This window comes from Brachycentrus maculatus, unplaced genomic scaffold, assembly GCF_059751285.1.
Source record: "Brachycentrus maculatus isolate JH-2025_06_01 unplaced genomic scaffold, ASM5975128v1 h1tg000170l, whole genome shotgun sequence".
Classification (NCBI taxonomy): Eukaryota; Metazoa; Arthropoda; class Insecta; order Trichoptera; family Brachycentridae; genus Brachycentrus; species Brachycentrus maculatus.
The window spans coordinates 538,795-814,241 of NW_028280923.1; the positions used below are offsets into that span (position 1 = coordinate 538,795).

The following is a 275,447-nucleotide window of genomic DNA, read 5'->3' on the forward strand; positions in this document are numbered from 1 at the left end:
TGGGCGGACGTGTTAGTGGGTGCCTAATCTCTCCTTACCTCATGTTATTACTGGATCGGTTTAAGGTACTCCTTCCTTACCTCGCGAGCCGGTATTACATACCTCCGCCTAGCGCAAGCGAAACTTGTCAGCGTCATATAGGCTCTTCATGATCGCTGTCAGGTACCGGTTGACCCTTACAGGGCTATCAAAGCGAAAATAATGAATTAATTTTTAAATCAAACACAGTTTTTTTTAGTCTTCTAAGTTGTTTATTGTAACTGCTGACAGTTGGTAGAATTCCATATAGAATTGTTGGGTAATATATCCAAGATAAAACAAGGTTTGATGGATTAAATTCTACATTTATTTATGTTTATGTTAATACGTGACGCGTTTCGTATTCTTAGGACATTATCAAACACTCAGTGGGTTTGATAATGTTATAAGAAGACAAAACGCGTCACGTATTAAAATATGCATAAATAAATGTAGAATTTAACTAATATAAATAAACCTTGTTTAATTTTGGATATATTACCCAACACTACTAAATTGTATTTTATTTTATTTTAAACCCATGAAAATAATATTATGACAATTGTTTCGCCTAGTTATGGCATTTTCTTGCGAATGTACATTCATTTATGTATAAATTTTAAATCAAACACGGTTTTTTTTAGTCTACTAACTAAGTTGTATTTTATTTAAAAAAAACACAAAAAATAAATATTGTGACAATTTTTTCGCCTTGTTAGGGCATTATTAAACGAATATCAATTTTTATGTGTTTTTGTTGATAAAATACAACTTAGTAGACTCAAAAAATCTGTGTTTAATTTCAAATTAATACAAAAATTAAAATAGAGTTCTACAAATTAAACGCCAAATCAATTAATAAATTAATGTTCATACGTTTGAAAAGGGCATAACTAGGCGTAAGAATTGTCACAATATTAATTTTTATGTGTTTTTTTTTAAATAAAATACAACTAAGTAGAGTCGAGAAATCTGTGTTTGATTAAAAATTAATTATTTAATTAAATTGTAGTTCTACAAATTAAATGCCAAATCAATAAATAATAAATTATTATTTTTGAGAATAATGCATTTTGAGAAGTTTATTACAAAAAGTAGCATTTCAAGAAGTTTAATATAATAATGTAGCTTTAATTTATATATTAAACGTTAAAATCAAACACTGATTTTTTGATTCGACTAAATTGTATTTTATTGTTAAAAACACAGAAGAATTTTTATTTTATTGACATAAATAGGATACATTTATTTAAAGAACAATTATAAACAAAATTAAAAATATTTTTTTGCACAGACCCACAAAGCCACTTTTTGTGTCTTGACGGTGGAGTTCTTGTTACATACATTTTTTTATTGTTTTTATCCATTTTAACCTAATATACACACAAAAAGAGAGAAAAAATTTAGAATATAAACTTCTTTACAATTTTCATAGAATTAATTCTTCATCATTTACCCATTCCTTTATTTTGCCTTTGTTCCATATTTTATTTTTACCTGTAACCTCCATCGGCTACAAATTAAAAATGTTCGGAAATATGAGAGTGTTCGACTCCCATATTTATTGTTAATTCTTGGGACTGTGATAATTATGGTATTCTCAAACAAATGTCATTCGTTTGAGGTGTATCAACATAGCTTTTTTTTTTAATTACATGGATAATACTTAACTCTTGATTCGAACATTCATCATACATCGTTTTGCTGCCCATTCATCTCAGAGATTGCATTGATATTCTGTCTACATTAATTATTTATATCTTAATCAATTGAACAGCTAACGCAATATTAAAAATTGGAAGTGTTTTACAAAAATAGTGCTGTATAAATTTATTCATTTTTATTTTTAAAAAAAGAGAAATTTTGGTTTTTATTTTTACACAAATATTTCAATTTCATACTATTTTTGTGAGCCTAAGCGGCTCATTATTAGAAATAGGCATCAAATTGTGGTAGAGTGGGTTCAAACCAAGAAACTCTGATTTAAGAGTCCGTGACAGTAACCACGAAAATTATAAAGTGTTTGAATATTTTTCCTAAAACGTATGATCAAACAAAGTACAATTAATTTTTGTATTTCAAAAGCTTTTTTAACTTTGTGGTAATGTAATATAACACTATCCTTATCATTCATCGTTTACTTTTTTAGGTGGTATTACACAAAGTGAACGATGAATGAGAAGGAAAGTATTGATCTTATTCACACTTACTCAGAAATGCGTTCCCTCAGACGAATGTATGGAAATATTGCTGTATGAAAATTAAAACAATTAAAAACGAAGATATTAGAAATAAATTTAAGGCTTAACTAGGGATAATTAAAAATATTAAGAAGAGTTGTTGAATGTGGTATGGACATGTGGAACGAATGGATAACGAGAGAATAACTAAGAAAGTATATTTGGCGAATGTGATCAATCAGAACATAAAATCTAGTGGTGTCAAAAGCCTGCGTATAATGTATAGATGTATAGATGTGAAGGAACAGATGAGTGTGGCGTTCTCATCTCTGCCTACTCCTGCGGAGAAACGGAGTGATGATAGTAGTAGTAATAATTAATCAGACAAAATTATCAGAAGTTATCTAATCACTTTATATCGAAAGACGGAAAAACCCGAGTTTTTAGTGATAAAACCACCTTGCTCGAAGATCTTTCCTCCTCGGAAGAGGAACATATTACGTTCTTACAATTCTAAGAAAAAGATGAACACGAAAATTGAATCAGAAGGCATTGGATACACGAAGTCGTAAAATATTATCGTGTTCCACCTCCGCCATTCAATTAAATTGATTATAATGTACAATTATGACGTTTTTAGGTACCATACTTATATCCTTCATTAATTTCTTTAATTTATCCATATAAATAAAAATTTAACTCATAAAATTTTGAGTTGTTTCTGGGTTTCTCTGGATTTATAAATTGTATTTGTAATTATGTATTATTAAAACCCTTACCCGCACCCCAATGGTGCATAGGGTACTGTGTCTTATAAACGCAGTGTTATCGTGATCGTTTTACACATGAAGGAAAGGTGATCAGCCCTCCGCTTCTGGTACCAGTCCATGGTAATATTGAATAAATATTACACTGAAAAAAATACTTATATTTATTTTACCCCCCTTGGGAATCGAACCCGGGACCTCCAGAACGGTAGCCGAGCGTGCTGACCATTACACTACGGAGGCGGACAAAAATTTGTAAAAGTCTTATAAATTGTATTTTATTATTAAAAAAACACATAAAAATACATTTTGTGACAATTGTTTCGCCTTATGTCATTTTCAAACGAATTTCGTTTGAAAATGCCATAAAAAGGCGAAAAGATTGTCACAAAATTTATTTTTATGTGTTTTTTAACAAAAAAAATACAATTTATAAGACTAAAAAAACAGTGTTTTATTTTAAATTTTATTATGTAATTCATGTTCCCTTATTCCTATTAAGCTTAAATCACGTTCTCTTTATCCTTAAAATGACACTTCTCTAAAATTTAAACTTACGTACACAAACGGTATTTGAAAACGTGTCACAATAGATTTTAAGAAAAAGTGGTAAAGAATTTTTGAAGGTGATATGGACATGTGGAACGAATGATAACGAGAGAATGACCAACAAAGTATATTCGGCGAATGTGGGCGGAATAACAGAACGAGGACGACCGAGACTTGGCACGATCATATCAATCAGAACCTTACATCTGGTGGTGTCAAAAGCCTGCGTAGTCAGAGGGCATGTATGACTACATGTATAGATGTGAAGGAATAGACGAGTGTGGCGTTCTATCCTCTCTGCCTACCTCTGCAGAGGAACGGAGTGATGGTAGTAGTAGTAGTAGTAATACTTTATCATTACAAAATTATCAGAAGTTATCGCACTTCATATCGAAGACGGAAAAACCCGAGTTACCAAGTAAAAATAAAATTTTAAATAAACTTATTCTCAGCATTTTGAGTGTGTCGAAATACTTGTTTACTTGTTTTAAGTATTTGGACACACTCAAAATGTTGAAAATAAATTATCTGGTCAAATTAGAAGCTTAAATAATAAAAATGAAAATGGTATTTTCTGGCGTTTCTCATGTGTGTGATTATAATCTAGGATTCGGACCTCACATACTAAAATAAGAGTTTCTGCTTAGTAAAAAGCTTCTTTACATCTCACCAATAGATGTATCTAGTGAAGTTCTAGTGATTCAATAACAATGTTTCTGCATTGGTTCATACATATAGAACTTCCAAGAATTTGAGTAGTGTGGTAGTCAATAATGGGTAGAATTGGTGAATGTAACAAGTGTGTAAAGTGATTACTTAAACCAGTCTATGACGGTCGTCAGCCCCGTAAATGCCCAGACTTCCATTCTTCTTCATCTTTGATGAGGTGAGAAAAAATCATATGAAAACTTATTCTCGTTTGATGTTTAATTTTAAACTAAAAAAGAAAATTATCGATAATTTGCATCTCGATTCATGACACCCTGCTTGGAGGAGGGAGGCTGCGGTCCAGTCAGGTTCCCACGGTACGCGCGTGCCGGGCGTATGGCCTGGAGCAATCCACATCAGTAGATCTCACAATAATGAGATGAAATAAAAAAACGAACATCGATACCCAATATTTGATACTGACGTCTTTTCCAGCGAGTACTTAACCGATCATTTTTTTACGGTTTTTTACACACTTGTCCATAGAAAGTATTATACTTAATTGATATCCATAAACAATGTGTATATTACACATGGATGATTGCAAGTAAGAATTGAGAGGTTTAAATTTCTTTTACAAGGTTTTTTTAGATGGGAATTCTTCTTCTTCTTCTTCTTCTTCTTCTTCTTCTGTTAGGACTAGGTAAAAAAAAACAAAAATAAAAATAAAACTCAGATATAAGAAAAATCTGCGATGTTGAAGATGTTGTGCGATGGGGAAGAGAAAGAAGACGTTTCTGGAGAGATCATGTGAGAAGAGCGAGTTCGGATCGAGTGGTGAGTGTGGCAGCGGACGGACAGCAGCATAGGCGGGATCAGACCCCCAGGAAGACCACCTAAACGATGGAAGGATAGCTGGTCTTTCACCCGAGAATGACAGATGGGAATTGCATCAATTTATTTTTTATCTAGCTTATTATGTTCCAAAATCAATCACCCTGCCGGTACATGTTATAATTTTGCAAATTTTTGTAATTTTTTGTTAAAAATTACGTACGTCAATCATATTTGACAATTGTAAACTAGACGGCTGCAGTACACAAACATATTGATAAAACGGGCACATATCGCTCACTCCTTTCAAGAACGTCATAAATCAAAAATCATCAATTTTCAGTTGTGAAAATGTACTATATCTCAGCAAAAGCTGCACATCTTTAACTTAATATTAACCCGCTCCAGGGCTGAAAGTGTTGTTTTTGCATTTTGAAGAAAAAGTGTTGTTTAATTTTTTTTTTAAATATACTAAATATTTTTCAAATGGCGAAAAAACTTTCAGGTTTTACCTAAAAAGATCTGTTGCACAGTAAAAAGTTCAATAAGTGGCTTGATATTTATTTTTTAGTACATTGTGTTATATTTTTAAACTTTAAAAACATTCTCCTGAAAAATCAAGTTTTTTGATTTATGACCTTCTTGAAAGGAGTGAGCTATATGTGTATCTTCACTGGTGCCAGTCACATGACGGACGATCTTTTTATTTAACAGAAAAAAATGTGAAGATCCAATAAGATCAAATAAAAATTTCCATTACCTTTTTTTTTAAATAAAAAAGTTATTGAAATACAAAATTTAATGATTAATTTGGCATTTCTCTAAATATTTTTGTATACTGCAGCTGTCTAGTTCACAAACGTCAAATATGATGGATGTACGATGACAATTGCAAAAAATATAACATCTTCTGATAGGGTGATTAGTTTTGCGCCACCCGCTTTATTTTCATCTTGAATTGGCATCTCTTAAGGTGTTAAATTGTATGTAACTTATACAGTACAAGATTAGCACTACATGCATAAGGATAAATGGTTCATTTTAATATTGGTTTGACATCTCTATAGATGTTAAACAGGGATGTGTAATGTCACCATGGCTATTCAATCTGTACATGGATACATGTATGAAAGAACTGAGAACTGTAAATATTGTATTTGAGTTTTTATTATAGATTTGACTGTCAGTCGCCTTTTGTTTGCTAACGATGCTGCACTTCCTCTTAGAAAAAGTAAGAGCAGTTTTACAGAAACCACCGCGGGCATGCACACAATAACTCCTACAAGTTTCATCGCAATCGGTTGAAGAGTATAGGAGTCCTATATAGTAAAAATATATATGCATACGTTTATTTATGTATTGTATATATGTAAATAAAATATTTTTTATTTAATTTTGTGATTGTCGGTAGGCAGATCTCGTAATGCTGTCACTAAATGTCGCGCACGGCATTGCCGATAGAGCAAGAAGTCAGATGAAAAAATAAAAAAAATAATTAGGAGTTCGGATAAGTAAATAGTATGGAAGATTAATTAAAATAATATAATAATTTAAAAGTTGTTGAACACTTTAACTTTAACTGTCGTTTCTTCGAAAACAGGTGAGTTTTAGTAGAATAATTGTTTAATACCAAAACCATGATACGAGATTTAACTTAAAACTTATATAATAAAAATCTTTGATACAGAGCGACACATTTAAGTTTATTATTTCATAAACTTTAAAAAATGAAACAACGTTGTTTTAACCACTTTTTATTAATTCACTTTTTCCTACCGGTTCAAAATAAAATGCTCAGTAAAAGCAACATTGAGGAATTTTTAAAATCATAATTTCACATGGTGTACCGAGTGTGTGGAAGTTTTTAGTATTGTAAAGGAAGGGTTATTAATTATAACCTAACTATGTGTATTTCAGTGTTTTAGAATTAGTACATAAGCCCTGAGGATGACAAATTTCTTATCGAAACCGATTGGAAAAAGTGTACCAATAAAAAGTGGTTAAAACAAAGTTGTTTTATTTTATAAAGTTTATAAAATGTGCCACAGAGTATCTGCGAAAAACATTCAAGAAATTATTATTTATAATTCGTATTTGAAGCACTAACTTTGTGATTTTTCATTTTATAATTAAAATGTAACTTTGTTTTAAAATTACTATAAATATTTTATTATAACTTAATTATAATGTCCACCGTTTTAGAAGCTACCCGCTTCTTTATCAAGACTTTCTTTATCAAGCAGTCTTGATAAAGAAGCTAGTAGCTTCGGAACCGGTAGACATTATAATTTAGTTATAATAAAATATGCACAGTGATTTTAAAACAAATTTACATTTTAATTATAAATTATTATTTCATACTTGAAAGCAAAATATAATTTCGTTGAATATATATAATACATATATATATATTAGCCAGATGACAAATTTGATCAGGTAGTGAATGATGATTAATGACACTGTTGAGCTTCCTCCTGATGGATCCAATTCGATATGCTACTACGGATATGTTTGGAAGGCACATGGAAGGTCAATATGCCAATCCTATGACTGATGACCTGGCGACACACACACAATACAACCGTGTAGGCACAACACGTCATTGCCTTTTCGGTAGAATTTTTAATAGTTTCCGAGTACTTCAAACGATTAAGAGGCGTTTGTAATTTATTGCATGTTATTTTAGATCGATGTTATTTTTTTAATTATTGTTTTCATTGGGAAAGTATTTATGGTACAATAGATCTGTGTGTGCGTGTGTATGTGTGTAAATATATATTTTTATTTATTTATTTATTTCAAAACGTATTACATGCATAAATCATATATACATATAATATTCCCGATGAGTAATTTCTGTTTCTCATTTTGGGACATGGGATTAAGGTTAACAAGACAAATAATAAAGTAACAAAAAAGATTTTTTTTTAAATAATGAAAACTAATACTAATACATGGCAAAATATAAAATCAATAAACAGGTATAAATAATTGGCACACGAAGCATATTTAAAAGAAATAAATGAAAAAACATAAGGTAAGAAGCATATTTAAAATAAACAAATGAGAAAATATAAAAAAACATAAGGTAAAAACAAAATAAGAAAATATGACTAATCACTACATGTGTTTGTATATATATATACGTCCGCCTGCGTGGTGAAATGGTTAGCGTGTTTAGCTACCGTGCTGGTGGTCCCGGATTCGTAGTATTTCAAATACTTGAGTTAATACCGCAAAGGCAGCGCCATCTATTTGATGTAATAGCAACATACGCAATACTAAATATTGCTCATGGCGGACAGCGGATAGCGTGCTTCGAGACAACAAGACAATGAAGCGCTCTTGAGGTAGTATTTTACGAAAATGGCGCTATATAAATTATTCAAAATTATTATTATTATTTATTAACTGAGGTCATTTTTTTACATGTTTTTGGCTAAATTGTTTCACAGATAATTACTAACAAAAACAAATAATAAAATAAATTTAATAATTTTAATTATTGAATTTATAAATAGGAGCAGTGGTAAACTTGACATGATCAATATATCAAATACTTGAGCGTGGTCAGGCCAGAAGTAGGAGTAATCGGCGGATATGTAAGAGATGCATGTGTGGAAGAGGTGAAGATTGTGTGCAACGTTTGCAAAGATAGAGTGGTGTGGCATTATATTCTCTCTGCCTACCCCTGCAGGAAAGCGGCGTAATGATTACTTAGTTAATTTGTTTGGCATTATTTTTTGACATCTCATCAAAAATGAAGAAGAATATGCAAGTCTGGGCATTTACGGGCTGACGACCGTCATAGGCTGGTTTAAGTGATCACTTTACCAGATTGACAGCCCAGACTTCCATATTCTTCTTCATCTTTGATGAGATGTCAAAAAATAATATGAAAATAACTCCTGTAATTGGAGATAATCCAGATTTTGTGAACAAGTATTTGGACACAGTCAAAATGTTGTAATTAGTTTGGCGTTAAAACATTAAATAATAGATAAAAGGGTTTAGTGTCGCAAATGCGAGATGTGGGCACATTTTGCCTGTGCAAAAAAAAAAATATATGTTTGAACAGCGAATTAGATGTTTCTGACGACTCTGATTAAATAATGCAATTTGCTCCAGAGGTGTTGCTTTTTGCTCCCACAACGGGGCAAATTGCAACAATTCTCCATCTTTACATAAATATTAAAATTTATATGTTTTCCCATGATAATACTATCCTTTTTGTTTGTACTTTATTTCTAAATGTTTACTTGTCATTTGTGTATTAAAAAAAGTTATTTTATTTTTCGAAATAAAAATGACACAAATCTAAATGTTGAAAGTGTTGCATATAACCCCGTCTTCCCCTACGTAATAAAGTAACATCTATCTATAAAACATAGTTTTTCCACATTTATTTTATTTGACCGGTGACCGAGTTTCGGCGTTACTGACATCATCAGACTGATGATATCGTTAATGATATCACTAGTCTAATACTCAAATAAATAAAAATTGATAAAAACTGTATGGTAGTTGTTTTATTATATAAATTGCAGTCCCACCAAGAAATGTCAGGACGAAACTTAAATCTCTCAAATAATATTAATCATGCATTATTTTTAAGTTATAGAACATCGTTTACATATGAAAAGGTAACTTATAATGAAGTGATCACAAATGTACAAAAATAAAATAAAGGTTGTCTGGTATGTAGATTATTTAGATTGCGCGCGCACTCATTCAATTCTCAAACCACGGAAACCGTGTATATTCTAAATTCGTTACATGCAATCATTTATCAAAGTAATAGGATAGTTCTCATGTATTGAAAACAACGTTTTAAATCTGTAGTGAACTAGAGAAGCAGTCTGGTACTTCGTAAAAAGTGTGTAAAATATATCAGACCACAAAATTCGGGTATATGTCATACGAATTAACGTTTTTACGCGGTTGTCTTATTTTGCTGTTAATCGGGCTTGTTTCTCTGATATCAAATATGGCAAAAGCATTGAAAATACTTCAATGTTGTGGCAAGTCTTAAGTAAATATTATCGTTTACATTTTTGTTATTTTTTATGTTCTTGGCGGATTTGTTGTTTTTACCAGGTGCCTTCATATTACTCGGCTGTTGTGAGATGTTTTGATGGTAAGTTGGTCAGCAATAGATGTTGCTCTACCCACAGAGCCTTTGAGTTCTTTGGAGCGTGCGTTATGGACTTCTTAGCCTCGGGCCAGGATTGGATTATCGTTCACGATGCTTTTCTTTAAGTCAGCGTGTTGCGTCTCAGTACCTCCTCCGTAAGTCGTTTTATTTATGGATCATCTCGACAGGGATTTTCTATAATGCCCCGTGCCTCTAGTATATAAGTATATACGTATATGCATAAAACATAAGTAATTGCTAATGTGGAAGAATATTCACTGCACATTTCATTAGTGATAGTTCCACCATTCCGGTCATAATTATTAGCTATGCATGATCAGCGAATTAAGATAACCACTCTTTACGATGATAATTGAGCCATAATAGTTTTCTTTGGTTATGTATTAATATATTGAGATTCGTAAGAAACCTTACACTATTGGATATACATAGGACTGTATCAGACATGGACTATCAACATTTTTCTATATCCGCTTCTCACGATACAAGGAGCACATCATTTGAACGATGCAGTGTCATTTTGATCGCTAATAGATTTTTGTAAACATGATCTCTTATTTTTCTTCTTCCTGTTTCATGTCAGGCCCCCCCTGGCCGACTATCACTTAAAAGTGTTTGTCCTTGTCTTGGTCAACTGTTATGATCCTTGTCGAATCTCTTATAAAGCAGATTTCCTAGCTGAAGGCAAATTTCCTAGCTACATCTCGTCGACCTTCTATTTTACCTTTTATAATAAGGTGCAATAGTTCGTACTTCTCTCCTTTAAGCACATACACCAGATAAGACACCTTCCGGACTTCGATATCAGTCAGCAACTGTCTTTCAACTCGGTCCATGAAATACGTAGGATTCTACGATGTAACCACATTTCAAATGCCACTTATCGGTTCAAAGTGTTGATCTTGAGGGTCCACGATTCAATTCCGTTTAAATGCACTGAGCAAACATTGCGCCTAAACATTCTTTGAAAAAAATACCATATAAGTATACTATATCTGTATATATATATATACATATATATAAATATATATAAATATATATTATATATATATATATATATATATATATATATATATATATATATATATATATATATATATATATATATATATATATATATATATATATATATATATATATATATATATATATATATATATATATACCTAACCCTTATCCGCACCCAATGGTGCATAGGGCACTGCATCGTAGTGACGCAGTGTTATCTTGATCGTTAATTGCATGAAGGCAAGGTGATCAGCCCTACGCTTCTTGTACCAGTCCAGGGTGATATTAAATAAATATGAGAGTGAAAATCGGCCATATTTATTTTGACCCCCCTGGGAATCGAACCCGGGACCTCCAGCACGGTAGCCAAACGCGCTGACCTGCGCTACGAAGGTGGACAAAATTTATATATTTATATATATTTATATATATATATATATATATATATATATATATATATATATATATATATATATATATATATATATACATATATATATATATATATATATATATATATATATATATATATATATATATATATATATATATATATATATATATATATATATATATATATATATATATATATATATATATTTATATATATATATATATATATATATATATATATATATATATATATATATATATATATATATATATATATATATATATATATATATATATATATATATATATATATAAATATATAAATCCTTTTAAATTTATATTTGATTCTGTATACCAATATTTTGCCATTAAAATAGATTTATGCCTAGTTAACACTTGAATTTAAATCATGTTCGTTTCATCCTTACTACCTACTGCTGGATATTCAATAATCAATCAAGATTATTTTTAAAGCATATTACTTCACACAAAAAACTTGTCTAACACCTTGAATCCACATGCAAAAAGTCAACGAAAATATTTAGTGAAACGAGAAAATTGAGTAGTTATTTTGGGACCAAAGAAAAAAACGACGAGGCATAGACGTACTAAAAATGCAGTGTAATAGTAATAAAAATATTTCACTTAGTTATAAAGCTGAAAATCTGAGTTGAAAAATCGAATGGTGAGCATATTGTCCTGTCAGGATCTTTAAAAACTATGCTTCTCAGCATTGTATGTATGTCCCTACTAGAATCAACATCACACACACACACACACACACACACATTCATTCATTTGCTAGATCTACACTAAATATTTTGTACTAATCTTTATGTTTCTGTGGTTAACTATAATTGGCTTGTTTAATGTATATCTTTTAATTGTTTTGTTTTACATATGTTGCTGTTGTTATACAAATAAAAAAAATAAAAATACTAATAAAAGAACCATCTAGCCGAACACATTTGTAAACTATCGATAATACTTATTTCTACATTTCTCCATTCAAACATCTTAGACTGTCTTAGAGTTATGCCGTACATTTATCTGAGGGATTGCATTTCAACTGCATCTTGTCTAATTTCATACTTCTTTTGCCAACTCGATGCTTCGCTGTTCGGCTTTTTTTGCTTTAATAGATTTCAGAACACCATTCACTTTGCTTTAAACATATTTTTTAATCCTTCCATCCCTAGAAAACATTATTCCCAAACATACGAAATCATCTACCTATTCCACATAGAAATATATAAATATGAAAGTAATTCAAAATTGTGGGAAATGAAAATACTGTTTTTTTATGTCTCTGTCTGAAGGTGTTGTGCATTACATAACATCTTTGACAAGAATTTATTTATTAAGAATGTGTAGAGCTGTCATGAAGATATTCGTATACAACTATTTACTCAATGACACGCGTACAAATTCCATGTATTATAAGAAAAAAATTCTAACTTACCAGGTGTCCATAGTTGAAGACAGTATAATTCATTAATGTAAACACCTTAACATAGATGAAGAAAAATATGGTAGTCTGGTTATTTACAGGGCTTGCGATCAGTCATAGGCTGGTTTAGGCCTAGCATTCGTTATGTCACAACTTAATTTTCTTTAAATCCAAGTAACATTTCACGTAGTTAATTTTTTCTTAAAACACGGTTTTTGCATTGAATAAATAAGTTTTTCTCCGAAATAATTATAAACTTTTGAAAAAAAAGAGCTAACAAAAGGTATTGAGTTCTATATTAATACATTTTAAAAACATAAAATATGCGATCTACATTCTTAAAAATAATCAGGCATGAAGAGACATGTGACTTGTCCGATGGTCTCCGGTGGAATGAATTCTGTGTTAGTGACTATCTCCTTAAGTGATCACTTTACACACATGTAACATCAACCATTTTACCCATGATTGACAACCACACTGCTCAATTTTTTTGAACTCCTTCATACATCATTAATCTCATAACGTTGTACACGTGAGTTCACAAGAGCCAGCTATAATATATGTACATAGGTGTATATACAAGACCCTATATGTAGGAGTTCCATAAATTTGAGAAGTATGGTTGTCGATCATAAGTAGAATTGGTTGATGTTATAGATGTGTAAAGTGATCACTTAACTAAGCCTATGACTATCATAAGCCCTGTATTTACAGGCATTAGCCCAGACTTCCATATTCTTCTTCAGACATCCACGATGTCAAAAAAATGTTAAAAATAAATAACTTCATTGAATATACAAAACTTTGTTCGCATTCAAGTGTAAAATTGTGAAAATAAATTAGTGTTTTATCCTAAAATATATTGCCTATACCCAAATTAACTGCTGCCTGACATATATAAAATAGTACCCATTCGGGGGTCCAAAGTAAATGATCTGAAAAAATACTTTACGGAAAGATATATGTACAACATTTTGAGTGTGTCCAAATACTTGTTCACAAAATGTGGATTATCTCCAATTACAGGAGTTATTTTCATATTATTTTTTAATGTTACACGTGTGTAAAGTGATCACTTAAACCAGCCTATGACGGTCGTCAGCCCCGTAAATGCCCAGACTTCCATATTCTTCTTCATCTTTGATGAGATGTCAAAAATAAGATATATGTACATGTAGTGGTTAGTCATTTTTTCTTATTTTGTTTTTACCTTATGTTTTTTATATTTTCTTAATTGTGTTATTATTTGTTTATTTTAAATATGCTTCTTGCCTTATGTTTTTCTCATTTATTACTTTTAAATATGATTCTTATGCCTATTTATTATACCTGTTTATTGTTTTTATATTTTGCCATGTATTAGTTTTGGTTATTCAAAAAAATCTTTTTTGTAACTGTATTATTTGTATTCCCGTCTTGTTACCCTTAATCCCATGTCCCGAAATGAGAAACAGAAATTACTCATAGGGAATATTATATATATATATATATATATATATATATATATATATATATATATATATATATATATATATATATATATATATATATATATATATATGACTTATGTTTGTAATATGTTTTGAAAAAATAAATAAATAAATCCATGGAATCTTTCTATTACTCCGTCTTATTTTCATACCTGATTGCCTTTCTTAGGGTCGTGATTGAAGGCAGGAAGTGCGAGTAATGTCCAGATAATTGTTCAGCATTCTGTTACAATAGCCAAAGTGCAATCATTGCTTCACCTGCAAATGTATAATAATTGCATAGGATGCATTTCTCGAGGTGCGGTGCTAACAGACCGTAACATCAAAGCCATACAATGACAGTTTCATGGGCGATTTCTTTCCGAGAGTCACGGTGTTTATTTTAATGAGTAAAAAAGCAAATTTTACAATTATGGATGTCATCCTTAAAAATATACATTTCCCATATTGCATACAAATATATTTAAATGCAAATCTGTTGTGTTTACCGTTTTCTATCGAAATCTTAATCAAAATTGCGACAAAACGTGTCCAATCCTTTGTTCAACCAATATGAAATCATTAAATCGCACTAAAACGTAACAATTTTACGAGCTAGAATTATTGATTACTTAAATTTATTTATATTGTGAATGTTACGTTTTGGTGAGGACCTCCACAATTTACAGAAGAAAAAAAACTGTTTTTGAACGAAAAAACTAAACTATCCATTACGCCGCTTACACACAAGGCTAGGCAGAGAAAACAGAACGACACACCGCTCTGTCTTTGCAAACGATATTCGCCTCTTTCATATTTGTGCTCTCTTCATACATGTCTGCCCATTATTCTGACTCCTTACTTTCAAGTACCATATTTGAAATATATTTTATAATACCAAGTTTTCCTCGGTCTTATTCTCCTTATATTACCAACCACAACAGCCTTATAAATTTGTTTTGCTATTTTTTCATCAAAACATCTCAACACAACTTTCTTAATTTAATCGAAAAAAAAATCTGTCTTGCATTCTTCCCTTAATCACTATTCAAGCATTTTTCTTGCTACCATTCTGTAGGTTCCGGGTTCGATTCCCTGAGGGGGATGAAAATAAATATTAGTGATTTTACACTTTCGTATATATTTAATATAATATTACCCTGTTGGACTGGTACCTGAAGCGGAGGTCTGATCACCTAGCCTTCATGTAAGTAATAATCGAGATAACTCTGCATCGATACGATGCAGTGCGCTATACGCCATTATGCGGATAAGGGTGAGAAGAAGTAAGTTTGATCCTCTATTAACGACTCGGCAAGAACTTAGCAGTTGTTGCAACATTGCCCATAGACCACACAATGCCTGGACCGATGTCGCCCCATTGCTCATCCCGTTTAGTCGTCCCGACAGACGGACACAGCTGAGTAATATGGGACAAGGCGCGCGTGGGCGGGACACGAGCTCCGAACACGGTCGCGAAGGGCGTTTGTCATCCGTGCTGACAACGCGACACGGATAACCCAAGTGTCCATGCATTCCTGGTACCCTTGTCGCGCTTCAGTTCATAGTCCGTGTCACCATCAGCTCTGCGGATCCAATGATCACCTTGTCAGTAGTCTTGTCAGCCATCTAGACATCTCAACATAGATGAAGAAGAATACGGCAGTATCTATTGTTGATTTTGTTTCATCAATCCATTTTTTATCTCCATATTCGCTAACAAATAATTCATTCCACCGGATACCATCAGAGAGGTCACATATCTATTTGTTCACGCCCATTTTTATTAAAGAATTTATTGGATTTTTTAATTTTTTAGAATATATATCGCTCACTCCTTTCAAGAACGTCATAAATAAAAAATCATCAATTTTCAGTTGTGCATGTTTTCGGAATGCCCAGAAAATGCACTATATCCCAGCAAATGCGGCATATTTTTAACTAAATATTTACCCCCTGCATGGCAGAAAGTGTTGCTTTTGCATTTTAAAGAAAGGGTATTGTTTAATATATTTTTTTAAATATACTAAATATTTTTCAAATTGAGAAAAACCTTCAAGTTTTACCTAAAAAGATCTGTTGCACAGTAACAAGTTCAATAAATGGCTTGATATTTATTTTTAATACACTGTATTATATTTTTAAACATTAAAAACGTTCTCCTGAAAATCAAGTTTTTCGATTTATGACGTTCTTGAAAGGAGTGAGGGATATAAAAAAAATATATTTTCATGTTTTTTAACTCTTTACCTTTCTATAACTTTTTTTTCTTTTCAAAACTATATAATCATTTCGCAGAAAAAAAAATTTTAATGCATAAACGATATTTAAAAAAATAAAAAAAACAATTTTGTAAAATGTTACCTGGATTTAGAGAAAATAAGGTTGCCACTCAACGAATAATTGACCTTAACAGAGACACTTTTATTTTGAAATGTATGCAGGATCCTTCCCGAATTAATTCACATACTGGAAGACGCCTGCAAGTATGATACAAATCTTTTATGCTTATAATTATTATTTATTAATGTCCGCCTCCGTAGTGTAATGTTTATATACGTTTTTTTTCTGCTGCACCTTTACATCTGACACATTTTATTAATGAATATGATTTCTTACAAGATTCTAATCGCTTCGCTCAATTACATCGTTTAAAATTCGCATATAAATTAATACGAAATAAAATTAAATACAAGACAGAACCGATTCGATCCATTCCGATTCTGTGGCAATTACTGAAACCAGAGATAATCTGGAACCAGATTACTTTCACGGCTAATTATAAAAGATCCATGGATGCTGTAAAATCAACATTTTCATTGCCGCATTCGAATTTGAAATGGATATGAAGCGATTTGAAAATGTGTAATGGCGGTTGGCGGGGGGCGCGTGCGCACTCGCCGCTCAGTCACCCGGCGTCACGCCTGCGCGTTGGACGTGCGTTACTCTCCCGCCCGCTCTGCGCCACGAACTACGAAACCTAATAATCTGTGCCTAATCTTCGCCAGTGCGTCAATATCCAGAATAAACCGTTTATTATTTATAGACAATGTGTATTTAATATTACAATCGAAAAAGAACTATAATATCGTGTCGGTAATTACAGTTTGACATTTCGAGAAGTTTAGTGGAAAAAAATACAGATGACTCTTTTGTTTTATGCGTTATAAAAGGTACGCGTTTAAAAACATTTTTCTGACATTGATTTAAGTTTGATTATGTTGGAGATGACATGTGGAGTGCTACAGAGAGTAATTTATAACTAAACTAAACCCGGATCGGCTATAAACATCCATCCATCTGACTGAATAGCCGCCCCGATCGTTAACTGCGCGCCCTTTCCGAAGCGTTAAATCAATATAGCGTCGCTTTATTTGGATTTTATTACGATTTATGCCTCTCTTATCGCCGACCACCATAAAGTGCGCGGGGAAATTTACGGCCATCCATGGGAGCCCGGCGCGCCGAGAGATGAACCGCCAGGGCATGCTGGAGGACGCGCCCAAGAAGGCCACCAACCAGCTCGAGAGCGCCATCATCAAGCTCAAGAACAACCTGCAGAGCCAAGACACGAGCTCCGCCATGACTCTGGAAGTGAACGAAGCCCCGATGAAGAGCGAGGCCGGCGGTATAGACGCGGCAGCCCGCTTGCAAGAGAGCTTGCTCCAAGGCGTAGTACTATCTCTACAAAGCGCCATGGTCAGCTCGCTACAGAGAGCCGCCCTTCTCCCGCCTTCTTCGGCTGCTGCGGCCGCTCTCAACCTACAAGCTTTAGAGTCGTACCTGACTCTACAGCGCCTCGCAGCACCAGTGCCAAACATTATAACACCGTCACAGCCTAGAAAACTAGACATCCTCAAACTAGCGGCGTCCGGAGCAAAAATATCAGAATCGGACACTTTAGAAACGCAAGCGAGATCGTTCTCTCCGCATATAACTGATCACGTATCTACTCCCGAATCGGTCGCTTTAACAGCCGAAGATGTCGACTTATCGGAAGAAGTAGAAGAAGACTTGGCTCTTTTAGATAACGATGACGATTTTTCATTAGACAATCATTTAGATAGCGTTAAATCGTTGCCCAGCTTTGGGCTTTCGACGTCGCCTATAGACACGAGTTACCCGAGTTTGCTTATGAACGCCATGTACCACCAACAGCTGTCCGGCAATTCTTCGTCCGCTGCATCACCGCCTCAGTCCACTTCGACGAGCATCAGTAAAACGACGCCAGTTCCTAGTCCTCCGGCAGTACACGCTAGTAACGGAGTCCGACAGAAGACCGTTCCTGGAACCCCTAGACCGAAGAAGCAGTTCATCTGTAAATTCTGCAACCGGCAATTCACGAAGTCCTACAACCTGTTGATCCACGAACGAACGCATACAGACGAGCGACCCTACTCCTGCGACATCTGTGGCAAAGCATTCAGAAGACAAGACCACCTGAGAGATCACAGGTACGCTAAAACAAACCAAATATCTTAATTTCCTAAATATATTCATCTATTTTATCAGTTCATATTTGAACAACGTCATTTACTATTTGATATTTACTATCGACCCAATTGCCCACTCAATCAAAACACCTAATTAAATAATAATTGGCATTAAACGCTATCGAATGAATACGAAAACAGATTTTAATCGCGATCAAACCAAGAACTTAATATCATAATTAAATTGATACTTTATTATCTTTTTAATCATCCGAGCTGTTCATTGGATCCATTTAATTAAAATTGTATAAAAAACGGTAAAAATATTCAAATTTCGGCAGTAGATTTAGTGTTGTGAGATATTTTTATTGCTTATTTTACTGGTTGTGTATATTTTCGAGTCGAATACAAAAGCGGGCAATGAAATTATAAGGTACCTCCCGGAGTGAATAGAATTATCGACTGAGCGATGTTAAAGTGCCATATTAACATACATTATGGTAAACATTGATAACGCAAACATAAAAAAGCGTTCTTGATTTTCACATTCTGAGAAATAGGTACTAGGCGAGAGAAAATATAATATAATGTACGTAAATTGGAATGCCTGAAATATTAGCGCGATCAAAAGAAATGTCTTAGATATTAAAATCATGCACATTCTGTTTGCAACTTTAATACTGATTATATTAGCATATTTCCAGATAACTTTTGACATACTTAAAATATTGATTTGCATCACATCCGACCCACAATTTGATGTTTTTTAAAAGTCAAATACGACATACATAAAGTGATTTGTTGATATGTAATGTAACATATATCTGGTAGGTTTGACTGTAGAGCTAAAAATTGAAAATGGTTTTGACAAATCTTATTCAATAGCAACTTGTTGCTTCAGTGGAATGAATCTTTAAAGCTTCTAAAACAAAAAATACCTACGTATTCTTCCCATGTCGTATTTACCTTCAACCTTGTAGTGCGATACGTATTTTTCGTATTTTCTCCCATATCAAATGGCCAAAGAACTCTAGCTTTCTTTTCCTTTATGTGTCTAATAACTAACTTTGTACTGTTTTCGTATGGGTTTTAACGTATCTTCGATTCAAACTATAATTTGAACACGATCTTTGAATGATGTGATTTTCGCGTTTTTCCGTGCTATTTTAAATTAGGTGCCGAATTACTCCGCCGACCATAGAGCAAGAGATATATTTTTTAATATGAAACTTTAATACATTTTCATACTATGTATTTTAAAAAAATACCATGATTTCGCTTCTTATGCATAATATTTACGATTAATACACTGAAAAATTAGCAAACTAACTGTCACATTCAAATTATGAATTGAATTGGCGGCCATTTTGATTTTAAACAGCGTGCAATACTAGGAAATAAGTGGGGAGACATTTTGAAACCCTTATGGGTAACAGTGTCCAATATGTAGTTCTTTTAGCAATGCAATTTTGAAAGCGAAACAAAAGGCTTATACCATATAGTCAACTATTTGTTTGCCAATACAATATGAAAATTATACTTTTTTTTTAACGTATATCAAAAACATTGTAATAAAATGATACCAATACAATTAGGTACCTACGCGAGAATACCAAATCCCTTACATTACTAGAGACATAATATAGGATTCCTAAACGATCTCTTTGTAGGAAAAAATTAACTAACCTAAAAAAAGTAACTTACTAACCATCACGCCGCTTCCCGCCGGGGTAGGCAGAGAGAATAGATTCTGAATTTATTGATGATGATTCTGATTAAATAGATTCTGAATTCTGAATGGCTCATTAGGCCATGCCTAAAGAGCCGTACATACATATATACAGTAAATGTATATATGAAATAAATATGTATATTTGAATGTATCTATGTATTATGAAATAAATAAATAAAAATTAAAAAGTAGGCATAGGCTATAAAACTTATAAAGTTGAAGCCTGAGTAGGGACATGATAAACGGTGTTGCATAAGCCGTAGCTAGATTTCAGAGTCACTTGGACGTTAGGTAATTCAAAAAAAAATGAGCGATATCTTGTGCGTCAAAAAATAAAAAAACATTTTTTTTATACGGACAAAGTGTCATATTATACAGGCCAATAAACCATAAGTGTGACCATTACGCGTCTCGTAAAAAAATATCTTATGGGCAAAACCATTATTTAAAATTAATTTGTTTTCCAGCCGTGTTTAGGAATTGATAATCTTGCTTAGATGCGATAGAAAGATCGACAACACCTCTTATTATGCGGAAACTGAATACGACCCATTGCGCATAGGTTTAACCCTTTGGGTACCAAAATCCGATGTATAGGCTTTCGGTACTGTAGCGAGAAATACCGGATCCGTCGGATCTGACGTCATGATTTATAAAAGTATCCGATACATTTTGGACAGTATGTTAGGGATTCCTTGTGCAAAAAATTTGGATTCAATTTATGTTTTTTTTTTCTTCGATAACTTATAGGTACATCTTTATTTAGAATTGAATTAATTTATATCCTACAATTAGTTTTAATACCACAAAAAATGAAGTTACAAAAATACTTAAAGAGAAACGAGAAAAACAAAATACTGCTTACAGTTCTCGCAAAAAGTAAGCAGTATAAAGCTGTATTATTATTAAAAATATATACGTTTTTACGTTTAAGGGTAAATAAACAGTATGAAATAAATTGTAATACAAGTATAATACATATATGGCATGACAAAAATACAATAGGCTGGCCTCAAAATACATGGTCCAAATGACATTGTCCCTATCGCGGGTAATAAATAAGTCAAAAAAGCCCAAACTAGAGATGTTTGGAAGTCACTATAAGGGGCCTACGTCCAGTAGTGGACAGACGGCTGATAAATGATAAAAAGAAGAAGTCCTCCTTACCAAAGAGACAACACGGGATTTCACTGTCCGGCAGAACTACTGCGAAGTTTGACAGTTTAGCGTGATTGAGTTCACGTGCACCGTGATCGCGCACCGATCCGGAGAAATACGGCCAAGTGCATAAGCCAATCATCCGTTTTTATTCATACTACGGATCATTTTCATGATGTGTTATTATTGGTTTAACAAATTAATATGAAAAATCACAAAACTATGGGTAACATTCTTATTAAAATCTGTAGAGAAGTGAGGGAGATATGAAGGTTTTAAACTTAAGATATTTTAATAAAACGAAAAACGGACACCGCTAAACGTCATCGGGTGTGTTATGGGGTGTATCCCTATATAGAACTGTAATAGTAGTAGTGTGGATTATTTTATGTGACGTCATTCGTTACCAACATACGAATACAACGTTTTTACGAAGGCGGATTTTGCAAAAGAAAATTATATATGAAAAAATTGATTATATCGACTTTTATAAACACAAAACTAGTCTTAACATAAACCTTTATTGGTTGAATATGTTAAATTAGATGTTCTTCCCGAGTGATAATACCCTATTCCGTGTAGTGCACAAGCGCTCAAAGGGTTAGTAAATTTTCGTAATAGCGCCATCTCGCTCTGCGGGGTGCTAGCACCATACGCTGCCTCTCTATCACATTCACAACGTGTTTATAGCGCGATATGATATTGTCGCTCGAGGTTGCCGTAAATTGCCGGCGAAATTATCGACACTTTCGGCCGAAAAAACATTTTTATTCGACTGCAAAGTGGAAACGGAGATATAAAGATATATGTATCGTAAGGCGATATCTCTGTATCGTGTTACCCGGCGATATGGTGACATCTTGACAAGGTGCCACGTATCGAAGTGTCGATAAAAACATTAGTTCTGCATTAAAATTGACACATGATGGGTTCTGTGGATAATTTCGGGCAGTGATGCGTTTGGATTTGAATCTTGGCAGTAAATTTCCGCCGAAAAAGATACGACGATAACATCCTATATTAAACTATTCGTATATATCTTGTAATAGGAATTGGTGAGTGTCTGGTAATAATGTTTGCGTTGCCTACGCAAGATTTGTAATTGTAAGAACGCTTGTGCACTACACGGAATTTTACCGTCCGGCAATCCGTTTTTTTTATTTAATAAAAGAGACTACGACAGTTCAGTGTGATCGAATTTACGCGCACCGTGATCACGCACCGATCGAGAGCACCGATCCGAAGAAAGAGAGACAAAAGCACAAGCCAATCATCCGTTTTATCATGCTCACTGAAGTGCCGGACGGTAATATTCCGTGTAGTGCACAAACGCCCTAACTGTTTAAAAACTAAAAATGTCACGCACGTATTTATACCGATCGCCTTGCCTTCGTGCAATTAACGATCAAGATAACACTGCGTCGCTAAAATATAGTGCCCTATGCACCATTACTTGAAAAGGGTTTTTTTGATCTATAATTTTAAAGACTTAGTTGTTGCATCATCGATAAAATTAAGAAAGGCGTGTTGAGATGATTTGGGCATGTGAATCGAATGAGTGAAGAAAGGATAGTTGAACAAATTTATGACGCAAATGTGGTTGGTAATAGAAGCAGAGGAAGACGGTGTAAATCTTGGCATGATCAAGTGTTTTAAATACTTGAATGTGGTCAGGTTGGGAGTTGGAATAATCGGCGGGTATGTATGAGGAGCTGCGTGAATGTGGAAGATGCGAAGATTGTTTGAAAAGTCAGATTGGTGTGGCGCTCTATTCTCTCTGCCTACCCCTTCTGGAAGCGGCGTGATGGTTAGTTAGTTTATTTGATTCACGTGCCCAGACCATCTCAACATACCTTTATTAATTTTATCGATAATGGTTATCTCGGTAAATATAATATATAATATATTATGCTATACCAAATCTTCAAATTGGACATGCCTTGTAATTATGCTAATAAGGATGTCATCGTTCGTCATTTTTTTTATTCTAAGTATACATATATTGAATCAAAATTAAAAGCGGTCCGTCGATCAACGAAGATTATGTATGTACTTTATATAAATTAATACTTACCTAACACGCCAAAGAATATATCAGTCTATCTGCTGTGCGTTGCAAATCTTAATAAATTTGTAGCTCAGTCTGGTAAAATGAAGACTGGCATAGTTGGGTAGACGCTCGACTGCGAAACTGGCGTCGCGGGTTCGATTCCCGCCAATTGCAAGATGAATTCAAGAAAGATTTATTTTCAATTGGTCTGGGTGTTTGTGATGTATTTTTCACATTTACCTACCCTATCCTACTATCCTATCTGCAGACAAGCATCTAAAATTGACGCTTTGCGGGTTATTCCTTTAAAAAAAAAACACACATTTCTAATGGAAACTTTAATAATATTATATTTTTTATTTGGAAACTTAAGAGAACAGTTACATAAACTTATGAACATTAACGCGATCTATAGTTATTTTTAAAATGCATTTTGAACTCTTTCGATCCTTCGTTAATCGTCAATATTAAAAATCTGAAACAACAATGCAATTGAAAACATTGAAAAAGTGACAGCACCTGTTAATAAGCATGCGCCATAAATAATATCGTTTTGCTGCACATTCGTCTTAATGATCTCATTTTGCTACTTTCATCCTTCTTTGGCCAACCCCATGCTTAACTTCCGCACATTAAATACTATCCTGTGGGGAAATTGAAAAAAAGTACCTACGTAGAGATTTCGCACGCTCGCCCCTCAAGTACTGTATGGCCCTTAAGTAGGTACACTAAATATCGCTCACTCCTTTCAAGAACGTCATAAATCAAAAATCGTCAATTTTAAATTGTGCATGTTTTCGGAATGCCCAGAAAATGTACTATATCCCAGCAAAAGAGGCATATTTTTAACTTAATATTTACCCGCTACAGGGGAGAAAGTGTTGTTTTTACATTTTGAAGAAAAGGTAGTGTGTTATTATTTTTTAAATATACTAAATATTTTTCGAATGGAGAAAAAACCTTCAGGTTTTACCTAAAAAGATCTGTTACACAGTAAAAAGTTCAATAAGTGGCTTGATATTTATTTTTAAATCATTGTATTATATTTTTAAACTTTAAAAACGTTCTCTTGAAAAATCAATTTTTTTTATGTATGACGTTCTTGAAAGGAGTGAGCGATATGTGATATGTGTTGCTTACATCATTTTGCCGCACATTCGTCTAATAGAGCGCATTCACTTCCATATATTGAATGCTATATTGGCTATTAAGTAGGTGTACTTATTATCGGTAGTGTAATGGCAAAGGGGTATATTTTTGTTAAAGTTTGTTCCACAAAATGTCTAAAATAGTGTATTCCATCATCTGGCAAAAGGATATAGCTGTAGTTGCAATACTTATTTAGTTTTATTAAGATATGTACAAGTAAAAATACATAAAACAAATGAGTTTTTTTTTTCACAAGTTTGTTTTTGCTCTACTGTAAAATTTGGTATTAGACAGATATACCCCTTTGCCTTTATGTTACACTACCGATATGTGATATTATGTGTTGCTTACACCATTTTTCCGCACATTCGTCTAATAGAACGCATTCACTTCCATATATTGAATGCTATACTGTGGGAAATTGAAAAAAAAAGTACCTAAGTAGGGATTTCGCACGCTCGCCCCTCAAGTACTGGATGGCCCTCAAGTAGGTATACTAAATGTGTGATATTTATGTGTTGCTGGTTGAGAAGAGGATAAATTCAGTCCCACGCCGCTCGGAGGTGATAATGTCTGGTTGGTAGGGAATGTACCTGTGAAAGGATTTGCTTCGGGATCGCGCACAAGCAGGAGGCGCAGTCCTGCGAAGATAACAAATTTAAGGAACAACCATGTGGTCCAGTGTTAAATCGTCAAATAAAAAAAATAGTTTTTTATACACTTGTCCATATAAAGTTCTTAATTGATATCAGACATGATATGGACCAGTGGTCTCCAAACTCAATAGATAAGGATGTGAGCTTTTTTCAGAAATTGAACTTGCCTGGTGATACATACAATCTACCTATCTGAATGATACATACGATCTACATCTACCTATACAAATTCCCTCTTTATAGTTTTTTTTTTACCATCAGCCCTTATCGTACCACACATAATATTCTTAAATTACTTTAAATTAATTAGAACACGAGATTAACAATAAAACATAAAACGCGTACTTTAAATTTTTATTTATAAACGAAAAAACCTCGAACTACTGGTAACACCGCATGCCCAGATCTGATACAGAAGCATCTAGGCTTCCTGACAGATCTGCTCTTGCAAAGCATTTTTTTTTAACTAAGTTGCGAAATTTATTGAAAATGTGAAACAATGTAAAATTGTATCCCGATTTTAATGTGAATTTACATTTAAAAGCTTTCAATATACCTGTCACTGCCAATCTAAATAAATACAAGTTTTTAAATCCATCACCAAATTTTCTAGAAATACCCCGGTGTAGGCAGTGAAACGGATTAGTATTTAGTTCAGTTAGTCAGTTAGATCCGATTGTACCCCGACGTTGGCCGGTACACAGACACCCACAACCCCGACCAGCACAGCAGACAGACACGGAATAGTGCAAAGACAAGCTTATTGATATAGACAATATGTCTTCTTCTGTGGTCTCAATCTTGCAGATTGGTTTGCAGCAACAAATGACACCTTCGCTATTCCGGTCTATCATGCGCCACCCTCTTCAGCTCCTCATTCGTTGAATATCTTATATCCTTGTACAAGTCGCAAAGATATTCGCGGCGTGGCTATCCTCTACCGTTAGTTCCCTCTCTTATCAGGTGCAGGAAACCCTCCTATTGCAACACGTGACCGATCCATTTGGCGCGTGTCTCCGAGATAGTCGCGAACAGGTGCCTTTTTCCTTCGATTCTTCGTAATTACCTTGTCATTCGATGTGGTGTCTCCAGGATATCTCCAGTATTCTTCTATAGGAACAATATGTATAAATGGATAATTGCGTGAAAGATCTCAGAGGTTTTAAATATTATCGATAAGATTTTTTTCTTTAGTTAGGAGTTGCATGTATTAAATATTTATTTATTTATTTATTTTTCAAAACATATTACATACATAAGTCATATATATAATATTCCCGATGAGTAATTTCTATTTCTCATTTTGGGACATGGGATATAGGTTTACAAGACTGGAACACAAATACTAAAGTAACAAAAAAGATTTTTTTTAAATAGCCAAATCTAATACATGGCAAAATATAAAAACAATAAACAGGTATAATAAATAGGCATAAGCATATTTAAAAGAAATAAATGAGAAAAACATAAGCTTAGAAGCATATTTAAAATAAACAAATGAGAAAATATAAAAAATTTAAAAAATATAACAAATTTACCTTGCTAATTGTGTACGAGGTTTATAGATCAGGTAGATTTTTGTTACTTCTACCTAAAATCACTGTTTAATTTATTTTGCTGGCTGGCTTTAATTTATGGGCTGGACCATGGCCAAGATGTTGGGCAGGACGTATCCCTGGGTAACGGTAATGCCGGAGAGCATCTTAGTAATTTTTTATAAATTATTTTTGTATTAATTGAAAATAAATATGATGAAAAGGCGTGACGATACCCCAAATAAGTGACGTTATATTGTATCCGTGTACACCCGCCCAAATGAATTCTTCCGTAGGCGTGTGGCCTCCAGCGCGTCCACTCCGTCGGACATCTCATTTACCCACCGTACACCTGTCCGGATCAAATCGGGCATTAATCATCGGCTATTTACGGGCCATCGAGGATTGCCTTAACCCTTTTGGGGATAAACGGAAATATCCAAATATTCACCCGAGTCTCCGGGACTCCATGCGTTCCATACCTTTTAAATCACTAGATTTAAGTCCTAATAACAAATTTTGCACTGGATACATTTCATCATTCCAATGATAAATTTTGCACTAGATACATATCATCATGATCGTCTTTATTCGATTTTTAGACACTTACTTTTTGGGGATAAAATAAAATGTTTAAATATTCACCAGTTTCCGGGACTCGTATGCTCCGTACCTCCGAAATCAATACATTTAAATTCCAATGACAAATTTTGCACTGGATACCTTTCATCATTCCAAAGACAAATTTTGCCATAGATACATTTCATCATTCCAATGATAAATTTTGCACTAGATACATTTCATCATGATTGTGTATATACGATTTTTAGAAACTGTTACTTTTTTGGGGATAAACAAATCCTTTTAATATCGAAACGTTCCCTTTTCAGGATGACGGAAATATCCGAAAATTCACCAGAGTCTCCGGGACTCATATACTCCGAGACGTAATTATACTTTTAAATCACTAGATTTAATACGCAATGGTAAATTATGGACTAGATATTTATACGGTAATACTGAGACGGAAAATTTCATATCCGATTTTTTGACTAGTTCCCTTTCGAGAATAAACTTAAATATTTAAATTTTCACCGGATTCTCAGGAACTAGTATTTAAATACGCGCGTGTTTCATATGCTCTTTTCTTTCTTTTTCATTAAAACAGACTGAAACACGGCAACTCGTTGCCGAATACAGCTAATTATTTGAATATTAAATATCGTCTTTAGCACAAAATCATTATATCTTGAATGTAATTAAAAATGACTCTTAATTAAATTTAAGGTACAAAGATTTTGTGTTAAAGACGATAATTCATATAAAATTAAATATTTTTGTTGATTATATAATCATCGTTAAGTATCATGCAAAATTAAAATATATTAATAATTTTTAAATTATTATTATTATCGCGGAATCAGTACAATGTCGGATGAGTCTGCGAGACTCGTGTGATTCGTAAAAGGGTTGAAAGGAGTCTAACAGGATGTTATATAAAAGGCTTGAAGTGCTGAATTCGAGTCAACGAGTGCCACAATAAATACTTGAGTGTCGATTTCATGCCCTTAAATATGTTGAGAAGATATAATTATTTAAAAATTGGTACTTAATGATCATCTCAATTTTATTTAATTCTGGTCATTATTATACGATGCTGTAAGTCAATTACTGACCAAGCCAATGTTTTTAAATATACTTTTTCATTTCAATTAGTTTTTTTTTTGTGTATAACATAATAACATTTTGAGTTTGTCCAAATATTTGTTCACAAAGAACGAGTTTCTGCTCATTAAAAATCTTCTTTTATACTTACCAATAGATGTCTCTAGTGAAATTCTAGTGATTCTAGCACTATGTTTCGAAATCGAACCATATATATGTATATAGATGTTCCAATAATTTGAGTAGTGTGGTTGTCAATCATGGGTAGAATTGGCGAATATTACACGTGTGTAAAGTGATAACTGAAACCAGCCTATGCCGGTCGTAACTCCGTCAATGCCCAGACTTCCATATTCTTCTTATTTTTTTTGCTCTATAAACTCTGCCTTGTTCAATGACTTCAAACTGATTCATTAATTATTGCAAATGAGCTTTAAAAATTTAATTACATAGTTTAGCTGTCGATCATGGACAGAATGGTGAATGTTACACGTGTATAAATTTATCACTTAAACCAGCTCATGACAGATAGTAAGCCCTGTAAATACCCGGACCATATTCCTCTTCATCTATATTCAAATGTTATAGTGTATTATATTTTTAATCGATCCTAAATTCACTAAGCACTATTAAGGGGTTCACGAAATAAGAGGCACGCGAGTTTGAGATCCTTCTTGAAGTGGTGCTCAAGAGAAACCGATTGAGAACCGCTGGATTAGAAGAAACTCATATTACCTGCTTATGTATTTAGTCATCTCGTAAAGCTGCAAGTTCCAACAAGCAACTTTTAAAGCTCACATTTGGCTATTTAAAGATCGTTACAGCGTACGCTATTAATTAATTTATTTAATTACTATTGATTATAACATTAACAATGGTACTATAACTCTTAAAGGCTGCGCGATCGACATTCAATGTAATTGCATCATCCTTGAGCCGTTAATACAGGGTGACCATAAAGTTTAACAATACCGGTATACATTTTTAACCGAATTAATAAAATATATAAAATAAATGTGTCAACTTCTTTCAAAATCCGCCAGATCCATGTAAGTCGATTTTACAAAAAATGCAAATTCTCCGGTTAACATTTATGTTTCAAAGCTTTGTCTATCATTAGATAAAATATTGTGAAGTAAAGAATTTTCCCATTTTTTAAAAAATTTTTCAGTATTAAAAAAAAACACGAGACACAAACCGATAATGACGTCATCTTAATTTTTGACCTATCCCCGCTCTCGATATGGGTCAGAGGGCAAGTTTCATGAATACAGCGGAATTTGAAATACAACGCTGTTTTTAGTAAGTATTTTTAGTAGGGTTTGCAAGTATATAAATATTTTAAACAATAAAACCCACAATTGGCATTCCGATAGTGCATTTATTTTAAAACCTTACAAAATTGGATCTGGCGGATTTTTAAATTAGGTGACACAAATATCTAAATATCTTAAAGGTGTGTTGACGCAAATGTTTTTACCTGGAATATTCATTCATGAATTACATAAAATTATAGTAACCATAAACATAAAGAGTAAATCCACAAACGAGTAGGGATAGAAAAGGCCTATAAAACTTTAAAAGTTGAAGCCTAAGTAGGGCCATGGTAATCAATGTTTCATACGTAGCTAGATTCACTTGAACGTGAGGTTATTTAAAAAAAGGTGTGTTGAGACGGTTTTGGGACGTGAATCGAATAAGTGAAGAAAGTACAGTAAAACGAATTTTTGAGGCGAATGTGATTGGAAATAGTAGCTGAGGAATACTAAAACAAACTTGGCATGATCAAGTATTTAAAATGTTCAGATGTCAGGTCAGGAGACGGAATAATCGGTGGGGAATGAGGAGATGCATGGATGTGGAAGAGGCGAAAATTTTGCAAAGACGGAATAGTGTGGAGTTTATATTATTTTTAGGAAGGCTGTAATCATGGGGACGATTTAAAGTACCAGTTTACCACAAACGGATTAAATATTAAGGATAAAAAACACAAATTATTATTTTTGATACATGATCATCCAAATTTTCCTTCATCTTCTTTTGCTTCTATTTCCTATACTACATTTGCCTCACAAATTTGTTTTACTGTTTTTTATCACTCACTCGATTCACATGCCCTAACCATCTCAACACACCTTTCTTAATTTTATCGATAGTGCTTATCTCACCCTTGCATTCTTTAATTATATCACCATTCAAACATCTGTCATACGTCATCGTTTTGCCGCACATTTGACTGCATTTATTCTTATTGCATCCTTCATTTGCCAATTATGCTGGATTGGTACCATGATATGATAATATATGTCAGAAGAAAGTGTTTTAAGGATGATTCCTTATATCAGCCTTGCATTATTTCCTTATATCACCATTCGACTGCATTCAGTCTATTTTCATCCTTAATTTCCAACTCCATGCAGGATTGTTACCATGATATGATAATACTTATACGACAGAAAAAACTGTTTTCAGTATGGTTCCTTTTCTCAGCCTTGCATTCTTTCCTTATATCACTATTCGAACATCTAGCATACATCGTTTTGCCGCACATTCAGGATTTGAACCATGATACGATAATGTACGGCAGAAAAAAGTGTTTTTAGGAAGATTCCTTATCTCAGCCTTGCTTTCTTTCCTTGTATCAACATTATAACTTCTTTTTTACATCGTTTTGCCGCAAATTCGACTGCATTTATTCTTCATTTGCCAACTCCACACAGGATTGATACAATGATATGATAAAGTATGGCAGAGATGGGTTTTAAGGAGGATTCCGGTGCGTCAATTGCTCCTTATCTCAGCCTTGCATTCTATCATTATATCAGCATTAAAACTATGTATAAAAATACATTGTTTTGCTGCACATTCGACTGCATTCAGTGTGCTTTCAACCTTCATTTGCCAACACCATGCAGAATTGGTACCATGATATGATAATATCTGTCAGAAGAAAGTATTTTACAACATTTTGAGTGTGTCCAAATACTTGTTCACAAAATCTGGATTATCTCCAATTACAGGAGTTATTTTCATATTATTTTTTGACATCTCATCAAAGATGAAGAAGAATACGGAAGTCTGGGCATTTACGGGGCTGATGACCGTCATAAAAATAATATGAAAATAACTCCTGTAATTGGAGATAATCCAGATTTTGTGAACAAGTATTTGGACACACTCAAAATGTTGTAAAAATACATCGTTTTGCTGCACATTCGACTGCATTCAGTGCGCTTTCAACCTTCATTTGCCAACACCATGCAGAATTGGTACCATGATATTATAATATCTGTCAGAAGAAAGTATTTTAAGGAGGATTCCGGCGCGTCCATTGCTCATTGAATAAATCCACTTTGAAAATTGAGTACCATGAATCAATTTTTATGACTCATTTTGTAATTACCCTGTAAATCCTGGTCAGTCGAAGATTTACCAGTTCTCGCTAATAACGACCCTGCGTCGGAGGGGGAGGGAGACGGCCTCATGCGAGTTGGAGCTAGTCGGACAGAGACGGGCGTATATGGAGTCGTGATTTTCGAAGCGCGATTCGCTGTGGGTTTTTGAGCCCGGAGCGCGTACTATACCGATGCGCGAACATCGACTAGGATTTGAGTGTTCGTCTAAAGAGTCTTGTATTATTCTAGTATGAACAATAATATGATGGAATGTACGGAAATAACAACTGTACCAAAAATCTTCTTCTTCTTCTAATCCTTTATTTCACTGATTTTTAATGATTTTTTCACTGTAATATTTATTCAATATTACCCTGGTCTGGTACCTGAAGCGGAAGGCTGATCACCTTTCCTTCATGTGTAAACGATCAAGATAAAACTGCGTTTATATGACGCAGTGCCATATGCACCATTGGGGTGCGGATAAGGGTTTTCTCTCTCTCTCTCTTACATCATTTTGAGTGTGTCCAAATACTTGTTCACAAATCTGGATCATCTCCAATTATATGTTTTTTTTTATTTATTTTTTTTTACCATCTGAATATGTGATTATAATTCAGACCTCACATACTAATAAAAGAGTTTCTGCGCAATAAAAAAGTTTATTTTCATCTCACCAATAGATGTCTCTAGTTAAGTTCTAGTTATTCCAGAACAAAGTGTCTAAATTGGTTCATTTATACATATAGAACTTCCAAGAATTTGAGTAGTGTGGTTATCAATAATGGGTAGAGTTGGTGGATGTTACACGTTTGTAAAGTGATCACTCAAACCAGCGTATGACGGTCGTCAGCCCCGTAAATGCCCAGACATCCATATATTCTTCTTCATCTTTGATGAGACGTCAAAAAATAATATGAAAAATTACTGCTATATTTCGAGATAATCCAGATTTGTGAACAAGTATTTGGACACACTCAAAACGTTGTAAATGAATGAACGTTTTATTTTTAAATAAGCATCTATTAGTCATTGAAAATCAATATGGCAGTGTTTAATTACTATGTACAAAACAAAATATTTCCTCAGCAATCACAACCTTTAATTAAACCAACCAGCGATTAAATTTATTAACGGCTATAATTATTATCTTTCTCGACTTAACCCTATCGCCCCCGAGGTATTTGTTCGGGATTAATTGTTGAGAATATTTTACATTCGACTAATTGGAGGTTCCGTTGCCTAATGTGTTAAATTAACACTTGTTGTTTGCTCAAGAGTTTAAAAATGTGTAATTATTTTTACTGTACATTTTAAGGGGTTAGTTACTTTATGAACAGGAAAAATAAAATATGAAGGTTTTGTGGCGAAATAATGTGTTAATTTTAGTTTTTAATGTATAAGTATATAAATTATTATTGAATAAATTGAAATGATAACTACTACTACTATTACAACCATTATGCCGTTTCACAGCAGGGGTAGGCAGAGAGGATAGAATATCACACTCTTCTGTCCTGACATACACTCCTAGCTTCCTTCATATCCATACATCTAGTCATATATGCCTTCCGATTACTAAGACATTAAAACGTTGTATGATAGATGTTCGAATGGTGGTATAAGGAAAGATCGCAAGGCTGTGATGAGCATTATCGATGAAATTTCAAAATGCGTGTTGAAATGGTTTGATTGTGGAAAGAAAGAACAGTAGAACGAACTAACATTACTAACCGTGACGCCGTTTCCCCGCAGGGGTTAGCAGATATAATAGAACGCCATACCACTCTGTCTTGTCAAACATCACGTCTTCGCCTCTTCCACGTTCATACATCTCCTCACACATGCCCGCCGATTATTTCGACTCCTGACCACATTCGAGTCATTGAAATACTTTATTATACCAAGTACGTATCCCCCCTGGGAATCGATTCCAGGACCCCCAGTGGGGAAAAACGCTCTATCCACAACACTACTGAAGCGGACAACATGAAGAAAAAAATACTTTTTTATATTCCGCTCACTCCTTTCAACAACGACATATATCAAAAATCGAAAATTTTCAGTTGTGCATGTTTTCGAAATGCCCAAAAAATGTACAATACTATATCCAAGCAAAAGCGGCATATTTTTAACTTAATATTTACCTGCTACAAGGCAGAAAGTGTTGTTTTTGCATTTTGCAGAGAAGGCATTGTTTAATTATTTTTTGAAACATACTACATATTTTTCAAATGGAGAAAAAACATTCAGGTTTTACCTAAAAAGATCTGTTGCACAGTAAAAAGTTCAATAAGTGGCTTGATATTTATTTTTAATACATTTTATTATATTCTTAAACTTTAAAAACGATCTCCTGAAAAATCAAGTTTTTTTATTAATGACGTTGTTGAAAGGACTGAGCGATTCAAAAATGTGGAAATTTGAAAATGAAAATGAAAATTAACCAAAAATGTGGAAAATAATACTTGTTTCAGATTTCCACTCAAATCCACAACTTGATATCATAATGTTACTTGGTGATAAAAATTATATGTAAGATACGAGTATTATAAATAGGTCATATAAAAATAATACCTGATATGTTTTTTCATGAAGAATGACACTTGTTATCTTCAAGTAATAATTTAAAGTGCTCTTTAATATAACATGAAGGTTGTGGTCTAGCCTTAAGGTGTCAAGTTTCGTTCCAGGGGTACACAACGTTTTGTATGGAAAACCCTATTATTTTTATTTTTTCTAAATTATATTCATATCACCCTGAAGTCTGTAAATAATATAATATGTTTTACAATTATTATTTTTTATATCACTTTCAAACCCTCTTCCGATATACATGTTAGGACTTTAGATTTTAAGCCATTTATATCTCACCTTCCATGAAGAAGAATATGGAAGTCTGGGTATTTACAGGCCTGTCATAGGTTCGTTTCAGGGATCACTTTATGTGTTAAATTCACCAATTCTACCCATGATTAACAACCACACTAATCAAATATTGGAAGTTGTAAATATCGTTTAACTGACACGTTCTTACACATCGCTCACTCCTTTCAACAACGTCATATATCAAAAAACATGATTTTTCAGGAGATCGTTTTTAAAGTTGAAAAATATAATGAAATGTATTAATAATATATCAAGCCACTTTTTGAACTTTTTACTGTGCAACATATCTTTTTTTTTTAAATAATTGAACATTACCTTTTCTTCAAAATGCAAAAACAACACTTTCTGCCCGTGTAGCGGGTAAATATTAAGTTTAAAATATGCCGCTTTTGCTGGGATATAGTACATTGTCTGGGCATTCCGAAAACATCTGAAAACAACTGAAAATTGTCGACTTTTTAAAAAAAAAAGCGATTCATAAATGGATAATGAAAGTGGGTAGATCTGCAATAGATCGCATCATTCAGCCATGACGTTTTTTATTGCATGTCGTAAACAATTTTCTGTCATTTATTATTTTTTTAAATAAATATTGTAAAATTTGTCCTCGGTAAACTCAGTAAAAGCATATTTGTGAATTTTGTAATTATGTGTATGATGGAATAAAAAAGGTTTACGCTTCCCTCTCAATTTTAACCTCCCACGAAAATTAGGGCAGTCGCGTGTAAAGACATATGATCTAACATCATAAAAAAATTATAAAATAAAGACACATTGATAAAGTGTTACAATCATTTACAACACAAAAATATTTGAGAACAATCTCTTTTTTCCCTTTTCATTCTACACTAGGATTACCTTTTTACTAGAAATGTGTTTGATCTTTATCATAGTGAAGCTCCACAAACAAGTTGTTCGTTGGAGGTATTCTGAGATCCTGTTCAAAGTTTCAACTTTTACCGAAACAACCATATAAAAAATAATCATAAAAAAATCCCGTACACCTGATAGAATTGAAACATCATACATAGATGGTTATTGTGAACTCACGCATACTTTGTTACGAATTTGATCGATATATCTAGAAGTTTAAGAATTGCAGAAATATTGTTGTAAATCATGGGTAGAATTGGTGAATGTCACACGTGTGTAAAGTGATCACTTAACCAAGCCTACGACAGTGATAAACCCTATAAAAACCGAGACTTCCATATTCTTCTTCATCTATGTTGAATTGTCAAAAATAAATGTAAAAATTAACTCTTTTTAAAAAAATGATTAGGCGTTTAAAGGCGATTAAATGTTGGTAATAGAAGCGGAGGAAGACTGAGAAAAACTTTGCATGATTTCAAATACTTTAACGTGGTCAGGACAGGAGTCGTAATAATTGGCGTGTATGAATGAGAAGATGTATGAATACGGAAGAGGCGAAGATTCTGTGCAAAGACAGATTGTGTGGCGTTCTATTCTCTCTGTCTACCCCTGCGGAGACCAGCGTGATGGTTAGTTAGTTTAGTAAGTTGGTCTTCAAAACAATGAAATGACTCGACTGCAATCAGTGTTAAACGCAGAGCAAGACTGATTTTTGGAATTTACCCCACTACTTCACAAACTGCACTGGTTACGCTTTCCCGAAAGGGTTGAGTATAAACTTTGCCCACTAATGTAGAAATCAATACATAATATAGCTCCAGAGTATATAAAAGACCTGTGTATTCCAGACCTCTCACTTTTTTTTACATTTTAAGTTTGTCCAAATACTGGTTCACAAAATCTGGATTTTCTCTAATTACAGGAGTTATTTTCATATTATTTTTTTGACATCTCATCAAAGATGAAGAAGACTATGGAAGTCTGGGCATTTACGGGGCTGACGACCGTCATAGGCTGGTTTGAGTGATCACTTTACACACGTGTAACATTCACCAACTCCACCCATTAATGACAACCACACTACTTAAATTCTTGGAAGTTCTATATGTATGAACCAATTTAGAAACATTATTCTTGAATCACTAGAACTTCACTAGAGACATCTATTTGTGAGATGAAAATAAGCTTTTCATTGAGCAGAAACTCTTTTATTAATATGTGAGGCCCGAATCCTATATTCGGAGAAATAACTCCTGTAATTGGAGATAATCTAGATTTTGTGTTTAATAATATACTCACTTTTTAATAAAAATAATTCGCTAAGCTTGTTTTAAGAATTGGCCTCCATTACGATTCGTGTTCTAGCCTGGAGCATTTAGAATGTCCGTTGATTTCCACGAATATTACAAAATAAAAACTCTCTTTAATTTATTTGGTCCTCTGTTCATGTATCAACACCTTTTTTATGAAGTTCAAAATAAATTATCTCGTTTAAGTATAGGGTCCGCCATCTAAAGTTTTTTTTTTCAACTAGTGCTTATTTCGTGAATGGTAACACTTAGCTCATGTCTGATTTGACAGATAATTAGTTTTATCCTTCCGCTGAGCGAATATGGTTGTGTATACGCTTGAACAACGCTGGGAAATATTGCGACATTCGACTTACAGAAGATGCCGATTTTGCCAAAAAAATCATCTTTTCGGATGAAGCTCATTTTGATCTTGGCGGGTATGTAAACAAGCAAAATTGTCGTATTTGGGGCACAGAAAACCCGCACGCATACATTGAAAAGCCGGTACACCCAAAACGAGTCACTGTTTGGTGCGGATTTTGGTCCAGAGGCATAATTGGGCCATTTTTCTTTGAAAATGAGCAAGGAGTGGCCGTTAGTCAATGGCGATCGTTATCGGGCCATGTTGAACGGATTTTTGTTCACAAAAATTGAAGAGGAGGATATTGGCAACATTTGGTTTCAACAGGACGGCGCTACGTGCCACACAGCCGAAGCTACACTCGATGTTTTGCGCCCCATTTTCAAAAAAAAAATGTTATTTGGCGGACCCTTTATGTTACTTTATACAAATAACGTGTTTTAAATCCGAATATAGAATATCCGGAATTATTATGTATAATTATGTATGAGGAGATGTGTGTATTCACACACATCTCCTCTGCTGCAGAATGATATCGCTCACTCAAAGGAGTGAAAGCAAGAACGTCATAAATAAAAAAACTTGATTTTTCAGTAGAACGTTTTTAAAGTTTAAAAATATAGCACAATGTATTAAAAATAAATATCAAGCCACTTATTGAACTTTTTACTGCGCAACAGATCTTTTTAGGTAAAACCTGAAGGTTTTTTTCTCCATTTGAAAAACATTTAGTATTTTTTTTAAAATAATCAAACAATACCTTTTCTTCAAAATGCAAAAACAACACTGTCTGGCCTGAAGCGGGTTAATATTAAGCTAAAAATATGCCTCTTTTGTTGGGATATAGTACATTTTCTGGGCATTCCGAAAACATGCACAACTGAAAATTGACGATTTCGGAAGACGTTCTTGAAAGAAGTGAGCGATATGATAGATGTTCGAATGGTATAAGGAAAGGTTGCAAGGCTGATTTAAGAAGCATTATCGATAGTATTATGAAAGCTATGTTGAGATGGTTTGGGCATGTGAATCGAATGAGTGAAGAAAAAACAGTTAAAAAAAATTATGAAGCGAATGGGGTTGGTAATAGAAGCAGAGGAATACCGAAGAAAACTTGGCACGATCGAGTATTTCTAAAACTTAAAAGTGGTCAGCTCAGGGGTTGGAGTAATCGACAGGTATGTATGAGGAGATGCATGAATGTGGAAGAGCCAAAGATTTTATGCAAAGACTGATTTGTGTGTCGTTATATTCTCTCTGCATACCCCTGCGAATAATATTATATTTGATACCATTTGTAACGAAATAATTAACACGGTTTAGATTATTATAATATATTTTTTTTTAACTTAAATTTTAACCAATATTTCATTAAAATTAAATCTACAAATAAAATGTAAATACTTATATATTGTAAATCAAAAGTATTGTTAACTTTGTGGTTTTCTTATCATTCGTCGTTCACTTTGTGTAATACCACGTAAAACTTCACTTTCAAGCGGTATTACACAAAGTGAACAATGAATGATACGAGAGTGTTCAAAATGTGAATGTTAGTTTGTTCAAATTCTTAAATCTTGTAATGTTATTCGTCGATTGCTTTGCAATCTCGACACAATGTCGCATTCGAATTTTTTCATATAAACATTCGGCAGTTGTTTTTACGTGACAGATAAAAATGTTGTTTTTAAACAGCTTTTTTACCTCAATGGTACTAAACTCGTATTTTAGTATGGTAACTTATGAACGCACAAAATCTATGAACCAAAAAAATACACATTTGCTGCGTACATATTTAGACGTAAAAAAGAAAATGAAGCTTGTTAATTATATTACTGAACGGGATTTAAACCCGACTCGTGGTTCAATGAGTCCTAAATTCATATGAATAATTTGAACGCTTTCATTGTATCGATCTTTGATGATATGTTTATAGACGCCCGTGTCAATCCATCATATCCAGTTGACCTCTTCTTGTATTATGTAACCCTGGCATTTCTACATCCGCCAGCACTACATCTTCTTTATAGCGCACATGCCTCATACTCACCTCTTAAAAGGCGAAGTATATTATGACTTAATATGTTACAACTCATTGTGTGACGAAGTAACAAAATATTTATAAAAAAAAAAAAAATAATATATATATATATATATATATATATATATATATATATATATATATATATATATATATATATATATATATATATATATATATATATATATATATATATATATATATATATATATATATATATATATATATATATATATATATATATATATATATATATATATATATATATATATATATATATATATATATATATATATATATATATATATATATATATATATATATATATATATATATATATATATATATATACATATTTCATTTTATATTAGAGTTCAATATCGTAAGTGATAACAATGTCAGCGTGTAATAAATAAATACAAAAATGATATAGTTAACTTCGATGTATGAATGTATAATTTGCGATTGTAAACGCAGCTTTAGTCTCCTCGGCGACTCATGTTTATACTCGCTTGTCTCAGAGCGAGTATAAACATGAGCCGCGCGTGAATGCTACACGCAAAGGAAACAGTGTATACCTACTAATATCATCAAAAGAATTAAACCCGGATTTAACATTTTCCCGCCAATTGCATACAATTATTTCAGTCCCGATATATTTTTGAATATGTATGTATTTATCACCCGCATTTACGTTTTTTCCTCCAGTTTATGTCGAAAATATCCTGTAATTTAATTTTTTTACTCGATCTTTAACGCTTCTTTTTTATTTTAACATTATTCGCGATCATCGTTTAGGTGCAGTTTTTACGTTTTCTGTTTGTTCTATTAGTTATATCATTACAATTTTTCCAAAAAAAAACATTAAAATGTTTTTTTAAACTTCCAATTTTATGAATGAGGGAATTTAATCTGAAGAGAAAAACTAACAATAGTTTTTTTGTTGGGTAATATATCCAAAATAAAACACGGTTTTTGTCGGATTGAATTCTACATTTATTTATGTATATTTTAATACGTGACGCGTTTCGTCTTCTTAGGACATTATCAAACACTTAGGACATTATCAAACACTTAGGACATTATCAAAGAAGACGAAACGCGTCACGTATTAAAATATACTAAATAAATATAGAATTCAATCCAACAAAAACCGTGTTTTATTTTGGATATATTACCCAACAATTCAATATGGAATTCTACCAACTGTCTGCAGTTACAATAAATAAGAGTTTTTTGTTTGTTACAGATACATCCACTCAAAGGAGAAGCCCTTCAAGTGCACGGAATGCGGCAAGGGCTTCTGCCAGTCCAGGACCCTGGCAGTGCACAAGATCCTGCACATGGAAGAGTCCCCACACAAGTGCCCCGTGTGCAGCCGCAGCTTCAACCAGCGCTCCAACCTCAAGACCCACCTCCTCACGCACACGGACATCAAGCCCTACAACTGCTCCTCCTGCGGCAAGGTCTTCCGGAGAAACTGCGATCTGAGGAGACACAGCCTCACCCATAACCTGGGAGGATCACTTCCTATTTCCGGAACTGGCATCGTGAGCGTGAATTCAGTTACTTCCTTACACGATATCATCAACTCGAACTATCCCATAGACACCCTTGTGAACAGCAACGATCTGGACAAATGAACCCGTGTGAACAGTTTTATTCCTCGATGTTTTGTTGAAATTCTGTGATTTATAGTTAGGCTACTCTGTATCAAAACGTCCTTTTAAATGATCCCTCGTTTGATCCATGTATCAAATTGGGTATGTATGATATGAATATTGACATTTTTTATTTTTTTAATTAATTCTCCTTGATCTCTTTTCAATCGTGTGAGAATTTTCGCATATTTTGTCTTTATATTGTATTTTTGCGGCCTTTACACGTATGTGCCTTACCGGACTCGATTACCTCATCGTTTAAATAAAGCACCTTTGAGTTAGTATTGTAAGAAAAAGGCTCTACATAATTTTTCTGAATTTGTAAAACTTATACAAAAGTGGTATAATTTCAAGATAGCTAGCTCCCTTGAGGTAGTATTTTAAGAAAATATCAGTATACATTTTTTTGAAATTATACATTTTATGAAAAAAAAATTCCACTGCTTTATCTCGATACATATGGAGTGTACGTTATATTACCTTATCATTTAAACAATGTGCCCTTGAAGTATTATTTTAAGAAAATATAACTGTATAATTTTTTTATTATACAATCAATACAAAAGTGCACGTCATATTACCTTATCATTTACACAAAGCGCTCTTGACGAATTATTTGTGGAAAATTTCGGTGTATAATTTTGAAAAAAATATACAATTTTTACAAAATGTATTATACATTGAATTATCCCGAGACATGTAAAGTACACGTCATATTACCTTATCATTTTAAGAAAGCGCTCTTCAAGTAATATTTTATGAAAATTTCGTTGGATAAATTTTTCAAAATTATACAATCTTTACAAAAGTTGCACTGTTTTATCCCGAGACGTATGGAGTGCATGTCTTATTAACTTATCCATAAACAAAGTGCCTTTAAGGTAGTACTTTAAGAAAAATTCGCTGTATTGATTGTCCAAAATGAGACATTCGGAGTGCACATCACTTTCGACAATGAGAACTTCCTGCATCGCAACAAAACTGTACCTTCTTCCTCAAACGACACCACCCCCACGGTAAAGCGCGTATGTCTAAATGCTGCTTTTTATATCCAACATATAATAAGACCTAATACATTTTTCTAATCTAATCTCGTCTTCCATTCGAATATATAAATCAATTATACCAATATTTTAATGTCTTTCTTACCTCATATTAACATTTGTCAATCTTGAATAATCTGTGAGTTGACTTGATATGTATTTATCAGTATGTAACCAATTCAAATAAACAAATCTTTAGAGATTTCGTTGTTCAAATAATTTCCTTTTAAAGACAATAATCGATGATATTATTTAATGATTTAGTATCAACTTTGTGGACACTTACATAAGATCAATTTTGAGTTTTTTTATTTTATTTTTTTAATGTAAACATGACTTCTTTCGAGAACAAGGCGTGTTCTCATCAACGGGTAAAAATACAAACTAACAGTCTGGTAGTTTTGACATCTCAACATAGATGAAGAAGAATATGGATGTCTGGGTATTTACAGAGCTTACGGGCTATTCTTCTTCCTCTATGTTGATATATATATATGTATATATATATATATATATATATATATATATATATATATATATATATATATATATATATATATATATATATATATATATATATATATATATATATATATATATAAAATAAACAGTGCCTTTCGACATACCTGACACACGACTTGTACATAATATGTAAATAATTACTTTAAAGCAAATGTGTAATGACGTCTTGTAAGGTCAAGTTTAAAATTATTACGCTAGCAGCGATAATAAGTATTTTCGCATTTTCAAACATACGTGATCTCCGACTTTTAGATGTACATATGTAAATATTATTACGAATCATTGTGAAGTATCAAAGTCCTTTTTGATTTTTTTTCATACTTATCTTAATACAATATATAAAAACGATGCGTATGTTCGATACCCCTACTCTCCGAAACTACATACCCAATTTCGACTCGATGTTTGTCCTGACTGTAAGCGGGTTTCTGGAAACTTTCGTGTTATTTGGTCTGTTGATTCGAGAGAAATACCACCTATTGATTTCAAAGTTTGCAGAAACCCGCTTAAATTTAAAACAAACATATACCCAAAATCTGGAGTCAATAAGGCATGTAATTCCAAAGATAAGCGGTATCGAATATATCGTAGTCGTACAGGAGAAAGTGACCAACGAACAAAACGTAAAATGTTCAGGAGGGCCATTTAAGTCACTTTTGCTTGGCAAGAAAATAAACATCAATGCAGTTAGTTATTTTTAACAAGTCAATATATTATACTTCCAAGTTTAAAATCATTTTGGGATTTTTTATGGCAATATTAAGCTAGTAAGATATCAAATAGTCAATTATCACGTTTTTGTAAAACAATGCACTTGGTCACTTTCTCCTGTATGACTACGATATGCACAAACCTTTGGTATAAAGAAGAAATACTTACATACTTATATATGTAAAAACAAAAGCAACTTATTGCTCAAAATCGATTCATTCAATATTTTACCATAGTAAAACGAGGACTGTGTATTGTATTTTTATATGTTATACAAATTTATTGTCAAATGTCCTTATCAATTAAATTCATAAATCAAATATTAATGAAAGTGATGTCAAATAATAAATAAAAGTACTGTAAATTATTTGTGAAAAGGTATTTTAAAATTTTGTAAAATTAATTTCTCTGCGATCTTATTCTATTCAAATTTTGTATTATATACTATTAATTTTTAAAATACACACTATTAAGGATGTTAGTAAGAATGTTTATAAAGTGTTAAATTATAAACATAAGATTTATTTTTTTATATTTTTATATAAATTTTAATGTTCACAGTAATTAGATATGTTATTTTTAGAATTTTAACTGAAAATATTCCGTCCTTAAAAAATAAAGAACTTAAAGAAATAAATACAACGGAGTTATTATTTACTATTAATATTGTAACACTCATGTTTTTTTTATCAATGGGAACATATTATACATACACGATAAGGGGGAGGCTTTAGTCATTGTCATATTGTTAATTATTCTTCTAACCCTTATCCGTGCAATGGTGCATAGGGCACTGCTTCCTGCTGACCCAGTGTTATCTTGATCGTTAACACACGAAGGCAAGGTGATCACTCATGACCTTCAGGGGCCAGTCCAGGGTTATATTAAATACATATTATAGTGTAAAATCACTTTTTTTTTAAATCTTCACCCTTGGGAATCGAACCCGGGACTCACGCTAACCAAGGAGGCGGATTTAATTATGTTTTTTTATGAATTTCTATTGCTTCAAAATGTTGCAGTTTATGACATTTCGTAGTAATAATTTTTAGATAAAAATTCAACAAATTTATGAGGCGAATGAAGTGGAAAAAAGAGTAGATAAAGACCGAGAAATACTTGGCACGATTAGGTATGTCAAATAAAGATTAAGAATGTCTGTAAAGACAGATTGTTGTAACGTTATATTCTCTCTGCCTACCTCTGCGGGGTAGCGGCATATGAATAGTAAGTTCGTTAGTTTAAAATAAAAATAAATATTTAAAATTTTAAAAAATAAACATTTCCTTCCCACTCTTTACCCTTCAACGTCACAACTCTATACTAAAATCTAGACTTAGAAATGCATCGAAACACGTGCCACAATAGATTTTATGAAATAGTGGTATATACCAAGTAAAACTTGAATTAAAAATTTATTGATGATATTTAAATAACAGTAACTTTTCCTTTCATCGGCTTGAATAAATTGTTTTATAGGATGTAATAATTTATCCAATACGCAAATTAAATGCATCCGGTCCCCTGATATATGGAAACTTGTAATCTCTCGAAATTAGTCACAAACTTACAGACTATAATGTTATGTTGAGTCGTACTATTTCGATCGAAAACGCCAAAGGCGAATTAGGGTGTGGTAATACGTTGGACATATGTATGCACGGTGTCATGTAATTCGTGGATAACAGTATTTTACGCGAGAATTGATCTGATGTACGGTATTTTATTATCATAGGTTTGCCAGCGATGGGTTTCGCATGATCCATTAAACCAGTGCTTCGCAAACTGCTGCTCGCGATCCGCTTGTTATTTTTTTTCAATAGTAAAATCCTAAATGCTACTTTTTATAATTAGATTCTTAAAATGTTACTTTTTATATTAAATTCTATAAAATGGTCCATTTTTACTAAATATCTAAAATTTTTATATTTAACTTCTTAAAATGACACTTTTTAAAATAAACTTCTAAAACTTTTTTTTTTAAATTTATCTTCTTAAAATGCTATTTTTTATACTAAACTTCATTAAATACTATTTTTTTATATTAAACTTAAAAAAATGTCATTTTTTAAATTTATTTCTTAAAATGCTACTTTAGTATTAAATTTCTTAAAATGCTACTGTTTATATTAAATTTCTTTAAATACTACATTTTGATGTTGAATTTCTTCATTAGCAAATATTTTGATATCAAACTTCTTAAAATGCCATATTATATAAAGTTACTCTATAAACTCCTTTTTTATGTTTTTATGTAAAATTTTATGTGTTTTTATGCGAAATGTGAGACTACTTAACTGAGCACAGGCAAACAAACTGAGCACAGGCAAACAAAATTTGGAGCAATTGTGTTATATTCACAAAACTAGACTTTTCTCCGCGGCACATCAACTAATCTCCACGGTACACCAATGTACCACACTTCGCTGAACAATGACTTAAAATTAAATAAGGTACTTTTAAATCGTAAAAGAAGTACTATTATAGTTTTTTTTCTTCCAATTTGGTAAGTATGTAGGAAGATGCCATGTTTTTTAGTCCACCGCATGTCTGCGGATACATACTTAATATTATAATAATATGTAAGCGTCGAGGCAGATTTACGACCAAAAGGAAGAAGTGATGATGTAAGTATTATTTAAGAAAAAAGAAGAGAAAAAAAGAGTTTAATGAGCAAAGACGTTGTAGGCGTTGCCATCTGACCCCGCATTCCAGACAGCCGTTCAATAGAGGCAAATTAATTATTATTTTAAGGCTTTAAAACATTTGTATTACGACCGATAAATTATAAAAATTCACATTTTAATGCTTGATTGTGTTCCATCGATAACTATTTAAAAAATAAAATAAAAATTGTATGTTAATTGAATAAAAATATTTAATTAAAAAAACACTTTTTATTATTTTCATTGTAGGTACCAAAAATTCACAATATTTTGAGTGTGTCCAAATACTTCTCCACTTAGGAGCTATTTTTTGTCATCTTAATAATGATGAAGAAGAGTATGGAAGTCTGGATTTTTTTACAGGGTTTACGAACTGTCATCGGTTGATCGACTGATCACTTTACACGCGTGTAACATTCTACCCAAGATTGACAAGCAAACTACTCAATTTTTTAAGTCATACATAATATATATTACATATGTATACATATTATATATATCGTAGTCATACAGTAGAAAGTGACCAAGTGCATTTTTTACAAAACCGTGATCATTGACTATTTGATATCTTACTAGCTTAATATTGCCCTGAAAATATAATAGAGGATTTTATACTTGTTAAAAATGACTAACTGCATTGATGTTTATTTTCTTGCCAAGCAAAAGTGACTTACATGGCCCACCTACGATATTTATGTACATATAGTCATTTTCAGTATGTAAAATAATCCGGGTTTGGATATTGGGTTCAAATAAAAGAGTCTCTGCTAAATAAAAGCTTCCCAAAACCAATCAAAGATGGCTGTTGTGAACTCAGTCATGGAACGTCATAAGATCGATTCATATTTTACATTTTAAGGTTGGATTTTCATATGCACATACATATTTTTAAAAATTGTATTGTTATACAAATACATATAATTTTTTTAAAACACATACCCACACAAATTTTACTTTCTTGTGCACCAAAACATATGTTTATTTAAATTATAAAAAAACTTTAGCAAGTAAATGTTATAGGTCAACCCAGGCTTTGCCTAAAGAGCCAAAATACAGTTAATTAATATATTCATTTCATAAATAAATTTAAAAAATTATGTGTGTCACTCCCTCCAATTGAATCAACCACTGCAATATTATCACATATGTCTCACTCCTTTCGACAACATCATATATCAAAAAACTTGATTTTTCAGGAGATCGTTTTTAAAGTTTAAAAATAAAATGAAATGTATTAAAAATAAATATCAAGTCACTTATTGAACTTTTTACTGTGCAACAGATCTTTTTAGGTAAAACCAGAATGTTTTTTCTGCATTTGAAAAATAATTAGTGTATTTAAAAAAAATGATCAAACAATACATTTTCTTTAAAATGCAAAAATAATACTTTCCGCCCTGTAGCGGGTAAATATTAAGTTTAAAATATGCCGCTTTTGCTGGGATATAATACATTTTCTGGGCATTCCGAAAACATGCAATACTGAAAATTCACGATTTTTGATATATGACGTTGTTGAAAGTAGTGAGAGATATATTCTTTACTTTTGAGGGTTTAAAAATGAATGCATGAATTAACGCATGGAAGGCTGCGGTTACTTTAGCAAAATGAACGTTATTCACCCCATTTGGCTACTACCCGAATTGAAAGGGAAGTAATCCTGTTCAGAAGACCGATTCCTGTGCGCATGGCTGGAGTTAATAATCGTACTACACTCGGCGTTTGTTCGCGCACTCGAGAGAAGCATTTGACAGATGTCCACTTTAAGGATTGCTCTTTTGGTCCATATAAAGACGTACGATATTGATAGTCTGTGTATTATACATATATATTGACTAAGTAACTATGGAATCCGGGAGGTCTCGGCTTTGGTTCCTGTCTAATGATCAGCGTAAATTATTTTTTCTTAAGATGAAAAAATCGATAGCCCGCAACTTGATTTTCCATAAACTCAGGTATAATATGACGTAATAAAATTTTTGCTTTCAATGTTTTTTTTATATTTAAAAAAATTTATTTTTCTTCAAATTAATTATATGGCTTTTAAAAGAAGAGTGGAGTTTAAAAATATTATTTAAAAAAAATTTCAATGTATTTTCTAAAAATAGAATGTGCGGGGACGACACCTGAGGCTTCTCACGCAGCCGGTCGCGTACTGAATTGTATATTTAGTATACCCTAAAAAAATATTCTGAAATTATTATCAAGAAATGTAAGGCTGAACACGCGGTAATAGAGAAGAATAAGAAACGTTCTTAACGGTGGTATGGCTATGTGGAGCGAATGAATAACGAGAGAAATACTAAGGAAGTATATTTGACGAATTTGAGAGAGCAGAACGAGGACGGCCAAAAACACTTGACACGACCAGATCAATTAGAATCTAAAATATGGTTGTGTCAAAACTCTGCACCGGAGGGCATGTATGACTAGATGTATAGATGTAAAGGAAGCTAGGATATGATAGGCTATCCTCTCTGCCTGCCCTTTCAGCGAAACGGCGTGATAGTAGTCGTTGTAATAAAAATAAAGATAAATTAATAAAATAATTAAGAATATAATAACATATTACACAAAACGTTTTGAGTGTGTCCAAATAATTGTTCACTTGGTCGTAAGCCCCGTAAATGCCTAGACTTCCTTATTTTTCTTCATCTATGTTGAGATATCAAAAAATAATGTGAAACATATTACAAAAAAATATATAAAAATTTTCATTACCTACCTTTAAATTCGAATGAAGTAATTTTTGGCCAAAAAGTTTTTGCAAGCTCCACGCAAGCAACACAATACGTTTTTTGCAGGTATAGTATTGAACATCGTGCATTGTGTATTGTGTATTTGGCGAACACAGTATTAACTTGTTGTTCAGACCACACGCAGGAGACAGCATGGCGTCTGTACTCTATGGGGAATTAACACCATAAACATTTTCTTTATTTATTTCGTCGTACTTATGTGGATTCAATTTCACTCTCTCCATGGGTGATAACTGATAATACCACACCTTCGTTTCTAATACCTTGATGGCTATTTTGCCTTTTCGCTTCATCTAACTTTTGGTATGCCCTTAAACACTGTTGACGCCAAGCCGGATTTAAACTGGTCCACTTCTTTGGAAAATTGGCGAATATTTTTCAATAAGCTCTATATGAAAGGATATTAAGGTTGCTTAGGAAAGTCTTATAATTGTTATGGGGTGTACCTAATATCATGGGTAGGAAGAAGGCGCTGAAGTAGGATAATAACGACAGTTGATGAGATGATTTAAAAAAAAGTCTTTCTTAAAAAAACTTTTATATAAGCCATGGAATGCTCAGATTTTTATCTTCTGTCGTATAAAAACCGAAAACGTTTTGTATCAGTTTAAACACTCCGCCTCCGTAGTGTAATGGTCAGCACGCTCTTCTACCGTTCTGGATGTCCCGGGTTCGATTCCCAAGGGGGGTAAAATAAATATTAGTGATTTTTTCATTGTCATATTTATTCAATATTACCCTGGATGGTACCTGAAGCGGAGGGCTGATCACCTTTCCTTCATGTGTAAACGATCAAGAAAACACTGCGTTTATATGACGCAGTGTCCTATACATCATTGGGGTGCGGATAAGGGTTTTATTATTTATTATTTATTATTTAAACACTTTTAATATAAAATGGAAATCGCTTCTTTCTGAAGACTACCAAACCTGTCGGTGATAAAATTAAGTTTTAATGATATATATCGTAGTCGTACAGGAGAAAGTGACCAACTAACAAAACGTAAATTGTTCAGGAGGGCCATTTAAGTCACTTTTGCTTGGCAAGAAAATAAATATCAATGCAGTTTGTCATTTTTAACAAGTCGATATATTATAATTTAAGGTTTAAAATCCTTTGGATTTTTTTCAGGGCAATATTAAGCTAGTAAGATATCAAATAGTCAATGATCACGTTTTTGTAAAAAATGCACTTGGTCACTTTCTCCTGTATGACTACGATATATGGGTGATTTTAATATTTTAAAAGAAAAATTAAGTAACTGATGCCACTTGCTGCAAAGGTACGCAAAGAAAATAGAACGCCACGCCAATCTGTCTATGTGTATTTTTGTTATTCTATCTTGGAACGGGTAAACCTATTTAAAAATAGGAATTCATAAATGGGATGAAATTTTATGTGTGTGAAATTTATAGTGTATTTATAACCCTCTCCTGTCATTCATCGTTCAGCGTAATCAATGAAGGATAAGTAAAGTGTTATAAAACCATACCATAAAGTTTAAACTACTTTTAATATACAAAATAAATATGTAGGTGTATTTTAATGTATGTAATTTCAAGTTATTTACTATTATTATGTATGAACATGCATTATATAAAAAAGAAATATGTACTGAGAAACTGAAATAAGAATAACTCTATTACAATTAAATAAAAAAACTGTCATTTTTATTTATTGCTAATGAAAAGCATTTTCAGTCGTGTCTTTTTTGTTGTTTTTTTTCCAATGCATTTCTAATAAGGGTTGTTCTTTTTCCAGTGCATTTATAATAATAAACTTAATAATTTATATATTTGTTTGTTTCGTAAAAAAACTACCTCAAGAGCGTTTATATCATGATACTATTTGTGAATTAGCTCATTAATTAGACTGTGTAAATATATCATTCACTCCTTTCAAGAACGTCATAGATAAAAAATCGTCAATTTTCAGTTGTGCATGTTTTCAGAATGCCCAGAATATGTACTATATCCCAGCAAAAGCGGCATATTTTTAACTTAATATTTACCCGCTACAGTGCAGAAAGTGTTGCTCTTGCATTTTGAAGAAAATGTATTGTTTAATTATTTTTTTAAACATATTAAATATTTTTCAAATGGAGATAAAACCTTCAGGTTTTACCTAAAAAGATCTGTTGCACAGTAAAAAGTTCAATAAGTGGCTTGATATTTATTTTTAATACATTGTATTATATTTTTTAAAAACATTCTCCTGAAAAATCTAGTTTTTTTGATTTATGACGTTCTTGAAATATGTGTATATACAAATATACACATATTTCATCGAATCAAAACACTTTCGTGTTTTGTTGAAATTGAGAAATTGATTATTTCGACAGAATTTGAGCTTTCAATCTTTTGACTAGGAGATAAACGTGCTAATACACTATGCCTCGATAGTGATTTACATAAAATTAGAAATATTTTTCAGGTATTGGACAGTTGAACGCACAAGAAACCATTTCTATTTACACTCGACACTTTTTGTTGACCAACAAACTGATTTGAAAGATCCTTAATTTGACATTGAAAAGGATACTGAACAGGATGGTCGTCGCACAAAGTACGTGCTAATCCCGACGTCCTGGCTACTTTATACCACCTAGTGAGGTCCCTGATGCTCGTCCAGCGAATTCTTGAACAAGTCGAGTGTTATGAAAGGAGGTGTATGCAAAGAGACATATTGAGATAATCTGCACACCATGTGTGCGGATATAATTAATTTTCTGTGAAAATATATTTTTTTAAATTATGTAAAATATTATTACTGAAGGCAACTGTTTTTTTACTGTTTTTTGTTGTTGTTTTATTTTAATTTTCTTTTTAGGCATGTGAATGAGTATGAGTGAAAAATGAATAGTAAAACAAATTTTTATTTTCAGTTTTACCAGGTTAGTTTAGAGAAATAGTTACCACTATTAAAAATGGATAGATATTGTATACCACAATACGACTGCCGAATCAATTAATGAAAATAAAACAAATTTAATAGGTGAATGTGGTTGGTAATAGAAGCAGAGGAAGAGCTACTGAAGAGCATGGTAAAGTATTTCAAATACTTGAAAGTGGTCAGGTCTGGAATAGGAACAATCGACGGGTTTGTATGAGATTTATGAATGTAGACGAGGCGCAAAATGTTTGCAAAGACAGAGTGGTTTGGCATTCTTTTCTCAAAGTACCTACATACATTAAAATATATATATTTAAATGTATAAAATATCACGATCGTACAAGTAATAATTTAATATTAAAAATCAATATTCTAACCCTTATCCACACCTAATGGTGCATAGGGCACTACATCGTATTGACGCATCGTTATCTTGATAGATGAAGGCAAGGTGATCACTCCTGCGCTTCAGGGACCAGTCCAGGGTAATATTAAATCAATTTTAAAATTAATATTACTGAATTTAAAAAAAAATCTAAACAACAAACTAACCAAGACGCCGCTTCCTCGCAGGGGTAGGCAGAGAGAATCGAACGCCACATCACTTTTTCTTAGCAAACATTCTTCGCCTCTTCCACATTCATGGATCTCCCCATACATATCCGCCGATTATTGGGAATCCATATCTGACCACTTTCAAGTATGTATGTAAAACAAATTATTGTACCTACTACAAGTAGGTACTTTTACCGGATGTGTATGTACCTACTTAATTTATACAAGTCCCCATTAAGTGAGATGGCTTGGCCGGGTGTCGAACCCGCGACCCGTCGCCCTAATAGCGCTCTCGACCCCGCCGGGCGACGGCTGACTGATGGCGAGGTATCAGGAGTTCAGGAGGCAGAAAGGATCGAGGATCCCCACAAAGCTGGCTACTGATGGAGACTAATGGCCGCCGCATTGTGATGGCGGCTGATAAATGGCCCGCCGTGTGATCCCGCGGATCAGGGTATCATAATGCATGATGAGGTATACTCTTCATGTTTTATGATACCTTGATCTCCACAATTTATAACAGAGTTATTAGTTAGTGGACACACTGAAAATGTTGTAAATAAATTCTTTACATCTCACCAATAGATGTCTCTAGTGAAGTTCTAGTGATTCAAGAACAAGGTTTCTAAATTGGTTCATATATTTATAGAACTTTCAAGAATTTGAGTAGCGTGGATGTCAATAATGGGTACAATTGGTGAATGTTACACGTGTGTAAAGTGATCACTTAAATCAGCCTATGACGGTCGTCAGCCCCGTAAATGCCCAGACTTCCATATTCTTCCCTTCATCTTTGATGAGATGTCAAAAAATAATATTAGTTATTAATGCATTGACCATACAAGACTTTGTGGTAAGTACATCACAATATCGTAAGGTTTTTTTTTTTTATTACCTAACGTCCAAGTGACTCTGAAATCTAGCTACGGCTTATGCAACACCGTTTATCATGTCCCTACTCAGGCTTCAACTTTATAAGTTTCAAAGCCTATGCCTACTTGTGAGTGGATTTGCATTTGTGGAATGCAAAAACAACACTTTCTGCCCTGTAGCGGGTAATTATTAAGTTAAAAATATGCCTGAAAAAGTACATTTTCTGGGCATTCCAAAAACATGCACAACTGAAAATTGACGATTTTTGATAACTGACGTTGTTGAAAGGAGTGAGCGAAATGTCACGATGATGAACGTTACTCAAGTGTACCTACAGTGATCGCTTCAACAAACCAAATGCCAGGTCGTAAGCCCTGGGATGCTCAGACTTCTATCTGCTTTCATATAAAAACTAAATATGCTTAATTGCAAGCTGAGACAACCGTAATATATTTTCAAAAGCAAGATCTCTGTTTGTTAAAATTTATTTAAAGGCTTTAGAAATATTTATTACAAATTCCTAAACAACAGCAAACAAATATACATATGAAAATTATTTTTAAAAAGTTTTTTTCTTCTTATAAGCTTCATAATGTGAAATAGACAATCTTCCAAATTAATATTTTTATTCATACTTTTAATTCAAGTTAATGTATGTAATAATTATTTTTATCTATGGTAACATGCTTAAATATATCATAAACCGGTTTGGTTTTTTTTTTAGTAAAAAAAAGAATCCTTCTATTCATACTGATATAATCTCTTGAACACTGTTTAAATATGTATCTTTTTACGCGTTGGTCAATTTAACTAGCCGTTTTCACATGTTAATGATCCAGCCAGGACTCGATGTTCAAAAATAGACCCAGACAAGCGCATTTGATCGGCAATAGATCTTCTATTATTTTAGTTGACATTTTAGTATCGTGAGGAGTAACTCGAGTCGGCTGTCCCGCCCACTCGCCTCCCGCCCTCCGCCCACTTGGTAGGCAGCCCTCCGATTGGTCGAGCCGAGCCAGGCCCCGCCCAGTCTGCCGACAAGGAATTGACGATGTGATGTGACTTCCAAAAAATATAATTATAATTTTGTCCGCCTCCGTAGTGTAATGGTCAGCACGCTCGGCTACCGTTCTGGAGGTCCCGGGTTCGATTCCCAAGGGGGGTAAAATAAATATAAGTGATTTTTTCACTGTAATATTTATTCAATATTACCATGGACTGGTACCTGAAGCGGAGGGCCGATCACCTTTCCTTCATGTGTAAACGATCAAGATAACACTGCGTTTATATGACACAGTGCCCTATGCACCATTGGGGTGCGGATAAGGGTTTTATTATTATTATTATAATTTTGTACTAGGGGAAATCGCGGGTCAATTTTTTGCTGTTGTGGCTGATATAAGTCATAAATTATTATGACTGTATTGTTATTTTATTAATTGAAGCCTATTTAAAATATGGCGATTAGCGTTTTAATTATAATTGATATATTGATGATAAAATCATAATAAAATTTTTAATTCATGAAAATGTAATTGGTTGAATGGAAGATTTACGAGTATGTACATATATATTTTTTTAATCATATTTATTTTTAAAATATGTCGACAAAATACACGAGATTAAAAAAAAATCGGTTTATCGAAATTTTGATAAATATTTCTCCTACTTACTACTACTTGACTACCATCACGTCGTTTCAGAGTTTCGGTAGGCAGAGAGGATGGAACGCCACACTCTTCAGTCCTGACATACACTCCTAGCTTCCTTCATAAAAAGTCATACATGGCCTCCGATTAAGTAGACTTTTGACACCAACAGATTTTAGGTTCTAATTGATCTGGTCGTGCTAAGTCTTTTTCCTCGTTCTGTTCTTCCGTTCACATTCGCCAAATATAATTTCTTAGCCATTCTTTCATTATCCATTCGTTCCGCATGTATATACCTCATTAAATAACGTTTTTAACTTTCTAATATCTTCATTTTTTATTAAAGGCTGGTGCTGTGGCGTAGTAAGGGAGATCCCCGTTTACGAAACTGGAGTCGGGTTCGATTCCCGCCAATGAAGATCAAGAAAAATTTATTTTAATTGGTCTGGATGTTTACGCTGTATTTTTCACATTACCTACCTCACCTATCCTTATTATTCTACCGCAGACAAGCCTCAAGTAGAGGCTTTGCGGATTTTTTAAAACTTATCAATTAAAAAAATTAAAAAACTGATAAGGATAAAAAAATAAAATAAAGCTTCTTCGTTATGTGTAATTCTTAAATTTTTCACGTTTTTGTATCCATATTGATTTTTTAATTACGTCGATAAAATAAATGACATTTTGAAAAATCTGTTTATTGACGTTTTGGTAAATATTTCAGATAGAAATACCGTTCTTCATTTGTGTTTTATGTTTGACTATTTTTCATCAAAAACTTTCATTGTATTTTTGTGACTTGCGTTTCAGTACAAAGCTCACCGGTAATCACTTGAAAGAATTGACTGAAACTGAGTGCCTTATATACATGTTTATTAAAAAAAAATCCATTTAAATAATAATAATAATAATAATAAATTACATACACATTGCTCACTCCTTTCAACAACGTCATAAATCAAAAAACTTGATTTTTCAGGAGATCGTTTTTAATGTTTGAAAATATAATAAAATGTAATAAAAATAAATATCAAGCCACTTATTGAACTTTTTACTGTGCAACAGATCTTTTCGGGTAAAAGTTGACTGTTTTTTCTCCATTTGAAAAATATTTAGTACATTAAAAAAATACTTAAACAATACCTTTTTTTCAAAATGCAAAAACAACACTTTCTGCCCTGTAGCGGGTAAATAGTAAGTTCAATATGCCGCTTTTGCTGGGAAATACAGTAGTAACATGCACAACTGAAAATTGTCGATTTTTGATATATGACGTTGTTGAATGGAGTGAGCGATACATCACTCACAACGAAAAACAATAAACAATGAAAGTAAGTCCCTCTCCAAGCACAAGAGAGTGGGAAAGTCTCTTTAATGGGGATAGCAGCGTAACTAATTTTAAGATTCTCATAAGTAGAAATGCAAAGCAAATTAATTAAATTATTTTGAAAATCGTGTAATTTTATTAAAAATATTTAATAAAAATAAATTAAGAGAAGCCTTTTTTTATTTAAAAAAAATCTATTATTTGCAATTTATTTTATAAATTCATGAATTGGGCGCGAAGGGGTTAATGGTGGCCAATCAACGCAAATTAAAATCTGTTTATAGGTTTGGTGTTTTTTGGACCATTGGTAATTTGGTTGTGTCAAGTTTCGAAACCTAAATCAGTCCCAAAGATGCACAAATTTGGATTAAAGTATGTCGATTTTTTTCTCGAATCGATTAAAGTCTACATCACTAAATGGCGATAGAAACATTATTAATGATTCTTAAACATTGTGCCTTAAACTTTTTCAATCGTTCAACTAATTCAAATTATTCAACTAATTCAATCGATCTTCAAATGAAGTCACTGACTGCCTGAAAACGGTGTTTTCAATATTTTTCTTAATTAACTTACTACCCATCACGTCGATTATCTAAAGAGAATAGAACGCCACACCAATCTGTCTCTTCAAACGACTTTCACCTCTTCCATATTCTTGCATCCCTCATACATACCTGCCGTTTATTACGACTTCTGTTCTGACCACTCCTAAGTATTTGAATTAGTTTATCATGCTATGTTTCCTTGGTCTTCCCGTGCTTCTATTACTATCCACATTGGCTTCATAATTTTTTTAAGCTTTCTTGACTTATTCGATTTACATATCATCTCAATACATAACGTTTTACCGCAAATTCGTCTGAGAGAACGCATTTCAACTGCATTACTTCATGCTTCACTTCTATAAGTATATTAGGGTCGCAATTAGGACTCCATTGTGTACTGCCAGTTTAGCTTTTGCTTATAGGTTTTTATTTGCTTCAACCGAACTTAATCCACTCAGTCCATTCAATCAGCAATGTTCCCAGCTCCTTTCCTTTCTATATCTTTATCTAACTTTCCATCCCTTGAAAACATACTTCTCAAATATACGAAATCATCTGCCAGTTACAAAATTTCCCCATTTACTACTATTTTATATCCAGATCTACATTAATGTCTTATTTTTCTTCCTTGCAATACATTTTAATTTCTTACCTTTATTTTTTAAGAAGCTTATTCATATTTTTCAAGTGTGATCCTTAAATCTCATGTCACAACTCTAGGATGAGTATTTTATTTATTATTTCGGCATTTACTTTATGGTAAGACATGGTGATATTATTAAATAAAACACTTGTTTTTATTTATTATGTTTTAGTTCACATTTAGACCTGAAGATGGAAGCATAGCTTCCGAAACAATTCGTCATAAAATAAACTCAAGTAATAAAAAAACATGTGTTTTCTTTTATAATATCTAGGATAAGGATATAACCATCGTCAATCCTTAATGGCAATTCTCAAAATTTATTATACACCAAGGAATTTTTATTAATGCTTGATTTTATCGATAGTTTGAGAATCCTGTATTTTAACTCTATCAGAACCAATCAGGATGCGTGCATTATATAGTTAAGCGTGGGAAATTCTATAGCAGATAAACAACGTTTTCTAAGAATAAAAGTGGTTCAATGTCTACGAAACACAATACTATGTCCGCAGCTTGTCAATCTGTGAGTAAATCAGGCGCAAGTTAGCAGAAACTTTCTGCATGTGTGATTAATACACTTTTTTTAATTATTCCACATTCCAGGATACTTTATTATAATTATTTTATATTATATTAGAATGGTGCACGAAATCGGTTGTAGCAATTAAAATCCTGACAGCGAAAGCCAAAGTGGGTAGAATGGTGAACGTTACACAAGTATACAAAGTGATTGCTTAAGCCAGATAAGGCCAGATCGTAAGCCTTGAGATGCTCAGACTTCCATCTTTTTTCGGGTAGACAAAAATCTCGGTGAGTGATTTTATACCAACATTAATATTTTTTTTCAAAGAAAGTGAAAATGACTTACCACAAAGTAAGGTGCCAGCGACTACATATGAATATGCATTAGAAAACATGGTTCTTACAAAAAAAATGCAGAAAACCTAAAATGCAAACAGTGACCCATGGAAAGATTTATATTTGGTATAAGCTTAAGAGACAAAATATCAAATGAGAAAATTAGGAGCAGAGCCAGATTCGGACAGCGGATATCATGGATCGCGTGGCAAGACTCAAATGGCAATGGGCAGGACATGTTGCAAGACAAGACCCGATAAGATGAACCCCTAAAAATTTTACGTGGAGACCTTGGGAGGACAAACAATGCGTCGGAAGACGTAAAAAAGATGGTCCGATGACATAGCCACTGTGGGGGGTATAAGCTGGCTGCAAGCTTCCAAAGAAGAGTAAATCATTTACGTATGTAAAGTGATTACTTAAACCAGCCTATGACGGTCGTCAGCCCCGTAAATGCCCAGACTTTCATATTCTTCTTCACCTTTGATGAGATGTCAAAAAATAATATGATAAAGAAGAGGCCTATATCCAGCAGTGGAGGACAAAAGGAAAAAGACGAAGTAAATGCTACTCTTCTTCTTCTTTTGCTTGGTGTTGACCTTTTGGCCTGTTATTCAAGAAGCCTCGTGGCCTGTTTTTAGCCTCTTCTTTAAGCCCTTGTAAGGTGCCAAGTAAATGCTTTAAATATTACAAATATTAAAAATTATATTCTTTCACAGGTTGAGGATCCGTGGGATATCAAAAAACCAATGAGCGCTGATCACAGTCCGACCGTTTAAGGGAATCCACTCACTGTGAGATTGACAGTTTGATTGCGCCAATATACCCAAGGCGAGCCGCGTGCCATGGGCATGGGAACATTGTTATAATTTCGCGAGCGGACGTACTACACTCAGATGGAGGATAAAGAACTATTGTTGGATCTAGTTGGCCGTTGGTCCGTTTTGGAAGAGCGATCGAGGGAAATCGTTATCCGGGTTGAAATTTATAGTTTGGTAACGTTAGAACCGGAGTGTTTTATTTCCATGCTCACATTTTAAATGTGTCCAATTCTATGTTAGTCTCCACTTCAGAATTATTTCTAAAAATATTAATCTCTCAACACAGTTGATGAAGAAAATGGAGCTCTAGGTATTTACTGGGCTTACGATCTTTCTATAGGCTGGCTTATGTAATCACTTATAATTTGGTAATGTTAGAACCGGAGTGTTTAATTTTCAGACTCATATTTTAAATTTGTCCAATTCTGGGTTAGTCTCCACTTCGGAATTATATGCAAAAATATTAATATCTCAACACAGATGAAGAAGATAACTGAATTCTGTTTTTTACAGGGCTTAGGATCTCTCAAAGGCTGGTTTAACTAATCATATCAAAGTTGTACAGGAGAAAGTAACCAACTAACAAAACTTAAAATGTTCAGGAGGGCCATTTAAGTCACTTTTGCTTGGCAAGAAAATAAACATCGATGCAGTTAGTCATTTTTAACAAGTCAATATATTATACTTCCAAGTTTAAAATCCTTTGGGATTTTTTTCAGGGCACTATTAAGCTAGTAAGATATCAAACAGTCAATGATCACGTTTTTTCTAAAAAATACACTTGGTCATTATCTCCTGTATGACTACGATAATATATAGATTTGTAATTATTTTCAAATGTCGTTTTTCAATACTACGTACACGGCGTCCAATTTTGGGTTTGTTTCTCCTTATGAGCTATTTATATTAATATCTCAACACAGATAAAGAATAATATAGAAGCCTGGGTATTTACAGGGCTTACGATCTGCCATAAGCTAGCTTGAGTAATAACTTACAGTTTGGTGATGTTAGAACAGATCTCTTGTGATTTCCAAACTAATATTTTAAGTTTGTAAATTTTTGGCTTTGTCTCCACATAGAAATGTTAGTTTGATATCAAAATAAAGAAGAATATGGCAGTTTTGAAATTAAGGGTTTACGGCTGGTCATAGGCTGGTTTGAGAAATCACTTTAAGTTTTACGCGTGTAAAATTTACCATTCTACTCATGATCGACAACCATGATAATAAAATTTCAAATGTTTAATTATGCTTCAATTGACACTTTCTTGGACATGGTACTTCTTTACGTGTATAAACACTTTAGCCAATGTATGACAGGTCGTAATCCCTGTTAATACCCAGACTTCCATATTGTTATTGACTTCATTCACCCAGATTTGTGAATAAAGATTTGGACAAACTAAAAATATCCTTATAAATATTACGACATTTGGAACTGTCAAGGAATTTCTCTAATTTCAATTGGAATAGGTGTTTTTTTTGGAGTGTATCACTTAATTGTGGCCGCTCTGCCAAAAAAAAACACATAAAAAGTGTAATTTGGAATACAGTCGCTTTTATTGTGGAGGTGCACATGACGTCAGAGTGGCGTGGGGCTCTGCCCCCTGGCGCTCCGCGGCGGTCTCCCTTCTAATCAGCGGATGAAAGGTGTTCATTGTGCACGCGCAGAAGGCTTTATATAAATATTATGTATGGGGAATGGGGAAGCCTGATAAGCCAGCAAACGTCCTCTCGAGATTTTAAATTTAACATAGCGATTGCAAAAAAGTCGGTCACTATGAATACTTGAAACATTAAAAGTTTTTTTTTCCATTTGAAGCTTAAAAACTCACTTATCTTAAAATTTTCTCACTGATATTCTTATCATCCGTATCAAAGATAATACTTTTTTTATAAATTGTTGAAAGTAATACATTATTTTTATGATTTTTGTATGAAACACTTATTATTTTGCTTCTTTTATTCATCTTCCCTACTTCAAATATTGATAGTTTTGACCGTACATACTGGTCATCAGTCTGATAATGTCGGTGACAACTAAATCCGGTCACTTATCAAATAAAATAAATGTGGAAAATGCTTTATTTTTGTTTTCATTATAATTTTTAATATCAGTACAAAACTTAAGTTAAACATATATATTTTACCTTTCTTTCCTCCCTCCTTCGTTCCACATGTCCAAATGATTTTATCGCACTTTTTTTTAAAAATTTCATTGATAACTATTACCCTGGTATGCATATGTGAGGAAAATGGAACCATACAGACTCCCCCCATATTGCTCTGCACGGCCAATCCCAAGATAGCCGACACCCAGGCAGACCAACAAAGATGGATAAGTAGCTGGGAATCGACATAGCAGGAGGCTCATTTCTCTTAAAAACAGGCCACAAGGCCTACATCAAGAAGTAGAAGATAATGATAACTAACAAAATTTTGAGTGCGTCCAAATACTTGTTCACAAATCTTGATTATCTTTGATAATAATAGTTATTTCATATTATTTTTTGATATCTTAACATGAAGAACACAAACTCCCATATTCTTCTTCGTCTATGTTGAATTGTCAAAAAAGAACAAAATGATAATGATTATCTCAGACTTGCATTCATCCCTTTGAACATCTATCATGTAATATTTTTGGCCGCACATTTTTTTATTTTTTATTTATATACATCTAGATCTTTTCACGAACGTTTCACCTCTAGTACTATTATATCTGTGCCAGGGTGAAAAACATTTTAGAAAAGAAATCCATCTTAAAAATACGCCTTAAAATTTATCGTGAAGCTAGCCTTCCTCACGAAATATTTTAAAACGTAGTTAATGCAATAAAATTCCATAATGCGGCAGGAAAAAAAGCGGCCAAAGTTGAAAGGAGAATTCCTGCTGGGAACCTTTAACCTTTGTAGTGCCATCTATCGGCAACTCGGCACCCCCGCCTGATGCCCGATGCATGGTGCCTTACTCATCCCTCATCAAGTCAGGGGTCCAAATAAATCCACATTTTTTTTTATTTCACAACTAAATCGGAATCCTTGTCTATATCCATTATTCAAATGAAATTTTTCATGCAAGTATTTAATTTCATACGAGTCACAGACTCCAATAAGACCAAAAATTTAAATATTTTGTACATGAAAAGCGTTGTTAACTTTGTGGTATGGTAATACTCGTATAATCTTCCTATTAATCTTTTTAACTTTCGCTATATTTTATTCTTGCTGTTTACTTTTGATTCATTTAACATTTGCGAAATTTTGTAAATGGAATATTATAATTACCTGTTTTATTTGTAATTCATTATTGAAAATTTATTTTTATTAATGTTCTGTTAAATTTATAAATTAATAAAATAAAATAAAATAACGGTCTCATTATTCATTGTACACTTTGCGTAATACCACTTTAATAAACACTAATTCGTGGCTACCGGTTTTGGAACAATCAGTCCATCATCAGGTCATTAAAATGAAATTATTACCTTCTATAGATTTTTTTTTCAAAGAGACAAATAAATCACAACAAGAATATTTTTACCAGTGGGCTTGAAGTAAAAGTCTTTCGATGTCATAGATTGATTCGGTAGTCACTTTGTGGTAAAATCTATCCATTTTCAATTTCAGTTTTACTCAGTAAATAACACTATTTCTTTAAATCTATTGTAACACGTGTTTCAATGCATTCCGCATCATTCTCAAACACCACATACCGAATGCGAAATCCATCGAAACACGCGTCACTATAAATTTTAAGAAATAGTCGTATTTACTAACAAAACATTTTTTAACATCTCAACATAGATGAAATCTGGGAATTCACGGGGCTTACGACCCTCATAGGCTGGTTTGAGTGATCACTTTACACACGATTAACATTCACCAATTCTACCCATGATTGACAACCACACTACTAAAATTCTTGGAACTCCTTCGTATATTGTTCAAATTCGAAACGTAGTGCTTGAATTCACCACAATTTTACTAGAGACATCTATGGTGAGATGATAGAAGCTTTTTATTGAGTACAAACTCTTTCATTTATGTAAGGTCTTAATCCTGGCTTATATATATATATATATATATATATATATATATATATATATATATATATATATGTATATATATATGTATATATATATATATATATAAATATATATATATATATATATATATATATATATATATATATATATATATATATATATATTATATATATATATATATATATATATATATATATATATATTTATATATATATATATATATATATATATATATATATATATATATATATATATATATATATATATGTATATATATATATATTTATATATATATATATATATATATATATATATATATATATATATATGTATATATATATATATATATTTATATATATATATATATATATATATATATATATATATATATATATATATATATATATATATATATATATATATATATATATATATATATATATATATATATATATATATATATATATATATATATATATATATATATATATATATATATATATATATATATGTATATATATATTTAAATAACTGTTGATTTTAGATAATCCAGATTTGTTACAGAAAGTAATTGGACATACTCAATATGTTGTAAAAAAACTTAAATTAAAAGTTGGCGTTGATTTGTTCTTATTATATAGAGCCAGGGTGGAATGTTCTACCGGCTGTTCAAAAAGTCTCTGACCATAAAATTTATTTGAAGGAGATAAAAATAAAAAATGATATTAATACACCGGTGACCAGCGGACAGAATTTACAGCCATTCTCAAACGACATTATAAATAAATTGTTTTAGTAGCCACCCGTAATAAGGTCCCCTTGCGTTCCTTCTGAACCAGCGTGTGGCCATTAATGGGCTCGGTTCCCCAGATTGCGTCGGGCGACCACAGGACCAGGACACAATGTTGAATTGTTTAATTGCGCCGCATTTAGTGCCGCGCGGAAAGGGTTAAGGCGGTTAACCGCGACGCAGATTGGCTAATTTTGTAATTACAATGTTCAAAGTTTCTTTTTTACGTTTTTATTTTATTTAAATTCACTTGGTAAATACCACTATTTAAATAAAATTAAAATAACTCATATAATTGGAGATAATCCAGATTTTGTGAACAAGTATTTGGACACACTCAAAATGTTGTAAAACCACTATTTAATATATGTATTCATTTTTAAATCAAACACAGAGTCTACTAAGTTGTATTTTATAAAAAAAAACACAAAAAATTATATTGTGACAACTGTTTCGCCTAGTTATGGCATTTTCAAACGAATGTGAAGATTAAATGGACTGACTGTCCTTATATCGTAGTCATACAGGTGAAAGTGACCAAGTGCATTTTTTTACAAAAACCTGGTTATTGACTATTTGATATCTTACTAGCTTACTGTTGTCCTGAAAATCATCTCAAAGGATTTTAAACTTGTAAGTACAATATATTGACATGTTAAAAATGACTAACTGCATTGATGTTTATTTTCTTGCCAAGCAAATGTGACTTAAGAGGCCCCCTGAACATTTTACGTTTTGTTAGTTGGTCACTTTCTCCTGTACGACTACGATATAGCTATACAATTCTAGGTACTAAGGTAGTAGTTTTAACGTGTGCAGTAATAATTTACGGGAGACAACAATAGTTAATGGGGAATGTAGGTACGTACCCTTCGTTTGTAGAATCCGAATAAGTATCTAAAAATCATAATTTTTGAGTTGATACAGTTTTGTTCTAGGTAGGTGTGCGATATGTGAATTTTTTTAAACTGGAATGTGTCAAATACCTGTTTTTTGTTACTCGTTATTGTAAATATATTTATGTAACTGTTGTGTAAAATTTCCAAAAAAAAAAATAATAACAAATTACCAACATTTTAAATTGTGTCCAAATACTTGTTCACAAAATCTGGATTTTCTCAAATTACAGCAGTTATTTTCATATTATTAATAATATGAAAATAACTCCTGTGATTGGAGATAATCCAGATTTTGTGAACAAGTATTTGGACACACTCTAAATGTTGTAAATAAATTATCTGGTCAAATTATAAGCTTAAATAATAAAAATAAAAAAATTGTATTTTCTGGCGTTTCTCATGTGTGTGATTATAATCCAGGATTCGGACCTCACATACTAATATAAAAGTTTCTGCTTAGTAAAAAGCTTCTTTACATATCACCAATAGATGTCTCTAGTGAAGTTCTAGTGATTCAAGAACAAGGTTTCTAAACTGGTTCATATATATAGAACTTCCAAGAATTTGATTACTGTGGTTGTCAATAATGGGTAGAATTGGTGAATGTCACACGTGTGTAAAGTGATCACTTAAACCAGCCTATGACGGTCGTTAGCCCCGTAAATGCCCAGACTTCCATATTCTTCTTCATCTTTGATAAGATGTCAAAAAATAATAACAAAATACCATTTAAAATGCGTGTATTTTCACGCCTGTAGGCATGTACCAATTTTATGGGCCTCTTATCACCCTTGAAAAAGCGTGTCACGCTTAACAAATTATTTAATATGCGTAAACCGGCGACAAACGTTTATCATTAGTCCTGGATCCTAGATCCTTTGATAGTGTCACTTTGGGTGTGTAAACACCTTCACAACCGGACGAAATGCGATTCAAAATATTTGTCAACACTTTCGGAGTCTCTATTCGGTCGGTCCTTTTTCAGACGTAGAAGGAATCATAAATATTAAAATATGTAAGGTTATTAATAATAACAAGAAAGAGGTCCTTTGTTATATATAAAAGGACGAATCCTTCGCTCCTAGACTGCGTTTGATATCCTTTGGAATGTTTCAGAGATGGTATGCAAGAAAAAAGTGTGACTCTTTGAGGTGCCAGCAAATAGTTTTGACATTTTTGTTAATTATCTTTATTTTAATTTAAATATAAAAATAAAACACTTCACTTTTATTTATTTACACGCCCAAACTAACTTATGTTGTTATAATGCTTATTTCAGCCTTGTATTATTTCCTTATATAACCATTTGACATAAATAATACATTTTTTTGCTCACATCTGCCTACTGTCACATATATATATATATATATATATATATATATATATATATATATATATATATATATATATATATATATATATATATATATATATATATATATATATATATATATATATATATATATATATATATATATATATATATATATATATATATATATATATATATATATATATATATATATATATATATATATATATATATATATATATATATATATATATATATATATATATATATATATATATATATATATATATATATATATATATATATATATATATATATATATATATACATATATATATATATATATATATATATATATATAAATATATATATATATATATTTATATATGTGTGTGTGTGTGTATTTGTAAATTCATATTTTGCACATACAAAATATATATATAGGTACCATGTATCGAAATTTATGTTAAAAATGACATAACAAATTCTATACTTTTTTGTCCTGCAGGGATTTCATGAATATATTTTTTTTTGTATATTGATGACCAGTATATTGATGTGTCGGGTTGTGGTCCCGTGGTTAGTGTCGCGGACTCTTAAGTCAGAGATACCTATGTCTAATAATGAGCCGCTTATGCTCACAGAAATAGTATGAAATTGAAATATTTTTATAAATAATAATAACACAAATATTTATCTTTAAAAAAACAAAGAACTTTCAGAGTGCACCTCAAATTAATATTTCAAATTCGGTAAATCACGTGGCTTCTGATGGGAGGCTGAAAGGCAATGGCCAAGAAAAGGTCTCGAATAAAGGCCACTCCAAATATATAAAAATTAATAACCCGATATATGTAAAATATTATAAACAGTTAGCCCAATAAGCGCTACAAAGCCATTTTATAAACTCAATTCAAAAGAATAGAACATTAGAATTCAAACTTATGGACTCAATGCTTTTTGGGCCTTTCAAAGCTTCTCAAAATTCTCTTCGTTATTTTATAAATAACCTTATGGAAGCATTTTAACGAATGTAATTTATAGCGGTGATACAAATTATAATTACTTGTAGTATTTACTTTTTTTGTAAATAAATTTCATACAAAAATTCACTTCAAACCCTCGTCCGCACCCGATGAGGGTTTAAAGAGAATTTTGTGCATAGGGTACATAGGTTTAGTGCATAGGGTACATTAATTTAGCGCATAGGGTACATTTTATAAACGCAGTGTTATCTTGATCGCTAACACATGAAGGAAAGGTAATCAGCCCTCCGCTTCCAGTCCAGGGTAATATTGAATAAATATTATAGTGAAAAAAAAACAAATAATTTTTTCACCCTCCCCCCCCCCGGGGATCGAATCCGGGACCTCCAGAACGGTAGCCAAACGTTCTGACCATTACACTACTGAGGCAGACGAATTCTTCTTCAATTATGTTAAATTGTCAAAATTTAAATATTTTATGATGATATTTCGTAACTCGTGAAAGAACCATCGATTTTTGTTGTATATTTTATATTATTTGGTTAACATCAGCAACACATATCGCTCACTCCTTTCAACAACGTCATTTATCAAAAAAATGATTTTTCAGGTGATCATTTTTAAAGTTTCAAAATAATGTTTTAAAAATAAATATCAAGCCATTTATTGAACTTTTTACTACGCAACAAACCATTTTAGGTAGAACCTGAAGATTTTTTCTCCATTTGAAAAATATTTAGTTTATTTAAAAAATATTATTAAACAATACCTTTTCTTCAAAATGCAAAAACAACACATTCTGCCCTGTAGCGGGTAAATATTAAGTTAAAAATATGCCTCTTTTTCTGGGATATAGTACATTTTCTGGGCATTCCGAAAACATGCAAAACTGAAAATTGACGATTTTTGATTTATGACGTTCTTGAAAGGAGTGAGCGATATAGCTCACTCCTTTCAACAAAGTCAAATATCAAAAAACTTGATTTTTCAGGAGATCGTGATATCACGAAAAACGTGAAATTACATTAACTTTAAACATAAAGAGTAAATACACTCACGAGAAGGCATACGCTATAAAACTTAAAAAGTTGAATCCTGAGTAGGGTCGTAGCTAAATTTCAGAGTCACTTGGACGTTAGGTTAAAAAAAATATTTAAAAAATAGTGGAGACATACATACAATGCAGAGAAAAATAGTTTAAAGATCTTCAAAGGACAATATGCTCACCATTCGACTTTTCAACACAAATTTGCCGCAATTGAATGTATTTCAAAATATTTAAATACAGATTGAGGATAACTGACTTAAAAGTACCTGTCACACGCTGCATCTGTATGGCATGGCTAGATTCCATTTCGAATCGGTCCCGACAGAAAGGAAGAATAAAATATGGATGGAAAGAGTTTATTAAAGCGGTCCTGTGTCACACAGGGGTGCAGCCGGCAGCGGCCAGCGGGGGGCGAGCGGCGACAGCTGGGGGCAGAGAGAGATACAGCCCTAGGAGTATGTTTTCAACAATCAAATTATACAGAAACTAAAACAGCACCGGTCCCCAAATGAGCCCGAGTAGATATATGTTTGTTAGTTACTTACAACATTTTGAGTGTGTTCAGATACTTTTCACAAATCTGGATTATCTCCAATTACAGGAGGATTTTTCATATTATTTTTTGACATCTCATCAAAGATGAAGAAGATTGGCGTTTCTCATGTCGCTCACTCCTTTCAACAACGTCATAAATAAAAAAAACGTGATTTTCAGGAGAACGTTTTTAAAGTTTAAAAATATAACACAATGTATTAAAAATAAATATCAAGCCACTTATTGAACATTTTACTGTGCAACAGTTCTATTTAGGTAAAACCTGAAGAGTTTTTCCCCATTCGAAAAATATTTCGGATATGACAAAAAACAATTAAGCAATACCTTTTCTTCAAAATGCAAAAATAACACTTTCTGCCCTGTAGCGGGTAAATATTAAGTTGAAAATATGCCGCTTTTGCTGGGATATAGTACATTTTCTGGGCATTCCATTAAAAAAAATTATAAAAGATTTTACTATGGACTAAAGGTGGACGACAACAATACTGATGATCTTCTGGAAGAACACAGTCAAGAACTGACCACTGAAGTGGTGATGGAGTTGGATGCATTATGTTTCACAGCAAGAAGTTTTGGAGGAATGTTTTTCAGGGGAGAAGGTTGAATCAAAAGCAGAGCAATAATTTTCTGGTGCCACAAGAAAAGCGCTAAGGTTGTGAAAAATCATAGTCAAGAGCTGGCCAACGAAAAGCTGGTGGTCAGCTCTTGAAGTGTTTGTTGGTAGAGAAGGAAGTAGCAGAGTAACAATCTTCTGGTGCGATAAGAAAAATGCTAAAAGCAAGGGAAACTGTTGCATCGTACATTGAGAAGCATCAACCTTATAAGGAGGTGGCTATGCGTTCTACAAATTTATTGAAAAACGTATAAGCCTCACCCCTACCTAGACTCCATACCAAGGAATATTTTTATTTTTATTTAATTTACTTTTTTTATTTTTTATTTAAATTTTAATTTACTTTGTTATTAAAAAAAATATAATTGTAAAACGAACTCCCTCTCTAAACACAAGTATCTACTTAACTAGAGAGGTAGAAACGTTATATTTGAAATGTATTGTATATTTACCAACTATTTTGTATTATTAAAATATGTATTTTGTAACAATTTTTTTTTTAATAATTGAGAATGCTGTGTCAGAATTTTCAACATTTTTTTTTCAGCAGTTTCAAGCGCACGCAAAAACAAATGTTTATATCTATAAATAAATTAGAAAGAATAGATGGGCATGAAACGCATTTTCGTTTTTTTACATTGATTAACATCGGAAAATTGTATCGCTTGGTTGAAAAGTGTTTCGCGTAACGAATTATTTTCGTTATAAGAGGTTCCACCGTACAGTCACATTTTATAGTATAAATTATTCTTTTATTTATTATTAAATCAGAAACTTATGATGAATATGTATACATACTTATTTTATTAAACAGTATACATGTTAAACTACAGTATCAAATTATTTCATTGCAGTTAGAGCTTTTTGTAAGTCCGTTGATAGCTCAACAAAATACGCATTTAGTCCTCATTGTATTATATTAAATATAGCCATAAAACCCTATAATTACCGTAACGGGGTCTTTATACCCCACATTCGGCTTCCCATGGCGTATAAAACATTTCCCATTAATAGTTTTAAATGGAACCAGCAATCATAAGATTAAAATACAGAACTTTACAATGTTGTCATCTCGATTCGGGGATAATATTTTTAAAATTAGGATCTAGTTTTGTTACAATGGGTCTTTGTTACCGACAAAAACTGATAAAAACCATTCAAAGGGTGGATAAATGATGATCGAATAATTTTTATTTTTATTGTTAAATGTTCATCGAGTAGGTTTTATATAAAAAGAAGGTAATTATTTAGCTTGGAGGTTGTCAGAGAATTATGGAATCTTTAAGCCTATTATGAAATTCCATTTAAAGCTTTTCAAAGTCCTAAATCATTCTATCTTTTATCCTTACATATATCAAACCCTTAAAAAAGATAATCTTGGAAATTATTTTAAGCTATTTTTAACTAACTTACCATCGAGCCGCTTCACCGCAGGGGTAGACAGAGAGAATAGAACGCCTTACCAATCTGTTTTTGAAAACAATCTTTGCATCTATCATAACCGTGTATCTCCTCAAATATACCCGCTGATTTTTGTGACTCCTGACTTGACCACATATAAGTATTTGAAATACACACAACACGACCAATTATGGCATTTTTGCGTGAAAAGTTTCCTGGTCGCGTAATTTTACGTTTTGGCGACGTCAATTGGCCACCAAGATCATGCGATGTGACTCCGTTTGAATGTTTTCTGTAAAGCTACGCAAAATACCATGCTTATGCGAATAATCTCCGAGCTCTAGACGCATTTAAAAACGACATTACTCAAGTTATGGCCGAGAAACCCCCCGAAATGTGGGAAAAAGTGTTTAAAAATGTCCTCAAAAGAATCGCATGCGTCGAATCTTTCCGAGGTGCCATTTGAATGATATTGTTTTTCACACTAAATGGCAAAGTCCAAACTTTATAATGAAATAAAATTTTCATAAAAAATGTGTCGCTGTCTGTGTTTTATTTAGCTTTTTTTTCGAAACCGAAAAATGAATGACCCTTTACTTGATAATGCCAAGTTTTCTCTGTTGCTATTGCCTCCTAAATTTCTGTTACTGTGTATTCTTCACTCATTCAATTCACATGCCAAAATCATCTCACACATCTTTTTTGATTAATGATATAGTCAGATAGGGAAGACAATTCTGGAACACCCATGTCAATAAGATGGAAGAAAACAGACTGACCCGAATCGCTCTTCAAGAGAACCATCTGGAAGACGTCCAAACCGATGGCGTAACAGCTAGCAGTCCACGTCACAAGAGACAGATAATGGAACAGACAGATCCGCGGATCTATGCAAAAGAAGACGAAAAAGAAAAATAAACTAACATTTGTAGCTGTACGCCGCATTTAACATGTTAACCCTTTGTTCAATACGATTTTATTTTAATTTTAATAATTCATGTAACAGACAGATCCTCGGATCTATAAGAAGGAAAAAGAAGAAGAAGATTTTCACACATCCATAAATCTTCTTCTTCTTTTTCTTTTTCTAGATCCTAAGGATCTGTTTGTGCCTCCGCTTGTAGCTTTTGGGATATTGACTCCCAGCTGTCTTTCCACCTTTTTGGATGTTTGCCTGAGGGTCTGCGTCCTTCAGGGATTCATTGAAGGGTGATACGTGGAAGTCTGTCGTCTGACATTCTGTTTACATGATCATTCCATAAATGTGAAACAAAATTGTATCTCGAAAATTGTATTTTCCATTAATTTCGCCACTTAGTTCATAAAAAATTGCTTTGCAAGAGAAGTCTCCCAGGAAACCTAGATGCTTTTGTATCAGATCTGGGAATGCGGTGGGACAGCTTTCAAATCATCCAAAAATGTGGTGAATAAGTTTATAAATAAAATAAAACGCTCTTCTAACGAGAAACTTCTCAAAGCTTTTTCAGTGCTTTAGAGCTTTATTCTCGCGGTAAGTAATACGTCTTCGCAGCGACACGAAGAATCCATTTACTGTAACATAATACCCCGCCAAGAGAGAGATAAATCCTTTTGACGTCGCGCCCCACGCGTAGGTCACTCTGAAAAATGTCCTTACAAGACATTCCGTCTTCCCTCATGAAATCTAAGAACAACGAAAGATGTAAATACATTCGACCCTGCACTGGATTATTTATACATTTGCCATCAACCTTGTGGAATAAGATGAAGATTTAAATATAAAAATAAAACAATATTTCGAGGTAAATTAATTTACTTATGAGTAAATTAATTTAAAAATTGTCAAATTATAAGCTAAAATAATAAAAATGAACATGTTTAAAATTTATATAACCGTTCTTTCCTCACTCATACGTTCCACATGTCCATACCATCTCAACACGCCTTTCTTAATTTTATCGATAATGCTTATCTCAGCTTTGCATTCCTTCCTTATTTCACTATTCGAACATCTATCATACATCGTTTTGTCGCACATTCTTCTGCGAGATCACGTTTCGACTGCATTCAGTCTACTTTCATCCTTCTTTTGCCAACTCCATGTTTTACCTCCATACATTACAGTTGGAACCAGGACTCCGTTGTGTACTGCCAGTTTAGCTTCCGCTGATAGGTTTTTATTTGCTACGAAAATGGAACTATGAAAAACTGTGAAAATGGTTTTAAAAATAAATATTGTAAAAGTTACCTAAGTCTATTATATTAACAAGTCTTAGAGTGTTTCGAAATGATTATCGTCAAATTGTCGTTTCCGATCATCTGCCGGGTAAGATTTGATAAGTATCCTCCTCAGTGGAATTCCGTGTCTTTTAGTACATCTTTTACATACCTTCATATACCAGTTAGTCTTCCTTTTATTTTCTACCGACAAGGCGCGCGACGTTCACATAATAATACTGCCTTCAAAGCTTCGTGAATGGACACAGAGCCTACTCAGAATAATGGTAAAGTTCCAACCCTTCTCTGCCTATGCAATGTAAAAAATACCCCAGTCGAAATGTCTCATTTTTTCAGTCTCATAATTTTTTAAAAACATTTTGAGTATGTTCAAATACTTTATTTCTTTTATTTACAGTCGTAGCCAATTTGTACATAATATATTACACGTACATTTTACGATTAATTAATATTTTTCTTCTATTCAAATATATTATTGGTTACAAAAGTACTTTTCTAAACAAAGATAAACATTGAAAAAAACCAGGAATTTTGCATTAGCCTAAAATATTGTAATAATTATTGCTTTATTTGTAGTTAGGAAGTGACATATTCCAGATATCGATGTGGTCCGCAAAATCATTGTTGAGATTTTGCATTCGGTGTATAGGAGTATTGAATACAGACACTGTCCGGCTGTTATTACAATAAAATATATGACGGTTTCTCGTTTTTCTGGTTAGGGCGAAAATATTCATCATTTTCAATACTTGTTCACAAATTTAACATACTTCCAAATAAAAGGGTCTCTGCTAAATAAAATCTTTCCTAATCCAACCATAGATGCCTCTAGTGAACGCTCATGTAAAGTAAAATAAGATTAAGGATATATTTATATGAATTCCAACAAACAAAAAATTGTGCGTTTGTCAAACATATCATCATCCGGGGTTCGGATCTTGCATACAGCTAAATAAAAGCTTTCTCAATCCAACTGTAGATGGCTCCAGTGAACTCACATATACATTATCATGAGATTAATGATATATGTAGGAGTTGTGATAACCATTCCATCATCAGGTCAACTGTAGACAATTTACAGTTATCTTGACGATGATGATGGTTATTCCGAAGTTGGTAGTCTATGTAGTAGTATTTTTAAGTGGTATTACCATAACAATGCTTTTAAAATACAAAATATTATATTCTCTCCGCCTACCCCTACGGTGAAGCGGCGTGATGGTTAGTTAGGTAGTTTTCCAAATATACTCTCCACACTCTCCCCCTCATTCATCGTTCACTTTGTGTAATACCACTTTAATACTAAGTGAAAGATGAATGATAAGGAGAGGGTTATATTACCATACCACAAAGTTAAAAATGCTTTTAATTTACAAAATACATATATCTTAGGTTCTTTTTTGCGTAGCCTGATTAATTTTGTAAAATAAAACTAAATAGCCGGTGTTGGGTCTAAATGACACGGTGCAGCCATTCGAAGGTTAATGTATGCAGATTGAAGATGGCATTGTTGTTGCCGAGTATTGTATGGGGCACCATGAGTCGCAGTAATGTTATTTGTCCCGAGTCCAGCTTTCTCGTGGGCGTGGCTACTTATCAGACCCGCCTAGACGTACGCCCATTCCTCTCCATGGTCGTTCGTAAAGAAAAAATCAAAACATTAATAAACCCAACATCACGTCACAAAATGCATTCGGTAAGTGGCATAACGCAGTAATTTTAAATAAAGAATTTTTCACCACTTCCACATTCATGAATTTCCTCATACATACTTGACATGATCAAGAACTTGATCGTAATCCTCAGTCTTCGAGGAAGAGGAGAAAAGGCGAAGATTGTTGTTTGTGAAGACCTCTGCCTACCCTAGCGGCTGCGGGGAAGCTACGTGATGCTTAGTTAGTTATTTCTTGAATGTTTTCCGCAGATACTTTGAGGTACATTTTATAAAATCTTTATAAAATTAATAAACCTTGTTTTCACCACATTTTTTTTATTAATACAATTTAACCTACCGGTTTAAGCAATACATTGTCATCATCAGGGTTTATTTTAAATCAAAAACATTAAAATAATTTCACCAAAAACTTCTACACACTCAATAAAAATCCTAAATGTTATTTTTATTATTCATTGCAATGAATGTTTTTGGTAAAATTATTTTGTTTTTCATTTAAAATAAACCCTGATGATGACAATGTTTTGTAGAAACCGGTAGGTTGAATTGTATTAATAAAAAAAGTAGTGAAAACATAGTTTATTAATTTTATAACGATCTTAGTTAGTTGGTTTTTGATACAGGTCTAGAGTTTTTTTTAATAATTTTTAAAAAAACAATGGTTAAACACCATTTAGGAAGTCTTCTTTTTTCTTCTTCACGTGTCACGTCGAGTTCCCCCGACGTTAACTATCACTTGTGAGAATGTGTCTCTATTTTACACATTCCGAAACAGCTCCTAGACGCTTCGTACTCCTGTCCACTCGTGTATATTATGGAACCAGGAGATCCACCTTCTTCCGACAACTCTTCGATCTTCAACCTTGTCGTTAATGATCAGTTGCAGTAGCTTGTACTTTTCACCTTCTAGCATATGTCTCAAATGGAACACTTTCTCGGTTTTATATTCGATATTAGTTATTTGCTATGTCTCTTTAGAGAACTCTTCCATTGGTGTGTGTCCGTCCAGGGTATCCTTAATTTATATTTTGGAATTTAGAAATTCACCTATTAAAAGAACGCATTCATTCAACAAAGGCTCTAAAGGCGACTCGATTGATTCATCGACATCTTGATTGTTGACTTCCAACTTTACTTCATTTATCATTGAAACTGTTTAATTTGTGATTTCTCTGTCTATTTTGGCGACACGAGAACTATAGTTTATCAAACAAAAGACGAAGGTCGAAAAATGTGCGTAAGTCGAAAGTTCGAAAGTCGAGAGCCGCCTGTATGTTTACATATTCATGGCATGCATGTAAATTGTGAATCCACGCCGGCACTGGAATGGTGACGGCAGTCAACAAAGGCCTTTGGCATACCGCAAGTCCATGCTTGTACAAACACTGACATTGTACTCGTACCAACTACAGGTGTACACCACGTGATTGGTCACGTGGTACAACTGTCACAAACACAATCACAAATCAAACATGATGCGCATTAATACAAGGTGGGCCAAATAAAAATGACCCGGAGAACAGAACAGAGAGTTGCGAAGAAACACCGCAAAGGAAAGGAAATAGTTCATTACCTGCTTGTAGCAGATGTTGAAAACGACTACCATTCGGACTCCTGGTTAGCAATGAACGGGAGGCAGATCTAAGCGAAGCTTCCAGAATCGCATTTTCATCAGAAATGTGAAATCAATGGATTGGATATGGATATCTGCTTTATATCTGATGAGATTGTAGCAATTTCAGAAATCCGGGTTTGATCTGCCTCCGCAACTTGCTGCTCAGGGCACAAAGGTGAAAATATACCTTTGATTGATAACTTATGTTAATTATTTGAGTCAAAACTATTAGGCGTTGGGTAGTTGAATAGAACAATTGGTAATTTTTAGTAGATGACTGAAGGATCCAGGGCAATGGTCACGGAAATCAAATGGTACGGAAATCAAAAGTTAAATTCACAGGTCAAGGTCTTTGCATAACAGCAAAATAAGCCTGTACTTACAAATAGCACTTACGACAAAAAAAATAGCATCCTTATAATTTGATTCCTGACCTGACTACTTTCAGCATTTGAAATATTTGATCATGCCAAGTTTTCCCTAGTCTTCGTGGTTTATCTATGATATTTTTCATATATATCAAGCATATAAGTGTTTTTTTTTTAAATCTGTTAAATAAACCCAGAATCAGCCAAACAAAGAATAAAAGAGACGCGTTTCAAGAGTTGTTAAAAACTGGAAAAAGTAAGAATGTTGCGGAAAGCGAATCAAAGCTGGAAATCTGGAATTGCTGCAATTATCAGAAATAAAGACAAGATCCATACCCAACATAAATTAATTATTGTGTTGGGAGTTGATCTGGTACAACAATCACACTTCTGATAAGATTGTAGAGATTCCAGAAGTCCAGCTTAGATCTGTCATCCGCACAATGCTAACCAGGAGCCCAAAGATGCCAAGAGATGAATGGTGACAATCTTCAACATCTGCCATAAGCAAGTTACCAAAATATTTAATTTCCTTTGCTGTATTTCATTGCAACGTGAAAATATCTTCTCCCGACCACTTTTATTTGCACCATCCTGTATCTTAGTACCCAAATACCTACGTGGCTTTGTAGTTACTTCATACTTTGGCGGTATTGTTCTCTGAAAAAAAAAATGACTTGAGAATTATCTTTTAAATAACAGCGATAACCGTCCATAAAAATTAATGTATACCTATTGCTTTACAGTATGTTATTATATGTACAATGTGACCGCGCAATGTGGCTCTGTTGGCACGAAAATATGTTTAAAAAATGCATATGTACGAAGCAGTACGTAAAGCAGATAAGACAAGTACCTTCATATCCAACACATTGCTCACACCTTTCAACAACGTCATATATCAAAAAACTTGATATTTCAGGAGATCGTTTTTAAAGTTTAAAAATATAATGAAATGAATTAAAAATAAATATCAAGCCACTTATTGAACTTTTAACTGTGCAACAGATCTTCTTAGGTAAAATCTGAAGGTTTTTTCTCCATTTGAAAAATATTCAGTATATTTAAAAAAAAAATTAAACAATACCTTTATTTACTGTTTCGGCATTAACTTTGTGGTAAAACACGTTACAATGATTAAAGAAAACGCTTTATATTTATCTTTTATATTTTAGTTATTATACAGACCTGAATGATGGAAGTTTAACTTCTGAAACATGTAGTCTATAATAAAACTCAAGTGGTAAAAAACGAAGTGTTTTCTTTAATCATTGAAACAATACCTTGTTAAATACCTGCGGGTATGTATTAAGTTAAAAATATGCCGGTTTTGCTGGGATATAGTACATTTTTTGGGCATTCCGAAAACATGTACAACTGAAAATTTACGATTTTTAGTATATGACGTTGTTGAAAGGAGTGAGCGACATATTAAAGTAAAAATGTTTTTAGATAGAAGAAACAAAATTCCACTAATTAATAGATAAACCTTGCACGTAATAAGCAAGGTTAATAATAAATGCATCTTCCAACTAAAAAAAAGTACCATCTTATCATATACTATATACAATGTATTTTTTTCAGGATCTGTTTCTCATGGGATGTCGACTGCCATATATTTCTCCATATTTTCTGGGGTCTGCCTGGGGGTCTACGTCCTTCGGGGCTTCCTTGAAGGATGATACGTGGAAGTCTGTCTTCTGACATTCTGTTTACATACTCATTCTACTAGATCATGTTTTCTTCAGTTTTCATTGTTTATCTATGTTATTTTTATTTAAATATCAACGATATCGAAGGTGTTTTTTTTTCATTTAAAAAAAAATCTGTTGAATAAGGGTAGAATAAGTCAATAAAGGATAAAGGGAGACGCGTGTCAACAACTGTTGATAAAGTAGAAAAAATTGTAATCAAAATAATGAAAAAAACGGTTTGAATTATGGCCTCGAGAACAAATAACACCGTGGTCAAAATTGGTGGTGTTTTTTTTTTTTGTTGATTTATTTCAATTTTATTTTCTTTATTATTGTCATACTTTAATATATACGTATGTAGAAATATAAATATGTGTATGAAAAACCCATTTAAAACATTAACAATATTATTATCCTCATATTTCTTATAGCCTTTTCTTACAAATCCTTACTCGTTCATATAAGCAGTGTTTAATTTAAACAAGCTAGTATAATTTCGGGTGTGCAACCCTGAGTACCCAACCAAATGTAGCTACATTCCTTTCACTATCCTATATTGCCTACCTCCATTGATATCTTTAAACAAAATAAAAGAATATTGAATGTGAAAAGTGACGATTGAAACATAAATACATTTGAGAAGTGTGGTCGTCAATCATGGATAGCACTATGTATGTTACAAGAGTATAAAGTGATCACGTAACTAGCCTATGACAGATCGTAAGCTCTGAAAATCTCCAGACTTCCATATTCTTTTTCTCCTATATTTAGGTGTCAAAAATATGTATTTAAATATACAATAGGAAAATGTAATACCAAATAATTCCGACAGAACCAAATATTTCAATGACCTTCCTACAGATACATAAAAAAATAGAATATATTGAAATTCTAAAAACCAAATTAAATGACTTTTATACATGTTAATAAAAAAAAATAAAAACAAAAATAATAACACAAAAACAAACTATTACATATGAGTATCATTTTTAAGAATAAACAATAAACATTAAATGCAAGTCTTTCTCCAAAAACACAAGAGCTAAGTCTCTTTTTTAGAGAAAAACGTTGTAACTAGAATTAAGATATATGAAAAGTAGAAATGTCTAGCAAATTATCTAATTTATAATCTTTTTACATCTTTATTTTATTTTAAATAACAGAATATTAGATATTTTTTTCATATCTATAAAATCTCGATAATATTCCGTGTAAAACTATAATATAAAAAATATAAAATTTAAAATATAATTTAAAAAAAGTATTAATCAGTCTCGACAAAGAAGCGGTTAGCTTCGAGACCGATAGACATTATAATTAAGATAAAATAAAATATTTATTGTGATTTTAAAACAAAGTTACATTTTAATTACAAAATGGAAAATCACAAAGTTAGTGCTTCAAGTATAAATTATATTGAGAAATATGTTGTTAATATGATGTTTATTAGTTATAAGACACTGTGTACCTACCTACTTTATACATTTTTTTTATTATTTATTTGGGTTCCTCATTCCGTTTGAAGGAGCAAATAGGAAAAGAAGTAAACCTTGACTACCGCGAAAATTCTCAGGAAGACAATCTTATCAATGTTACAAACAAACACATGAAAATGTAAACAAAACATAAATCGTTATTCTTAGAACATTTCTATAAAGATAACCCCTATGGTAAGACCCGAAAGAAGAATAAAGTCGTGTAAACAGATTACTAACCATGAATTTTTATAATGTTGAATTTTTACTAAAGGTGTGTTAAGATGGTTTGGACATGTGGAACGAAAGAGTGAGGAAAGAACGGTAAAACAAATTTATGAGGCAAATAAAGTTGGAAAAGGGAGCAGAGGAAGACCGGCAAATACTTGGCATGTCAAATTCTTAAAAGTGGTCAGATCAGGAGTTGGAATAATCGGCGGGTATGTATGAGGAGAAGCATATATGACGTATGATAGATGTTCGAATGGTGATATAAGAAATGAATGCAATGCTGAGAAAAGCATTATCGATAAAATTAAAAAAGGTGCGTTGAGATGTTTTGGACATGTGGAACAAATGGGTGAAGAAAGAACGGTAAAACAAATCTATGAGGTGAATGTTGTTGGAAAAGGCAGCAGAGGAAGAGCGAGGAGAACTTGGCATGATCAGGTATGACAAATACTCAAAAGCGACCGGGTCAGGAGTCAAAATAATCGGCCGGTATGTTTGCAAAGACAGAGTGGTATGGCGTTCTAGTCTCTCTGCCTAACAACGGCGTAATGGTAGTAGTAGTAGTTATTTATTTTGTATATCAAAAGCATTGTTAACTTTGTGGTATAGTAATATAACACTTTCTTATCATTCATAGTTCACTTTGTGCAATACCACTTAGTTAAGTTGTAAAGTAAACGATGAATGATAAGGAGAGCATTGTAATAGTAATTATTTATTTCGCACGCCCTAGGAATCGAACCCGGGTAGCTAAACGCTCTTACCACAACGATATGGAGGCAAAAAATATATATTTATTTATATATAAATAATAAATGAAGATAATCCAGATTTGAGAACAAGTATTTGGATACACTCAAAATGTTATATATGTATATATATATGTATATATATATATATATATATATATATATATATATATATATATATATATATATATATATATATATATATATATATATATTCTATTACTATTGTTATTATTATAATATTATAAATGTACGTAGGTACCTCGTTTGCATTTTTTTTTTCGTATTTTAAAATATGAACATCATAGTCTGCAATCTTCGCAAGACATAAATCTCTGATTATTCGCAAAAACGAGCGGCCTGCTATCTTAATTGGTCACGAAAAGCGTATTAACGGCCAGCGTCCTTTAGGTCGATTTTTCCATCCGCGACCCGATATTTCGGTGGTGATTTAACGACCTCTCATCAGACAGAGAAGCAGGGTTGCCAATCTGTGGGGAATTCCCCAAATTGCGGGGAATCTCAACTCGACTGGGAAATTTGTGGGGACATTTTACTATTTATTAATATAATATAATAATGAATGAAATAATAAAATAATGTTTTAAAAGTATATTTTTTGTGTGTTCTCTTTTTAGTATCATTTTTACGTGCTCTTCATAATTGCTTACATTTTCATTTTTTGAACTCTGTTTATGCTACAAAATAATGAGCACTTATGTCATTTTTTTGTGTACTTGTAACTAAATATATGTATTTTTAATTTAAGTTTAACTCAGTTAATACCACTATTAACTAGTGCAATTTACTAAGTAAAACTTAAATTAAAAATGGATAGATTTTAGCACAAAATGACTGCCGAATCAATTAATGAAATTAAATATGTATATCCATATATTAGCTGTTTTTGTATGCTGTACTTTCTTATATATTTTATTACGTGTCAAATGTATTTTTAATTTCTATTTATTTATTGTAAATGCCCAACTATTACGTTAATATTTAGAATAAAATAAAATAAAACAAGTAGTCGATTTTTTTATAAAAAAAAATCCATGCGATAATTATGTGGGGAATTTCTCGATTTGAGGAAATTGACCTAGATTTTTGGGGGATTCTGAAAATTGGCATTGGCAACGCTGCAGAGAAGACCTGCATGGACCGGCCGAGAGACTGTTTGGAGGTCATCTTGTCACTGGGTATAACCATGTCATCGATACAATAAATTGAGATGTTTCCGAGGCAGCATGTGGATCCACATTCCGACACGGGACGAGGTCTAGTTCGGGATTCCGAACGCGCCCTTTCGGAATTCCAAATATTATTTTTTTATAATTTGGACCCCCTCGGACTAACAAGGGGGCCGAAATTCCACGCGGAGATTTGTTCCCTTTTGTCTATGTATAATGTGATATTTAACTTGCTTCTTGGTATTATTCTGAGAAATCGGACTCGTAATGAATCGGTTATATAATCATAAACACCGAGCTCCATTTTTCAAAACACACATCCAAAAAATATTTTGAGTGTGTTTTTAAAATCTGAATCACAAATCCAAGTTTTTCTACTTAGGGTTATTTATATTGACATCTCAACATTTAAAAAAAAAAATTTTTGATGACAGTTACATTTATGATTAACCTTGCTTATTATGTACACAGTTAATACAAAGTATTACATATATCATTAAGTAGATTTTTATTTCTTCTAGTATAAAAAAATATATATATTTTAATCTGTGTTGGGAACAGGAGAGAAAATCTAATATGGGCCAACCAGGATTTTCTCAGCATTTGCCCATTACTAGGAGGAATCCTCGTAAAACGCAGTATTTTCAGTGTTTTCAAAAACCTGCATGTTTGTTGACTTATCTAGGTTTCTCGTCTTAGAAGATATTTATATTGACATCTCAACATAGATGAAGAAGAATATGAAAGTCTAGGTATAAATCAGTCTATGAGAGATCGTGATAATAGTAATAAATAATAACTTTGGATAATTTATACTAGGCTATTTATAGCCAAGACGATCAATTTTTCATCTCAAGTAAAGGCACATATAATACAGTAAATGTCCATCCCTGAAGATGACAAGATTCTTTTAGAAACCGGTTGGAGAAAAGTACTAAAAATAAAAATGGTTATTAACACAAATTTCTTGTTTTACATTATAAAAAAGATATATTGACATATCATCCGAAGGGTGAATTCAGTATCTAAGACAACACACAAAAAATCTGTGTATTTGGTATCATTTATTTAAAAAATATATAATGCTGATGTCTCTTAATTTTTTTAAATTTTCCATTACAATTTAAAAGCATAAACAGATTTTTAAAAAGGGAGATTTCTGCGTTCGCTTTCATGTAAGTCCAGTAAAATATTTGAATTAATTTATTGACATTCCTGTACGAATTTAGTAAATAAAACTTTACTGTTTGGTTGATCAAAGTAGGATAAAGATACACCATATATTATAATATGTACATCAATATTAATATTCAAATGTTCTTTGTAAATCTAAATCATATGTCAAAGATATGTACGATTACTTTAACACAACATTTAGAAAAATATGTCTGGTATTTGGAGTAGAGAATTAATGACTTTCGTTAAAAATTAAATGAAAGGCCAAATGTAAAAGAGGAAAAGAAAAATAGTAAAATTTTTAACCCACTACAATGATCTCTCCATTTACACGGTAGCAACATTCCACTTAGTACCGTGCAAAAAAAGTAGGTAAACTAAAATAATAAAAAAAATAGATAGGTTTCCTTGTACTAAAATCAATTTCGGGTATATAAATAGAATTCGTTATTGTTTATTGTATTATATATTAACTAACGGGTTGTGGTCCCGTGGTTAGTGACGCGGACTCTTGAGTATGAGTTTCTCGGTTCGAACCCACTCTATTGAAATTTCATACCTATTTCTAATAATGGCTCACAGTATGAAATTGAAATATTTGTGTAAATAATAAAAACATAAATATATCTCTTTTTATGAAAAAAATTAATAAACTAATTTTAAAAAAATAATAAAATGAATATATATATATATATATATATATATATATATATATATATATATATATATATATATATATATATATATATATATATATATATATATATATATATATATATATATATATATATATATATATATATATATATATATATATATATATATATATATATATATATATATATATATATATATATATATATATATATATATATATATATATATATATATATATATATATATATATATATATATATATATATATATATATATATTTATATACATTTAAATATACATATATTTAAATGTTCTTACATTTTATGAACGTAGGTACATTTTCGGTTTCCATGCATAACAAATTTAATAAAAATTACTTCCTGCCTCATGACATCCTTTTCCTAAATATCTATATCCTTCTGTGAGAGTCAAACCATAATAACAGATATCAGTAGACAATTTGAATAAATTTTGAGGGAATTGAGAATGATTCCAACTGATCAGCATCCACTGAACTCTCGGTCGTAGTAATGACATCTCGCAGCTCTCCTGACATCCCGTTCATTCACTATTATTTCAGTTCATCTCCAGTCATTTTGTCCTCAACTGATTATGCCGATTATCCTAATCACTGTGTAAGGCCCTCCGCTCACGATGCGTTTTGAGCGTGCGATAATCGGACTGCTAACAATATACATAAAGATTTTAAGGCGATTAAAAAAATTCGAATGTCTTTTACCTACCAATAAATTTTAATGTAGTTATTAAAATGAAAACATTGACTTGATTTAAATAACAAAACTAGTAATATTATTATAGATTTTTTGACATCTCAGTATTTGATACTTAAACATACAAAAAAATCAATCAAAAACTAAACTCATATAACACCATTTATACTATTACTGAAAATTTTGTCATATGTTCTATGATGATTTTTATAGAATCCCTGTTGCATTACAAATATTGATTTTTAAAATTAAATAATGTGTTTTGCAAAGGAAAAAATTTTAACCACTAATTATAGAATACAAATTTCTTGTCATTGAATTTTTTGTTTTGCTTACATTTAAATATGTAATATACATTTTTAATTTCAATTTCACTTGGTTAATACCACTATTTAAAGAGAATACTGGTATTTTACCATGTGAAATTTAAATTGAAAATATTAAATATAAACCAAAAAGTGTGCCGAATAAATAAATGAAAAGATGGAGAATTTGTATTATTTATTTCTCACGTTGCTTCATGTATGAGTTCGCGGCAGTATCTGTGGTTGATTTTATCATGCTTTTTTTATTCAGCAGCGACCCCTTTATTTAAATATCTATTTTGAGATGTCAAAATGTAAAAATAACTCTTAACTGGAGAAACTTTGATTTGTGATAAAATATTTGTTGATAGATATTTTATTTGGTTTCATGATAAGATGAAATAAATATTAACAGAGGCAGTTATTATCTACTCACAAGGAAATTTGCAAGTTTTATATATATATTTTTTCCTTTATTATCTTTAACTCTTATGTGAAAATAACAGTATTCGCAAATATTCAAGCAGATAATACATGTATATGTCTAATACGTTTGATTGACGACAAAACACCTAAGAAGTTTAACGATGAAGTTTCCATCTCGCTGTGCGTCGGGGGCCTAACAGTGCGACTCTTAGACCAAGTTGATAATATGAATTATCGATTTGAATACCAGACTACACGGTGCTGGAATTTCTAAAACCCACGCCAGAACTTGCTTGAATATTACTCAAAACAATGAGCGAAGGAGGACTAAATGATATGAATATAAGTTAGTTACGTCGTTCCTCGACGTCGACCGGAATGGATTATTCAAAGCATGGGAAAATTTCATAAGTAATGGTGGCTTATGGCGCGTTCCGAGGAATGTGGGGAACCAATACCTTGTACTAATACACAACATATGTATTATATTGTAGTTTCATTCACTAAATTTATAATGCATGGGAGAAGAAAAAAGACTTGTTATTCTGACCTGATCGATGTAATTATGATATACCATGTGCTAGATTGTCAGATTTTTTTATTTGTTTAATGTGATAACTGACTAACTAACTAACCATCACGCTTTATAGGGAAAGGCTGAGAGAATAGAACGCTACACTAATATGTCTTTGTACTTACATATCGCTCACTCCTTTCAACAATGTCATAAATCAAAAAAACTGTATTTTTCGGGAGATCGTTTTTAAACTTTAAAAATATAATACAATGTATTAAAAATAAATATCAAGCCACTTATTGAACTTTTTACTGTGGAACAGATATTTTTAGGTAAAACCTGAATGTTTTTCCTCCATTTGAAAAATATTTACAATATTTAAAAAATAATTAAACAATACATTTTCTTCAAAATGCAAAAACAACACTTTCTGCCCTGTAGCGGGTAAATATTAAGTTAAAAATGAAAACATGCACAACTGAAAATTTTAGATTTTTGATACATGACGTTGTTGAAAGGAGTGAGCGATATGTCAAACCCATAAAACAGATAATCTTGAAAATTATCTACAGTATTTTTTAAACTTACTATCACGCCGCTTCTCATAGGGGTAGGCAGAGATAAAATAGCACACTTATCTGTGTTTGCAAAATAATCTTTGCCTCTTCCGCATACATGCAGCTTCTCATACATACCCCTCGATTATTCCGATCTTGACCTAACCACTTTCGGGTATTTGAAGTACTTGATCATCCCATGTTTTCCTAGGGTTTTCTCTACTTGTATTATCAAATACATTCGCCTCATAAATTTGTTTTTCTGTACTTTCTTCACACATTCGATTCACATGCCCAAACCATCTCAACACACTTTATCGATATTTATCGATACTATTATCGATATTTTTTATCTCATCTTTGCATTCTTTTCTTCAATCACCATTGAAACATCCAACGTTCGAAAGCATTCAGTCTACTGTAATCTTTCTTCTGTCAACTCCATGTCTCACCTTTTTATTGCTTTTTTTCAGAGACAATAAAACGCGTACCTATTCTGTCTTTGCAAACATTCTTCGCCTCTTTTTCATTCATCCATCTCCTCATACATACCTGCCGATTTTTCCGACTCCTGTACTGACCACTTTCTATCAAAAAACTAACTCAATTCAACCATAGATGGAACCGAGAACTAGCATGTGAAAGAAGGTGTCAATAAATGGATAAATACAACTTCAACAATTTGAGTAGTGTGGTTGTCAATCAGAGGAAGAATGGTAAAGGTAACGCATGTATAACGTGTACTTAAACCAGCCTATCGCAGGACGTTATCCATGTAAATATCCAGACTTCAACATTATTCTTCAAACAATATTTATTTTAAAATAATTTATTTTTCAAACCCTTATCCGCACCCCGGGGTGCATAGGGCACTGCATTATATAAACACAGTGTTATTTTGATCGTTAACACACGAAGGAAAGGTGATCAGCCCTCCGCTTCAGGTACCAGTCCAGGATAATATTGAATGAAATATTACAGTGAAAAAATCACTTATATTTATTTGACCCCCCCTGGGAATCGAACCCGGGACCTCCAGAACGGTAGCCGAGCGTGCTGACCATTACACTACGGATATAATAATTTATCGCATGAATTAAAACATGTTGGTAGTTCTGTTGTTTTTTTAGTAAAACTAAAATCACTTGAGATACTATTTCGGTCGTTAATTTGATTATGGAGATACATGATTCCAGTTCTGTTTTGACAATATTCAAATTAAGTATTTTACTACTTTTGGTTATTAAATTGACTTTGGGACAGATTTTCTGTCATCTTCCTCCCACTCGGCATATTATGGATGAAATGTACCGACCCAAAATACCGTAACCATCGCTTTAATGTAAAAACGCGGTAAGTACAAATCAAATTTAAAATAAAAAATATTCTCAGGTGTAAGTAAGTATAAATAATTTTCTTTTAATTACCTAACATCCAAGTGACTCTGAAATCTAGCTACAGCTTATGCAACACCGCTTATCATGACCCTACTCAGGCTTCAACTTTTTATGTTTCATAGCCTATTCCAGTGAGTGGATTTACTCTTTATGTTTAAAGTTACTATAATTTCATGTAATTCATGAGTTACAATTCTAGGCAAAAACACTCGCTAAGTATAAATAAAATTCATACGAGATTCAATAAATAACGAACAATATTTTACATTCAGAACATTTTGAGTGTGTCCAAATACTTGTTCACAAATCACGTTGTTCTCTACTTAAGATTTATTTTTACATCATTATGACATGTCAACATAGATAAAGAAGTACATATATGGAAGTCTGGGTATTTATAGGGCTTATGAGCTGTCATATGTTGGTTTAGTGATCACATTACACACGTGCTACATTCACCATTCTACCCATGATTGACAACCATACTAGTGAAAAAAAACTGTCTGCATATTATGTTTAAATAGATAAAAACAATAGTGCGGCGTCATATTCTCTCTGCCTACCCCTACGGAGAAGCGTCTTGGTGGTTGGTTAGTTAGTTTTTGACAGAAAAAAATACCGACAAGACAATAAGGTGAATTGGTGAGTCTGTATTAATTTATAAATGCATGTTTATGTTTGTAAAAACAAATAAGTAATACTGTAGTAATAAAAAAATACAGCGAGAAATAAATATTTTTATTTATCTCATAAAACAATATTTTTCATTTAATTTTCATTTGGTAAATACCACTATTAGTGGTATTTACCAAGTAAAACCTAGCCTTAATATAAAAATTTATTGGTAAGTATTTCGAAAATAGTGACTGCCGAATCAAATAATGAAATTAATAAAATAACAACTACTTAATTTTTTTTTCATTTGACTAGTGACAGTATTTCGTCATTGCCGACATCACCAGACCATCATGGAGGGAGGCTGGTCAAATAAAAAAAGAGTGAGAAAAACGAATATTTTTCCAGTTTTATTTTATAATATCAATTGAAGATAAACCAGATTTGTGAACAAGTACTTGGACGCGCTCAAAATGTTGTAAATAAATTATCTGGTCAAATTATAAGCTTAAATAATAAAAATGAAAATGATATTTTCTGGCTTTTCTCATGTGTGTGATTATAATCCAGAATTCGGACCTCACGTATTAATATAAGAGTTTCTGCTTAATAAAAAGCTTCTTTTCATCTCATCAATAGATGTCTCTAGTGAAGTTGTAGTGATTCAAGAACAATGTTTCAAAATTAGTTCATATATATAGAACTGCCAAGAATTTTAGTAGTGTTGTTGTCAATAATGGGTTGAATTGGTGAATGTCTGTGTAAAGTGATCACTTAAACCTGCCTATGACGGTCGTCAGCCCCGTAAATGCCCAGACTTCCATATTCTTCTTCATCTTTGATGAGATGTCAAAAAATAATATAAAATAGTTCCTATTTTATTATATATATATATATATACATATATATATATATATATATATATATATATATATATATATATATATATATATGTATATATATATTTATATATATATATATATATATATATATATATATATATATATATATATATATATATATATATATATATATATATATATATATATATATATATATATATATATATATATATATATATATATATATATATATATATATATATATATATATATTGTCCGCCTCCGTAGTGTAATGGTCAGCACGCTCGGCTACCGTTCTGGAGGTCCTGGGTTCGATTCCCAAGGGGGGTAAAATAAATTTAAGTGATTTTTTCACTGTCATATTTATTCAATATTACCCTGGACTGGTACCTGAAACGGAGGGCTGATCACCTTTACTTCATGTGTAAACGATCAACATAACACTGCGTTTATATGACGCAGTGCCCTATGCACCATTGGGGTGCCGATAAGGGTTTGATTATTTATATTATTATTTTATTATATAAAATTAAAGTTCCACCGTCAAGAAATGTCAGTACGAAATATATTTTTATTTATAAAAATATGGCGTTACCAACTTTTTCAATTAGACGACTGGTTATACGAGTGGGTATTATTGTAAATGATCGGAAAATATATTGGAACAGACGAATAGTCGGAATTTTAGAATATCATGAATATTCATTCATAGTACATGGTTAAAAATCGATACGCGAATTTCTCGGTTATCCATGTTAAAATATCGTACTAAACAGGGTCGCATCGTAATCTCTGCTGTGTTAATTTTTTTCTAAAATGTATTTTACTTTTTCATTAATTGGTTTGGCAGTTACATTGTAGTAATATCTATTATATTTTAAATTAATTTTTACTTGGTAAACGCCATTAACACAATGTTTGAAAATTATGTTAAATACATCGAAAAACGTGTCACAATAGATTTTAAGAAATAGTTGTATTTATTTAGAAAAACGTAAATTAAAAATGTATTTTACAATGATTTCTACTACTATTACCATCACGCCTTAGTCCAATAACTCTTCGTATATATATGACGCGGTGCCCTATGCACCATTGGGTTCGTATAAGGGTAAGAAGAAGAAGAAAATTTAATGTAATTCTTAGCAAAAACACTCTATCTAAATCATGAATTTACCATATACAGTTCAATGATTATAAGTTTGCAATGAAATTACTTGGGTATATGATTTGACTTGTGACTTTTCAAATGATATGAGTTTTATGCGAGAGTAATTCTTAAATGCATATGTAAGGATTGTTGTTTGACTGTCAAAAGTTATACTACTACTATCTCTGTCCTGACATACACTCCTCGCTTCCTTCACGTCCACACAGTCATACATGCCCTCCGATTACGCAGACTTTTGACTCCACCAGATTTTAGGTTCTGATTGATCTGATTGAGCCAAGTCTTTTTCGGCCGTTCTTATTGGGTTTTCCGCTCACATTCGCCACATATATCTACTTTCTTGTTCATTCTCTCGTCATTCATTCGCTCCACATATCCATACCACCTTAAAGAACTCTTCTTAATCTTTTCAATAATCCCTTGTTCATCCTAACACTCCTTTTTAATATATTCGTATTTATTTTTTGACATCTCATCAAAGATGAAGAAGAATATGGAAGTCTGGGCCTTTACGGGGCTGACGACCGTCATAGGCTGGTTTAAGTGATCACTTTACACACGTATAACATTCACCAATTCTACCCATTATTGACAACCACACTACTCAAATTCTTGGAAGTTCTATATATATGAAACCTTGTTCTTGAATCACTAGAACTTCACTAGAGACATCTATTAGTGAGATGAAAAGAAGCTTTTTATTGAGCAGAAACTCTTTTATTAGTATGTGAGGTCCGAATCCTGGATTATAATCACATACATGAGAAACGCCAGAAAACATCATTTTCATTTTTATATTCGTATTTATTTTTTGACACCTCATCAAAGATGAAGAAGAATATGGAAGTCTGGGCATTTACGGGGCTGACGACCGTCATAGGCTGGTTTAAGTGATCACTTTACACACGTGTAACATTCACTAATTCTACCCATTATTGACAACAACACTACTCAAATTCTTGGAAGTTCTATATATATGAAACCTTGTTCTTGAATCACTAGAATGTCATCTATTATTGAAATGAAAAGAAGCTTTTTATTGAGCAGAAAGTCTTTTATTAGTATGTGAGGTTCGAATCCTGGTATATAATCACATACATGAGAAACGCCAGAAAACATCATTTTCATTTTTATTTTTTAAGCTTATAATTTGACCAGACCCGTAAATGCCCAGACTTCCATATTCTTCTTCATCTTTGATGAGATGTCAAAAAATTATATGAAAATAACTCCTGTAATCGGAGATAATCCAGATGTTGTGAACAAGTATTTGGACACACTCAAAATGTTATTCGTTTTTAATTTTGTCATACAATAATTTTCCACACATTCTGTTTGAGAGAGCACATTTTAACAGCTCTACTTTCATCCTTCCTTTGCCAGTTATTAAAGATTTTTGTTTATAAATTTAGTGCCTTGATTCGGGTCTGCTCCAAAGCTCGATGTTTATTAAGCTCCGAGATCATGTAACATTATTGAAATTGAGTCATTATTAACATCTCACCAATAGATGTCTCTAGTGAAGTTTTAGTGATTCATGAACAAGGTTTCTAAATTGGTTCATATATATAGAACTTCCAAGAATTTGAGTAGTGTGGTTGTCAATAATGGGTAGAATTGGTGAATGTTACACGTGTGTAAAGTGATCACTCAAACCAGCCTATGACGGTCGTAAGCCCCGTAAATGCCCAGACTTCCATATTCTTCTTCATCTTTGATGAGATGTCAAAAAATAATATGAAAATAACTTCTGTAATTGGAGATAATCCAGATTTTGTGAACAAGTATTTGGACACACTCAAAATGTTGAAATTGAGTCATTTGCATTTTTTCGCGTAATAAAAATGACACGCCAGAACATGGAATCGTAAGTGGTCTTTCATAAAACGTATAATTTAATGTTTCCTTAATGAACACTCCTGTCAATATTGTTCAAACAACAGTTAATTTAATTTAATATCGAACTTAGCGTTATTTCATTTCTGACGCGTATTTGTTTATTCCATCCGTTGACATCGGGTTTCTACAAATTTTGAGAGCTGCCGTAAATCAAAACGCTGTCGATAATATGTCTTTTGAAACGTATTAAGCTACAACACTATCAATTGTCAATATTTTATTCTGTAACATTAGAAAAATAATCGATGTTAATAAATTTCTCTGAAAATTTGAATATTTTACCGATTATATAATTTATATCTAGTATTTATTTTTTTAAACAAGCTAACCATCATGCCGTTAACCGCTAATCGTTTTGGTGGTACCGGGTTCGATTCCCAAGGAGGATGGTTAAATATTTTTTCAATCTAATATTATTCAATATTACCCTGGACTGGTAGGTACCTGAAGCGGAAGGCTGATCACTGATCACCTTTCCTACATGTGTTAACGATCAAGATAACACTACGTTTATATGATGCAGTGCCCTATGCACCATTGGGGTGCGGATAAGGGTTTGAAGAACTATCATTCGAAGGCATCACTGTGGTAGGCAGAGAGAATAGAACGCCACAAGAATCTGTCTTTAAAAAAAAAAAATCGCCTTTTTTACATACATGCATCTCCTCATACCGACTCCTAACCTGACCACGACCAAGTATTTTTTTATTTTTTTAAAGTATTTTATCTTATTTTCTTATCTTGCTAAATATTGCAAGTTGCTCTGTACATATGTATATTGTGCAAATTCATATTCCTGTACAATTCATTTTCGCTATTTAACAAAATATTAATATTTCGGACCGGAAGTCATTGATTTTAACACCATTGCAAGAGGAAGAAAGCTTCATTTAATTTTTGTGATAATATTGACATCCTGTAATAAGGAACTTGTTTGAGGACGATTTTCCAAGAAGACATAAAAACTAATTTTTCCAAGAAGACATAAAAGACAATATTTTGTATTTTAGTGAACTTTAGTGAGCCCATAAACGTTTTATTTTTATTTTTAAGTTTAAGTTTATTTTTATTTTTAAAGTAAGTGTAAGGTTTAAGAGTAAGTGTGATGTATGTTGTAGTCTGTACTAGTTTAACTAAAATATGTATGTAGTATAGAACAGTGAGTAGCGGGAAGATGCCTTCCTCTGGCCGCGCTGAGACTCGCAATCCAGTCAGCCGCTCTTCCCGCGGGGGCGCAAAGAAGAGAACAACGCAAGAGTGTAGAATTGCGACATGGAATATCAGAGGACGTATGGATGGAAAAATGAATGAACTATGTGATGTGAGGAAGAGTAAGTGCTTAGATTTACTATGTGTGACTGAAAGCTGGAAGAAAGGAAATGGATCGATGGAGCACGACGGCTCGCTGGTCCTCTGGTCTGGACTCCCCGAGTCAGATAGAGCGTGTCAGGGCGTCGCCGCGTTTCTGTCACCCAGGATGGTAGAATGTATGAAAGGATATGTGTTTATAAACGCGAGACTCATGTTTATCAGATTCAAAGTCGGATTGACAAGACTACTTGTGCTGATAGGTTATGCTCCCGGCAACTCCGACACCGAATCTGAGAAGGATGAGTTCTGGTTGAATGTAATGAATGTGATGAATGGAAAAATGAATAATGAAAAGGTAATTCTGGCTGGTGATTTAAATGGGTGGGTTGGAACAAGAAGAGAAGGGTTTGAACTATCGCTTGGTATGTATGGGGATGCAAGAGTAAACGATAATGGGAAGAGGTTGTTAGAGGTATGCCTGGAATGGAATCTCTTTGTGTCAAATACTTTTTTTGCACACAAGGGAATCCATCAATATACTTGGGAGAGACGAAATGAAAGGTCCATTATCGATTATGTCGTCATTGACTCTAGATTGAAATCCGCCACAGTAGATACAAGGGTGTTTAGGGGGGCCGAAATGGAAACAGATCACTTTTTGGTGGTTTCAAGAGTGATTCTGTTTCAAGGATGGAGGGCCAAAACAAACAAGGTGGCGGCTCCCTCTAGAGTCAAAGTAGAAAAACTGCAGAATGACGACATAAAGGGTAAATTTGTAAAAGACGTATGCAGTAGGTTGATCGCGGATGATAGAAAGAATCTAAGTATAAATGACATGTGGAAACATTTAAAAGAAAGTGTGTGCGAATCTGCAAAGGTAGTGTGTGGTATAGCGGTGCAAGGAAGGAAAAAAGGCGATGCATGGTGGGATGACGATGTTAAAAAAATAGTGAAAGAGAAGAAGAATGCGTGGTTAGATTGTATAGCAGTAAAAAATAAAAACTCCACTGAGTATGAATCGGTTAAAGAAGTGTACAAGGAATGTAAAATGAAAGTTAAGCATGCGGTGAGTGAACGAAAACGTATGTTGAAAAAGGAAGAAGGAGTAAAAATGACAAAAAATTTCCAAGAAAATATAAAAATATTCTGGAAAGAAGTCAAAAACTCCCGAAATCTAAACGTGAATGGATGTATGAAATCGATTGCAGCGAAAGACGGAAAAATGGTGACGAATGAAAAAGATATAAAAGAGAGATGGAAAGAGTATTTCGAGGAGGTGTATGAAACGCATGCAATTAATAATAACAGCATGTGTGTCGTAAATACACTTCCTAGAATATGTGTGGATGATGATTCAGGAGAGATAGGTATGGAAGAAATTGTGAATGCCTCAAAGTCCCTAAAAAATGGAAAAGCTGTAGGATTCGATAATTTTGCTGCAGAATACATCAAGAATGGTGGCAAAATAGTTCTCACATGGTTACATAGGCTCTTTAACCGGTGTCTAGAGGAAAATTATACTCCCGTCGATTGGAGAAGGGCAGTTATAATGCCTCTTTACAAGGGGAAAGGATCTAGGGTGGAATGTGGAAACTATAGAGCAATCAGTCTATTGAGTGCTGTTGGTAAAATGTATGGACGAATCCTCATAGAAAGGGTAAGAACCATAACTAAGGATAAAGTGTGGGATGTTCAGAGTGGCTTTATGAATGGGAGAGGATGTACGGATCAAATTTTTGCCTTGCGCGATATAACAGAAAAGTTTTTGGGAAAGAACCAAAAGCTTTTCTGCGCATTTGTGGATTTGCAAAAAGCGTATGACCGCGTTGATAGAATGAAGTTATGGAAGGTGTTATCTGAGTATGGAGTGAGCAGTAAACTCATCCAGGGCATTGCATCCTTGTACGAGGATAGCACTGCATGCATTAGGGTAAATAGCTCTTTTTCATCCTGGTTTGACATCTCTAAAGGTGTAAAACAGGGATGTGTAATGTCGCCTTGGCTGTTTAATCTATACATGGATAACTGCATGAAAGAGCTGAAAGGTTTGAATATTGGAGCAAGAATGAATAATTTGACCGTTTGTTGCCTTTTATATGCTGACGACGCTGTTCTTCTTGCCGATAGCAAAGAAGACCTGCAAACGTTGGTGACAAAAGTGTATAATGTGTGCAAGGAAAGTGATTTATTGATGAATGTTAGCAAATCCAAAATCATGGTTTTTGAAAGAGATGAATGTAGATCTGAGTGTGAAATATTGGTAAATGGGGAGATTTTGGAACAGGTAGATGATTTCATATATTTGGGTAGTATGTTTTCTAGGGATGGAAAGATTGATAAAGACATAGAAAGGAGAGTGAATGCTGGGAACAGAGTGAATGGTGCACTAAAATCAGTTTTAGCAAATAAAAATCTATCAGCGGAAGCTAAACTGGCAGTACACAATGGAGTTCTGGTTCCAACCCTTATGTATGGAAGCGAAGCATGGAGTTGGCAAAAGAAGGATGAAAGCAGACTGAATGCAGTCGAAATGCGATCCCTCAGACGAATGTGTGGCAAAACGATGTTTGATAGATGTTCGAATGATGAAATAAGGAAAGAATGTAAGGCTGAGATAAGCATTATCGATAAAATTAAGAAAAGTGTGTTGAGATGGTTTGGACATGTGGAGCGTATGAGCGAAGAAAGAACGGTTAAACAAATTTATGGAGCGAATGTAGTTGGAAAAAGAAGCAGAGGACGACCGAGGAAAACTTGGCACAATCAGGTATGTCAAATACTTGAAAGCGGCCGGGTCAGGAGTCGTAATAATCGTCGGGTATGTATGAGGAGATGCATGAATATAGAAGAGGCAAAGAATGTTTGCAAAGACAGAGTGGTGTGGCGTTCGATTCTCTCTGCCTACCCCTGCGGGGAAGCGGCGTGATGGTTAGTTAGTTAGTTACATAAAAACTAACATTTACTTTTGTAAACAAGAAATGATAGCTACATAATATGTGTAAACTGCTCAAGGTGTATTTTGTATGTATACAGGGGCGTAAATTCTATATAGGCAGAAAAAGAGTGCCTACCTTATTTCAAAATCATACCACCTCTGCTGTCTTTCCTGATTTTTATAAAATTCCAGGCACACCACTGTGTTATATATGTGTACTTATTAATAAAATATTTTTTAATGAATAAATGCTTAATAATAGCCCAAACCAATGATAAATACTGTCTACTGTGAAGATTATATTTATGTTACATAAAGTATATGTACATATGTTACATGTCCGCCTCCGTAGTGTAATGGTCAGCACGCTCGGCTACCGTTCTGGAGGTCCCGGGTTCGATTCTCAAGGGGGGTAAAATAAATATATGTGATTTTTTCACTGTAATATTTATTCAATATTACCATGGACTGGTCCCTGAAGCGGAGGGCTGATCACCTTTCCTTCATGTGTAAACGATCAAAATAACATTGGGGTTCGGATAAGGGTTTGAAAATAAATATTTATTATAACTTAATATAATATAACACAGTGCCCTATGCACCATTGGGGTGCGGATAAGGGTATTATTATTATTATTATATGAACATATATGAGTTCCAAAAAATTAAGCAGCGTAGTTGTCAATCATGGGTAGAATGGTGAATGTTGCACGTGCATAAAGTGATCACTTAAACTAGCTTATAATGGGTCGGAGGCCCAGTAAATACCCAGACTTCTTAATACTTCGTCTTCATCCATGATGACAAAGATGCCAAAATTTAAAAATTACTTAATGGTATTATCTATCTATCTTTTTATTTCAATTTCATTTTTTTTAGGTAAATACCATGTGAAATTCAAATGAATTTACAGGTGGCGGTGATTGAAAATGACGCGGAAAGCATCTAAACAATTTGTTATTATAAGATTTTAATTAATAGTGGTATTTACAAATTAAAACTAAAATTTAAAAATGTAAAATGAGTCCTAATTGGAGAAACCCAGATTTGTGAATAAGGATATGGACATACCCAAAATGGTATGATAATTTTTTTTTTTTTGGATATTGTATGGGCTTTGGGCGTGTACTCGAAAGGAACAATGTTTCCATGCAATATCCTTCCCGCCTCCTTGCCGGGCCAGCGCTAGCCGAATCAGCAACAAAACTGATCGGATTCGAACAATGGATCCTTATAAAACGTGTAATAACACACCATCAATTTATTATTGTAAAATACTTTTATAATATTATACTCAATATACTTTTGTTGCTCTAAAAAATAAATAAATGACACTTTAAGTTTACAACATATTGAGTGTGTCCAAATACTTGTTCACAAATCTGGATTATCTCCAATTATAGGAGTATTTTTCACATTATTTTTTTGATATCTCATCAAAGATGAAGAAGAATATGGAAGTCTGGGCATTTACGGGGCTGACGACCATCATAGACTGGTTTAAGTCATCACTTTACACACGTGTAACATTCACCAATTTTACACATTATTGACAACCTTCTCAAATTCTTGGAAGTTCAATATATGAGGATATGAACCAATTTCGAAACATTATTCTTGAATCATTAATCAACTTCACTAGAGACATCTATTGGTGAGATGTACTTTTTACTGTACAACATATCTTTTTAGTTAAAACCTGAAGGTTTTTTCCCCATTTGAAAAATATTTTGTATTTAAAAAAAAATTATTAAACAATACATTTTCTTCAAAATGCAAAAACAACACTTTCTGCCCTGTAGCGAGTAAATATTAAGTTAAAAATATGCCGCTTTTGCTGGGATAAAGCACATTTTCTGGACATTCCGAAAACATGCACAACCAAAATGTTGTGGAAAGGAGTGAGCAATATGGTATTCACCATATTAGAATTACGAGAATTGAAAGTGAAATAACAAGTATGCGTTACTTTTACAAGGCAAATTTTGTTACATGAGAGAGAAGAAAGATTGAGATAATGTTTGTCTCTGATTGTGCCGAGCTTGTGCCGCGCCTAGAACTACAGTTTATTCCGATTTCTTCCAACGTCATGGCTTCGTTAAAATTGACTGTGGTGCCGACGTAAGTGACCTTTGACATTTCCAGTGCTGACTCGTATATTTATTAATGTTTTTTTTGTTTTCTTTTATGATTTTTTTTAACACTGATTTCTTTTTAAAAAATATATAGGGTCATCGAAAATCATTTAAAATAACTGTTTTAAAATGGTGATTAGAGGTTATTCAATGATTTTGATCTTTTACATATATATTTAACAAATAAAAAAATTATAATTAGGGCACTGATTTAAACAAGTATTATTATTTATTGATTCGGCATTAACTTAAAAATAATCAACATGTGTAATTATGCATATTAAAAATTAAAAATTAAAACTTGAATATACCACTTAATGAGTTTGGTTTATATATACGACTAGTTTCGAAAACTTACAGATGTTTTCATCTTCTGGTAAAAATTAAAGCTTAATTTTGATTTTCTTTTAATTTTAATAAAGCTCATCAAGTGGTATATTCAAGTGTTTAATTTTTTTTAATAATCAACAAGTATTATGATTAAAGTAATAAAATTTATTGAAAATATGGTTTGGGCATGTGGAATGAATGAATAAAGAAAGAACAGTAAAACAATTTTATGAGGTTAATTTGAATGGCAATAAAAGTAGACGAAGACCGAGAAATTTGGTATGACCAAGTATATAAATTTTTCAGGACGTTATGGGCTAGTAATATTTATAGGTCAATTGAAAAAATGTACTACTTGCTACTTTGTTGGCGACATCTATAATTGAAATAAGAAAGTTTTTAACACATTTTTGACATCTCAAATTAGATGAAGAATTATGTGGAAATGTGAGCATTTACAGGGCTTATAACCTGCCATGGGCTGGTTAAGTGATAATTTTACACACGTGCGACATTCATAAATTTAACCCATGATTGACAACACAAAAAGTAAAGTGATAACCTAACCAGCCTATGACAGGTCATAAGCCCCGTAAATACCCAGACTTCCATATTCATCTTCAACTTTATTGAGATGTCAAAAAGCTCGTACATTTTGCCTACACTATACGAAAACTAAATTAAAATAAGTATGTTTTTTTTAATAATTACACACCCATGGATGTGTGGTTTGCCCGCATGCGTGTTGAAGACACGCCCAATACACAACAAAAAACGCGTCGCTTAGTCAATGAATGAAGGTGATGTCACTACTCGGTACGATGTGATCACTACCGCCTGATTGCGGGCTGCGGGATGACAGCTGACCCCCCGCGGCTGGTGCCTTTCGCGGAACTGTCAAACTCACGACAAATGTCAAAATAGGGATTGGCTGAGAGGTGAAACTGATTGACATAATGAGGATTGACTGAAAGGTGAAACTCGCCCTTTCTGTGTACGACACAGCAAAGGTCAATGGATCCAAACACATTTATTGTTATTATTTGTTGAAAAGGGTCATTGATACCCTTTTTATGATATTAATGACAGAATCCCTGAAGAAGATCAGATGACTGTGAATCTCTCGTGACGGGATGCATTCGTTTTCGATAAAAATTGAGAAAAAAGTATTTTTCAGAGGGTTATTTGTGACTATGAGCTACTGCGTCTTACGCCGTACTTAAGTCAAAATTTCTGAGGAAGCCTATATTTCTTCACAGGTACCTATCAATTCTCAAAACAGAATACAAATATTTTATTTATTGTTTCGGCATTGACTTTGTGGTAAGTCATGTTACAATGATTAAGGAAACACTTGTTTTTATACCACTTGAGCTTTATTAAAGACAACTAGTTTCGGAAGCTACACTTCCTTCGTCAGGTCTGAATAATAATAATGTTACCCTAAATCATTTTGGAATACTAATATGCTTAAAAGTACAAATATACTTTACTTTGCATACATAGTTCTTGATATATTTTTCATACTTTCTTGTTATTTTATTATTGTTATATTTTTTTCTGCCTTTTGTGAGTTTTTTGGGAACTTACTTAATTATTTAAATTTCATGTATCCCATTGGGTATTGTCGATTTTGCATTGATTTTTTTTATCTCCTTTCCATTCAAATTTACGATAAAATTATCAACTAGTGCTTAGTTTCAGGTTTTGTCTGCCTCCGCAGTGCAATTGTCGCAGTGTAATACTGGAGATCCCGGGTTCGAATCCCACGGGGAGATAAAATAAATAAAAAGTTATTTTTCATAGATTTATATTATCCACTGACACTTCGTGATGGAATTGCATTTTTAATTTATTATTAGATTAAAACCAATGTTTTTAGCTTTTCCACTTTCCACCAGTCTGATGATGTCGGTAACGACGAAACCCGGTCGCTGGTCAAATAAAAAAGTGGAAAAGCTAAAAATATTGGTTTTATTCTAATAATAATAAAAAAATAAAAAAAGTTATTTTTCACTTTATTATTCATTCGATATAACCTTGGACTGAAACCTGAAGCGGAGAGCTGACCACCTTTCCTTCGTTTGTTAACGATGAAGATAACACAGTGTATATATGATGCAGTGCCCTATGCACCATCGGGGTACGGATAAGGATTAGAAGACGAAGAAAAAAAAAATATATATATATATATATATATATATATATATATATATATATATATATATATATATATATATATATATATATATATATATATATATATAAACGTATTACATCGTAGAACGTGAATTGTCAGGTGTGTGGAGCCGAGTTCTCACCATTGAACTGGTCCTGTCGATTGTGAAATGAGCATGCTCGTGTTGAACATAATTAAGATGAACTCATCAGCATACAATGGAGCGAGGATGCTCGCGGATGGACCCGCTCCGCTCGCGTTTGTACTCGACTTGTTTCTCGGGTGCCTCGACTCGTTTCTGACGACATTCGACGTCAACGCTCTCGGTTGGGCGCTTCGACCAGACCCGAACTTTATTAATAAAACATTACTTATTATAAATGTATTTTTTTAAAGTGTTGTCTTTACTTTAACGCCTGCATCCTAACAGTGTTGCTGTACGGATGTGAGTCGTGGCACCTCACCAAAGCTCAAAGCAAGAAACTAGCAAGTTTTGAAAATAGGTGCCTGAGGCGAATACTGGGTGTAAAGTGGTATGACTTCGTCAGGAATGACGTTATGAGGAGAATAACTCAACAGCCCCTCATACTAGAGTCCTGAAGTCCTGAAGAGGAGAAGGTGGACGTGGTTGGGACATATCCTTAGAATGCCACCTAAGAGCATCAACCCCTCATGTCTCTTCTTCCAACTCCGAGGATTCCGGCGCCCCGGAAGGCCGCTGACAACCATTCACCGCTGGACTGACCTGGGAGGAAGCCAAGGAGATGGCGCGTGACAGAGTGACTTGGAGACGTCTCGTGTTGGCCATATGCTCCACCTAGGGAGCGAACATGGAAAGAAGAAGAAGAAAAATTATAAATAAAACACTAGTTTTTTACCACTTGAGTATTACATATATTGTTCCGACTTCATTAAATTTTAATATTAGTTGATTTCAATTTAAGATTTTGTTGATATTATTTACCTAAAAAAAAACAGATCTTAGCAGCTTTTCTTTTCATTTATAACTCATACAGCATATAATTGTTAAACATTTTCAGTATCTATTTTTCTTTTTTTTTTGTTCAAATCGAATTGGGAGACAAAAACATCAAATGCTATGAAGATGACGTTATCTTAATCGCCGATTCCGAAGACGATCTCCAGAGACTGCTAATTGCAAAAACTTTCTTTATATACGACTTTCTCTGGGGAGTGGGTTCTTTTTAAATATTTTTTTTTAATTAAATTGATGTATTATGAAGATAAAATTATGTTAGAGTTATTTTTAAAAGTAAAACACCTCTTCGAAATATTTTTGAATTATGACAAAATTACACACAAATACCCAAAGATGTCATTGCTATACAAGTTACATCATACCAACTGACAGACGGACTTCGACGTTCATTAACGTCGATACTCCTTTACGGACGTTCATTTACGCCCATACTCCCGGAAAGGTTAAACACACTTAAAATATTATTTTCTTTCCTTCTTAATCCAACCCTGCCGCCGAGTCAGGGGTCTGGCGACCCAGTCGCCTTTAGGGAATGGTTCGAACATTTCTGATTCACCGGTTATCATTCACGGAGATTTAAATATCTGTAATTTAATACGTCCGTATCGTATAAAGATATTGGCGACATCTCCCCGGACGGATTTTAGTGCCCAAAAAATACCTGTAGGGAACTGCATTATCGGCAATGCGCAGGGTACGGGAATGCGCATCTTGCATTCCACACTTACTGCGTCTAACTAAATAGCTAACTAACCATCACGCCGCTTTTCCGCAGGGGTAGGCAGAGAGAATAGAACGCCATACCACCCCGTCTTTGCAAACATTCTTCGCCGCTTCCACGTTCATGCATCTCCTCATGAATTTCAAACATATGAAACATCACTTATTTAAGTAACAGAGTAAGTAATTAATAATCTAATCACACAGGAGTAGGAAGAGAGAATAGAAAGCCATACTTCTCTGTCTTTGAAAGTCTTCGCCTCTTCCACATACATGTACGAGTTTTTCTCATAGATATCTATCTATCTGGATACCCGCCGATTTTTTCGACTCGAATATTTTATATATCTGATCGTGCCAAATTTTTTCTCGGTCTTCTTTTGCTCCTTTTTCAATTGTATTCACCTCGTAATTTTTACCGTTCTTACCTCACTCATTCGTTCCGCATGTCCAAACCATCTCAACACACCTTTCTTAATTTTATCGATAATGCTTATCTCAGCTTTGCATTCCTTCTTTATTTCACCATTCGAACATCTATCATACATCGTTTAGCCGCACATTCATCTGACAGATTGCATTTAATTATGAAGAAGAATATGCAAGTCTGGATATTTACAGGGCTTACGACCTGTCGTAGACTGTAGAAAGACGAGAAACTTAGAATTGTTAACAAGGATTTGGACACATTCAAAATGATGTGAATAAATTGTACCCAATTATGTTCATATTATATGTAATTATAATTTATAATCTGAGGGTAAAAAAATTGGTTTGAATCACCAACTCGTCATAACAAATTAAAAACCTACTATGAAACTTGGAAAATAACTAAAAGATAAAATTGTGCTCATAGTGTCAATAGGAATTAGTTCCTATCTACGTCAATAAAGCATTAGTTTATGCTTCCCTGGTCATCTGATTGACCCAAAATATTTTTTACACACTAACAAATATGCATACTCAACCATAAACATGATAATGAGTTTACTCAAAAAAAATTAAATCAATTTTAGTAAATTTGTGACTCGTAAAAACATGTACCTACTAGAAAATTGTGTATACAAAAATTCGCGTGCGGTACCGTACGCGTCATAGAAGTGAAACATTATAATTATAGTCTATCTTTGTTTTAAAGTCACTATAAATATTTTCCGCCTCCGTAGTGTAATGGTCAGCACGCTCGGCTACCGTTCTGGAGGTGCCAGGTTCGATTCCCGGGGGGGTTAAAATAAATATAAGTGATTTTTTCACTGTAATATTTATTAAATATCACCCTGAACTGGTACCTGAAGCAGAGGGCTGATCACCTTTCCTTCATGTGTTAACGATCAAAATAACACCGCGTTTATATGATGCAGTGCCCTATGCACCATTGGGGTGCGGATAAGGGTTTAAAAATAATTATTTATTATAACTTAATTATAATGTCTACCGGTTTCGAATGTAACCGCTTCTTTATCAAGACTGATTAATACTTCTTTTAAAAAAAAAAGAATTGAAAGATTGATAAAGACATAGAAAGTAGAGTGAATAGTGTACTGAAACCATTAAAAGCAAATAAAAACCAGTTAAATCAGTTAAAGCTAAATTGGCAGTACATTACAGAGTTCTAATTGCAATCCTAATGTACAGAAGCGAAGCATGGAGTTTGCAAAAGAAAAAGGATAAAAAAAGACTGAATCCAGTCGAAATGCGATCCCTCATCAAAACGATGTATGATAGATGTTCGAATGGTGATATGAGGGAAGAATATAAGGCTGAGATAAGCATTATCGATAAAATTAAGAAAAGTGTGTTGAGATGGTTTGGGCATGTGAATCGAATGAGTTAAGAAAAAATGTATGGTAGCTAAGCATGGAGTTGGGAAAAGAGGGATGAAAGGAGACTGAATGCAGTTTTGCCGCACATCTGTTTAAGAAAACACATTACGACTCTACTACTACTACTACCATCACGCCGTTTCCCCGCAGACGGTAGGCAGAGAGCATGGAACGCCACACTCTTCTGTCCTGACATACACTCCTTGCCTCCTTCACATCCATACATCTAGTTATACATGCCCTCCGATTACGCAGACTTTTGACACCGCCAGATTTTAGGTTCTGATTGATCTGATCTTACCAAGTATTTTTCGGTCGTCCTCGTTCTGTTTTCCCTCACACATTCGCCGAATATATTTTCTTAGTCATTCTCTTGTTATCCATTCGCTCCACATGTCCATACCACCGGAAAGAACTCTTCCTAATCTTTTAAATTATTCCTCGTTCAGCCTTACATTCCTTTCTTATATCTTCGTTTTTAATTCTGTCATAAAATGATTTTCCACACATTCGTCTGAGGGAGCGCATTTCAACAGCGTTCACTTTGCTTTCATCCTTCCTTTGCCAGTTCCATGTTTCGCTTCCATACATTAGTGTCGGTACTAGCACGCCGCTATTTTTATTACCATTTTTATTATAATTAATTTATAATAATTATAAGTTATAAATGCTATAATAAATAAAATAATCGAATTCTTCCTTCTTAAAATCTCCGATGGAGCATATTCAATAGTGCACCAAAATAATGATACAGGCAAATTGGATTTAGATACTGATCTCCATTTTTGATGGTTTTGACGGCAAGCAATAGTTATGAATATAAATTGAAGTCAGGTCAAAAGGGTTAACTTAATAAATCTCTGGATTCCCGAACATCTGTACCATAGACACGAGGTTTATAATGTTTAATTTTCTTTGGAATGCAGCCGTTATCTATGGTTACGTGGCATATACAAATTCGTGGCGGCATCTGTACATCTCTGAACGGATATGGATAATTGAATATGGGATAATCTGTCATCGGAATAGTGATATTTTGATTTAAAGATACCTTTGTGACCTTTTTACTTATACACTTGGGTCTGTTTTTAGGCGGATCTTTTATATACGATTTTGAAGTAATACGATTTTAAAATGTAATGGAACCTATCTCTTATTTTTGTATGTAGTTCAAGTCTTTTTTATGCGATTTCGCATAAAAAAATCTAAAATTTTGACTAGTGCAGGTTACAATCGTTTAAATGTGATTGTGTCACTGGCACAAAGTTAAGCTCAAATCTTTCATCGTATTCACGAGATGCTTTATTGGAAAAAAAAGAAAAAGTACTTATAATTTGGATTATGAATTTGGAATATGTAATTTGGAGGAATGTCCGCCTCCGTAGTGTAATGGTCAGCATGCTCGGCTACCATTCTGGAGGTCCCGGGTTCGATTCCCAGGGGGGTTTAATAAATATAAGTGATTTTTTTACTCTAATATTTATTCAATATTACACCTGAAGTGGAGGGCTGATCACCTTTCCTTCATGTGTAAACGATCGAGATAACACTGCGTTTATATGAAGCAGTGCCCTATGCACCATTGGGGTGCGGTAAGGTTTTTATTATATTATTATTAATTTGGATTAAATATTTTTTTTCAAAAACGATTTCCTATATGTTGATATTTAAAATAAGGAAAAAGCTCTTCTGTTTTTATTTTTATAATTTTTTTATAAACTTTTGTTATGCGATTTTTAGTACATTCTCTCATTTCGATTAGAAGTTATGCGGTTTTTAAAAATAATGGAACCTATCCCCCAGTTTTGTATATATTTCAAGTTTTTTTATGCGATTTTTTTTTTGCGACTCTCCGTGGAACGTATCTACCGCATAAAAAGAGACCCAAGTGTATGTGGTGAATAGTAATGTATTCTATGGGATGTAATAGATCTAACCTATAAGGAAAACCAAAGATTCGGCCGCTAGCCGTCATAGGCTGGTTTAAGTGATCACTTTACACACGTGTAACATTCACCAATTCTACCCATTATTGACAACCACACTACTCAATTTCTTGGAAGCTCTATACAAATGAACCAATTTAGAAACGTTGTTCTTGAATCACTAGAAGTTCACCAGAGACATCTATTGGTGAGTTGAAAAGAAGCTTTTTATTGAGCAGAAACTCATTTATTAGTAGTATTTTTATAATTTCTTGCATAAGCTTAACTAAATTCCAAAGTAATTTTGACATTCGGTAATTTAAAATCCGCCTCCGTAGTGTAATGGTCAGCACGCTCGGCTACCGTTCAGCAGGTCACGGGTTCGATTCCCAGGGAGGGGGAAAAATAAATATGAGTCATTTTTTCACTGTAATATTTATTCAATATTACCCTGGACTGGTACCTGAGGCGGAGGGCTTATCACCTGTCCTTCATGTGTAAAAAAACGATCAAGATAACACTGCGTTTATATGACTGAGTGCCCTATGCACCATTAGGGTGCGGATAAGGGTTTAAAAAATAAATAAATAAATTAAAATATGAAGGAAGCAATGAGTGTATGTTTGTCCTGGCAGACGATGTGGCGTTCCATCTTCTATGCCTACCCCTGCGGGGAAACGGTGGAATGGTAGTAGTGGATTTAGGTTGATGTGTGATTTGTCATCCAACACTCATATTTTGATAGTTTAATTTCATCTGAAAAGGTTGCTTATCCTGTGAATGAAATATCCCGAAAGCTAACACCGGGATTATACTTTATATGACAGATGTCTTCATAAAGGAGTTGTTAAACCACAGGACATTCCTGATAAATGGGTATTTAAGGATAAAAAAAACCTTCAGCCGACATACGACACAACGCTACGGTCGAAATACAAGGACATTCTATCAAAAAATCATGGTTTTGGTTTACTTATGGTTTCTTTATCATAAACACCTATATTATCAGTTGAAATCGGTTTTCAATTATTTAAAAATAATATTACATTTATGACACATGAATAGGACCTAGTTGGCGCTATTAGAGATGCCTAAGATAAGGACAATAACTCTCAAATGATAGTGATAGTCACGTCGTCAGGAGGACATAATATGACACGTACAGAAGAAGAAAATGAGAACATCTGTAATCCTAGAAAGTAATTGCGTCTTTAATAAACTCAAAAGTGGTACACCTGTATAAACCGTTTGATAAAAATTATCATTTAAAAAAAAATATATATAATAATAATAAAACCCTTATCCGCACCCCAATGGTGCATAGGGCACTGCTTCATATAAACGCAGTGTTATCTCAATCGTTTACACATGAAGGAAAGGTGATTAGCCCTCCGCTTCAGGTACCAGTCCAGGGTGATATTGAATAAATATTACAGTGTAAAAATCACTTATATTTATTTGACCCCCCCTGGGAATCGAACCCGGGACCTCCAGAACGGTAGCCAAGCGTGCTGACCATTACACTACGGAGGCGAACAAAAAAATTATACTACGTAGAAACCACAAAGCAAGATTTCAAGTATATTTTGACGATGAAAAATCAAATGATTAAAATAAGTTTTTCACAAAAAACGTTTTTTTCAAATACACTAATAATTTTACTCTTTCGATCACGCTTTAATACTTTCAAAATAATCAATATATTTTATTGAAAAAAACATTTGGAATTTTATAAATACATATAAGATATTTTGTAGTTCGAGCTGAAACAATTTTGACTCAATTTAGTAAGGGATGCCACAGGGGATCATATCTCATCGAGGATACTTTACAAGTTGAGCTGTCGTCACACTAAATCCGGAATAAGAGATTCAAAACGTTAATCTTAAGTTGACTTCTGCTATCCTAATACTTTGTCATCGGACACAAGGCCATTTAGTCAGTAATATTATTATAAATTTTATATAAATTTTGTCGTGAATGAATAATAATATTAATAATATATTAAAAAATTGTAAATTAATGAAAACAAGGATGTCAAAAGAAGAAGTATTAGATAAGATTTCGAGGGGAGAGATGTAGAAAAAACCAATGAATAACGATATGATGATCAGATTTTTCTTGAATGTTATCAGAGACGATGCATTCTTCACACGAAGAGGTAATAATTCATTCCTAAGTCTTACCGCTTAAACAGAAAATGAAATACTGAAGAATGATGTGATATGACGAGGAATGGAAAGTGTGAAGAACGAAGTGATAAACCATGTTTAGAAATGTATATAACAAAGGGATTACAAGTAACCATACAACATTTTGTCAAACAAAATACCAGGATACAATGAAACGATGAGAGGATCGAGTAGACATTTCGGTGATTGCAGATATTCTTTTTATTTTTCCCTTTAAAAATCTAATGCATGTCGTTGTGACATTTATAATACAAAAGCTTATCGTCGGTCTAACCATTGAATTTTGAGTTACGAGGGATTAAGATAGAAAACATTTTCAAGTCAACAGGATTACTGGGGACAAACAACTCTTTGACAAGAGAGTCAAATATCAACACATATAAGAGAGATGTTACAACAAAGACAATCCCGCTTTTGATACAAAACAACAGTGATGTTTATCACAGATAATCGTAATACGAATCAAAAGTGTCATATCGCTCACTCCTTTCAAGAACGTCATAAATCAAAAATCGACAATTTTCAGTTGTATATGTTTTCGAAATGCCCAGAAAATGTACTATATCCCAGAAAAAGAGGCATATTTTTAACTTAATATTTATCCGGTACAGGGCAGAAATTGTTGTTTTTGCATTTTGAAGAAAAGGTATTGTTTAATTATTTTTTAAATATACTAAATATTCTTTAAACGGAGAAAAAACCTTCAGGTTTTACTTAAAAAGATCTGTTGCACAGTAAAAAGTTTTATTTATTTTTAATACATTGTATTATATATTTAAACTTTAAAAACGTTCTCCTGAAAAATCAAGTTTTTTTATTTATGACGTTCTTGAAAGGAGTGAGGGATATAAGCTTTATTACATATGTTATCAATGGATGATTTTTTTTATTTGTGATTTATTTATTTACTATTTATTTTATCTTTATTCTAAACCTAGAGTTGAAGTGTGGAAGCCTTTTAAATTGATATATCATAGTAATACAGGAGAAAGTGACCAAGTGCATTTTTTACAAAAACGTGATTTTTGACTATTTGATATCATAATACAATAGTTTAATATTGCCCTGAAAAAATCTCAAATCGATTTTAAACTTAGAGATATATTATATTGACTTGTTAGAAATGACTTACTGCATTAATGTTTATTTTCTTGGCAAGCAAAAGTGATATAAATGGCCCTCCTGAACATTTTACGTTTTGTTAATTGGTCACTTTCTCCTGATATAGTCACCTACGTGATTTTGTATAGAATATTAAAATAAAATTTCTGAATTAAAATGAAGTTATACAAATTTATAAATAAACTGAAATATTTATTTACACATAATATGATACTTTTTGTATATTTTTCCTATTTATTTTCATCTTACCTGTTTCCAATTTCGTCAGCTGAAAATAAAGATCGCTATCACACGAACAGATTTTTTGACCATAAAACATCCCAACTCAAGGAAACACCATTAATAGACACCTAACTTCGACATCATCGAGGAGGTCTTAATAACGCATTCATCCAGCTTAACAAAAAAGGCCTCAAAGTAGTATCTTAATTGAAATACGATATTAGTTTCCTGTCGACTGTTTTACAGCCAAAATCGATTCCTAGTTCTGTTTTCAGGTTTTTTTATTACTTCATTTCCAAAATTTATTTCGCTTTTGGTATTATAGTATCCCATGGAAGTGTGTCATTACTCCAATCTACATATGTTGCCAGTAATGGGTTATCTATCTCTCCAATGGTTTTCTGATCTCAGACCACCCTAGAAATGGTTCTTCATCAACAAAACCTTTGTTTACCCAACCTACTAAATGAATTAAATGGATGATAAGAAATTGAATTGATACCTGCCATGTATATGCTTCATTCTTCTTCGTCGAACCCTTATCCGCACTCCAATGGTGCATAGGGCATTGCATCGTATAAACGCTGTGTTATATTGATCGTTAAAACGTGAAGAAAAGCTTATCAGCCCTCCGTTTCATGTACCTACCAGTCCAGGGTAATATTGAATAAATAAGTGAAAAAATCATTAATATTTTTTGACCACCCCCCCCCCTCCTTGGGAATTGTACCGGGGACTCCTAACGGCAGCCGAGGGTGCTAACCATTACTCCTGCGATGTCGATTCCCAGCTGTTACTCCATCTCTATGATGGTCTGGCCGGGAATCGTCTACATTGGGGTTGCACGTGCAATGTAATGTAGGGAAATCAGGATGGATTCATTATCCTCACATGGGCATAACGTTGTCTTCTTCATTGCTTTCACAAGCGTAAAATATTATAAGAAAAATACAGTACGCTTGTTGCTTTTCTTGATTTTTCAATGCTTGTAAGTTCTTTCCGAATCTGTGTTTTTTTAAATCTCAAATCGTAGTTACCGAAAAACGTAACCGTTGGCATATTATTACGAGTGATATGTAGTCGGTACGTGACGTGTTAGATCGTGTGTGTGCGCACATAGGGCGTCGAGGTGTGGGGCCCGCTTTAGGTCCTCGTAAACCCGACAACAAGCTAATTGGGCCTATAAAGGGCGACCTCCATGTGAGTATATTTATACCCAAGTACCGCGCTGGCCATGCAGTGATGGTGTACGAGCAATGAAAGAAGATTTATTCAGTTTTAAATGATTTAGCCTCCGTCGACGAAACCTAAACTTGCAGTACCCAACTAAGCATGTGCTTATATTGTTTCCAAGTTTTTGTAATTTATTCATCAATATTTTGTTTCAAACCTCATCAAATGCTTTTTAAAAGTCAGAATAGATGTAATTTACTTGATGATTATTTTCTAGTGAATCTGATATGTATTTCTGAGAGATCAAATTATTGGATAGTTACACTTGTGAATTCATGTTGTTCATTCACATACGGTTTTGTCCGCTTTACCAAGAAATTTCGCAATCGAGAATTTTCAGATTTATTTCTAGTAAAACTATTGAAAAACTATTGTATATATATCTATGTATTTATATATCTAACCAACACGCAGCTTTTTCGCAAGGGTAAGCAGAGAAAATATAACGTCACATAACTCTCTCTGTCTTTGAAAACAATCTTCGCCTTTTGCACATTTCCATAACCGGCGGATATGCATGAGGAGATGCATAAATGCGGAAGAGGCAATGATTGTTTCATGTACGCTTCCAATACGATGACAGTTATTTTTTTTAATTATGTTGTATATTGAAAACAACAAATATTACAACCTTCTTTATTAAGTTGTGGATGAGGTATTTTAGATTTTATTAGGGTGAGAATAAAGACACTGGGTGTAAAGTGGTATGACTTCGTCAGAAATGAGGATGTGAGGAGAAGAACCCAACAGCCCCTCATACTGGAAGTCCTGAAGAGGAAAAAGTGGACATGGTTGGGACATGTCCTTAGAATGCCTAAGGATTCCATTCATTGACTATACTCAGCGGAATTTCGAAATGCCGGACAGACCTGGGAGGAAGTCAAGGAGATGGCGCGTGACAGAGTGACTTGGAGACGTCTCATGTTGGCCATATGCTCCACGTAGAGAGTGAACATGGAAAAAGGTAAAAAAAGAATCTATGATATTTTATATGATTCTGGGATCCAGGATTTTAACGATGGAGAATCATTGGATAAAGTATTCCTTAAAGTATCCAGAGTAAAAGGAGTATATTTGCCAGGTAATTCCGTCGTAAATCACCAGCAAGTTGTTTAGCCTTCGTGGGGAGTCTGGCGTTATCTGAGAGAAGTGTTGGTTCCACAATTTGATGTCTTTTTTCGTTCGTGGCATCCTCTTTCTTCGGATTCACATAAATTTGATGACCGAAACAAGGCACACTCACGCAGGCGCCTCAACCACTTTTCGGCATTACTCAGACCAGGGGTGGAGTGAAAATTAATATAAAACAACATTTTTTAACATTTCAACATTGATGAAGAAAAATATGAGATCTTTATAAAATTAATTAACTTTGTTTTCACCACATTTTTCATTAATACAATTCAACCTACCGGTTTCAACAATACATTGTCATCATCAGGGTTTATTTTAAATAAAAAACACTAAAATTATTTCACCAAAAACTTCAACACACTCAATAAAAATTCTAAAAATTATGATTAAAAAATTATTAATGATTTAAGGATTTTTATGTAGTGTGTTGAAGTTTTTGGTGAAAGTTTTTTGAATGTTTTTGATGTTTTTGATTTAAAATAAACCCTGATGATGACAATGTATTGTTGAAACCGGTAGGTTGAATTGTATTCATAAAAAAATAGTGGTGAAAGCAAAGTTAATTATTTTTTTTAAGATATTATAAAATGTACCACAAAGTATCTGCAGAAAACATTTAAGAAAAAATATGAAAGTCTGTGGGTATTTACCTGGATAGGCTTGTCATAACCGGAAGCCTAGAAGGTCGGAGAGCTAGAGATAGATCTCCAACTCAATGGACCGACCAGGTAAAAGAGATCACAGGCCTCTCCGATGCGGAAGCTCCAAAGGTTGCACAATGCAGGAACCAATGACGGAGTGTTGTCTGAGGTTCCAGAGGAAGCCAAAATCCTCAGCAATGAGGTAAATGACCGGAGAAGAAAAAGTAATAGGATGGTTAAGAGATCAATTAACGCGGGTGAAACATTCACCATTCTACCTATAATTGACAACCACAGTAGGTAATCAATTTTTTGGAACTCCTAGAAGATATATGATCAATATCACAACACAATGCATTTGAGTTCACAAGAGCCATCTTTGTTCGATTGAGAAAGCTTTTATTTAGCTGAGACCCGTTTATTTGGCCATAACTTTTAAGTAGAGAAAACCCAGATTTGTGAACAAGTAAGTATTTGGACACACTCAAAATATTAAGAGTACAAAACCAGTTTTTTTTAATAAAACGAAGAATAAATTCACTCACGAGTAGGTATATGCTACAAAACTTACAAACTTGAAGCTTTACTAGGGCCATGATAAGCGTTGCTGCATAAGCCGTAGATTGATTTCAGAGTCACTTAGGTAATATAAAAAATAATACTTTTTTAAAAATAAAAAAAAGTTTATTATTTATGTCAAACCATAGTCATCGCCTATGTACCTTAGAGGTTTACACACTTCACATTAAGGTTTAAAATTATGATAAAATTACATTTGAAAAAACACCATACCAAAAATTCGGCGCCGGCCCTGATCTAGTGACATTTTAATGAATGAACCAAAGTGTTTGACATTATCGCCCGTGTTGAGTGTGAATAAAAAAGGTTTTTTTCTCCATTCGGAACACTATCGGGGTCGCAGTAAAAGGACTACAGGTGTGAAGTTACAGGATGTGCTTTAAAATATTATAATAATGATGTAACCAAATGAATGGACATTTTGTGTTTGTTACAATAAAATAAAAGTGTTAACATTAGGAAGAAAAAATAGTTTTTTTTTAATTTGTGGTGAATGGTGTATTAAATGTTAAACTGATGCTTAACTGGCAGTGAACAACGGGTTCCCGGTACCAACCCTTATGTATGGAAGTAAAGCGCGAAGTTTAAAAAAGAAGGATTACAATAGTGGTGCAGTCCAAATGGTATTAGATATTTAAAGGAAAGAATAAAAAAATAAAAATAATCACTTTTATTTCAAATAATTGAAAGTATCGAAATATCTGGCTCCCGATCTGACCATTTTCATGTATTTTATATACTTAAAAATGGTCAGATCATGTGAAGGTGTCTACATTAACTACATTCTCTTCGTATATATATCTTCCTCACTTATTCTTTTCACATGTCCAAACCATGTCAACACGCCTTTTTTTAATGTTATCGGTAATGCTTATCCCAGTCTTAAATTTCTTTAATTTTTTCACCATCCGATTATCATACATGTTTTTAAACTATCGCAATTGAACTGCATTCAGTCTACTTTCATCCTTCTTTTGAAATCTAAAAAAATAAATCAACATGTCATTCCACAAAGTTAATGCCGAATCAATAAATAATATCATATATACATATAATATATATATATATATATATATATATATATATATATATATATATATATATATATATATATATATATATATATATATATATATATATATATATATATATATATATATATATATATATATATATATATATATATATATATATATATGTAATAACCCTTCGGGCCATTTATGTACATCTCTCACGAACATTTTGATATGGAAAAATTCTCTTTGTCTTCAATATGGGTCAATATTGTATTTGAAGCACAGTTCTTTTTGTAAATTGATCTTCCTATTTTTCATCACGTCCAAACCCACGCGCGATATAAAACTTTAATGATTATTGCAGAAAGAACACACCTCGATTCATTCACCAAGAATTATAAAAATGTACCAGCTTAACGACGATCACGAACCATAAAAATAATATGCATCTCTGGAAATACGCTGGTATAGTAAAACCTCGATATAACGGACTAATAGAGGAGAAAAGGTGGTCGTTTTTTTATATTTATTAATTCCCTTGTTCAGAAATGTCCTGTGTCAGATATGTCCTGTGTCAGTAATATCCTGTGTCAGAAATGTCCTGTGCCAGAAATGAAAGCTCTTAGAAGCATTTCTGGCAAAAGTTTACGAAACAGAATAAAGAACGCCAGGATAAGAGAAATATGCGAGATCGAATATTTCGTTAGGTGGGGAAGGCAACGAAGGAGAAAATGGTATGCGCTTGTGAGGAGAATGGAGCCATCAAGGCTCCCCCACATAGCACTTTATTGCTAACCCCAAGAGGCGTTAGCAGTACAGTTAACCTTACAGTAGCCGAACGCTGAGGCTAAACAAAATTCTATATTATATGCACAACAAGGCAAGGGTTGAAAACCATGACTTTATATATAAAGTCTGATTATGTCAGTAACGTAAGTAAAATTCATGTGGACTACATAGTTGTTATTTTATTCTATAAAATGTAGTTCCACAAAGTAAAACTCTGTTTCTGATCAAATAAAATTCATGTGGACTAAATGGTTGTTATTTTGTTCTATAAAATGCAGTTCCACCAAGAAATGTCAGTACAAAACTTAAATCTAATATCAACTGTCAAATTGACAGTTTGTAGAACAATGTTACCAGTTTAAAAACCAAATCTTTTAAAAAACATCCTAAATTGACTGGACGTTTTTATTTTTTTACATTGTCCGTTATATCGAGGTTTTACTGTACTCACATTGGTAAAATCATATTTTATTACTAAGTTAAGTCGCGGCTATAATTAAACTGGTTAAATGCATATCTTGAACTTGGATACAATTTCATATAAGATCATCTAGCCATAAACACTTCATTCAGGATTCTAATGCTATATATTTATCATCCTTTATAATGACGTCATCCGCGTTACCAGATATCTGTCACAGGTTAAATTATGGGATAGATATTGTGGCGGCTTAATTGTTTTATTGTACCACAATTTTCACTCTATGGTCATACAAAATAAAGCGAGGAGAATGGTGCTCAAGAAAAATAGATATAATAAAATAGAAAAAAAATGAGAAAAGAACTCAACTGGTTTATCATAAAAAAAGAGACTAAAATTAACTATGCTGATCTTCATATATAAATAATTTAAAAGATAAATTACCCAAATATTTTAAGGATAAAATAGTGCTAAACAATAATTTTTATGAACATATTACTAGAAATAAGGATAACATAAGACTGCCATTGTTGAAAAAACCGAGTCACAAAATTGTTTAATGTGTAAGGGTTTGAAAATGTATGATGAAATGCCTGAATGTATGAAGAATGAAAAGAGTCTGAAAGAATTTAAATATAAATGTTTTGTTTACTGTAAGGAGATGTAAATATATATAAAGATGATGTAAATTAAGTGTAAATAACAGTTTATATTAGTGTGATATAAGCTAATTAAGGAAATAAAATATATTTATAAAAATACAGGGTGGCGCAATGGGTTTTGAAGGTTAAAATGGATATACTAATGAAACCATGTATGAAATCATATACCCGTATCGCCTAAGTGTACAATTTCCAAAAATATTCGTAATTTATTCGTACTTAGTTAACATGCGGAAACATTTGGTATCTCCAGTATGCTTCTTTAAAAAATTGACAAAAAAGCGAAGTTCAACAAACGCTCGCTTTGTTGCAAAGTTTTAGTCCATATTTAGAATTATAATTTCACAATTGAACTGAAAGAAATAGCCATTTTATGAAATACTTTTGTTTTTACAAATGACGGGTAGAATCGTGAATGTTACACGTATATAAAACGATCACTGAAACCAGCCTATAACAGTCCGTATTCCCTATAACAGTCCGTAACCCCTTTAAATGCCCAGACTTCCATATTCTTCTTCATTTGTCCATATATGAATATAAAAATAGCCTCTTAGTGGACCAAGCCCAGATTTGTGAACAAACTCAGCACACACTCAAAATCACACTCAAAATATTACGTTAAAAAAATAGAACCTTTTTTCAAGTTTCTATTTAATTTACACGTTGGTACCAGGTATTTTCAACATTCTGAGTGTCCAAATCCTTGTTCACAAATCTGGGTTTCTCTTAGGAGTTATTTGAACATATCGCTCACTCCTTTCAAGAACGACATATATCAAAAATCGTCAATTTTCGGTTGTGCATGTTTTCGGAATGCTCAGAAAATGTACTATGTCTTACCACAAGCAGCATATTTTTAATTTAATATTTACTCGCGAAAGAGCAGTAAGTGTTGTTTTTGTATTTCGAAGAAATTATTAAACCATATCCGCTCCCTAGGTGAAGCATATGGAGTCCTCAAACTGTCTCTAGGCTTTTCTGTCGGCTGCCAGCTCCCTTGCATCCTCCCAAGTCAGATCCGCGTCCCAAAGTTCTGACGAGAACTGCCGACGAATTGTCAGCAGTGGTCGTCTTGGGTGGCGCAACCTGATGCCTTGTAAAAGAGGCAAGCTTGATTAAGGCTTTCAGGAGGCATGCGAAGTACATGACCAAGCCAACTGAATCGCCTTTTCTTGACGACAGTTGTGACCAAGATTTGCTTCGTCCTACGCCTTATCTCTTCATTCCTCACAAAGTCAAACCACCGCACGCCTAAAATTCTCCGCAAACACCTATTCTCAAAGCTTAGTACACGGCTGCTCTGGGCCCCTGTAAGGTGCCATGTTTCACAGCCGTATAAGAGAACAGGAGCAATGCAGGCATTGTATAGGCGGCATTTTGAAGAAAATGTATCGTTTAACTATTTTTTAAATATACTAGTATTTAATATTTTTCAAATCGAGAAAAAACATTCAGGTTCTACCTAAAAAGATCTGTAACACAGTAAAAAATTCAATAAGGTGGCTTGATATTTATTTTTAATATATTGCATTATATTTTTAAACTTTAAAAACGATCTCCTGAAAAATCAAGTTTTTGATTTATGATGTTGTTAAAAGGAATGAGCGTTATGAGAACTTACAAATGGAAAAACATGTCAATTATAGAACATACATTATACAAGTTCCAAATATTTCAGTGTTGTGGTTTTCAATCATGATTAGAATAGTCACATGTATAAATGTTATCTCTTATACAGCCTATGACAAGTTGTAAGACCTGTAAATACTTCCATATTCTTCTTCAGAATAAATGAATTTTGTTGCGAATAAAAATAAAAATAAAATAAGTAATTAAATTATACATATACTTTTTTACGGCAGCACTAATCACGAAGCAATAAAACCTTCGCTCTTTGTTAAATAAGATTGTTATTTTCATGACTCTCCAACCTATTCCGCAAAACCTACTAAGTTCCAGCTAATTCTCCCTCCCAGGGCAATAAAATGATACAAATTAAAGCCTCCATAAACACAGCCTTCAGCCGAAATCATAAAAGAATAATATAATTATGAGCAGCACCCGAATCCTATAATTAATCGCGAGGATGTTTCTCGGTTCCTGGTAACGTCCTGGCAGGCAGGACTTTGCCATTTCCGTTTACCAGCGGGTTATCCGGCATTTCCTAGAAAATAAACAAACACTTCATTTGAAATTAAACAGCAAGGATTATCATCCAACGACATGCTTGCCTTCTGTAACAATATAAAACTGAATTGAGTCGGTTTGTATCGAAAAACGCAATATATAAAAAATTGTTGGAGTGAAAATTCTTTAAAAAATTAAGAATAACAGAGATTGAGTTTGAGAGACGTAGAGGAAGAACATTTCAAAAGAATCACAACAAAACAAATTTTGCATAAAAATATTATGTTTATTCAATATTAAGGGAGGACTCACAGACTACAAATTCAGAAAGCAAACGACTGCGCTAGAGGTAAGTAAGCTTTAAAAAAAAAAAGCGTCAAAAAAATGTATTTTGTCTTTTTTTATAACATATATTGAAAAAAAAACATTTTTTTAAACTCTTTTCTTTTCAACACAAAAACGGTACGGCGATTGTTTTGAATTTTTTACACATTTAAATATACATACTTGTGTTTTCACAAACACAGATTTATATATTTTTTTTATTTCACCACACATGTAATTACAAATTATTGAGTCTTTATTCATAAAATGATATGTAAGAAAATAGTTATTTATGACATCCAATGATGATTCCAATTATTTGTGACAAGGCCGAATGATGCGATCTTTTTCAGATCTACCCCCCTCGATTATCTATTTATGAATAGTTCATAAATATTAAGTTTTTTTTCTTTTATGGATGTACGCTGATTTATAAGTAACAAGTGTTTTTACCTGCGACAAGAAAAAACATAAAAATAGATGTCTCTAGTGAAGTTCTAGTGATTCAAGAACAAGGTTTTTAAATTGGTTCATATATATAGAACTTCCAAGAATTTGAGTAGTGTGGTTGTCAATAATGGGTAGAATTGGTGAATGTTACACGTGTGTAAAGTGATCACTTAAACCAGCCGATGACGGTCGTCAGCCCCGTAAATGCCCAGACTTCCATATTCTTCTTCATCTTTGATGAGATGTCAAAAAATAATAAGAAAAAACATGTTTAAAAAAAACTTTTTTAGCATAATGGCAGCGTCATTTGTTGAAAGTAACAGGAACACACGCAGAACTATATATTACTCATGGAAAAACCGTGCTTATTGACAAATGCTGACTCTTAGCGTTTTTTCTGAGATTTTTTATACTTTTAATAGCTCAACGACATTGTCAAATAAAAGTTGTACGAAAATATATTTTTATGAGTAAGACCGTTACGACTTTGAGTCTTTAAATTATTTGATAACTGCCGCATAACCGCAAGATTGACTGTCTAATTCATCCGTTAATCTGGAATGCTAAAATTGATTAACATATTTTTATGGCCTAATCTTTCGTTAATAGTTAACTGAATACTACACGACGACAAAGATGATCGTATATATTATTAGATTGGCGTTAAACATCATGAATCACTTATAACCTTTTGTAGTGGAATGTGTGAACAGGATTTCATTCATAAATAATTTATTCGTTTATTCGAATAGCGATTTGACCGTGTAATAAATCCTCTTTTTATACAAAGTTGACGAATTTGTTATTCATGGTAAATCTATTTTTTATGCTTCTCATAGAACTCGAAGCTACTTTTTAATGTATTTTTAATTATCTTGAATGTTGATGATAATGTATTTTATAGAAGAATCGTGTTTACATGTTATTATAAAGTTGTAATGAATTCAATAGTGTCGGATTGTGGTCCCGCGGCTAGTGTCATGGACTCCTAAACAGAGATTACGTGGTCGAACTCATTCTTTTACAAATTGAGGCCTGTTTTTATTAATGAACCGCTTAGGCTCATATGAAAATAGTTTATGTAATTTTTTTTAAATATTTTTCCTTAACTGATTCGGCAGTCACTTTATGGTAAAATGTATTCATTTTTAGTTTAGTTTTACTTAATAAATACCACTATTTCTTAAAACCTATTGTGTGCCTTGTGGTATTTGAAAATGATTAATAAAATAGTGGTATTTACATACTATTATAAAAAATATTTAAACTACAAATCAAGAAAAACTACAATACTTCAGGGTGATGTATAATTCCTTATCTAATATGTTCTTCCTTGTCTAATATACTTAAGAGATTATTATTTTACACAACAATTATCTCATATATTATATTTATTATATACAAATTGGCAACGGCCGTAAAGAAAATAAATAATAAGAATTGATGTTACTTTTTGACATCTCATCACAGATGAAGAAGAATATGGAAGTCTGGGTATTTACGGGGCTGATGACCGTCATAGGCTGGTTTAAGAGATCACTTTACACACGTGTAACATTCACCAATTCTACCCATTATTGATAACCACACTACTCAAATTCTTGGAATATATATATGAACCAATTTTGAAACATTGTTCTTGAATCACTAGAACTTTACTAGAGACATATATTGGTAAGATGAAAATGTAAATTTGTAATTGGAGATAATCCAGATTTTGTGAACAAGTATTTGGACACACTCAAAATGTTTAAATAAGAATTGAATTTAAATGACATATTTTTATTTGCAATCACTCCGTTCAAAGCACCGATTATTCTTTTTAATTCCCTGCATTCACCATTCTCTAAATATCTTCATTTAAATTATAAATATATTTTTTTAAATCACCATCTCATTCAATGCATTGACAGTATACATGTATTTCTTCGTGGGAAGACTTCCCGATCATCGTTATCATTTATCCCATTCGGCCACCCGCATCAGCGAGACGATCTTCCCTTATCTGGGCCATCTCACCCCGACCGTCTCGTCCAATACTGGTCCAGCTGTCAGCGGAAGACGCATGGTTGGCCTTCTGTCCTCCACGTCTACTCGAGTTTCCTGCCCGGGTTAACAATCCAGAAAATTACACGGCCCGTAAAATACTAATAATGTCCTTTTGGCGACATGTCTCATTCAAAAGCGACACATCCTTTTTTAAATATATAATACATACATTCAAACACAACGACAGAGTTTGACACAAACTAGTATATATTTATGTATTTATCTTTATAAAAATAAAGGTAACTACCATAAAAAATCGGGTAAAATTATTTCCAAAATCGATTTTAATATTACTTACATATTAATATAATTGACTTATTATTAATTTGGATATAACTAAAAAATATCGATGATGTCGGTAACGATGAAAACCAGTCACTGAATAAATGTGTGGAAGAAATAGAAGAAGAAAAAAAATAGATTATTTTGTACTCATTACATATTTATGTATATATATATATATATATATATATATATATATATATATATATATATATATATATATATATATATATATATATATATATATATATATATATATATATGTATATATATATATATGTATATATATATATATATATATATTTATATATATATATTTATATATATATATATATATATATATATATATATATATATATATATATATATATATATATATATATATATATATATATATATATATATATATATATATATATATATATATATATATATATATATATATATATATATATATATATATATATATATATATATATATATATATATATATATATATATATATATATATATATATATATATATATATATATATATATATATATATATATATATATATATATATATTTATTATATCCATTGGTGCATAGGGCACTACATCGTATTGGCGCTGTGTATATCTTGATCGTAACTTAAATGAAGGCAAGGTGATCACATCTGCGCTTCAGGGACTACAGTAGTATTAAACTAATATTAGAGTGTAGAATCACCAAAAAAAAATTCACCACCCCAACCCCCCTCTGGGAATCAAATAGAGGACCTACAGCACGGTAGCTAAACACGCTTACCATTACACCACGGAGGCAGACGTTATATATAAAACATAAACATATTAGATTGTTTACTAAATATTTCGGACCCAGAGGTATTAAAATCAATTTTAAATTAAATTACCCCGTAAATACTTAAAAGGTGTTTTATCTAAGGGTAGATCAACCCCCTGACGTCATGCGCTGTCCATTCTGCTACCCTATTTTATTATTCTACCCCTCGTTATTGTGACAGCCTTAAATGCACTACCTACCACAACTCTCGCCTTCCTTAAGACATTTATCTCAAATTTATTACCTCCATCTAAGTGATTTTAGTGACTTCGACTTGTATATTCTTATCAAGGGTACTCGGGTAAATTATTGCATACGAATTCTGCTCAAATAAACAAAGACATCAATTTAGTTTGGTGTTGTAAATTATGTACCTAATTAATCGCAATTCTTTAAAAGGTAACCCTTTTATTTGTCGAAAAAAATATTTATTATTCAAATCGATTAATTTATTATTGTTCAATATTGTTTATTCAAAACTATGGGCGTCTTAGTTTGAGATGAAGCTTCTATTGTTCATATACGAATATAGAAATCTCAGCATCTCAGAACATTTGTCTCTTAGAACTGAGTCGGCAAGTTGAGACACCTTTAATGCGGGAATATTGAAGCGTCTGAAAGATTAAATAATGATAAACATTGTATTTATTCCATATAAAAACTGACAGCACAGAATTAAAAGTATGTATATGAATGCGTTCTCATACACCATTGAATAACAATACCTAGTATTTAAGATCATCATAATATTACTCACAGACAAAATGAAGATTTACTCATTCATGGAAGCCAGGGTGTAATAGACATCAATAGCTGGGTAGAGGAAAGGCAATTGAGATGATATGGGCACATAGAACGCAGAAAACCTGATCATATTGTGAACCAGACAATCACCATGGATCTTCCTTGAAAGGCATCTAGTGGAAGACCAAGAATTCATAGATGCTGCAGAAGGCCTAGGTGTGGTTGTCCATGATAAAAGGACCAACAACCCAAGGACGAGGAGAGCTGACCCCAATAGTCTACAATTAGTAATTATTGTTATTAATATTAGTTAATAGGAGATTATGAAAATTCCCTACCCTTAAAAATAATTAAAATTGATAACAATTAAGAAAGATCTATCTTCGAAAAATACTACCTATTCCGAGCTTTGATTGCATGTATCCTTACACCCAGTTTGGGACTTGCCAAGAAATAGATCTTTATTGAAACGTCGTGTCGCGACAAGGAATCTGACCGTTTTTTGTGGGTTTTTTTAGACATGATAAATAAACACGTTCATATTTGTTAATTAACAAAAAGTAACGTAAGTAGTTGCAGTAGAACCTCTTTTCCCTCTTTGCCCCTCTAATATATATATATATATACATATATATATATATATATATATATATATATATATATATATATATATATATATATATATATATATATATATATATATATATATATATATATATATATATATATATATATATATATATATATATATATATATATATATATATGTATATATATATATATATATATATATATATATATATATATATATATATATATATTTATTTATATATATATATATATATATTTATATATATATATATGTATATATATATATATATATATATATATATATATATATATATATATATATATATATATATCCATATATATAAACTCTCAAAATTTGAGTGGATGTAGTATAAGTATATGTGTGTTGGAACCCACTCTTCCACAATTTGATACCTTTGTATTTGTCATAATGAGTCGCTCAGGCTCACAGAAATTAAAAAGAAAGAATTTTTGTAAATAATAAGACACTTTTTTTTTCATAATAATAATTTTAATAACAATTCAGGAAGAATCTTACATGTGTTTCATAAGGGTCACTGCTAAATGAAAAGCTTCCTTTGCTCAACCATAGATGCTGCCAATATCTCACATATGTAAATATTTTTTAAATTATACACAAGATCCAAAAAATTTAGTTGTGGTCAACCATGTATAAACTGATCGCTTAAACCGGTTTATGAAATATCGTAGGCCCTGTAAACACCCAGACTTCCATATTCTTCTTCATCTATGGTAAGATGTCAAAATTTATTAAATCCTAAATTGATATATCTAAAAGTATTGCATATACAAAGCATGAGTAGGATAATAATAATACACCCGGATTATGGAGAGGATGAACAAAGAAGGTGTCATCCCTTGGCACGGGAATTGATTGCGACAGATTTACAGATTGTCGCATTGAAAAAAACGCTCATTCAGGTATGTTGAGATATTTATGTTGGGACCAGAGATCAATTTGTCCGTCGGGGTGTGTTCTTCGGCCGCCCGTGAGATGGCTATATCCGACTGTCTACATTTCAGTTTTTGTGTTTCTTTCAATCTTTGGAATTTTTTATGACTTAACGCATTTTTAAATTTTTTTCATCTTTGTTTTATTTCACGACCATGCGTACGAATTAATCGCCCACGTTCGGAGTTTTGATTAGCTCACTTTCAATACAAATGGATATTGCATACAAATAAAAGGTTGTCTGCCAAATACAAGCTGATTGCGAACTCTTAAGGGAACGTCATAAGATGGATCATATATCTATGATTTCCAAAAAAAATACGCATTTATAATGTAGAATGTGTGATCACTTAACCAGCCTATGATAAGTCGTAAGCCCTGTAAATGACGGGACTTAGACATTCTTCTTCATCTATGCTGAGATGATAAAAATAAAATACAAGTGTTTACGTCCAGTAATTTCTTATATGGTTATGCCGATATTTGTGTGTTTGATTGCTTTTTTATAAAGAACCACTTAGGCTTACGAAAATAGTATGAAATTGTTAGAGTTGTGTTTTTTTATTATTTTTTAAACCCTTATCTGCACCCGATGGTGCATAGGGCACTGCATCATATAAACGCAGAGTTATCTTGATCGTTAACACATAAAGGAAAGGTGATCAGCCCTCCGCTTCAGGAACCAGTCCAGGGTAATAAATATTAGAGTGAAAAAAATCACTTACATTTAGTATATCCCCCTGGAAATCGGACCCGGGACCTCTAGTACGGTAGCCCAGAATGCTGACCATTACACTACAGAGGCGGACATATTTGTGTTAGCGTGTAAATAAGAACACAATTGTTAATCTGCAGTATAATGTTCGCATTATTAAGTATTTAAAACATTTGAAGGGGGTCACATGGTCTGTGCGTGTGAATCGAGTGAAGAAAGAAAAGTAAACAGGAAAAGGAAATAGGAGCAGAGAAAGACCGAGGAAAACAAAGCATGATCAAGTATTTTCAACAGTTGAAAGTGATAAGGTCAGGAGTCAAAGATTGTTAAGAAAAGCATTTAAGTTTTGTGCTGACATTTCTTGGTGACATTTCTGACTACATTTTATAAAATAAAATAACAACTAGGTTATTTTTTTCCACATCAATTTTATTTTATCAGCAACCGGGTTTCGTCTTAACCAGTCTGATGTCGGTTACGACGAAACCCAGTTGCTGGTCAAATAAAATTCATGTTGAAAAAAATTACGTAGTTTTATTTTATTTTTTAAGAAAGGCAGATTGGTGTTACGTTCTTTGCTCTCTGCCTACTCCTGCAGGAAGCGACGTGATGGTTAGTTCGTTAAGTTAGTTAGCATCGTAGTTAAATGGTGTGTTCAAAAAAACTTTTGTCAAAAGAGACAACAATGAAACTTGTGGACTTTAAATAAATTTTCCCATCTTGATAGTACTTATCTTCATATATGCAGTTTTGCGCTGCAACTCTTTGATTCTGCTGCATTCCTCACAGAGATAAAGGCATCTCGGTATAAATTCGGATCCAGGATAGACCAGCAACGTATCCAGTTACAGCGGCAACACTTTGAGCAAAGATACATGAATCATGAAGGATCAGGTGTCCCTTGATCCCTCAGGAGGCGCCATCTAAAGGTGACGCAGTGAAATGACAATAATTAATTTTTACATTTTGTACGGGCTTATAACCTGTCGTAATATGAAAAATATAAAAAAAAATATGTTTACACTACCTTTCTGTATCATTTTTTTCGGGAATATTAATAAATTTACCAGTTATATCACACAAAACTCGAGTTTGGCGGTCCACAAAACTCAGCAATTCCGCCATATTGGAAACTATATACTGCAGTATGAAATTAGTCGAGATAGAACCGTGTTTCTCTGAATGATATTACATAATAAGAGATAAAACTTTGTTTCCCTTTGAATTTCTGACGATTGATTTGGTTTTTTGTTGTAATTTTTATATAGATACAACCGAAATTTATATCTGAATAGAGTGAGAGGTAAAAAAAAAATACTTAATTTTGTTAGATAGAACCTTGTTATCCCAACACGACGAATTTTTCGTTACTGTGATTTTTTCGCATTAAATATTTGTGTTTTATTTCCATTCTACCCATGATTAACAACCACACTACTCAAATTTTCGAAGTCATACATATATGATCAGTGGCGTGCACAGAATTTTTAATAAGTATAGGCAGTATTGCACATCATCCATACACATATTACCCTGGACTGGTGTCTGAAGCGAAGGGCTAATCACCTTTCCTTCGTGTGTTTACAACGATCAAGATAACACAGCATTTATCTTATCGTTTTCAAGGGGTAGAAGAAGAAGAATGTACGAGGAGATGCAAGAATATGGAAGAGGCAAATATTGCTTGCAAATATAGATTAGTAAGGCGTTCTGTTCTCTCTTTCTACTCCTGAAGGGAAGCAGCGTGATGATTTATCATATTTTTTGCAATATAAAATATAGAAAAAACGCACCAAACTTTTATATTTATTTTATTTTTTGTTTCGGCATTAACTTTGTGGTAAGACATGTTACAATGATTAAAAAAACACTTTTTTTATACCACTTATAAAACAGGTGTTTTCTTTAATCATTATTTTAAATTTAATTATACTGTGAGATTAACATCCAAGATTCAAAAAACGCTGAAATCCAAGATGAGACTCACGTCTAACTTATGGTGACACCCCTTTCGAAACGGTAAAAGTCGGTGAATGTGACACAAAGACCTCGCGATACCTCACACGACCAGAGTGGCTGTTACGCGTATGATTTACGAGCGACGATGTGAGTTATGAGCAAGATTAAATATCTCAGTGACAGAGTTCTGCTGTGTCGGTGAGGCTTTATGAGTCCCGCATCACTACCGGACTTGTGTCTTGTGTTATTTTTAATGAGGACTTGACTGCTTCTACCTTGTAAGGAGAGAAAACCGCGCATTTGATGAGATTGATAAAGCGAAAAGAAGAAATTGTCATTGTATGTGTTAGTTTTAATATTATTCTTCTTTTTTTTCAACCCTTATCCTCATCCAATGGTGCATAGGGCACTGCATCATAGCGACGCAGTGTTAACATGATCGTTAATTGCATGAAGGCAAGGTAATATTGAATAAATATAAGAATGAAAAAGTCACTTATATTCATTTGACCCCTCTGGGAATTGAACCCGGGACCTCTAGTTAACTAGTTAAATAAAATGGATTATTATTTTTTTAATTAAACACTCGTATAACCACTTAATGACTTTTAATTCATTACACAGTTTAACTTTTATCCTGTAGATGAAAACGTCTGTTAGTTTTAGAAACTAGTGTGTTATGAAATAAAACTCATTTAATGGTTCCACAAGTGTTTAATTTAAAAATAATAATAATCAACATGTCATTCCACAAAGTTAATGCGATCACTCAAACCAGCCTATGATAGTCGTAAGCTCCGTAAATGCCCAGACTTCCATATTCTTCTTCATCTATAATGAGATGTCGACAAAATAATATGAAACAACTACCATAATTGGAGATAATCCTAATTTGTGAACAAGTATTTGGACACACAGTATCAAGTAGTGGATGCTACCCAACGAATAGGCAAAATCAAGTGGCAATGGGCAGGACATATCTGTCGAAGAGACGACGGTCCATGGGGAAGGAAAGTATTGGAATGGCGCCAAAGAACTGGCAAACGAAGCATCGGCCGACCCCCTACAAGATGGACTGACGATATAAGAAGAATAGCGGGAGTGACCTGGATGCGGAAGGCGGAAGATCGAAGAGGATGGAGGCTCATGCGGGAGGCCTACGTTCAACAGTGGACGGACACAGGCTGATGATGATGATGATGATGATGATTTGGACACACTCAAAATGTTGTAATTATGTGAATGATGAGAAATTAATAAATAAATTAAAATATAGAATTAAAATGTTATTTTGTTTTAAAATCACAATAAATATTTTATTATAACTTAATTTTAATGTCTCCCGGTTTCGGTAGCTTCGAAGCCGGTAGACATTACAATTATATAAGTTATAATACAATAGTTATAGTGATTTTAAAACAATGTTAAATTTTAATGATAAAATGGAAAATCACAAAGTTAGTGCTTCAAATATAAATTACAAATAAATAAAATTTTATGAACGTGTGAGTTTATTGCCTAAGAAGCGAATCGGAACTGCCTCCAGCCTTCCTAGAAGGAAGCAATGATAACTCAGCATCCTACCAAAATCTTCTAACTCAATAATTAATACCAACATAGAACTTGCGGTCACAAAATACTAACCGAGTAACTTCTTTGACGTTATGAGAATTTAATTTGATTCATCCGAATTGAGATACGCATCAATCGTGATTTTTTTTTTTACATGTGTGTGTGAGGAAAATACTTCCATTCTAGAGGTTCCGGATACGATTCCTAGCAGGGTCAAAATAAATGGTTTTTTTATTGTTTGCTTCGGCAGTCACCTTTTGGTAATACCTTTCCACTTTTAATAAAAATTTAACTTAGTTCTTTATTTATTTATTTTTTCAAAACATATTACATACATAAGTCATATATCGTAGTCGTACAGGAGAAAGTGACCAACTAACAAAACGTACAATGTTTAGGATGGCCATTTAAGTCACTTTTGTTTGGCAAGAAAATAAATGCAGTAAGTCATTTTTAACAAGTCAACATATTATACTTCTTAGATTAAAATCGCTTTGGGATTTTTTTCAAGGCAATATTAAGCTAGTAAGATATCAAATAGACAATAATCACGTTTTTGTAAAAAATGCACATGGTCACTTTCTCCTGTATGACTACGATATACATATAATATTCCCGATGAGTAATTTCTATTTGTCATTTTGAGACATGGTATTAAGGTTAACAAGACTGGAACACACATAATAAACCAAAAAAAAAGTTTTTTTTTTTAAATAACCAAAACTAATTCACTGCAAAACATAAAAACAATAAACAGGTATAAGAAATAGGCACAAGAAGCATATTTAAATTAACAAATGAGAAAATATAAAAAACATAAGGTAAAAACAAAATAAGAAAATATGACTCATCACTACATACATATTAAGTATTTTTTAAATCATTTATATTGGATCCCCGAATGGGTTCTATTTTATATATCGCTTACTCCTTTCAAGAACGTCATAAATCAAAAAACTTGATTTTTCAGGAGAACGTTTTTAAAGTTTAAAAATATAACACAATGTATTAAAAATAAATATCAAGTCACTTATTGAACTCTTTACTGCGCAACAGATCTTTTTAGGTTAAACCTGAAGGTTTTTTCTCCATTTGAAAAATAATTAGTTCATTTTAAAAAAATAATTAAACAAAACGTTTTCTTCAAAATGCAAATACAGTACTTTCTGCCCTGTAGCGGGTAAATATTAAGTTAAAAATATGTCTCTTTTGCTGGGATATAGTACATTTTCTAAGCATTCCGAAAACATGCACAACTGAAAATTAATGATTTTTTTTATTTATGACGTTCTTGAAAGGAGTGAGCGATATGTCAGTCAGCTGGTTAATTTGGGTATAGGCAATATATTTTAAGGACACTTCACCAAATTTAAAAATATTAATTAATGAATTAATAAATTAGTAATTCCATTTTGTTGTTATTATTATTGAACCATATCCGCTGGATATGGAGTCCACAAACTGTCTTCAGGTTTTTCCATCGGCTGCCAGATCCCTTGCATCCTCCCGATTCAGGTCCGAAGTTCTGAAGAGAACTGCCGAATTGTCAGCAGTGGTCGTCTTGGGCGGCTCGAACCTGATGCTTTGTAAAAGAGGCAAGCTTGATAGCGGCTCTCGGGAGACATGCGGAGTACATGGCCTAGCCAACTGAATCGCCTTTTCTTGACGACAGTTGTGACAAAAATTTGCTGCGTCCTACGCCTTATCTCTTCATTCCTCACAAAGTCAAACCACCGCACGCCTAAAATTTTCTGCTACCTATTCTCAAAGTTAAGTACACGGCTACTCTGGGCCCTTGTAAGGTGCCACTAATAAAATTTTGGTATGATCAGGTATTTCAAATACTTGAAAGCGGTGAAATCATTGACAGTTATGTATTAAGAGATCCATGAATACGTTTGCAAAGACAGAGTGGTGTGGCGTACGATTCTCTCTTCCTACCAATACGGAGAAGCGGCGTTATGGTAAGTTAGTTAATTTCTATCAAAGTACGTACACACATGTTACTAAGTGGCAATTACTCAATAAAAGCATGCTTTTAAGCTTAAAATGATCACGTATATATAGACTTTAAAGTGAAAAAAATGGGGACGCTGTTAATAGCACAAAGTTGCCACTAACGACTCAAAGCTAATTAAAAATAGATCAAATTGGAGCATTATTTATTTAAAACCAGTTATTATTCGCGATTCCACTGCCCATAAAACGGGCACGCCCGCGCCGGGTCTGAACCGGGATGCGGCGACTAAGTAGTCGGTCTACTTTACCGCTCAGCTAAAAGGGAAAACAATGCACTGATTTACGTCTAATCTGCTGTAGAGTACTTCCGAAACAAGGCTGACCAAAAGTCGTGTTTTTAATTTCAATGAATATTTTTTTCAACATTTTGAGTGTGTCCAAATATTTGTTCAATAATCTGGATTATCTCCACTTTTTTACTAGTATATTTACTGTTTTTATTTTATTTTTGAGATATTTTTTCCTTTTACGTATCGCTCACATCAAATCAATCGAAAATCGTCAATTTTCAGTTGTGCATGTTTTCGGAATGCCCAAAAAATGTACTACATATATCTCAATTTTTAACTTAATATTTACTCGCTACAGGGCAGACAGTGTTGTTTTAGCATTTTTACAAACCAATCATAAATAAACTCCGGTAACACAAAGAGAAATGGAGAAAAGGATGGAGGAAGGAGGAGGACCGAAAAATTAAGGTTTGGATAAGGGGAAACGACCAAAGTAACAGAACAAAGTGGAACTAGGCAGATCATGTCGCACATATGTCTAAGGATAGATTAATGAAAAAGGTGCTCAACTGGAGAACTAGAACACGACGCAGAAGCGTGGGAAGGCCCCAGACAAGATGGTCCGATGACATTAAGAAAGTAGCGGGCCTGCACTGGAAGAGAGTCGCGACCAACAGACAACTGAGGAAGTCTAAGAGGGAGACCTTTGTTCATTCTGGACACAAGAAGAAAACTGCATATGATTGAATAAAGTTCTCCCTGTAATTAGTGACATTCACGATGACGCCGCACCATGTAGTTCTACAGACATAGTTCTATAGACAATTGTGGAAGTTGTCTGGTGAACTACGTGGAAGCTATATTTTGTACAGCAATGATAATTTTGTGGTATAGTAATAAACACTCTCCTTATCATCCATTGTTCAATTTGTGATTTTAAACATCTACCTAGGGTTGGCTATGCAATGCAATGTGGGGGAATCTGGATGGTTCTATTCTCCTATCATGCACTTACCATAAACTTGAAATATTTTTTTTAGTGGTCTTTACTTTCGACCGGGCAGTATAAAGGTCCGTTTACACTTGTCCGACAGGGCCGGCTCCCGCCGTTACGCCCAACAAATTGGCGGGCCTTTATCCCGATACCGTCATGAGTAATATAATAGGTGTAATATACTGCGTATTGTATCCCGCCACAAGGGAACCAGTCTGCCGAACCTGGCAACACTTCGCTAATTAACTTTTGCTCATTTCGTTAATTTGCTGCCGGACCAAAAGCAAAAAGTAGCATTTTGCTATATTTTTTTACATGGAAATTTAACAGAATTTTTTCGTGAGATTTACGATATATGTCGAGTTCCAAATGTTTTAGTAGTGTGGTCGTCAATCATGGGTGAAATGGTGAATGTTACACGCGTGTAAAGTGATTATTTAACCAGCCTTTGATAGGTCATAGGCCCTGTAAATACCCCGACTTCCATATTCTTCTTCATCTACGTTAAGATGACAAAATGTAAAAATAATTTTTCAAACCCTTATCTGCACCCCAATGGTGCATAGGGCACTGCATCATATAAATGCAATGTTATATTGATCGTTAACACACGAAGGAAAGGTTATCAGCCCTCCGCTTCAGGTTACTGTCCAGGGTAATATTGAATAAATATGACAGTGAAAAAATCACTTAAATATATTTGACCCCCCTGGGAATCGAACCCGGGACCTCCAGAACGGTAGCCGAGCGTGCTGACCATTACGCTACGGAGGCGGACCAAAAATAATATCAACATTGTTTAAATGAATTGTTTATGATTTTCTTCCTCATTTACAATATCTTTACGCTCTTTTATACTAATTGAATAAAAATAAAAATTGTATGTACATGTACATAAGTATTTCGGCTCAACACAGGCCATGCCTAAAGAACCGTAATACATGTAGTAAAAAAATGTATGTATCGATGAAATAAATAAATAAAAAATAATATATATAAATATTGTTTCATTTTTTGATGGTTCCATTCTATACTTGAAGTTAACGATTCAAATTTGAACCGAAATTTATTTGGCGCCGTTTCTCCGAAGCGTCTGATTAATTAGTAAAGGTCCGTTCACACGCCGCGCCTCGGACGTAATAATCGGTTCAGTTCTCACTGGGCCATTACCGCCCACTAAGCTTGTAAACCGACCATTAACTTCTAACACAATTTAGACGGTTGTTGTGAACGAAGGCATTATTGATTTCGTCGATACTTATATAAGTAGATGTGTTTTCCGATACGTTTAATGTGGGTAGGTACGAGCGTGCATGTACAACAAAAATTACATCATATTTCGATTTCTTTCACCTTCCATATCTTATATTTTTTTTAAACATTAATTTCTTATATTATTTTGAGAAATAAAAAGGCTTCATTTTTTGATTAACACAATTTTTATTAACAACCAACTAGTTTCAGCAACAACCTGTTGCCCTCTTCAGGGTTTATTTTATAAAATAATTAATTGTTAATAAAAATGTACGTGGATAAAAAAACAAAGTCTTTTTATTTCTCAAAATAATATATCACTATGATCCACAAAGTTGATGCTTTCAATATTCAAATATATATATATATATATATATATATATATATATATATATATATATATATATATATATATATATATATATATATATATATATATATATATATATATATATATATATATATATATATATATATATATATATATATATATATATATATATATATATATATAAATTTATATTTATATATATATATATATATATGTATATATATATAAACATATATATATATATATATATATATATATATATATATATATATATATATATATATATATATATATGTACATATATATATATATATATATATATATATATATATATATATATATATATATATATATGTATATATCTATATATATATATATATATATATATATATATGTATATAGCAGCAGAAGCTTTGTGGTATATAATTAAGTGAACAGGGTATCATAACCGCAAAAAGGATACAATTGTTTCAAAGAAAATCGTCATCGATTCCGGATAATTGGATTTTTTCCTATACTTAGTAAGACCCTGTGAATCGGTAAATGATTAAATCGCTGTATCCTGTATTTTATAGCCCCAAATAACCACAATTGAACGTTATTTGGTGGTACAAATCCGTCAAAGGAGGATAGAATGCCGGATGCCAAATGAAACGTGTGATTATGCCAATGACAGAAAATATGAAATGTCCGGTATCAATTTATTTCCCATCGATTTCTGGGGCCTTATTATTTGATGGATGATTTTTTTTAAATATATATATACATATTTATGTATATATATTTATACATACACACATTTTTTTCTTCGGTCTTCCTCTGCTTTTATTACACACTATATTCACCTCATAAATTATCTTTACTATCTTTCTTCATTCATTTGTTCCACATGTCCAAACCATCTCTACCCACCTTTCTTAATTTTATCGAGAACGCTTATCTCGGCCTAGCATTTTTTTTTATATTTCGCCATTTGAATATCTTTTATACATCGTTTCCCAGCACTCGTCTGAGGGATCACATTTCGACTGCATTCAGTCTTCTTTAATATTTCTTCTTTTTTCCATTTTTCACTTTCATAAATTTGAGTTGGAACAAGGACTTCGTTGTATACTGCTAGTTTAGTTTTGGCTGATAGATTTTTTTACTACTACTACTACTACTACCATCACGCCGTTTCCCCGCAGGGGTAGGCAGAGAAGATGGAACGCCACACTCTTCTGTCCTGACATACACTCCTCGCCTCCTTCACATACATACATCTAGTCATACACGCCCTTCGATTACGCAGACTTTTGACACTGCCAGATTTTAGGTTCTGATTGATCTGATCTATATCTGATATTATTGAACGATGCACTAAAATTAGTTATTTTAAATTAAAACCTCACCCTTCTAACTGCAAATACAAACTTCATTGTTAATTTCCGTTGTATTATACAAAATGAGTATGTAAGTATTATTATTATGTAAGTCTATTATTCATATAAATTTATCCTTAGCTTTTTTCAGCATACACATTAGCATCGTCTTAAAGATTTTTTTCACTCATGTCGGCTTTCCCGGATAAAAGCAAACGTGACAAAGCCAACCCACAGTCTAAAGGGTGATGTAGCCTATTACCGAGGTATAAAAATTATTCATAGTTTTTTTTAATTTCGTTCAAGTAATAATAATAATAATACCTACTCATAAATATGTCTTTAAAAAAAATCTTCAATTGTTTTAACCCTTTTAGTGCTTATATTTTTCTTAAATGTGATCTACATTGTGAGACTTTTTATTTGCGAAAATGATCCTTTTATGGGTGTGTACAAAGTCATGCTTCGACAAGAGTCAAGATGGAGAAGAAGAAAAAATTATCCGTATTTTCTTTAATATTGACTGATTTTGGTAAAATTAAATTGTGTTGGTGGAGAACGTATTAAACTTCTCAAACAAAATAGAAAAAAAAAACAAAATACATAAAAAAATCTACTTATAAACATATACATATATGAACACATATACATGTACACATATGAATTGGGAATAGGAACAAAGGAAGACCCAGGGTAAAGATCATGATCAAGTATTTTATATATCTTGAAAGTGTTCGGGATAGGACGCGTAGAATAATATAATATAACACCCTCCTTATAATTCATCGTTCACTTTGTGTTTTACCACTTTAATAAACACTGATTCGTGACTACCGGTTTCGAAATAATCATTCCCCTATCAGGTTATCAAAATAAAATTATTACGGTCTTACATTTGTACAAAAAAAATTGAAAGAAAGAAAGAACCGTCAGTCCATTTAATCTTCACATTCGTTTGAAAATACCATAACTAAGCGAAACAATTATCATATATTAATTTTTATGTGTATTTTATCAATAACAACTCAGTAGACTCAAAAAATGTGTGTTTGATTTAAAATTAATACAAAACAAAACATTATTTTTTTATTTAATATAGTATAGTATTTAATATGTACAACATAATACAATTTCTAAACATTTATACATATAGAAAACTTATAGTTTTAGATTCGCTGTGCCTCTCCAAAAAAGAGACTGAGCTCTTGTGCTTGGAGAGGGACTTACACTCAAGGTTTAATGTTTTATATAATAAATGGTATAATGGTATTTTTTCTTTTTATTTCAAGATTTATATGTAATGAACATTATTTTTTTCTTAAGAATTAATTATTGTAGGTACTTGAAATATTTGTTGATGTATGGCGGTCTTAGGGGATTTACCGTATGCATAGTGTATGGTTTTTGAGGTGATCTAGGCGGCTCGTCGTCTTCGTATAAAGGCTAAACCATCATAGACGTAACTATTTACAGTAACTGTCAGTCAATACTGCACCACTTACCGACCTGCCAATCACTGCTTCTTTGTTACCGGACACGAGGCGTCCGACGAGGCTTTCGAAGCATTTTTAATTTAATTTTTACTTGGTAAATACCACTATATCTTAAAATCTATTGTGACACGTGTTTCGATGCATTCCGCATCAATACGGTATTTTAAAATGGTGTCACAATAGATTTGAAAAAATAGTGGTATTAACCAAATGATTTTAAGTAATGTTTAACTATAATATTAATTAAATATTCCCCTGGACTGGTACACAGCGCTTTGACTTCATATAATATACGTTCAAACTTAAATTGCACCAATTTAATGCAGTGCCCTATGCACCATTGGGTACGAATAAGGATCAGTAGTAGTATTTTATAAACTGAACGTGTATAAAATTAAATATTCTTATGTTGTTCACAATATTTTCAGTATGTTTAAATTTTTGGTCATAAATCTGGGTTTGTCAAGTTAGGAATTAATTATATTGATATCTCAACATAGATAAAGAAGAAAAGTTAAATCTGGGTATGAACAAGACTTACAATATAACAATTTGACAATGACTAAAATCTTCCCTCTACTATCCATATTTCTACTAATAAAAAAAAAATAATAAAAAAACAGGTCTTCATCCTTCAATATACATTTATAAAATTTAATTTAAGAAATAAGGGTATTTAGTAATACGTTAATTAAAAATGAATAACCACAAAGTGACTGCCGAATCGATTAATGCAATTTTAAAATTGTAGCTTCACATACAGTGAATAAAAATTATACGAAGTGCATCGAAATACGGGTAACAATAGATTCTATGAAAATTGGTATTTACCAAGTGAAATTTAAATTTAAATAAATTATTTCCGAAGGGAAGTTTTACACTTAAGGAAAACTCAAATACATCCTGTTTATTTTAAACTATGCCACAGAAATAATTTTGCAAAAAGTATTATATATTTTGTAATTTTATAAAAAGGTACAAAATTATTATGGGAACATATGAGAAACCGACCAATCAATTTTAGGATCGATGATCTATGATGTTTAATATATTATTATAAATCATATTTCTCTCAGATTTAATATCTGAACCACTAAATATGAGTATTGTTTACAAAAAAGAACCTTGCCAACTGACCACTGAGTGGCAAGCAGTACCAGGGAATCATATAATTTAAGACTATTACAAATGTCAGGATGGAGTTAAGGTCTTCAACCTGACGTGTAGTATTTGTAGGCAATTAAAAGCTCGGTCTGTTTCAGTAGGCGGCTTCCTCAACATAGATCTTCTAACACCATGATGCCCTGGTAGATAAATAACTTATTTCACAATATTTTGTGTGTTCAATTTTTAGTTTCACTTAGGAGTGAGCTATTTGTATTAAGATTTTCGATCGACATCAATAAAATTCGAAATTTGTGAATAAAAATTAGTACACAAAATATTGTAAATAAAAAAACTGGTAAAAAACATTTAATTTTTAGGCGTCTCCTAATATGTACCTTAAAATAATTCGTAAAGAATCTAACATCACGAAGGTTTTTGCTGGTAAAAGACTTATTTATTTCAACCATAGATATCGAAGAAGTTGGAGACATGGAATGTGTGTATTTTCAATTGAAGTATAAAAATAACTTCGGAAATTTGAATAATATGACTTTCAATCTATTAATTCATTATTTTGTAAAAATTAGTTTAAATTATATTGAAATCTCATGAAGAAGTATATGGAAGTCTGATTATTTACAGAACCTCCGAATTATCACACGTTTTAAGTGATAACTCTATACAAGTGTAACACTCACCTTTCTAACCATGATTGACAACCAAAGTACTAAAATTTAGGAACTTGCATATTCTTAAATTGACACGATTTTCACATATCGCTCACTCCTTTCAAGAACGTCATAAATAAAAAATCGTCAATTTTCAGTTGTGCATGTTTTTGGAATGCTCAGAAAATGTACTATATCCCAGCAAAAGAGGCATATTTTAAACTTAATATTTACCCGCTACAGGGCAAAAAATGTTGTTTTTGCATTTTGAAGAAAAGTATTGTTTAATTATTTTTTTAAATATATTAAATATTTTTCAAATGGAGAAAAAAACCTTCAGGTTTTACCTAAAAAGATCTGTTGCACATCAAAAACTTCAATAAGTAGCTTGGTATATATTTTAAATACATTGTGTTATACTTTTAATCTTCAAAAACGTTCTCCTGAAAAATCAAGTTTTTTGATTTATGACGTTCTTGAAGAAGTGAGCGATATGAGTTCTAGGCGCTATCTATGATTTAGTTTCGTTTGTTTTCAAGTTTCATTAATTGATTCGACAATCACTTTGTAGTACTTTCTATCCAATTTTAAGTTAAATTAGATTTGATAAATACCACTATTTCTTAAAATCTATTCTGACACGTGTTTCGATGCATTCCGCATTACAATAGATTTTAAGAAAGTGGTATTTACCAATTAAAATATATATGTACAAAGTCGTTAGCCCTGTTAATACGCATACTTCCATATTCTACTTTACCTGCTTTGAGATATCAATATTAAAAATAAGATTACATTTCATTTAATTCAAATATGAAATAGTTTTGTTTAAAAAAAATTACACCTGCCTGAATGTGTTAGATCAAAGTAAACTACTTAAAGAAGCTAAGAGTCCTTTAGTTGTTAGGTGTAATTTGGATTTCGTGTTTGTGGTTTGAATGACAGCCCTGAATTTCAAAAGCTAGCGCCGTCAAACCTTAAGCACGCTATTTATATGGAATTTAGATCTCTATTGTTCAGTACATGGAACCCCTAATAATAACACCCCAACTACCTGGATACCACTAAAATATAATTCAAACGCCCTGTTTCTGCAATATGATTTGGAATTCATACCTTCGCAAGCAATACGTATCGGCTCTTTGCATTAAAAGTGAACAATTTCCAAAAATATTCGTAATTTAGTTAATATGCGGAAACGTTTGGTATCACCAGTATGCTTTTCTTAAATATTGACAAAAGAGCGTAGTTCAACAAAAACTCGCTTTGTTTCAAAGTTTTAGTCCTTTATTTATATAATAATTTCATAATTGTACTGAAAGAAAAAAGTATTTTATAGAACATTATTGTTTTACTGCGAAAAATATTTATTTTACCTTAAATTTAACCGTATTTAGTAAATTCAATCGCAAAAAACATTTTATCTTGAAAAGTATTGAAACTCAAAACGATTATTTTACTGGCCTACGTTTTGGCTACTATATAACAAAATCAAGATATAATTTTATGTTACTTTGAAAGAGAGATAGTGTAACTAGTATTTTTTTTTAAATATTTAAAATATCATTATTATTGAAAATATTACACGTTAAACCTTTAAAACTCTTTCCTAAAAAAATAGTATGTTTTGAGATTATACAGTTTTAACGCAAAGGCGCGATATGCAGGTATATTAAATACAATGTCGCTCATTTGTTACAACAATAATTGCACTTTTAGAAATATTACAGGAGATGTCATTCAGACGTTGTAGCAACAGAAATGGCGCCGTTTTACTCAATTCTCATTTACTCATACTCATCTCGCAGCATTTCACCATAAAATCAATTCCGTCCATGTTTCTCCCGATGTAAATAGTCTTTCCGCACATTTTGACATACTTTACTTGGTTTTTTTTCAAATGTAATTACATCATTGTTGCGCCAAAGGGATGTGTGTCACTCTTGCACTCATATTTTTTTAAATATCAAAGGATAATGCTAATAATAATGATAAAGATGTTTATCTTTCACTTGCTACATACCAGTATGTACTTACAACATTTTGAGTGTGTAACAATTCTTGTTTACAAAATCTTGATTATCCCCCGCTTAGGATTTTTTTAAATTTTACATCTTAACATGGATGAAGAATAATATGGAAGTCTGGGCATTTACAGGGCTTACGATCATAGGCTTGGTTAAGCGATCACTTTACACACGTGTAATATTCACCAATATCACTCATTGCAACCGCACTTCTAAAATTTTTGTAACTTCTCGATATGTTGATCAAACTGGTGACACAGAATATTTGATTTTACAGCAGCCATCTATGTTGGAAAAGAGAAACATTTTTTTTACTAAGTAGTGATTCCATTATATTTATATGCAAGGTCCGAATACTGGATTTAATTCACTTACTTGAAACCCTCCTGAAAAAACGAATACATTGTTTTTCATTACCCGATTTGAAAATATGATTATTTTTATTTCAATATAAAATATTACATCTCATTTAAAACCCAAAATCACTCTCAAACCAGTGATGACCAATAGAAAAATTATAACAAATACTTGGAATTTTTAATAGACTATGTTTTTTATCTTTTTTTCTGATCTTCTTTACATTTAATTCATAGACCGCAGGTGGAACGAAATATTTTATATCAATTGACGTATTATCATCATCAAAATAAACCCCGAAACGTGAAAAGGATCTGTCAAAATTAAATGCATTTAAAATTGCTACTAATGCAACGAAACCAGTATCGGCCTGCCCATCTGCTTTCAAGCCTTCAAAATTCTGTCAGATCCGAAATCACACCATCGTCAAATCCTCCATTGTAATAGGACGGCATAATGAAAGGTTAGATTATTTGTAATATTATGTATCCCTTTGAAAATGTGAAGCAACACCGACATGCAATGCACCTCCTGCCAAGTCGTGTTTTCCTGGTAGCGAGAATCGCTAACGTCACTCTTGTTTTAATTTTTTGGGCTTATCAATTAGCATTAATAGTGAATACTGTCATGTCATCGATTTTGACAGACGATTTATGTATTTGAAATTTGATAAATTTAATTTTTACACCAAATATTGGGCTGGGATTTTTATATTTATAATCATTTATCAACAGTAAAATTGAAATTCTGGGAAAACAACCATTAATATTTTAGATTTCTTTGTAAAAAAAGTCACTGTTTCATTCAAATTTTTAGCTGTAAAAGTGCCACGTATTCTTTCTGTGCCTTATAGAAAATGAAAAATTTTTACTTCACACAACCTTATTTTTGAGTTTCCCTATTTTTTAGAAAAAATACAGAAAACAGTGATAGCGAAGGAAATATATAGTAGTCATACAGGAGAAAGTGACCAAGTGCGTTTTTTACAAAAACGTGATCATTGACTATTTGATATCTTACTAGCTTTATATTGCCCTGAAAAAATATCCCAAAGGATTTTAAACTTGGAAGTATAATATATTGACTTATTATAAATGACTAACAGCATTGATGTTTATTTTCTTGCCAAGTAAAAGTGACTTAAATAGCCCTCCTGAAGATTTTACCTTTTGATAGTTGGTCACTATCAGAAGGTATCTCCTGTACGACTACGATATGTTAAACCTTACAAAGACAGCGACAAAATAAGAACGCAGTCTAAAAAAATGTCTTTCGTATTTTTTTTATATAAATTAATCCTTATTGATTTGGCAGTAGCTTTGTGGAAAAACAAGATTAAAATATAAAGATGGAACACTTTTAACCATTATCATTTTTAATATTATACCATTTTTCGAGATTATTATTGTAAATATGACTAGTTTCGTAAATTACGGATGCTCTCATCAACAGAAGGTAATTCAAAAATTGATGCCAAAACAATGAAAAATATATGCTGTTGGATAATACAGTTGAAGGTATCAAAGCGCGAGTTATAACAAATTTTAATAAATAATGGTGAAAATCTAATTGTAAAATCAAACAAGTTTGTCTTTTCACCTGTTGATGAGAACATATGTAGTTCTCGAAACTAGTCGTGTTTACATTAATAAACTAAGAAAATAAACAAGTGTTGTATTTATTATTTTAAATATAATGTTTTTTACCAAGTTCCTTAGTTGTAAATAAAAGCTCTGTGCATACCATTGCATGTAACCAACGTAGCAAATTAAAGTGGAAAAATCAAACGACGATACTGATGATGATGCATTTAATCATTTTGAAGTTCCCATACATTTTTTTTCTTTTTTAACCCTGCATACTAATCAATACACCAGGCTACCGAAGTTTGTATAGAGAATACGGTGCATGACAATTTTTTTTTTCTGTATATATAACTGAATGTGTATAAGTATGTATTTGTATATATATGTGTGTAAGTATGCGTATGCATATATACGTATGTATATTTATAGATATATTTTTTTAACTTCTTACCTAGAAAAAAAAAAAAATAAAAATCCTGTAACCACCCTTTATTAATTCCTCTCCTTTCCTTCTCCTTTCCTGCTTAATCTATTTTTTGTTTTTGTTTTTTGTTATCTCTGAATGTTTTTTAATAGTTTTATAACTTAATTGTGGAATTGTTTAATTGGCTTTTTTTTTTAACGTAACTATTTTTTGTCAATGTAATGTAATGTTTATTATTGTTAATGTAACTATTGTTTTATATCATTTTTTTATATGTAAGCTGTACAATTCCCGAATAAATAAAAATAAAATAAAAATAAAAATAAAAATAAAATACTGTAAGATCCTCTTTTGTTTTTCGATTAGAGCTCTTTCCCAAACGTCAGTCGATATGAGTCGGCATTGTTGGATATAGGTTTTGATAAATTGTAGTCATTAATATCAGGCTAATGACTACTGCTGACTATCCTCAAGTTGTTATTGAAGTCTCAATCAGCCTTCGATACATCCATTCTAAATATGTACGTTCAAGACATTAGAACTGTAATTCATTAAATTCGCTGTTAAATTACCCAATAAAGTGGCATTGACAGGAAAATTAATTGGTATACTTGATGACTTTATTTCAACAAATAAATCAATTAAGGTATTATGTATTTATCTGTATGAAATAAATATTATATATATATATATATATATATATATATATATATATATATATATATATATATATATATATATGTATATATATATATATATATATTATATATTTATATATATATATATATATATATATATATATATATATATACATAAATATATATATATATATATATATATATATATTTATATATATATATTTATAAATATATATATATATATATATATATATATATATATATATATATATATATATATATATATATATATATATATATATATATATATATATATATATATATATATATATATATATATATATATATATATATATCGTAGTCGTACAGGAGAAAGTGACCAACTAACAAAACGTAAAATGTTCAGGAGGTCCATTTCAGTCACTTTTGCTTGGTAAGAAAATAAACATCAATACAGTTTTAGTCATTTTTAACAAGTCAATATATTATGCTTCCAAGTTTAAAATACTTTGGGATTTTTTTCAGGGCAATTTTAAGCTAGTTAGATATCAAATAGTCAATGAACACGTTATTTAAAAAAAAAATGCACTTGGTCACTTTCTCCTGTATGATTTATGTTTTTTTTACAAACAAATATTTACGTTTAATCAACATAGATGATCACTTACTAACTAACTAACTAACTATCACGCTGCTTTTCCGCAGGGGTAGGCAGAGAAAATAGAATGGAACGCCCCACCACTGTTTTTGCAAAAAATATACATTCATGCATCTCTTCATACATAACCACCGATTATTCCGACTTTTGACCTGACCGTTTTCAAAGTATTTGATATACTTGATCACATCGAGTTTTCCTCGGTCTTCTACTGCTCGAGTTTCCAATGAGGTTTTCTTCGTAAATTTTAGTTTTACCATTCTTACTTCACTCATTGGATACCATATTTGTAATATCATCAATAATATTATTTATTTCGCAAACAAAGAAAATATCCGGAAAACATAAAACTGAGGAGGTATGTTGAAAGTAATCAGTAACTACAGCGGTGGTCCATTATCTCATGGACATACAGAAGTCATTTCTCTTCCAGTGTGAATAAGATATTCTGAATAGGGTATTAATATTGCCTCAGCCAAGGTGATGGTCTCGAGATGAAATATATATTTTAATTAAACCACTGCGATCTCTCACAAATCGATCTGGGATGATTACCCCTCGTACTTATGTGCTCCGCGTAATTATGTTGGCAAGAACGAATTGCAACGTGAAGGATTCTTGATTAAGACATGAAAGGTATCGATTAATAATATTTTACGCGCACGATAATGAACTTCTTGCTTTAATGGAAAAATTATTAATCAAGTAATTTTGACAGCCATTTTGAATATCACTATTTCCAATATGTTTTACACAGATAGATCAACATTTTTTTTTTTTTTAAATACCAGAATCGATCGTAAATGATAACTTTGTATTAAAAAACTTAGCCCGTTCAATTAATATGTATATTATTTTATCTCTCTAACTTCCACAGGTCACATTTAAGTTTTGTACTGACATTTCTTGGTGGAACTGTATTTTATAGAATAAAATAACAACTATGTAATTTTTCCTCTTGAATTTTATTTGACCAGCAGCAACAGCAACCAGTCTGATAATGTTGGTTACGACGAAATCCGGTTGCTGGTCAAATAAAATTCATGTGTTGTTATTTTATTATATGAAAGCTACATGTCTGGGCCTTCTTCAAAGTATTAACCTCCTCGATGCACACACTTATCCCAACGGTGTTTCTTCTTTTGGAAACAGTCCTGGAACTCTTCTTTTGAGATGTCCTTCAAGTCTTTCATTGCATTTGACTTAATCTCGGGAATAGTCTCAAATCTTCTTCCTTTCAAAGGTTTTTTGAGTTTGGAAAACAAGAAGTAGTCAGAAAGAGCAAGATCAGGTGAATCGGGTGGGGAAAAACAGTGACCGAATGTGTAAAATGAAGACTCAAAAAAGCATATCTGGCAAAAGTCTACGAGACGAAATAAGGAACGCTAGGATAAGGGAAATATGCTAGATCGAAGATGTCGTTAGATGGGGAATGCAACAAAGGAGACAATGCGTTGGTAGACCATTGCAATGGTATGCGCATCTGAGGAGAAACCATCTAGACTCCCCCACATTGCACTGTTTTACCAATACCAAGGTAGACGATTCCCGGGCAGACCATCAAAGAGATGGAACGACAGCTGGGAACCGACATCGCAGGAGGCTAAGCCCTTTTAAAAACAGGCCACAAGGCCTGCACCAAGCAGAAGAAGATCATTTTCGTATAAAATCCATGTCTGTATAAGCGTCCTTGAGGTAGTTTTTTTATTACGAAAATGGCGCTATATAAATCATATAAATTATTATTATTATTCTCTTATAGAATTTCTCTTCTGAGCCACCAGGAGACGCTATTGCCCTCTTTGAGAACCATGCTCAATCTTGAGGGTCCACATACAGAATTACTGACCAAACAGATACCTATAGGAGTGTGTCCTTATTTACTGACGGATCGGCCTTCCAATGAGAACTTCCACAATGTTCCCAGCATTCACAATTCAGTCACAATTCACAATGGCGAGCAGGCGCAGTCGTGAATGGCCCGAGAGCAGATTTGTTATTTTTATAGCGGGCTGTAAACTCGACACAAAAGATCGACACTGCGGTCGATGGGACCATGACAAATCACAGGACATTAAGAAGATTGTCCCATCTACTTTTGTTTTGTTCGATCTCGTCTTGGTTTACATCTCGCGAGCTAGCCAGGGCCGGGGTAGAGATCAAGCGAGGGGCATTTTTATCAGAAAATAAAGAAATGTATGACGAGCACAAACCGTTTAAGAGCTGAGGTTTTTTCTCATATGTAAAATGAAATTGCTGAAGACTTTTTTGCAAAAATGGTCTTATTTTCGGTGTGTAAAAAATAAATAAAAAATTTCTCAAATATTCACCGATTTAAGTATTTCTTTCTGGTTATTGTAGAAAACATATCATACTACTCAAATAAACTAGCACTTTTATCATAACATAAGAAATGTATGCAAAACAATGACCGTTTTAGAGCTGAGATATTTTCTCACATGTTTGCTTAAATTTCTAAAGACATTTTTTATCAAAAATGCTCCTTTTTAAGGTGTGTGTAAAAAACATTTTTCTCATATACTGACCACTTTAAGTATTTCTTTCTGGTATTGGTGGAAAACTCAACTTTTAAATTACTCAAATAAAACCATTAAAATATTTTCTAATGAACATACGCACATAAAGTAGATTTAAAAAAATGAAGTTATAAACTACAAAGTAAATATTTCTTTATTGGAATTTCATTAAAATTCGATTATTTTAAATCGATTAGTGCAAATATATACTTTTTTCTTCTAATGACCTAAAAAATTTTTTTAAAAAATCTCTGAAATATTTATTTTGAAAAAAAACTTTTTGTTAATTTTGATAAAGTTATTAAAAGGTAAACAGTTAAAAAATTATAAAAATATTTTTTATAATTATTCTAAAAAAAAACAAATTACAATATATTTATATCTATATATATATATATATATATATATATATATATATATATATATATATATATATATATATATATATATATTTATATATATATATATATATATATATATATATATATATATACATATATATATATATATATATATATATATATATATATATATATATATATATATATATATATATATATATATATATATATATATATATATATATTTATATATATATATATATATATATATATATATATATATAAATATATATATTTATATATATATATATATATATATATATATATATATATATATATATATATATATATATAATATATACATATATATATTTATATATATATATTCTAAAAAAATGTACGTGGAAAGACTTCTAGCCCCGAACACGCCCGGCAACGTTCTGTATTTGTATTTCAGCCTTATGAAATTTTCTAAATTTATATTTTTAAGACATTATTTTTGCGTTGTTTCGACAAGGGTGACAACCCTTGTCGAAACCCATTAATGAGGGATAAGACGGAGAAGAGAAATTCAATTATTTTTAAACCCTGAATACTACCCTGTCCTCTGATACGATGACACAATTTAACATCGGATCATTCTCCGTCCACAGATGGCATTATATTATATGGAGATGATATATATTTACAAAGTGTTCGTATCACGTGATGTATGTTACACGCGCATTGTTTTCAGCATATGCGCATGCGCCGTGGACTCTCGTGCCTTGATTTATCTGCCCAATTTATATCTGTCCACATGTGGTTAATTCGTATTGTCAACTCTTGTGTTGGATCTGAGGCCAGTCATGCTGTATCACATGTTACATGTACCATTCATCTCGTCTGTGGTCTGTGGACGAGAATATAATACTATTAATGTGTTGATGATTTTAAAATAGCATTGTGTTTGCGGAGGAAATGCAACCCTTAAAATCTTGGCTAACCGAACGAAGTCTGGTTATTTAAAGTGCCCAGACTACCATATTTTTATTCTAAAATAACTCCTTCGTGGAGGAAAGCTAGATTTCGGAACAAGGATTTAAACACACCCAAATGTTATGTTGTAACGAATAGATGAAAATAATATATTAAACACTGTTTCTTTACTTGTTTCAACAGCCGATTTATATAATATATGAGTCATTACTGACTTATAAATCATTGTTTCTGTAGTGATCTGCGTGGGCGGTAGTGACTTACCCTCTGACCATTCTATTCTCTTATCTTACTGCTGATCTTCTCACAATAGAGTTGTTCTCTCTCCGAGTACAAGACTACATGCAAAGCGTGCAAATTGGAAATGATAGTCATTCTGAGAGCAGGTACACCACAAGGACTAAGGACTAAAGCTTCCATAGCCTTTTTATCTTTTACCTTCTGCTAACCTGGTAGCTGGTAGCCATGCAATTTTTAACGATATTATGTGCCATAATTTGATATATCACTAACTCCTTTCAACAACGTCATAAATAAAAAACCATCAATTTTCAGTTGTGCATGTTTTCGGAATGTAAACGCGGAATAGTTTTAACTTAATACATACCTGCTACAAAACGGAAAGTGTTGTTTTTGCATTTTGAAGAAAATGTATTGTTTTTAGTTATTTTTTTTTAAATAAACTAAGCATTTTTCAAATGGAGAATGGTTTTACCTAAAAAGATCTGTTGCACAATAAAAAGTTCAATATGTGGCTTGATATTTATTTTTAATACATTTTATTATATTCTAAAACTTAAGAAACGATCTCCTGAAAAATTAAGTTTTTTGATATATGATGTTGTTGAAAGGAGTGAGCGATATCATGGATTCTATTGTAACATGTTAGAGGCTGACAAATTACGAGTTTATTTTTGACAAATGTAGCACTTTTGTCTTACCACTTTTTTAAACACTTATTACTTATTTTATTTTAATTTCAATGAAGATGAAATGATTTTCCGAAACCGGTTGTCACGAATAAGTGTTTTGGTATTACATAAAGTAAACAATGGATGGTAAGGAAAGTGTTTTATTACCATATCACGAAGTTATCGATGCTTTTAATATACCAAATATAAAATGAATAAATTATGTTCAATGCGTATTGAAATTCATGAAATTGTAAATATATATAAGGGTATGAACATTAATCGTTTTTTCTTCAATCTTATTGGTTTTTCTCTCTTTCTCTTTGTACTATTTTGTATTGCTTGCAGATTTTCGATATTGCTTTCATTGGTTTAATACAACGCTACTGCTCAATAATTTATTTGAAAAATAATTCGTTTTTTTTTTCACAATGTTTTTTAGATTAAACAGATGTAGTACTCGTACTATACGAATTCAATGAAAGTAAAAATGAAGTATTAAGATTTTTTTTTAATATATTAATTTACCATAAATTATTGAAACGAAATCATCCTCCATTCACTTCCTGTCCTATTCGTGATCGTCCCCACCCACTGAAGTCATCTGCCCACAGATCTGCAGTAATATTGTGCCAGGAGACTATAAACGCGAGGAGACATCGCCTGAAATACAGCCCGTGGATAGCCGCCCCCTCAATAGATGCAACTTATTTCTGCAGTATTATCTTTTTATGCAAAATGAACCTCACTTACTGAACATCGTGTGGGGTATGATAAACACGTAACACTAAATAAGAGATTAAATGTTGTTACATCAGAAAAATGAGAATCATCATTTTCATTTTCTACAACCTTTATAATTTGGCACATTTTTCTAACATCTTTATCATGCTATCATACGTTTCATTAAAGCTTTCGCTACAAACTTTTCTTATTCTTTATTGATTGTTAATTATTTTTTAAAATTATATTTAGCTTCAGCCTAAAAAAATGTATGATATCAATACGTATCTCTTTCATATGACGCTTTCATTATTTCTAAAATTCTTCAATATATCGTCATTGAATATGTAGATAAAAAAATAACTATTAATTTTGTAAAAAAAATACAAATTGAACGTTATTTCCTTACTTAATACAAAGCTTCATGGAAATGTGTTAATTTTATATTGATTCATAAGCATTGTATGAGATACTTCTATTTCTTCTGACCCTTATTCGCACACAGTAGTGCATAGGGCACTGCATCAAATTGATACAATTTTGATTTAATAATTTATTAGATGAAGGCAAGGTGATGATACTCGACTGAGTCGAGGCTAATATTAAATAAATATAAGAGTGCAAAATACTTATATTTATTTTTAACCCCCTCTGAATCCACTAATATGGTATCCAAGTGTGCTAACCACTACACTTTAAAGGCGGACATAGGCGGAGTTTAAAATTTAAGTAGGTTGAGAGGTCAAAAATTAAAAATAATATTAATATTGTTTCAATAAATTATTAATGATTTTCTTCCTCATTTATACTTTGTAATATTAAAGAGTACTTTATAATGTGGTATTACGAATATGTTTCGTATATGTTATAACATTAACAGTCGTTAAGGTTACGTGTGTATGCATACGTTATTTGTAATTACACGAGATTTTATCGTGCCCAGTGCCGACTGACAAGTCTCAGTATCGGAATCCATCCTTCGCGCCCGGTGATATATTGACATATCGAAGGAGAGTACCGGGAGTGCATGAGGGTACAAGAGAGCGGAAATCGCACACGTCGATTCCTCTCCTCCGCGCCGTAAGGGCCGCCCCGCCCCTCGCGACAGGCGCCCATTGTCTGCCGGACCTAAAATTATTATAATTTCGCATTAAATCAAAAACACCGTCCGCTATCGAGCGATTGACTATTGTTCGAGGATACCAGGAACGCGAGAGGGCGAGGAGATGAGCCCGGCGTACGGAGCGACGAAAGAATAAATCCGAGGCATTTGCATAACGTTATTAATCTAGCCGACACACGTGTTCAGGCGAAAACGGTGATGAGAACAACACATGCATACGACTGATACCGAAATCTTTTTATTCTTCTTCTTCCTCTTCTTCTTCTTTTTAAAGATCCTCAGGATCTGCCTGGCGTACGGAGCGTTGAAAGAATTAATCCGAAGCATTTACATAACGTTATGAATCTAGCCGACACACGTGTTCGGGCGAAAACGGTGATGAGAACAACACACGAAATGCATAGGACTGATACCGAAATCTTCTTTTATTCTTCTTCTTCTTCCTCTTCTTCTTGTTTTAAAGATCTCCAGGATCTGTATGTGCTGCCGCTTGCTTACTTCCAAGCTTACTAAATAAGCACAATGGTGCGCCGTTGTGCAAATCGTTGGCAATTCCGTTCTTTCAGCTTACCCCTGCGTTAAGCGGCGTGATGGTAATTGATTAGTAAGCTAGTTATAACGTGATATTTTTCACACTTTTTACAGCTCTAACAACCTCACAAACCAGATCATTAATACGATTCGTTTGCAATTAAAAAACAAGTTTCGTACAACCACACTTTCAGTACTGTTATTAATCACCGAGGCAATATTACGCAAGTTTGTTACTTGGAAATGAATCATCACATTTCGGTCGAACACCAATCTATAATATTTGAGTTTTTGACGTGGGCCGAATCTATCCTTCTTATATTTACCTTCTCACAAAGCTGATAGCCTGGGAACTGGAGCAAGATACTATGTAAGCAGCCCTAGGGCTTGTCGGTACGTGATAACTCATTCACTGAGCGTGAACAAAAAAAACTGGCTGTGCGCTACCAATATGTGGAATTATTATTGTTATTCATGGGATAAAGACGTAAAATCTCTGTGATTCAGGCGTTCAGAGAACCGAGATTCATCACTGCTAGATCCGCGATCATGTTCTCTCTTATATTGCGCAAAGGGTTGCCAGTCCACATGCTTTATGAATCACTTCAACTCGCTCACTCAGCGCTAATCAATACTGAGATAAGTTATTTATGGATTCCAAGAATCACGATTATACCGTAAATTCCTTATGACAGATCACACACTTATTCTTAGACGGATTAAAGATTTATTTTGATATATGCACAAGTACAAAAGAAATTCCCATGATACGGAAATTGAACTAATGAACCTGTTCTGATTCGCCGAGAAATTTGTAAATTTGTTGTTCCTTATTTTGTTATTTCTTGGTCATTCAGCTCTAATGTTAATGAAGTACCTACAAAATTTATGACGTTGTTTCTTTTGAAGTATATGTATGTTACATTTTTGCAAATTTTAAAATTTAAATCTAGTATAACAGTACAATGTACATTACAGTACTTGAGTAGCAATACAGGTACAATACTGTATACTTTATTCATTTTCAATTTTTTTTTTTTCAAAATTTGGTTTTTGTGTATAATAACTTTATGTAAAATTAAATGTGTTCTTCAGTCTTCGTATGTTTTTAAAACGTTTTCCCAAAAATATTTGACAAACGTCAAGTTTTCCTCGGCTTTCCTCTGTTCCTTTTTCCTACTTGTGGTAGTATTTTACGAAAATGGCGCTGCATAAAATATACCAATTCATTTTTTTTATTAATCAGTTTTACCGTTCGTTCATCACATTCGTTCCACATGTCCAAAACCATCACCACACACCTTTCTCAATTTTATCGAAAATCCTTATCTCAGCTTTGCATTCTATCTTTATTTCGACATCCAAACATCTATCATCCATCGTTTATCAGCACATTCTTCTGAGGGATCGTATTTTGACTGCATTCAATCTTCTTTCAACCTATAGGAATATGAAGTACCTATTGCAATATGAAGTATGTTTGCAAAGAATGTTTACGAAGACACATTCTGTCTTTTGGCATTCTATTCTCTCTGCTTACCCCTGCGGGGAAATGGCGCTGTATTCAGCTAGCTAGTTAGTAAATATTTACATTTTTATTTATATTTGTTAGTACAAAATATTGTAATAACGAAGGTATAATTAGAATTTTAGTATCAGGCGATCATAAGATACTTGTTATGCGCGCGGTCCGCAGACAAGGCGAGGCGCATTACGAACAATATGAACTGACGTGGGCCGATTCTGTTGACCCGCGGAACTTTCTGACAGCCTGGGAACCCGTACCCCCTGGCCGTCACGTGACGAGGAGAAAACTGGTCCCCATTCATGATCTGGGCGCCATAGCTGTTACCGCCGACGTGTGAGCAAGGCTAATTGACAAACTTGTCTACGATTTGCATTCATTATTTCAATAACTAATTACAACCATGAAAAATTACAGCAATTTGTTATGTTTTTTTCAAATAACCAAACATAATGAATTTATTGTAACTGCAGACAGTTGGTAGAATTCCATATTGAATTGTTGGGTAATATATCCAAAATAAAACGCGGTTTTTCTTGGATTGAATTCTACATTTATTTATGTATATCTTAATACGTGACGCGTTTCGTCTTCTTAGGACATTATCAAACACTCAATTGTTTTGTGTTTGATAATGTCCTAAGAAGACGAAACGAAGACGAAGATATTTATCTTTAATTTATTTAAATGTAGAATTCAATCCAACAAAAACTGTGTTTTATTTTGGATATATTACCCAACAAACATAATGAAGTAAAAAAAACTTTTTATCGTTTTTTTTAGTACTTATACTATTAGATTTTCATGGGTACTATCAATTATAAGACACATACATTTTTTTAAATTTCCTTTTAACTTTTGTGCATTCTGACATTTCTTGGTGGAACTGCATTTTATATAATTAAACAACAACTTTGCTTATAGTTTTTTCGACTGTTATTTTTTTTCATCAGTGACCGTGTTTCGCGTCATTACTGACATCATTAAGCTACATAGTTATCAAACATCAGACATCATCAGTCTGGACTAGTCTTATGATGAAAAAAACTGTATATTTGTTTTACTGTAGGAAATTTCCTTTTATTATTTTTCTCATCCCATGTTTCGATTTAATTTTGTCTCCTCCTTTACCATATCTCCACTCAATGATGCATAGAGCACTGCTCCGTAAAGAAACAGGTTTATCTCGATCGTCAAATACATGAAAGAAGAATTGTATTTTAACTTTGAGGTAATATTTTATCTAATCAAAATTAACAGAACGCATGAAATAAAAATGAAATAATTAACAAGAGTGTAAAGATGGTTTGGTAATGTGAATGAGCAAAAAAACAAATTTAACGGTTGGTTATATAGAAGCAGAGGAAGACCGAGGAAAACATGTTCAACTATTTTAAATACTTCAATGTGGTCAAGTCAGGAGTTAGAATAATATGTATGAGGAGGTGCATGGAGGTGCGGGTATGTATGTATGAGGAGGTGCATAAATCGCCCACTCCTTTCAAGAACGTCATAAATCAAAAAACTTAATTTTTCAGGAAAACGTTTTTAAAGTTTAAAAATATGTTACAATGTGTTAAAAATAAATATCAAGCCACTTATTTAACTTTTTCATATGCAACAGATCTTTTTAGGTAAAACCTGAAGGTTTTTTGTACATTAAAAAAATATTTAGTATATTTAAAAAAATTATTAAATACTACCTTTTCTTCAAAATGCAAAAACAACACTTTCTGCCCTGTAGCGGATAAATATAAAGTTAAAAATATGCCTCTTTTGCTGGGATATAGTACATTTTCTGGGCGTTCCGAAAACATGCACAACTAAAAATTGACGATTTTTGATTTATGACGTTCTTGAAAGGAGTGAGCGAAATATGGAAGAGGCGAAGATTGTTTACGAAGACATATTGGTGTAGCCTTCTATTTCCTTTGCCTACCCCTGCAGAAAAACAGTATAATAGTTAGTTAGTTTATTTTATAAAATAATATTTATAAATATACAAAAATCCTTGGGCATTATCAGATAATTTCAATAATTTGTGTCATTTTTATTGTTATTTAAATTCGGCTATTACAGTAATTAATTTGGAGAACTTTATTCATTTATTAATAATAATTTTTCATAAATAACCATTTGATTTAAAATAATTACACGGGCGATGATAACATCGTCGGTATAACATCTGGTGAAAATTCATTTCATGAATAATGTAATAACACTCTTTTTTTATTTGGCTCGCGTCGACAGGATAACATAACGCTGAAGAGGTTGTACGGAATCTGATGGTATCGGGAATCATCCGATTTACATAACAATAAGTATCGGGCATTGTTCGATCTCGGCCAGTTTCTCTGAACACAGATACAGGCGATGACTTTAAGCGTCAAAATATTATTTGTAAGAGGTTTCGTGACGATGTACCTTCGTAATTCTATTATATTATTGAAATAAAATACCTGAATAAATTTGTTACAGAATCACTCCTTACATAACGCAGTCTAAATTCGTCATATCATCGTAATTCTAACAGATTTGCTAACAAGTATTTGGACACACTCAAAATGTTGTAAATAAATTAACTTGTCAATTTATAATATAAGCTTAAATAAATAAAAATAATTATGTTTCCTAGTGTTTCTTAAATTTGAGTCAGGATTCGGACCTCACGTGAATGAAATAATTTATACTACTGTATAAAAACAGTAGATTTTAAGAAATAGTGGTATTTACTAAGTAAAACATTAATTAAAAATGGATAGATTTTACCACAAAGTGACTGCCGAATCAATGAATGAAAGAAATAATTTATGCTTCAAAAAAAATTCGTAATTCTAACAGATTTGTGAACAAGTATTTGGACATACTGAAAATGTTGTAAATAATAATAACTTGTGAAATTATAAGCTTAAATAAAAACACCAAATGATGTTTTCTAGCGTTTCTCAAGTATGTGAATAAAATCCAGGTTTCGGACCACACGTACAAATGAAAGCATTTATCATTAAAAAACACTTCTTAATACTAACAGATTTGTGAATAAGTATTTGGACACACTAAAAATGTTGTAAATAAATTAACCAGTCAATATATAAGCTTAAATAAAAAATAATTATTATGTTTTCTAGTGTTTTTCGAGTATGTGAATATAATCCATGTTTCGGACCTCACGTGCAAATGAAATAATGTATGCTTAAAAAAACTTCGTAATTCTAACAGATTTGTGAACAAGTATTTGGACACATTCAAATTGTTGGAAATAAATTAACTGGTCAATATATAAGACAAAAAAAAATCTAAATTGTTTTTTAGCGTTTCTCAAGTATGTGAATATAATCCAGGAATCGGATCTTATATTCAAACGAAAGAGATTCTGCTTAAAAAAAACTACACTTATATATTCCTTATATATGCCCTTATATCCCATCACAGATGTCTCTAGTGAAGTCTCGCACACTGTGTTTCGAGTTTGATCAATATATTTAGAAGATTCAAGAATTTGAGTAGTGTGGTTTTCAATCATGGGTAGAATTAGCGAATGTTACAGGGCTTATGACCGTCGTAAGCCCTGTAAATGCCAAGACTTCCATATTCTTCTTTATCTTTGTTGAGATGTATAAAAATAAAACATTATCATTATCATTCAAGACAATTAAAAATACATTTAAAAAAATAGCGTCGAGTTCTATGAGATACCGTAAAGTGGGTATACTTTGCACCATGGGTGATACTTTGCACCACCTTCTGTAAAGAAATTGTAGAGCTGGTCATCTCTGATACATGTCATTTTTCATTCTACTTTCTATTGTTTCTGATAGATGGCACTTCAATCTACTTTTTAGTTTACAGAAGTAACAGTCGGTCGCTATTGCTTCAATGCGTTTTTCCTGTCCGAACGTAAAGAAAGTTTTCTGTCTGAAAATTGTGTCCGAAAAAATCCAGTGGAATCAGTATACTGAAACTAGTTACAACAAGTGAGTGGTCTCTAAATCGTAGGTAGATAGGCCCTGCTTTTCTCAAATGCTGTATTTTTTAGTTACGTTGTCAAGTTTATGTAAAAATAATATTTTTTTAAGAACTGACTTGTATTGACCACATTTGGGGTAACATTGCACCAAGTGCAAAGTATCCACAAAAGGCCATAGTTAATTAATTTGATGAAAAGTCTTAAAACGGCTAATACAACTTGACATGTTTGCTAAATATCTATTGGTTTTGTGTACTTACTTAATTCCTGATGGTATATTTTTTTCAAAAATGTCAAGAACACACAAACAGCGGCCTTATGCCAGACGATACTGCGATTTTACACCGAAGAGAGTGGAGCAGTGTTTGGAGGCCATTCGAAATGGTACAATCAGTCAAAGAAAGGCTGAAGAAATTTTCAAAATCCCCAGAAGGACGATTAACTATAAGCTCAAAGGTCAGCACACAAAATTTGTGGGAAAACCTACGATATGTGACAAGGGCGAAGAGCAATCCATCGTAAACTGCATAGTAGACATGAGTGAGTACGGTTTCCCAGTGAGTGTTTTTAACATTCGCTACATTCTAATAGCCTATTTGGATAGATTTGGCAGAAGAGTACGAATATTAAAGAACAACGTACCAGGCTCTGAATGGATAAGATCATTTTTGCAAAGACATAAAACCTTGACTGTTGCTAAAACTAGTCAGTTGCTTAATCGGTTGCCATTAAAAGCGTATGACGATGACGTGCGCCAGAGTTTTCAACAGTTTTTGGAAGAAAACAGATTCAACCCAAAGAATTCAGTCTTAAAACGCAGGAAAACGATACCGATAGAACCAGGTAAGAGCATTGCTCACGATCCAAATGTCGAAATGAACGTTGACGAGACACAAATGCTACCTGAACCAACTACATCCATGATTCCACCTTCCGCATCGAAACTTCCAGCATATCTAGCATTAACTGATTATAGTTCACACGGAAGCTTTGAGGAAGAGGGAAAAGAACAAAAACGATGACTGAAACCAGTTATCGTATTTGTTCTTCCGTTTCATTAGGACCAGTAAAAAAGAAGGTGGGAAAATATGTCGTATTTCATTATGAAGGAGAAAATTTTCCGGGACAGATTTTGGAAATAAAGAAACACAGAGCTGTTAAATCCATGCAGGAGAGTCTCAAATCGTGGAAGTGGCCGATGAAGGATGACTTTCTTCAATATTCTTGGAAGGATGTAGCGGGTTCCATAAAAGAACCGAAAATGCAATCCAAAAGAGGTTTCTTTACCGTCCCGGAACTTGACCATATTTAGACCTAATTTAATTTTATTTCCTATTACCTATGTAGTACGATATGTTTTAATATCCACCTTTTATTTTATATAATTTTAAACCTTCAGTATTGAAAAAAAAAACATTTTTGTTAGATTTTTCAATATATTTTTTTTAAATTTCTATCAAGTGTCTTATTTTTCCATAATTATACAATATTATAATCTGCATTTAGTGAACTGTGAGCCAAAACCCTTCATAAGGTGCAACGAAACTTGTAGGATAGCCTTTACTTTGCATAAATTTGGATTCTAGTACGAAAAGTGTAGAGAAAATATCATGGTGCAAAGTTGTACTTTACCCCGGGATACTTTGCACCAAAATATAAAAAATAAAAAAAAATACGGGCAAAATAGATAAAAATTTAAAAACGTATCAGACATGTTACAGGTATATGTGTTATTACATTGCAATAGTTGAAACCTCAGAAAAAGTAAAAAACCTGATCTGAATAGACAATTTTTTGAAAAAATGCAGTATTTTGGTGCAATGTATACCCACTTTACGGTACATTAAAAAAAATATTGTAAAAAACAAATTCGTCATCTTTGTATAAAAAGATGATTTATTATACAGTCAAATCGCTATTCGAATAAACGAATAAATAATTTTTGGATAAAATCCTTCATTTCTGTTGAAATGTAAAAAAAAGTATCTAAAACTAATAATTTACGTAAAATACTACCTCATTAATGCTATGATAGTGAAAAAATATCCCTTTATCATAGGTTTTTCACTTTTAACGTTTTACAAAAAAAAATAGCCCATTTACATTTGAAAACTCTCTTCTTTTCATAACCATACAAATATTATGAAGAAAAACCTATTATTTCAACGCAAAAACGGCGTTTTAAGAAAGGAATCAATTCCGTAAAATGTTACCTGGATGTAGAAAAATTAAAAGTTGCGACTTACCAAATGCTGGGCCTTCATCGATCAACCTATATCGAGGCCCAAAAATCACTAACCCGCGACATATTTTCACAACGAAGAAATTATTGATATGACGATTTGTTTTCGACAATTTCAACACAAAAACTTGTCATACGATTTGCTGTACTCAAAACTAAAATATTACGCAGATAAAAAATATGTAAATTTAATTCTACAAAATTAAAATTAGTATGCGATGATGAAGAAATAATTTAAATAAATTTGTCAGTAGCCGAAGACTCTTTCCAAGAAAACGGAATGTCACAATGATAAGCATCGTATAAGACGTTAAAACTGCTACCGACTTCGTAATAATTATTATTTTCTTCAAAATTCTCGGAATTATCCGGTGATCTACAAATTAGGACGATTTGCGGTTTTAGAAAAAAAAAATATTTTGCATAACCACCTTTATTTTTTAATGATGCCAATGATTAATCAAACGATTATCGTGTTTTTTAATCTTTAGAGTGATGAATACTAAAAATAAGATGTGTGTCATATGCTTTTGTCAAGGATTTTTATTCAGTTCTCTACATAAAAAAAATGTTGCAAAATTTTATTGATATTGCAACATAGATTAATTTTCTATAAAGATGGAGAAGTGATTCCCATCTCAACAGAATTCTACATCTATATTTATCTATAAATCTTGAAATAAAGAACTCCTTTATGGAGTATAATATATTGTATTCGGGAACAGAATTTTAAGCATACTCAAAATACTGTGGAAGATTTGTATAATAATTTATACTATGATATTTATATTGATTTAGAAATAATTCAGAATTCTACCATAATTTTGGTGACATGAAAGAGGAAATAATTTATTATAAATATTTGAATTTAATTCTTGAATTTTTATTTTGATGGTATCAAAGGAGAGATAATTTTACTATAGATATTCGTATTTAATTCTTGAATCTTAATTTTGATGGCATCAAAGACGAGATAATATTTTTAAAGAGATTTGGATTTAATTCTTGAATCTTAATTTTGATGGCATCAAAGACGAGAAAATTTTATTTTAAATATTTGGATTTAATTCTTGAATCTTAATTTTGATGGCATCAAAGACGAGATAATTTTACTATAGAGATTCGTATTTAAACCTTGGATCTTCAATTTTTATGGCATTAAAATCGAAATAAATTTATTACTTTTAGAGATTTAAATTTCATTCTTGAATGATAATTTTGATGGCATGAAAGTCGAGATTATGTTAATATAGAGATTAGGATTTAATTCTTGGATCTTAATTTTGATGGCATTAAAAACGAGATATTTTGTACAGTGCTTCATAATTAAGATGTAACTTATTAAATACTTTGATTCTTAATAATATTTGAGTGTGTCCAAATTATTATCTTAAAATATCTTTATTAAAAACCGACCTTAATTACACATCGCAAATCCCTTGTTTACAAAACTAATGGTTAATCTTGAACAGAAAAGTAAGTATCAAATTTCGCATAGTATTGTTATGAAGACAATCTTCTATCAACAAAAATAAACTCTCCACTATAATTAGCCCAACCCATTTCCACAGAATCCGGTTGCAAAACTGTAAACACGAGAAATTAAATCAATTTAAGGCGCATCGTCATATGAATCTCATGAATGAAATCGAAATGATCGTAGGAATGTTTTAATGCCTGTACAATTTCCGATATACTTACGTGTTTATTCGTAATATCGTTTATCACAAATTGCCGACATTTAAATAAGTACCTACTTAAAAAATAGGATTCATTAAAAAAAAAACATAAAAAATATTTACACACACATGTGTGTGTGTGTTTAAATTTGACTGTTTGACTACCATGCCGGAGATCCCGGGTTCGATTGCAGGGGGGAGAAGGGGTCATAATGAATATAAAAATATTTTTTTTTAGATATTTATTTATACCTGAATCGTGATATGTATATGTATATATATTTATAAAAAAAAAACATATATGGCTGACTAAGTATTGCACCCACCACTTAGTGCTGGAACAAAGAGTTATTATTATATATATATATATATATATATATATATATATATATATATATATATATATATATATATATATATATATATATATATATATATATATATATATATATATATATATATATATAAATATATATATATATATATATATATATATATATATATATATATATATATAAATATATATATGTATATATATGTATATATATATATATATATATATATATATATATATATATATATATATTTATATATATACATACACACATGCCATAATTTCAATAAAGCTGATCGGCTGATGTTTTTTTAGTGTCAATCGTGGGCAGAATAGTAAATGTTACACAATATATAAAAGTGATCACATAAACCAGCCAAGAGCAAGTTGGTTATCTAAGATATTCCAATATCGATAGACATCTTCATCTTTGTTCCCAACAAATATGTTATATCAACAAAAATCTCGTTGAATTTTATTTGTTGGTATACTGTACACGGTTCGACCATTGAAAGCATCATTAAACATACGGTTAGTACTTTTTAATACGATTTTTTTTCTATTACTGTCAAAAGTAATCACTTAAACCAACCAATGGCTAAATATTTCTTCCTCGATATCTTTTTCTTCCTCGAGATTTAAATAATGGTGAACCTAACGCCAACAGATTTGACATAACGCTCACTCCTTTCAAGAACGTCATAAATCAAAAAACTTGATTTTTCAGAACGTTTTTAAAGTTTAAAAATATAATATAATGTATTAAAAATAAATATTAAGCCACTTATTGAATTTTTTACTGTGCAAAAGGTCTTTTTAGGTAAAACCTGAAGATTTTTTCTCAATTTGAAAAATATTTAGTTTATTTAAAAAATAATAATTATACAACACCTTTTCTTAAAAATGCAAAAGCTACATTTTCTGCCCTGTAGCGGGTAAATATTAAGTTAGAAATATGCCTCTTTTGCTCGGATATAGTTCCTTTTCTGGGCATTCTGAAAACATGCACAACTGAAAATTTACGAATTTTGATTTATGACGTTCTTGAAAGGAGTGAGCGATAACAGAAACATACTCAAGTGTTAGTAATATGTGTCCATATAGGTTAAAGAGCGGTAACATTAAAATACGTTGTAAACAAATGTCTTCATTTGTGTTAGTACTATATTGGAGTCAAGTCTGATGGCGTTGAGTTTAGTTTTTGAGTATTTCGAATAACTTGGGAACGTTTGGAAGATTGAAAATATCAATCAATATTAACTTATTGACCACCACACCGCTTCCACGCAGGGCTAGGCAGAGAGAATAGAACGCTACACCAATCTGTATTTGCAACTATTCGCCTTTTCCAGAAGCATCTCCTCATATGTACATACCCGCCGATTATACTGAACTGACCACGCCTAAGTATTTGAAATACTTGACCATAGCATGCTTTTCTCTGTCTTCCTTTGCTCCTATTTCCAACTTCAGTCGCTTTATAAATTAGTTTTAGCGTCCTTTCTACACTCATTCACGTCCAAAACATCTCAACACACCTTTCTTAATTTCATCGATGATGCTTATCTCATCCTTGCATTCTTTCCTTATATCACCATTCGATCATCATCGTACATCGACCATCATACAACGTTTTGCCGCTCATTCGTCTGAGAGGTCGCATTTTGACTGTATCCAGCCTACTTTCATCCTTAAACTTCTTCTTTTGCTAACTTTTTGCTTCAATTTCATACGTTTCGGTGGGAATAGTAGTCCAATTTATATCAATGGTTTATAATTTTGGTCAAAAATAAAAAATAAAGAAACTCATTTTTATTGATAATATATTTTATTTCTATCATAGTATTATCTTATAATTATACTCTACATAAATAAATCTTATTCAATACAAAAGCATTAGTTCAAGGCTTAATATTTAAATAATATTTTTTTGTAAAATTTCGGTTACACAGTTATATAATTGGATTTTTATATTGATTGGATTCGGATTAAATATCAAATTTATCAGTGCAACAGTATAAAATTCTTTACTAAAATATACATCTGAATATATAAAAGAAAAGCATTTTGCCAAAATTGTTGACTGATAAATAAAAGTTTTTTGAACTAGAATTTTTTTATTTATTTATTTATTCGTGAAATTATAAGACAATTTTGACTTTTTTTGTATAATAGCTGCCATAAAAAAAAAAAAAATATTTACACACCAACATACCACTTTATTAAATATAAATTAGAATTAACACCACTTAAATATTTAATTAATATTTTTTGTATCCAATGAATAGTGGGTTCTGTTTATTTGAATTTTTGATCAAACTTTTAAGGACTAGATATGAAATTATTGGACAAAATTATCATTTAAGGACGACTTATTTAAATAATTTTTAGGTACAGACATAAGCTTTTATTTAAAAAGTGGCAAGCGCGGCAAGTCGTTATAATTATAATAAATTTTATGAAAGGTTCATGTATATCATAGTATACGCCTGAGACCAGTTATAAATAATAAAAAATAGTTAGGAAAATAAATATTCAATAAAATAGCATAAAAATCAGTTATTTGACTATTCGTATAAACTTATTATAATAAATAGTACATTCTTGTACCATGATTTGATAAGAAAAAAAACCTTAATTGAAAGCATTCAATTATTATTAGTTGACAGAAATCTAAGGAAAATATGTTATAAATCTTAAAAATTTACTTACGATGATGAGAGTTTAAATTATATAATTTTTTTTATCATCTTCACCAAAACGCTCTTTTGCTGACAGAAATACATTTCAAGGAACTATGAAATTTAACTTAAAGTTTCAGAGCTATTAATAAATTTTATTTATGAAAATATTTCACCAATTTCTCTTAGTTTCTTAGATCTACTCAAGCATATTAAATATTTTCGTATGTACAATAATATTATTTTTTTAAACTTTCAATTCTTGCAATATAAAAAAATAAAATAAACTCCAAAAAAGAAAAACGCTGAAAATGTGAAAATATCTTAATGATTTGTCATCTTTAAAATGTGATGTGTTTATATCAATTTTCAACGCTGAAACCATCTGTATATTGAAGCAATATATGTTTTGTGCATCCAATTTTTTTTTAAATATGTAACTAAAATTAAAGCGTTTTTCTTATAACCTATTTTTTAAATCGAGTTATCTTACCCCAACATAAATGATTTTCTGCATACTATAAATATAAATCTTACGATAATATTGCCTTTAGGAAAATAATTCAACCACTGTTAATAAGATCAAAAAATATATAATTTGAGATTATATAGCATATAACCGGTCAAGGTCCTTGAAGATCACAATATATGGCTTCATATTAGGGGAAAATATTAATAAAAATATGTCAATTAATATATTATTTGAAACCCATTCCAATCGTACGAGTATATTCTAAAGCTTTATTCTTGTATCTAAAAAAAAAATTCAATTACTTTTAATTGATGAGTTCACACGCAAATGACAGTAGATAATATTTAGTAAAACTCCTTTTTTATTTTTAATTATTCCAAAAAATATATCATTTATGCGATGTAAATAAATGAAATTTGTTTACACGCCTTAAAATTGACAACTACCATAAGTTAATTTTTGGAACTCTTACATATATCATAAACCTGTTCTCGGGAGACATCTATAGTCGGTTTGAGAAAGCTTTTATTTAACAGAAACTCATTAATTTCGATGTATCAATTTCATCATATAATATTATTTGTCTCTTTGATGTAGTGGTTAGCTCATTTGGCGAAGACCTTGGGTTCGATTCCAAAAATAAAAAATAGCTAATTTTTCACTCTAATATTCATTAAATAATCTTTAATAAAAATCTACTGATATTTGAATCGCTAGACTGATCACCTTGCGTTCATATAATTAACTTTCATCATAATACTGCTTCAGTACTATGCAGTACCCTTTGCACCATTGGATGCAGATAAGGGCACGAAAAAGTGCATTTAAGGATGTTCCAAAATTTCTTCGACTTTGTTAAAATTATCAAGTTATTAACTTTTAGAAGATCAATGTTCTTGTTGATACAGTTCTGTCGGTAGGTACTGATAAAAAATTATATATTTTTATTGAAACATGATAACATTAATATATTTTGATACTTTCAATCATTGTTGTGTGAATCAATCGTTTTTATGGGTTTTTAGTAATATTTTCCCCCAATTTCCCATTACATGGAGATAGAGACCCATGTAATAGGGTGGCACATCTCATTTGTTGGGAATTACACAACTGACCTTAAGGGCGAAACGTCTCTCACTAAACAGACATAGTATTACAGTTCATATTATACTAAAGAAATACATTAGTGCAACATGAATATCTTAAAAAATTATCACTATTTCTAAAACTGGCTGATTCATAGGTAGGTACTCGAGGTTATGAAAGAATATATTTTTCACAGTACTTAACGCAATGTGGGATATTCAACAAAATTTGTATAAATATAAAAAATATTTTTTCTGATTAAATCATGTTTAAGCATTATTGATTTCATTTCAAATTAAAATCATTCATAATTGAACAAAATACAAAAAAAAAACACTTTTTTAGGACGATTTTTTTTAGTGTTTTAATGTAAACACGACTAGTTTCGAGAACTAAAAATGTTTTTAAAAAAATTCTCATTTGTAAACATGTTTAGTTCTCGAAACTAGTTGCGTTTACATTAATAAATTCTAAGACATGATCTTATACAAGTGTTTCATCTATATATTTAAATTACCATGTTATTCAAATAGTTAATGCCAAATTGTCAAATAATGTAATATTAAACATTGCGATAAAAGTAATGTAAAAAAATTCATATTTCTTATTCATAATTTATAAAATCTTTTTAAACGATTACATCAAATTAATGCTGGAATAATACTGATTAGTTCAAATAAAATATATGATATATTTTTTCAATAATTTACGATTTTTTTCATCTTCTTAGTATCTTGAATATGAACTGTATCCGCTGTCTTTAGATGACGAACTGTGGATTGTTCTGGAAATAAACAAAAAAATAAAAAACATTTTTTTTAAAACACCCGAAAAAATATTCTCGATAATTTTAGTTATTTGGTGCAATATAGCTCATTTGTGGTGGTGTTAAAAATTTTGAAAAGTTTTTATTTTTATTTTATTTTTCCAGTCCAGATAAAAGGGATACCAAAGTCACCAGATGAAGATTTGTCCATTTTTTTAGTATGTCGCCAAAAGTTACAATTTAAAAAATGAATATCGCAGTCCTCTGCATACTTGTAGAAAACACAAATTTCGTTAATCAATATTAATATTAAGATATTCAGTAGCGGAAAACTGTGACAATTCTAAACTCTAATTTATACTGAGATGCTCTTTATAATCATATTTTTACAATTCTAAATTTAAATATATGCTTAGATGTTCTTTTAAATAAAGTTGTTACAATTCCTAATTTTAATTTATACTTAGATGTTCTTTTAAATCAAATTGTTACTATTCTAAATTTAAATACATTCTTAGATGTTCTTTAAAATCAAATGTAAATAATTCTTAATTCAAATTTTTACATTATATTTACATTGTTGTAATTCTAAATTTAAATGTATGCTTAGATGTTCTTTTAAATCAAATCGTTACAATTCTAAATTTAAATTTATACTCAGATGTTCTATTTGAATCAAATTGTGGCAATTCAAAATAAATATAAATTTAATCTTTAAATATAGTTGTTTATTTGCAATCAAGTCGGTATATGATGGCTTCCGACTTGGGTGACATTGAAAACTTTCATTTTCCGTTACTGAATAGAGAATAAAAGAGAAAAAAAAGTAGTTCTTACTCTATGTGTTAGAGAGAGACCGCCGCTAGGGATCGAGGAATGTTGCTGTCCCCCTCCCACTCACCGCCACAAGCATTGACTACATCTACAACAGGCAAGTGGAAAATGTCTCTCTTATGACAAGTCATACCACCAAGTCTGTCAAGAAGTACTTAAACAGAAGGGCAACCATAAAAGACACCTCAAAGTAGTGAAAATATTCAGTATTCTCCACGAGCAATACAATTAACTGAATTCGTAGATTTTTCTCAAAAGCAAACAAATTTCTTCAGGAACTTCATTAAAACCCAACAAAATATTTGAGATACGTCTACAATAAATCGGCAATGGTTAGATACTTCAAAATATTGAAAATATTTACTATTCTCCGCGAATAATAAAATTAACTGAATTCGCTGATTTTTCTCCAAAACAAACAAAAAAAATCAGGCAATTCATCAAAACCCGAAAAAAAATTAATATGTCAACAAAAAAATCGGCAATGGTTGGATACTCCAAAAAACAATGAAAATATTCAGTATTCTCCACGAATAATATATTTATCTGAATTTGCCGATTTATCTCCAAAGCAAACAAAATTTCTTCGCACTTCATCAAAACCCGAAACAATTCCAAAATATTTGAGACACGTCTACAAAAAAAATCGCTAATGGTTGCACCGTTTTCATAAACGAATTTAATGAAGTCTTAAAGGTTACACGAAAATCGCCCATAATTACAGTAATTCATACAATTTTGGTGTACTTTTAAGTTCGTGCCTTTTCGTTCATCAGAATCTTAAATTTAAAAAGTTATTATGTAAAGTTCATGAACATATCGTAATTTATAAAAAATATAAATAAGAATTCAAGGGAAAAAAATTGTTAATAAAATGGAATCACGAAATATACACAAAATACAAATATTTATTTAAAACACATTGTAGAAATATTTTTTTCTCAGACTGAATAAAAATAATAATAAAGGATTGTGGAGTCCTTTAGGGTGACCATTGTTAAAAAAATTGCTGGTGTGATGTTAGTTGATTTAAGTGCAAGTTGTTATTTAAGCGTGTTAAAATCTTGCGTGGTGTCATTCTGTCAAAAAATCATATTATAGGTAGGTATATCATCTCGAGATGAAATTTCTATAATTTTTTTACATTTATGTTATATATAAAAGAAGATGGAAGTCTGAGCATCCCATGGCTTATAACCAATTGTACAGTATTGGAGTGAGCTATGCATACATTTCTCAACTCATAATGTCACAATCAGCCATATTTCAACAACGTCATATATCAAAAAAACTTGATTTTTCAGGAGATCGTTTTTAAAGTTAAAAAATAAAATAAAATGTCTTAAAAATAAATATCAAGACACTTTTTGAATTTTTTACTGTGCAACAAATCTTTTTAGGTAAAACCTGAATGTTATTTCTCCATTTGAAAAATATTAAGTATTTTTTTTTTTAAATCATTAAAAAATATATTTTCTTCAAAATGCGAAAAATGACACTTTCTGCCCTGTAGCAGGTAAATATTAAGTTTAAAATATGCCGCTTTTGCTGGGATATAGTACATTTTATGGGCATTCCGAAATCCTGCACAACTGAAAATTGACGATTTGTGATATATGACGTTGTTGAAAGAAGTGAGCGACGTGTGAAAGAAATTCAAGACCATTTCATGTATAAATGTTTTAAAATTAATGCAATATGGATGATCAATAATGAACAGAATTGTGACAAATTCATTAGGTGATCATTTAAGCCAGCCAAATTACAGGTTGTTAGTCCTGGGATTCTCAAACTTCCATCTTCATTTATATAATTTAAAAAAAGATAGATATTTCATCTCCGAACACCTAAACTATCGATATATACTCCATGGGGTGAATAATACAGTGTCTGATAAATAAATGAATACATAATAATAAATAAAAAAATATATCATACAAAAAAATACTTTTTTTGAGGATGGAAAAGGGACATTTAAGGACTGGTGTGATATTTGTGTGTGTGGTTTGTGACTGTGATAATCCAACTGGATATGTTTATACGAAAGAAAAAAACAGAATGAGATTCACTGTTTTTATCTTAATTATTTAAAATAACAACGAAATATTTAAAAATATATTTATCATCAAAAATATATACGATATTTCTATACATGTAAATCAAACGTTTACCGAAAAGTTAAGTCAAATACAGTTTAAGCTTAAACACCGTACAAACAACAATTTGTGATAAAAAAGTGTTTATCTTAATTTTTCTTAGTGAATAATTCTTTTGTGGTATTAACACAAAGTATACAAGAGATCATCGCTGTAGGCATCGGAAATCTATTATATTTTATGCATACTATTGTTACCCTGGACGAACACCCAAAAAGGATCAAAATAACATTTTCCTGGAACATTCGGAACATCCGAATTAGTCACGAGTCCGAGGATTAGTGTCATCCGTAAAGCTCTTAAAAGGATAAGCCAGAAACCGAAGCTAACTATTGACACATCCGAAAATTAAACTTTTACAAAAACTGCATAATATGCATAATATCTTCTTTGTTGCGGTAGCAATACTTGAAAAAACTTAACGAGATTTAAGTTATATTTGTAAAGATGAATTTTACCATGAAATGTTTGTACATACATAATTTCAAACCTTCTTAACAGGGCAAATTTATCCCTTTTTCCGATTTTTTTAAATACAGTATGATTTACAAAGGTTTATATTCTGCGATGGTGACTAAAGATCGGGTGGCTTCCATGAGAATACGCTCACCTTTCAGGCCATATAAATCAATTGAGACTAATTTCGATCGCTCACATCTCTACCTGCAATACATTACGCAACAAAATAATTGGCACAGCCTTCGCGCGGATTTCCATAATTGATGTGACTGATGGTTAGATCCTATTATTATTCTATAACGCCGAATATTTTTAAATTGTCTTTTAAAATGTAATAGTAACACGCCTTAATACATTTTCTTTGTTTTGTAACAATCAGTCTAACCAGAAGGAAGCTAAATATTATAATAAAATGCCAAAGCAATGATCGTACAATGTATTAACTAATCATTCAGTTGCCATGCGGTCACGTCAGTAGTTGGATAAATAGCAAATATCTGGCAACACGCACGATATAAATACCTCATCTCCTCGTGCCTTAGCCCTCCTGGTATTTGCAGAACCGTAGGCACCAGGCTTCCATAACCGCACAGGCAGTTAGTGAAATACTATCCGGGTTTTGACAATCACGCTCGCGTTATTAACTAAGTAACCACTCGTTATTGTGTGTAATATCCCGACTAACGGTCCCCGGTGAGGATGAAGCGAGGGAGATGGGGAAATGTGCTCACGACGCGACGTGTTGGCGCATGGAAATATTACTACCTTTTTATGCTCGCCTGATCGCTCAAAAGCGATGACCTTTTACCTTCTACGGTGCTATAATGTCAAAATGTTTTTGTATTGTTCCACCGTGCACGCATGTTTTATTATGTCTTTAAGAAATATAATTGTACATGTCTCTATAACTCTAGAAACATGTAAGCACATGAGGAAATATTTATAAAAAAAAACAACAATTATTATCAATAGCTAATTTACACATCAATATTGTATGTAATAGCGATTTTAAAACATGAATAAAAACGATTATTTTCAGTCTCACGATTATTTGTTATTTATAGTATGATTATTTTGTCGTTTTATATGTTTTGTTTTTGTTTTTTTTTTGCATCGCAAAGCATTAATTAATAATTTATTGTACGATGTGGCAACCTTACATTAATATTATGCAAATTCCAACAGCTAAATACTTGTCTGTAATCGGTATTCGAACCATTGATCTGGAAGAGATATGCCTATGACATAAACCACCTAACGACCTGCTATCGACCACACAAGTTACCTTGAAATACATTTATGGTGCAATGTAAAATACCTTTACACCAATAAACCTTTGCATAAATCTGAATTGATCAGCATTTTTTATGGCCTTTCCTTCGCACAGATGAATTTATGGAGTTTTATAAAAAAAAAACATGTCTGTATAATCTCTCAAAAATAATAAATTTTAATGAATTATTCAAAAAGAAAAAGTTTTGCGAAATCTCAATTGATGATATCCGAACGTAGATAGATACACAGAGCAATCAAGTGAGCAATAGGAGTACTAGGAGAGCAGAATGAAACGGGAAAATCAGATAAGGAATCATGAAAAAATCCTGAATTCATAATATTCTACTATGCACACGTTGCGACAAAATAAAATTTGTTATTTTATGTAACCAAACGTTCACACAGCAGTCACGTGAATAAAATGAAACGTAAGAATCTTTCATAGTGAAAAAATCCTAAATTGATAATATCACCATGTATACGTTGCGAAAAAATAAAAATGTCTATTTTATATACATAATTGTATGCACACAGAACAATCACTTGAGCAACGGTCATATCAGGAGAGCAGAAAGAAACGGGAGAATCAGTTCAAGAATAAAAATATCAAATTGAAAATATCACTATAATAGAAGTTTGAAACAAAATAAAAATTGTTTTTTATGTAACTGTATGCACACTAAATAATCACTTGAGGAACGGAAATATCAGGAATGCAGAAAGAAATGGGAGAATCAGTTCAGGAATCGTGAAAAATCTGAACTTGATATCACAGTACTTGCGACAAAATAAAAATGGTTATTTTATATAATTTATGTATGTACACAAATACGTCACGGGAGTATTAGGAGAGCAGAAAGAAAGGAGAGAATGAGTTGGGAATGGTGCGAACGGGTACGTAACATACCTGTGCTGGCGCAAGTTGTCCTGGCGCTTGAAGGTCTTCCCGCACACCTCGCACGAGTAGGTCAGCTCGGGGCTCTTGTGCGTGCGCTCGTGGATCATGAGGTTGTAGCTCTTGGTGAAGCGGCGCTGGCAGTACTTGCAGATAAACTCGCACTTGGCGCGCATCTTCCTGCGGAAGTCCCGCGTCCTATCCTCGTTCTCTATTTGCATGATGGCGAACATATTGGCGGTGGCGTGTGGCGCTGTCTCGGCTGAGCCCTGCTGGAACTGCTATCTCTGCGCCTTATCTTGGCGCCGCCTCTAATTTCTGGGCGGCGCTTCCCACTTACACGACGCTTTACACTGACGCGATATCACTCGAGCCACCAGGCGCGCAGACTTGCGGGGAGGTGTGCGTGCTAATGCTCCTTCGCCAGTGATCTGCAACAGAATGAAAGATAAGTCAGCGCCGTGCGGTGGTTATGACACACACGAATTCACCTACTTTCCACACAAGTGGCGAGGAATCTCCCCGACGGAGGCGCACCCGCTCCGTTACTCCGTGACGTCACGGAAAGGAAATTCTACCGTGCCGCGTGTGCTAACTTCCTCACCCCGTACTAGAAACTAGAACACTCTCCCTCTTCTGTTTTCCCGATACAAATCGACCAGTTTTCTCTCTAAAACATTTTATTTTAATTAATTGATTCGGTAGTCGCTTTGTGGTAATTAAAATCGATCTATTTTATATTTTAATTTCACTCTGTGGATACTACTATTTCCTTGAACACGATTGAAAATATTGCGTATATATTTAAACACCCAACTAATTTCCTAAAAAAAATGCCTTTTTTACTATACTGCCTTCAATAATTTCATTGAATGATTCGGCAGTCACTTTGTGGTAATATCTGTCGTCTTTTAGTTTAAATTTCCTTAATTTCAAGCATATTGAAAAGTGGTTTTTATTAAGTGAAATTTATATTGCAAACATTTTATTGTATTCTTTATTTTATAACAAATATTATTCTCTTCAGTTGTTTTTATAAACACATATTTTTAAACGTGCTGGTTAAAAAAGGTATGTATTAAGTTAATTGCAATGTTTTAAAAAATATCAATATTTTTTTTTAATTTTCGCTTGCTCAAAATGTTTAATCTCTGATAGTAACTCACCGATTGCCCTGAAATTATGAAACAATGTTTTCATATACCATTTTCTTACATTTTGATTTAATTAGACTAAGACAAAGTAACGCGTTTCCGGGTAGAACTAGTTTCAATTAAACATGAAAAAATAACAATAATAATAATTTATCCAGTCATAAAAAAATATTATTAATTTTAATTCGTTTACGTATACGATTACTCGATTGATTGCCTTTAATCATATGGAATCCTTATATGAAAGTTGAGGCCTTCTGCAGTAGTGATTTAACTGTAAAGGTGAACTTTCACACGCACCCAATGTAGAAAATATCGCGAGTTTACCGAACATTACTGCAATTCGGTATTGGTAAACGGAAATTAACCATGTTTGGTAGTTGAGTGGTTACGATGATTGCCGCTTGCTTACCGTTGCCTGTTATACTCCGCTCATTGACTACTACGAACTTAACCCTCGAGGTGAGGTCACTTTAAAAATTAATATAAAAAGTATAAAAATCCTCTGGTACACAACCCTTATAGCCCCAATAGTTTTTTTTGACATCTCAATATAGATAAAGAATAATATGGAAGTCTGGGCATTTACAGGGCTTACGACCGTCATAGGCTGGTTTAATTTATCATTTTACACACGTCTAACATTCACCAATTCTACCCATAATTGACAACCACACTACAAAAAAAATTGGAACTTCTTATATATACATAGGTTCAATTTCGAAACCTTGAACCACCAGAATTTCACTGGAGACATCTATGGTGAGATGAAAGAAGCTTTTTAGTGAGCAAAAACTGTTTATTTGTATGTGAAATCCGAATCCTGGATTATAATCGCACACACGAGAAACGCTGAGAAACAAGTATTTCGACACACTCAAAATGTTATGTATTTGATTCATTTAATTTATTTGTAGCATTTTAATGTCATTATTTTTTTTATCTGTAGGAAGGTTATTGAAGTACTTAATTCCCAAATATATAAAGTTCTGTTGGAATTGTTTGGTATTGCATTTTGGTATTGTAAAGTCATGTTGGTATCTCGATATGTTATATAATATTAATTATTGTGATTTTGATCAAGAAAGCTTTGAATAGTTGATTTTATTCTCGCTTTTAGGGTTAAACAACGAAATATCACTTAACAGTGAACAGTGGGAACTGCCAAAGGTTGAATGTTGAGCTGTAGAAGCGCGAGAGAGATGGGGAAATAGAAAAGATGATGGGGAAGAGAATAAAGACATGTTCTGCATGTTTTGCATATATCATTACGCACGTCGTGTCGGTCCTAATCCCTTCGGGCTTCCGAAATTTCAAAGGTCGCGAAATTCACGTCTTCCACGATAACGGGAAGCCTACTTACGCATTCTTTTTACGCGATATGTGTAATTTGAAGCGAATTAAAAATGTATTTCGCAAATTATATTTAGTTGGGGAAAATGACCATTATTTTTAATGCAAACGAACCGCTCGATAAAATGCTGTCACGATCTTCAATTGGCTACAAACAAACATACATACATGATAAACGTTTTATTTTTTTATTTTTTTTAATTAGTTATTTTTTTTTATACTAAATATTTTTCAAATGGAGAAAAAACATTCAGGTTTAACCTAAAACGATCTGTTTCACAATTAAAAGTTCAATTAGGGGCTTGATATTTATTTTTAATACATTTTATTATATTTTTACACTTAAAAAACGATCTCCTGAAAAATCTAGTTTTTATGTAAGGCGTTGTTGAAAGGAGTGAGCGATATATGCACATTAAACTTTTTATTTTTTAATAATTTATAATTATCAAGCTTTTTAATTGATATCTCAACAGAGATGAAAAGAATATAAAATTCTTGACATTTACAAGGTTACGGCCTATCATTGGCTTGTTTACGCGATCACTTTAAACTCTGTGTAGCATTCACCATTCTACCCAAAATCGACAGTAACATTATACAAATTTCTCGACAACGAATTGCTCGATAAAATTTTGGCACCCTATTCAATAAGGCAAAAAGAAACGATTTTTTTATAGATAAAGAGAAATATTTGTGTTTTATTTCAATTTGACACTATTTTTTTGGTATTAGCGGAAACCTTTTTGAAATGTTTGTAAGATTATTTCTCGAACTAGGCCTGGAAATATATCTTTCACTGATTAATACATATATTTTTTAGGTCTATTTTTTTTCACATAATTTTAAAAAAATGGAAATCGCTAAATATTATACATATCCTTTTGGCATATTAAAATTATATTATGTATATGATTATCAAAACCTATACGATCTTATTTCTTTCTAGCAATATATTGCAAAAAGGGAAAATATCATATTTCATAACATTTCATTATATTTGCGTATATAATAAAATATAGTACAGAAATTTTACATACTCTTTTAATAAACAGTTTTTTTCTACACACAACACTTTTTTAGATGTAACAAAATTATCATTGAAACTTCATAATTTTAAAACAATTTTTTCACTTAATTTCACAATCAAGTTAAACTTTTAAGCTGCTTGAATAATTCTATAAATATCACACTTAATTTGATAATTTGTTATAGATGGCGTTATAACAATTCAAGTTACTACTCTCCGCGTTCTTCACTAGCAAACTAGTCGTACAACAAGTAACCTTCTGTTATATTATGCGCTCCTGGTATTCTGCCCGTGTGTTTCTCGAAAGTGACCTCGTCGTGACGTCACAGGAAATATCCGTTTCGTGAGTATGCTGACCACACCGGAAGAAGAGTGATCATGCGTCAGATTCACGCATATATGGTATACCACATACGAGTATTTTGATCTATTTACCTTAAAATTGTCCACAAATGGTAATAACCATGTGTTACACGGAACTTCCAAAATATTTGCTTGTTTCAGTGAATTCTCAATAAAATATTATTTACATCTTTTCCCTAAAAAAAATATCAGTAATTGATTGATTCACAATATTTTGATAATTTCCAAATTTTGTTCATAATTTTGGACACATGGCAGCGATATTTTTTATATTGGTATCTTAACATAGATGAAGAAGAATATGGAAATCTGGATATTCAAAGGGTTTGCGATATGTTATAGGCTGGTTTAAGTGATATATATCTTTGTACACATGTTACATTCACCATTCTACCCATCTGGTTACATCTTGGTTAAAATTATGTAAATATAACACAAAAACCTAAATTTGAGTTGTGTGGTTGTTAATCAGTAGATGCTTTAATATCATATTAGAGCAAATTTTATCACAGGCTTAGTTATATACATGTATGCAGTTTTTGTAGTTAGAAATAGAGGCAGAGGAAGATCGAGGAAAATTGGTATGATGAAGTATTTAAAATACTTGATAATGGAGAAGTCAGGAGTTGGAATAATTGGTGGGTATGTATGAGAAAATGCATGAGTGTGGAAAGAAATGATAATGATTGCTTGCTGACAGAGTGGTATGGCGTTCTGGTCTCTCTGCCTACCCCTGCCGTAAGAGGCAAGATGATTAGTTAGCTAGTTTTTTAAACTAATTTTTTTAATCATATTTTCATATGGTGTAAGGAGTGCGTAGAAGTTTTTGGTAAGGGAAGGGTAATTTACTAAGAGTATTTCAATGTTTTAGAATTTATTACATAAGCCCTGATGATGACAAGGTTCTTGTCGAAACCGGTTGGATGAAGTGTACCAATAGATAGTGGTTAAAACAAAGTTGTTTTATTTTATAAAGTTTATAAAATGTTTCACAAAGTATCTGCAAAAACATTCAAGAAAAGTTAGCTAGTTAGTTATATGTTACATGTTGCGTGTTCTTTTTTCCTTTTTATAAAGAGCTATTAACTTTACCTTATTAAACGCTATGTATTTAGTCACTCAAATCTAATGCCCATAATTCCTAGGCAGACGAGGTGACGGGTTTCGTCACCCATCCTATAATTCCCGTCAGAACAAACAAGATAGACGTATAAATCCGAGGTAATTGACAAGTCCTTTGTACCACCGGTGATGAGTAAATAATCAAACACTAAACAGGCTTCGTTGGCCAAACAAGGCGGCCTCTTTGCCGACGTAAGCTTTTTATGGCTGATCTTCAAACCTGTCGGTTTATTTGTGTTTTCAAACAATAAATGTGTTAATATCACCTTGTTTGCACTGATTTCACGGTTTCTTTTCAAGACTTATCTACGGTACTCTTATCAGCATAATTTTATCGCTCTATTATCAAGAAATTGTGCATATTTTAATGGCTTTGCGCTTAATTTCATCGGCGTGTATATTACTCATTGTAAAATAATTTTATTTTGTGTGACGATAGTTGCAATCTTTCGAGACATGTGACAAAATTCCAATGACGAAATAAGGTTTATTTATTGATTTAGATTTATCATGACGATTTAAATGTAAAATTAAAATTTAACTATTGTAAGACCACTTTTAGAGTTTATTAATATGAACAAGACTAATTTCGAGAATTATACATGCATTTTCACCTATTGTTGAGAACGCATCTAATTTTTTAAACTAGTCATGTTTAAATTAATATACAACATTTTGAATGTGTCCAAATACTTGTTCACAAAATCTGGATTATCTAAATCCAGGATTCGGATCTCACATACTAATATAAGAGTTTCTGCTTAGTAAAAAGCTTCTTTACATCTCACCAATGGATGTCTCTAGTGAAGTTCTAGTGATTCATGAACAAGGTTTCTAAATTGGTTCATATATATAGAACTTCCAAGAATTTGCGCAGTGTGGTTGTCAATAATGGCTAGAATTGGTGAATGTTACATGTTTGTAAAGTGATCACTTAAACCAGCCTATGACGGTCGTCAGCCCCGTAAATGCCCAGACTTCCGTATTCTTCTTCATCTTTGATGAGATGTCAAAAAATAATATTTGAATTAATAAACTCAAAAATTGATTAATTTTTAGTACGTCATGATATGTATTTCATTATATTTTTTAATTTATCATGTTATTTTACTGAGTAAAATCAAAAAATAATTTATAGGTAAAGTATCCTTTTAGGATGAATTATAATATTATATTAATAATTGGTGTCGAAATGTTAAAATACCATTTAACGTTCTGAGTGACTTTTTGAGTGTGTGTGAATCTTGGGAATATATTTGATTATTGGTTTCATTGTTTCTTTGTTATTTAAATTATTCGCCGAATCAAAAATAACATAATTAGAAATGATGGTCTCAAAAAAGTGGTGTTTTTCATTTAAAAAAAAAGAGAAATATTTGTGGTTTTAATGATTTACACAAATATTTCAATTTCATACTATTTCTGTGAGCCTAAGCGGCTCATTATTAGAAATAGGTATCGAATGTGATAGAGTGGGCTCGAACCGAGAAACTCTGACTCTGAGTCCGCGACACTAACCACAGGACAACAACCCGACACTTATACATAGATGTGTATCAACTAAATATTAACTAAACTTTAAATATATTAACTAAATATTACATTTCAATTTTGTGCCAAATATTAAAATGATTTTTGAACAGTTACTAGATTGTTTAGAAGTCATAAACTAAACCCTGAAGAGGGTAACAGGTTGTTGCCGAAACTAGTTGGTTAATAAAAATGTGAGTGGATCAAAACACAAAGTATTTTTATGTCTCGAAATAATATAGTTATTAGATTCACGTTAAAAAGACACGACGCCGATGAATCCTACCCTAACGTGAAATAGGAATTGAACCCTTCATTGGATGCAGTGACACAGTGTGTAAACCCAACACTACCCTAACAGTTTTACGGTTGGCAAACTTTATCTAGTGAATGGAGTAACAAAGCGATTCATTATTTGATAATGCTCAAATTATACGTTTTTAAGTAACGGTAAGGGCGGTGCAGTTCATCCCCTGCACTGTTACACTTAAAGCCTTCCCTCGCGATAATTGCACACTCACCCCTTTAAAACATCCCCAAAACATAATACATGTGCATTTTCAATTTGTAAACATATATTTAGGTAGCAGATTGCGACTGCTTCTTTTTTAAGGGCTACGCAAAAACAGAGTAGAAATTTATTTAAATTACACATATCGCTCATTCCTTTCAACAACGTCATATATCAAAACTCGCCAAAAAGCGTGCAAATTGGAAATAATAGGCATTCGGAGAGCGGGTACACCACAAGGACTGAAGACTAAAGCTTCCATAGCCTTTTTATCTTTTACCTCCTGCTAACCTGGTAGCCATGCAATTTTTAACGATATTATGCGCGATAATTTGACATGTCGTTCACTCCTTTCAACAACGTCATAAATCAAAAATCATCAATTTTCAGTTGTGCGTGTTTTCGGAATGCCCAGAAAATGTACTACAGTATATCTCAGCAAAAGAGACATTTTTTAAACTTAATATTTACCCGCTACAGGACAAAGTGTTGTTTATGCATTTTGAAGAAAAGGTATTGTTTAATTTTTTTTTTAAATACTAAATATTTTTCAAATGGAGAAAAAAATCCTAAAAAGATCTGTTGCTCAGTAAAACGATGTAAATGAACGATTTTCAATAACCTCATACATGAATAAGGATTTGGACGCACTCTCTTGATTGAAATTTAAATTTGCGATAAAATTTTCAAACACACTAAAATATTTGGCATACGTTGCCCATATTTTAACAAGAATTTTATGAAGGATGATTTATTTTATTTTATTCTTATTTTATTATACTTGTTCGGGAATTGTACAGCTTTACATTTAAATAAAATATATAGTAAAAAAATATTACATTAACAAAAATAGTTACATTAATAAAAATAAAGCCAATTAAACAATTCCACATTTATGCTATAATAACTATTAAAACATTACGAGATAAAAAATAATGAATTTAATAAGTAGTCGTAGTAAATAACTTTTAAAAGCTGTATTTTTCAAACCCTATTATACAAGGGGCGTGGTGTGAAGGGACCTATTCACATCAAATAATGTGTGATCGGTGATCACTAAACGCGTATTAGTACGGTCCTTGTATGGGGTCCTTTGAGGATCCGATCTGAATAAAAGAATGGTATGGGTCCTGAATACGAATAAAAGATACTATGTTGAAATCATTATATGTATATTAATAACTGTATTATGCGTATGTTCATTGAATGATACTTTCACGTATATATAATATTTCTACCTATCTCACTTGCATTTATGTTGTAGAAATAATATTTTTATATTATTATTATTATTTAATATATCAGACACCGAATTATTTACTCTACGGATTACATATAAATATTTTTATTTCATGGATACATAGATTTTTTTTACTATATGTATTACGACTCTTTAAGCATGGTCTGTGTTGAGCCGAAATACTTAGATGTTAATACATTTTTTTTAAATTGTTTGATTATATACATTACATACAAAAGATACAATAACAATTTACAGTATACAATAAAATAATTACACCTGGATTTTAATTCATTCACTTTCTACCTTGTCCCTTCCCAACACTAAGAATATTATAGAAGTATTAAACGATTAGGCACAAATATATGAATGAATGACTATGGCAGTGACGTGTTGTATTATTTGTATGCTGATCTACTGATTGTTCCGACGAAGAGACATTTGTAAGTTAAAGAAAAACCAATTTAATAAAAAAATATTATCAATTTATAAAATGGGTGTATGGCATGCCTTTCTTAAGTTTTCATTCCACTCAAATACAAAAATTCTGTAAAATCTGCACTAACCCTCACACATACTCACAAATACACACTTGTATGAGTAGATACATGAATGTAGAAAAGACGATCAATGTTTGCAAAGACAAAGTGGTGTTGCGTTCTATTCTCTCTGCCTACCTCAGCGGAGAAGCAGCGATATGGCTAGTTACAAGATTTTTTTATCTTACAAAACCAAAACTACAGTATGGAAGACTCCGATAAGCGATCGACAAGCTTGATTTTTCAAAGGATATATATTTTTTGACGTGTGAGGCATCGTATTTAGTTTGGCCGTTGTTCTTGTACCTACGCGGGCAATATATGATTCTTACAGTGCGCAGATAGTCGCCCGCTGTTGGTCCTTTGTTGCTCGAGAGGCTGTAATGACGTCGGCATTATCTGTTATGAGTTATGCCCGCGCCCGACGTCATTGATGAATGGTGCCTTAAATACCCATTGTTGTCGAGGTATGCGCACAGGAATGCCAGGAATCGCTTTTTATTGATTCGTCGATAGCTTTAATATGCCCGGGATCATCCGACCATAGGGTGAGACCAGCAGGGTGCCAGAAGCGAGGAAGAGGTACGCGTTCCCAATATATTACGTAACTATCCTTCAACACTCAAATGGCCTAACCGAATTACGTGATACTCGAATATTTCAATAACACTCAAATTAACTAACTGAATTAAGTAATACTAGAATACTCAAATGACAATATGAACACACATTTAACCCACGGTTTACCGCAAATAAAACTATTCATAAATACCGTTCTGGGTCCAATGGACCATTATTTAAAGTAAGGTACTTTTCTTTACTTGTAACACTTCTGTGCGTTATAAATATTGTTATCTTCATAAAATTTACACATTATATTAAGAGGTATATATGTTTCATTTCATAATCCACATAATAAATAACATAAAAATATTTCTTATTTTGTACTACGTGTATCTTACAACGCGGCGCGTTGAGCATTTGCGCCTGCTTATTTTTTCCGCAATACGCATAACATAACAGTTCGCCGAACGCAGCGCGTCATTTTGTAGGCGCTCAGTCAGATGTTGCAAAATTTTTCCCGTTTAACCGAAATTAATAAAAAAAAACTTTTTCTAGTGCATAGTAGTTTAGAACCAAAAATATTTTTTGAGAAGCTCGTTTTAACTGTGAGAAAAAAATTCACTAATTTATCCTTACTTATATCGGTGAACTTACTTATATCGTATATCGGTGAACATTTTCTTTTATTTCTGTAGTGTAGTGATAAGAGCGTTTGACCACTACACGGAATGTCCCGGGTTCGTTTCCCAAGTAACTCTTTCTTTTTATATCTCTTTACGTAGCTGAAGAAGAATGTCGTTAATTGCATCGTTGTTTCATAGTTTTTTGTTATATTTTAATTGCTTCACAAGCTACGTGAAATGAACACATTAAGAATTTTCTATATTATTTTTTCCATTTAACTAGACTGAGCAAAAGCAACGCATGGTTACAGTCGGTATAGTACATATATCTATAAAATAACATCATCTGCCTTTCAATATTGTGTCCATTGTTATTTAAAATAATATGAATACGTCCGCAGTCATGTTCGTCTCGTGTTAAATCTTTCTTTGCTTTTTGCTTTTGCCGCTACAAAAAATATTAATGTCATTGTGAAGACGTGTCAGTAACGATGACAATCGAAAAGTTTAACACAAACCGATCATTTTATTCAAATTCAATAGCGATTAATCAAATAATTTGTTTTCACCGTGTTCACTATTCGATTCGACACGCCCTTTCGCTTCGTCTTTATTTCTCTCTCGATAGAATGATGGAGCACTATGTTAATTGAACTCAAATAAGGATAACGTTGACTTATTAGTTAAAAATTTAACACTTAATACTGGGTTAACTAGGGTATGAGTCGAATTGTTTACTTATTTATTATTTTCTTTAATGTTTTGCGCAGATACTTTGTGGCACATTTTATAAACTTTATAAAATTATGTAACTTTGTTTAAACCACTTTTTTACTGATACAATTTAACCTACCGGTTTTGACAAGAACCTTGTCATCATCGGGGTTTATTTTAATTAAAAAACCAAATTAATACCAAAAACTTCCACACACTCCGTAAACATTCTAAAGATTTAGGATTTTTACGTTTGAGGGTAGATGGTACTTAAAAAAAAACATAAATCATAAATTAACATATAAAAAATTTTAATTACAAATTACAAAAGATGATTATAAGGAGGGCAAAGGAAAAGGGGAGTTTAAGGAAGGAGGTAGAGGGAAAAACTATGGGAGGAGGATTGATGGACAGTTAGGATGCTAATGACAAATAGTTTTGTGTCCTGAAATCTGAAAAAAAATATTATTCTTCGTTCTACCCTAATTGTACTACACTAGAGACATCTATTGGTGAGATAAAAATAAGCTTTTTATTGAGAAGAAACTCTTTTATTAGTATGTGAGGTCCGAATCCTGAATTATTATCACACACATGAGAAACGCCAGAAAATTTCATTTCCATTCTTATTATTTAAGCTTATAATTTGACCAGATAATTTATTTACAACATTTTACGGAAAAATGTTGTAAATAAATTAAAATGAATATTACGACAATGCGACTGCCAAATCAATTAATGAAAAAATATCGTCGTTTGACGAAAAGCCAACCTCTCGGGTCACCCATTCGACGTTTCCGGTTCGCTACTCATCTCGCTCAATGACCTCAAACGTCCGGTGAATCACCGAGACAAGTTCCTACACTGAGGCACCATTTCCGACTCAGGCTGTACTACAATGCCCCGGAGGCTGTGCCGAGTATCAGATAACAGATGATAGAATTTGAATCTGCCCACGAAACTTGGGAAACAGTTCTCATTTGGTTTTGTGTTGTTCAGAAAGTTTTACAGTATTCAAAATCAACAAAACGATTGTTGAAGCCATTTAAGGCGAGAAATCAATGGCCCGCGACTTTGTTTTCGGTAAACCCAAGTAACATTTAACGTTGTTATATTTTTTGCTTTAAATACCATTTTAAAATTGAAATATTTTTTCTTTGAAATAAATACATATGTGGTTTTGTAAAGAAAAGACTTATTGTAGTATTTCAGAAAGGAATGGAATAAAATACTTAAAATGTATATTAGACAAATTCTAATTTATATTCTAAAGAAAATTGTGCGCAGACAACACGTGCGCCTTCTTGCGCAGCCGGTCGTTACTGGTTTGTTTATTTGAGAGTACACCTTTAATATACTACAATACATATACATAGATACTTAAAATGGGTATGTATATTTTTTTCTCTATTATGTAATGCAATTTTTACCTAACATATATATATATATATGTACTTATAAGTCAAGGTAAAAATTGCATTTTTGAAAAGGTAAAAATTGCATTTTTGAAAAACAGTTTTAACGTGATGGCATCATCTATTAAACGTAACATCAACACACATAATAGTTAACATGGTTCATGGCAGACAGCATGCTTCTCGACTGCTGCTGTCATTGTTGTTTCATAGATTCTTAATATTTTCATTGCTTCAAATTTTATTATTTTTTCTTTCTTTACCATTCAACCAGACTGAGCCTCAGAAACACGTGATCGGTTACAGCTAATTAAGTACAATATATAAATTCCTACTGGCACTTATTATATATAAAAGAAACGGTATACATAATAAAATAAAACGTGTATGATTTTATGATGATTGTAATCAGTAATAAAATGTCTGATAACCATAAGAACACTTAAAACGTCGATTAAATTAATTATTGTATTAAATTAATGAAATGCAAATAGCGTTTAATATCTTAATTTATAAACATAACTTAATACTATTTTACATTTAATAAAATAATTAACGTTTGTTAATCTCTTATACGCAGCCACACCGTTCATCTGATATCAAATAAAACATTGTCATTTTGACATCTCAACATAGATGAAGAAGAAAATGGATATCCAGAGGCGTGCATTCTATATAGGCAAAAAAGCAGTGCCTACCCTGGATTACTCGCGTTCCATATAGAAACACAACCAGTGCCTACTATGCTTTATCCTTAACCAACCCTACTGCTGCCTTCCCTGATTAAAAACTGAGCACGCCACTGTGGAAGTCTTTGTATTTACAAGGCTTATGATTATAAGCTGGTTAAGTGATCACTTTACACACGTCAACATTCACCATTCTACCCATGATTGACAACCACACTTCTAAAAAAATTTAAACTCCTACATATGTCATAAATCTCATGACGCTTTATGTATTAGTTCACTGGAGCCATCTATGATTAGTAAGAGAAAGCTTTTAATTAGCATAGACCCATTGATTTAAATGAACGCATGATCCTAACCAGATTATTTTACATACTGTGAAACGCCTGAAAACATGATTTTCAATTTTAATGCGGCTTATAATTTGACTAGATTATTTGATTCACGGTATTGTTGAGTGTGTTCAAAACCTTGTTCACAAATCTGGGTTTCTCCGCTAAGGAATTACTTTTAAAAATGTAAAAACAGTAGTTCGCTGTATGCACCTTTTACATTTTATATTTAAATATAATATTACAGTACTTGGGTAGCAATACAATTAGGTACAGTACTGAATGAAATTTTCAATAATAATTAAACTAAATTAGGTTATATGTATATTAAAAATTTATATAATAATAAATGTTTTATGTCTTTGCGTGTTTTCCTACAAATGTTTTCTTAAAAATATTGGTTATCGGGGTTCTACTGAATTCATTCCTTCACAAACATTGTGAAATTACACAGATTATAAGTGCGTGCTTTGTATTCTCTTTCTTTACCATTTAACAAGACTGAGTCACAGCAACGAGTGGCCGTATACACCTAGTTAGTTACAATATTAATATATAATAATTCAAACGGTTTGATAACCTTTATAGCGAGTTTGTCCGAATGGACTAAAACACGACTTCTGAATTGAAGAAAGTCGGCATCACATAACGAATGCATTTTATAACTCGTTTGGCTGACCCGAGTTGGTAATAACCTGTTGTACATAACATATATTGGTAATCCTATGCAGAAATTGAGAAAACGCAAGTGTTTTGGTTTAAAATAAAACGGTTTTTTATCAATTTATTTTCATTAATTGATTTGCTGTCACTTTGTTATAATATCAAGTGATTTTTAGTTGAAATTTTACTTATGTACCTTTATTTCTTAAAATCACCGTCCGGTGTATGAAAATGATGCAGAATGCATCAAAACACGTGTCATAGTAAATTATATGAATTAGTGGTGTTAATCACAGATTGCTTTGAATTTTTTCACACAACGTTACGTTTAAATACGCGCGTAGGTTTATACAAGACAAGACAAAACAGGTGTTCTTACCTGAAACAGCTTAAATATGCTATTTTAAACAACTTTTTAAAACTACTATGGCAACGCTATCTGTTGAACTGCGATCATGGAATATTTAACATTGGTCATGGCGGACAGTGTTTCTTGACAGCTGCTTAAATATTGTGTACACTGCTACACTTATTACACTTTCTTATTATTATTCTTCGTCTATTTTCATATGTCAAAATATTTTTTAAAAAGCCTTTTAAATTGTGAAACCTTCATTTGTGAACAAGGATTTGAACACACACCAAATGTGAATAGTTTAATGGACTAAAAAACTATTTTTCGTATAGGAATTGAGTTCAGTTGTATTTTAATAAATTTAAATAAAATTTAAAAAAAATATATAGTATAATGAAATCACTAAGACTATTTTTAATGCCTCAAGTGATGTTTGATAAGTAGATGTGCCCATAAATCAATCCAAATTCCCATATGAATATTAAAATTATTTCCATATAGGTATCAGGAGGACATGAGGCGTTACCATAAAAAGGCGGTAATTATGGGAAACGTCCAATCCACCCGTTTGAAGGCAATCCCAAACCTTCGTAATAAGAAGGTAGGAACGTTTAGTGATACCAAAAGACATTATTATATTTTATTTACCGTGAGAGACCTAAGGACAATAAACCACTTTAGGTCATATATAATAATAGGATTAAAAGTAATAAATGTATACCGTAAATATTTTCCCTTTATAAATTTAGGAGGTCATAAAAAATTTTCACTCAAAATAGCTTAAGACTGCTTACAGTGGCTCGAAAAATAGCATTCAAAAATATATATATCTCGACATATTACTGATGAAGAATAATATAGACGTCTGGGTATTTTTAGGGCTACTAACGATCACTACTACCTATCATTGGCTGGGTTAAGTGTTCATTTTATTCACGTTCAACATTCACCATTCAACCTATCATTCTAACCACACTACACGAAATTCGGAAGACATTTGAGAGTAATTTTTAAAAATCTAGCTTCAAAGTGACTCTGAAAGGAAGCTACGGCTTATGCAACACCGCTTTTATGTCAAATTTTAAAGCTTATTTTTACTTGTGAGTGGGTATACTCTTTAATAATTTAATAATTTCGTGTTATTTATGAGTGAAAATTCTAGGCAAAAACACTCAAATTTCTGACCAAATAAAATTTTGGAAGCTGTATTTATGTTTCAATTTACACCCTTTTTCACATGCTACTTCTCAGCACCATCTATGGTTAAATTTAGTTAGTTTTTTGATAACCAGTGACCTTTATGAAAAGTATATAATAAAAATAGTTTTTGCAATGACCCATGTTTTAAATGAATGCAATATGTTTAATTACATTTATTTAAATTAATCCTAGACTGGTATTTGTAGCGCGGGACTGATCACCTTACCATCATATAATAACTAATCAACTTAACATTACATCAATTCGATGCAGTGCCCTATACATCATTCGGTGTCAAAATGTGTCAGTAGTCAGTACTGTTATGTATTTCATAAACCCGTGTCAGCCGTCTTTGGAAAATCCATTATTCATAGAGCAGCTTCTACAAATTTACATTATTCATAAACGCAGCTTCCAAAGATTTCACCGAAAGATGCGTTGGCAGGGAATGAGTAGGCACTCGGTCGAACTTGTAAATATAAAACTTACATTAAAAATACATATAAGTATATAAGAAATTGACTCCAACGTAATGTTTTACGTTCTATCGTGATTTTTTGTCGGCCGCAAAATGAGAGTGGAATTCTAACGGATGTTTTAATTGTAAATTTATTCAGACAAGTTGGATATCTTATTTATTTTGAAGACATCTTTTATTCGGGTCACAGATTGCTGAATTCGTTGCGAGTATGATTATAAAAATGGCTAATGAGCGAAATAAAAAGGTGTATACTCAAGACTCGACTGTCTGCCAATTGTTATATCAGAACTAAGTAACTAACCATCGTGCCGCTTCTTGCGGGGATAGGCAGAGAGAATGTAATGCCACACCATTATGTCTTCGCAAAGGTTCTTCGCCTTTTCCACATTTATACTCACATATACCCACCGATTATTCTGATACCAGATCTGACCACTTTTAAGTATTTGAAATACTTGGTTGAATCAAGTTTTTTTCGGTTTTCTCCTGCCTATTTTCAAAGACAAAATCAGCAAATAGGTTTATTAGCCTGTGGTAAAAAAAACGCTCCCAAATAACAATACAGCAATCTATTATATGTGATTTGACAACCACACTACTCACATTTTTGAGGCTTTATATTTTCAATATTTTCAATCATAGGTAGAATAAAAAACGCGTAAATAAAGTGTTCACTCAAACCAGTCTTTGACAGGTAAAATACCCACACTTCGACATTCTTTTTCATCTTTGTCGAGATATCAATGTAAATAACTCTTTGAGTCAGTCCTAGGATACAAACACAAAATTTGTGAACAAAGATTTGGGCACACTAAATTGCTATTTAAGCTAAAATTTCTTCTTTATTTTCATTTTCAGCAGAATCCCAGACCAGGAGATCATAAAACCGACTCTATTAAAACAACTTTTTTCTTATTTTATTCGACGTGGAAAGAAAATTATATGAAATTCAAATTATTATCATTAATTTGTATCAAACTGCGCATCGCTCTGGGAAGAAGATTGGAACGGTGATATTGGGAGAGCATGAGCGGCAAGGGTAATCGGGCCTTGTTTAGACATTCCTCGTAAATGGTTCCGTTTTCAAACGTTTCCCACCGCGGCCGCAGAAGTGTAGCCGGCCGGTAGTGGAGTGCTGGAATACCAGCGCGGGATTATGTTCCCCTGGCGTCTGGGAACCGCGCGTGCGCCCGCGGCGACCGCCGCCCGGGGGTGGGCCGGGGGAGGGGGGGACGCTCGCCGATATATCACAGGCCGCGCGGTGGGAAAACTTTACCTCCTGAATCTCATGAGCGCCTGGTACTAATATGTACTTATTCGATAAATTATATCATTCAATAAATAAAACAAAACAAAATATACGAACTAACTAACCACTAACCATCACGCCGCTTCCCCGAAGGGGTAAGCAGAGAGAACGGAACGCCACACCACACTTTTGAATAAAATGTTTATATCCGTATTTTCTACAAGTTATACGTATGTATCTCTTTATTGAACATATTGTCGAAGATTTATGAAGAAAATTTGGGAAATCATTGTGAAATAAACTGTACTAAATTCGCAATAATTTACAATTCATCAATGTCGCTTCCCCGCAGGGGTAGGCAGAGAGAATAGAACGCCACGCCACGCTACAACTTTGTATTTTCAAACGATTTTCGCCGAATCCGCATTCATGCATCTCCTCTTGCTTACCCGCCGATTATTCCGACTCCTGATCTTCATGAATTCAATGTGTGTGAATACGTTTTGTCCTTATAATATACATAGTTTGTTCCCGCCTACGGATTCGTGTTAAAATATAATATATTTCTCAACATAAATGTCAACAAACAACTGTACAGCATTGCACAGATTTCATCTCGAAACTTGACTCAATATTTTTACTAAAATATTACATCTACCACGATTTTACAAATTTATACACTAGTCAATTTATTTTAAAAGCCATATACTTGTTTAATATCAAAATGTACTTTAATAATTTTACGAAAATTGTTAATAAACTCATTTTTAATGTGAAGAATATATATTATGGGAGGTCTCAATGCTACAAAAAATTACTGATGTTTTGTCAGTACCTATTAAGTTTTTTGTTTTAAGTTTTAATGTTTATTTTATTTGGAGAAATAAAATAACTTTGTTTTTTGATCCACACACTTTAATTATTATAAACCAACTAGCTCTGCCTACTAGTTGCCCTCTTCAGGGTTTGTTTTATAACTTATAAAACAATATATAATTTAAAACAAACCCTGATGAGGGCAACAGGTTGTTGCCGAAATTAGTTGGTTTATAATAATTAAAGTGTTTGATCAAAAACAAAGTTATTTTATTTCTCTAAATAATATATAACAATGATCAACAAAGTTAGTGTTTTAAATATTCAAAAAATAAATTGATGTTTACGTTTCAAACCCTCATTTAAAATTAACTAAAACTAGTAAAAAAAATTAGATCCGTTTGCAATACTGAATTATAATGTGTTATAATTCTGTGAAAAGATCGTCAACTTGCGTTTCAAGATAGTTTCCCATTGACTCACTGAAAGGGTACAAGGATCTAACAAGGCGATCTTGTAAAATAATACGTATACTTAAAATAAAGACCCGCGGCAAAAATTGACTCACTGGCTAAAAATTAAGTTAACATTCTGTGAAAATATTCACCTACCTACCTACTTATCCGTGCTAATATTAAATATTTGGTATTTGTGTTGCCATTCACTTTACATATCAATAGGTACTTTATTAGTAGGTATACTTGTATTATAATATGCATTACCAATAAAATTAAGAAAGGCGTGTTGAGATGGTTTGGGCATGTGAATCGAATGAGTGAAGAAATAAGAGTAAAACAAATTTATGATGGGAATGTAGTTAGAAATACGAGAAGAAAAAGACCTTGAAAAATATGACATGATCAAGTATGTCAAATACTTGAAAGGGGTCAAAACAGGAGTCGGAATAATCGACGGTTATGTATGAGAAGATGTCTGAATGTGAAACAGGTGAAGATTGTTTGCAAAAAGAGATGTGTGTGGCGTTCGATTCTCTCTGCCTACTTGGTAGTGAAGCGGCGGGGTGTGTGAATTGCTTGATATTTTATTTTATTTATTAAATGATTATAATTTATCGAATAAGTACATATTAGTACCAGGCGTTCATAAAATGCAATAGGTAAGAAGGTTACTTTTCATAGAGCGTCATTTTTATATGGATACTTGAAAAATCGATATTAGGTAATGTGTTATAATCTTCGATACAAGTTGCTTCTGTTCACGCGCAATTTATGTAAATACGATGATTTATTATTCTCCTCCCGACCAATCATGATCTCCGGATCGCTTTATTATGCAACTGGCATCCGCTTCGATTGGTGATCCCGCGGCTGAAGGGTCCTCGCTACTGGCTTACGCGATGGCCAATCATGGCGCGGGATTCGGGTTAAAAAACGGCACCTGTGTTTTGTTGCTACTGTGTATGTGTTATATAGCCACCGAGTATGTGATGTAGTATGTTGATATGTCTGCGTAGCTACCGGGCAACCGCGCAGGGCGTAGCAACACTGACGCGAGATTCGAATAAAGAATAGGCGGTTGGCATAGCGTTTTTCAGCGACCAAATGACAACGAAAATGTCTCTGTTATATTTGATTAAGTACGAAATATCTACGTACAAAAATATCGAGATAGGTGAAAATGGTCAAGATAAAAATATTATTGATTTTATGCAGCGGAAATGGTTTTTATTTAAAAAAAATATTTAATAATTGGTGAATTCATAACGGTGATTATATAAATTTATTAAAAATGTTATTTAGAAACAGGTTTTCATATAATAACAAATAATATTTAGTATAAACGTTGTATGTACCCGAAAAACTTTGACATATTTTGATCAATTATCAAAAATAAATTAACGAACTCACTTACCATTATGCATCAGGGATAGGTAGAGAGATTATAACGCTACACCAATCTGTCATTGAAAGCAATATTCGCCTCTTCCACATTCATGCATCTCCACATACACACCCGCCGATTATTCTGACTCCTGACTTGACCACTTTGAAGTAATTGAAATACTTGATCGTGGTACATTCGCCTCATAAATTAGTTTACTTGTTTTTCATAACTAAAAATCAATTTGTATTTTTAACATAGTTTGCACACAATATACTTTATTTCACTTTTTTTTGTTTTGTTTTGCTAAGAGAATTTCCGTAATATGATATTACATAATTATAAAAATCTAAGTTAATCACAAAAAAATACTGTTTTGTACGTTGTCTAGACTTTTAGCAATTGGTACTCAAATAGTTTTTTTTTAAATATATTAACTACTGTTGATTACAAAAAGTTCATACAAATTTTGTCTTTCACTGATCTTATGAATCTAGAGGCTTTTTATTTCGCTATTTATTCGCTTTGATCGGTAAAGACATCTTAATAACAGTCGAGCATTTATTTCTTGGGTCTGCCTTGTACTAATTTATGTAAACAAACCCCCTGTGTAAATAAATATAAAGCTACCGTATATGTTTACATTAATGTACATAAATGTTTTACATTCTACACTAACAAGAACATTGGTATTTAAACGCGTGGGCGAAAGCGTTCGTAATTCAATTAACCGAATGATCCTAAAGTAGATCCTTTGGCTGTATAATTTCAATCATTATTTCATTTGAATCGAGTTTTCTAGAAATATTCTTGGTACATTTAAACAAGTATTTGAAAATGTATGAATTTTACAAGAGATGAGAATATTATACCTTATTTGATTTTATGATACATTATTATTATTCTATAACTATTCTTTTCTTCCTTAATCGTATAAAAAGTCTACAATCGATTTTTTTCAGTACTACATGTCTTTAAGTGGTAAAAAATAATGTATTTAGAAAAATGATCATGTCTTTCCTTATTTTAAAAATTTACAGAACAACATTTTCCGGTCTTACCATAGATAACTTGACCTCATATTATGAAAATTATTTTAATGTTATTTTAAATTCCTAAAAGCACTATATATTTTTTAAAATATTACTACCAGCTTAGTTGTTTGGTATGTAGTAATATTTCATCTATCATTTTTTTATGCCATAATGGCCTTCCCACTACTACTACGAAAGTAGTTATTAAGATTGTATACCAATATTTTTTAATGATTATAAAATATTTTTTACGACTTGGAATAAGGAAGTTTGATTATTATAATAATTATAATAATACGCTTGGAATTATTCACCCATGACTGATTATCCTACAAAGTGCTATTGGTTTGTATCATTAAATGTAGGCAGTCATCACAAAGCACTGCTGAACTCTTCATACCATAACCGTTTTCAACACCTACTTAACGCACTAAAATATCGCTAAACGATAAAACGACTATTTTACGATCACTGTTAATATATTTCGAACAACCAACGACAAGTTGTTAGGCCCGAGAAAGGACAAACTGCTGTTAAAAAACATAGAAATCGGTACTTCGTGATATATGATCCAAGAACGACTCGTATTTCGGCACCAATTTATTCATAAAACCAAATTTTATTCATTACGGGTTTCTGTCTTTACCTGCCGTTCGTGTTTTTACTACCAAGAAAATTTTATATCGTGTACTTCTTATGTTTCTATACATCATCACTTTGAAGTCAAACGATAATTCATTTGTGACGGAAAATTTCGCTGAAACGCGATGCCGAGCTTCGGTACCTACGTACTCTGCCGCGCGTAGGTAGAACCTTCTGTAACTTTTTTTAGTGTGTCCACATTCAAATAAAACTTAAATCTTTTGAATTCGAAATTAGAATGGAACGAGTCCGTTTCGAATTCATTTCCAGTTCGGTTCATTTGTCACGGTTTAGGTTTGAATTTTCTTCCCGCCAAAGTTTAACACCGCGCAAAATTTTACTGCGCACTCGGCTGTAATGGAGGACATTACTTCAGCGCCAATTGGCAATATTATGTTTCTTGACCGAAAGCAGTAAAATATTATCGCCCATATTCTGCGAAAATAATTATTGTTTACAGTGCTTAAATAATTTTATCTCGAAATACGTTAGGTTCGTTTGTACAGAAATAAGCGCTTTATTACGCAATAAAATATGTCAATTCGATTTAAATTAACTGCGGTCTGTAAAGTAAGCTATAATTAAAAACGATTTGACTTATAGATCATGTGAATGCTCGATCATATTGCCTGAACGCTACTTCTATTTTCCCGACGGCATGCGGCACTTCGGTCACGCTCGGCAATGTTCGTTATTTTCCGTGAAGCTTGCGGCTACCTCACACGCACGCGTAGCACGGTAGCTGATAATAATAATGGCCCGTGAAAGGCGGGTAACCAGTGGCAGTGGCGCTCAACTTTCTGGCGCCTTATCCTCTATTATTCCTGAACTCCTGGCATTCAAATAAATATATATAACTATTATATGTAAAAGTTGATATAAAATTGATATATTTTTTTACCTAAACACAATCAAAATAACATAAATGTCGGAATACACATCGCTCACTCCTTTCAACAACGTCATATATAAAAAAAAACTTGATTTTTCAGAAGGTCGTTTTTAAAGTTTAAAAATATAATAAAATGTATTAAAAATAAATATCAAGCCACTTATTGAACTTTTTACTGTGCAACAGATCTTTTTAAGTAAAACCTGAATGTTTTTTCTCCATTTGAAAAATATTTAGTATATTTAAAGAAATAATTAAACAATACCTTTTCTTCAAAATGCAAAAACAACATTTTCTGCCCTGTAAAGGGTAATATTAAGTTAAAATGTGCGTATTTTGCTGGGACATAGTAAAAAAACATTTTCTGGGCATTCCGAAAACATGCACAAGCATTCCGAAAACATTTATCATTTATTCACTTTGTGTAATACCACTTTTAAAAAGTGCTAGTTTTTTTTTTAAACCAAGTGAACGATGAATGATAAGGAGAATATTTAAATATGTATTTTTTATATTTTATTATTACAGTTTAAAAATCTTTATTTATTTATAAATTGTTTTTTATGAACTTTCAAAATTATAAGCACTTAATGCACCATTCATTAATTACAAAACCTACAAGCGCAAATCGATTATTTCTTGTAAGTAATTATACTTTAATATTCACGTGAAATAAAGTTGGGTAGGTACGCCTTGGCTGACATCCGAATAGCTATCGGCTACTGGGCACGCGCGCGTAACACGGTAGCCGATTACCCGACGGCCGCTCGAGGCATACATCAGACGCATCCTTTCCGCCTCATGCTAGCCTGGTATTCTAATAAGCGAGGCGTCAGAAAAACGAAATAAACTACACTGGAAAACGAACATTGTTTTTTATTATTATTATGCATACGTTATAGAATAATATTACACAACGTAGGCTCGAAAAAACTTAACAACGCCATCAATTATTTCATTTTCGAACATGTGTATTTGTAGGTACCGTACAATATTGACCTTTTAGATAATGTATTCAAAGCGGAACAAAAAAGAAACGTCGAGCGTCTAGACTGGGATGAACAAATCTCTCATTTGTGTGAACGAAATTCAACATGAACAATTAGTTGTACAAGCAACAAATTGTAATATTTTTTTTATTATGTATCTATATATTTTATGTAAAAACATAAACTAAAACTCTTAATAAATTTGAACACACCATAAACTCATCATTATATAGGACCATTTAATTTAGTGTGATCAAACCTTTGTAAGTAGATATCGCTCACTCCTTTCAAGAACGTCGTAAGTCAATAAATATTATTTTTCAGGAGAACGTTTTTAATGTTTAAAAATATAATGCAATGTATTAAAAATAAATATCTAGCCACTTATTGAACTTTTTATTGTGCAACACATCTTTTTATGTAATACCTTAATGTTTTTTTTTCCATTTGAAAAATATTAAGTATATTTAAAAAAAAACAATACCTTTTCTTTAAAATGCAAAACAAGACTTTCTGCCATGTAGCGTGTAAATACTAAGTCAAAAATATGCGGTGTTTGCTGGGATGTAGTACATTTTCTGGGCATTCCGAAAACATGCACAACTGAAAATTGGTGATTTTTGATATATGATGTTGTTAAAAGGAGTGAGCGATATAAAATATGCAAATTTATTATTATTATTATTATTATGACAGTTTAAAACAAGACTTGTACAACAGTGAGAAGTAAAAAAAAATGGATGTTGGTGCATTTGATTCCATTCTTATTTAGCCACTGCCGTCTCGAATCTTTCTCACGGTAAATATTTTGGTAAGTTCTCATCATAGCGATCCATTAACATAAAACAACTGGATCTACAGTGCTCGTCAAGAGTTTAAGACCACATTTTATACAGCGGCAGCTTTAATATGAGCCGAAAAAAACCGTGACCCGATTATTACGAGGATAGCCGAAATGCCTTCTCATCAGAGGGTCGGCAATCTCGGGTGAACTGCCTCGGGCAAACCGAATCGCCCGAGACCTCACTGCGACTTATGGTAGGAATATAAATTTACATATAATTATACGATCCGGGGTGTGAATCTCAAAGATACACATTAAACAAAACCCAGTATTAATACTCAATAACATAAACTTTAGATTAGCACATTGTTGGAAGGACATCGTTTAGCGCGGTCGATTTTCGATAATAACGGTAATTATCGTCCAATTAATGTATGGAAGGGAAGCGTTGGCAAAAGGAGGATCTAAGTAGACTGAACGCAGTTACCGTCTAATTAATGTATAGAAGGCAAGCGTTGGCAAAAGGAGGATCTAAGTAGACTGAATGCGGTTATCTTCCAATTAATGTATAGAAGGGAAGCGTTGGCAAAAGGAGGATCTAAGTAGACTGAATGCGGTTATCTTCCAATTAATGTATAGAAGGGAAGCGTTGGCAAAAGGAGGATCTAAGTAGACTGAATGCAGTTATCGTCTAATTAATGTATAGAAGGGAAGCGTTGGCAAAAGGAAGACCTAAGTAGACTGAATGCGGTTATCGTCCAATTAATAATGTATAGAAGGAAAGCGTTGGCAAAAGGAGAATCTAAGTAGACTGAATGCAGTTATCGTCCAATTAATGTTTAGAAGGGAAGCGTTGGCAAAAGGAGGATCTAAGTAGACTGAATGCAGTTATCGTCCAATTAATGTATACAAGGGAAGCGTTGGCAAAAGGAGGATCTAAGTAGACTGAATGCGGTTATTGTCTAATTAATAATGTATAGAAGGGAAGCGTTGGCAAAAGGAGGATCTAAGTAGACTGAATGCGGTTATCGTCCAATTAATAATGTATAGAAGGGAAGCGTTGGCAAAAGGAGGTTCTAAGTAGACTGAATGCAATTATCGTCCAATTAATGTATAGAAGGGAAGCGTTGGCAAAAGGAGGATCTAAGTAGACTGAATGCAGTCGAATGTAAGGCAAAACTATGTATGATATATGTTGGAATGGTAAGTAATAAGGAAATAATGAATGACTGAGAAAAGCATTAACGTTAAAATTAATAAAGATGAGTTGACAAAGTATGAAATTGGCAAAATAATAATGAAAGTAGACTGAATGCAGTCGAATGTACGGCTAAACGATGTATTGATAGATGTTGGAACGGTAAAATAAGGAAAGAATGCAAGGCTGAGATAAACATTACCGTTAAAAATAAGAAGGGTATCAACTTACCTTTCTTAATTTTAATTGTATATTATGTACATACATATGTTGATAATAAATGTGTATCTCATACATATATGTACAATATTATTTATTGATTTGGCATTAACTTTGTAGAAAAACATAATTATAAAAACATAAAAATAAAACAATCGTATATGGTAAGAGCATAAATTTTTGGTTTTATTAATATTAACACAAGTTTCGATAACTGTAGATATTCTATTTATTGTTTCGGCATTAACTTTGTGGTAAAACATGTTACAATTATTAAAGAAAACACTTCGTTTTTTACCACTTGAGTTTTATTAGACTACATGTTTCAGAAGTTAAACTTCCATCATTCAGGTCTGTATAATAATTAAAATATAAAATTTAAAATTGTTCTATAAATAAGGAGAGGGGAAAGTAAGGGGAAGGGGTTAGTCAAGGAACGGAGTTTGAAAACAAAGGAAAAATGGAAAGCAATGGCGAAAAATTTTGAAACAATATATTATTTAATAAATTATTATTAGAATTCAGGTTTTTTTGTATTTCTAAATTTTCAAGATAATTCATAATTTGGCCTTTATATGGAACATTAATAATTTATTAAATAATATATTGTTTCAAAATTCTTCGCCATTGCTTTCCATTTTTCCTTTGTTTTCAAACTCCGTTCCTTGACTAACCCCTTCCCCTTACTTTCCCCTCTCTTTATTTATAGAACAATTTTATATTTTATATTTTAGTTACTATACAGACCTGAATGATGGAAGTTTAACTTCTGAAACATGTAGTCTAATAAAACTCAAGTGGTAAAAAACGAAGTGTTTTCTTTAATCATTATAGATATTCTCATAAATACCGACGTGCTTCAATTTTCACTTATTCATGAGACCATCTGTGGTTCTCAAAACTAGTCGTGTTTACATTAATAAACTCAAAAAGTCGACTTGCACAAGTGTTTTATCTTTATTTTAATATCTCACCATATTATTTTGATATAATTAAAATCACGAAGCTTCGATTTTTTTAATGTTGTCACAAAAATACCAGGATGTATTTTTACAGTAAATGTTTATAATTGAAACAGATCAAAGAGTCCATTGTTTGTATTTAAAATTGAGAAGACTCCTGCGATAGTCAGAGGCATTGTTTATCATCAAACATTGTCTTTAAGAAAGACCTTTTTCCATCCGTTTATCCTGCACCTTCGTCTTAAGGACCATATATTACCCGATTATGGGTTCCTTTTGTGTTCTTCCCCCCGCTATTCACGTCTCTCTCCCTCCTTTATCCCTGTGGGAATATAAGGTTCCCATTGACGAGAGTTTTTGTCCGATCCGAACACACACGCCGGGTCCTAATTACATTCTGGACAGGTACTTTTGTTTCGGACAATGTATTGTGACGCTGTTTTGTGAAAATATACCCAAAGTCACACCACCGGCGCATTGAGCGTCGTGTGCTGTTACGGGTGGTCATTTATGTGACGTTTATGGGGTCCCATATTTGTTTACGCTGTTTATGTGCATCCTTGACTATCTGTGACCAATTTTTTAATAGACCAGTTAAATAGAGAGACAGATTCATTAAGATACACAAAAGCCCTATTGTGTTCCGAGAACTGGACACCTTTTTAAATTGTTAAAAGAAGATACTACTATGACGGTCGTAAGCCCGTAAATGCCCAGACTTCTATATTCTTATTCATCTAAGTTGTCATCTACGTCAAAAAATAATATGAAAAAACTTCTATATAATAATAATAATAATAAAACCCTTATCCGCACCCCAATGGTGCATAGGGCACTGTGTCATATTAACGCAGTGTTATCTTGATCGTTTCCACATGAAGGAAAGGTGATCAGCCCTCCGCTTCAGGTACCAGTCCATGGTAATATTGAATAAATATTACAGTGAAAAAATCACTTATATTTATTTTACCCCCCTTGGGAATCGAACCCGGGACCTCCAGAACGGTAGCCGAGCGTGCTGACCATTACACTACGGAGGTGGACAAGTATTTGTGAATTATCCAGATTTGTGAACAAGTATTTAGACGCATCCAAATTGTCGTAAAAAAATGAACTGGTCAAATTATAAACTAAAATAAAAATAATGAAAAGGATATTTTCTGGCGTTTCCATGTATGTGATTATAATCCAGGATTCGGACCTCACATATAAATGAAAGAGTTTCTGCTCAATTAAAATTTTATTTCATCTCACCAAGTGAGATGTCTCTAGTGAAATTCTAGTGATTCAAGCACAATGTTTCTAAATTGGATCATATATGTAGAACTCCCAAGAATTTAAGTAGTGTGGTTGTCAATCATCGGTAGAATTGGTGAAAGTTACACGTGTGTAAAGTGATCACTTAACACAGCCTAAGACGGTCGTAAGCCCCGTAAATGTCCAGACTTCCATATTCTTCTTCATCTTTGATGAGATATCAAAAAATAATATCAGAAAATAACTCCTGTAATTGGAGCTAATCCAGATTTTGTGAACAAGTATTTCGACATCCCCAAAATGTTGTAAAAAGTAGAAATGTCTAGTAAATCAATTGAATTATAATATTTTTTTTGACTTAATTAAACAGATTTAAAAAAAAAACCCTTACTATTTTCATCTGAAAACCTTTTACTCAGTTGTTAAACCATTATTGAAACACGGCGCACATTCACAGGAATGTTTTCATCCCGTGTATTCACATTATCTAAAATAAACTTTAGTTTCCGGCGCGTTTCTTTATGAAAAGTGTAAACAATTAATATTGTTTGGCCATCGCTAAAGCTCACCCATACTTATCTCCAGTTCTGTTTGCTCGATTATAAATACATAATAAGAATATCAACACGTTTGAAGACATGTTGGAGCCGATACTAGAACAACGATAGCGCAGGTTCATATGAAATTTGGGCCATATATGTATCTATTTACATTTCAACTCATTGTTGTTTGAGGACTGATAATTTTTATTTGTTCGAGGTGTTATACACCTTCATTCGGCTGAAATCAGGAAACCCTAAAAAAGTCAGGAACAAGATATATTCTTGGAATTTATACCCTTCCCATCAAAATTCAAAACGATTGACGTTATTATTTTATTTAATTTTACTTTTAAATTGCTTGCGTTCATTCAAACCCTCATTCGCACCCGATGGTGCATAGGGCACTGTATCATATAAATGCAGTGTTATCTTAATCGTTAACACATAAAGGAAAGGTGATCAGCCCTCCACTTCTGGTCTCAGTTCAGGGAAATATGAAATAAATAAGAGTATTAGACTAGATAAATCTATCATTAATAAAATAGATAGATACCATGCAATATCATCAATGGATTCAATATCTTACATCAAACAAGATTCGTCACATTTATTTGTATATATATTTATCCTTGTCATATTTTCTTAGTAAGACACCACTAAACAGGCTTAAACCCGCCTATGACGGTCGTCAGCCCCGTAAATGCCCAGACTTCCATATTTTTCTTCATCTTTGATGAGATGTCAAAAAATAATATAAAAAAATACATATACCTTATTTCGCACATTCCCCTTACAAAAAATACAGACTTCATTTGGGTTGAGAGGTCGATATAAAAAAAAAACTCCTAATTTTTTTAAAATATACTAAATATTTTTCAAATTGAGAAAAAACCTCCAGGTTTTACCAAAACAGATCTGTGGCATAGTAAAAAAGTTCAATAAGTGGCTTGATATTTATTTTAAATACATTGCATTATATTTTTAAACATTAAAAACGTTCTCCTGAAAAATTAAGTTTTTTTTTATTTATGACGTTCTTGAAAGGAGTAAGCGATATAACAGGTTTGGGCGCACTAAATAAAATGGCCTCATATAATGATGAGATTATCAAAAACGCGATGTTTCTCATACAAAATGAAATTGACCGTTGTATTCTAAGGCGGTTTAAGGTTATTTTAGTGTCATTTTTATTAGTGTCATTTTTATGTGGTTTATGCGTTTTCTAGCGCCACGGTGTTATAGAATGCGACTTTCTACACGCCGACAGGGTCCTAATGGAGCACAATGACATAAAACATCACGAGAAAGGTGGCACTGCCTTCGGGACTTTGGTATAGTCCTCTCGCTTCACACGAGCCGACCCGGCGGGGAGTCCCTGGCGGAGAGTGCTCTCAGCTAAGCGCGGCCCGTTACCCACTGCGTATAATAGGGTCCAACGCGAAATCGAATGACGTTTTTTTTACATTTTCATTTTAACAGCTCGACATTCCGGAGCATGTGATGCGTTGACCATTTTTCATCGCATTTGAACGTGTGATTCGCGGTTGAAAGAAAGGCCTCGCATTTTTGAATTTTTAATTTAAGTATTACTTGGTAAAAATAACTATTTCTTTTAATCTATTATTTCAATGCATTTTTCATTATTTTCAAACGCAAAATGATGAAAAATGCATCGAAATACGTGTCACAATTGTTTTTTTAAGAAATAGTGGTATTTACCAAGTAAAACTTAAATTAAAATACCATCATATTAGCACAATGTGACTGCCGAATAAATTAATGAAATCATACTTGAATTATCTAAGTGACTCTTAATCTTAGCTACGATTTATGTAACACTGCTTACCATAGCCCTTCTTAGGATTGAACTTTAAAAGCAGAGGAAGTCCGAGGAAATCTTGACATTATCAAGTATTTCAAATACTTGAATGTGGCCAGGTCGAAAGTCAGAATAATCAACATATCTTGATTCAGAATCACTTGTCTTTTTTTAAACATCTACTAAAATCCCTTGTAATAATACATATAATAATAAAATACATTATTCCCAAGATACAATTAATGTTATAACATTTTTTTTAATGTTAAAATTCATTTATGATTTCAAGAAGACGTATCTTGATTCAACATATCTTGATTCAGAATCACTTGTCTTTTTTTAAACATCTACTAAAATCCCTTGTAATGTGTATGATAATAAAATGCATTATCCCTCAATTAATGCCATATTTTTTTTTTTTTAATATTAAAATTCATTTTATTTTTTGACATTTCATCAAAGATGAAGAAGAATATGGAAGTCTGGGCATTTACGGGGCTGACGACCGTCATCGGCTGGTTTAAGTGATCACTTTACACACGTGTAACATTCACCAATTCTACCCATTATTGACAACCACACTACTCAAATTCTTGGAAGTTCTATATATATGAACCAATTTAGAAACTTTGTTCTTGAATCACTAGAACTTCACTACAGACATATATTGGTGAGACGTAAAGAAGCTTTTTTACTAAGCAGAAACTCTTTTATTAGTATGTGAGGTCCGAATCCTGGATTATAATCACACACATGAGAAACGCCAGAAAATACCATTTTCAACTTTATTATTTAAGCTTATAATTTGACCAGATAATTTATTTACAACATTTTGAGTGTGTCCAAATACTTGTACGCAAAATCTGTAAAATCTTGTTGTCAGCCCCGTAAATGCCCAGACTTCCATATTCTTCTTCATCTTTGATGAGATGTCAAAAAATAATATGAAAATAACTCCTGTAACTGGAGATAATACAGATTTTGTGAACAAGTATTTGGACACACTCAAAATGTTGTATTAAAATTCATTTATGATTTCAAGAAGATATGTACCTACAATATGTACGAATTTTCCAGCCCGATGATTCTGAAGTGGGTGCACGAAAACAAATGGCTGCACCGATATTGCATCATGACTATAAATATATTAAAATATTCAGAAGAACATTGAAATTCGGATTCATAAAAATGCAATAAAGTTGTTGTCTTCTGCGCAACATTGTACGGAAACAACCTACTCCGATTGTCTAAATTTAAATATTACAGTTTAAATATTTAAGTAGATAAATTTAAATATAAAGTGTGATCTTAAAAAAATCAGCTTCCTACGGTGATAATGTACACCGAAAAATAATATGAGGTATGATTTTCCTCGTGTCATTGCATGCAAAATGAAATTTTATATTATTTGGGAATTTAACAGGTTGGTAAGGCGAGATAGTCAATAGCCCCACACTAAATTTCCTTTAAACTAAGGTAACATTTAACGTCCAAAATCATGGTTTTTGAAAGAGATGAATGTAGATCTGAGTGTGAAATATTGGTAAATGGGGAGATTTTGGAACAGGTAGATGATTTCATATATTTGGGTAGTATGTTTTCTAGGGATGGAAAGATTGATAAAGACATAGAAAGGAGAGTGAATGCTGGGAACAGAGTGAATTGTGCTATGAGGAGATGCATGAATGTAGAAGAGGCAAAGAATGTTTGCAAAGACAGAGTGGTGTGGCGTTCGATTCTCTCTGCCTACCCCTGCGGGGAAGCGGCGTGATGGTTAGTTAGTTAGTTAGTTAACATTTAACGTAATTTAGTATGGAAAAATCAAGTTTTTCTTCGAAAAAAATATATTGTTTTATTATTGGAAGGTAAGGAGTTACAATAAAAATGATAAAAAAATGTTTATTTGCCAAATCCCAATAAAATTAATTTTGAAATGTACGCGGACAACATGTTTGGCTTTTCGGGCAGCCGGTCGCGTAATGACTTCTTTTATTTGAGAATCCACCAGTAACATCAAGTATAACACATATACAAGTATTACAAGTACTTGTACTGTTCCGACAACGAAATTCCGCATTCGTGAAAATACCTGGAAGAGAGTCAAAAAAGAGAAAGAAGAAAGATCGAAGCTCAAATCAAAGACAAATTGTACGAAACGAGAGACAAACCAAGATATCAATGTCGACTTACAATGTCAAATTATCTCAGCGCTAAGAATGTCGTGTTTAACATCCCCATATTCATCGTTAAACAATTTAGATAAATGATAAATATAGAAACTTTGTTTAGAGCTTGTTCTACTCGTGAGTAGCGCTAAGGTATCAGTTGCCCTGGAGTTTCGACTGGGAGCTTTAAAACATATACTTTATGTAAGTTCCAGCAATTTTATGTGCGATTGATCAAATTATAAAATCGGATCACATCTGTTGATTTTCCGCGATCATTTAGAGAGTTATTATAAAAAAAGATCGCAGAATCTTAGCTATTTATCTTTTGAGTGTTGTCTAAAACATCCATAGTTAAGATACTTTAAAAATGTATTTGGTATTCCTACGATTCTCCGTTTATGTATTTTTTTATTCATATTCGACACCTGGGATACATTATTATCTTCTCACATATAATAATATATGTCTTTGCTAGTAGTTCTGCTCTTTGACCTACTACATATTTATATAAGTATCAATTTCAGTAGGTACGTTTTTATGCTGAACCGTTATTTGTTCCAAATAATGTATGAAATACTCAATAAAATACATGATTTATCGAGAATTTATCCTATTATACTTTGCCCAAATTCAACTTTGATACTGTTGATTCGCGTGGCTTGGGATATAATATAATAAAAGACGCAGCTAACTTTAAAAAAATGCAAAGGCTATAACATAAAATCGAGCCCTTATGCCTTTTGTTCGGTAAAGAATGACACCCGAGCGTCGTCACACGAGGGACAATGACCAAGAATTGTATGAAATATGAGAATGGTCAGCGAGAATCCATATCGTGTTTTGATACATATCTCGCTTAAAGAAATCCTTATTTTTTTGTCGCTGAAATATAATATAGGTCCGATTAACCGTGATACGTTTATTGGAATGCAGTAACATATATGTCACTTGCTTAAATCAATCAATGCTGACGGTACAGTGAGAATATAATCAAGGACAAAGGACAAAGTGGCGTAGTTGTGTAGACGCTCGACTGCGAAACTGGCGTCTTGGGTTCGATTCCCGCCAAGTGCAAAATATATTCAAGAAAGATTTATTTATATACATAAATATATTATATAGTATTTTATATGTAACGACTCAAGCATTTTAAAACCGGTACCGATTAGTATTTTAAGAAGTAACTTGAGCTAAAAAGAAAAGTAATATATATATTTGCCTTTTTCGTATATTAAAAGCATTATTAACTTTGTGGTGTTGTAATATAACACTTACATTATCATTCATAGTTCACAATGTTAAAAACCACTAATAACTCGTAGATTTTAAAAGACTGTAGATGCTTACAGTCGACCTGATAATGGAATAATTATTCCGAAACCGGTAGTCGGGAAGTAATGTTTTTACATGGTTTTATACAATGTTGTATATTGGTTGGCTTACAGAATAAAAGTAATGTATAAATTATCCTAATTATGAAGTAGTTTTATTTATTGTTTCGGCATTAACTTTGTGGTAAGACATGTTACAATAATTAAAGAAAACACTTCGTTTTTTACCACTTGAGTTTAATTATAGACTACATGTTTCAGAAGCTAAACTTCCATCATTCAGGTCTGTATAATAACTAAAATATAAAATATAAAATTGTTCTATAAATAAGGATAGGGGGAAAGTAATGAAGTAGTTTGTTTTCGCTCCCGTGGAGTTATGGTTAACACGTTCAGCTACCGAGCTAAAGGCTCCAGGTTCGATTCCCAGAGAAACGGAAACAGATATCAGTAATTTTCCACCCTAATCTATAATATTTAATATCACCCTGGACTTAAGCGCAGGACTAATCACTTTGCCTTCATGTAAGTGACAATCAAAATAACACGATGTCAAATGCGATGCAGTGCCCTATACACCATTGGCAACGAATAAGGGTTAGAAGAAGAAAAAGAAGAATCTATGAAGTTAAAACGTTAACCTTCTTACGAAATTCTACGCCAGTTTGCTTAATATTCTATATTTCTTTTATTCATAAGCTATTCCTGTTGTTTGTTTCTCTTTTGATGTTTTAAGATCTTTAATTTTGTAAATTACATAAGAAATCCTACTTATATTGCTTAATGTACTCAAAATTTATAACAATTCAAGCTTTTTAAATGAATGAGCTTATGAACAAACATCATGACGGTCACTTTTATTGATTTAACCCGATGGTTGCCAGAGACGAGATATCTCGGCAAATGGCGGAGTGCCCGTATTGCCAGAGACGAGATATCTCGTCAGTACTTTTGATGACGTATTACTCCGCAGTTTTAACTCATATTGACAATCTGTCAAAAACGGAACATACATTGCCATCAGTTGAAGTTGTCACAAAATATTTTATAAAGTTTTTAAATACTTTTAAGTGATTTATCGGTATCACTTTCAGCTGACAGTTGACAGATGTCATTAGGGCTACCACTCAAACCACTTGAAATATTGATTATTTTAATCGATTGTTTTGAACGCCAGGGGTTTTTATTTTGCTCAATTTTTTTTTTTTTCTTATTATTTTAAAATATTCCATTGATAAATAATAGTTGTGTGTTAATATTAAATTTAATAAAAACTTGCGTGTGCGACTTAGTGTGACAACCCTGAAAATTTGAAACTGGTTTAACTTCAAGAATAAAACTCTAACAATCGATGCGGGATATAATATTTGGTAAGTAAATTATAATTCAATAAAAACAACAAAAAAAAATCTTTAGACAACTTTTTTTTTTCAAAAAAATACTTGGCCTGTTGAGCACTGCGGCGTAATTTATTTGCGGCTATGAAAAGGTTAATAGTTTTTAGGGGTCAAACCGTGGATAACTCTGAAATTCGGGTACCGTATTTTACATTACTGAATTTCAGTACCACAACGTCCTGAAGGAAGTTCCTGTAAAAATGACCGAAACTTCGGTAGAATGTAATAATGCACTAATTAACCTCTCAAAATTTTATTTTATTCAATTCGTACTTTTTTTTCAATCATACACGAATACATTTCTTTAAATGATTCTAAATAATCTAATAATGATGCTTAAATATTACGAGCAGAACTTTCCTTCGTGTGTGAACAATCGAGATAACACTGCGTTTATACGATGCAGTGCCCTATGCACCATCGGGTGCGGAAAAGGGTTTGAAAAAAGAAGAAATATTACGAACGTAAGGTATAAAATTTAACAAAAATTCCATGTAGAAAATGCTTTAAATGTTTCAATAATGTAATAAAATTTTACATTTTTATAATTACCAATTGACTTATTTTCTACACATTGAAGGTTAAATAATTATTGAACGATCTTTATTTCAAGAGATAATTAATATTAAAGATTTTTTTCCTTAATTTGGGAATACAACAACTAAAATAAGTCGAAATGACTGCACCAAAAAATAGTAAATACATAAAATAGACACTTGTATAAAATTTTAAAAAAGGTGATGAGTATTTAAAAATAATAATAATAACTAATTATTATGGTAATAAATATTTTTTAGGGTTGAATCCCTTCCCTACAACTCAAATTATACTCGTATATAAGTAATCTATAAACTGTCAATTTCACTGTCAATAAAATAATTTCCATATTATAATTTACTGAATATTTATTTTCAGTGTGTAATAATTGTGACGCATCCGATTTTTTTTTAAATTCAATTACAAAGAGTATTCTGGGTTCTAAAAAAATATTTGCTTTGTGAATTTATTTAAATGTATTGTATTTTCACCTGTTGATGAGAAGAACTTTAGATCTCGAAACTAGCCGTGTTGACGTTAATAAACTCAAAAAGTGTTATACTAAACAAATTATTTATTTTTGTATCTTAATTAATAATATGTATTTCACTAAATATGTGCTTTGATATTTATTTTAAAGCAAGTAATACGTCAAACTATTATTTATCAATATCAGTAGATGTATAAAATGTGTATATAAATGTGTAATAAATGTATAATAAATTAAATATAACATAAAAATCATAACACGTTTTTCAGATTTAATAATATGACAAAATCTAAAAAAAAACAATTGGAGACCTTTAATATATAAAGGATCAATTTACGAAAAGGATGAATAAATTTAATTCGGTCGTCGAAACAGCTATTTAGATCTTATCATATTTTGGTATCCGAATTAATATTTTCCCCCATCGTTTAATCCCGAAATTCACTTAATTTTATTGTTTTGCACGACATTCAAGCAAATCCTACCGATAACAAAGAACACTCGTGAGATGAAAATTCAACGAACGACAAAAAAAAACAATTCCTTCTAGCAAACCTGAATTTGGATTTCGAAATAATTTTAAAATAACAGAAAATCGTCAATAAGTTAGATTTCATAAATGTTTGTCATATGCAAATGAATTAGGCATCAATACCGATTAAAAGTGTCACGGGCAATCAATCAACAAAGTATACGACAAACGATTAAAATATTCAAATGGCTCCCATAAACTCACCTGGTCTCCCGCGGAGTGGGTCGGTAGCTCGAAATCGGTGCTAAATCCAAGCGGGACCACGCGACAAGTCTGCTCAGCGTCCGGACCAATTATGCGGGCAATATGGCTATTTATCAAGTCTGGCTTCCGCGCTACGCCGCGATGTCTGCTGATGCTGTCTACTGATCGAGTCGCTCCGTGGCTAGTGCTCCAACTGCAGTGGCCGAAGCGAGAATAAAGCCAGAAGTCTTCATACACCGGTCGGCTCGGCTCCGCTGTGCCTGTGGTAGCGGGCTCCTAACTGCTCCCAGCTTGCGTGGAAAACTTCCGAAGGAATATGAGATCACCGGCTCCCACGCGGACGTACAGTCGTCTCGCTCCCCCCTACGCTTGAGAGCCAAGCCAGAAAGACGCGACACTCTTTCTCTCACCCCGACCTCGACGCGAGCGGCTTCTTGGTTTTCTATACCTTGAAAAAATGTTCAATGCTCTGCTTCTCTCCCTCTCCCGGCGGTGAGGCCAGGTAGGAAAGGGACGTCCGCTCGTTCGGAGGTCCTCTTATACCTGAACGTGGCTAGCTTCTTCTCCGCTGCCCGCTAGGATGCCGCGGCGTGCGTGTGTTGGTGAGGTATGTGTGCTCGTGTGTGGGTGACGCGCGCTGGTGTGCGTGCCAGAGGTCCCCAGGCGCGGCACGCGAGTCGAGAAGCGATCTCTGCTGTCCCGTTCCCAGTACTGCTCATTTGCCGGAGAATCTTCGCTCATACGTGAAATGTACTAGATTGCCTACAAAATACATTCTCGCTCGAATAATTAAGAGTTGCGCAAGACCCAGTGGTGGATAGTAATTGCGCAACGCCTTCCCGAGCTCCTAAGTGAAGCTGCGAGCACTTAGCGAAACGAAAGGCACTCACGAGACTCATCCATCACGCATTGATCATGTAGGCATAGATCGGAGCATGTGCATTTCTGCGTACATTACGAGCACTCGCCTTATTATCGGTGCGGAAATGGCAACTGGCAAATTTACGACAGCTTTCAGAGATGAGGAGCGCAAACATTTAATGCAAATACCGTCCGCATTAAACAAAGTTAATTATTTCTCATTCCGAAGCGTTTGACGAAACCACAAACCGCACGATGTGTATATAGGAGATATTTCCCATGCACCAACACTAGCGCGCCAGCGCGGAGGCTGACGAAAGAGTTTTTTTTAATAACTTTATCTCTCGCATCTCCCTCTTTGACCGGCTCGTTCTACGAGTTAGAGCGAGACGATAAAGTGCCGTAGAGTTACGCGTGGTACCTGGCATTAACCGAATTCCGAATGCGTACCTTCGGATGTGTCTTTTTGTATCGCCGACTCGCTCTTGGCCGCCCGCAATACCGGTTGCGCGAGCGAGATAGATAACTGCCGCGGAGTTACGCGTGGCTCATACCTGGCATTAACCAAATTCCGAATAGGCGCTTTGTGTTTTTGTTTTTTATAAGGCGTCCCTCTCGCGACCGCGGAAAGCTCGACGAGGAAACGGGACGGGAAATGCCGCCGAGTTACGCGCGAATGAATACAGTTGGATTATTTGATGTTATAAAGAACGTATTTTATTGGCCTACATTGTGGTATTGTGCGGAGACACTTTTTACCGTCTTTTATTATAATATTCAACAAAGGGAACCGGATTTGTCATCAATGCCTTTATTTCTTCCCATAAAATCGTTAGCCTATTGAAAAAAACCTATGTTACCATTATTAAAGTGATATTTTAACACTCCAAGATATTTTCTGAATTACCAAAAGTGGCTCTGAAATCTGGCTATAGCTTATGCAACACAGCGTATCATGGCCCTACTTAGGTTTCATCTTTATAATTTTTTATAGCTATTCTTACTTGCGAGTAGGTTTACTCTTTATGTTCAAAGTAACTATCATTTCATGAGTGAAAATTCTAAGTTACTATAATTTCATGAGTGAAAATTCTTAGCAAAATCATCGCTTCTTCGACGATCTGAAATAATTTACTTTAGGCGTTAATTTATGGAATATTTGAAGCACTCATATATGAAATAAAAAATAATAATTTCAGCGTAAGGAATTCAGGTATCAACTTTGAACACTAAACTTAATCTTTAAGTTATTATCTGATATATATTTTTTTAAATCAAAGAATAAGATGAGAACTACAAATTTATTTTTTGATAAAAAATAATAATTTCAGTAGGTACTGAAAATATTTTCACGAAACTCAACGATTCGTTTACTGGAATTAATAAATATAAAATGTTAAGATACCTTTTATTCATCCAATTTTCCGCCTCCATGGTGTAGTGTATAGTACATTTATCTACCATACCAGAAGTCACTGGTTCGATTTCCAGGGGGGTCAAAATAAACAAATAAAAATAAATACAAGTGATTTTTCACTATAATATTTATATGATATATTTTATATGTATCTGTGCGTATTATTTTTTTAATTAAACAATTGTATAATACCACTCAATGAGCTTTATTTTATTACACACGACTAGTTTCAAAAAGTAACAGATGATTAAAAGTAAAAACATTTAGATGAAAACATCCGAAACTAGTCGTGTGTAATGAAATAAAACTCATTAAGTGGTATACAGTGGTTAATTTTTTTAATAATTAACAAGTCATTCCACAAAGTTAATGTCAAATCAATAATAATATATCTGTTACGATAATTAAACGGAATACTTAATATTTTGAAGACGTTTTTTATAACGAAAAAAATATGTAAATTTTTCGTGATTATTGCACACCTTAAACACATACCGAAAAACCTTCGGTATACTTAGTTTGTTGAGGCTGCCTTCCGAAATTTGATTGATATGTTAAATCCGCCCCTATTTACGAACTAATTTGGGATTCCATCCCAATTGCTGAAGGCCATTTATAAAATCTGTTATAATCAAATCACCCAATAATATTCGTATAATTTTTGAGCATATCGTCATTCTTAGTCATCTGGCGATAGATCAGAATATTTGACTTTGTAATATAAAAGTAAGCTTTGTTTTTAATAACTTTTATTTTTGGTACTTGTAATAAAACGTTTATAATAATCTGAAATTGTTGACTTTTCGAAGCGGTAGGTTTCTTTACAAATGAATTAAAATATAAATGTTTGTTTGTTCAAAATCTTCAGTCAACTAACGTTACACTCTGATTTCTGGACTCAGCGTCGGGTTGTGGTCCCGTGGTTAGTGTCGCGGACTCTTAAGTCATAATTTCTCGGCTCGAACACACTCTACCACAACTTGATACCTATTTCTGATAATGAGCCGCTTAGGCTCACAGAAATAGTATGAAATATAAATATTTGTGTTAATAATAAAACCACAAATATTTCTCTTTAAAAAAAAACCTTTCACTCGTACAAGTACACGCCCATATTTTTTGGAAACATATTTTTTGCTGCATGTTAATTTTTTATTGCATGCTGTCGAAGTACGATCTCTCAGACGAATGTGTGGCTAAACGATGTATGAAAGACATTCGATTGGTGATATAAGGGAAAAATGCAATACTGAGATAAGCATTAGGTAAGGTGTTTTGAGGTGTGAATCGAATGAGTAATGAGAGAATAGTAAAACAAAATTATGAGGCGATTACATGGTACATTCAGAACCATAATGCCATGAAAAAATAACTTATATTTTAATGTATTTAATTAAAATGTTACTTGGTAAAAATACCACTATTTCTTAAAATCTAGATTTTATGAAATATTGGAAAATATCACTAGGAAAGAGGGCACTAGATCATATAAACGCAGTGTTATCTTGATCGTTAACACATGAAGGAAAGCAGATCAAGCCTCCGCTTCAGGTACCATTCCAGGGTAATATTAAATAAATATTAGAATATAATAAATTAGGGTGAAAAAATCACTTATGTATGTTTATTTGACGCCTCCGGTACAGTAGCCGAGCGCGCTGACCATTACACTATGGAGGCGGACAAATATATATAAGTATACACATATTATTTTCCATTCTGATAAAAATATTTAATATTATTTTTTGACATCTCATCAAAGATGAAGAAGAATATGGAAGTCTGGGCATTTACGGGGCTGACGACCGTCATAGGCTGGTTTAAGTGATCACTTTACACACGTGTAAAATTCACCAATTCTACCCATTATTGACAACCACACTACTCAAATTCTTGGAAGTTTTGTGAACTTTGAAGAGATGTCAAAAAATAATATGAAAATTAACTCCTATAATTCGAGGTAGTCCAGATTTGTGAACAAGTATTTGGACACACTCAAAATGTTGTAAATATTTCACATGTTGGCCATATATATAACCGCCTCGCTTTTTCACGGGCGATATGAAAAATGCAAATTATCACTAATTAGTATAAGACCGAAAGAGGGCATCTGTCATCTGGCTGTACCAGGGGAGCAGAGAGCAGAAGTGGGCCGCGCTCCGCCCACGGTAGCCTCACGACTACCGATCTCGGGCCGGCCGCCGCGTTACGCGCTCCCGGCGTGCGCGCCGCACACGCCCGCACCTGCGGGAAGCCTCGCCCTCGATACGTAATTATTCATCCACCTCCCCACCGCTTCTGTGCTCCCGCTAACGCCGCAGCGCGGGCGCAAATTATTTCAAATTAATTAATCAATTGACTTCCGTTTTACGAAACGTATATTCAATTTTGAAATCTGTAAACATAATTAAGTGTTTCCGCGTACATATGGCGAGCCATCCGGTTTATATATGCCGGTAAAATTCAATATTTGTCAGTAAGTTCTAGCTAAAAAAATACTTATATAAAACTGGTAAATGTATGGAAGTGAGGCATGGAGTTGTCAAAAGAAGGATGATGATAGTAGACTGAATGCAGTCGAAATACGATATTTCAGATGACTGTACGGCAAAATGATGTACCTATGATACATGTTCGAATGGTAAAATGAAGAAAATAAGACATTGCTGAGGTAAGCATTATACTTTAGATATAATTAAAGGTTTGTTGATTTAGTTTGGATATGTGGAATGACTGAATGAAGAAAGAACGGTAAAAAATTGGCTAATGTACCTAGTTGAAATGCATAGGAATAGAGGTAGACCGAGGAAAATTTGCCACTATCAAGTATGTCAAAAACTCAAATGGTCAGGTCAGGAGTCGGAATAATCGACAGGTATATATATACGAGGAGATCCAGGAATGTGTAAAGGGCGAAGAGTGGTGTGGCGTCCTATCTCTCTGCCTACTTTAGGCGGAAACGGCATGATGGTTAGTTAATTTCTCTACTTACAGGGATAGGTCTTTGCCACCATAGGAAATCACAGATGAACATGGATAGTCAGCAAAATCATTGACTTAACGTTCGAACCAGTGAAAATTACTCCTGAAACATTCATTAACTTTTAGTGTCCATCATATCATTCTTCCTTGGTTATCTTTACACCTCCCCTTTAACTCCTTACCTAATCCTACTACTTTTGCCTTCTTTGTTCTCATCAATTTTCAGTTTCCTCAATCTTCTCCTTCTTCAGTCATCTCTCTACTGCTGGATGTAAGCGTCTTCCATGTTTTTCCATGCTTCTCTTTCTTGGGCCGCTGTTGTCCAATTTTGCATCATTTTGAGGTCAACCTACCCCTCTTTTTTCTTCCCAAGATCTCTATTTTAGGATTCTGGATGTCCATCTGTCGTTTCCTTACCTAACCACATGACCTGCCCATTGCCACTTTGACTTTTTTGCAACACGATCCGTTTTATCGACAATTTTCGTTCGGCGTCTGACTTCCACATTTGGAATTTTATCTCTCAGTTATGCCAATGAATATGTTATACTTGGCCTGTTCTATAAATACATAGACTGACGTCATAAAACAAAATGTATTTCGTTCAGAAGTTACACGTCTGGGTCACCTTCAAAGTAGTCACCTCCTCGACGCACACACGTATCCCAACGATATATCCACTTTTGGAAACAGTCCTAAAACGCTTCTTTTGTGTTGTTCTTCAGCACCTTCGTCGCATTTGCCTTAATCTCGGGAGTCGTCTTAAATTTTCTTCCTTTCAAAGGTTTTTTGAGTTTCGGTAACAAGAAGAAGTCAGTAGAAGCGAGATGAGGTGAGTACGGTTGGTAGGGAAGAACAGTGATCTAGTGTTTGGCCAAAAACTCACAAGTTCTGAAACCTGAGATAGATGAGTTGATAGATGAGTTTTATTTCATTAGATACACACAACTAGTTTCGGAAACTATAGATGTTTTATATAAATATTTATAAGATAAAATTTTGGTATATTAAATGGCACTTTTTTAAATATTTTATCTATAATTATGTTCTTAATAAATTTATAGGAGCCATATATGTGCTTAAAATAAGTGCATGGCTCTTAAAATACTCATTTATATGTGAATTAAAAGAACTCGATTGTGCTGTCACAAAATGTGGTATATAGCAACAATGAGACACGAAACCCAACAAAGAAAGATTATAACATAAATGTCATCAATAATTTATTTTCTCAACCGCAATTTTCCATAGAAACATGACGCGGCAGAAGGGTATTCTATCGCAGAATATAAGGTACCAGTCATACACTAATATAAAGAGTAGGTTCTATCTGTAAGAACGTATTGTTTATAACAGTGTTTCCCAACATGGGCAATATGGACCCCTCCACTAGGTGATTTAAGCCATTTGGAGCCGATACACACAATATTGGGGGCGATACAGATTACATTACAAATTTCGCCCCCTCCCACGGCTTACAATAACCCACTGGCAATATCGCCCCTCTTCCCTATCGAATTATTGAGCTCACTCGGGGGTAATATGTTTATTATTTTTTTTTTTATTGAATGTTTTTCGCAGATACTTTGTGACGCATTTTATAAACTTTATAAAATAAAACAACTTTGTTTTTAACCACTTTTTATTAGTACATTTTTTCTTCAACCAGTTTCGACAAGAACCTTGTCATCATCAGGGCTAAACATCTACATGTTTAACGGGATGGATTGACAGCTGGGAATCGACATTGCAGGAGGCTAAACCCGCTTAAAAACAGGCCGTAAGGTCTCCATTAAGAAGATGAAGAAGGCGTAGACGTATGGTTTTAAAGATAAAGTTAGTTTTTTTGTAGTATTTACAGTTTGCAAATCCCAGAGAAAAAAGATGTTAAGATGTTAAAATTGTCCGCCTCCGTAGTGCAATGGTCAGCTCGCTCGGCTACCGTTCTGGAGGTCCCGGGTTCGATTCCCAGGGAGGGTCAAATAAATATAAGTGTTTTTTCACTCTAATATTTATTCAATATTACCCTGGATTGGTACCTGAAGCGGAAGGCTGATCACCTTTCCTTCATGTGTTAGCGATCAAGATAACACTGTGTTTATATGATGCAGTGCCCTATGCACCATTGGGGTGCTGATAAGGGTTTGAATGAAGATGTTAAAAATCACATTTGTAAGAGATAGATATACCTACTTAAGTACGTTGTATGAGTTGAAAGTTCCAGACTTTGGATTGCAATTCCACCAAAGTTGGCACCATTTTTTATGCAACATCTAGAACGGTTTTTTTAATTAAGTTTTACTTAGTAAATACCACTATTCCAACCAATACCAATATTAAACTCGAAGGGTAATAGGACCAAAAAGATTGGGAGTCTGTGGTACCTACATAATAAAGGTAGGTACCTACCCATACAGAGTTTCCAGAGACAAAATAAAAAGTATCCTACACACAAGACAATCACAAACACACTGCGAGATATCGAACATATCTGAAACCGCATCTCAACATGGCCAATGAATTAAAAGTGACATTTATCCCGACCACCTATAATGTAGGTGCCTGTAGCACCAGCGACGGCATGCAGGCGACCGCGTGCCATGCATATATGCATACAATAATTCAATGCGAAATAAAGAATAGCCACTTTTGTTCTGCTATTTTTATACGCCGTAAATTCATGTACATTTTTGAGTTGAACAAAGCCGATATTTTGAGTGTGCGCAAGTCTTTGTTCACAAATATAAGTTTTGTCCTCTTAAGATTTATATTTTTCGTATTGATATCTCGACAAAGATGAAGAAGAATATGAAAATCTGGATAAATACTTAACGATCTGTTATAGGCTCTGTTATTTGACATTGGTAACATAAACCAAAGTAGGACACAAAATGCCGAACCCTCTTCTAGTGGAACGGAAGGTCTGCTGATGACAGTCAACAGTCCGCCTTCTCCTGAGGAGTTTTACGTGGTTTCCTCCCAGCAATGAGCAAATGATGAGAAGTTCCTATTTGACCCACACTAGATTATCCCTCCTGTTCCCAACACAGATTCAAATAAAAACATATTGAATTAACTAAACGAAACAAAAATCCGCTAAATGATCTATAAACCTTGTACATAATAAGCAAGGTAAATAATAAATGCAATTCCCATTTTAAAAAAAAGCTCTGTTATTTATGATATATCGCTCACTCATAAATCAAATCATAAATCAAAAGTCGTCAATTTTCAGTTGTGCATGTTTCCGAAATGCCCAAAAAATGTACTATATCCCAGCAAAAGAGGCATATTTTTAACTTAATATTTACCCGCTACAGGGCAGAAAGTGTTGTTTTTGCATTTTGAAGAAAGGGTATTGTTTAATTATTTTTTTAAATATACTAAATATTTATTTTATGTATTAATTTAAATCAAACACAGATTTTTTGAGTCTACTAAGTTGTATTTTATTGACAAAAAACACATAAAAAATTATATTGTGACAATTGTTTCGCCTTGTTAGGGCATTATCATTCGTTTGATAATGCCCTAACAAGGCGAAACAATTGTCACAATATAATTTTTTATGTGTTTTTTGTCAATAAAATACAACTTAGTAGACTCAAAAAATCTGTGTTTGATTTAAATTAATACATAAATTAAAATGGAGTTCTACAAATTAAACGCCAAGTCAATAAATACTAAATATTTTTCAAATGGAGAAAAAACCTTAAGGTTTTACCTAAAAAGATCTGTTGCAGAGTAAAAAGTCCAATGATATTTATTTTTAATACATTGTATTATATTTTTAAACTTTAAAAACGTTCTCCTGAAAATCAAGTTTTTTGATTTATGACGTTCTTGAAAGGAGTGAGCGATATCTCTTCGAATTAAATCTAAAATAAATCAATATCTTTAAAATAAATTTAAAAATCTGGGCATTAAAACACTCAGCGATCTGTTATAGGCTACTTTAAATGATATATCTCTTTATAAATGTGGAACGTTCGTCACACTACTCATCGAGTAAATTTTCTGTTAAAGTCATGTAAATACAACATAACATCCGAAATTAAAGTAGTGTGGTTATTTATGTTGACATAAATAACCACACTACTTAAAAAATTTAAAAAGTTAAAAACAATATGGAATTCTGGGTATTTATGGGGTTTAGGACCTGTAAAAGCAATCACTATAATGTGATACACCTGTAACATTCGCCATTCTACCATGATTGACAATCACACTACTCAAATTTTGGAAGTAATGAAGAGAGAAATAGGCCGGCCCTAGAAAATATGAGCTGATGATATTGTCGTAGGTTGAAAAAGCCCAAATGAGAGAAATCTATAAAAATAGAAGAGGCCTATGGTTGAGTTGATCACTTTTTAATTAGAAGAGACCTCTGTGAAATGTTTGTAATATTCTATGCTGGGATATCAATTTAAAAAATATACCTCTTCAGTGGAGGAAACCCAGATTTGTAAACAATGATTTGGACAAACTCAAAATATTGTGAATTATAATTTTAATGTACGCCTCCGTAGTGTAATGGTCAGCACGCTCGGCTACCGTTCTGGAGGTCCCGGGTTCGATTCCCAACGGGGGTAAAATAAATATAAGTGATTTTTTCACTGTCATATTTATTCAATATTACCCTGGACTGGTACCTGAAGCGGAGGGCTGGTCACCTTTCCTTCATGTGCAAACGATCAAGATAACACTGCGTTTATATGACGCAGTGCCCTATGCACCATGGGCTGCGGATAAGGGTTTTATTATTTATTTTTATTATTATAATTTTAATATTAAAATCAAACACTGATTTTTATGGTCTTCTAAGTTGTATATTTATTTTTTTTATATAAAATTTTATTCATGACAATTGTTTCGCCTTGTTAGAGCATCATCAAACTACTGTAAATATTAAATGCAAAATCAATCAATGCTGTGAAGATATCGTGAGGTGAGGACGACAACGAAGACGATACTGGAATGATCATGAAAACAGAATGTCAGAAGACAGACTTCATCCTTCAAGAAAACCCTGAGGAACGTGGACATCCAGACAGACCTCCAAAAAGGTGGAGAGATAGCTGGCATTCAGCATCTCAAGGGTGACAGGCGGCGGCACAGACTGATCCTGAGGATCTATAAAAAGAAGGAGATTACTATATTAGGAAAAATGCAATAAGAAAATCATGTTTGTTTAAAGACACCGGTTAAGATATTTTTAAACGTTAATTACAGAGCTGTATTTGTCTTTTTACAGTAAACAATATTGTCTGCAGGTCCATTCGTATACTTCAAAGAAACAAATCATAGAATTATCTCCACACAGGATATTGACAAATCACAGTATATTTTACATAAGGACGCGTAATGTTGACACAATACTGCAGACTAAGCCTTAAATACTTTAGGTGCTCTGCAAACAGAGATCGGAAGATAGTTTTGAGGAGAGTTTGCCGCCAGAATCACTGTCATCGGTCAATATTTCCAAACCAATTCACTAAATCAATAAAGGCATCCTCCATTGAGCGGGGCGAGTCAACACATAATACGTCAGAGCGCCACCCTGAAGACGAGAGAATAAAGGCACGATCAACAAACAGGAAGTCCAATATTTACAATCACCATTTTGTTTCCCATTGACCGGTTTCCGGTTCGCGGCAGTTCGTAAATGAAATGTTTTTATTGCGGTCAATAAATTTGGTGTGAAATACATGATTGCTGTGATGTGTGAAAGGTGGAAATTTTAGGTGTGTGCCAACCACGACATTTTTATTGACGGAAGATTGCTGGCGCCATTTTTTTCTAGTATATTTCCAAACCCTTTCTTATACAATACCTGTGATCAGTGGCGTACAAAGAGTTTTTTACTAACCAGAGAAGGTAATACGGAAAACAACTCATTAAGGCCCAGTAATCTTAACTTAATTTTATTAATAATAACTTAATTTTCTTCAAACCCACGTAACATTTGACTTTATTAAATTTTTTTCTTAAACATTTGTATTTGTATTTTTTTCAAATGTTTTTCTTCGAAATAAATAAACGGTTTTGAAAAGAAAAGAGTTATTGAAAGGTAAAGAGTTAAAAACAAATGATAAAAAAATATAATTCGAAAAATATATATTTTATATAAAAAAAATCAACATCCAATAGATTTTTTTTTTAATTGTGCATATAGCCCCTCGCGCGGCCGGTCGCTTCTGATGTTTTGCGAGGTAGGCCTTAATTGATATAACAAATATACCCCTGACCTTCATTGAAGAATCAGACATTGATATATAAAATGTAAAATCACAGTAAATTCGAAATACATATCATTTCTTAACATTTTCTGATAATTTTCGTTCATAAAACTGAAGTATTTATATTGAGATTTCAACAAACATAACATAAACGCATTTAAGTGATCACTTTAAAAACGAATAACATCAACCATTCTAGTCATGATTAACAACCACACTACTCAAATTTTCAGAATATATATCCTTTGATTAACACCTTCTTTCACATGTGATTTCTCAGCACCAACTATGGTTGAGTTGAGTAAGTTTTTTTATGTTTAGCAGAGACCTTCATGTAATGCATGTAAGATTCTTCCCGAATTATTTAACATTCTAGGAGACGCCTGAAAATATGATTTTCAATTTTAATTAAACTCAAAATTTGACGTTTCATTGTATTTTATTCACAGTATTATAATTAATTTATTATTTAGATAAATCACATGTAATAAAATTTAAGTAGTGTGGTTTATTCACTTGTAACATCCTCCATTCTAATTTAATTTTTATTTTTAAAAAATCAATATTTGTGCTTTTATTATTTACACAAATATTTCAATTTCATACTATTTCTGTGAGCCTAAGCGGCTCATTATTAGAAATATGTATCAAATTGTTGTAGAGTGGGTTCGAACCGAGAAACTCTGATTTAAAAGTCCGCGACACTAACCACGGGACCATAACCCGACACTACATCATAATAATAAAATATTAGTTGTTTGTGGTATATATGTCATTCAATTCTGTACCTATATGAAAAGAAAAACAAAATAACAAAAAATATTAAATAAATAGAATTATTATTTTTTGACATCTCATCAAAGATGAAGAAAAATATGGAAGTCTGGGCATTTACGGGGCTGACGACCGTCATAGGCTGGTTTAAGTGATCACTTTACACACGTGTAACATTCACCAATTCTACCCATTATTGACAACCACACTACTCAAATTCTTGGAAGTTCCATATATATGAACCAATTTAGAAATCTTGTTCTTGAATCACTAGAACTTCACTAGAGACGTCTATTGGTGAGATGTAAAGAAGCTTTTTACTAAGCAGAAACTCTTATATTAGTATGTGAGATCCGAATCCTGGATTATAATCACACACATGAGAAACGCCAGAAAATACCATTAAATAGAATTATTTAATAAAGGGTCCACAAATTTATCTAAAAATGGGTCAGTTGTCTGAGCAACACTTCTGTTAGAAGAAAGAGACAGGTGACATATTAAACGGTTAAATTATAAAAGAAAAGAAAATCGATTATTACCAAACGCAGATTCAATCTTTGATTTCTCCGCGTCAATGTAGCCCTGAGGCAACACAAAGCAAACCTAACCTTAAAATCTATAAGTACCTACCGACAAAATTCAATGATGAACTATAATATACGTACAAGTAGGTACCTAAATTGTATACATCGCTCACTCCTTTCAACAACGTCATATCGCTCACTCCTTTCAAGAACGCCATAAATCAAAAAACATGATTTTTCAGGAGAACGTTTTTAAAGTTTAAATATATAATACAACGTATTAAAAATAAATTACTAGCCACCCTTTGAACTTTTTAATGTGCAACAGATCTTTTTAGGTAAAACCTGAAGGTTTTTTCTTCATTTGAAAATATAAAGTATATTTTAAAAAAAATAATTAAACAATACCATTTCTTCAAAATGCAAAAACAACACTTTCTGCCTTGTAGCGGGTAAATATTAAGTTAAAAACATGCCTCTTTTGCTGGGATAAAGTACATTATCTGGGAATTCCGAAAACATGCACAACTGAAAATTGACGATTTTTGGTTTATGACGTTCTTGAAAGGAGTGAGCGATATATCAAAAAACATGATTTTTCAGGAGATAGTTTTTAAAGTTTAATAATATTATAATATGTATTCAAAATAAATATCAAGCCATTTATTAAACTTTTTACTGTGCAACAGATCTTTTAAGGTATTTCCCAAAATGTAAAATGTGTATTTCCAGTAGGTACTTATGACTTATCACAGGCTGGTTAAGTGATTAGACAACCACACTACTCAATTTTTTGTAACTCCTACATACTCGTATATGATTAATCTCATGTCACTGTACAAACGAGTTCTCAAGAAACATCTATGTTGGATTGAGATAGCTTTCATTTTGTAAAGCCCTTTTATTTAGATGTATGCATTCCTTATTTCCAGTTCATGTTTATTTATTTATTTATAGAATAGTGATATCGATCAAAACGTTTGATACCATATATAGCTGTTTGCAATCAGAGGGTAGATAGTACTTGAACATTTAAAAATAAAACATAAATTACAAATAGACATTAAAAAAAAAACATAAATTACAAATGATGATAATAAGGGCGGCCAAGGAAAAAGGGAGTTTAGGGAAGGAGGTAGAGGGAAAAACTAAGGGAGGAGGTTTGATGGACAGTTAGCATCTTTTATTTTTTTGTCTATGATCTTTTATTATTTGAAACTACTTTATTATTTAGTCCGCCTCCGTAGTGTAATGGTCAGCACGCTTGGCTACCGTTCTGGAGGTTCCGAGTTCGATTCTCAGGGGGGGTCAAATAAATATAAGTGATTTTTTCACTGTAATATTTATTCAATTTTACCCTGGACTGGTACCAGAAGCGGAGGGCTGATCACCTTTCCTTCATGTGTAAACGATCAAGATAACTCTGCGTTTATATGACGCAGTGCCCTATGCACCATTAGGGTGCGGATACGGGTTTTATTATTATTATTATATTATTTATTATTTTTAAATATTTAGGTATTCTATCGTCAAATAAATTAAATATGAAAATCACGTTACGAATATTCCAAGCCATGTCGGCAAGTAGATATTTTTAAATCGCTGCATAAATCATTCGACACAAAGTTTATTTTGCAAACCATTTATTCCGATAAGTTGCATACCCGTCATCAGTGAGCACAGAAACATGTTATGCGCATGTGCAAGACAAAAGAATGGTTGTACTTTTAGCATACGCAAAAATGCGTGTGGCCGCATTCTCTTCAGGACCTCTGCATATAGCTCACTCCTTTCAACAACGTCATATCGCTCACTCCTTTCAAGAACGTCATAAATCGAAAATCGTCAATTTTCAGTTGTGCATGTTTTCGGAATGCCCAGAAAATGTACTATATCCCAGCAAAAAATGCATATTTTTAACATAATATTTACCCGCTACAGAGCAGAAAGTGTTGTTTTTGCATTTTGAAGAAAAGGTATTGTTTAATTATTTTTTTAAATATACTAAATATTTTTCAAATGGAGAAAAAACCTTCAGGTTTTACCTATAAAGATCTGTTGCACAGTAAAAAGTTCAATAAGTGGCTTGATATTTATTTTAAATACATTGTATTATATTTTTAAACTTTAAAAACGTTCTCCTGAAAAAAATAGTAACTTTAAATATAAAGAGTAAATCCACTCACGAGTAGGCATAGGCTATGAAGCCTGAGTAGGGTCACGATAAGCGGTGTTGCATAAGCCGTAGCTAGATTTCAGAGTCACTTGGGCGTTAGGAAATTAAAAAAATATTGTTTTTGCATTTTGAAGAAAAGGTATTGCTTAATTATTTTTTTAAATATCCTAAATATTTTTCAATGGAGAAAAAAACATTCAGGTTTTACCTAAAAAGATCTGTAGCACAGTTAAAAGTTCAACAAGATGCTTGTCATTTATTTTTAATATATTATATTATATTTTTAAACTTTAAAAACGATCTCCTGAAAAATCAAGTTGTTTGGTATATGACGTTGGGTATCTTTTTTTATCTTCCGTTGGGGTGGTATTCCAATCGGTAGATAAGTTTTATCGTTTTATCAATCTTTGTTCCGATGAGTTGTGTTTGTTTCTGCCTATACCGATCAGTTTGATGTATCGACCATCCAAGCGAGTGATTCTGTTCCCCAATATCTCTCGCATCTCCGAAATGACGGACAACAAGCGGCACAGGACCCCAGATAAGAGACCACACTGGTCTGGCTTTTACATAATACTGATAATAGCATTGGAAAAGAGAGTGTACCATACTTAATCAGAAATAATTTTTAAATACGAGTTGTTATGTTATCCTTTGCTGTGGTCCAGTCTAGTAAAACTCAAAAGAAAAGCACATTAGTAACATAGAAGCCTCGGGTAAAGCAGTATTTTTGTAAGATGGTTCTTTTTAAATTCAAATAAATATTTATTATTTTTCAAGATATCCCATTAATGATTTCGTTAATAATAATAATAATGCCAATTTATTACTGTACACTTACACACATATATTTATATACGTATATATATATATATATATATATATATATATATATATATATATATATATATATATATATATATATATATATATATATATATATATATATATATATATATATAAAAATACTAAAACCCTTATCCGCACCCCAATGGTGCATAGGGCACTGAGTCATATAAACGCAGTGTTATCTTGATCGTTTACACATGAAGGAAAGGTGATCAGCCCTCCGCTTCAGGTACCAGTCCAGGGTAATATTGAATAAATATGACAGTGAAAAAATCACTTATATTTATTTTACCCCCCTTGGGAATCGAACCCGGAACCTCCAGAACGGTAGCCGAGCGTGCTGACCATTACACTACAGAGGCGGACATATATATACATATATATACATATATATATATATATATATATATATATATATATATATATATATATATATATATATATATATATATATATATATATATATATATATATATATATATATATATATGTATATTTATATATTTATATATATATATATATATATATATATATATATATATATATATATATATATATATATATATATATATATATATATATATATATATATATATATATATATATATATATATATATATATATATATATATATATATATATATATATATATATATATATATATATATATATATATGTATTTATAACAATAATGATATCAAATGGAAAATCAACTGGAAAAAAACTGCCCGTTAAAAATATCTATAATGACATTAAATTTTTTCTTTGATTGCGAAAAATATTCAGAAATTTTAATCATCCTTTTTTATAAATAACACAATTTGCGAAAATAAAATTAATAAGCTTGTTAGTTTGCCGATATTCAGTTTGATAAACAATTTATCAAAAACCTTTTTCGTCCCGATAGATTTATGATCATTGGCAATTGCTCATTTTTATTTATTTGTATAAAAAACAACCGTCAGAGCTTCGCTAATGAAAAACAAAGAATGTATCTAATTTTCATATTCTCGCGAAGGAATAATTCACAGATATAAAGTTTAAAAATAAATGGATGGGGGGAAAACTTACAACAACGCCTTGAGCCCTATTAATTATTATGATTTTATGTTATAAGACTGTTATAAGACTTTTTGTTTCTCTATTTGTGTATTCATTAGTGTATTTTTATATTAGATACTGTATATCGCTCACTCCTTTCAAGAACGTCATAAATCAAAAATCGTCGATTTTCAGTTATGCACGTTTTCGGAATGCCCAGAAAATATACTATATCCCAGCCAAAGAGGCATATTTTTAACCTAATATTTACCCGCTACAGGGCAGAAAGTGTAGTTTTTGCAGTTTGAAGAAAAGGTATTGTTTATTTATTTTTTTAAATATATTAAATATTTTTCAAATGGAGAAAAAATCTTCAGGTTTTACCTAAAATGATCTGTTGCACAGTAAAAAGTTTAATAAGTGGCTTGATATTTATTTTTAATACATTGTATTATATTTTTAAACTTTAAAAACGTTCTCCTGAAAAATCCAGTTTTTTGATTTATGACGTTCTTGAAAGGAGTGAGCGATATATGTATAATCTTAAAGGCTTCAGCCATTCAATTAATTAATTAATAAAATAATTAAAACAGTTCAGAGAACAACAATTAAAGTAATTTTAAGAAGAAAAAAAACCTTTCCAACAAACAAAATTATTGTTTTCAATATTCAAGTCCCAAAAGTAGAAACTTTTTCCAAAAAAACTGCAATCCTCCAACTATTCAAGGATGAAAATTACTTATATCTAAATAAAAGCTCATCTTTAAGATATAAACATGACTTTACAATACCAAAATGCAATACCAAACAATTCCAACAGAACTTTAATTATTTGGGAACTAAGTACCTACTTCAGCAATCTCCCATATACGGACATAAAAAAATTGAAGCCCTTAAAATACTAAATAATAAATTTAATGAATTTTATAAATGTTGATCTAAGAAAAAAAATAGTTAATAATAATTTCAATAAAAATAAATTGTTATTTGTAAAACAAGCGTAAGTCCCTCTTCAAGCACAAGAGCTCAGTTTCTTTTTTGTAGAGAACTGCGTTTTTAATTTTAAGATTGTTAGAAATGTTAAGAATTTTTTTGAAATTGTAAAAAAACATTAAAGCCATAAAATAATAATAATAATAATACCCTTATCCGCACCCCAATGGTGCATAGGGCACTGCGTCATATAAACGCAGTGTTATCTAGATCGTTTACACATGAAGGAAAGGTGATCAGCCCTCCGCTTTAGATACCAGTCCAGGGTAATATTGAATAAATATGGCAGTGAAAAAATCACATATTTATTTTACCCCCCTTGGGAATCGAACCCGGGACCTCCAGAACGGTAGCCAAGCTTGCTGACCAATACACTACGGAGGCGGGAGGACAAAGCCATATAAACTATTAATAATTGGAAAAAGGCATGAGAGTTTTGAACACTTGTCCTGGGCAGCCTAGGATGCATTTGATTGTTTTGTTAGATACCGTACATTAAAACACTATAAAATTATTAAATAGTAACCAATAGTCTTTATTTTTCTTAAATAAACCATTTTAAACACTTATCGATTGAACTTCATAAAATAAAACAAGTTTGTTTTTACCACTTTTTATTGGTACACTTTATCCAACCGGTTTCGACAAAATCCTTGTCATCATCGGGAAAAACATTCAAGAAAACTTATCGATTGGTTTTATTGTCAATTTTCATGATACCCATTTCCAGGTTTTTTGTTCTAAAATCAACTATTTTTGCAAATTTGCAAAAAAAAATGCACTCGAATTACTGGTATGTCATACAAAAAAAATCTCGAGAGCAAATGGTTGAATAAATAAAGAAAATAAAAAAATTAAAACTAAGCTGTTTGATCTCGTTCGTTCAATGTTATCACATTTGCAACAAATTCTTTAAACCGCGTAGGTACTTATTAATTTCTGTTTGAATCCATAATTCTTTCGATCGGGGCCGGCCCTATGCGGAGAAAACTTCTCGACGGAGCTTCGGCGGTCGCGGCGGTCCTTTTGAGGGATTTTATTATTTCCCTCCATTGTTTCTGGGCCTGCTCTTTGTGAAATCTCACTTTGGTGGCAGCCATCTTGTCGACGGTAATAATCGTAATTAGATTCGGGGACATAACCGCGACTCGTTCGGAAATGCAATAAGCGTCTTTAACCTTTCCCTTCCGATGCTAAAATAAAAACGCGCGTCCCGGTGTTGGGTAGTCACTACACAATAAAAAAAATAGTGATTTTTAACCCGAAAAATACGGACATTCATAGCTAATCCCCTTAATTAATTATAAATGAAGTAAAAAATTATAATAATTTAGATTTATTTGCTGAAAACAATTAAAAATCATCTAGCAACGCTCACGGAACAAGCATAGCTCCACTCTTTTCGGAAGCCCAAGAGCTACTTCCGCTAGCCAGAGAACATTGAGCTTTGAGCTCCTCACAGTGCAAGTATGCAAGAGTGATATGCGAATGTCGCAGTTCCCGCACACTCTTCGCGCGCTGTTTATACGCGAATTTGTTTCCGATATTCACAAAATACCTCCGATGTACCCGATAAATTCTGATAATTATTAATATTAATTTTTAAATCAATGCGTTAATATGTTGTGGAGGAATACCAAAAATCTTAGCCTTGTATTTATTATATTTATAGAGATATTGATGGTTATTAGAAGCAATGTGTACAAGGTACACAACACCGGGAAGGGAGGGTTAACGGCGTTTTGCATGTCACACCTATGCATCTTAAAATCGTACGCTATGAAAAGAATAATGAAACATTAACCGCGAAATTTTAGTACAACCAAATCGAATTACAATCCTTGCAATAAAAACTAACAATGGATCATTCTCATGTGTTATTATTGGCTAATAAATTAATATGAAAAATCACAAGACTATTAACATTCTTATTGAAATCTGTAGAGAAGTAAGGGAGATATGAAGGTTTAAACATTAGATATTTGAATAAAACGAAAAACGGACACAGCTATACGTCATCAAATTTTACGTCATCGGGTGTGTTACGGGGCGTATCCCATTATGTATCTGCTTTATAGAGCTGTAATAGTAGTAGTATGGATTCGTTACTGTGACGTCATTCGTTACCAACTTACGAAAACAACGTTTTTACGAAGGCGAATTTTGCAATGATTAATGAAAATATTGATTATATCGGGTGTTATAAACACACAACGAGTCTCACACAATCCTTTATAAGTTGAGTATGTCAAATTAGATATTCCTTCCGAGTACCCTGTTGATGTTATTTTCACAACATTTTGAGTGTGTCCAAATGATTATTCACAAGTCTGGATTATCTCCAATTATAGAAATTATTTTTCATAATATTTTTTGACATTCATGAGTTAAATGGAGGTTTTTAAACTTATTTTTCCATACAAGAAACCAATTGTTATTTGGGACATCGATCGTTAGCTACAATATTATGTATTTTTTTTATCTCTTTGCAAATATTAATTGGCCTCAGTTACCAAACATACCTCCATAAAGTGGCAATAAATTAATTAATGTCTTTTCTGAATGTTAATAATGGCACATCTAAATAAAATTATACCTAGCGTGTTCGGTTAATGATCACTGCCAAATATAGTCATCCAGGCGACTTTTAACGCATAATGGAGAGCTGAATATTCCGTTTTACGCTCTGATCTATGGAAATAAATCATAGATAATGGAGTCGACACGAGAAAAAGGAGGGAAAAAAGAAAGTCTCTCAGAATGCGCGGGAAGCATTTTGTCAAAGACGAATTTCAAGAGCAGACGTAACGGCGATCGGCTTCTTTCTTTAACAGTGGGCGTTCGAATTTCAACCGGAGTGAGGAGGAAGGAAAATGGCGAACGCGGAACATTTTCGTGGGTTGAAAAGAGAAAACCAAGAGGGTTTCAGCGGATAATGGAGCTCTCTCACAGCTCGGATGGTAATGTAGGAACGTATGCGCGCGCACACACTCGCTATAATAATCGTTCACTTTATTACTGACGTGCGCGGACATAAGCAGCTTTTCGCGTGTCTCGCGTACATTCCGCATCGTGCTGTGGTCGACCAACAATGGTACCGCCTAAACAGCAATTAGGAGCGTTTAATGCAGCTTTCAAATTACCTAACTCATTAACCCCACTGACAGAGCGGTAGCAAAAAGACTCATTTGGTCAGAGATAATACATAAGCAAAATATATACATACACGATTTACATACATATACATACATGCACAGATTACTAATCTACCACTGAACTTTACAATAGCAAAAAATAGAAGCCAAGTAGTTGATTGCCTCATTATAAAAATAATACCATAGCTCGATACCGTAATGTATGGATATGAAGCATGTAGTTGGCAAAAGAAAGATGAAAGTAGACGGAATACAGTCGAAATGGTTCCAAGTTTTCCTAGAAATGGTTACATTTTCTCCATACTCTAAATAATCCTTATCTATTATATAAAACGATTTATGGCATAGGTACTCAGTTTATATCCATTAATCAAGATCCGTCACTTAACTATTGATTTTTCTTATTCATCTTGTCACATTTTCCAAATAAGAGACCACCAAATCCGATAGAGTCAACACTTTGTGAATACTTTCGTTTGCACATTCTCTTTCCAATTTGATAATCCCCCCTTTCAAAAATTAGACATATCCACACCAAATGAGAAACGTCCTGCGATAACGTGTCATCACATTCATATATGTGGAGGTCCTCATCAAAAAGTTACATTTCCAATATTGCGTAAAAAACCTTGAAAAGCAAATCTGTTATGTTTACTGTATTTTATCGAAATATTAATTAAAGTTGCGACAAAACGTGACAAATCCTGTTTAAAATCAATATGAAATCGTTAAATAGCACCAAAACGTAACAATTTACAAGCTAGAATTCCGACTACTACTCCTACTACTACCATCACCCTGTTTCCACGAAGGGGTAGGCAGAAAGGATGGAACGCTACACTCTTCTGTCCTGACATACACTCCTCGCCTCCTTCACATCCATACATCTAGTCAAACATGCCCTCCGATTACGCAGACTTTGGACACCACCAGATTTTAGGTTCTGATCATTCCTAGTCTTTTTCGGCTGTCCTCGTTCTGTTTTCCCGCTCACATTCGCTACATATATTTTCTCAGTCATTCTCACATGTCCATACCACTTCAAATTCTAATCTTTTCAATAATTCCTTGTTCAGCCTTACATCCCTCTCTAGCTAGAATTCCTGTTTACTTAAAATCGTTTGTAATGGAAATGTAATATTTTGGTCAGTACCTCCAAATTCATAAATGTTTTTTTTTAGATGGGAATTGCATTTATTGTTTACCTTACTTATTATGTACAAGGTTTATAGATCATGTAGTGGATTTTTATTTCGTCTAACTAATTCAATATGTTATATTAGAATTTGTATTTGGAGCATATATCTTAGGGAGAAAGTCGAGATTTTTTGTTCTATGCAGCATAGACAAGTTATTTTTCTTCTAGAATTTTCCGCTCATAAAGGCCCTGCCCCGCCGGCACGGGCCGACTTCTGTGCAGTTCCCACGAGCCGCGCGAGTCTGCCCCCTCCCCGCTGCCCTCCCCTCCTTCCGCCCGCGCGGCCCGCTGCACCCGCTCCCCCCCGCGCCTCCCCGCCCCGCCACCACCCCACGCTCCCGCCGCGAGACGGCGGATAATTGAGACGACCGCGACACTTTATTGCCGCGAAATTCAAATTGGGAATTTAGAATTTCGGAACGTCACCCTTCTGCGATTCTTTTTTGTCTATGCAGAAAATTAATATGGCTGGCGTAGGTACTTGATTAATCCGGTAGGTAGGTACTTCAAATTACACTGGCCGACAGTTTACAACTTTTATTTTGTAACTGGCATGAAAATACCTGATCTTTTTTTCGATAATGCTTATCTCAGCTTTGCATTCCTTCATTATTTCACCATTCCTACAATTAATGTAACTATTCTGTAAAATTAAATAAAATTAAAGTCAAAATAATAAAATGTCCAAGAGAAAAAATATTTTCTTGAGGCTCAGAAACCTCAATAAATTTAAAAGATACGGCGTCAATGGTCAAAATAAACGCAAGACCACTTTGGCAATCTCAACAAACATTATCTTGTCATTTATATTTCTTTTAAAATCTGTTTGTGCTCTTTCGCAAAATAAATTAACTTTAAACTAGTATAAAGTATGAAAATCCTCTATTGTACAACAATGACACCAGCTTCACTAACAACGAAGGCTTGATGGTCCCAAGAGACTACAAACAATAAATATGGAGGAAGAACACTTCAATACTTAGTTCCAAGCATTTTTAATTAAGGTAAGGGACAAAAAAAGTATGGACCAAAGGCAAAATAAAAAAATGGTTAAATGATTAAGAGTTAATAGCGTGATAATTTAATTTTTTTTTGTATGTTGTGTTAAGATAGATAAAAAATCATTTTAAAAAACGTTTGTTAAAATAACTCCACCCACAAGGCACATAAGGGACTTGATGTGTCTATGCAAAAAAATATTTTTATAGGTACATTTACAAATGAATGCTTATAATTATTTATTTATATATATGTCCGTCTCCGTAGTGTAATGGTCAGCACGTTCGGCTACCGCTCTGGAGGTCCCGGGTTCGATTCCCAGGGGGGGGGGGTAAAATAAATATGAGTGATTTTTTCACTGTAATATTTATTCAATATTACCCTGGACTGGTACCTGAAGCGGAGGGCTGATCACCTTTCCTTCATGTGTAAACGATCAAGATAACACTGCGTTTATATGACGCAGTGCCCTATGCACCATTGGGGTGCGGATAAGGGTTTTATTATTTATTTATATTTATTCATTTTATAAATATATTTTTTTAAATCTGCAATATGTAGTGCAATTGTTCATAGCTAAATTAAAATGTGGTTTAATAAGTAGTTAATTATTTATTTGTAATTATTACTTTTGTTGCACACTCATCAGAGAGGACATGCATTCAGTCTACGTTAATCTTTCTTTTGCCAACTTCATGCTTCACTACCATACATTACTTCCACACTTCCATTTATGGCAAAACGTTGTATGATAGGTGTTCAAATGGTGATATAAGAAAAGAATGCAAGGCTGAGATGAGCATTATCAATTAAATTGAGAAAGGTGTGTGGAGATGGTTTGGGCATGTGAATCGAATGAGTGAATAAAGAATAGTAAAACGAATTTATGAGGCGAATGTGATTGGTAATAAACACAAGCAGAAAAAGACTGAAGAAAACTTGGCATGATCAAGTATTTCAAATACTTGTGTGGTCAGTCAAATTTGTATGACGATGTATGATAGATATTCGTATGGTAAAATAAGGAATGAATGCAAGGCTGAAATAAGCATAATCGACCAAATTTAAAAAAAATGTATTGAGATGGTTTGGATATGTGGAACATATATTATGAATGAGGAAAGAAATGTAAAACAAATTTAAGTAAGACCCAAGGAAGATTGAGGATCACTTAGCATGAATACCTAATACCGGATTTACAGTACATTTTCGATATACGGTATCATGCTTCAAGTTACCTAGACCATATTCTTTTTAAATTTAAGTTTTACTCAATAAATACCACTATTTCTTAAAATCTACTGGAACACATGTTTCGATGCATTCCGCATCATTTTCAAACACCGTATGTGAAGTTAAGTTAAAGCTAAATTATAGAGTTGGGTCCTTGGTACGTTGAAGGCGGAATGCATCGAAACACGTGTGACAGCAAATTTTAAGAAATAGTGATATTTACTGAGTAAAACTTAAATTAAAAATGGATAGATTTTATCACAAAGTGACTGTCGAATCAGTCAATGAAATTACAAATTATCTTAATATTTGTTGAGATGTTTTTTTTCTTCTTCTAGTACGTTTTTAGCTTATTAGTCTTAAGCTCATTAACTCGTCAACGTTTCAGTTATGTGTTTTATAATATCGGTTAAAAGGTTCTTAAAAATATAAATCATTGTTTATTCCTAGATGAGTAGGAGCCATATTAATAAATTAGCTTACTTTGTTAATGTGGGCAAACATTTTAGCAATGGCATGAAACATTCTTGCTTCCAATGGATCATTGACTTTACCACGCACTTTTCATATTATTTAGCGAATTTATGTTCAAAAACATCAATCAAAAAAGAGATATTGTAATATTTTTATAATAATTAAGAATTATAATTAGCAGCTGATTTTAGTAAAAAGTGCAGTATCGAAAAAATCAATCGAAAAAAAACTTTTTTTTCGTATTTTCAACACCCTCTAAAAAAATATTTTGGGGGTGTTCCTCGTATTATGGACCAGGGCTGCTTCTTTCAGTGACTGAGATGATGAATAGCGAGAAGTATCACCCAATTCTACTGGAAAAGATACAACCAGAGATATAAAAACGAAGGTCAAATGGTAATGGAATATTTCAGCAGGATTTAACCCCCTGCCACAAACCCAAAAAAATTATGAAAATTTTCACACAAAAACAATATACTGTGTTGAACTAGTCAAGAATTTTGCCAGACATAAACCTAATTGAAAATCTATTTGCCTGTAAGAATCGGCATACCAAAATTGATTCGCACTACGGTGGAAAAGCTCATTTTGTCCATAATTCAGGTATGGTTTCGAGACGAAAAAATGGCATCGTATGTAATAGATGCCAAGAAGAGTAAATTCTTTGATTGAGCCCAAACCAGATCATATTAAATAATAATTTGTGATAAAAGTAATAAACAAAAGATTTTACAAAACTTTTTACGAAAATACAACAACAAAAAGTTTTATTTCAATTAATCTGTTCGATACTGTACTAAATACTTAAATATACTTTTTTGGTACAAGAATTCCATCAGCATGTGTCATACGAGTATGCATTTTTTTTTGGTAAAGCCCCCAAAATTGAGTGATACCAACATATAAATTATCAATCAATAAATTATATGCAAATTATATTACCAACAAACATTAAAAAAAAAAAAATAAGTGTAAGTCCCTCTCCAAGCACAAGTCTCTTTATTGGAGAGAACTGCGTTATTGATTTAAGATTGTAAAATTATAAATGTTTAGAAAATTAATTAAAAACATTTTTTTAAATGTACCCATATTAAATGATAAAATTTTAAAATATAGCATATAGCATGAACACATATCGCTCACTCCTTTCAAGAACGTCATAAATCAAAAATCTACAAATTTTCAGTTGTGCGTGTCTTGGGAATGCCCAGAAAATGTACTATATCCCAGCAAAAGCGGCATATTTTTAACTAAATATTTACCCGCTACAGGGCAGAAAGTGTTGTTTCCGCATTTTGAAGAAAAGGTATTGTTTAATTATTTTTTTGAAATAAACTAGTTATTTTTCAAATGGAGAAAAAACCTTCAGGTTTTACCTAAAAAGATCTGTTGCACAGTAAAAAGTTCAATAAGTGGCTTGATATTTAATTTTAATTATTCGTATTATATTTTTAAACTTTAAAGCGTTCTCCCGAAAAATCATGTTTTTTTATTTATAAAGGAGTGAGCGATATGAAAGAACGTGCCAATTATACAATATATCGAAATGAAGCACTGAGTTGGCAAAAGAAGGATGAAAGTACTTCAGCCTTGCATTCTTTCCTTACTTCACAATTCGAATATCTATCATACATAATTTTGCCAACTTCATGTTTTTTTATTCCATACCAATTATTTATTTTATTTAGTTTCAAAAAATTAAAACCGTAGTTTGTTTTTTTTTATATTTATTTTTAATGAGATAAGTATTCTGATAAAAGGCGTCTCACGCAGAATCCCAAATCACTGTCTTGATCCTTAATTACATTGAATTTGGACGTAGGCCGACTTAGGTCTAACAACATCGAAACTAGCGAATTTAGTTTCGTCTGGTATGCTAATTTTTAAGCTGTATTCGGCACCTACTTATTAGTATTAACCATACACGCGAACCTTGTTGAATTTTGGAAATCATAGGTTGGGTTTTGCGACGATTCGTCCTTAAATAATTGAGGTTGATAAGTTGGCTTAAACGATTTTTTTTATAAATTAAAAAACGAATTTTAACGATTTTTACTGTATCAAAACGTCATGTTAGCGGAGTCTGGGAAAAAAAGAGGATTTGACGTATTGTTTTTAATAAATTTAAACTTCATGAAAATAAATAAATACTGGCTTATTGCTAAAAAGCAATATCTTATAACTAACCAAAAACAGACTAGTTATATTGGTCAAAACGTTGTATACCATATATAGCTGTTTGCAATCAGAGGGTCGATGGTACTTGAACATTAAAAAAACATAAATTACAAATTGATGATAATAAGGAAGGCAAAAGAAAAAAAGAGTTTAGGGAAGGAGGTAGAAGGAAAAACTGAGGGAGGAGGTTTGATGGACAGTTAGGATTCTAATAATAGAAAGTAATGTCTCAGACGTTTCTTAAAAGTTATCAGAGAAGGTGTATTTTTTACAAGGAAAGGTAATTCATTCCATAGTCTGGCCGCTTAGACAAAGAAGGAATTAGGTACTGAAGAATGACGTGTTATGGCGAGGAATGGAAAGTGTTCTTTCATGGGAAGAAAAAGTGATAGACCATGATCTGAGAGGTATTATAACGCCTTCTTCTCGGTCTTCTTGGGCTAGAGAATGGTCAAGATGTTGGGCAGGACGCCTCCCTGAGCGGTGGTCACGCCAGAGAGCAGCTTGTTGAGCTGATGACGGGAGGTGATTCCTTCTTTTTATTGTCTGTGGTCAAATAAAAAATATTTTTAAAAAATACTTATGGCCTCATTTGAATTTTATTTTATCTTTTTTCAATCTGTTTTTATTACAAGAGCATTTTATCTATTTTTATTGACAACATTTTGAATGTGTCCAAGTCCTTGTTCACAAATCTGGACTTCTCCACGTCTCCACTTAGAAGGTATTTATATTCAATCTTAACATAGATAAAGAAGAAAATGGAAGTTATTTTACTTAATTTAGCAGGATCCCTTATTTTCAACCATATGATCCTTCGCAAATGTTGTGAATATACCTAATAACTGGTCAAAATGTAAGCTTCATAAAATAATGAAAAATCATGTTTTCAGGCGTCTCTCAGTATGAAACACATAGTGTATATTTGGTAAAAGGTACCTACTGAGTACCTACATACTATTATTTTTCATTAAGAAGCACGACGATTAAATTGAGACGTGAGGCGTAATATTCATAAAACTGCATTAAAACATAATGATTATGTTATGCTTTGTAATTATATTGAAAGGTACCTATTTTTTATTAGTAGTTAAGAAATAAACATGATATAACAATGTTTACGATGAATGATAAAAACGATAAAATTTACAGTATTCTGTAAAGGTTAAAGTTAGCATTGAAAATCAAAATCATTAAAAATCAAAATTGATGTTCATTTATCAACGATTTCTAATTCATTTTACCAATATATTTTTTCTATGCGTTTTTTATCTATGTAAATAACGATTAAGTCAGTCGAGTATATAGGTTTTCCCGCCATTTCCTATCTTAACAATACACAAAGCGGCATTGTAATGGTTCATTACCGACGGAACAGACATGAAAAGGATCATTCGCCAATCTGTTCCAGTTGTCAAGTCGTCGACAGACTTTTGAGAATGACAACGCTTTATTTGTGCATTCGCGGCGTGCAACATTTAAAAAGAATACATTTTTTGTATGTAAAAACATCAACAGAAACCTCAAAGGTTAAAGAAAAATGAGCACATCTAATTAGTAAATTAGTATCCGATTTCAAATATCTACGGTATATATTTTTTTTATCAAATATAAATTTATACCGAAAGTCTCATACTTGCGGTCAACAATAATTTAGTGCTTCATAACATGAATATTTTATTTTTATTTTAAAGTGCTTCAACTCTAGATTCACCCCTTGTGGTGATTAACACAAAAGAGAGGAAGCCTCTTGGACTCAAAAGTAATATGGAATTTTAGGCATTCACAGGGCTTTTGACCTGGTATTGGCTGTCATGCATTGTGTAAAGCATTGTTCCGCAAAGTGTGTGCCGCGGCACACTGGTATACCGTGGTGATTAGTTAGTGTGCCGCGGAAATAAGTCTAGTTTTGTGGAAATATCACAATTGTTCCAAATTTAGATTGCCTGTGCTCAGTTAATATGTTAATATGTTAAATATGTTACCATAATATGGTAAATATACACCTCTGAAATTATTTAATTTGGTAGGTGTACCTTGAATAGAAAAAGTTTGCGGAACACTGGTGTAAGGTATTCGTATCTCTGTTGGAGCTGACAAATGAAACTGCCATCTTTTGAGAACTTTATGAAGTACAAAGCTTTCCGTCTCTGACCATAGGTGAGAATTCTTTCAGCAAAATGGTGAATAAAACGAAGTTACATTCTAGATACAACCCTTCAACCTCTAATATGAAGCTTTCAACATCCGAACCCCATGATTAACTCAAGCTTTCTACCTACTTTCGAGGTTCCTGAAATTCCTTGACCCGAAATGCCCCCCTATTACCCGTATATGGTAATTCGACGGTGATTTTAAGTTTTAATATTTTTTCACTGCACTTATATAAAAGTACAATCTACAATTCATGAAACCATTAGCTTTATAATGGAATTATTTTCTTTCAAATAAGAACTATAATAAAGTGTGGCATTTAAAAAAAATCATTTCAAAACATTTCTGCCAACGAAACCACTCGATTACAGCAATGGATATTATGAAATATTTTTATTTTATTTACTAAATAATAATACATCTGCGTTATATACACATATCATTATACATTTGCCAAGCCCCTTTTGAGTTGGAATTTTAGAACAACAAACCCCGATAAAAATTTCATTCGCAGCACAACAAAAATACAACTTTGTTTATGACATTCTTTTCTAGGAAAATACAACCATCTGTGGCCGTTGCGTATTGTCTATTGTTATCTTGAAATTCGTGTTGTTTGCATTTAGAAAACTTTATTATTCGACAATTTCAAAGCAAACGGTGATTTCAACAGTATTATTTGAAATCAAATTGATCGCATTTGATCATTCCACATGTAAGTTCATATATCAAACAATCTAATTCATGTCCACTAGAAAAAAAATATTAACATCGTCTTTAGACTGTAACGAGTTGTATCTTGTATGTTTGTTATTGTGAAATAGATCTACACACGACATCGCTATTAATTGTTAATTTTCTTTTTAAATTAAAAACATATAGTGTTGAATGCGTTTAGTTAGCTACAAAACTACACAATTTGACATTTAAGGTTATATTACACGCATAGAAATATTACGAACGCGTGTTGTTGACAAGTTGACTGAGATGTGTTTTTGTTTTGGAAACACCTAATGTCTATGTGACTGAAATCTAACTACGGCTTATGCAACACCGCACCTACTTTGCCTTCAACTTTATAAGTTTTATAGCTTATTCCTACTTGTGATTGGTTTTACTCCTAATGTTTAAAGATAATAATAAAACCCTTATCCGCACCCCAATGGTGCATAGGGCACTGTGTCATAAACGCAGTGTTATCTTGATCGTTTTACACATGAAGGAAAGGTGATCAGCCCTCCGCTTCAGGTACCAGTCCATGGTAATATAGAATAAATATTACAGTGAAAAAATCACTTATATTTATTTTACCCCCCTTGGGAATCGAACCCGGGACCTCCAGAACGGTAGCCGAGCGTGCTGACCATTACACTACGGAGGCGGACATAATGTTTAAAGATACCATAATTTATTTCGTATATTACAATCATTTTTTTATATAAATACCAGACTATAACAATTTCACTTTAGTCTACATTTGACCTGGTGATGGAATGATTATTCCATAGCCGGCAATCATGAAGTGAACGAAAAATTATAAGGAAAGTGTGATACTATAATTTCATTAAACTCTTGAAAAACTGTAGGCAAAAATACTCGCTACTGAAATTTAACGTGTTTCTGCGATTTACTTGTTAAAAGAAATTGTGACTTATTTTATTTAAAAAATTGGAATTGGAATACATTCCAGTCAGATAAAAGAACACATTTTACAACACTTATTTATAACCGTCATAGGCTGGTTTAAGTGATCACTTTACACACGTGTAACATTCACCATGTTACACGTGTGTAAAGTGATCACTTAAACCAGCCTATGACGGTCGTAAGCCCCGTAAATGCCCAGACTTCCATATCCTTCTTCATCTTTGATGAGATGTCAAAAAATAATATGAAAATAACTCCTGTAATTGGAGATAATCCAGATTTTGTGAACAAGTATTTGGACACACTCAAAATGTTGTAAAAAAAAAACTTATTTATAAAACTAAACTTAACTATTCCGAAATAGCGTATAATGTACCCGGCTACCGTACCCGTCATGCGTCACAATCTTTATTCAGAGTACCTGTCCTTCGAACTAACTATGCGTGGAGCTCACCTATGTTTCAAATGGCTAGTGAGTACAACTCATGTTTTAGCCAAGTTGACATTTTCAATTGTGGAAAATCTGTGTTGAAAAGTCGAATGGTGAGAATATTGTCCTCTCAGGATCTTTAAAAACTACGCTTCTCAGCATTGTATGTATGTCCCTACTAGAATCAACATCACACACACACACATATTCATTCATTTGCTAGATCTACACTAAATATGTAATAATCTTTATGTTTCTGTGGTTAACTATAATTGGCTTGTTTAATGTATATCTTTTAATAGTTTTTTTTTAAATATCGCTCACTCCTTTCAAGAACGTCATAAATCAAAAAACTTGATTTTTCAGTAGAACGTTTTTAAAGTTTAGCAATATAATACAATGCGTTAAAAATGAATATCAAGCCACTTATTGAACTATTTACTGTGCAACAGATCTTTTTAGGTGAAACCTGAATGTTTTTTCTCCATTTGAAAAATATTTAGTATATTTCAAAAAATACTTAAACAATACCTTTTCTTCAAAATACAAAAACAACACTTTCTGCCCTGTAGCGGGTAAATATTAAGTTAAAAATATGCCGCTTTTGCTGGGATATAGAACATTTTCTGGGCATTCCGAAAATATGCACAACTGGAAATTGACGATTTTTGATTTATGACGTTCTTGAAAGGAGTGAGCGATATGTTGCTGTTGTTAACAAAAAAAAAAAAAATAATAATAATAAAATAAAATTGTTCAGAACATGCAATTAAATACGACATGGTCACATTCGGCCATGTTCGCATCATTATGCATTCTATTTCAAATCTACCCACTTTCACTACCCATTTATGAACAGTAATTTTACACTTCTTCTAACCCTTATACTCACCCAGTGGTCCATAGGGCACTGCATCATATAAAAGCGTTATCACATGAAGGTAAGGTGATCAGCCCTCCACTTCAGGTACCAGTCCAGGGTGGTAATATTGAATAAATATTACAGTGAAAATATCACTGATATTTATTTGACCCCCTTCTGGGTATCGAATCCAGGACCTCCAGTACAGTAGCCGGGCGTGTTGACCATTACACTACGGAGGCAGACATATTCATATAAAAACATTAAAAAAATCCTTCTTTTCTGACTTTGAAATGAGGCCGGCGCAGAAGGTAAAAATACCCTTCCCGTCCTTAAGCATCAATCGACGGGTAGAAATAACTTTCGCGACCTAAGTGTGTTTTACCCGCCTCCGTAGTGTAATGGTCAGCACGCTCGGCTATCGTTCTGGAGGTCCCGGGTTCGATTCCCAGAGGGGGGGGGGTCAAACAAATAAATATAAGTGATTTTTTCACTCTAATATTTATTCAATATTACCCTGGATTGGTAACTGAAGCGGAGGGCTGATCACCTTTCCTTCATGTGTTAACGATCAAGATAATACCGCATTTATATGATGCAGTGCCTTATGCACCATTGGGGTTGCGGTAAAGGTTTGAAGAAGTGTGTTTTAACGGGGTTGGTGACTAAGTGGTTCATTTTCATCCTAGTTTAGCATCTCAAAGTGTAAAACAGGGATTTGTAATGTCGCCGTGGCTGTTTAATCTGTACACATTTTACATTTTTTTTGCAGATTCAAGATGGCGGACAGACAAGTCCCGTTAGGAAGAGGTCGTGCCATGCTTCTGTTGGCGCAACAGGAATCCAGTAATGCAAGTTCAATGAATGCCCAGAGGATTCCCACATTGGTAAGACCAACATTTTGAGTGTGTCCAAATACTTTCACCAATCTGTATCATCTCAACATGGATGAAGAAGATTATGGATGTCTGGGCATTTACATGGGTTAGGGTTCGGAAAATCGAGTGGTGTGGTTGTCAATCATGGGTAGAATTGGTGAATGTTGCACGTGTGTAATGTGATCACTTAACCAAGCCTATGACGGTTGTGAGCCGTATAAATGCCCAGACTTCCATGTTCTTCTTCATCTATGTTGAGATGTCAAAAATTGGTAAGACCATATAATTTGATCCAACTAACTGAACTAAAAAATTAAGCCTCATACCGCTTCTGGAGAAAGAAAAAAAGATCTTCGCATCTTCCACATACTCACTTTGAATATTAATCTAATCTGAGCACGAAAATATTGATCCTCCACCCCTTATATACGTTTTTAAGGGAGTTGCATGTGGTGGGGACAATATTGTAAACATTTAAAACTTAATGAACTGCATCTCTTTGTTCTTCTCGAATACATTTATGCCTACAATTGTAATAAACAAATTGCCATAAAAAATACACAATTTTTGACATGAACACCACCATATGTTTAATAATTGTAATAATAATTTTTCTAGGGACCCAGTCCGGGCGTATCTACATATCCTATAAACGGGAGAGGCAGAGCGCAGTTACTTTCACAATGCTTAGGCTTGGAACAGTCTAGATCAGGTAGTAATAATATCCAGTTATTCCCTAACAAACTTTAATATCTTTTCCAGGAAAGGGTTTTTTTCCATTGCGGCAATCGTCATTTCAATCTGTTTGATAGAAGCATCTACTGAGAAGTGTGAATGATGCTCATTATCACCCTAGAGCTTCAGAATCTAACAGCTATGAATTCTAAAATTTTTGTTTGCTGAACTGTGTAACCGTTAGAATAATGACAATATTGTATGTGTATGCATATATATGTATATATTATCAGTCGCTGTGGCGTAGTTGGGTAGATGTGGCGTAGTTGGATAACTGCGAAATCGACATCGCGGGTTCGATTGCCACCAATTGCAAAATAAATTCAACAAAGATTTATTTTCAATTGGTCTGTGTGTTTGTAATGCATTTTCACATTTCGCTCACTCCTTTCAAGAACGTCATAAATCAAAAAACTTGATTTTTTAGGAGATCGTTTTAATGTTTAAAAATATAATACAATGTATTAAAAATAAATATCAAGCCCCTTATTGAACTTTTTACTTTGCAACAGATCTTTTTAGGTAAAACCTGAATGTTTTTTATCCATTTTAAAAATATTAAGTATATTTAAAAAAAAATAATTAAACACTACCTTTTCTTCAAAATGCAAACACAACACTTTCTGCCCTGTAGCGGGTAAATATTAAGTTAAAAATATGCCGCTTTTGCTGGGATATAGTACATTTTCTGGCCATTCCGAAAACATGCACAACTGAAAATTGTTGATTTTTTAAATATGACGTTCTTGAAAGGAGTGAGCGATTTATCTTCCCTATACTTACTATCCTACTTGCGGACAAGCCTCTAAAAGTAATCCGATCCGTACAATGGCATCTCGCGCTTTACCAAAAGTAAGCATATAGAATGCTTATAAGCGTCTCCCGTTCTCTACCAACAGTATGTAAAATATGTTCGGGGATCAGGACCGTCGAGGCGGTGTTCAGAGCTGCCCAAGACAAGGACAATTACTCTCAAGCGATAGTCGACGTCAGAGGGACCTGACATGACACAAACAGAAGAATAAGAATGTGTTAACCTTTTAACTGCCGGTAGGTACGTGTATGGCGGTACCCAGCACGCTGTATATTTTACGACAAAAATAAAACCTTCTAAACATATCGTTATTGAAAGTGTAATAACGTTTATTTATAAAACTTACCAAATAAATGAAGAGCACGCCAGTGGTGCAGTCATTTATCCATAATCATAAAATTAATTGTTCATGGTGCAGGGTTGTCACAAAATTTGTCATAGAAAATATGAAAACTAAGTTATATGTCAAAAGTAATTGTTTATGTTAGTTTAATATTAAAGGTATACACACACACACTATGATTTTAAAAAATTCAAAATCATCACAATTGACACTAAAATCACTGTCATCAGATTCGGCAGTGACGGCAACTCGAAGATTATTGGACAACCCTGAGCGCCATTAGTTGTTCCGACGACAAAGCTCTCTTTAATTACGTTTAAAGTGGTAAAAACAAATTCTGTTTTAATTCTAAGTATGCAAAGATATTCTTAATAGATGTCACTATGCGTTCAATATATTTGTACATTTTAAATAATTAATTTTTTCGTAAAAGCCCATTTAAAACGGCGCGTCTTAAGACGTAATTTTTGTATGAGCAGCGCTCCGTTCACAGAAAATTATGCGGCCTAAGACGCTTTTGGCAGTTAACCGGTTAATAAACGCATTTTTCTGGCATCATTCATGTCTGTTGTTTATAACTTTGTTTGATTATTATCAGGATCAACGTCATCCACTTCGGGCGTGTACTCCAGCCCTTCACCCGTGTCCACTCCGTCGCCGACCTCCTTGTCGGACCACCAGACGTCTCCGAGCTCCACCGTGGTAGGGTCGCAGCCTCCCGAGCGCCACGTCTCCAGGGGCCGCGGGGCTGTGATGATGCTCATGAGACCGGAATCAGTGCAGAGGTACACTCGTTTGACTAGAGACAAGGATAAAATAAGATTGCCATTAAAACAAAAAAACTAAATCATAAAAATTTATTTAAAAAGTATAAAAATCCTATCACTTTACACACATATAACATTCACCAATGGATCATTCTCATGATGTGTTATTGTTACTAATAAATTAATATGAAAAACCACAAGACTATCGGTAACATTCTTATTAAAAGCTGTAGAGAAGTAAGGGAGATATGAAGGTTTAAACATTAGATTTCTGTTCAGCTTTGTATTTTTTTTTAATAAATGCATTTATTTACATCTAAAACATGTGTTCTTAGAATTGTAACCTACCGACGGGTATGCAGATTGGGAGGACAATATCTTTACTCGATCGTATCTCCTTGTGTATAATAAATAAATAATAAAACCCTTATCCGCACCCCAATGGTGCATAGGGCACTGTGTCATATTAACGCAGTGTTATCTTGATCGTTTACACATGAAGGAAAGGTGATCAGCCCTCCGCTTCAGGTACCAGTCCATGGTAATATTGAATAAATATAACAGTGAAAAAATCACTTATATTTATTTTACCCCCCATTGGGAATCGAACCCGGGACCTCCAGAACGGTAGCCGAGCGTGCTGGCCATTACACTACGGAGGCGGACTTGTGTATTGACTTCTTAATCCCGCATTCATAGTTTATTTCAATAAACCCCTTTAAAAACGACGGATAGAGCTTTCACTGTATACATACTAAAACAGCCCCAATTGATTTTTCAGCCGAAATTCCAGCAGTACTCCCGAACCCGAGACTGGGAGCGTTTCTTCAGCCATATCATCACTGAAGTCCATCTCACTTGAATCAGGAGAATGCACTTCAGTTTCAGTAAGTTAATACGGAAATAATATTTCATAATATTGCGTCCGCTGTGATAAAAAGTTGAGGATCACTGTTCTCAACGCCGCAATTCTTTGCTCTGGCACTTCTTCACTGTGAAAATGGTGGGAACAAATATTACCCGTAAATTGCGCACTATGAACCCACCACTGAATTTTCTTCTTCTAACCCTTATCAGCACCCAACGGTGCATAGGGCACTGCATCGTAGCGACGCAGTGTTATTTTGATCGTTAATTGCATGAAGGCAAGGTGATCAGCCCTGCGCTTTTTGTACCAGTCCAGGGTGATATTAAATAAATATCACAGTGAAAATCGTTGATAATTGTTGATAATCGTTGAAAATAATTGATTCGGCAGTCACTTTGTGGTAAAATCCATCCATTTTTAATTTAGGTTGTGCTTAGTTAATACCACTATTTCTTAAAATCCGCTGTGACACGTGTTTCGATGCTTTGCGCATAATTTTCAAACACCGTATATTTCATACAATGTTTGCAAATAATGCAGAATGCAACGAAACATGTGTCACAGTAGATTTTAAGAAATAGTGGTATTTACTAAGTAAAACATGAATGTATTAATTTTAAATCAAACACAGATTTTTTGAGTCTACATACTTAGTTGTATTTTATTAACAAAAACACATAAAAAATTATATTGTGACAATTGTTTCGCCTTGTTAGGGCATTATCAAACGAATGACATTCGTTTGAATGCCCTAACAAGGCGAAACAATTGTCACAATAATTTTTTTATGTGTTTTTGTTAATAAAATACAACTTAGCAGACTCAAAAAATCTGTGCTTGATTTAAAATTAATACATAAATTAAAATGGAGTTCTACAAATTAAACGCCAAATCAAAAAATAAAATAAAAAATAAATAAAATAAAAAACTTGAATTAAAATGACCATAATTTTGTTGCAGTCCGAATCGACCGCAATTGTCAAGCAGCACGGAACGAGCGGACAGGGTGTCTCCGCCACCACTAACTACATCAAGCTGCAGATTGAGCCCGGGAGTGGCGCCTACGAATACAATGTCAAATACCACCCGCTCCAAGATGCCAAGCACTTCAGGATAAAATTATTGAAAGGTACGTTCCAAACCAAGGGTGGCCAACCCGCGACCCGCGGAGCATTTCACACATTTTTTCTTAAGTGCACATAAAACTATCAAAATAACATACCATCGTGCGTAGTTTGTATCATATCCCATATATGGAAGTATCTCATTATTGTGACAAATTCTTCTAAATATATATATGGTATATTTGTGTTAACAAACAATCACAACATTTTGTGATCGACTTTTAACTACACATTAATAATAATACAAGCTGCTATAAGTGACTGCTAGAACGACTCAAAAGTAAAAATGCTATGTAAAAGCTAGTTATACAGTAGCCATGATACTAGCAAAAAATCTAATCGATATTCAGATGGTGAAATGGTTAAGGAATGCTTGGGGTGTGGACGACATAAGAAAACAAATTGAAGATAATTTGAAAAATCGAGCATCATGTTTCCTTTGAATAATAAAAGAAATGTTGTTTTACGGCCCGGTAAGAAATCTGATTTCTAAAATCTGGCCCGGCTACTGAAAATGTTGGCCACCCATGCTCTAAACTGTGTTTCTTCCTCTGCTTGTGCCCTGTCAGGACCCCGTATTGTTGGCAATCACTCCGGCATCCTCAGTCCTGCACCTTCCGGAACAACTCCCACACCCCTTTCCCTTAAACTGTACTTCTTACGGTATTCCCATTATGTCAAATACCAAATTTCTAAGATTTTCACAGGTTTTTATCAAAATTTTAAAGTTTAACCCTTACAATGCCAGAAGCTATTAACATGGCCATACCCAGTAGGCCGTGATTTTTTCAACAAAAATGTGAAAGCTTTTAGAAAGATGACTGTAACTTTGATAATACTGTGCAACCGATCTTTTTAGGTAAAACCTGAATGTTTTTTCTCCATTTGAAAAATATTTAGTGTATTTAATAAAAATAATTAAACAATACCTTTTCTATGCAAAAACAACACTTTCCGCCCTGTAGCGGGTAAATATTAAGTTAAAAATATGCCACTTTTGCTGGGATGTAGTACATTTTCTGGGTATTTCGAAAACATACACAACTGAAAATTGACGGTTTTTGATATTTGACGTTGTTGAAAGGAGTGAGCGAATTGTCAAATTTTTAAAAAGTGTCAGGTATCAAGTATCCAGCCTCAATGGCGCCGGGTTAGTGATATATATATTTTTCCGTGAGTTTATTAAAATAATGCTTATTATTGTCATTTTTGTTCAGCTCATAGAGAATTTCTGGGACCGCATACCTACGATGGATATAATCTGTTCTTACCGAGGAAACTTGATAACGACGAAACTACACTTGTCTCGCCACATCCTACCACGGGCGAATCGGTCTCCGTAACGGTAAGCAATTATTTTTATCGATACTTGTCTCTCAATTTTTTTAAAAGGAATTACCCGCAGAGCCCCTACTTTAAGAGGCTTGTCTGCAGGTAGGATAGTAAGGATAGGAAAAGTAAATGTGAAAAATACATCACAAACACCCTGACCAATTGAAAATAAATTTTTCTCGAATTAATTTTGCAATTGGTGGGAATCGAACCCGCGACGCCAGTTTCACAGTTGAGTGTCTACCTTACTACACCACGGCGCCTGTCTGATGCCAATTCGCATAACTGTTTAAATGTTACAAGACACAATAACTTCATAAGTTTGTGCATTTTTTATGCAATTTTTTTTAAGCAGTATTTCCTACAGGTTTTTCAATTCAAATTGAACGCTTCACAAACCAAATTAGACGTTTTACAAAACTAATTCGGCAGTGTAATGTTCAGCATGCTCGGCTACCGTTCTGGTGTTGGGAAGTCACTACACAATAAAAAATTAGTGATTTTAAAATGGAAAAATACAGAAGTCAAAAATTATAATAATTTCGATTTATTTGCTGAAAACATTAAAAAACCATCTGGCAACGCTTAGAGAACAAGCATAGGTCCACTCTGGTCGGGAGCCCAAAAGCAACTGCTGCGTGCTGCTAGTCAGCCAGAGAACATTGAGCTTTGAGCTCCTCACGCTTGCACAGTCCAAGTATGCAAGAGTGGGATGCGAATATAGTGCCGCGGTTCCCGCACACTCTTCACGCGAATTTGGTTCCGATATTCACTAAAAACCTCCGATGTACCTGATGAATTCTGATTATTATTAATATTATTTTTTGAATCAATGCGTAAATATGTTATAGAGGAATACATAAAATCTTAGCCTTGTATTTATTATATTTATAGAGATATTGATGGTTATTAGAAGCAATGTGTACAAGGTACACAATACCGGGAGGGGAGGGTTAACCCATCGGCCTATCAGCCGCCAACCGTTGGCGGTAGGTATATTTTTACATTTGCAAATCAGCCGCTGTTTAAGCCACGCCCCCATTCGTGGTAGTTCATATTATAAAGATATTTTCGTGTGATATCTACAAATCAGTAAAGAACGCTATTTGTAATGCATTATTTCTTATAATTTTATTACAAATTTATTGACGACACTTGACTAAAGATGTCCCTGTAAGGATAGAATTATCCTTTTGATTGAAATATCAACTATAATATAATAATAATAAAACCCTTATCCGCACCCCAATGGTGCATAGGGCACTGCGTCATATAAACGCAGTGTTATCTTGATTGTTTACACATGAAGGAAAGGTGATCAGCCCTCCGCTTCAGGTACCAGTCCAGGGTAATATTGAATAAATATTACAGTGAAAAAATCACTCATATTTATTTTACCCCCCCTGGGAATCGAACCCGGATCCTCCAGAACGGTAGCCGAGCGTGCTGACCATTACACTATGGAGGCGGACTTTCAACTATAATATCAACTATAATCAGTGAGAAATCAAAACTTTACATCCCAGGAGTAATGTTTTATTGAGTTATTTTTTCAAGTTTTCATGTTAATTTATCACATTTCTGATCTACATACACGATAAAATACAAGTATAATAGTTACATGTACCATATTTCTTGGTAAAACAGTAAAAGTTATAATTTTATGAGATAGTTTATTTTTATAACTCGGTTGAATTTGAACGCCGTTGACGCCGCAGCCACGCGCGCGGTGTTATTGGTCGGCTGTTGGACCGCGCACTAAACATTTGATGGTACCTTTTTCTGCATCAAAGATTATTTCTATGTTTGGTCTCGTTTTATCAGGGACAAAATATTAGAGCGCCCCCTTGTTTGACAACCCATATCACCTTCCCCTCCGGGCGGGGCAACTTTCTTACTTGCAGGGATACATTCAATTAGTGTCTTTATATACATGTTTTGAAAAAAAACTGATATGCGGATGGGTTAGTAACAATGACTAAACAGGTAAACTCGATCATACATTTCTTGTCTATAGTTATTACAGAGTAATTCTTTAATTTTAGGTGACTTTCGTGAAAGCCAGAAAATTTCGAGAAATGAAACAGTTGTATAATATTCTTTTCAAAAGAATAATGGCCGAACTAAAAATGGTGGACTTCAAGCGAAACTATTATGATCCGACAAACCCAACAAAAATACCGCAGTACAAGCTGGAAATATGGCCGGGGTATGTAACTCAACTTATTTAATAATATATAGTAACCTCCGTAAATGCCCAGACTTCCGTATTCTTCTTCATCTATGTTGAATGTCGGGTTGTGTTCCTGTGGTTAGTGTCGCGGGCTCTTAAGTCAGAATTCTCGGTTGGAACCCACTCTACCACAATTTGATACCTATTACTAATAATGAGCCGCTCAGGCTCACAGAAATACTATGAAATTGAAAAAATTGTGTAAATAATATAAACACTAATATTTCTCTTTTTTTATAAAAAATTAAATAAATTTTTAAAAAATATTTGAAAAATAACTTCCATAATGGATAAATATCACGATGTGTGGTTATTGACTTATAAATTAATATGAAAAATCACAAGACTATCGATGACATTCTTATTGAAATCTGTAGAGAACTAAGGGAGATATGAAGGCTTTAGATATTTGAATAAAATGAAAAACGTGCATTCGCATACGTCATCTAACGTTTTGTGGCGTCATATGGTTTATAGAGCTGTAAAAGTAGTAGTGTGGATTGTTTGTTTGCCACTACACTACCATTTGTGTTATACAAATATGAGGGGAGGGGGGAGTGGGAGGGTGGACCATAGACATCAACAAATACAGCCGCCAATAATTTAGCGATGACACCAACATTAAAATAACTCGATCGTTTCTGTGACGTCATTCATCGCCAACTTACGAAAATAACGTTTTTTCCAAGGCAAATTTTCCAAAAGAAAACGATGAATGAAAATATTAATTATATCGGCTGCTGTGAACACAAAATGAGTCTAATGCAATCCTTTATAGGTTGAGTATGTTAAATTAGATATTCCTCCCGTCTGAAAATGATCCGTTGGTAATGAGCAATCAAATATTTAATTTGGTTTACAATTTTAAAGACTTGCCTTGTGAGGTCTATCTCCTCTGGTGGATATTACAACCTAAGCCTATCTCTGGTATAGTAATTGGTTCGCTTTGTCTGCCCAGTTGAATGGCATCGCCGCGATAATAGGGCATGATTCCCTCATTGTCGAATTATAAATAAGACTTATATTCCTCAAAATACAGTAGGGAGTTTACAAATGTAAGAGAGATATGAAATGAGATAGTCCAGATTTGTGAATAAGTATTTGGCCACACTCAAAACGTTGTTGACTCTCGGGATTGTTTATGGCTAATTTTTCAGTTATGTAACAGCTGTGGACGAGTATGAGGGCGGCGTGATGCTGTGCATCGACGCGTCGCACCGGGTGCTGCGCAGGGAGAGCGTCCTGCAGCTCCTCCGGGACATGCACTCCCTGCATCCCAGCAGCCTGGAGATCGACCTCAGGAGGACGCTCATCGGGCAGGCCGTCATGACCACCTACAACAACACGTGCTACATGTGAGTACTCACCAAAGTGTGGACACCTTCATCTTGCTTTAGCCCTTCATGGAAAAATCTTATCAATGGTTGAACTTTGTCGGAGTTAAAGTTCATTATTTTGTCCTGTTCTTTTCCCAACGATGCTGCACCTTCAATAGTGGAAATTGTTTACTAATAAATATTAACCGGATCCACGCGGCTCGCATAACCGTATGTGTTTTAATAAAACATGCCCCATACGCGGCTGACATAACCGTTTGTGTTTTTACTTTGCTCCAAGTTTCGAACCTCAGTTCAACTTGGAGGGATTTTTTCATGGTGTGGAACTTTGGATAAAATAATACGTCAATCCTTGGCCTTATGACATCTGTTGAAATATCTGACTAATGATTTGTAACATCACAAGGATAAATAAAAGAACAGATCCCTAATTTTTCTTGCGGTCGGTAATTAGTCCGCGCCATAATCATGCCCTATATCTGTCTCACTCTCGACGCTACGCATTGCCAGCGGGTAAGAGTGACACACGATGCGTGCTTTGATTTATTTATTTTACGATGTTATTTGTTTATATTACGATATATTTCAAGAATAATGTGACACAAGTGTATTATAGAGTACCAAAAAGGCACAATGAATCCCATTGAACGTTTTTGTTTAGGAAAATAAATCGTTTCTTGACTAAATACATGATAAAAGTAATCATTTTAAAAACGGCGAAATACCGCCGCGTACGGGCGTCTCTCAGGAACAAAGTTGACGTGGTCAAAAGGTTAAAACGTGTTCAGCTGATGTACAGTATAATATGTTTGCGACTACTGCAAGCGTCCAAGGCTTAGACGCTTGTCTATGTCTATGGAATAAATCCATAGAAATTGTCGTAACGAAGACATGGACATTTAAGTTGAAGCGTTCGGACAATAACGATCCATACAGTCCTTACCTACTGTTACTAGCTATTTGTAATTTATTACACTGGCAAGCCAACTAGTTTTGTCGCTCTCCTATCACTCTCCTGTCACTCAAAGCGAGCTCACTCATTCTCTCTTGCTTACACATCGGTAATCTGTGTTTTGTTTTTTTTTTAAATTGGCATCAGTCAAAGGGCCGCACTAGAATAGCCAAAAGGACGCATGCGGCCTTAAGACCGCAGGTTCCCCATGCCTGGTCTAAGCGTTGACATGATGAAGAAAGTCTTAACAAGCATATAATTGACCACATTAAGCAATGGCTACTCTGAAACCAGTAGTCGTGAAGTATTTTTTTAAGTGGTATTACACAAAGTAAACGATGAATGATAAGGAGTGTCATATTACCATACCTTCTTCATATTCTTCTTCTCTTAATGGATCTGTTGATCCGTTTAATCAGGGCTGCTCCGGTCTTGTTCCTGTGATTGGGAGATCATGCTTTCCATCTATCTAATTAATATGTATACAAATATACTCGCGTCAACTTTGTACCTGAGAGACGCCCCGTACTCAGCGGTATTTCACCGTTTTTAAAATGATTACTTTTATCATGTATTTAGTTAAGAAACGATTTATTTTCCTAAACAAAAACGTTCAATGGGATTCATTGTGCCTTTTGGTACTCTATAATACACTTGTGTCACATTATTCTTGAAATATATCGTAATATAAACAAATAAAATCGTAACATAAATAAATCAAAGCACGCATCGTGTGTCACTCTTACCCACTGGCGATGCGTAGCGTCGAGAGTGAGACAGATATAGGGCATGATAATGGCGCGGACTAATTACCGACCGCAAGAAAAATCAGGGATCTGTTCTTTTATTTATCCTTGTGATGTTACAAATTATTAGTCAGATATTTCAACAGATGTCATAAGGCCAAGGATTGACGTATTATTTTATCCAAAGTTCCACACCATGAAAAAATCCCTCCAAGTTGAACTGAGGTTCGAAACTTGGAGCAATGTAAAATCACAAACGGTTATGTCAGCCGCGTATGGGACATGTTTTATGAAAACGCAAACGGTTATGTGAGCCGCGTTGATCCTTTTAAATATTTCCCCGAAAGTAAAAAAGTTGCCCCGCCCGGAAGGAAGGTGACATGCTTTGTCAAACAATGACTCGCTAATATTTTGTACCTGATAAAGCGAAAATAAACAAAAAAAAATTATTTTAATACAGAAAAAAGTAACACGCACTTAACAGATTGATTTTCGTGGTATAAATCGGTCCAACAAATCATATTGCTCACGTGTGACTCATACTTTTGAAGCGACAAAGGCGTTCAAATTCAACCGAATTACAAAAATAAACTGTTTCATAAAATTATAACTATTACTGTTTTGCCAATAAATATGGTACATATAACTATGTATTAGGCGCATTTTATCGGGTGTCTAGATCAGAAATGTGATAAATTGACAAGAAAACTTGAAAAAATAACTCGGTAAAACATAACCCTTGGGATGTAAAGTTTTGAATTTTAACTGATTTTAGTTTCTTACAGGGACATCTTTGGTCAAGTACCGTTAATAAATTTGTATAAAAATAATAAGAAGTAATGCATTACCAAAAGTTTCACACAAAAGTGTCTTTATAATATAAACTACCCACACGTGCAGGTGTGGCTAAACCGCGGCTGATGTGTTAATGTAAAATATTCTTCGCCGCCAAGATATGGCGGCTGGTATACCGATGGGTTAGTCATGGTGAGAACGATAGAAGGGCTTTGAGGAGCTAAGAGAGAGCGGACATCGTGGCTGCGCAACATTGCCGGGATAAGAGGTAGAGAAAGTCCAAAAAAAGTTTCTGATGTATCTCTACATGAGAGAGTACGGCTATTATCTTCGGCTCTACCTGACCGAGTTTATCCATGCTTGGCTACAATAGTATTTGAGACTAGAAGAAATGTGTATTTGATTACGCATTTTTATCGATTGTTGCGCGGTATGATCGATAATCCTAAAATTATCCGTAACATTGGTCTGTATGTTCCCTATAGTTACCTAAGACAGTGTCGACGTAGATTGTTTCACATTCCTATACACAGGACCAACCTGCCGATGGTTATGCCTGTAGGAAGAGCTACCGCTATGTTGAACAATATGTCATTGGGTATTGATCTGTTCCGTGTGTCTGAAGGAGTTTTCCGAAGTTGGATTCTTCTACACTTTTTGCAATAGTATTCTTGCTTATTTTCTATTTTTGTTAATGTATACGATTTAAATATAAGTTTGTAATGTGTATATTATCTATAAATAAATAAATTGATATTTAAAAAAAAAATAATTAAAAAAGAGGGGCGGAGGAGTTTTTCCGGAAGGCGCAGGACCTCGAAACCTTTGAGCTGGAGTGATCACCAACGTTGGTTTACCTGACAGGGCACCAGCAGAGAAGGATTATTCCCTGCAATGTTTCGAATAACGCTTTGATGTATATCTCACTTTGCTTCAGTGTCGATGATGTGGATTTCACGCAGTCACCTATGTCCAGCTTCTCTTCAAAGTCGGGAGAAATCACCTACATGGATTACTACAAGAACAACTATGGGATCGAAATCACCGATCCAAACCAGCCGCTGTTGATCCACAGGTATTTTAAACTTCTTCTTCTTCCGCTTGGTGTAGGCCTTCTGGCCTGTTTTTATGATGGATTATTCTCCTGCGACCCTCTACCTTCAATGCTACATCAGGATTAATAAACTATACCATATAGATTAAAATTACAAAGAAAAAACGTTACCAAAGGATGATCCAAAAAATATTTTTTCTTGGTGTAAGCCTTGTGGCCTGTTTTAAAGAGGGATTAGCCTCCTGCGATGTTGATTCCCAGCTGTCAATCCATCTCTTTAGTGGTCTGCCTGAGAGTACCTTGGGGATGGCCGTGCAGTGCAATGTGGGGGAGTCTGGATGGTATACCATTGTCACATGGGTATACCATTGTCTTCTTCGTTTTCTTTCCCACCTTACGATGTCTTGGATCTTGCATATTTAAAAAAATGTATATTTTAACATGATATAAAGGGTCCGCCAAATAACTTTTTTTTTTCAAAAACAGGGCGCAAAACATCGAGTGTAGCTTCGGCTGTGTGGCACGTAGCGCCGTCCTGTTGAAACCAAATGTTGCCAATATCCTCCTCTTCAATTTTTGTGAACAAAAATCCGTTCAACATGGCCCGATAACGATCGCCATTGACTGTAACGGCCACTCCTTGCTCATTTTCAAAGAAAAATGGCCCAATTATGCCTCTGGACCAAAATCCGCACCAAACAGTGACTCGTTTTGGGTGTACCGGCTTTTCAATGTATGCGTGCGGGTTTTCTGTGCCCCAAATACGACAATTTTGCTTGTTTACATACCCGCCAAGATCAAAATGAGCTTCATCCGAAAAGATGATTTTTTTGGCAAAATCGGCATCTTCTGTAAGTCGATCGCAGGCCCACTCAGCGAAGCGAAAACGCATTGGATGGTCAGTTGGCTTCAACTCCTGAACCAATTGGACTTTGTATGGCGTCATACCAAGGTCTTTATGCAAAATTCGTCTCAATGATGTCTCCGAAATGTTCAATTGTTGAGAACGACGGTGAATTGATGTTGATGGCGCTTCACGCACACTTTCTGCCACAACATCGATATTCTCGGGTGTACGCACTGTTTTTGGCTTTTCACGCTTTGGTTTATCGATGAGGATGCCAGTTTCTTTCACTTTTTTCACAAGATAACGAACATACGGAGCTGACGGTGCTTCTCTTCTTCCAAAAACCGTACGCAATTTTCGCACACATTCTGCAATATTACCATGATTTTCAAAGTAATGTCGCAATATTTCCCAGCGTTGTTCAAGCGTATACACAACCATATTCGCTCAGCGGAAGGATAAAACTAATTATCTGTCAAATCAGACATGAGCTAAGTGTTACCATTCACGAAATAAGCACTAGTTGAAAAAAAAAACTTTAGATGGCGGACCCTATACATCGCTCACTCCTTCCAAGAAGGACATAAATCAAAAAACTTGATTTTTCAGTTTAACGTTTTTAAAGTTTAATAATTTAAAAATTTAATACAATGTATTAAAAATAAATATCAAGCCACTTTTTACTTTTTAACTTTTTACTGCGCAACAGATCTTTTTAAGTAAAACCTGAAGGTTTTTTCTCCATTTGAAAAATATTTTGTTTATTTAAAAAATAATAAAAGAATACCTTTTCTTCAAAATGCAAAAACAACACTTTCTGCCCTGTAGCGGGTAAATATTAAGTTAAAAATATGCCTCTTTTGCTGGGATATAGTACATTTTCTGGGCATTCCGATAACATGCACAACTGAAAATTGACGATTTTTTATTTATGACGTTCTTGAAAGGAGTAAGCGACATACAAAAAAGAAAGAAAAATTAAAAGTAGAAACTTTATTATGTACAATGTTTACAATATTAACTCTTGATCATTTACCCATTGCTTTATTCTGTCTTTGGTCCATATTTTAGTTTACCCTCTTACCTCCGCCGACAATAAATTAAGTTATAATAAAATATTTATAGTGTTTTTAAAACAAAGTTACATTTTAACTATATTTTTTATTATTATTTAGTCAAATGCTTTGGCTTTCTTACTATTCTTTTTTTTGTTTGAAGGAAAACCTCCCGTGACAACCTGAGGGATCAACCCCGGGTCTTGTTGATAGCCCTAATCCCGGAATTATGCAACCTCACAGGACTATCGGACGATATGAGAAACAACTTTAGCCTGATGAAGGAAGTGGCCATGTACACAAGAATCACTCCCAACCAGAGATTCTATGCCATCAAAAAGGTATTGACCATGTTATAATACCGGATAACCATATTCACAGACATCACGTACAATCAGCAAACTTTTAGCGAAAATTTAAACCTGTCTGGGAGTGTGACCATACATGGTCATCCAAACAAAACTTTCCTCAACGGAGTGTGGGCGCACTTATAATTAAAGCCCGGTGATATTTATTTCTAAAATGGCACTTTTACTGCTATCTGTAGTTGTATTTAAACATTAAAATCACACCTCAGATTATTTTTCTGTTTTACCCACCAGATTTTACTTTAATGTTTATGTTTTGATTTAACGTTTTCGTAATGATCTAATATCTTGGTAACATTGTTTCTGCTCTGGTCTCTATCCCGTATGTGACCATCAGTCTTACACGTCTTAAATTTTCTTACTTTGCTTTTGATATTCAATATTCTTCAAGATTTTTTCTATTAGTCATCCCGATATTACAGCCGCTTTATAGATCTGCCTTAGAGTCTCATCATAGAAGTTGCTAGTGCTACTAATGTCAACTCCCAGATACTTGAACTCCATTTCCTGGTCAATTATTTGATAAAAATCAACATTCATTTACGTCCATACTCCCGGAAATCCACCCTTTCACGGAAAATGCACCTACAACGTAATCGTTGGTTTTTAGTTTGTGAACAATGTGAACAACTGCCCGGCCGCCAGGCAGATGCTGGCCAACTGGGGCCTGAGCCTCTGCCCCGACACCGTCAAGCTCAACGCCCGCGTGCTCCAGCCGGAGCAGATCATATTCGCGGACGGGCGCAAGGTGGCCGGGACGCCCCAAGCCGACTGGGGACGCGACGTCTGCTCCAACCGGAGCATCCTCGCCGTGGACCTGGACAACTGGGCCGTGCTGCACGTCAAGAAGGACAAGATCTGCACGGATGTGAGTCGGCCTCATTCATTCTAAGGACAAAACATTGACAAATAGTGGTGTGTTAGACTGCTACTTAGCGATATCGCTATTACCGATATCACCATGTATCGCTATTACCAATATCACCGATATCACCATACTAGGATTCAATTCAATTTCAATTCAATTAAATTTATTTATTTATAGTTAATATACACATTACAAACTTAAATTTAAATCGTATACATTAACAAAAATATAAAATAAGCAAGAATACTATTGCTAAAGGTGTAGAAGAATCCCGCTTCGGAAAACTGCTTCAGACACATGGAACAGATCAATATCCAATGAGATATTGTTCAACATAGCGGTAGCTCTTCCTGTAGGCATAACCATCGGCAGGTTGGTCCTGTGTATAGGAATGTGAAACAATCTATGTCGACGCTGTCTTAGGTAACTATCGGAAACATACAGACCAATGGATTATCAGGATTATCGATCCTACCTGTTACCAGTCTGCTAACCAGACTCTGGTTCATGCTCCTCGTATCTCGTACTATGCGCCGCCGCGGTACGCGGTATGCTAAATTATTTAATATCGGAATATCTGTGATATCTCCGCGTATTTCCCAACCCGGTGAGTCCTAAGCCGAGCGATATTTGACACGCCATCACTGACATTGTCATGTATATTTGTCTTTTCATTTATATCTAATAATCCAATAGACTAAGAAAGAGATATACAATGCAAGACAAAATTCAAACACCTTATGAAAATAATGCGCAACGCATCGAAACACATGTCACAATTGATTTTAGGAAATAATGGTATTTATCGAGTAAAACCTAAATTAAACATGGATAGATTTTACCACAAAGTGACTGCTGAATATAGTAATGAAATTCCATATTATTCTTCACCTATGTTGAGATGTCAGAATGCAGATATAACGAGGATGTGTGTCGGTGTTGCAGTCCTTCGTGGACACCGTCCTGCGTTGCGGGCCGCCCATGGGCATGCGCATCTCCAGCCCGAAGGTGGTGTGCCTGCAGAACGACAAGCCCGAGACGTACAGCTTGGCGCTCAAGGAGGTCATCAACCCGAGGCTACAGATGGTGATGTGCATCTGCCCAACCGCGCGCGACGACCGCTACTCGGCCATCAAGAAGACCTGCTGCCTGGAGAACCCCATCCCGTCCCAGGTAAAACCTGAATGTTTTTTCTCCATTTGAAAAATATTTAGTATATTTAAAAAAAATACTTAAACAATACCTTTTTTTCAAAATGCAAAAACAACACTTTCTGCCCTGTAGCGGGTAAATATTAAGTTTAAAATATGCAGCTTTTGCTGGGATATAGTACATTTTTTGGGCATTCCGAAAACATGCACAATTGAAAATTGACGAATTTTGATATATGACGTTGTTGAAAGAAGTGAGCGATATGTGAGCACAGGGAGTACACATGCATCAAATGTTTTCCATTCAATATTATTGATTTATTTCTAGGTGATAAACTCGCATACTCTGATGAACAAGATGAAGCTCCGCGCTGTTGCGCAGAAGGTGGCTCTGCAGATGAATTGCAAACTTGGCGGGACGCTGTGGGCAGTCAATATACCCTACAAGAACGCCATGGTAGTCGGCATCGACATTTACCACGGAGCCGGAAGGCCGTCCTTTGCAGGTAAAATCTTACCACCATTTTTATTTTTGTGAAGTGAAACTTAAACCCCTTAAAGATGCTGCGTGGCACTTAACCTTTCCTTCCCGGTGATATGTATTTACTACATTTCGACTCATAATAAGAGTATCAATATAAAATACAATCGATACGGGCTCAGAACTTTTGTATTCATCCGTAGTATGTATAATTACATATGACATATCGCCTGAAATGTGTTAACACACTAAGGACAGAAAGGGTATTTTTACCTTCCGCGCCGGCCTCATTTCTTAGGCAGAAAATAATGAATTATAAACTAACTAACTAACTAACCATCACGCCGCTTCCCCACAGGGGTAGGCAGAGAGAATAGAATGCCACACCACTCTGTCCTTGCAAACATTCTTCGCCTCTTCCACGTTCATGCATCTCCTCATACATACCCGCCGTTTGTTATGACTCCTAACCTGACCACTTTCAAGTATTTGGCATACCTGATTGTGCCTTGTTTTTCTCGGTCTTCCTCTGCTTCTTTTCCCAATTACATTCGCCTCATAAATTTGTTTTACCGTTCTTTCCTCACTCATTCGTTCTACATGTCCAACCCATCTCAACACACCTTTCTTAATTATAATGAATTATCCAATGTTTTTATATAAATATTATATGTATACATATTATCTCTTTATTAAGTATAATACATAGTATCTCTTTATTAAATATTATATGTATACATATTATCTCTTTATAATCTCTTTATTAAGGTCTTAACTATATGTTTATAATTATCAAATCCCGTCGCCAGCGCTAATGTGCAAAGGCAAATAGCCGCAAGTTAAAAACAGTAGTTTTGAGATAAACGAGTTTATAGTTAACATCAAATGTTGCTTTTTGCCAAAAAATGAATCAAATTAATACAATTTTGCGGCTACATATTTGGATAGTGAATACCTCGGTAAAGGAAAAAGATAGAACAAAATTTGTGATTGTAGATGAAGAACCCTCGTCCCCCTCCGTAGTGTAATGGTCAGCACGCTCGGCTACCGTTCTGGAGGTCCCGGGTTCGATTCCCAGGGGGGGGTCAAATAAATACAAGTGTTTTTTTCACTGAAATATTTATTCAATATTACCCTGGACTGGTACCGGAAGCGGAGGGCTGATCACCTTTCCTTCATGTGTAAACGATCAAGATAACTCTGCATTTATATGACGCAGTGCCCTATGCACCATTGGGGTGCGGATAAGGGTTTTATTATTATTATTATTATTATTAGATGAAGAAAGCTTTGAGCCGTGTTACGCCAGACAGTCGCAACTTGAGTTACGGATAGTTGCCTTTACACATTAGAGCGGTCCGCAGGCGTAAAAAATATCCATCCGAAATGAATTAACGTTCTGCTTGTTCTCGCAGGCTTTGTTGCTTCATTCAATAACACAATGACGCGCTGGACCAGCCACGTCATCATACAGAGTAAAGGGCAGGAGCTGATCGACGGGCTCAAGGTCAGCTTTGTGAAGGCGATCAAGCACTATTACAACGTCAACGGGATCTTCCCCGGCAGAATCTTCATCTACAGGTATGTTTATCTACTCCTTTTTCCTCCGTCTCTCCATATATCCTGGGATCTGTCTGCGCCTTGAGATATCAACTGCAAGCATTCTCTGCATCTATGCTTATCCCATGTATTGTATCCTCATTACATCATTTTTTAATCATTGGCGTCAGTTATTGTATGAATTGGGATTTTAAAATAATTGTTTTTATTTATGTAATATTCAATTATAAACAAAACATTTGTTTTTTTACCACTTTATTATATTGTCCGCCTCCGTAGTGTAATGGTCAGCACGCTCGGCTACCGTTCTGGAGGTCCCGGGTTCGATTCCCAAGGGGGGTAAAAATAAATATAAGTGATTTTTTCCCTGTAATATTTATTCAATATTACCATGGACTGGTACCTGAAGCGGAGGGCTGATCACCTTTCCTTCATGTGTAAAACGATCATGATAACACTGCGTTTTTAAGACACAGTGCCCTATGCACCATTGGGGTGCGGATAAGGGTTTTATTATTTATTATATTATTATATTGTAACAACTAGTTTCGGAAGCTACAAATACTTGCATCTAGAATTTTTAATTTTTTTATTAATTTTTTACCCTTCAATAACTCTTCTTTTCAAAAACATATATTTAATTTGAAAAAAAAGTTGGGCTTAATGTTTTTTTTTTTTTAATTTTGCAAAAGCACATTATGTTTTGAACAAATTATAAATAAAACACTGTGTTTTTTACCAGTTGAGTATTTTATTTTTATTTTAAATTACTAGTTTCTGAAACTAGAGATACTCTCATCTACGTGTTTGAATATATATTATATATTGAATGTTAAAATCAAATAATCTTTTTTGACATCTCATCAAAGATGAAGACGGGCTGACGACCGTCATAGGCTGGTTTAAGTGATCACTTTACACACGTGTAACATTCACCAATTCTACCCATTATTGACAGCCACAGTACTCAAATTCTTGGAAGTTCTATATATAAATATATGAACCAATTTTTAAAACATTATTCTTAAATCACTAGAACTTCACTAGAGACATCTATTGGTGAGATGAAAATAAGCTTTATATTGAGCTGAAACTCTTTTATTAGTATGTGAGATCTGAATCCTGGATTATAATCACACACATGAGAAACGCCAGAAAATATCATTTTCTTTTTTATTATTTAAGCTTACAATTTGACCAGATAACTTATTTACAACATTTTATGAGTGTGTCCAAATACAAACAAAACATTGTACAAGAATCACTAGAATTTTCACTAGTGACATCTATTGGTGAGACGAAGAAGCTTTTTTATTGAGCAGAAACTCTTAAATTAAATAACTCCTATAATTGGAGATAATCCTGATTTGTGAACAAGTATTTGGATACACTCAAAACGTTGTAAGGGTCAATCGTGTCTTACCGCAAAGTGAATGCCAATACAACGAATAACATGTACTGAACATCCGCACTGTCCCCGGTGCAGGGACGGCGTCGGGGACGGGCAGCTGCCGCTCGTCAAGGAGTACGAGGTCCCACAGCTGGAGACCTGCTTCGCGCTGGTGGACCCCACCTACCACCCGCCCATGACCTTCATCGTGGTGCAGAAGCGGATCAACACGAGGATCTTCTCCGTCGCCGGCAACCAGCTCGACAACCCTGACCCCGGGACCGTGGTGGACCAGACCGTCACCAGGAGGGCGCTGTGAGTAGCTCTCCTCCAACTCTCCTCATCCTCGACTCGTGTTATTTATTCATTTCATTCACTCATTCAAACCCTTTTTTATTTTTTATCCATCCCTTATGTCATTGTGGCCATATTAGGTCTATTGTGACCTCCCTCTGTATCACAGCTCACTGCCAAGACCTACATGAGTCATGCATCTCACGACCTGTCTTGGTGGTATGAGCTTCACCTTCTCGGAGTCCAGTAGAGGTCCTCCAAGGATGTGACTTCGTTTGTGAGCGAGTGCGTCACAATTGTAGAGAATGTGGATTGGCGTTTCGTTATCCTCCATACAAAATCTGCATACTGGGGAAACCCTTATTCAAACCCTTATCCGCATCCCAATGGTGCATAGGACACTGCATCATATAAACGCACTGTTATCTTGAACGTTAACAGATGAAGGAAAGGTGATCAGCCCTCCGCTTCAGGTGCCAGTCCAGGTTACCAATATTATATTAGTTATGCTTACGTACATTGAGTTTTTTTATCCGTTTTACTGCTTTTTCACATATTATGCCAAAATTGCGGAAGAATTTTAGAGATAAAATCAAGATACGATCAAGATAACACTGCGCTTATATGATGCATTGCCCTATGCACGATCGGGTGCCGATATTGGTTTGAAGAAGAAGAAATAAAATATTGCCAATTTTGCAATAAAATCTTTAGCAATTTTACTGTACATGTAAGAAAAATCTCAGCACTAAAGTGCCTAGAGAAAAATCTATGCCTAATAATGGTGCCGTTATTCGTTCCAGCTACGACTTCTTCCTGGTGTCGCAGAAGGTGCGTCAGGGCACGGTGACGCCCACGCACTACATAGTGCTGTACGACACCAACGGCATCCAGCCCGACCACGTGCAGCGCTTCACGTACAAGATGTGCCACCTGTACTACAACTGGCCGGGCACGGTCCGCGTGCCCGCGCCGTGCCAGTACGCGCACAAGCTCGCCTACCTCATGGGGCAGGTCGTGGGCAAGCAGCACGACCCTTCCCTCGGGGACAAGCTCTTCTTCCTGTGAACCATGCCTGACCTTTCTATTGCTCATTCTAACCCTTCCCTTAGGCGGCTTGTGCACTACACGGAATTCTACCGTCCGGCAGTCCGGTTTTGAAAAATAAAAGCGACTACAACCTGTTTGAATAATCCCTGTTATAAGCGTTTAGTCTGAACCCGCTATTAGATTCATAGTAGAATTTACTTTTAAAACGTCATATATATGACATTTCAAAACATTTTAAGTATATTTTTCCAATTTATAGAACGTTGAAAACATTATTATTTTTACAGTATTCTGCATCATTAAGTCCAAATTGCATATTTTCGAGATAAGGTTTTTTGCCAGTACACCCACGATATGTATGTCATAGAAAATACTTCTACTGTCCATAGAGTCATTAAATATTAAAACTGCATTCTTTTAAACTATCAATAAATGGATAAACATCATAACAGTACATATTAAAACACTAAAGCAGCTTGTGCACTGCCCGGAATTTACCGTCCGGCAGTCCGGTTTTGAAAAATAAAAGCGATTACTACAGTTTAGCGTGATCGAATATACGCGCACCGTGATCACGCACCGATCGAGCACACTGATCCGAAGAAAGAAAGTCAAAAGCACAAGCCAATCATCCGTTTTATATGCTAACCGAAGTGCCGGACGGTAAAATTCCGTGTAGTGCACAAACGCCCTTACGGTGCTAAAAACTTCCGCGTACACCGGCGATATGTATTTTGTACACCATATTAATACACTATCTGCGGGAAGGGTTATTTTACCGTTTCACTCGACTGGTGGTGTTACCCTTCAGTAATTTTACCTTGTCACTCGACTCATCGTAAATTGCGTGTAAGTTATTTTTACGCATGACTTTTTCGGCATCTTTTGATCTCATATCGATGTATACAGTATGGTTAAATGTTATCACTTCTTTTCAGAGTTGTTTATCTCTATTATGAGCGCGAATCTGCCCGCAGATAGTGTGTTAACACATTGTAATTGGGGGTCTAAAAACAATAGACTTTAGCCAGAAGCGGGCGTTTTTTAGCGATTAGCGCAATATATATAACTTTCTTAAAATCGTCACGACTTCTAAACCAAACAATAGCATAATGTTTGGTCATCACAGATAAAATAACAGACAATCTGATCATGTCATATAATTTCACCATGTTTCTAAGCTGAATATGTTTATATTATCAATTTGGTGAATGGCACTACACATATTTTCAATTTGAAATATTCCCCATAAAAGAATCATGGTTATCCATTCAATAAAATTATATGATTGCTTGTAACATAAGTAAAAAAGAATATAAATTATATGATAAATTATGTCCGCCTCCGTAGTGTAATTAATGGTCAGCACGCTCGGCTACCGTTCTGGAGGTCCCGGGTTCGATTCCCAAGGGGGGTAAAATAAATATTAGTGATTTTTTCACTGCAATATTTATACAAAATTACCATGGACTGGTACCTGAAGCGGAGGGCTGATCACCTTTCCTTCATGTATAAACGATCAAGATAACACTGCGTTTATATGACACAGTGCCCTATGCACCATTTGGGTGCGGATAAGGGTTTTATATGATAAATAATAATAATATAATATCTTTCTGGATCGAATGACAGGGGTTGATTTTATTGTTATATAAGACATATAAAAAAACAAAATTTTGTATCAGGATTCTAAGTGTTCCAAATCAGGTTTGTTCCATATGAATGAAAATAAAAATCAATAAAAATCCACGACTCAAATCAAGGAAAACATTCAATCAGGCGTTGTTAAGGCGGAGCCTCACCGGAGCATTTTGTCGTAACGTAACGTCGTAACATCGCTTACAGCGAGCATCCGAAACTATGGATGGAGCGCTCGGCTCGCTGTACTGACTATACAAATGCTTGCATCGTAACGTGTTACATTAAAACGAAATGGCTCCGGTCAGTCTCCACCCTTAAATCATCATTTTGCTACGGTTAGATATGAACGATTCCATCTTTCAATAAATTTGCAAAAGCCTCACTTAACATTTTTTCGCAATTTATTATCAATCCTTAGAAAAATGAGGTTTTAACCCTGGTGATATTTTCTCTATGATTTGTGACATGTGTTTGGTGAGTTATTAAAACGTGTAATATATATCGCTCACTCCTTTCAAGAACGTCATAAATCCACAAAATAAAATTTTTCTCCATTTGAAAAATATTTAGGATATTTAAAAAAAATAATTAAACAATACCTTTTCTTCAAAATGCAAAAGTCACACTTTCTGCCCTGTAGCGGGAAAATATTAAATAAAAATATGCCACTTTTGCTGGGATATAGTACATTTTTTGGGCATTCCGAAAACATGCACAGCTGAAAATTGATGATTTTTGATTTATGATATTCTTGAAAGGAGAGTGAGCGATATGTTTATATGTATTTTTTTAAGCTTGACATATTATCATTTTATTTGTTATAATAAAATTATATGTAAATATACATATATATTGCAACATTGAACCTCTAACTTGACGATGGTTGCCAAACCTTAGAAGTAGTAATCTGTTTAAACATATCCGCTCCCTATGTGGAGTATATGGAGTCCACAAACTGCCTCAGACTCTTCTGTCAGCTGCCATTTCCCAGCTCCCTTGCATCCTCCCAAGTCCGATCCGCTTCCCAAAGTTTACATGAGAATCGCTAATGGATATATATATATATATATATATATATATATATATATACGTAGCTCGATTGGGTATGCCAAATACTTGAAAGTAGTCGAAATAATCAGCGGGTATGTATGAGGAGATGCATGAATGTGGAAGAGGCGAAGAATGTTTGCAAAGACAAAGTGGTGTGGCGTTCTATTCTCTCTGCCTACCCCTGCGGAGAAACGGCATGATGGTTGGTTAGTTAGTTAGTTTTATATATATATATATATATATATATATATATATATATATATGTATTTTATTATGTTTATGAAGCTCAGTCCGGTTAAATGGAAAAGAAAGAATGTTTGTATACCTTCCTTTACTACTAGCCATAACACATTGTTGAAAGTACAAATTAGGCATTATAGTATGTACGCTCACATTCCTAACTTTATATTTTTGTTATAGAGTTATTGTATTAATTAGATTTTAAAAATAGTTATCTTATTTTAATATTGTATTGAACTGTTTTTTTTCTTCTCATTCTGGGTTACACTTACGTTGACTAGTATTTTCTTTAGATTATTTTTTATGACTGTTTATGATGCTGGCTTTGAAATCAGCACGTATGTGAAAATAATTTTGAAATAACACTGTTGTTATTTTTAATAGTTTATAAATTTTAAGCAAAAATATGTTGGCTTTATATAGTTCTCTAGTACTTAATTTTAAAATATATATATAACCCTAAAAATTCTCACATATCGCTCACTCCTTTCAAGAACGTCATAAATCAAAAAACTTGATTTTTCAGAAGAACGTTTTTTTAGTTTAAAAATATAATACAATATATTAAAAATAAATATCAAGCCACTAATAGAACTTTCTTTTTAGGTGAAATCTGAAGGTTTTTTCTCCATTTGAAAAATATTAAGTATATTTAAAAAAATAATTAAACAATACGTTTTCTTCAAAATGCAAAAACAACACTTACTACCCTGTAGCGGGTAAATATTAAGTTAAAAATATGCCGCTTTTGCTGGGATATAGTACACTTTCTGGGCATTCCGAAAACATGCACAACTGAAAATTGTCGATTTTTGATTTATGACGTTCTTGAAAGGAGTGACCGATATGTGAAAATTACATTAGAATGCATATACGCATTGTTGGTATGTAAATAACCCATCAGCATACCAGCGGCCATATTTTGGCGGCTAAGAATATTTAACATTCGCATATCAGCCGCGGTTGAAACCACGTCTCCGTCCGTGGTAGTTCATATTATAAAGATATTTTAGTGTGATACCTACAAATCAGTAAAGAAAGCTTTTTGTAATGCATTATTTCGTATAATTTTTTCTTACAAATTTATTGACTACACTTTATCAAAAATGTCCCTGTAAGGATAGAATTATTCTTTTAATTGAAACATCAACTAAAATCATTTGGAAATCAAAGCTTAACTTCCCAGGTATAATGTTTTATTGAGTTATATGTACCATATTTTTATTTAAAAGTTATTGCTCCGATGGGGCAACTTTTTTTTTTTTTTTGCTCCGATGGGGCAACTTTTTTTTTTGCGGAGATACATTCAATTAGTGTATTTGTATACATATTTTGAAAAAAAAAACTGATATGCGGATGGGTTAATGATATACAGGGTTTCCCAAGAAGATGTTACATGGTATCGACATTTATAACAGTTTCCTTGACAGTTATGGGTCACAGACTCTTCTCGTGCCTTCCTTCTATTTTTATTTTAAATTTTACTTCGTAAAAATCCTTTGAAACATAGAAACGTTTCCATGCATTTTGTATCATTTTCATAATTTTTACGGTTTTGAAAACAATTAATCGTGGACCCTACATTTCGAGTACCGGGTTTTGACTTGCCCCGAAGGGCACGTGTTCAGCAGAATAGAGTAAGAACGGAGCAGGGTTGTTGAACTTCTTACCCCGGAGATGGGGGAAAAGGAACAACCCTGATTGTGAGTGTGGAGCTGAGCAGACCATAAGGCACATGGTGCAGGGCTGCCCTAATGTGCAAAGGCAAATAGCCGCAAGTTAAAAACAGTATTTTTGAGATAAACGAGTTTAATGATTCTATTTGCCAACACATGTATCACATTAATAAAATTTTGCGGCTATTTGGATAATGAATATCTCGGTAAAGGAAAGAGATAGTGCTAAATCTGTGATTGTATATGATAGAGGCTAGTTATAAGAATACTTTGAGCCGTGTTATGCCAAAAAGCCGCAACTTGAGTTACGGCTAGTTGGCTTTGCGTATTAGTCCCGGCTCAAAGGTTTTGGTGGTGACCTTCGGGATATCCACGAGGCGAGTGACTAACAAAACGGGAGCCGAGACTTTAATCCCATAAAACATAACCCATATGGGTGAAGAAGTCGGAGCCACACGCAGAGAAAGTAAGTGAGTACTGTGTTTGAAAATGATGCGGAATGCATGGAAACACATCACAGTACATTTAAGAAGTAAAGAGTTTTCCCACAGGTATAGTTTTGTCCGCAGAAACTCTCCCATGAACGGGTTAAATGGTAATTTTACTTATCTAATAAATTCTCTTAGCGGCATAGTAACTACGTAACTGCGAGTATTAATTTTGCTTACACTCCCCTTATCATTAATTTTAGTAATGATTTCAAATAAGGCAAATACCTCATTTTCGACTTTGTACGATTGCAAATTGTAAGCGCATTTTGTTTGATTTTCAATTTTACGCAAAGACTTATTTTATTTGTTACGGAGTTATGTAAACTATTAGATAAGTTTGTGCCTAATATTGTGATATTAAATTAAGACAACGGAAGATATTTTATCAAATATTTTTGATTCAATATATTTTTCATCACAAGGTTAATTGAAATAGAGAATGTTTTGAATATTGAAAACATTAACTTTGTGGATAATATTGATATATTATTTCGAGAAATAAAAAGACTTTGTGTTTTGATCCACTCACATTTTTATTTACCAACTAGTTTCGGCAACAACCTGTTGCCCTCTTCAGGGTTACATTTATTACTAGTATTTATTATTAGTAATAAATGTAACCCTGAAGAGGGCAACAGGTTGTTGCCGAAACTAGTTGGTTAATAAAAATGTGAGTGGATCAGAACACAAAGTATTTTTATTTCTCGAAATAAAATGAAACAGAGAATATATAAATCTGAATGGAGAATATATTAATAGTGAATCAAACCATTGTTTTGTATGGGTTGTGTTACATTAAAATTTATAAAAAAAAAGTAATTGCTAAAATTACAAAATGTATTTGTTATCATCATATTTTTTTAACCTCTTCTCATCTATTTTCTAAATTTTATAATAATCTAGTGGTTTTCAATTAAAAAATTTTAGTTTTCCACATTTTTAACATCAACCATAGTTTTAAATTATTCATCTTGCAAGAACTGCTCCATATATCGAAATAGATAATCAGACGAAGCAAGGTCTGTTGAATATGGAGAGTGAGGCATAACCTCTCACATAAAAAACCAAAAAAATAATAATTTAATGATAAACCTTTAAAGTGCAAACAAAACTTGATTCCTTTTTCAAAGCAGTATTACCGAAAGCAAGCGCATTGAAATTAAACATCAACGTCACTTCACGAAAAGTGTCCGAAGACAATCGATAGAAACGGACACCTCTCCCACCGATTAGTCCGTTATATCGAGGTTTTACTGCATTACTTTTATTATCCCTCTCGTATCATTTCTTTTATTGTTATAAAAATACTCAAATATTTCAATTAAGAGAGCAGATAGATATATTTTTGCTACATTATGTAAGTAATTATGTTTTACCATATTGTACAGACTACAAGACTCACTTTTTTCTTTAAAAATTGCTGCCATAACTCAGGTGCGTCTTATACTCGAAATTAATGTCCAAAGTTTGATTCAAAATTCTCGCAAGTCTTAAAAATTATCATATATTAGATACCACGGGAAACCTAAACCTATCTGGCAACATTATAGTGACGGGAATTGTACAGTATAAAATGTAGTCCACATAACACCACATGTGCTTTTGTAGTACCAAAACACACTGCAATAGATTTTTGTCACGATGTTGGTTTATGGCTAGTAAATCTGTATAGAACTAAGGGAGATATTAAGGTTTAAACTTTCGATATCAGATTAAAACGAAAAACGTGCATTCGCATACCTCATCAAATTTCCGTCATCGTACGTTTTATGACGTCATATGGTTTATTGTCTAACGCTGTAATAGTAGTAGTGAGGATTGTTTGTTTACCACTGCACTACCATTTGTGTTATACAAATATGAGGGGAGGGGGGGTGGGAGGGTTGTCCATAGACATCAACAAATAGAGCCCCCAATAATTTAGCAATGTTACCAATATTAAAATAAGTCTATCGTTTCTGTGACGTCATTCACTACCAACTTACGAAAACAATGTATTTACGAAGGCGAATTTTCCACAAGAAAATGATTAATGAAAACATTGATTATATCGGCTGTTATAAACACAAAACGAGTCTAATACAATCCTTTATAGGTTGATTATGTTAAATTAGATATTCCTCCCGTCTGATAATGATCCATTGTGTAATGCAATGTTTTATGACAAGGATTCCACTAGTCCCAAAATTCTGTGGCACATTTTAGTAAAAAAAAATATTGCTTAAAAATTACAGTGCATCTTATAGTCTGTAAAATATAGTATTAACACACTTCGGACGGGAAAGGTATTTCTACCCGTTCGGTCGATTGGTGCTTAAGAATGGGAAGGGTATTTTTACCTTCTGCGCCGGCCTCATTTCAAAGTCAGAAAATAAGAAATTATCCAATGTTTTTATATGAATATTATATACCAATATCTTACAACATTTTGAGTGTGTCCAAATACTTGTTCACAAAATCTGGATTATCTCCAATTACAGGAGTTATTTTCATATTATTTTTGACATCTCATCAAAGATGAAGAAGAATATGGAAGTCTGGGCATTTACGGGGCTGACGACCGTCATCGGCTGGTTTAAGTGATTCGGACCTCACATACTAATATAAGAGTTTCTGCTTAATAAAAAGCTTCTTTACATCTCACCAACAGATGTCTCTAGTGAAGTTCTAGTGATTTAAGAACAAGGTTTCTGAATTGGTTCATATACATATATATAGAACTTCCGAGAATTTGAGTAGTGTGGTTGTCAATAATGGGTAGAATTGGTGAATGTTACACGTGTGTAAAGTGATCACTCAAACCAGCCGATGACGGTCGTCAGCCCCGTAAATGCCCAGACTTCCATATTCTTCTTCATCTTTGATGAGATGTCAAAAAATAATACCAATATCTTTGTTAAGGTCTTAACTATATGTACATGATTATCAAATCCCGTCGCCAGCGGTCTGCAGGCTTAAAAAATACCCATCCGAAATGTGTTAAGAATATAGCCATGTTTTATATTTTAATTAAAATAATTCAATATTGTATTATGTTATTATTTTGGTCTGTTAAGTCTTGTATAATTATTTTTTTCTTTATTTTTTTTAGATTAAAATATATACCAATTACATTAGTTATGTTTAAGTTGATTGAAATGCTCACTTGTTTTATTTAGATTATTATTTTTACTGAAATATTTTTAAAAGACTATGTTTTCTTTCGTTAAAAAATAAATTTACGAATCTATCAAAAGTTGTTTGTTTTATTCGATTTTATTTTATGGTAGGTATATGATGTTTATTAACACTACCGAAAGGGCAAAGTCTTCTTTTTCTTCTTCTTCTTCTTTTAGGACTAGGTCCTGTCCTGGGAGGTGGAAGACCAGGTATCCTTCCATCGTTTAGGTGGTCTTCCTGGGGGCCTGATCCCGCTTATGTTGCTGTCCGCTGCCACCCTCACCACTCGATCCGAACTCGGTCTTCTCACATGATCTCTCCAGAAACGTCTTCTTTCTCTTCCCCATCGCACAACATCTTCAACATTGCAGATTTTTCTTATATCTGAGTTTCTTACTCTGTCGCGAAGTGTTAGGCCTGCAATGGGTCGTAGAGTCTTCATTTCCGATGTCCTAAGAAGGCTTTTTGTTCTCGCGGTGTCGGCTCTTGTTTCCGTGCCGTATGTCAGGATCGGTCTTACGCAGGTTTTATAGATCCTCACCTTACTCTCTTTCAGCATGTATTTGTTTCTCCATACAAAATTTTTTAAGCATCCAGCTACAGCAAAGGCCTTATTTGCTTGCTCTCTTACTTTATTGTAGAGGTTATTGCTGCTGGACACTTGGACACCCAAATACTTGAATTGCATAACTTGCTCTATGCTTTCATTATTGATTGCAAGTTTGCATCGTATTGGGTGTCTGGAAGTGACCATGCTCTTTGTTTTGTTAATGGAGATTTTCATGTTATATTTTTGAGATGAAAGGTGGAATCTATAAAGCAGCCTTTAGATCGTCTTCGGAATTGGCAATAAGAACAGCGTCATCTGCATAGCATACCATGTCAATATTTTTATCCCCTATGGTGTAGCCAATTCTTTGACATCTTCAATTGTCCTATCCATGATAATGTTGAATAGGAAAGGGCTAAGACTGTCTCCTTGCCTGATGCCGACTGCGGCTGGGATTTCCTTTGAGAGATTTCCTACTCTTATGCGCATTTCATTCTCAGTATTTAGGTTCCTGATTGCTTTAATTGTTGGATTCGGTGTATTCTTCTCTTTCAGAATGTCTAAAACATCTTCCAGGAGAAGTCTATCAAAAGCTTTAGTTAGGTCAACAAAACACATGTAAGCCGGTTTGTTGTATTCTATAGACTTTTCCTTCAATTGTCACACTACAAATATTGCATCAGTGGTAGAGCGGTTCCTTCTGAATCCTTGTTGTTCGTCTCTGTTTTGTATGTTTTCTTCTAAAGGGCAAAGTAATTTTTATAAACTCGTATAGAAATCTTTTTTGTATTTTAAAAGCATTATCAACTTTGTGGTATGGTAATATGACACCTCTTATCATTTATCGTTAACTTTGTGTAATATCATTTAAAAACTCTACTTTGGAATTTTAAACAACACTTTCTGCCCTGTAGCGCGTAAATATTGAGTTAAAAATATGCCGCTTTTGCTGGGATATAGTACATTTTCTGGGCATTCCAAAAACATGCATAACTAAAAATCGTTGATATATTGCTCACTCCTTTCAAGAACGTCATAAATCAAAAAACTTGATTTTTCAGAAGAACGTTTTTTTAGTTTAAAAATATAATACAATATATTAAAAATAAATATCAAGCCACTTATTGAACTTTTTACTGTGCAATAGATCTTTTTAGGTGAAATCTGAAGGTTTTTTCTCCATTTGAAAAATATTAAGTATATTTAAAAAAATAATTAAACAATACGTTTTCTTCAAAATGCAAAAACAAAACTTACTACCCTGTAGCGGGTAAATATTAAGTTAAAAATATGCCGCTTTTGCTGGGATATAGTGCATTTTCTGGGCATTCCGAAAACATGCACAACTGAAAATTGTCGATTTTTTATTTATGACGTTCTTGAAAGGAGTGAGCGATATGACGTTGTTGAAAGGAATGAGCAAAATGTTACCTGGGTTTAAAGAAAATCAAGTTTCAATTTAACGTATTTTGGGCCTTAATCTTGCAACAACAAAAAAATTATTATTTTCTGATCAGAATTAATCATCTTCTTTTTTGAAAATCTCAATATATTATCGCCACATATTTACACTGATGATACTTTGTAGGTAGATACTTGCGTAATTAACTTATTTAATTGCAAGTAATGTGTTTTGTAGCTCTATTTCGTTATCTCTGAGCTTTGACTAACTGATTTGCTGACCATTGGATTATGTGTACATAAATTATGAATCTACATTAACATATCAGAGTCTTGCATTGTATGACTGCTCCACGTCACCCCACACACGCAAGAAAGTACGTATTTCATTTGATAACAGGGGTTATGAACCTTTTTTTCTTAAAAGAGAAATATTTGGTTTTTTCTATTATTATCTACAAAAAATACTTTGATACTTCGAAAACACTGTTGTGAACTACCAGTTAAGCTTTCGCTTATGGGTCTTTTTTATACTTAATATCTATAAATATTTATGTATTGATTGATTTAAATGATTACTCAAGATCTATAAAGATTGCTAAAAGACAGAGTGGTATGGTGTTCTATTCTCTCTGCCTACCCCTGCGAGGAAGCGGATTGATGCTTAGTTAGGAAGTGTTTTCTTATTATTTTTTCATTGTGTTAAATCTTAGAGGCTTACACTCTTCATTTACATCAAAATTTGGAATAAAGATAAATTTAAAAAAATCATATACGTGATTCAATAATCTTCTTCTTCTCCTAACCCTTATCTGCACCCGATGGTGCATAGGACACTATATCGTATTGACGCAGTGCTATCTTGATCGTTACTAATATAAAGGCAAGGTGAGCACTCTTTCGCTTCAGGGATCAGTCCATGGTATATTGAATAAATATTAGAGCGTAAAATCACTAATATAAATTTTCACCCCCCTTGGAATCGAACCCGGGACCTCCAGCACTGTAGCTAAACACGCTAACCATTACACCACGGAGGCGAATGATTAGTAAGTGTTTTCTTTTTTTTTCTATGTGTTAAACCCTAGAGGCTTGGATTTTTTATTTACCTCAAGGTTTAGAATAGAGATTTTTTTTAAAAAACGTGATTGAATAATACAAGCAT

The 275,447-nt window shown here is 33.0% G+C and overlaps 4 protein-coding genes across 5 annotated transcripts; 3 read left to right on the top strand and 1 right to left on the bottom strand.

The window, feature by feature from the left end:
* Positions 1-17,332: 17,332 nt before the first annotated feature.
* Positions 17,333-42,886, top strand: LOC148308315 (uncharacterized). Its single transcript, XM_088261962.1, has 2 exons — positions 17,333-18,928; positions 40,953-42,886. Exons 1-2 carry the CDS (start codon positions 17,868-17,870, stop codon positions 41,344-41,346), a joined length of 1,455 nt encoding a protein of 484 aa, XP_088118088.1. The 5' UTR covers positions 17,333-17,867; the 3' UTR covers positions 41,347-42,886.
* A 50,705-nt stretch (positions 42,887-93,591) lies between these two features.
* On the top strand, positions 93,592-153,555 carry LOC148308316 (uncharacterized). Its single transcript, XM_088261948.1, has 2 exons — positions 93,592-94,109; positions 153,387-153,555. Exons 1-2 carry the CDS (start codon positions 93,592-93,594, stop codon positions 153,553-153,555), a joined length of 687 nt encoding a protein of 228 aa, XP_088118074.1.
* Positions 153,556-164,465: 10,910 nt separating this feature from the next.
* On the bottom strand, positions 164,466-209,996 carry drm (odd-skipped family member drumstick). Of its 2 annotated transcripts, XM_088261958.1 has the most exons (4): positions 208,844-209,996; positions 172,074-172,492; positions 167,280-167,364; positions 164,948-166,460 (listed from the first exon to the last, which is right to left on the bottom strand). In XM_088261958.1, the coding sequence occupies exons 2-3, from the start codon at positions 172,292-172,294 to the stop codon at positions 167,340-167,342; spliced, it is 246 nt and encodes an 81-aa protein (XP_088118084.1). In that variant the 5' UTR covers positions 172,295-172,492; positions 208,844-209,996; the 3' UTR covers positions 164,948-166,460; positions 167,280-167,339. The 2 variants fall into 2 exon arrangements, with proteins under 2 accessions (XP_088118083.1, XP_088118084.1); XM_088261957.1 differs by lacking the exon at positions 167,280-167,364 and having other exon boundaries at positions 164,466-166,460; positions 208,844-209,058.
* Positions 209,997-238,684: 28,688 nt separating this feature from the next.
* Positions 238,685-265,819, top strand: LOC148308318 (piwi-like protein Ago3). The gene is made up of 17 exons (XM_088261949.1): positions 238,685-238,808; positions 241,805-241,919; positions 242,529-242,622; positions 244,401-244,587; positions 245,351-245,456; positions 246,398-246,566; positions 247,779-247,906; positions 249,939-250,102; positions 251,284-251,481; positions 254,894-255,031; positions 257,076-257,253; positions 257,891-258,148; positions 259,094-259,321; positions 259,628-259,805; positions 261,196-261,361; positions 262,827-263,045; positions 263,828-265,819. The coding sequence occupies exons 2-17, from the start codon at positions 241,812-241,814 to the stop codon at positions 264,090-264,092; spliced, it is 2,784 nt and encodes a 927-aa protein (XP_088118075.1). The 5' UTR covers positions 238,685-238,808; positions 241,805-241,811; the 3' UTR covers positions 264,093-265,819.
* Positions 265,820-275,447: the final 9,628 nt, after the last annotated feature.

Bases quoted from the DNA above. Each gene is read 5' to 3' on its own strand.
- LOC148308318 (XM_088261949.1), top strand. From the start codon at position 241,812: ATGGCGGACAGACAAGTCCCGTTAGGAAGAGGTCGTGCCATGCTTCTG. The intron at 250,103-251,283 runs GTATGTAACTCA...CTAATTTTTCAG, and splicing joins AAGCTGGAAATATGGCCGGG to TTATGTAACAGCTGTGGACG. The intron at 257,254-257,890 runs GTATTGACCATG...GTTGGTTTTTAG, and splicing joins GATTCTATGCCATCAAAAAG to TTTGTGAACAATGTGAACAA.
- LOC148308315 (XM_088261962.1), top strand. From the start codon at position 17,868: ATGCCTCTCTTATCGCCGACCACCATAAAGTGCGCGGGGAAATTTACG. The intron at 18,929-40,952 runs GTACGCTAAAAC...TGTTTGTTACAG, and splicing joins GACCACCTGAGAGATCACAG to ATACATCCACTCAAAGGAGA.
- LOC148308316 (XM_088261948.1), top strand. From the start codon at position 93,592: ATGCCTTCCTCTGGCCGCGCTGAGACTCGCAATCCAGTCAGCCGCTCT. The intron at 94,110-153,386 runs GTGGGTTGGAAC...CGCGGTCCGCAG, and splicing joins CTGGCTGGTGATTTAAATGG to ACAAGGCGAGGCGCATTACG.
- drm (XM_088261957.1), bottom strand. From the start codon at position 172,294: ATGTTCGCCATCATGCAAATAGAGAACGAGGATAGGACGCGGGACTTC. The intron at 166,461-172,073 runs GTATGTTACGTA...GTTTATTTCCAG, and splicing joins GACAACTTGCGCCAGCACAG to AACAATCCACAGTTCGTCAT.